The sequence below is a fragment of the Lissotriton helveticus genome, chromosome 3_1 (genome assembly GCF_964261635.1).
Source record: "Lissotriton helveticus chromosome 3_1, aLisHel1.1, whole genome shotgun sequence".
Taxonomy (NCBI): Eukaryota; Metazoa; Chordata; class Amphibia; order Caudata; family Salamandridae; genus Lissotriton; species Lissotriton helveticus.
The window spans coordinates 357,743,957-357,996,988 of NC_136061.1; the positions used below are offsets into that span (position 1 = coordinate 357,743,957).

The window sequence follows — 253,032 nt, forward strand, 5'->3', positions numbered from 1 at the left end:
AGAGTCGGTCCCACAGCCTAGGCGGTGAGAGTGGGTCTCACAGCCTAGGTGGTGAGAGTGGGTCCCACAGCCTAAGCAGTGAGAGTGGGTCCCACAGCCTAGGCGGTGAGAGTGGGTCCCAAAGCCTTGGCGGTGAGAGTGGGTCCCACAGCCTTGGCGGTGAGAGTGGGTCCCACAGCCCGAGCGTGAGAGTGGGTCCCAAAGCCTTGGCGGTGAGCGCGGGTCCCACAGCCCAAGCGGTGAGAGTGGGTCCCACAACCCGAGCGGTGAGAGTGGGTCCCACAGCCTAAGTGGTGAGAGTGGGTCCCACAGCCTAAGCAGTGAGAGTGGGTCCCACAGCCTAAGCAGTGAGAGTGGGTCCCAAAGCCTTTGCGGTGAGAGTGGGTCTCACAGCCTAGGCGGTGAGAGTGGGTCCCACAGCCTAAGCAGTTAGAGTGGGTCCCACAGCCTAGGTGGTGGGAATGAGCTCCACAGCAAGAGACACTGCTCTGACGGGTCAACCTACAGTGAGTTTACATGTATTTGGGGTTTCCCAGCAGCATGGTTGTAGTTAGTGGCATAGTGCATCCCCCAATTCTGCAGCTCTAGCGGGGGCTTCTACTGGACGCGATGGGCGGCAAGCTGGGCCAAACGAAAGGTCTATCTACTGCTTCGTCGGCCTCCTCCTCCAGTCTGAGGACAGGAGCGTGTACATAACTGTACAGGAGCGCCATGGCAAAGACGCGGATCGGAGGAGAGCTGGCAAGGGAAAGCGATGGAGACAAGCAACAGAAATGATGAGATCTGGACAGAAAGAGACAAGGGTAAACAGGGAGAGTAGGATGGAGAATTTTAATGTAGCAAAAAGTAAAGAGACGGGGAAAAGTCAAAGTAGCGAAGAAAGAAAGATGAAAAACCTGAAGAATGTAAGGAAGTCACTCCAAACCCCTACGTGCCCAGAGTAGCCCGTCCCCAGCAGTAAGGCGGACTGCATAATTATTTAACGAGTTTCCTTTCAGAAGTGCATGTAGCTCGCTTTTGGTCGACTTCTTTAACAAATTATGTTGTAAAATGCACCATTTTGTTCTTGCATTTTTTTTCTTAGGACGAGAACAGCCCTGAAGCCCTTAGAGGCCCTGCCCTCAGTTCACTACCTCGGTGGCCTGGATACATGGTGCTAAGTGAGAGGGTATTTTAATGTTATATCTCCTCGATTGGTTGTAGGTTTATCTCGGGCATGATTTTTGCTGGGAGGATCCGCTGTAAAAGGAGTTAAAAAAATTGTTGTGTGCAATCCTTCAAGAACAGAGCCTTGGCAATGACACTAGAGTTAGGAGCCAGTTTAGTTGATGAAAGTTAAAGCAAAAGTCAACACTGTGAACGTGCTGCGCGAGGGCCCTTGTTCTGTCATTGTTCAGATATTCCAGGCACCTCGGTTCAAATGGGAATGCTGCCCAGTGATTTTGGCATGGAGATAGTTAAACCTCTCACAACCCTGCGCCCAATGGTCAGGGAGCTGAGCCCTTGAACAAATAAATTATTTGCTATGTAGCAGAGAAAGAAAAGGATTGTGTTGATGAAACCTGCATGGAGCAGTCTAGGCGGCCGTCCTGGAGGCCGTCCTGTCTCTGCCTAGGTCCAAGGAGGAGTCCACGATGCCAGGCGGGAGCTGGGACGCCTGGCACCTTCTGCTAACGCTTCAGAGATGGATAGTCAAGCTGCTCTGCGTCGGGAGAAGCATTCTCTGCGGCCTGCTTGGCTCAGGCACGTTGAAGCACGAGGCAGGCGAGGGCGAAGATGGAGACGTGTTCATCCATGACAACGAGGGCTTCCCCTGCGGCTGCAGGCTGATCTGCAAGCCCTCCGCTCTGGCCAACTGCCTGCTGAAGGTGCTCCGGCGGTTCTCCGACCCCGACGTGGCCTGCTGGCTCTGGAGGAAGTGGGCGCACGTCCAGACCATTTACCACCTGCTTCTGCCCGGGGACCGGCGGCTGGAGTCCGCCCGGGACCACCTGCAGCTGCCGGATGGGGGGATTGTTGCCCTGGATTGGGTGGTGGGGCCTTGGACCACTTTGAAACACCGGAGGGCGACCAACAGCGTCACTTCCCCTCCGGTCCTGCTCGTCATCCCCAACGCCTTTGGGAAAATCACCAGGAACGTGCAGGATTTTTGCCTGCAAGCCCTGGAGCAAGGGTTTTACCCCGTGATCTTCAACAGAAGGGGGCAGAATGGATGCCCGCTGACCACTCTGAAGCTCCAACAGTTCGGGGACCCGGCAGACCTGACCGAGGCGGTGGCGTACATCCGGTACAGGCACCCGAGCTCCGCGCTCTTTGCCATGAGTGAAGGCCTGGGCTCTGGCCTCCTGCTCTCCTACCTGGGAGAGTGCGGCTCGTCCAGCTACCTGACCGCCGCCGCCTGCATCTCGCCGGTCCTCCGGTGCCAGGAGTGGTTTGAGGCCGGGCTGCCCTGGCTGTACAGGTGGGCCCTCGTGATCCAGCAAAAGATGAGCCTCTCCAGGTATGTGCATCATAGGCCGTTAAGAGAGAGAAACATGAGCCTCGAACTGTGGGGACATGAGCAGGAGTGCATGTAGCAAAGATGATGTGGGCTCGGGTGCAAGGAAGGAACATCGCCCTTTGCAGAGTCATAACGCAAGCTCCTAGGGTGCAGAGGGCCCCAACCCGCCTGTGGGGACCTAACCGTTCTAGGGGACCCCATTCAGCCAAAGGTCCATGAATATAGGAGAGACTCAGGGACCCCCGACATATTCTGCAAGGGGGGTGGGGGCGTCATTTTGCAGTAAGCCCCTGCCCCTTTGACTGCTTGCTGCTGGGGTAGTAAAATACAGCGGGTTATTAGGGCCCTGGGCCCGCGTCTCCACCATTGGTAGGTACGCCCCTGGCCATGAGTTTCTATCGGATCCAAAATAAAAAACAGGCTGGAGCTTGGTGAAAGTAGAGGGTAATAGATCATGGCTCTGCAAATCAAGGCCCCACTGATGCACTGGCGGGGGGCCTACATGTTAGCAAGAAGTTATTCTGGTACCAGTCTGAAGGATGGTGAGTTCAGGGACACCACGCTGGTGCATGACCCCTTAACATTCTGGGGCAATTCCCATGAATTAACTACAACCGAGGACAATGTATGGCCAGATTGGTGCACCCACTGTTTTAATTTAAAAGGCTCCTTAGGCGAATCAAATTCCACCCACGTTTTGGAGGGGGGAGGGGGTTCCACACAGCCGAAGGTTATCCTACTTTCATGCTGATGAATGCAAAAGTCACTAGCTGCAAGACATATGTGATTATTCTTATTTCTACTCTGCGCTATATACAACTTTATAAATAAATAACCACATATGGTAACGAAAAGAATGAAATCCGCAAGGCCACCACTGCCCTGAGCAAAGGGCCCAAGCCTGCTTCAAACACCCCCCCTCCCTCCCCACCAAAGCTCAGCTTGGTTTATTTTAAATACGTTTTAAGGTCATACGAACAGCTGCAAACCGCTGTTGTTTCGTCATTACAGTGACCTCCCACGGCTGAATTACCCCTCACTAAACATGTCCCACTCGCCGTGTTTATAAAATAAAATAATGTCAGATCGGATTGCACACACTAAAAAGTGACTTCATTATTTTTGTGTTTGCTGTTAGTCTCCTCAACTTCAACCACCCTTGAAAGTGGTTTTGTCCCCTGGCAGAATGCTTCCTCTTCCAAGCTCAGTCTCTTTTGTAGTCCTCTGTGATTTATTTTGTTATTGTAATCATGTGCTACAAAGGCATGTCTTCTGGTTTCCTTCTTCTTGGAGAGTTTAATCTCCTGTCTGGGCCGTCAGTGCTCCTCATATGGCTTTGCTCTCCATATAAGCTAAGTTTGTTTGCCAGGTAGGCCGGGTCTAGGTAGATGGTCTTGTTTGTGATGCATTTTGTTTGGAAGATGATCCAGTCCTTGAAGAGGAGCCATATGAGCTCCTTTAGCCTGGGGGTAACATGTTTGAATATCTTCATACACCTGATGACCCATGCCGCTGGGTGACGGATGACCTTTAGAGGAGGGAGGGCGGCATTCCCATGTGTGTGAGCCAGTGTGCACAGTGCAGCGTATTGAGGTTAATATGTATGGCTTGCCCAGGCTCACCCTGTTTGCCCATGTTACATGCTCTTTCCATGCAGCACAAGAACCTGATACAGTGTCCATGTCCTCCAAGGTCTTCGCTGTGGTTAAAACGTCTCTCAGTGTGCCACATGCTACTCCTGTGGTCTGCTATGTCCTGAGCATCATATAAAGCACATCCGTGGGACCAAAGCTCCTCGAAATGTTTGTCATTGTACAGAAGCCTCCAAACTTTCTGGTTGTGTGCCCTAAGCTGCATGTGGATCCCAAGTGCGAAACAATGCCTATCCATGTGCCAGGCACTTTCACAGGAGGGCAAAGGGAGACTGCTTCAAACTGAGCTGAAAGAGCACTGACAGCCATCCAACCCCCTCCGGCTGAAGCGGGAGCCCCCCGAAGAGATCTTATGTTCTCCATGACACCTGCATGCCTCCTCCTGCAAATTTGTATCTCCACCACCTATTTGTGGTTGCACCCTACCACCGCTCTCAATCTCCTAGAGTCAGAAGATAAATGCAGTGTACTAGCCCATCACAAAGAGAAAAGCCATCATAATGCACTTATATTGGGCCTTTGTAGTTCCTAGGCCTGAACTGAAGCAGTAGTTGAGCTTGTTCTGATCTTGCTTTACTGTTTGCCTTTCCAGACAGGTGTCTCTTCCAACTGTCCCCTGCACTTTGTACCAGAGTGAGTTAATATTTGTACTCGGATAAGGCTGCATTCCTGGTAAACAAGACCAGTGTATGGATTTCCGAATTTACACCCAACATCTACCACACAGGAGTTGTCCTGAAAGATACAGGAATTTTAAATTCCACTGCATATTACTTACTAGAGGACAATGTGGGGTGTAATACTTTCAACAGCTGTGTACCGATGGTTAAATGCTCTTGTATGGACTCCCGAGTCTCCTACTCGATTTAAGTTACAGGATCTCTGGGCCTCGCTTCCCTTACCTGCTTAAAACTGAATGTGATGCCAAACATGCTAAAATCAAAATACATTTAAAATGAACTGATCATCCCCATGTCTTTTTACTAGTTTCAAAAGTACATAAAAGGTTGTGTTTTTTCACACAGTGCACTCAGTTTGCATTCTTATTTTTTATTAAATTAACTATAAAAATCATTCTTGTTTTGTTGATTCTATCGCAAACTCCCCTAATATATATTACATGGGAACCATCGTGACAGGTTTCAATTAGGAGTATTTGGTCACCTCTAGGCTTTAGGTACACTACATTCTATAAGAGCACCATAAAAATGGAATAGACTTTCCTGTTTGGTACACCTCTCGAAAGTATAAGTTAAATTCTTTATGGCCATCCCTATGTCTTGTGCAATAGGTATGAAAAAATAATCTAAAAGCGTGTTACTTCTATATTAAATGAAAAATGCGAAATTCACTTGGGAGGATCAGAAAATTCACAATAACTACTAGTATTCTCTAATATCTCTTACACAACACAGTTCACCATCTATACAGACTCAATCAGAAGACCCCCGACCCTATTGGCCAATTTAAGTACATGTAATACGAGAGGGAAATGCATTAAAAAAGTTTTTATTAAAAAGATTTCTTTTACCAAGTTCTCTTAGTATTAGTGGAGTAATCCACTATTTCACAATACATTAAAAAATATTTGTACACATATAATGATGAGAGACACACAAACAAATGAAAGTGCAAACTATTAATCACATCTGATTTTGGTTGTTCCCTATGGAATTCGTTCTATTGTTTGTTAAAATGTCCATAGCCCTTATCCTCTATTGGACATAAACAAGTTCCTTGGATGCATCCATATGTAAAAACACAAAGGCGTCGACGCATTTCGGTGGTGTTTTTTCTTGATGTAAACCACCTTCTTCAAGACAAAGAATATGTAACGGTCTCTCTTGTATTAAAACACGGACACATCTTAGTTCATGGGCAAACCACTCCTCCTGAAGTGTTTAAGTGACGGAGGTACAATTGGATGCGTCCTTCAACCTTGATCCTATTCAGGAATCCAGAGTTTCTTTTAAATATGAGGGACTATGATGTTGATAGGAATCCGTGAACTGGTTTGTTCAAATATATAGGATCCCCAATTTCATCCACATATAGTGGGACCGTACTGCTCTAAATCGCGTGTGCGGTGACTCCGGCCCTCAGTGCTAAAATGTGTAAAACCTCTACATTAAATCAATCACAACACTTATAAAGTGCACTACATACCTGTGAGGGTCTCAAGGCACTGGTGGGTGGGGAGGGTGCTGCTGCTAGTGATTGAAGAGCCAGGTCTTGAGGAGTCTTCTGAAGGCCAGTAGGTCTTGGGTCTGTCGTAGGTTGGTGGGGAGGGTGTTCCAGGTCTTGGCGGCTAGGTGGGAGAAGGATCTGCCACTGTGGCGAGAGCGAGGCTGGCGGAGCGGAGCTGGCAGGTGGGGGTGTAGAAGTTGAGTCGTCTGTTGAGGTATGCTGGGCCGGTCTTGTGGAGAGCTTTGTGTGTGTGGATGAGGAGTTTGAAGGTTATCCTCTTGTTGACGGGGAGCCAGTGCAGGTCTCTCAGGTGGGGTGTGACGTGGCTGCGGCGGGGGATGTCAAGGATCAGACGCGCTGACCCGTTCTGGATGCATTGCAGTCGCTTCAGGAGCTTGGCCGACGTTCCTGCGTAGAGGGCGTTTCCTTAGTCCAGTCTTATGGTGACAAGGGTCTGGCTGACAGTTCTTCTTGTCTCGGTGGTGATCCACTTGAATATCCTGCGGAGCATTCTGAGGGTTTTGAAGCAGGATGAGGAGACGGCATTGACCTGCTTAGTCATGGAGAGGGTAGAGTCGAGGAAGACCTCTAGGTTGCGTGTGTGGTTGGTGGGTGTCGGGGCTGTTCCTAGAGTTGTCGGCCACCAGAAGTCGTCTCAGGCTGAAGGGGTGGAGCCGAGGATGAGGACCTCCGTCTTGTCCGAGTTCAGCTTCAGTCGGCTGTTCCTCATCCATTCGATGACGGCCTTCATTCCTTCTTGGAGGTTGGTCTTGGCGGTGTGAGGGTGATGATCAGCTGGGTGTCGTCGGGCTAGAGGATGATGTTGAGGTCGTGCTGTCGGGCGACGTGGGGGTAGATGTTGAACAGCGTCGGGCTGAGAGAAGAGCCCTGAGGTACGCCACAGATGATTTTGGTGGCAATGGAGTGGAAGGGGGAGGCGGATGCTCTGAGTTCTGCCGGAGAGGAAGGATGTGGTCCAGTCCAGGGCCTTCTCTTGGATCCCGACGTTGTGTAGGCGTGTTCGTAGTGTGTGGTGGCAGACCGTGTCGAAGGCGGCTGACAGGTCCAGGAGGATGAGGGATGCTGTTTCTCCGTTGTCAAGCAAGGTCCTGATGTCATCGGTGGCGGCGATGAGGGCGGCTTTGGTGCTGTGGTTGCTGCGGAACCCGGACTGGGACGGGTCCAGGATGCTGTTCTCCTCGAGGAAGCGGGTCAGTTGTTTGTTGACGATTTTCTCGGTGACCTTCGGCGGGAACGGAAGCAGGGAGATGGGTTGGAAGTTCTTGAGGTCCTTGGGGTCCGTCTTGAGTTTCATGAGTAAGGCGTTGATCTTGGCGTGCTTCCAGCTTTCCGGGAAGGTTGCTGTATCGAAGGAGATATTGATTACTTTTTGGAGATGGGGTGCAATGGTTGTGCTGGCTTTGTTGAAGATGTGGTGAGGGCATGGGTCCAGCGGTGACCTGGAGTGGATGGTGTTCATGATCTCGCTGGTATCCTCGTCGTTGATGCTGGTCAAGGAGATCAGGCGGTTGGTGCAGGTGGTGGTCGTAGGGGCGGTGGTCGTGGGGGCGGTCGAGGCGTTGAAGCTGTCGTGGATGTCTGCGATCTTGCGGTGGAAGAAGGTGGCCAGCGAGTTGCACAGGTCTTGCGAAGGTGGGATGTCATTGGTGTTGGAGCTGCGGTTGGAGAGTTCCTTCACGATGTTGAGGAGCTCTTTGCTGTTGTGTGCGTTTTTCAGACGGTCTTTGAATAAGGGCCCTCATGGTGCTCTAATGAGCTGATGGTGTCTGCGGGTGGCGTTCTTGTGGGCTGTTCGTTCGCGGAGCCAGTTCTTCTCCAGTTTTCGGCATGTCCGTTTGGAGGCCTAGAGGTCTTCGGTGAACCAGGTGTCTTTCTTGCTGGTGTGGCTGTTGGAAGGTGCCTTGAGCGGGCGAGGGTGTTGGCGCAGTCGACGATCCACTGTCTGAGGTTGCGGTTGGCGGTGTTGGGGTCAGTGGGGTCGGCGGGTGGACTCTGGGAGACGGTTTTGGTTAGCTGGTCTTCTGTGACCTTGCTCCAGCGCGTCGAGGCATCTGTTGGGTGCGGTTGTGCGTGGTGGGCTTCTTAAAGGTGAAGTGGATGCAGTGGTGGTCGGTCCAGTGGGGTTCGGTGGTGTGGTTGAAGGAGACGTGGGGGCTTGCGCTGAAGATGGGGTCGAGCGTGTGGCCGGCGGCGTGGGTTGGTGTTGTCAAGAGCTATCTGAGTACGAGGTTGGCGAGGTTGGCGATCAGGGTGGTGGAGTTGGTGTCGTTGTTGTTCTCAAGGTGGAAGTTCAGGTCCCCGAGAAGGATGTAGTACGTGGAGGCGAGGGCGTGTGTGCTAATGAAGTCGGCTATGGCGTCGCTGAACTGTGGTTGGAGTCTGGGGGGGTCTGTAGATGAGGGTTCCTCGGAGGGTGCTGTTGGGGTCGGTGTGGATCTGGAAGTGCATGTGTTCGGCGGTGCTGAGGGTGTCGTCGGTATTGGTCGAGACTCTGATGGTGTTCCTGTGGACAATGGCGATACCTCCTCCTACGCCGTTGGGGCGGTCCCTGCGAATGATCTTGTAGCCTTCCGGGATGGCTATGGCAATGTCGGGGGCTGAGGCGGGGTTCAGTCAGGTCTCCGTCAGGAAGGGGACATCTAGGGAGGTTGAGTCGATGAGGTCCCAGAGTTCGACAGCGTGTCTGTGGGCGGAGCGGGTGTTGAGGAGGATGCATCTGAGGTAGTTGAGTTCTTTTGTTGGCGGTTTGGTGGACCGGATGCTGGTGAAGCTGCAGATCCGGCAGGTGAAGCGTCCTTGGGTGCGCTTCCGGGTGGCCTGGTGGCAGATGTGTTTTCGTCCGGGGTTGAGTGCGCGGAGGGTGCTGGCGTAGTAGCGGAGTCAGGTGTTGTGGTGTTTGCAGGGGCCAGGGGGTCTGCCGCTAGGCGCAGTCCAGGCGTGGATGGACGCAGAAGGGCTTGCCTTAGGCAAGCCTTCGGCGTGCCAGCGGCCACCATATATAGGGGGTGTGGGAGGGAGGAGCAGGTGGGAGGCGGGAGGCAGGGGCAGCAAATGGCAGAGAGGGGGCGGGGCCGCAGGGGACGCAGCGGCGGGACAGTGGCAAAGACAATGGCAGCGAGGGGGACAGAGGCAATAACGGGCACAGGATACAGAGAGGAAACAGTGGCAAAGACAATGGCAGCGAGGGGGACAGAGGCAATAACGGGCACAGGATACAGAGAGGAAACAGTGGCAAAGACAATGGCACCGAGGGGACAGAGGCAATAACGGGCACAAGATACAAACCTAGGGCCTACCACTGGCCACCAGGGATGAAGCGCAGGTGGTAACCTGCGGGTGGAGGAGGGCCTCGACTTCCAGCAGCGGTGGCGTCAGGGCACACAGGCGGAGCTGTGTGGTGAGGGAGCGACCTACCAGCAGGTCAAGGGTTGTTAAAAACAAGGATTGGTAAAGCTAACAGGACTGGTTATGGTAACCTGGTTCCATCGTTATTTGTTAAACAACTTTTATTGTAAGCATGTGTCACACAAACAAAACATGCTTCCTACTAGGCATAGTTGCCCTATGCTTGCAAAGCCTTTTAGTGTATCCATGTGTTTTATTGTTATTGTTTGTCAAGGAAACGAAAATAAATCACCACCTAACGAAGGATTTAAATCTCAGGCAGCTAAAATGTTACATTCGGCACTTAAAGACATTTTAACAACAACTTTAAACATCTAACTGGGCACTAGAATTGCAGGCAAAATAAATAGCTATTGTTTAAGGGTAACATAAAAATAAAATAAAAATAAAAAATGCATACTGTATTAAAAACAAAGTAACTATTTTTAGGTGGATGTGAACAACGGGCACATGCTTTTTGAAGTCACCTAAAGTGAAGAGAGCCAATCAGAAAAGTGGGTTGACACGCTGCCCCATGCTGTATGTTGTGGTAAGCAGAAGCAAAGTGTGAATGACAATTTAACAGACCAGTAGACAAAGCCTGCTGGCCAAAAGCCTATCTATACATGTGTACTACGTATGTTAAAAAAAACAACCAATTGTTTAGCTAACAGCTTAAGCTGTGTCAAAGACCAGACCTAAAAATCAAAAGTTGACAGTGCAGTTCAAGTATTTGCAGCAAAAAGATAAACTTTCAACCACAATAAAAGCAGCATTCTATTTTCATTTAAGGCAATAAAACTAACATGCCATCAATATAAATTATAATTGTTTGCAATATTCATACGTGCTAGTTTTCTACCTAGGATTTACATGGAAATGTAGGTAGTTTTCTTTAAATTGTGAGCCATGATTAAAGTTGGCAGGTCAAACTTACCAGAATTTAACCAGTCAAAAATGCCTGGTAAATACTGAAACAAGGGCATGTGTGTGTGTAAAATGAAACTTTCAAAAATGCACTTTTGTGCCTTTTTGAAAGTTTTCACAAATTACCATGAAGTTCAAGTATACACAAAGGGCAGGGTTCTTGTTCTCAGGGACTACTTGCGCTCTGCTATGTTTCTTATTACTGTCTGTATGACTTAATGATTTTGGGTAGTGGTGCCACAGGAAAGGGGTGACCCTCCCAACCCGTTTAAGGATGTTGCTCACACAACATCAAAACTTTTGACCAATTCCTATGCACACACAGTAAGTACAAACATATAATAGATACAATAGTGTATTTTGCCAAAACAATAAGATTGTTGCCCACTTCCTCTTGTTGAGAATTTTCTTTTTAATATACTAGCTACACCGCGCCAGCCGACACGTGTTTCATCAAAGTATGTGTCACTTTGATTCTTCAGGGCTGGAGATCAAAACAAAATATATACAATATTGAATATTCTAGCCATAATATCCATTACACCAACCATCTCACAAGATGGACTAGTGTTAACCAACCTCATAATTGACCACATTGATACATTTTTCGTTTAAGGAGAAACATATTCCCAAAGGCTTGAGAAACTTTCGTGCGCATGCAAACAAAAATCCGAATGTAATCATTCTCTTTTCTTAAACACTGGTTATTCTTATTTGAAATCCATTGTGCATGTTCAGTGAGCATGCAGAAAGATGATGGATTGTGATCCCTGTCCTGTGAAAATCACGATATGTACATTGAAGCATTTTATTAATTGTGTGTTGTTGCATTATTAAAAAACACCTATTTACAGAAAGTAAAAATTGCGCAACCACAGACATCAAAATATTCACCGAGGAGATGTTTTGTGGCTAAAAGGGTGGAGAAGCCAAAAGACCCGGTGGTGAATTGAGAGATAGAAAGCATAGACCTCGCCCCTGTGCTTCTACGTACTGGAAACATGAAACTATTTTCATGTGGGCATGCAGATACATATAGATGTGTATTTTAGTTCCTGCATGAAGTAAATGAAGTTGTGCCAGTCTCAGGATAAGTGGTTTACCCATAGTCTAATTCGTGATCACTAATAATCAGAGGTACCTCACAGCATTGCTGTGGACACTTACCACTAAACCGGTGATAATTCCAACCCGGTTAGGGTATCCCTAGGTAACTTCGTAGCTCGTTTTGGCCAAAGTATCTCAATCACTGTTGCATTTACCCGTGGCAAGATGTATAAGAAATGAAAAACAAAAACACAAGCAAAGCCCAAGTTATTCTCTATGTGATTGTTCACCCCAAACGTTGATCATCCTAATAGAAAACACGCCTGCCCGCTCTCTCTCCATACTGTCCCGTGGCAACTTATTCTCCAATACGGAAAAGCTAAGCCATCAAGTGACCCTAATTGTCTGCCATGTGTTAAATGGCGATAACTATTCTGCCCGCTATACAACTGGGTATTAAGCCACCTCATGTTTATGTTTTTGCAATTTTTACAGCGCGGCAATTACCCAGGGGTGTCTCGGCGCTATTGAGTTTGAATAGACGAGCAGAGGGTGATTACTGTGAGAACAAACATGTTTTCACTTGTTTCCTGAACGTGAAGAGAGATGGGCTGGTTTTAATGCTACGGGGAAGGGAGTTCCACAGTTTTGCAGTGGCAGTGGTGAAGCACCTGTCTTCAGCCTGGCTTGCTTGAATCCAGTGGCAAAGTGAGCAAGGGACTCACGTCTGAGCATACCCTGCCACACTTATGGCGGCCAAAGCGGTACAAAAGTGGGTGGTGATGGACGGAGCATCTGAACCAATCAAACACTCACACCCAGTCAAAAGATCTGGGTTTAATCCATCACCGTTCTTTAGCCCACTCTGCCACCCCAGTTCAGACAAGGCTATATGCAAATCAGTCTGACCCTGTGCCTCATGGGAACAGTCTAGCCCGAACTGCCAAGCCATGCCTTCCCTGGAATGGAAACAAGCTTCCGTGGACCGGTTTCTGGCATTACAGCTGTCTTTAGCCCGGCTTGCTTGAATCCAGTGGCAAAGTGAGCTAAAGAACGGTGATGATTAAACCCAGATCTTTTGACTGGGTGTGAGTGTTTGATTGGTTCAGATGCTCCGTCCATCACCACCCCCTTTTGTACAACTACAAACATCGGCGAGAAGACGCCCTCTCCCAACAGGACAACCAACAGCTTCTCTACAAACAGTTCCATGTTCCCAGTGGAGGTCCTCTCTGGTAGGCCCGTAATTCGCAGGTCGCAACGGCTGAGCGGGCCTCCAAATCTTCGCCCTTATCCTGTAATGATCGCATGAGCTTCCCCAGCTTCTTGTGTTCTGTGTCCAGCTCAGTGTTCGCTTCCTCCACTTCGTTAATCCTCCTCTCGGACATGTCCAGCCTCTCTGCATGCTTATCAATCCTTTCCGCCATCCTGTCCATTCTATAGGTCACGCGTCCATTTTCATGCCAAGTGAAGCCATGCTGCTCTGTAGACCTTTCTCCATGGCTAAGAGTAAGCTTCGTAGATCCGTACCTGCTGTGTCACTCTCCACCGCTTGTATTCTCTCCATTGCAGCTTCTGCAGTGTCGTGGGATTTCGATCGCTTCTGCTCAAAGGACAACTTGGGTTGCATTTTGTCACCTCTACCCATGGTTTCAGGGAGTCCAGTCCCCCACTCCCGCGGCCCCCTGCGACAGATCGCGCCAGCACCGGTGTCAAAAGACGGGGGGAGGATTGTACAACTGCCGTTGCTAGGAACTGCTCCAATCAGTCCCGGGCGGTATCAAGCCCGTACCAAGTTAGCTGCTGACAGATCGCAATGTTTCTCCATATCAGGTAGAAGACCGGCCAAGACTCTCCTTTAAATTCAGGCTCACTCCGTGCAGGCCCCCATGTGTGTCCGCCTCATGCCACTCATCACAGATGACCAGAAACTTCAGTAGGGGAGGCTGTCTCCTCCTTTTCTTCGTTCACTGGGCTCCACAGATATTCATGCAGGGTGCCAGGACAGTAACCGGGGCCCATAGGCCTCTAGGCACATGTATTTGCGAGTCCTCCGTGTGCACGCCGAGGGCTCCACCACCACCGCAGCTCACCCCTGACTGCGTCTCCACTCGCTGCCTCACCTTTCACTGAGACCTTCGGCAGCCCCGCAGAGTTTGCAACCCCAGTTGAATCTTCTTGTCCGAGAGACATTGAGAAGGTGGGCTGAATCGGAACGTAGCGCTCTGTTAGAAGCATATGGTCTGAAAAGCTTGTTTAAGAAATTGGGGTCCAACTTTGTGGATTGCCTTATATTGGTTGAACCTTGCCGAACATCATCACCTCGGTTTTTGATGAGTTCAGCTTTAGGCAATTGACAGCCATCCAATTGCTGATTGCTCTCCTTCCTTCCTTAAAGTTAGCTGCTATTTTGGTACTGTCCTTGTGGATGGACAGGACCAACTGTGTGTCATCGGCGTAGGTCGTGAGATTGATGTTGTAAGCCTTGATTACCCTCGCTAAGTCCGAGACATAGATATTAAATAGGGTCGGACTTAGCGAGGATCCTTGCGGTACTCCACATGGGAGGGAGAATGTGGGGGAAACAAATGAGCCTAGTTTTACGGCCTGGTTGCGGTTGGCGAGGAAAGAGGTGAGGAGGTCCCTGGCCCTATCTTTTATACCTATTGTTTCGAAACGGTTGATCAGGGTGGTATGGTCAACCGTGTCGAAAGCCGCAGATAGATCTAGGAGTATCAAGATTGCTGCTCCTCCATCATCCATAGTCCTTCTGATCTCATCTGTGTCTGAGAGTAGATTGAGATCTATGTTTCTCCAATCTCGGGTAGTCTGATGGGGGATGGGGTGTATGTGATTTGAATGAAAAGGTCTGGGTTTAATGTAAAATAGAATTGCTGAGTGATCAGTCCAAGTGAGAGGAAGGATTTTGTTTATTGTGATGTCTGGGTTGTTGGTAAAGATTCCATCCAGTGTGTGTCCTGCTGTGTGTGTTGGTGCGGAGACGAGTTGTTGTAGTTCCACCGCTGCCAAGTCATTACTGAGCCGGGATGTGTCTTTGTCTGTTGAGATTTCTAAGTGAAAGTTGAAATCCCTGAGCGATGTGTAGTGTGTGGTTCCAGTGGCCAATTCACTAAGCTGATTAATGTTTGCCAGGAATTTTGTGCGGGGGCCTGGGGGTCGGTAGAGCAATATACCTGTTAAGGATTGGTTGCTGGCAAGGGTAATGGTAAACGAGTAAGCTTCGCATTGGGTTTGATGTATTGCGACAGTTTTTACCTGGAAGTGGTTACGGCAAATAATCGCTATCCCACCTCCCTTTTTGTTAGACTTGCGGTCCTGCCTCTAGACACAGTAATCATCTGGGAGTGCCGCTTTGAAGTCCGGCCCTGAGGCTTCGTCTCCCCATGTTTCTGTGACGAAGAGTATGTCCAAAGAGTAGCTGGTGATTAACTCTAAAATTTCGATTTTATGTTTAGGAAGGGATCGTGCATTGACAAGTGCTGCTTGAACTGGCGTTGAATGTTCGTTATGGGTGGTCGTTCCTCTGCACAAAGAGCATTTAAATGGACCTCCTATAGGGTAGGTATAGATGTAGTGAGGTGGCACGTGGGGTTGGCATAAGGTGGTGTTTAAAGCTCGTAAATTTTCAGAGGAATATATGATCCTGGGCGAGCCCTGGGATGAAGTAAGTTGGGTAGGGGACGTGGCCCTTGGTTCGTTCCAGGCGCGGAAGGGCAGGACTCTGGCTTGACTCTGGGGCGAGTCCGGCGCGCCCGCTGTGCTCGTCCGCTGCGCTCTCAGGGAAGCGGATTGGCGTTTTCAGCGCTCAGCGCTCAGTTCATCTAATCAGTATCTGATCAGTATGCTAGCCTTAGGGACACTCACTGCCATGAGCTCTTGGTAAATACTTGAAACTCTTATTTAAAACATTATAGTGACACAATAGCAATAAGTCTGAGGTAATTTTGTTAGAAGGTGCCATCCAAGAGCAGGCTGGGCCAGAACAGAAACATGGCGTAAATGATGTAAACAATTTTTATTTACGATTACCACTATGGGCGTGAATATAACACGCTTCCGTTGGTGTTTATTACAACATATTAGTCACCAGATGGCCACACACATTTCCGAGTCGGGAATTATTGACTTGTTTAAAACCAGAAAGCTTATGAGTACGGAGAGAGAGCGGGCAGGCGTGTTTTCTATTAGGATGATCAACGTTTGGGGTGAACAATCACATAGAGACTGACTTGGGCTTTGCGTGTGTTTTTGTTTTTAATTTCTTATATATCTTGCCACGGGTAAATGCAACAGTGATTGAGATACTAGGGACAAAACGAGCTACGAAGTTACCTAAGGATAACCTAACCGGGTTGGAATTATCACCGGTTTAGTGGTAAGTGTCCACAGCAATGCTGTGAGGTACCTCTGATTATTAGTGATCACAAATTAGACTATGGGTAAACCACTTATCCTGAGACTGACACAACTTCATTTACTTCACGCAGGAACTACAATACACACCAATAATAGAAGGGAGGTATGTATCTGCATACCCACATGAAAATAGTTTCATGTTTCCAGTATGTAGAAGCACAAGGGCGAGGTCTATGCTTTCTATCTCTCAATTCATCAACGGGTCTTTTGGCTTCTCCACCCTTTTAGGCACAAAACATATCCACTGTGAATATTTTGATGTGCGTGGTTGCGCAATTTTTACTTTCTGTAAATAGGTGTTTTTTAATAATGCAACAACACACAATGAATAAAATGCTTCAATGTACATATCGTGATTTTCACAGGAAAGGGATCACAATCCATCATCTTTCTGCATGCTCACTGAACTTGCACAATGGATTTCAAATAAGAATAACCAGTGTTTAAGAAAAGAGAATGATTACATTCGGCTTTTTGTTTGCATGCGCACAAAAGTTTCTCAAGCCTTTGGGAATATGTTTCTCCTTAAACGAAAAATGTATCAATGTGGTCAATTATGAGGTTGGTTAACACTAGTCCATCTTGTGAGATGGTTGGTGTAATGGATATTCTGGCTAGAATATTCAATATTGTATATATTTTGTTTTGATCTCCAGCCCTGAAGAATCAAAGTGACACATACTTTGATGAAACACGTGTCGGCTGGCGCGGTGTAGCTCGGATATTAAAAACAAAATTCTCAACAAGAGGAAGTGGGCAACAATCCTATTGTTTTGGCAAAATACACTATTGTATCTATTATATGTTTGTACTTACTGTGTGTGCATAGGAATTTACCAGGAAGTTCAACTTCATGGTAATTTACCTCTTCCTATTTGCGAATTCGCAAAAAAAAAATGTAAATGCATTGCATTTAAGAAATCACAAATTGCGATTTCTTAAATGCAATTGCAATTTTAGAAATCGCAACATAATTGCGATTCCTTAAATTGCGAAAAAATGGAAAAAAATAATGCATCCAAAAAAGGAAATTGCATTCGCAAACGTCAGAATTTTGCGATTCGCACCGTTTGCGAATGCAATTTACCTTGATGCATGTGGGCATTAGATCCCTCGCTGGTGGGGAAAATCCCAAATGGTGGGTAACTTCTCTTCGACACTTGCTGCACAATGCCTGTCTGTCACCATGATTCGAAGTCCTTCGAAAGGTCTTGCATCAAACAAGTTTGAACTGCTGGATCTTTAGAAACATGTAAAGCAAGTGTGTTTTTATGACGCATTTGTGTACCTTGTGCAGGTACACATTTACATTTTTAAAGGAAGAAGAAAGATATGTTATGTGTATTTGTAAAGCACACGATAACCTGTGAGGGTATCCTGTCACAAAGCAGATGGTTGTGTCTGTCTAGCACTGCCTGGGATAGGTTGGTTCATCGAAAAATCAGATCTTCTGCTTTTTTCAGAATTCAAGAAGAGGAATATGCAGTCCTTCTTAGTCCATTCAGCACTAAAGCAGATACTTTATAAAAGGTAGCCCAATTTACCGATAGAGGGACCTGTCCATCACTACAGGAATAAAAAAGAAAACACAAAAACGGACCTATTGAAACTTTAAAGCAAGGAAGATTACATATCCCACATGCACACTAAACATTGTGAGCACATTAATTTGCATTTTCACATCTAATGGGCAGATATCCGCCCCGTTAGGTCTGTCTATTGCATATGTTTTATGTTGCATTGTACTTAGATGTTTGTTCTTACAGTTCATGTTTTCACATAATGGCTTTCTTAAAACATTTCACTTGCTACCACGCTGGCCTTTGTAATTTCACCCAATCAGTTACTGTTGTAGGTACCGAATGAAAATGTGCACCATTGTACAACATTTCTGACCAAAATGTTATATGCTGCTACAAATAAATGAATACATAAATAAAAATAATTCGCAGTACCAACTTGACCAAAGGACATCTTAAAGCCTTGGTTTGAGGCAACACTGTCCAGATCATGCTGTGCTGAAGAAACCCATTTAAGAGCACTCAGTAATTACAGAGGCATCTAGCATCCTTCCATGGAGGGCACAAAGTATTATAAGTTAGGATGTTATGGAATTAGGAAAGGGGGTGGGAGGAATAACAGTGTAATAAGGAGCTAGAAAGAGAAAGTAAAGAAGGACTTGACTTGGTACCACTAAACCATTGGGCCGTGTGGAGTGTAGCTTATTGTTCTCCTTTAGAGCAGTAACTGTCAAGTATTTGTTATGCTTCCCCTCAGGCTTTCAAGCATATCTTGATTCTTTGCCTTGTCTGTGTAATGGAAGCGCAGGTCAACCCACACTGCCCTTTTTATTGTTCTGTGGTTTTTATTCTATGTGCACAAAGCTTAGCTTTGCTCCCCTTACTAAAGAGGTGCAACATTACAGACTGTAGGGTAGCATTTAGCATGCTGCCTCACTAAAAGATGATGAATCAATTGCTGACACAGGTGCTTTCCTGAGAACTGCTGTCCGAACCCTTATTTCGACGAATACTGACTAAATTTGTATATATTAACATTTAGTAATATCTTTAAAAATATTCCGTATCCTTCTCAGATGTGTCTATAAAATTGAACTTTTGTCCCACACTTTTAATCACTGTCCAGAATGTACCTCTTCACGGTTGATATGATATGAAATTTAACTATGTATTTTTATGAATTGTTTCAATTAATCATTTTTTATTGCACACTTTTTATGTGTTTTTATTGTGTATGATCTTACTTTTGTGGATACCTTTGTATCCGAATGAAGATGACTTGAATTGACTAGATGATATATCATGTTATTAGACACTACCCCAACACTGACCGATTGTAGCGTTTTGTTACCACCTTACGTTCAACATTTAGATGGCACAGTCTACAAACTGAATTGCCTCTTGACATTTGAATGATGATTATCCCATCACTATGTTATGTACCCGAGCGCAGCTTCTTTGCCCAGAGGGTTTTTAAGGATGGTGAGTGGCCAGAGGCAGTGTTCCACAGAACGGCTGCTCCAATCACCGACCGCTGCACGCACAGCCAGTCAGTGCCCCCCTCTCATCTCTAACTCTGAGGCAACGTGCTCCCCTTTGGGTTGACCATGAAAGGACTACATGGCCATTTGCGCCCACATCTTAGCTTGGGCACTGGATTGGGAGGGCAGTCCTTTCCGTGGTACCCCTTACTGACTTGATTGGTAAGCTACCTCACATCTTTGAGCCCATTAAAGGCCAACTGTGCATTTCAGTCATCTCACAACTCGCCAGGGCCATTTTATTCATATAAAATGGCCCTGGCGAGTTGTGAAATAAATACGATTACACACTTCAAGTTAGTGAAAAGCGAATGACCTCGTTGAAGAAATAGGAGAGCACGGTGACAACATGTTAGACAACAAGTGTTTCCAACAGGGCACACGTCTAGGTTACGCACGCCTAGACCACGTCCACGCACTCTTTTCACAGCTTGGACCAAGAAGTTGGGCCTCATTGAAATATACTGGACACGTTCAGGTGTGTAATTTGCTGACACATAGACACATATAGCAATACCTGCACGTTATCTTCTTTGTCTGCTTTCATTCCAAGCAGCAACGTGCAGGCAGCAAGGGGGCTTTGTTTGAAATTACCAGTTGGCCCACAACATAGGTTGAAATTTAAGGGGCCATCAGTCCTCCTTTTTTTTTTTTCTTTTTTATTGATTTTTCCTTTAACAACAGTTGACACTGTTTACATTAATATGGAATGGCATCACTTTTGTTACATCAAATATATATTAAAAATGACAGAACTGCAGCTACTCGCCTAACAGGTGTTACTGAATTATAACACGCAGCGCAGGAATATTACATGATATATACCACCAGATCTGCATGGACTTATATGAGCCGCATCCGGGCCATCAGGCTTTCTTTTGTTTAAGTATCCTGTCTGGGAGCTATCTGGGGCCACACACTTAGAAACAAAGGCATATTATCACTTCACATGTACTTACAAGAGGCATTGTTTTGACTTTGATCCACGCCTGTATATAAGACATTTGCATGCACTGTAAGAATGTCAGAAATGTTGGCCTGTCCCAGTATTTACACAAATAGCAATTTAAATACCACTATTTTTTTAAATTTCTTTTATGGTACTTCACATGTCCTTCATAGCTCATTGTGCTATATTAGAAGGATTACAGTTTATGAACTGCAAATAAAAAAAGAATCTTTGTTAAAAGTAGTAACCCACTTACCTAGCAACATAAAATAAAAGGCTGCCATCTGTATGTTACATGATGTGTTGTGTAGAAGCCATATTAAACCTCTATTCTACCTTGATTAAGAAAAGGGGACCAGACAACAAATCTCTTCTGCAAATGCACTAACCTCCAGAGTTATCTTACCATCAATATTATTCTCTGAGATTTACCTGGCACACAAATCAATCAATCAATCAGGATTTGTAAGGCACAGCTAATCACCCATGAGGGTATCCAGGCGCTTGGACAAAGACATCTGCAGCAGGTGCCTTAACCCCCTAAGATATTTTAAAATGCAGACTTTGCAACAAATGAAGCAGAGCAGATTTACTGCCAGGTTTCTCTTTGTTGCCATTTTTTTTCCTGGCAGAGTTAAAAAAAATTAATGTGAGGTGTTAAGAACTGATGTCACTTCTTGTGATGGCACAGACTGTGATGCCACGTGCGGTGTCACGCACTTTGATGACGCGCCATTATGTCAATTGCATACTTCCTAACTTGGTTAGTCCCCTTCTTTGTTTACGACCTATGCCCTAGTTTTAAACCTGTACAGATTGATAGCGTTAAAATTAAAGTTAAATAAGCAGACCTTTAATACGAGCCTGGAGCAATGTCTAAATAGTGCGAGTGTGAAATGTAAACCAACAGAGCTTGATGACAAGATACATTCCAATACAGAGAGACATATTCATGCAGCTCAGCTCTTGCTTGGTAACCACAAACAATAACTGGATTAAACACTGCAGGCTGCTTGGCAAGCATGCATATTTTATGAGATAGATTTCCCCATGAAATGACTAGATCGGGCTACTTCATAAAAACTATGGTGTAAGTTTACAACAAAATGGTGCAGCACTGCGCCGCCAGCAATTTTGCTGCGCCAAACTGTGTCATTTAAAAAAACACAGGGATACGCCATATTTAGAGGAATATGGCGCACCTCTGTGCTCTCCCCTGCACCGGAGCTAAAACTACAGCCGTGCACCAGCGCAGGTACCCTTTCACCATGGTGCAAGAATGTCTGCGTTGCAGGGATGATTGTGTTTGTGCAGGAAGGCATCCTTCCTGCACAAACACAATAATGGCGATTTTGCTCGTTCTATGTGTTGAAGAATGCAGCGCACACAAAAAGTGCAAAAAATGAGGTGAAATAAAAATATTTTCCCTTGTTGTGCCACTTTAATGCCTTCCCTTGAAAGGCCGTTTTTAACCCTGCTTCAGATTCACCAATTCTTGTCAATCTGGGGCAGTGTCAAAAAGCCATGGGTGTTGCATAGGAACACCCACAGAAACACCCATGAATTGCCCCTTTAACGCAGAACACTGAGAGCTAAGGCTGGGGTTCTTAGGGAGGACAGGAAGAAGTGGCGCTCAGACTAGTATGCGTTATGTTCATAAGGATCTAAGTAAGTACGGTGCTGCCAGGTCGGGGGATTTATCCGATAACCCCCCGGATTTGTGTGGGTCGAAGGATCCACACTGGAAAATGAGCACAGTCCTGGGCACACGTGGTGAGGGTATTACAAAGTTAGTTCAAATGTTTTCACAATTTTGACTAAGCGGCGGTCGACAGCAGTGTAGATTTTGAAAAAAGTTGTTTTATATCACAAGGCAACGACTGTATCGAACCAAACAACCAGCCAACATGCGTTTCTTCCCAAGGAGTTATCCTGTGACTCTTCAGGGCTGTTCAGAGTCAGAAGGAGTATTAAAGCAGGCCCCAAGTAACCGGTGATAATTGCAATGCGGTCTGGGGTATGCGACGTGCTAGAGATAAAAGACGTAGGAGGTGGCGCTGCGTCAGTGAGAAATAACGGATAGTCCTGTGTCAAGGACCAGAAGCGGTTGGACCTTGGGGGCCCTCTCCTCACCCTTACAGGCATCCCCGTCGCACCATGCGTCCCCACTCGGACCGCCACAGCTTCCTCTACACCCTGGCTTTCTGCAACCGCCAATACCAGGCGCTTCCACCCCGTTTCATGTGCAGACACTGGACGCCTACCCACTCACACTTGGGCGCTACTCACCCATCAGCCACCACCGCTTATCTGCCTTGGCCGCTGTAACCAATACCTCAGCCCACGAATATCATTCTGGGGCCCCCAAGGTCCAACCGCTTCTGGTCCTTAACACAGGACCATCCGTTATTTCTCGCCGACGCAGTGCCACCTCCTACGTCTTTTATCTCTAGCACGTCGCATACCCCAGACAGGGTTGGAATTATCACTGGTTGCTTGGGCCTGCTTTCCTACTCCTTCAGACTTGGAACAGCCCTGAAGAGTCACAGGATAACTCCTTGTGACGAAACACGTGTCGGCTGGATGTTTGGTTCAATACAGTCGTTGCCTTGTGATATAAAAAACTTTTTTCAAAACCTACACTGGTGTCGACTGCCGCTTTGTCAAAATTGTGAAAACATTTGAACTAACTCTGTAATACCCTCACCACGTGTACCCAGGACTGTGCTCAACGCAGAATACTGCATGAAAGAGGGCCATATTTAAAAGGCTGTGTAAAGCCATGCAAAGTGACTTTGAGTGGCCATGTAAATATGGGCCAGCAAACAGCACCACCGAAGTGTAAAGAAAAGAATGCTCCGGTGGCGCTAGGGGTTTGTAAATATGCCCTTATGTGCACATGTGAGACACCAAGGCTCACTCCTGGGGCATCTCAATACACAAGCGTGTTAAACTGTGTACTCAAGAAGGGGCGCCGCGGTGCACACACGGCAGGCATTGCTGGACCTTAAGCAGCCCCTGCTGCCGTTGCCTCATGTACTTCCTTACTTATTGTATTTCCCACATAGCCAATGTGACAATTGCCACCAATGTGGGACCCATGTAGACAGTCTCTGTGATAGACCGTGGATTGAGTATTAATTACCCTCTGATACCACCAAGCAAGTTTAAGGGAGGAGCTAGCACTGATGGGACAAGTAGTGGGAGGGGCTAGCACTGATGGGACAAGTAGTGGGAGGGGCTAGCACTGATAGAACAAGTAGTGGGAAGGGCTAGCACTGATGGAACCAGGGAGAAGCTGGCACTGGCAGTCAGTGTAAAGAGTTACACTATTAGCAGTAGACTTGCTTCAGTTATAAAGCACTGAAATGCCAGGAAAAATTCAAGCTGCGATTAATAACTTAAAAATGTAAATCTATAAATATATACATAGTAAAACATCAATTATAAAAAATTACACCGGAATCATAAAACCTCAATATGCAGTCAAGGAGCTTTAATCATAGAATTTGTTATGTTTATAGGTAAAAAATTGAAACGCAGGTCCTGTGGAAGTTGTTTACACAAAATGCCATGTGTAGTTATTTGCTCCGGCCTTCACTCAACTACACTTACACAATCTCTTACTTGGAATATATCACAGAGTGGAGATTTCTCACTGGATTCTCAAACAGAAAAAGGCACTCGGGTATCAGTGCAAGCGCGTGCAGTGCTTTCCATACCAGAGAGCCCTCATCTGATTATGACATGTCACCTGCCACCGGATTTGACATAGTGTATTGAGCTATATTCTGCATGGTTAGTACAGTTTCTGAAGCAGATTCAGTGGAATATTAAGGTAGAGTGCAATATGAAAAGCACCACTGGCTATACTAGGATATATTATAAAGCTCAACGCGTCCAGGTTACAAAACCACCAAAACAAATGGCTCAAAAGAGGGAATACTGTCCAAAATTACCCCAACATTTCCCGCATCACTTTCTGGCTGAGGAAAATACACTTTCTTCTCTATGGAGTTCTGGAGCTCTTTAGAAACCATAACTTCAGTAGGCGCTGCCAAAACAGCAAAAATAGAAATAGGTCATTTCATGAGTGAAGTAATTGACACTTGGAAAGTGGAAAATGCTGATGCAAGTTTACAGTGTATAAGATCACACTGGTTGGCAGCTTGAGATGCTGGTAATGATGGGCACTACGTGAGAATCTGGTGCCGCTGGACAGTATTAGAAGCTCACACTGCTGTTGGGGACGTCATGTGCTTGTGATCCAAAATCCAGCAACTGACTTGGTCACCAGATCCTAATCTGAAATCCTCTCAAGCACCTCAGGCTGTGTTACTGTGTGTTGCCCAGATGGGAGCTTGAGTGCATCAACAGAGCCGCATGGGTGACTTCATAACAGCTTCCGGCCTCACAATGTGCATACATGAGAGATCAGGCAGCCCATTATTACCATTTGGTGGTTCACCTACTGCTCTTCCCTGGTACTGCAAGCCGAAAAGGCCACTTGGGTCATGATTATGAATTGGTCGAAATAGTTATGGTATTTACAGCAGGGGGTAGGGACCATTATCCTGAAGTTTTCAGAGTTTTCAACTTGGATATGAGGCATGACATTTAAAATCATTTGTAACAGTGAGTAATGCATGTGTTACATATTTTTACTAGCCATTTTCCTGACAAAGTCCTGCAAGTTTGACCCGCCAACATCTATTATCGAAAATTGCAGAGGTGCAGTGTTAGCCACAAAAATGAGAATTCTGGTCCCTGTGCCATCTCCTGTTCGCACAGGGATTCAAATTCACCTCCAAACTCAGACTCAGGGTCTTCAGGTCCTCACAGGGATGGTTGTAGTCCCAGAATGCAATCAGCCGTGTGCTGGCTCACAGGTTCCCCCTTAACAGGCCAATGTGTGGGTGTTCATGCACAGAGCTGTTAACGCAGCCTAGACTGCATTGACAGAGCTATGCGGAGGGGCAACTCCACGCATTTATTTTTGGACGATGCGAGGACACCATTACGTTCTTCCCACCGAAGTGCCAAGCCCAAATCCTGCTAACCTCTACTCGTATGTCCCACAGTGCTCGCCAGCACATGGGGGACATCAATATTTTCCCATAGGACTCTTCTTGCAAAGGAATATTATGTGCACGTGCTAGAAGATTCCCCTAATTTGCAACATTCTATTGCAACATACTATTCTGGTCACCTTGGTTTTCATTCCAGATATACTTTACTTCTGTGGTTTTTTTTGTTTGCCATTACGCTCTGATCACAATTACTGCGGTATTTGTGTTATTGATATATTTCTATAGCACACACATAGCTGTAAAACAACAGAGAGTGAACAGAGAGCCTAATACCGAAGGTAAGATTTATGATCTTTTACAATGAGGAAAATAGCAAGAAGTTCCTACTTTGCAGAGAAGGATTGTGCCTTGAAGGGATGTGTTATACGTCATTACCTACCTCGTCCGTCCTCTTCGCCACAGTTCTTACTAAATGAGCTTCTCCATGGCTTACGCACAGCATTCACCCATACTAAGAAATAACACACATGCCCCAACCAATATGGAAACCAACCAACCAAAACAGGAAGTGGATAGTAACAAAACTATATAGACAGGGCTTCACGTGGGCTCTTTTTTCTGTGTCTCAGCTGATCCACCCATCTCGAGACACATAGAATTAATTTAAATACTATCGATGTACTTTATTCTACATTTATTTTCTCTTAGATGCGTTCAGCTTGCTCTATTCTAATTTGCTTATATACTGGGTCTTGACTCGGGCACGTTTTTGGCAACCGTACCTACCCCCGCTGAGTGATTGGGAGGAAGGAGTGCAAAACAGGCGCTGACCAATTTTGTGCATGGAAAAGGCCGCTATATTGAAACAGGTCCGCATCACAACATTTTCTGGCAAACCACCTTACAAAACTAAAACCTCACTATACATCCAGTGAACCAGTCCCTAGTCCATCCCTACCCCTATGCCCCCCCAAACATACCCACCCTGAAGCTAACTCATTAACTGTTTTGCATTTCAACATTTCCAATTTTGTATTCCCCCTACATCCTATTAGTATCTGCATGACTATGTAAGTAAACAAATGTCTAAAATGGAACCTTTAACTACCTGCCTACCCTCCACTTGCTCACGGTTCTCCAACTGGCAATGCCAAACAACTTCTGCCAACTCCTGTCAAACTTTTCATGCCCCCGAAGCACCTGTTCCAAGTGACAATGTACTTGTCCCTGCGCACCTGCCTCAACAACGGAACCGGACTTGGAAGGAGGGGTAACATTTACCAATCTACTCTCACGCTACCAACCACCAGCTCACCTGAACCTAAAATGGTGGCTGGTAGCCCAACCAGACCCCCTAAATATACTCTGGGCTACGTTTGGGCAGTAGCATAGCCCAATACAAAATGGCAGGCACTGGACTGTACCACCCTCAAAAACTGCCTCGGGCAGATTTCCCTCTGGTCAGCTGCCCCCCAGCCCTCTTTGGGAAGGAGTGGTGCAATACAGACGTTGGCCAATTCTGTGTGTAGAAAAGGCCGCTTTATTGAAACAGGTGCACATCACAACATTTCCTGGCAAACCGCCTTACAAAACTAAAACCTCACTTTACATCCAGTGAACTAGCCCACCCGCACCCCTACTATTCCCTCCAAACATACCCACCCTGCAGCTAACTCATTAACTGTATTGCATTTCAACTTTCCAGCTTTCAATTCCTCTTACAACTTATCATTAACTGTATGAACCGAACCTGTAAGGAACCAAATGCCCTAAACTGAGCCTTTCACTACCTGCCAACACTCCCCTTGCACATGATTCCCCAACTGGCAACGCCAAGCAATTTCTGTCAACTTCTGTCAAACTGTTCATGTCCCCATTACCCAGAGAAGTGGGGTTGAGAAACTATCCCCCCTTTTCTGCCCCTGCTATCACTTCTGGTGTGAGGTTTAACCCTCTACTGCTTAACGTTCAGCACCTTAGCCAAGACTTCCCTCATTTCCAACAAATGGAAGTACATACCTATTCGAGACAAATATACTCCATCAACCCTAAAAAAACCTCTTTGGCCTCATATTTAATGTCTGAATGACAAATCCTGCCAAAACGCATCCCTCTAAAAAAGCGCATCATCTCCTTATTGAATTTCCTCCACACCCTATCTATTGCCGCCGGCTTGATCTTCCCCCTCCAAGACTGCTGTGGCACAAACTCAGTCCACAGTACAGAAACCCCAGTCCACTGCACCTTTATTTCCAAACGTCCCTTTTCAAAGTCCTCAACAGCACATCCGTTTTTTTTTTACCAAGTCATTCTTCCCATGGTGAATAACCAGCACATCCGGGCAGAGCTGACTCAACCATCATTTCATTTAGCACGTGCAGAAGATCCCTCCAAAGCATTCCACCCTTTTCCCCTCCAGGTAACCCAAAATAGGCATTAATGAAAACCCAAATTAGACCCCACAACCCTCTAGCTCGCTTGTATCACTGCCTATATGATGAACAAGTGTTCCACTACCCAAATCTCCGATTCCTCAGACGCTGGGCCCTCTATCACACCTGGAAGGAAACAAAAAAGCAGTAAATGATTCACCAAGCAGCATCCGCTGTGCTACCCTCATCTCTCAACCCCTGCATATAACGCTTATAGCATCCCGACGACCAGTAGGCATATCTATGATCTCCTCCTGTGCCCAACCTCTATTTGCAGCTTCTGATGCTTCCCCAATGCAAAAGGAATACGTGCCATAGTCGGATCCCTGCACTCCCAACCGGGCTAGTGCCACCGAGAGCACTGCTAATAGCTGGTACGCTGTCGCCTTGGGTCCTTGAATCTGTAGGAAAACCATCCCACTGTCCTAACCCACAACATGCCACCGGACATGCTCCTGATGAACCCATAGCTTTAAAGATAACCCACTTCCCTTGGACCATCTGATCCTGTATGAAGTGGCAAATCCATAACTGCCATCTCCCTGATGCCTTGGCTACTTCCTTCCAGTGGAGCCCTCTCGTGCCCCTACCCCCCAACAATTCTGATACTCTAGTAGCCCCAAAAAACATCCACACCATTACTGTGAAACATAAACAAGTCTCCCCTGCTTTTTGGCAAACCACAGGCAACTGCTGCAGCACTTGAAGCAGTAGATTCAAAGACAAAGGTCTCCAGACCCACCCCTTCTGTCCCTGCTTCCTTGCCCAACCCTCTAGTATCCTGCGACCCAGTTCTACCAACGGTGGGAGGTATTCCCACAACAACTTACCCATAAAAAGCTAAACTCGCCAACTTCCCCGAAATGGTCACCCGCGACAGACCTCTATCAATCAAATCCAAATTATACTGTATCACATCCTCAACCCTTGACCATCCAGTCTCCTGGTGATTTGCCCCCGACACCAAGAATTCCCTCCAAGCCTGGACGTTGACTCACCTAATGACCCTACCACAAATTATACCATCCTGGGTTGCCTAAGGAGCACAGGTTCTCTGGCATGGATGTCTGGTCTCTGTCTGCATCCTTGGCTAACCCACTGAATCTCCCTCACTGTGAACAAGACAAAGCATCCGCAATGTCATTCTCCACATCCGGCACATGCCGCACTTTTAAAATGATGTCATAATGCAAGCATCCCAAAACAAAAACCTGTAACAGTTTCAGCACCTGCATGTCCCTAGCAGACTGTCTTTTCACCACCTCCACCACAGCTATGCCATGTTGTCTACCCAAAATAACAATGTTTTGTGTGCTAACTCCAGGTCCCAGAGAGTCACCGCTACTACCAAAGGGAAAAGTACCAAGAAAGCTATACTTCTGCCTCTGTTGGTCCATGTGGCCAGCCATGGCTCGATGCACAATCTGCCCTGCCAATACAAGCCGAAACCCGACCTCCTGCAGCATCTGAAAAAATGTGCACATCCCAGTCAATATCCTCCTGTCTCACCAAAGGAATACCATTGAAGTATTGAAGTCCTGGATAAATGCACCACATTCTCAGATCCTCTTGGACCCCTGCTGAAAGTCGCAGATGGTAATGAGACAGAGAACATCCCGATAATTACCTCCCAAACCTCCTGCACAACTACCTCCCTGCCCGTACCACCCTACACGCAAAATTGAGGTGCCCCTGTAAGATTTGGATATCCTTCACTTTCACTTTTTCCCATCATAGCATGCATATCAGTAATGTCAGCGTGTTCTCCTTTTTGTCCTGAGGTAGCCTGGCTTCCATCCGCAAGGTATCAATCTCGATGCCAAAAATCAATAGCACTGTCTTGGGGCCCACTGTTTTCTCCGGTGCCAACTGCACCCCTAGTTCACCTATGAGCTCTTGGAATACCTGGAAGTCCGCCAAACTGGGTGCCCCCACAATGAAGAAATCGTCCAAATAATGAGTCACCAACTGATGGCCCATCTGCCATGTGAACACTCACTACAAGAACAAACTGAAGTACTCAAACAAAGCACAGGAAATTGAGCAACCCATTGGTAATGCTGTGTCCACGTACCATTTCCCTTCAAATTGCAAACCCAGCAGCTGGAAATCCTATGGGTGTACCAAAGCAGCCAAAAAGCTGACTTTACATCGCATTTAGTCATTGATGCCCCAGAAAGCCACCACCACCAGTGAAAGGGCTACATCTACGGAGGAGTAAGACACCAATGCTACCTCCTCTGCAATTAAATCATTCACAACCTACCCTTGGGTCATGTCAAATGTTTTATCAAAGAAATTGACAAGCCTCCTTCTTGCTGACTACTCCAATGGGAGACACAATCAAATCCTCCATAACCCAATTATAAAAAGGTCCTGCCATCCTGCCCTCGGAAACGTCTTTCTCCAGCTTGCACTAATTGCCTGTCTATGTTCTGATGCGGAACACAAATCGTCCGCCCACCGTCGCATCCTAGGACTCTTGTACCCCAAATTGAAAGCCCAATGAAACCCGTCCGCTATTAGAAACCCAGCCAGTACTCCAACTTCAGGAGGTTAACTGGAGTATGAGCCTTTGGCACCAGGTCCTTGACCCCCTTACCTCGTATAGGGCCTGAGAATTGCTGCTAGTGCCCTCCTTGGCTACCCCCATTTTGCTGCCACTGCCCTGTGACCTGGTTGTGGGATGCACCTTCTGTCCAATAGCAGTTAACAAGAAGGTGTCGCCCGGCGCATCTTGGACACTCATGGCGGAATTTTCAGTACTCCCACATGCACATTTCTTTATTAAAATCCCAGCAAGTGAGGAGGAGGAGCCAAGCTCGCGTCCGAGATGGCCGCGTTTTAGCTCGGCTCCGTTCGCTTTCCTGTCTGGAACGTCTATCCTGTGTTTTATCCTGCCCCGGGAAGTATTCTTTGATAGACTATGGAACTACGACATTTCACAGGCACTTACCGTTTGATCCGTTTGTTCCTGGGTGCCGCGGATCCTGAGCTGCGCCCTTGTCTGCTTCGGGGCCTCCAGAGCGAGTGGGCCTGACACTCCTTGGCGGCGCCCGGGCGGGACGGAGCGCTGTGGCCGGCACTTGGTGGCGGTGTGGGTTCGGTCGGAGAGGCCGATGTGCAATTAGACCGGTAGCGGCTATCCGGGCCTGGTCCGGCGGTCCTGCGGCCTGGTGTTGGGGCGCTGCCTTCCATGGACGGGGTTGACCGTGTATGTGGCTCGTCTCCCCTTTGTTCTCCGGCCCAGCCATTTTGAGTCCCTCCGCCCGGACTCGGAGAACAGAGCCGGTGGCGTGTGGGGAGCCGGCGACTCGCCTTCTTCTGGTGGCCCCCCTTCCTGCTCTGGTGGTGCCTCTGCTGGTGGTCGGCTGTATCCTGTTTGCCCCGCTGGTGCCCGGACGGGGGTCGGAGTTTGCCGCGGCCCCGCCGGGCTTCTAAGATGGCGGCCGGCCCCATGTCTCTCGGCCTGGCCGAGACTGGCGATGCTGGTCCGCCGCATGGCACGTTTGCTGAATACCGTAAAGGTGATCCTACGCTTGGCGACATCCTTGCCGCCTTGCGCTCCTGGGGCGCTCCCATGGCCGCACCTATCATTGACCTGGAGGAGGATCATTTTGCCGGGCCTGCTGGGCCCCCCTTGGTTGGTGCGGCTTCATCTCTGTTGTGTGCTGCAGGAACTTTCCTGGAGGTCGTGGGCCCGGCGGCTGCCGTCGGAGTGGGTGTACGGATCTCTGCTGCCCGCCTTCATCCTGAGCTCCCCCCTGTGCCGGGGGTCCGCCGGCCGGGTCCCGTCCGGACCGGCCTCGTTGGATCTCCCTTTCCTTTTTTGCCTCAAATGGCCGAACGAAGATCCTGTGATTGCTCCGCCGGATCGGCTTTCCTCATATTGTCGCCGGAACTGTGCCTGCATTGCCTGATGTGGTTGCCGTCCCTTCCTGTTCATCCGGGTCGCACTCGATATGGCTTGTGTGGCTTGCCGATCGGACTCCCTGTTATTCACCTCCTGTTTCGCATGATTTGGTTCCTTGTGCGTTGGACGACTACAGCTTGTGATAAACAGGGACAGGGTGGAGATGAACTTGCCTCGGTGGACTATTATCTTGCGGTATGGTCGGATGATCCGTTTGTAATTGTATGACTATGTTCGATTCTCCTTCATGTTCCTGGAGTTTATCCTTGTGCTTACTATCTTCCCGTGGGCTCTGAGTATTTTCGGACGGGGGGGAGGGAGCTGATGGGGTTTTGATAATATGGCTCCTCTCCCGTTGTTCCTTCCCTGTTTTCCCTTCTTCTTTTTGTCTTTGTGATTCTTTCTTACTTATCTCTTCTATATTTCGGGTTCTGATTAGGGCGACAGGCACGCTGCCGGGGGGTAGGCCATAGCCTTCTGCAGGGGTGCAGGGTGGGATGTGCGGGGTGGGGGGGGTTTGTCGTGTTGTGTTTTCCCCTCATTCTTTTTGGTTCTATGGCTCTTATGTATCCCCCCTTTTTTCGAGACGCGTTGTCGGCGTGTGCCCCCTGGGGTGTGTTTGCTAGCATGGGCCTTCTGGTGTTCCTGCCGTCACTGTTTACTACGCATTCATTCCTCCTGTTACCATTAGTTCCATGTACCGGTCTATTCTCGAGTGCTTCGTTAGCCGTGGGGCGCGTGCAGTGATGCTGCGTTCTTACTTCTCCCCCCTTTTTTTTTTTTTTTCTATGTCCTTTCCCCCCCCCTTTTTTTCTCCTCTCCCCCTTTTTTCTTTCCTTCCCCGGGTTGTTGTAACAGAGGGCTCTTTGTTTTGCAAGTCTAATTTTAGTTTTGTGTATTATTGTGTGTTTTCGTAGTGGTGGGAGGGCGCTGGGCAGCGGTTGCAATTGCTTATTATTGTGGGACTCACGTTCTGCCTTTACCAAAATGTAACTGTTCTTTTTGAATTTTCCTGTGTTTGCTACATCTGCTTGCTCGCGGCCCACCACGGCCCTCTGGACTTTACGGATTACCATTATTCTGCGACACCCTTTCTTCTATTATAAAATCAACCTTCTCTCATCCTGTTCGTGATGTTTGCTCAGTGGCTTTTTGCCTTTGCTTCTTGTATGGATTGCTGTGATATCCTCTTGGTGCTTCTGTACTGCCCGATATGTTTCTTTCATTGTGGTGGCCAGCCCGACGGGTTGTAGGCCCGTATCTGTGAGCGCTTTCTGTACAATAAAGGTTTTAAAAAAAAAAAAAAAAAAAAAAAATCCCAGCAAGTGCCCCCCTTACCCTGGTGGTGCATTTGAAGCCCCTCCCCTCTGGGTGGGACGTCCCTGAAAGGGGCGATAAACTATTGGCAGACCAGCTGCAGTGAAGATAGTCTTCCCCAATTTTGTGGCCCCCACAGTGTACTGCCATAAATCTGATTCAAGTTCACCCCATTTTGCCTCCAGATCCCATGCCAGCCGTGCCCAAAACTCGTCATCGTACTACGCCCATGCATTACCCACCTGTGATTTGGGCTTTTCGTATCACGTCCATGTACTTGAACATGGCTAAGTAGTACTCCGTACACTTCTCACAGTACACGCTGGGATATATCAGAAATGCCGCCGTCCAGGTTTCTATCATGATGGGAACTCTTAGCTGCTTGTCCAACTCGCATTCCTCCTTCTTGGAACCGTCTTTTGACCGCAACTCTCTATGTAAGAGTTTTAGCATCTCTACATATTCCCCTTTCCAAGTACGCTCTTTTGAGGACAACATTAAACGATCCACAAATGGTTTAGTCACTCCCATGTAAGGCAATTTCCTAATCTTCCATTTCTTGATGTCAGATCCTTCCTTCTTTTTACTGCCTCCACTGATCCCCCCTGTAGGTACCCCTGGGGCCTCCGTTTTGCTTGTATCCCAGCATTGACTGTGAGCACCATCTTTCTCATCTCTATCCATTCCCATGTCTGTTGTGTATTTCCCTTTGCACTACCGCTCCCCCTTCTGACCAAGCGCTAGCATCCACACCCGTGAATACCATTTTAAGAGCAGAAGCCTCCACCTTGTCCTCACCTGGCGCCAAGGTCGGTACCTGTGTAGTTGCAGTCTACCTGTCCAGTGTTTTCTCCTCTTTCCCACTTGTGATGGCCCGTTCTTTGCACACCTGTAAAATACTGGACAACTTATTAGTTAACCCTACCCCCGCTGACTCCAGGCTCCTCATCGCGGAGCTCTCCCTTCTCCATGCTATCCTCCTCATAATCCAAATTCGTTACCCCTAGTGAGTCTTCCAAAAGGCCCCAACTGGGACCAACCCCTATTCCCTATGCATGCTCCGATCCAAACTTTACCGTGGTATTGTGACGCCAGGCGCCCAAGGGGGCGTAGTGACCCTTCCCTGCTGGTCTACGGATGCAATTCGCCTGCTTGCTGTTTCTCGTGTGCTAGAGGCCATTAGAAACCTACCAGCTGCTGGGACCAATGATGTCATCCTGGACCTTCATCCGTTGGCTGCCGGTGTCAGGCGAACCGCGCTGGTCCCAGCCTTCGCTTCTCCACGGTTCTGATGAGCTGCCCCCAGCTCTACCGAGTCCAGAACATTACGCCGCCCCTGCACCTGAAAGAAAGAAGAGAGGACTGGTGTGCTGGTGCACTGCCCCGAACCTCTTCAGTGCCCAATACTCCTGATGATTCTCCATGTCACCGGAAGGCCCCCCAGGAGCAACCTGCCCACCCATAACCACCCCTAAATCCTCTTCCACCAATCCATCCTCCTCTAAGGTGTCCTCCTCTGCACTCCAATCTAGCATGGCTGCAACTATTGCCCCTCCCCTCCCCGCACCCTCCTTCCTTCTCAGCAAAAACGTCTCCTTCCGTTACCTTCCCTGCTCCCGGGCTCCCCATTGCTGGGACCCTCCTCTGCCTATGTAGGCATCCACTTGAGCCATCGAGTCTCATTCCCTACCCCTGGAGGCTTCCTCCCAATGAAAAAATACCAGTCTGGCCTGTCCTCCTCCCATTTGACTGACAATTATTCTAGGCCCTGCTCTTGCCCCCCCACCCCTCTGCTGCCACCTCATGCAAAGCATTCCCAGCCCCCCTCAGACATTCCCCTGCTCCTCTGGGGCTGAGCACTGGGGGATACCTCCTATGGCCCCCAACCAGCTCCCTCCCCCTTCTTGTCATTGTTGAAGTCCCGAAGGGGCTCCACTGAAGTGGGCACCTGTGGGTGCTCCTCCCTCATGCCTCTCATCGAATGAGGGCGGCTCCTCAGATGCCACCTGCTTCCTCCCAATCCTCTTGCTGATGCCCCCATATACGCATCTACCACGTGACAGGCCACCTTGCCTCGGCCAGTCAGTGTGCTCCCCACAGCCCGGGCCTCGGCTGCGCTACTTAAATCAGCAGGCCCAGCCTCCATGCACCCCACCTCCTGCTGGAAGGCCCCATCCTCATACGCCTAACGCCTGCCCCCAGTAGGGCCGCTCCTGTAGTCAAGGAGCGGCCCCTATTGCTCACCTCACTGCATGTGGCCCCTGCCGGCCAACTTATTCTCGGCGGAAAGCACACCACAACAGCCGCAGCTATCCCACAGAGGCCTGGCGAGACAGGCAGGATAGCAAACATCTCTCCTCCCACCACGAGGTCCATTCTCTCGGCCTCCTTCAGCTGCCTCATCACCTCAGCCACACGAATATCGTTCGCCACCATACTCGTGACTATACTTGCATTAAGCACAGGAATAGCTCCTAAAGCCTAAAATATGCCAAATGCGACACATAAACTTTTTCCAATCTACTCTCATGCCACCAGCCACGAGGTTATCTGAACCTAAAATGGTGGCTGATAGCCCATCCAGACCTGGGGTACTTTAGGGCTATAACATAGCCAATACAAAATGGCAGTTGCTGGACTGCACCACCCTGCCGATCTGCTCAGGGGGAAGACTTCCTCCGGTCAGCTGCCCTCAAACCCACTTTGGGAGGCAGCCTTTGCTTGTTCCCCAGACATAGAGACTATTGCTACTGGTCTTTTTGGTGCAGGCGATAACATTATTTATTCACAGGCCCACATGCCTGTTTGGGTAAATGCGACGGTCCTGCAGGGCTGGGATTCTTCGCGTTGGCATTGCTTAGCAACAATGTGATGCGTGAACTGGAACCAGCGTTGTGCTCTGTATTTTAGAAGTGTGCTTCCTCACTCAAAGTTAACAGTGACATGATGAAGGGAAAGTGCTCTTATAAAAGAAATCACACTGAGGCTGGTTTCGGCGGGAACAGTACTAATCCTGCACATATTAGAGATAGTAGTTCCTTTCCTGACACAGCAGTCCAGAAGGAGTGTATGAATGATCCTCAGACATGAAGGTAAGTTATATGTTTATTAGAGAACAAACCGATAGTGTCCTCACGCCACCAGTGTGCCTTCCAACTGACACTCCCCGCTCCCTTCCATCACCACATTCCAGAACCTGTGGCATCCTGTTACTTATGTACAGTTGACCTGGATACCACATCTCCCCTTATTAACTACAATAGTCTTATGAATATTAGAATCAATAAGACGAATACTAAACAAAAAGAGTGTTGTATGCAAAATGATACAGACTCAATAGCAATGGTAGTATAAGTGCACTATCCACTTCTATCAATAATACCAAATATAGTTCTACATAGTACTACTCACTCCACATGCAACAACCCAATATCCCTCCTTTAAAATAAAAACAAAAGAAGAGAATGTTTTTTAACAACATAGTCACTAAAAGCAATTACTCCCCTGACAGAGTATATATAATCACATTACAAAGTCATAATTGTTTTTGGGCAAGTTACCCACTACCACTCCCTGCTCCTTCCGTCGAAGTAGGTGCTCTGATTTATTTTTATCTATTCAGTGTTTTCTATAGCGCGAACATGACCCAAAAACGTAGGTGTCTGAGCGCTTAACAGTTCAACAGCATTCAAATTCAGATGAAATCCAAATCTTTAACACCTACTACAGGGCATAGGCCATCATATAATAATGGCATATGCTAAAACTTACAAATAACACACAATTTAAGATTACTTGACATCAACTAGAATTATCGTAATACAAGTAAAGTCACACTTAAATTTCAAAATAAAATAACTACTGAAAATTACTAGGTATCCACAATGTTTATTGTATTGCATGACAAGTCAAAAACGAGTGTTAGCCCTTCTGGAGGTACCAACCTGCCCCTCCTGAGAACAAAACCAGCATCACCAATGGACAGTTCATCTTTAAATTCCCACAGTTCATTTCAATCATCTCATAATTTGCAAATATCTGACCACCCATTGATGATGAATTCCTTGACCAACACCAAAGTTTCATCTTTCTTATATTTTGATTTCCATTCATCATTTAATGTAGCCACTTTACCATCCTCAATCATTGCCACGCTGTAGTCATCCCACTCCACATTTACCTGTTCACACAAAGGCAAAGGAGAATGTCTTAAATAATCCGGAACATTTTTCCTTTTTCCAGTCAGGTATTCAACATCATATACAAAATCCTGTAACCTCAAAGTCATTCTTGTAAACCATTGAGTAGGCCTGATTATGCCTTTGGATTTGAGAACTTTGACCAGTGGTTTATGGGCTGTACGGAGTTTAAAGCGGATCCCTATAAATCCTGCCTGAATTTTTCCATAGCCCAGACTGCAGCCAACATTTTCTTCTTAATCACCGAGAACTTTTCTTCAGCAGGGAACAGTGAACGGAGGAGTATGCCACAGTGCATTCTTCCCCCATTTCTGACATTTTGGTTAATACTATCCCCAGACCCTTCCCACTGGCATCTATGGTGACAATAGTGCATGCTCCCACTTTAAACCCTTGCAACGGAATAGCCATCTTTATGTCATGCTTTTAGTTTGTAATTTTTCACTCCAACTGAATTCTTGCCTCATCCTTAACAGCTGTCTTGGGCCATGTGTTTCCGTAGCAAAGTGTTTTACAAATTTGGAATAGAATTCCACGAGACCAATGAAGAACCTGACTTCCTCCTTGGAAGTTGGAGCCAGAGCATTATTAACTGTCTCAATGATGCCCTTTTTAGGTAAAATACCATCTCTGCCAACCTTATAGCCAAGGTATGTTATAGATCTCAATGCAAACCTGCCATTTTTTTAGTTCAGTAGTAAGACCCTTGTCAGCTAATTTTCCTACCACCCATTTCAACCTTGAAACGTGCTCTTGTCTATCTTAGTCCATCACCAGTATATCATCCTGGAAGTATTTCACTCCTTCAAGGTCTTTAAAAAGTCTGTGCATCAGGCGCTGAAACACCACAGCCGCTGACACAAGGCCAAACGGCATGCATATGAATCTATAACTCCCAAAAGAAGTGACGTACGCTGTAATATTCCTGCTAGATGGATGCAATTGAACCTGGTGATTGGCTGAAGTTAAATCTATTGTCCAAAAACATTTTACATCACTGTATTGTGAGAGGAGCTTATCAATCTTAGGTAGAACAAACTTGTAAATAATATTTTTATTCAAGTATCCAAGGTTAATGCATAATCGTAATCGGCAATCAGGTTTCCGAGCCACGACTATGGGTGCCAACCATTCTGCGCTCTCTACTGGTTCTATAATCCGTTCACTCTCAAGGACATCTAAATCTTTCACAACGCACCCATGGGTATAGTCCTGACTTTATGACATACTGGTACCACTCCATCCTTTAATACAATTTTGTGGACGAACCCACTCAATTTCCCTACCCTACTGGAAAATACACCAGGATGTTGTTTCCTAATCTCATCTTCCATTGACACAACTGGTTCACTAAGTAGCATTACTTGGTTTTCACTATTGGGCTCACGGGTAATACCTAAAGCCCCTGATCCACCCAAGTGCTGATGGCCTTTTTTCTGACACATACAATTTCCCTTGGGCTGTCCTGTTTTTCATTTCAAATTTAACCTCTCTAAAACCTACATTAGGGTCTTTTCACCTGTAAAGGTAACAGGGTGTATGTCTGTAGGATTCAAATGTTCAACCAAAACTACTGCAAACTTGTCCTCCCACACAGAATGTTGCACAATTGTATATGGTGACCCAGAGTCTGCCACAATTTGTATATGTACCCCACCGATATTCACATAGCACATAGGTTTCTTCCTGGCACTATCGTTCGCACCAAAAACTGCATCTTCAATACTAAGGACGCCTTGATCACTCAAGGATTAATTTTCTCCTTCTACATCTTCCTTGCTACCCATCACACACTTAATAACATTCCTGTCCCCTTTATTATTATTTTTCTTACAAACTTTGGCAAAACAGTCATTGATTCCACAGTATGTGCACTTACATTTAACAGCAGGACAATATTTGTCCCTGGCCCCTATTCCCACATCTAAAACACGCCGGGCGCCAGTCATCCAACTCTGGTTTAATTTTAACTGACTTCTTCCACCCTGGACCCTTGCTACTCCGCCTCTCCACTTTCTTATCATCACCCTTGGGATTCAATACTTTGCACACTCAATCACCACCAATGCAGCCTTGCACACCTTGTAGATACATCTGCCTTCTTTACAATGAAAAACCAAAGGTGGTGATGGACGGAGTGTTGACAATACAAACACTCACCCCCAGTCAACTGATCTGGGTTTAATCCATCACCGTTCTTTAGCTCACTCCGCCACCCCAGTTCAGACATGGCCATATGCAAATCAGTCTGACCCTGTGCCTCATGGGAACAGTCCAGCCCGAAGTGCCAAGCCATGTCTTCCCTGGACCGGAATCAAGCTTCCCAGGACCGGTTTCTGGCATTACAGCCGTCTTCAGCCGGGCTTGCTTGACTCCAGTGGCAAAGTGAGCAAGGGACTCACGTCTGAGCATACCCTGCCAACTTAGGGCGAACAAAGAAAAACCAAAGGTGGTGATGGACGGAGTGTTGACAATACAAACACTCACCCCCAGTCAACTGATCTGGATTTAATCCATCACCGTTCTTTAGCTCACTCCGCCACCCCAGTTCAGACATGGCCATATGCAAATCAGTCTGACCCTGTGCCTCATGGGAACAGTCCAGCCGGAAGTGCCAAGCCATGTCTTTCCTGGACCAGAATCAAGCTTCCCAGGACCGGTTTCTGGCATTACAGCCGTCTTCAGCCGGGCTTGCTTGACTTCAGTGGCAAAGTGAGCAAGGGACTCACGTCTGAGCATACCCTGCCAACTTAGGGCGAACAAAGAAAAACCAAAGGTGGTGATGGACGGAGTGTTGACAATACAAACACTCACCCCCAGTCAACTGATCTGGGTTTAATCCATCACCGTTCTTTAGCTCACTCCGCCACCCCAGTTCAGACATGGCCATATGCAAATCAGTCTGACCCTGTGCCTCATGGGAACAGTCCAGCCCGAAGTGCCAAGCCATGTCTTCCCTGGACCGGAATCAAGCTTCCCAGGACCGGTTTCTGGCATTACAGCCGTCTTCAGCCGGGCTTGCTTGACTCCAGTGGCAAAGTGAGCAAGGGACTCACGTCTGAGCATACCCTGCCAACTTAGGGCGAACAAAGAAAAACCAAAGGTGGTGATGGACGGAGTGTTGACAATACAAACACTCACCCCCAGTCAACTGATCTGGGTTTAATCCATCACCGTTCTTTAGCTCACTCCGCCACCCCAGTTCAGACATGGCCATATGCAAATCAGTCTGACCCTGTGCCTCATGGGAACAGTCCAGCCCGAAGTGCCAAGCCATGTCTTCCCTGGACCGGAATGGCAACAATTTCATTAAAATGGTAAATCACCACATACCCACATTTTCTCTTGGTGTAATAAGCGGCTTTGAGTCCAATTTAGATTATTGAGGTTATTTAATTTCAGAAGTAACTGCACCCAAGACCCGACGCTCACGCCGCATACCAGGATCTCAGACAACTGACTAACGTTGTTGGAATCCTGGCATGCCACGTTCAGCACCAGGTCATGGAACTTAGTACAAATGATGCACAGTGTTGATGAACATCCTCGTGCCAGGTTTGCAGCACGAGGATGTTAACATTCAGGATATTACAACCTCTTCCCCCTTACAATAAAGCAAATACAAATGACAAAAAACAATATATATAAACAAATATATATATAAACAAATATATATATATATATACATATATATATATATATATATACTGAATAACAAGTAAAACAAAATAGGAGAAGGATACAAAATATGAAGAAACTTTTTTTCTTAAAGGAAGAAAAATGTTTCATATGTTAAGACATAACATAGTCATTATATTTTGAAGGTAACTTTCTACATCAAGATTTCAAATCAGATGATGAGACTAGTGTATCATTATTTGTTGCGACAGATTTGGTGTCAGGGACACTTTCAGAACTGGAATGTAAGTCACGAATAAATGTAGGAGATGCATTTTCATAATTAGGAACAGTATCATGCACAAAATGAATCCAATCAGAATCATCTAAATCCTGACTGTAAATTTTAATCAAAGAATCAGCTTGGGAGTCAGAAAGAAGAACAAGTGATCTTTGATTCCACCACCCCTGATAATAAGCATTCAGGACAAGAGTCAATATGAAATTTTATCTGCGATTCTAAGATTGGCCACCAATAGTAAGACTTAATGAGTTGAGAAGTTTTGGATATTGCTAAATGGCCTTGATGAGCAAATTTAATGATGGCATTCCTGATATCAAAAGGTGGAACAAACAAATCATGTCTCATGACCATATCATTAACTAGGGATAATTCGGAAGCAACCATGGCAAATGATTTCGAATTATTGATAGTTTCCTATTTTCTGGCCAACCTTTAACAATATAATCTGAGACCAGTTTGAGATTCTCATCTTTTTCTCGCGCTTTTAACAAGGATTCTTCAGTGATGCTAAAAAGTGAATTAATAGCATCAAGAGTTGCAATTATACATTCTGTGTCTTCCGAACTCTCCTTTTCTGAAAAATCATGCAAAGCCATGCAAGAAAGGCAATCAGCCCCGAAATTTCTTCCACCAGAAATATGTTTTATTACAAAATGAAACTCCTGAAGCTTAGACAGAAGTCTAACCAACCTAGATGATGTTTTTCCAAGACCATTACCAGTTAATAGCTGAGTAAGAGGCTTATGATCTGTGAAGAGTTCAAATTCACGTCCCCAAATGTAATTTTTTAATTTTTCAATGGCCCAAACACAGGCAAGAGCCTCACGCTCAATAGTGCTGTAGTGAGTTTCAGAAGGTTTTAACATCCTTGAGGAAAAAGCTATAGTGTGTTCCTTGCCTGAGACCCTTTGGCCAAGAACTGCTCCTAATCCAGTGAGACTTGTGTTCACCATAATAAAGCATTTTGAGGAGTCATGAAAAGGCTGAAGAGCAGGAGCATCAACAATGAGCTTCTTTACCTGAGAAAAAGCAGAAGAAACTTCCTCAGACCAGTCAAATGTTGATCCTTTGCCCAAAAGAGCACACAATGGCTCAACTGTCTGGGCATATCCTTTCACAAAACGTGCATAGTATTCTGCAAGCCCAAGAAACGATCGAAGGGCATCTTTGTCTTTTGGAGGAGAGGCATGACTAATGGCTTTAATGAGGGAACTTTTTGGCTTAATGCCCTCAGAAGACAGTGTAGGACCCAAATATTCCAGTTGTTGAGCGGCAAATTTGCATTTCACGACCCTGATTGTCATTCCTGCGTCATTTAGCTTGCTGAGGACAGAATGTAAGTTGTTTAAATGTGTCTCCCAATCATCAGCATATACCAAGATATCATCTTGGTAGACCTGAACTCCTGGGATGCTTTTGAAAAGGTTGTCCATGATTTTCTGAAAAACTCTGGCTGCTGAAGCCAGGCCAAAGGGTAATTTAAGATACTTAAAGACACCAAATGGCGTAACAAAAGTGGTAAACTCCTGAGAATCAACTGTCAGAGGAACCTGATGGTAAGCTGACCGAAGGTCAATGAGTGGAAAAAAATGTTGCCCCTCCCAAATTGGCTAGAAGTTTGTGGATTTTGGGAAGGGGGTGGCAGTCAACGAGTATGTTTTTATTTAACGTGCGCAAATCCGCACATAATCTGACCTCACCAGATTTTTTTCGGACAATAACAATGGGAGAAACCCACTCAGAGGAATCAGATGGAGCAATTACACCCTCATCACACAATGCTTTAAGAACAGATTTTAGTTCATCTTTGGCGCTAAGAGATACAGGACGAACCTTATGAACAACAGGTTGGGCGTCAGATTTCCACCTAATTTGATGTTGGAAGCCTTTAACAGTTCCTAACTTTTTTGCAAATAAATTTGGAAATGTATCTAGAACCTTTTTAATGTCAGATGAGTGGTCTGTGAGAGAAAATAAGTCTGTTTTGGGATGAAAGTCATTTCTAGAGCCAGCGGGAATGTAACGTTGAGGAGGATCGCCTAAAGAAATAGGATTGTCAGAACCTGGGAAAAGGCACAAACCCATTTTTGCCAGATCTTGCAAACCTATAATGTTGCGTCCTTTAACTGCAACGTACACCTTTGTAAAAATTGACCTTCCTAAACATTCAAGTCTATAATTAAAGTAACCTAGCATATCTATGTCGAACTCGCCAAAAGCCTTTGGGTTGACATCCGTTGGAGATAAAGAAATAGATTCTTCCCATTTTTTGTGGAACATTACATCTGAAAGAATGGTTATAAGGGAACCTGAATCAGCCACGATGGTAATTTCGATATTGCCAAAGAATGCAGTTCCCAATGGGCCTTTGACACATTGAGGAGTGGAAATAGAATTACATTCAATAGAAACTACCATGTCTTGAAAGTGATCAGAGATCTTCCCGGTGTGGCGTTGAGTAGTTCGGTTACCTTGGTAACCAAAATGCTAGAAGGAAGATGGCCGCTGAGGTGGGAGCGTATGCGCTTGGCGTAGGAGCGCAAGCATTGGAGGGACGTCAGTTATGAAGTGTGGACGTCACTTGGAAACACCGGTTGCTAGGGGCGTCACCGGCAAACGAAAGCAGTGACGTGGCATCAACCTCCTCCAAAAGAAATAGCCGGAGACTCCTCCAAAATTTCCAGGTAGTGGCAACCACAACATGCTGGGAAGGCAAAGAGAATGAAAACCCATGAGCGTGGAAGTCTTCCGTTCGGGGCAGGAGAAGATATTAACTCCGTAAAGCTCGGCAAATTCTTCTGAAATAAAGTTGGTGGGTGCAGTCTGTGGGGTAACCTCCTTGTCAACAAATGTAATAAGAGGCTTTAAGTCCACTTTAGATTATTGAGGTTCTTTAATTTCAGAAGTAACTGCACCCACGACCGTGCGCTCACGCCGCATACCAGGAACTCTGACAACTGACTAACATTGTTGGAATCCTGGCATGCCGCGTTCAGCACCATATCGTGGAACTTAGTACAAATGATGCACAGTGTTCATGAACATCCTCGTGCCAGGTTTGCAGCACGAGGATTACACTTGGATACTTGCATTATTAGAATGCATCACTATCTGATCTCTTATGAGATAGTCATGCAAGGCACCAAATCTACACATAATTGTCAGTTTCTTGAGAGCAGCTACATAGTCCTCTACTGACTCCATCTTTACTTATTTCCTTTGGAAAAATGAATACCGTCAACAGCAGCACAAACAGTTGGTTTGTAGTGAGCATCTAGATCTTCCAGGGCATCTTTTAATGCATCTGTACTGTCAGCAGGTCTTGTTTTTTTCTATCTGTTCGAATACACGAAAACCCTCTGGCCAAGACTCGGCAAAGTGTTCTTTCCAGTCTGGTCATTTTAATAAAGGATCACCAGGTTGTGGACGAAATGGCTTAAGTGGAGCGAGGCCACAATTCTGGGAACTCATTACTTGAGATTGAATAGCTACACAGTATAGTAAAAAAGGCACCCCATGTTATAAAAGACTCTAATGATACAAAACAATGTACACTCCACAACAGTATAGAACGCCCCTATAATACAGGTTTAAAATTGCAAATCGCACACCAAAATCTACAACAATGTTTTTTACTCCAGGTGTTTGTGTGCGAGTCACCCTGGATACGTACTGTGACACTACATACACTCCAAGATAATCCTATTCATAACTGATGTGAGCAGTGCTCAATTAAAATAAAGGTGTGCGGATCATTGAGATGCGCACCCACCCTGTAGCAGTACATTACTAAGCATTAAAATTATCCCTCTTCACTGTGTGCAATGTAAGTACAATGCTGTCAGAATAAGGCGTGTGTATTACTGTGATGTGCACCAAATTATCTGAGCTAAACACTCAGGGTTTCTCTTAAATATTACTGATCACAGTAACTCACCCCGAGTGAAACTGATAATATAAGGTGTGCTAAACACTGTGTCGCACACAATCATTAGTACCGATTGCTGAGGGATGATCACTCCCTCACAAAACAACTGACTGGTCATGGGGACTCCAATGCACCTTAAAAGTTGCAGCGGAGCATTACTATGCAATTCCAAGATGGTGTTGACACAGACGTGAGCGGGCAGCCGTCACTTGTGGTCGTATGCAAGGCAAACGTAACCTGTCACAAGCCACTGAAGATGTCACTGCGTGGCTATTGCATCACTGGCAGGGATGTCACCACACTACCAGGCTCTCAACAGTGCATCGGGTTCTGCTGCAACCGATGGTTGGCACGAGATCAAGCGTGAGCAATACTTCCAAGAATACTTAGCTCGCTGCCGGTCCCGCACCTTTCACAATGCAACATCTCAGCTGGCCAACCAGGGACAACCACGATCATGCTCCTCAACACACCCCAACAGCAGCTCCAGGAATACCACTGTATACACCACTTAACAGCGCCCTCAAATGTCTTATCACCTGCTTGCTCTCACTGCAGGCGCTCAGGTCCATCCAGGAATTAAGTGAAGAAGAAAGGGCTCCCACTTATCACCAATTTGCAGGAATGACGCTCCGACATGAAGGTAAGTTGTATGTTTATTAGAGAGCAAGCCAGTAGCATCCTCACGTCACCAGTCTACCTTGCAACTGACACTCCCCTCTCCCTTTCATCACCACATTAGAGAACCTGTGGTATTCAGTTACCTAGGCACAGGTAACTTGGATACCACATGGGGGATGACAATTTTTTTAATGTATACCGGAAGAGGAAGCCTTAATGTCTACCTCTCCATAAGGTAACTAGGGGTCTTCTTTTCAGAGAATGGCCATATGTGGAAAAGACAGAATCACCTTTATTCCTGTCTAGAAGGTACCCTCTTCATAATTTCTCCAAGGAGTTTCCTTCCTTAGTAAAGGTTGACTTCTTGATAGCAGGTTAGCTTCCAGTTGAACTATAATTTCAGAAGACGTCTCCCTCCCTGACCAGGTTAATAAGTAGATGGAAGGCACAGTCAAGAGGGCTTATCTGCAATTAACTTTGCGATTAGGGCTGAAGCCTACACCACCTATACTGTCCAGTCTTTGTTGTATGAGTTCCAAGCCTTACCAGAGGAGCTGCAGGCTGTCAGAGATGGTACGTCCTGATTGGCAACCATGGACAATTGCTTTTTGATGTCACAATCGACTCTCTGTTGGCAACTGCAGCAGCTTCTGGACCATGATATCTGCTGGACGCCTTGTTTGGGTGAGAACATAGAAGGCAGACAACTCTCAGAAGACCCTTTTGCCCCATCCTCCCATCAATGGGGTTAAGCTTTTTGGTTTTCAACTTGGGGAGATGGTCAAAAAATCCAACAAGGACTAGAAACTTCTCACCCAGTGAAACCTCCTTACAAGGGCAGGGATTTGCCTTTCGGAGAGAGATTTTGGAAATGACATCAGGAAGAGGGACCGGCCGGTGCTTTTGAGGGTCATGGGCTGTGGCACTCCCTTTCAAGACAAATCCTGCAATGACCGCCTGCCCCTCCACCCAACCCAAGAGCATGACCACTAGGAGGTGGTAGGGGAAGAATCAGTTCATTGTTGTGGGTTTGTGAAGCAGATGTTTTGCACACATGGGTGCTCCAGCTGTTGCGAGAAAGAGGATTTCAAGATTGTTTTCTTCTTCTCCAGGAGACATCTTTATTCAAACGTCAATCCCTCACAGTCCAGAGAAAAAGGAAGTCAGGATCTCCTGGCAAAATGAGCAATCATTCCAGTTCCAAAGGAGAGTGAGGCCAAGGTTGCTACCCACTAATGTTTTTAGTGCAAAAAAGTTCAGGAGATTATCAACTTATCCTGGATCTCAAATTGTTAAACCTATACATTCCTTATCAAAGGTTCAAGGTGGTGAGTCTACAGAATATCCTACCTCTCAGTTGTCCTGGTGATAGAGCGCGCAGGTCTCCCGACCAACAAATTTACCACATACGTATCGGGCCCATAAACTTCAATTCACCATATTCATTAATCGGGCGACCATATACTCTACTACCAGTAACCCTTGTTCCTTCCTATTTTATTTCCAGTGTACCCGACTTACCATTCCACCGTTACGGGTACCTAAGATCACAATGGATCAGGGAGCTAGCTGTAAAAGAAAGGCAGACACCAAAATACTTATACTTTATATATTCTATTTGTACTTTTATAATAACCACAAACTCAAGAAGTTTTGAAAACCTTTATCTAAAATTCTTCAATCTCAGAAAGCATAAGGTTCACAATGAACAAACAGTCGATAACCAAGATCATAAAGAGCACATATCCATAAAGGAAATAAATGAAACCAACCATTTGTGAGTCTAAAGGAAGGTAAGAACAAGGAACATGCTAGGCAGCAGTTTCAAAATTTAGACTTAATATGGAGAGACTAAAGGACGGGGAAGAATAAAGAGCATACTAGAATTTCACAGTGAAATATTTCCCCATAAAGAGGAACTATAGGTAAAGTGCAGTAGACCATACTAATAAACCGGTGCAATTACTTGAATCGACTAAATAATGGGTAAAGACAAGGAACATCTATGTATCATGAACTGAAAAGGAAATGACCTTAAAGGATGGGTAAGAAAATGGAACATGCTAGAATAACAACAAATAATGTATGACTGGTTCATTTAGAGGTGCGAAAAGCATGGAAAGTCAAATATGCAAGAGTATGCCTTTATTGAAGCAAAAGAAAGGAAATATAGAAGGTGCAGAATAGACTTTTTCACCACTATAATTACCTAGAGTGGTGTGAAGACCAACCCTGGCCACGGGTCAGTTAAGGACGGGAAAGGAACCCAAGGAAGGACAGTCACCAGAAGGACAGCAAGGACGAAAAGGACACCCCAGGACAGGACAGGAAACCCAGATTAGGAGCAGGACAGGACCACCAAGGCACGACCAGCACCCGCAGTTCAGAAGCAACGCCTGCGCTCCACCCTCTCTGCAGCTATCAGTCAAAACCCAGATTGGGTTATCGAATTCCCCAGCAAAGTGCTCCGCCAGCACTTAAGGTTCTCAAAATCCCCGCTTGAATCTGTGGAAATTATGGACAGAGTGCTCCGCACCCCTCTGTATCAAGTCACCTATTGAGTGCGTTGGGTCAGTGACAGGTCAGCTATTCGGACAAGTCGGACAATTTCTCTAGCTAAACCTAGGCTAGTTATACTGTTTTTGGGTCAGTGTACCACCCCCCAAATGTTGCAAGTGTAAGAATTCCCAATTTCGATTGGACCACAAGTAAGCCAGGTTAACACACCAATCACATTTCACCTTTACAAGACTTCATTAGCATACTCTGGGACCGCCTATTGAATTTGGGGTTCCCATGAGATGTTCTACAGAATACAATGGAATATATACAATTGTAGCTTTTGCAGGACAGTTCAGCTTCGTTCTGCTGGGTCGCAGGTCACTTTCTCAGGAGCATCTTGGCTGTGGCTGCCAGTTGGCTGAGTTCCACTGTTACAAGGTTTTCTTCCCTCTGCCAGGGTGACATGCGCAGTAGGGACTTCTAAGATGGGGTTTGCTTCCCTCCCAGGCCCAAGAGTTACGATACATGAAAAGTAAGCGAAAACACATTAGAAATACAAGAAAAAATGAATACACTGTATACCGTGAATAGATACTCTATACCCCTTACTTTATAATAACTATAGCATTAGTGTTAGAGGCACACGAACAGTAGCGCAAAAGCAGCAGCGCAAGCTTCGGCATGTGAGAACACAAAGCGGCCATCTTAATGCTAGTGCGCAAGTGCAAAAGATTCCCACCAGAACTGCGAGTACGTCACGTCACGTGATTGTGACCAACGCATGCGCAGAAGAAAACCCCGCTAAGCAGCGGCCATTTTTATGACAAGCGTTGTTAAGGTTAATACACACATAAGCAAGCGTCTCTGGGACACCCAAAATGTCAGAATAAAGGGAAAATTAGTAAGACGAACAGGTTGAGTTAATTTATTATAGTTATTCGAGGTTCATAAGTACGAGCAAGTCGCGTAACGTGCGAATCCTTGCTCCATCAATCCCCTCTTTGATGATATTTACTATCATCACAAAACAATAGAACCAGATGCCAACTTTCACAATTTGCCCAATTCAATCTCTTCCACCATTCGATTCAATTTTTCTTTCGTCTCTTTGTTAGGGTGAGAATTTTTCACCCTTTTATAAATCTGATTATTCAGTTCTTCTAATTCAAGTTCATCCACATTCCGTTTCACGCCTCTCTTACTCACAGTATATTTCTTTTGGTGTTTGCGACATTTGCAACAGACAAATATGAGGAATATGACAAAACCTATTCCTGCAATTGGCATCAGTACCTTAAACAACAAACTTTTACCTGAATTGGAAAACCAATGTCCTACAGCGGAGAGACCATCAGTAAGTCTCTTCCAGGCACTATCAACCTCCAGTGGTTTAAGTTCCTTTTCCAAATTAGTAATGTTCCTCACATACCTTTGGATTCCCACGCTTTTATCAGGTATGTAAGTGCAACAATGTTGCGCTTTCAACATTCTGCAGACTCCGCCCTCTTTTGCTAATAAGGTGTCCAGGGCAAGTCGGTTCTGCAAAACCATAGATCTGATCGCAACCATTTCGGTATTGATCATCAGAAATCCACTAGCAGTGTCAGTAGATAACCGATCCACTACTGTTGACAATTTGCAAATTCTGTGTGTGTTCAGAACCACACCCACTGCAGGTATCAATGCACTAAATATACTACCCATTATTTCCCCTATACTTTCTCTTTTACTACGTACTAAACCGTTAGTGCTTTCACTGCTTCCAGCAATTTCATTCACGTGGTATATTTTCGGGAAGACAATTCCAAAATAGCAGCTTCCATACCAGTGATCCGGCAATTTGAAATAGGCCTTGTTTCCACATATGTAATAAATTCCGGGAAACACAGGTTCTGACACATTTTTGAAACCCCAACCTCCAATTACCTTATAATTGTGTTCGCATTGACTGGAACCAATGAAAATGTTATTATAATAACTAGTCTTTTCTTGGTGAAGACAAAGTTTCCCTTTCCTTTCGAAATCCAGCAACAAAGCAGGATTAGCCCCACCATTTGAGGTGCTTCCCATGTTTTCAGCCCATTTAGGAATTCTCTGCCTTTTATCATTCGCCTTTCTTTGGAAACTTTCCCTTCTTTTCTCTGCCATGTTCAGAAACATTTTCTCTTGTTCATGTAATGAACAGGTCAAGTTATCTCAATGTGCTTCACCTAAATCTATAGTACCTATAGTCAGAAAATATTCTCCCATATAACGTGACACATCACTTTTCGTATGTACAGGGTTCAGATTTCCACGTATAGGAAGTTCAGAAAATATCACGTCTGAGTTAGAGTAATAGTACTGTAACGGTCCTCTCTTATAGAATAAGCTAGCTAAAATACTACAAGAAATTCCATATGTCAATGGCAGGTGATGGTATGTCACTCCCTCAGCTACAGAAGTAGGTAGCTTCATGCAAACATAACAGTCTTCTATTTCCATAGCTTCTACATAATGCACTAAAAGGTTTGCAAATACGTTTAAATGAGTCCTGTTCTTAATTCCGTGATAATGTAGTCCTTCCTCATCTGGTGCTTCTAAGTACATTTTAGTTTGTCTAACGCTAAGTGCTTTCTCATGTCCATCTACACTTTGTGGTGTCAGTTCGTCAGTGTCTTTTGCCATACTCTTTGTAGAGTCAGATTTTTTTTTTTTTTTTTTTAAACCTTTATTGTGCAGAAATTGCTCACAAGTACGGGCCTACAACCCATCGGGCCGGCCACCACAATTATAGAAGCACAATGGTCAGGACAGAAGCTCCAGCAGGGTACCACAGTAATCCAAACGGGAATCAAAGGCGAAAAGCCACAGAGCAACCACCACGAGCAGGATGAGAGAAGGTTGATTTTATAATAGAAGAAGGGGTATAGCAGAATGATGGCAATCATTAAGGTCCAGAGGGCCGTGGTGGGCCGCGAGCAAGCAGTAATACAGAATACAGGAAAATTCAAAAATAACAGTTACATTTTAACAAAGGCAGAACGTGAGTCCCACATTAGTAAGCAATTGCAACCGCTGCCCAGCGCCCACCCACCACTACGAGAACACACAATGATACAGAGAACGGAAAATAGGCTTACAAAACAAAGAGCCCTCTGCTACAACAACCCAGGGGAGGGAAGAAAAAAAAAGGGGGGGGAAGGGAAAAAGGAAAAGGACATCGGGAAAAAGGGGGGGAAGAAAGAACGCGGCATCACGCATGCGCCCCATGGCAACAAAGCACTCAAAAATAGACCGGCACAGGGAACCAGTGGTAACAGGAGTAATAGATGCATAGTAAACCGTGACGGCAGGGAGACCAGAAGGCCCATGCTAGCAAAAAACACCCCAGGGGGCCCACATGCAGACACCGCGTCCCGAAAAAAGGGATACATAAGAGCCATAGAACCAAAAAAGGAAAAGAGGGGGAAAAAACAAAATGACAGACCCCCCCCACCCCGCACACCCCACCCTGCACCCCTGCAGAAGGCTATGGCCTACCCCCCAGCAGCGTGCCTGTCGCCCTAACTGGAAACCCGAAATATAGAAGAATTAAAAGTAAAGAAAGAACCACAAAGACAAAAAGAAGAAGGGAAAATAGGGAGACAACGACGGGAGAGGAGCCACACAATCAAAACCATCAGCTCCCACCCCCCCGTCCGAACACACTCAGTGCCCACGGGAAGATAGTAATTACGAGGATAAGCTCCAGGAACATGAAGGAGAATCGAACATAGTCATACAGTCACAAACGGATCATCCGACCATACCGCAAAATAATAGTCCACCGAGGCAAGTTCATCTCAACCCTGTCCTCGTCTATCCAAAGCCGTAGGCATCCAACGCACCAGGAACCAGATCATGAGGAACCAGAGGCGAATAGCAGGGAGTCCCATCGTCAATCCACACAAGTCATATCGATTTCGACCCAGATGAACAGGAAAAGACGGTAACCACCGCAGGTAATGCAGGCACAGTTCCGCCGACAATAGGTGGAAAGCCGTTTCGGCGGAGCTACCACAGGATCTTCGTTCGGCCATTCGAGGCAAAAAAGGAATGGGAGATCCAACGAGACCGGTCCGGACGGGACCCAGCCGGCGGACCCCCAGCACAGGAGAAGTCACATGATGATTGAGAGCAGCGGGTATCCGTATACCCAAACAAGCGGCAGCCGCTGGGTCCACGACCTCCAGGAAAGTCCCAGCAGCACACAGCAGCGATGAAGCCGCACACATCGGGGGGGGCCCAGCAGGCCCGGCAAAATGATCATCATCCAGTCCAGCGATAGGTGCGGTCACGGAAGCACTCCAGGAGCGCAAGGCGGCGAGAATGTCGCCAAGCGTAGGCTCACCTTTACGGTATTCAGCAAACGAGCCATGCGGCGGACCAGCGTCGCCAGTCTCGGCCAGGCTGAGAGACAGGGAGCCGGCCGCCATCTTGAAAGCCCGGCGGGGCCGCGGCAATCTCCGACCCCCGTCCGGCCACAAGCGGGGTCACACAGGATACAGCCGACCACAAGCAGAGGCACCCCCAGGGCGGGAAGGCGGGCCACCAGGATAAGGAGGGTCGCTGGCTCCCCCACGCCACCGGCTCCGTTCTCCGAGTCCGGGCGGAGGGACTCAAGATGGCCGGACAGGAGAACAAAGGGGAGACGAGCCACATACACGGTCAACCCCCGTCCATGGAAGGCAGCGCCTCAACACCAGGCCGCAGGATCGACGGTCCAGGCCCGGAGAGCCGTCACCGGTCTAATTGCACATCGGCCTCTCCGACCGAGCCCACACCTCCACCAAGGGCCGGCAACAGCGCTCCGCCTGCTCCGGAGGCCCCGAAGCAAACAAGGGCGCAGCTCAGGATCCGCGGCACCTAGGAACAGACGGAACAGACGGTAAGTGCCAGCGAAATGTCTTAGTTCCATAGTCTACCAAAGAATACTTCCCGGGGCAGGATAAGACACAGGATAGACGTTTCAGGCAGGAAAGCGAACGGAGCCGAGCTAAAACGCGGCCATCGCGGACGCGAGCTTGGCTCCTCCCCTGTAGAGTCAGATTTAGTATCTTTACTCATCATATAAGGAATAGTAATTGTTAATCCTATCCATAATATTAGTACTAAAGCTACACTACATACACATACTTTGCAGCATGTTTTACAACAATTGCGTCTAGGTCTTCCATTCACACTTGAATCAGACATTTTTGCTCAAAAGAAGCTTTCCAACCCCTCTTTGTAACTTTACACAGGTTGCTTACACAGGGCAACTTCAGGTTGGTTCTTCTTCTTCGGTAGACTGGTCAGTAGTCAGTTCTTCGTCATTCTCATCACTTATCTCAAGATCCTCAAATTCCTCCAACACCAGGTAAGTCCATTCAGGATCCTGATACTTTTCGTTCAGTCTTTTTATTCGGGCACTTCTTCGCTTAGTGCTTTCTCCAGGTGGCTCTGTTTTATTGGAAGCTTGTTTCCTTTGCTCAAGCTTCTCCTCTACTGTTTTCAGTCTCAGTCTCAGTCTTTTGATGTACCTTGGTTCTCTATTCTTTTTCTTGAATCTTTTAACTGGCACTGTTGTTTGGCTTTCTTCTAATGCTCTTTTATTTTCGTTTAGTTGTGGCACTTCTGCTTCTTCTTTCTCTCTTTCTATCTGACTAGTTCCAGGTCTTACTTCGGTTTCTTCTGCCTGGTTGCTAAGCTGGCCTTGTTCAGGTGTATACTGGATTTGATTTTTGGACGTTTCAATTTCTGTGTCCTGAACACTTTCGTCTTTTCTATCTGATCCTGTTCAAGCACTTCGAACCTTTGATTTTCTTCCGCTTGAACTTCCGCCCTAATTTCTATCTGTCCCTTTTCAATCTCTGGAGTTCTTGGAGGTGTGTCAATAACCTGTTCTGTCCCTATCTGACCTTCCTCCTCATCAGATTTGACATGGATTTCGATGATCTGATTATCTCCTTCTATTCCTGTCTCCTCCTCACTATCCCACTCTCTGTCTGCATATGTCTGGCTTCTGGTTCTTATCGGATCTACAGTCAGGTCGATCACTGGGATCCATTCATTTTGACTGGTGCTCGGTTGTTCATCATCAGCTACCTCAGGACCAACATCTGGAGACCCCTCAGCTGGACAACCTTCAGCGTCAGTTTCTTCGTCTTCGGTTACTTTCTTTGTATGACTGGCATGGATCCACTTTGGTACTCCTGCACACTTCACCGCTGTCGTGGTCACCAGAATTACTTGTCTTGGCTTCCCCCACTTCGGTGCAAGGCAACTCGATCGGGTGTGCTTCTTAAGTACCACCCAGTCACCTGGATTCAGTTTATGGATTGGAGTTGCTGGCCTGGCGACGGCGTCTTCCCCAATCTGGTGAGAGATAGAACGCACTTGGTCACCCAGTTGCTTGCAGTACTCTAGTACCAAATCATCAGAAATGCTCATCAGTTTGTGTCCTTGTACCCATGCTTGTCTCATTACTCTTCCCATCAGGATCTCATGGGGACTCAGGCCTGTTTTTCGGTCTGGAATGCTTCTGATTCCCATCAGTACAAGAGGTAAAGCCTCTATCCAGTTCATGCCAGTAGATTCACACATCTTTCCTAGTCTCGACTTGATAGTGCCATTCAGTTGTTCCACCACTCCAGAAGCCTCTGGACGATATGCACAGTGCAGTTTTTGAGTAATTTTGAATGCTCCACAGATTTGATCGATTATTTCATTCTGAAAATGCCCCCCTCTGTCTGATTCAATGGTGACTGGAACCCCGTACCTAGGTATTAGTTCTCGTAATAACAATTTAGCTACAGTGATGGCATCATTTTTCTTGGCCGGGTAAGCCTCTACCCATTTTGAAAACAGGCAAACAATGACAAGGACGTACCTCATTCCTCTACAGGGGGGTAACTGAATGAAATCAATTTGTAATCTTATAAAAGGGCCTTCTGCTTTTCCAATTTTTCCCAGGGCAACTACTGTTTTCTTCCCAGCATTGTATTGCTGACATGTCAAACACCTCTGGCAGAGCCTTTCTGCTACCTTCCTGAATTTCGAATTGAACCATGTCTGTTTGAAGACACGAACCATGGCATCCCTACCAATGTGCGTATTTCCATGTATTAGCCGGGCCATAGGAGTAAGCAAGCTGTCAGGCAGCACAGGCATACCATCAGGGCAAACAATGACACCATCCTCATTTCTCTGCTGACAACCAAACTTTCTCCATCTTCTCTTTTCCTTTGGTCCTGCTGCAATCTGTAAAGCTCTCAGTTCCTCCCATGTTGGCACATTCTCAAACACCATAAGTTGGCAGCTGTTTCCATTTCCCCCCAATTTAATATTGACTAACATTTGATGTCTTTCACAATGTTGGGCCAGTTGGTCAGCATATCGATTACCTACTGTCACATTGTCATCGCCAGATTTGTGAGCAGTACACTTGACCACTGCCAATTCTTTTGGTAACTGGATTGCTTCCAGTAATTCTTGTACCACCTTTCCATTTCTGATAGGAGTACCTGAAGAAGTCAGGAACTCTCTTTGCAGCCACAATTGGCCGAAGTCATGCACAACCCCGTAACCCTACTGGCTGTCCGTATATATGGTTACTCTTTTATTCTTCCCAACTTTACAGGCTCTGGCCAATGCAATCAATTTGGCTACTTGTGCAGACTTTACTCCAAATAGATAGGATGCTTCTACAGCACGGGATACTGTGACTACAGCATAGGCAGCACTTAAGCCTCCATTCTCGTGTCTCAAACATGAGCCGTCTACAAACAGCTCGTAATCTTCTACAGGTAGGGGCATTTCCTTGATATCTGAGCGTGGTTTAGTACTAAATTCTGTCAGGTCAATGCAGTCATGCTCGACTTCCCCCTTTGCTTCTGCAATCAATGAGTCTGGTAATAGGGTAGCTGGATTCAATATGTTACACCGAGTAATGGTTACATTTGCTGCACCCACAAGGATTCTCTCATACTTAGCCGACTAGGTGTGAGGTACTGGGTTTTAGTTCTGGTCAGTAAAATTACAACTGCATGTGGAACATACACAGTTACAGGGTGTCCCATAATGATGCATTCGCTCTGTTCGAGACTCATGCAAGTTGCAGCTACTGCTTTCAGACATCCAGGTAATCCAGCGGCCACTGGATCCAAAGTAGCAGAAAAATATGCTACTGGACGTCTAGTCAAGCCATGCTCTTGAGTTAGGACTGACAGTGCACAATTGTCTCGTGTATCACAAAACAGTGCAAATTCCTTTGAATAGTCAGGCATTCCTAAGGCGGGGGCTGTACATAGACATTCTCGTAATTTTGTGAATGCTGTCATGCCTTCCTCATCCCATTCTACTGGGTCCTTTGCTCCTTTCCTTGTCATTTTTATCAATGGCTTTGCTAGGACTGCAAATTCCACAATCCACTGTCTGCAATATCCTACAACCCCAAGGAACATCCTGATCTCGAGTGTTGGGTAACTGCATGTTTCGAATTATCCTAATTCTTTCTGAAGTAACTTTCCTGATACCCTTCTCTATCTGGTGCCCCAGATATTTTACTGAAGAGGTACAGAACTGTAGTTTGTCAGTTGATACTTTGTGTCCTCCTTCACTTAAGTGGTTCAGTAAGGCAATGGTGTCAACAACACAGTCTTTCTGACGCCACCAAGAGGTCGTCTATATATTGCACCAAAACTGATTCTCCAGGTAAAACTAAGGATTCAAGGCACTTTTTCAGAATCTGATTAAATATTGAGGGGCTTTCTGTGTACCCCTGGGGGACGCGATTCCAAACAAACACGTGACTGTCGAATTCAAATGAGAAAAGAAATTTGCTGTCTGGATGCAATGGGACTGAAAAGAATGCGTGACATAAATCAATAACGGTGAACCATTCAGCATCCCATGGAATCTGATATAAAATCACAGCTGGGTTCGGAACAATAGGACAGCAAGGAACAACAATTTTGTTTACCTTTCGTAGGTCCTGCACTACTCTGTACTTACCGCTAGGTTTCTTGATTCCAATTATCGGGGAGTTACATGGACTACTCAACACCTTTTGTATGATGTTTGCTTCTAGCAATCTTTTTATTTCAACGGCAACTCCTGCTTTTACTTCTGCACTCATTTTGTATGGTTTAGTATTCGGCTAAACTGCATCTTCCTTTATGGCTATTTTAATTGGGTCAACATGTGCCATTAGTCCTACATCTTTTCCAGTAAAATCCCATACATCTGGTTTTACTGTCTGTTGGAGTTCTTCAGGTAAGTCTTGTATGGTCAGTCTTTTAATTTCTGAGTCAGGTCTTATTAGCATTAATTTGTATATTCCATCTTCGTCTGGGGTTTGAATTTCGACGCCTTTTGGTGTGCAAAAGATGGTGCAATTCATTTTACACAGCAAATCACGTCCCAATAGGTTTACAGGACTGGAATCACAGACAACAAATCTATGCATTTCTTTGAAATTCCCTATTGTAATCTCCATGGGCTCGGTAACTGGGGTACTAATCAATTGATTAGATACGCCCACTACTTGGATCGCTTCTCCCGAGAGGGGTAGGTTCGGAACGTCTGCTGTTCTTACAGTAGAACGGGTAGCCCCAGTGTCCAACAGAAAGGTGACATCATTGCCTTCAACCTTTCCTTCAATGTATGGCCCCGACTGGTCTACCGGCAAGGAGGCGCCAAGTACGCACTCCTCGTCCTCCCCCCTCAGGCACCGTCAGTAAGGTTCATCACAGAGGAAGGTGTCATTCAACAGAAATTGCGAAGTTGCTGCATTTCTATCCTCCTTTCCTCCCCAAATTTCTATGTCTTCACCCTGCTGTGCTTTTCCCTTAAAATTCGGTCTAGGTGCTCGGGGCAACTGATTCGTTTTTACCTGTTGCTGGGTCTTTCTTGGCTTTTCATTCTGCGTCTGTGGATTTAAATCATTAGTTTGGGGGTTACTATTTTGTGGGGATGGACACTCGTCTCTCCAGTGCCCTATCTGTCCGCACCCGTGACAGGGGAACTTCTTTTTGGCTTCCTCTCGGCTCATTTTTACTTTGGGCTTCCCTCCACCCCCAGAACCTTGGTTTTGGGTATTAGTATTCATTTTATTTAACTGCTTTTCTTGTTGCTCAGCTAATTTTACTTGTGCCCACATGACTTTTTCCTTTAAGGCCTTTCGTTTGTCAGCCATCTCATCCTCGCAGTACTTGGCGTACCTTAAAACCTCATCTATTTTCTTAGACTGCCAACACATTTTATTGTCTTTGATCCATTGGCAAATTTCAGGTCTTAAACTGTTTACAAACCTGTAAATGAAATGGGTCATGTCCTTCATCTCAATGTTATCTATACTGCTGTACGTTTTGAACACCTGCAACAGTCTTTCATAATCGGAATGCACAGTTTCATCCCTATCCTGGGTAGTTCTATCTATTCTGGTCCAATCAGTTTCCTTTGCAGGCACCTTTCCTTTCAGATGTAACATTACCTGATTGTATTTGTTCATTACATCATCAGAAGGAGCCCCTGTGAGAGGGTCCCTCGGGTATTCCTTACTAGGCCAATCAACAGCAATTTTACATTCTGTCCACAAATCTACGGGAACCACGATATCGAAAAACCCATCCAAGTCTTTCCACAGGCATTTTTGTACCTTCACAAATCTTTCTACCTGCCTGTACCAATCCACGGGTTTCTCTCGTAATTTCGGAAAGTCATTGGTAAAGGACACAATATCCTGTCTGGACCATGGAACGTGCACATATTTTCCACCTGGCACTTCTCGCATCTGATATAATTTTTCTGCTTTGTCTGCCTCTTTTAAGACATACTCAGAAGTCATCTGTTTGGATCTAATCTCCTCCTTTTTCTTTGCCCACCTGGCTTTCCACTTTTCTAGTTCTCCCCATTTTTGCAACAGATTCACTAATTCTCTGATCTGTACCTTCTTCCCTGATACATTCATATTTTCCAGATCTTTGTCTGAGAACTCTGCTCTGTAAGGTTTCTGCAATGATTTAGATTTCCCAATATCAATTCCCATACTAGCCGCGGTGTCCACTAACTTCTCATGGAACACCCTAGTATTACGAGTGATGCTCTTACAGATAAACAGCAATTCTTCTTCAGAAAAAGTATTTAGTCTGTCTAACCCTACATTCCCAGTCATCAGTTCTTCCAATTCTATTCTTAATTTGTAAATATCTAGGGGATTCGACGGGGAATTTGGTTTCTCTAGTTCTCGACTCCATCTCTCGATTTCCTCAGGAGTTACTACAGTGGCACGTTTAGTACCAGAAGCTGACCCAATCTGCACTTCTCCTGAACTGAAAGGAGTGTTCCTTCTCTGTGAACCCCTTTCCAGCTCCCTTACTGGCAAATCCATCAAGGAAATTACAGATTCGCATTCACTTGCCTGATCATCTACAATTAAGGGCTCTTTTCTTGGCTGTACTATAGCCGGGGTAATAATCGGTGTCTTGGGACACCCCTGTTTATCCCCATACAGAGGAACGACTGGTCCAATAGTTACTGGGATGGTCAGGGCTTCAGGACTTGTATTTAATTGGGAGATTTCCTGAATTAATTCTGTTCTCTGTTTAATTAATGCCTCTCGCTCTTTCTTCTGCAGTATTCTTTCCAGGCTTATTTCAGGTACTATTTGCGGGGTCAGGGTTGGGGCAGTTGGATGCGTCATACTTGGTCCCTCACCATAATTAGGTTTCATGAATGGATTTCCTGTGCTTAAAGGTCTCGGCATCTCCTGATAAGGAGGTATTTGACAGCTGTCCCTTACATTTACAGGTCTAGGCCCCTCTTGGTAAGAAGGTCTCAGGCAAGCATCCCCAACACTAGAGGATCGAGGTCCTTCATTATAAGGAGGTGGATTTTTCATGAACAAGTCATCCAACAAATCGTCATCTGAATCCCCACTGGACACCCAACGTTTTGTTTTTTCTGTCTTTTTCCCTCCCACAGGTTCTTCTAGTGACTTCATAGGGTATAATCCCTCTACTATCATATTCTGTCTCCATTGTTTCATTCTTTGGTTTCGGGTTTCACTTTAGGATACCATTTGGTTAAACCTTTATCCATTCGGGGCTTATCCCTCTCAAAAGCCTCTATCTCCCATTCCTCTAGGGCTTTCTACTGAGTTAATCTGGGTCTGGGATGTAATTCGTTCATTCGGGTTCTCAAGTTACACAGAATCCTGCCATTAAATGTACCCTCTGACGGAAATGCCAAAACTCCGTCATTCTCTGTGTATTCCACCCAATTTTCCAACCACACACAAGAGTGGTACCCTTTATCAAACATCATGAAAGATGCGGGAGTGTTAGGTGGTGGAATGACAACTCCTTCTCTAGTTTTGATAGGCTTGTCTCTTTTGAAATAATTTTTCACTTTGCTTACTAAGGTCATTTTCCTCTTGTTTCCGTACATAATGTCGTATCTACGACCTTTCCACTTCTCCTTTCCAAACCATAAATATTTTGGATCAGGTCTAGTCTCCGGGTTTGTTATATGCCACATATACTTTTCCGCAAGCGACTTTGTTTACAAGTCACTTCCAATCTAATTGTGGCTTCTAATTTTCGTGCAACCAATCAAATGCGCGATTTCAAATAGTCTCGACCAACGGGTACGCGGCCTTTTCGTGAGACAAGTTCTCACGCTTCGGCACTCACCCCTCCTTTACAATACTAGCTCTGCTACACACCCGCTGTCTCTACCAATCCCAGCGCGGCACAGAGTGACATCAGAGCAGCTCCGCAACTGACTCCCTCCTTCACAAGGTAACGGAAACTTTATTTCTTTCTTAAAGTGCAAGTGCTTTATTTAATTTACAACGTAAAAACATTCGCCACTGTACTCGAGTGTCTAGAAAGAAAGATTTGTTTTACTGCAAGTATACCTCTTCTGTCTACTTTTCATACACTACGGACAGATCTCTTCTGCCTATCCTTCACTCAAGCATTAGAGAACCTGCTACTTCTTCGACTCATCCACTTCTTTCCGGGATATATACTAAGTCTAAAGTTTGACTAGCGAACTCTTTTGCTAACAATCAAGCTTAGACGAACCTGCTACTCCTTCCGTGTGACCCTTACTAGGTTATATCACAATAGAAGTTTTGCCAGCGACCTCTTTGCTACCATTTATTCAATCATATATTCAGAAAACCCTAATTAGTGCTTCCAGTTCTGCCTAACCTGCACCAATTTTCCTTGAGCCAATGACCTCACCACAGCGTGGATTCTCCTCACCACCCGTTATTCAATTCCCCGGGGAGTCCAGACAACATATAACAATCACTAACGAGTTTTATTAAACCATATATCAATATAGCAGCAAGAAAAACAATTTAAAACATTTAATAATTTTCAAAGCAAAAACATTTCACGTGATTGATCAGTCTAGCAGCAATAAAATGTTCACAGTTTAGTAGCAAATAATCTTTTAGCAGCATCCAACCTACCTATCTTAACTAGTCCTACCTAACTTTAACTAGTCCCTAACCATAGCTCTGCTACCAGAAAATTACTGATAGAGTGCGCAGGTCTCCCGACCAACAAATTTACCACATACGTATCGGGCCCATAAACTTCAATTCACCATATTCATTAATCGGGCGACCATACACTCTACTACCAGTAACCCTTGTTCCTTCCTATTTTATTTCCAGTGTACCCGACTTACCATTCCACCGTTACGGGTACCTAAGATCACAATGGATCAGGGAGCTAGCTGTAAAAGAAAGTACTGAGAGGAAGGGGTCTCAGTGTGAGAACAATAATTATACTAATTTACTTTAGAAGGAATTCATCAAACAACAATGAATGAAGCCGACATTGTTTTAATTCACAATGAGGAGCAATATAGCAAATATACTAACATTTCATTAGAACATATAGTAGGTTGAACAGTGCCCAAAAGGGGAGAGGGAAGTGGTTATGTGAGGATGGTGTGGTACGGGGTTGTGACAATAAAATCAAGACCGTATCAAAAAATGCATTCGTGTTTCAATTATAATACAAAGAAGAAACAAAGGACTGGTAGTTCACTATAGCGATATATACATGTCATCCTCCAATAATGCAACCAATGTCAAATGTGTGTATGGAGTTGACGTAAAGGGAGAAGTTGTCGACGTTTCGACCCTCAAATTATCGCAGGGTTAGTCGAGCCCTTGCAGCGGGGTCTTCATCAGGACAAGGAACTGGGCAGGCAACCGTTATGATTATCGCTCTATCTTTTCACAGCTTGCGTCATCAAGGATATTATCATAGTGTGGTGAGGGCGAAAAGAGCGGCGGAGGAAGAGGCCGGCCCTGGGGCGGCGGACCTGTCGATATCAGCGTTGTCCGGATGGATCGGCGATGGTTCAGAGATGTGTGGTTCCAACATCGGTATGTATGTTGACCAATTGCCGACTGGATCGGGCATCAAACTGCACTCGCGTCAGACGTCAGATCGGGCATCAAACTGCACTCGCGTCTGACGTCAGACGCGAGTGCAGTTTGATGCCCGATCCAGTCGGCAATTGGTCAACATACATACCGATGTTGGAACCACACATCTCTGAACCATCGCCGATCCATCCGGACGACGCTGATATCGACAGGTCCGCCGCCCCAGGGCCGGCCTCTTCCTCCGCCGCTCTTTTCACCCTCACCACACTATGATAATATCCTTGATGACGCAAGCTGTGAAAAGATAGAGCGATAATCATAACGGTTGCCTGCCCAGTTCCTTGTCCTGATGAAGACCCCGCTGCAAGGGCTCGACTAACCCTGCGATAATTTGAGGGTCGAAACGTCGACAACTTCTCCCTTTACGTCAACTCCATACACACATTTGACATTGGTTGCATTATTGGAGGATGACATGTATATATCGCTATAGTGAACTACCAGTCCTTTGTTTCTTCTTTGTAGTATAATTGAAACACAAATGCATTTTTTGATACTGTCTTGATTTTATTGTCACAACCCCGTACCACACCATCCTCACATAACCACTTCCCTCTCCCCTTTTGGGCACTGTTCAACCTACTATATGTTCTAATGAAGTGTTAGTATATTTGCTATATTGCTCCTCATTGTGAATTAAAACAATGTCGGCTTCATTCATTGTTGTTTGATTAATTCCTTCTAAAGTAAATTAGTATAATTATTGTTCTCACACTGAGACCCCTTCCTCTCAGTACTTTGATTACCCAGGTCTCAGTAACTATTTTTGGGTCGACCCCCTATATATACTCAGCTGTAAAAGAAAGGCAGACACCAAAATACTTATACTTTATATATTCTATTTGTACTTTTATAATAACCACAAACTCAAGAAGTTTTGAAAACCTTTATCTAAAATTCTTCAATCTCAGAAAGCATAAGGTTCACAATGAACAAACAGTCGATAACCAAGATCATAAAGAGCACATATCCATAAAGGAAATAAATGAAACCAACCATTTGTGAGTCTAAAGGAAGGTAAGAACAAGGAACATGCTAGGCAGCAGTTTCAAAATTTAGACTTAATATGGAGAGACTAAAGGACGGGGAAGAATAAAGAGCATACTAGAATTTCACAGTGAAATATTTCCCCATAAAGAGGAACTATAGGTAAAGTGCAATAGACCATACTAATAAACCGGTGCAATTACTTGAATCGACTAAATAATGGGTAAAGACAAGGAACATCTATGTATCATGAACTGAAAAGGAAATGAACTTAAAGGATGGGTAAGAAAATGGAACATGCTAGAATAACAACAAATAATGTATGACTGGTTCATTTAGAGGTGCGAAAAGCATGGAAAGTCAAATATGCAAGAGTATGCATTTATTGAAGCAAAAGAAAGGAAATATAGAAGGTGCAGAATAGACTTTTTCAGCACTATAATTACCTAGAGTGGTGTGAAGACCAACCCTGGCCACGGGTCAGTTAAGGATGGGAAAGGAACCCAAGGAAGGACAGTCGCCAGAAGGACAGCAAGGACGAAAAGGACACCCCAGGACAGGACAGGAAACCCAGATTAGGATCAGGACAGGACCACCAAGGCACGACCAGCACCCGCAGTTCAGAAGCAACGCCTGCGCTCCACCCTCTCTGCAGCTATCAGTCAAAACCCCGATTGGGTTATCGAATTCCCCAGCAAAGTGCTCCGCCAGCACTTAAGGTTCTCAAAATCCACGCTTGGGTCTGTGGAAATTATGGACAGATTGCTCCGCAGCCCTCTGTATCAAGTCACCTATTGAGTGCGTTGGGTCAGTGACAGGTCAGCTATTCGGACAAGTCGGACAATTTCTCTAGCTAAACCTAGGCTAGTTATACTGTTTTTGGGTCAGTGTACCACCCCCCAAATGTTGCAAGTGTAAGAATTCCCAATTTCGATTGGACCACAAGTAGGCCAGGTTAACACACCAACCACATTTCACCTTTACAAGACTTCATTAGCATACTCTGGGACCGCCTATTGAATTTGGGGTTCCCATGAGATGTTCTACAGAATACAATGGAATATATACAATTGTAGCTTTTGCAGGACAGTTCAGCTTCGTTCTGCTGGGTCGCAGGTCACTTTCTCAGGAGCATCTTGGCTGTGGCTGCCAGCTGGCTGAGTTCCACTGTTACAAGATTTTCTTCCCTCTGCCAGGGTGACATGCGCAGTAGGGACTTCTAAGATGGGGTTTGCTTCCCTCCCAGGCCCCAGAGTTACGATACATGAAAAGTAAGCGAAAACAAATTAGAAATACAAGAAAAAATGAATACACTGTATACCGTGAATAGCTACTCTATACCCCTTACTTTATAATAACTATAGCATTAGTGTTAGAGGCACACAAACAGTAGCGCAAAAGCAGCAGCGCAAGCTTCGGCATGTGAGAACACAAAGCGGCCATCTTAATGCTAGTGCGCAAGTGCAAAAGATTCCCACCAGAACTGCGAGTACGTCACGTCACGTGATTGTGACCAACGCATGCGCAGAATAAAACCCCGCTAAGCAGCGGCCATTTTTATGACAAGCGTTGTTAAGGTTAATACACACATAAGCAAGCATCTCTGGGACACCCAAAATGTCAGAATAAAGGGAAAATTAGTAAGACGAACAGGTTGAGTTAATTTATTATAGTTATTCGAGGTTCATGAGTACGAGCAAGTCGCGTAACGTGCGAATCCTTGCTCCATCACTGGCATGTCATTAGCTTCAATCTTTTAGATGCATACTTACATATCTCTTTGCAGACATTTCTTATGTTTTTTTGCATTGGGTCCTAATTTCCAATTCTTTGTTCTCTATTTTGAGTTTTCTTTTCCACCTAGGGTTTTTACTAAGATTCTGGCACCCTTAATGGGCAACCTTCATTCCTTGGGGCTGTTGGTATTTTCGTACTTGATGATTCACTAATCTGTGCTCATTCTATTTCAAAGGGTGTGCAAGCTGTCCATGTAGTTTGCAAGAGGCCCAAAGAACACTTATTTCTTATACACCCCAAAAAGTCACATCTTCAACACCAGCCTTTGAAAGGTCATTTGCCCCCAGCCTGCCAGCAAAAGCTCATGTCAAGGCTCAGGAATCTGTTGACACTTCATCAAGCCCCGGCCAGGGAATGGCTGAGGGTGCAAGGCGACATGGCTGAATCTCTATTCCTTGTCCCGTGGGCTCACCTCAATTTATATAATTTAGTGAATCATCTCTTGTCTCTCTGGGATCCTATCTCTCAGGCCTACAATGTCCGAAGGGGTTCTCCCCCTCCATTGACAATCACTATGGATACCAGTAATCTGGGATGGGAGCCACATAGGACAACCTTTTGGTTCAAGGTCTTTGGTCCATTTCAGAATCCAGGATGTCATCAAACTGGAAGGAACTATCAACACCTCACAGACCTCTCCTGTCTTTTGCTCAACAGATTCTGGGGGTTACCCAGTCTCCCCTCTTGGCATCACTAGCAGAACAGATAGGGATTTGGGTCTAGGCAAACTTGCTTTCTCTGACAGCAATCTGGCATCTGGGGAGGGAGAATGGGCAGGCCGACCTCTTGAGTCAAACATTCCCCTCCTCAGTTTCCCTGTTTCTTTTTCCACAGACATTTCAGGAGATTTCAGACCGTTTCAGTGCTCCATGGCTGGACTTGTTTGCAGGTCCCAGAAAAGGTCTCCCTATCATCTTTGCACTCTTATTCCATGCCAGAAGGCATATGGAATAGATGCAATGAGTTTCCCAGGGCCTTCTGTATGCACTTCCCCTGTTTTCCCTTATCAGCAAGGTTCTTATCAAGATCCTGAGAGACAGTGCTAAGGCTCTTCTGGTGGTGGTCTTCTATTGGAGGAGACAACCTTGCTTTCCTCAACGTTCAACCCCCTTGGATTTTCCCTCCAGTCTCATCTCCTCTCCAGTGTCCCCATTTGCTGGAGAACTAGCTTTGTCAGCTCTCTCTGGGGGTTTTGAGATTGAGAGGCAGTCTTTAGGGTGTTCTTCCAAAATTGCCATCTCTCTCCAAAGCTCTAGGAAAAGTAGCAGGTGACTAGAGGCATTGGGGGATTTTTTCTAGATGGTGTTCCTCCAGAGGTCTTCTTTCTGCTTCTTGTGAGGAGGGGGAGTATCCTGAGATGTTATGTGAATTTGTAGAGCATGGCTAATCCCCCATGATTGTATCCAGGTGCTGAGCTGGGAAAGCTTGAGGTGGAGGAGGAAATTATACCTGTTTTCTGTGGAAGACTCTTATCTTGAAGTTCCTTCGGAAGTTCATGAAGAAGTTCTCCTTCCATGAAGAAGTTCTCCCTCCATGAGGGAGTTCTGAGGTGTTTCAGGTCTTGGCTGTGAGGTATGAGAAGGAGTGTCCTCCTCTTCTGGTCTTCTTGATATGAGGGAGTTGTGCTCTTGCTTTGGATGCAGAACTAAGGTGTTTGGTGGGTTGATGGAAGTTGAAGCGATGGTTGAGGTAAGCTGGACTGGTGTTGTGGAAAGCTTTGTAGGCGTGCATGAATAGCTTCAACTTACCATCTTTCCTGGATTGGGAGCCAGTGGAGATTGTTGAGGTGTGGAGAGATGTGGTTATTTCCCGGTATGTTCAGAGTGAGTTTGGTGGCGGCTTTCTGGCTAGTTTGGAGTTGGCGTAGGAAATTGGCTGGGATTCCGATAGAGGGCATTTCCCTAATCAAATCTACCTGTGATGAGTCTGGGTGATCGTTCATCTGGTGTTTACTGGGATCCACTTGAAAATCTTGTTTAGTATTCACAGTATCTGGAAGCATGACGAGGAGATGGCATTGATTTGTCTGCTCATGGAGAGGCTGGTGGCCAGGATGATCCAGAGATTCTTGGCATGGTACGCTGGGGTGGGTGGGTGGCCAAGCTCAGAGGGCTACCAAGAGAGATCCGAGGGGGGGAGTGTTTTTTGCTGAAGATTAGGATTTCAGTTTTGTCTGAGTGAGCTGTAGGCCGTTTTTTTCATTCAACCAGTGATGTTTCTTATGCAGTTGGGCGAAATTTGCTTTGGCAGTACTAGTTTCGTCATTAAGGGATAAGATGAGCTGTGTGTTGTCGGCGTAGGATACTATGTTAATGCTGCGGGTTCTGATGATGTCTGCGAGGGGTGTCATGTAGATGTTGAAAAGTGTTGGGCTGAGCAACAATACTTAAGTGACTCTGCAGATGGGTTTTTGGGGTTCAGAGTGTAGAAAAGTAGGATCTTCCTGGCATAGATACCCCACTTTTTGCCTGGTATCATTGTGTTTGACTGTAGTTCACTGGAATCCTGCTAACCAGGACCCCATTGGCAGTGCTCTCTCCTCTAAATTCCATGGCAACTACTTTGTACACCCCCACAATTAGCATACAGTTGTACAATTGTAAGTACCTAGTATATGGTACTGATGTACCCAGGGCATTGGTACATCAAGGGACTCCCATGGGCTGCAGCATGTATTACACCACCAGTGGGAGCCCATGCAAACAATGTCTGCAGAGCTGCCATTGCAGTCTGCGGGAAATGGTGCCTGCACCTTTTACTTTGGATATAAGGTTCCCCTTATATCCTGGTCACTGCATTTTAAACCTATAAGTCACTCCTAAGGTGGGCCCTTCAGTACAAGGGGGGGGTGCATGGTTCTAAGTGAGTGCGTACCCCTGCATGAGCATGGGTACCTCTACGACCCCCAGACTCCATTCTCTGGACTTTGTAAGTGTGGGGCAGCCATTATAAGGCATGTAGTGGACACTGGCAAGTCGAGAAGTCCAACAACATAATGGCTGCCCGAACGTTTTTATTTTTGGTATCAAACATGTTAGAGTCATGCAACAACACCATTTCCAGTGCTAGTTGAATGATACCATGTACTGGGGGGCTCTTAGGAGGACCCACCCCATCCCTGCAACTGGGGTGACTGTGATCCCTCTCCAGCTGACGTGAACCGCCTCCCTGTGCATACATCTATTTGCCGTTGCCAAGACTTGCCGACTCTCTCCATGAAAGATCTTCAAGCTCCTAGAAGCCCCAACCTCCAACACTGCACAGCTCCAAGAACGATGTTCTGCCTGCATCCTCTGCATCATGGGCCTTCATCTCCTGTGTGCTGTTGATACTTCCCTGCGACTTCCTGTGCCTGCTGCCAGAGGGTCCTCTGGGTTCTCCATTGATTCCTGTTGGCTCTCCTGCATGCTGCGGGCCGGCTCTGACTTTGCCTTGCTGGGTTAGTCCCACAGACCTTGCTGGTCTGCAACACAGCATCTTCTCCCACAAACTGTTGTTTACATTTGCCAAGACTTGTTGGTGGTCCTATCGGCCACTGACCTTCCTGCACTTGACAACCGGCATGGAACAGCTCATAGACAGCTCCTGTGCTTCTGCATTGTTGCCTGGTCTCCACAGCCTGTTGCTTCAACCTCACTGTGCTACAGCAAGAACCTCCAACAAGGGCTGGTATTGTGCACCTGTGCCTCCTGGTCACCTATGGGTGGTTTGGACTCTGCCACTTCTGCATTCAGGTTTTTCTCATCTGGATTCCATGTCCTGGTACCACCAACCTGGTCCACAAGACTCTGTAGCTGCTGATCTTCCATGAACCTCTATTGGTGTCTATGGGCGGTTTCAACACCACTTCATTCCTATGCACCTGGGCTCCCTGGTGTTGATAGCCGGGTTCCTGAGGTACCAACGGGTGGGTTGACTCTCCAATTTTTCTTGATCCAAGTGGTTCCCTTGGGGTCTTTTGGGAAGGGTCCTAGAACTGTAAAAATCCAACCACGACTTACCCTGTGTTATCCCATGGACGTTTGATCCAGTGTAGCCACTCTGCACCCAAGAGCCTTGGGGTCCCTGGTTACTTACCTTGGGTGGTTCTGTGCTTTCTTGGGTATTAGTCCTGTGTTGGTACTTACCTCACATTCCACTATTGTGGTATATGGTTTGGCCCCCCGGTGGGCCTTATGTGTTTTCTTATGCTACTTAACTATTTCTCAGGTATTTCTTGTGTGAAGTTGATATCTCTGGATAGGAGATATACCAAGTTAGTGTCTAGTGTGTGTTAATAAATACAAAATATATATTTTTTTAAATGTTTTTATTAGATTTTATGATATATAATCTCAACAACCACAAAACCCCCCTCCCCCCTTACAGTCGTACACAGTGCGTTACTCCAATACTGTAGGAGTTGTGTCCACAGTCCAGTAAGTACACAGCCTTAATGCCAACAACCCCATCCAGGGGCAGGCAGCGCTCATTGTTCACATCCTAATTGCCACAGGATAGCGTTATCACCCTTCAAACTAACACAGCACGTAAACCCCTCTGACACTGCCATTGCTTGCCTCTATTAACCCCCTAGCATACCCATTATCAGCCCCTTCCCGTTACATGCCCGTCTACCGAGCGCGCCACCCGACCCATCAACCCCTCTCAACTTACTCCCAGAATCGCCCCCCCCTCGTATACACTCCCTTTTAAAGCTCCATATGTGTCAACATTTATCAACAAATCCCCGACTTGCTCATGTGTTATTGCCATGTTGCAATTCCTCCTCCCCCCGGCAGTCCAACCCCGCAGGCCCCTCCTCCTCACTACTACTATGTGTCTGTGCCCTGAACAGTCCCCCAAAAAATGTTGGGCAACTCCTTGGTGGTAACAATTTGTTTTAGTTTTCTGACTGCGTACAGCAGAACAGCATGTCATGCATCCAACATTTAACCCCTTGCATGCGGCCGCGATTCTGCGCCTGTGCGGCAAAATCGCAAGTGGGCGGGTTCATGACCGCCCCCAGCCGTCATCAGCACACGAGCGCCGTAGTGCATGACGGCTGGGGGCCGTCATCCACATGCAAGGGGTTAACGGTGGGTGTCGGTCCCCGCATCCAGCACAGGGACACCACCTGCCGGGCCACTAGCATGCCCATATCTACCAATCTGCGCGCAGCCCGGGGTAGTTTTTTGGAGTACCCCAAAAGCGCAAGCTTGGGGAGTACCCCAAAAGCGCAAGCGCAGGGTCTAGTTCCAGCGTCACTTCAACTATCCCACTCAACTCCTTGAAGATTTCCTTCCAGTATTCGTGAACTCTCAGGCATAGCCATGCCAAGTGTAGAAAGTCTGCCTCTCGTGCATGGCACCTCTCGCATTCTGACTCCTCACGGAGTCCGTATCTGCATAGGCGTTCTGTGGTAAAATTCACCCTATTAATATATTTAAAATGAATAAGTCTATGTCTGCCATGCAGAGAAATCCACCTGGTGCTCAGGCAGCAATAACGCCACATCTCGTCGTCAATCGTTATTTGCAGGTCTCTTTGCCATGCAAGCCGTGCAGATGAGTAATGATTCTCCCTATGGGACATTGCTATTTTATACAGGTTCGTCACCAATTTTCGAGGGGTGTTGGCCTTGATCACGTATGTGAGTTCAGGGACCTCACGTGGCTCATCACGGTCTTTCCCCAGTTGTTCCAAGAGGGCCCTGCGCACTCTATAGAATTGGAAGCGCTGTAGCTGTGAGCTTCCCCCCCACCTGGATATTCATTTTGTGAAGAGCACTTATCACACCCTTATCCCTACAGGGAGCCAGCCACTGAACCCAGTCTACCGGCATGATTGGCGAGTACAGCAATGCACCCCCCTGATGCTGCAGGAGGCTGTGCCATGCATGGTTGGTGGCAGTTATCGAGTCTATGATTCCAGTTCTGCGCTCAACCGCTTTGAATATCGTTGCTGTTAGGGAAAACGGGTCTGCATAGAGCTTTTCCATGCGTACATGTGGGATATTTGATTCCCCGTGTATCCAGGTGTGCATATGTGCACCTTGTGCGACCCTGTAGTAAAGCTCAAAGTCTGGGTCACCCAGTCCCCCCATGCTATATGGCAACGTTGAGACCTGCCACCGTACCCGCGCCTGCTCCCCAGCCCACGCTAATTTAATCATAGTTTGGTGCAATCTTTGGAAGAAGACTTTAGGGAGGACCATTGGGAGATTTGCGAATAGGAACAACAGCCTAGGCAGCACCACCATCTTCATGATAGCAATACGTCCCAGAAGAGAAAGCGGGAGCTTTACACCAGGCTTCTACATCATCTTCTAATTTACTAATGGCCACGCCATAGTTTTCTCTGAACACTAGCTCAGTCTGTATGCAGTCGAATTCCCAAATATCTAATCGAGTCAGTAGTCCATTGAAGCGGGAACTCCATGTCAAAGACATGCGTAGCCGGGGTAAGGGGAAAAGCCACAGACTTCGTCCAGTTCACTCTCAGGCCTGAAAGTGCGCCAAAGTGCACTACTTCTCGGAGTACCGCAGATAGGTTGTTTTCAGGGTCCTGGACATACAACAAAGTGTCATCTGCGTACATGGAGACCACTATTTTGTAGGTAGGGAAGCCAATGCCTTCATGTCCGTGGTATTCACGCAGCGCATACGCCAACGGTTCCGCCATCAAGGCGTACAACAGGGGAGAGTGCCACCAACATCGGAGCAAGAGTGCCAGACGATTAGATAGTACTTTCGCTTATGTCTTTGTGCCCACATTTATTAAGGAGAGAGGTCTATACGAGCTGCATTCGTCCAGTGGTTTGCCCGGTTTGGGGATATCCACCGAAAGCGCCTCCCTCATCGATTGCGGCATACAACCTGCCTCACACAGGTCATCAAATAGCATCGCCCGGTGTGGGAGCAAGAGATCCAAAAACGCTTTATAAAAACCCACCGTGAGCCCATCCGCCCCTGGGGCACTCCCCAACTTCATGCTCGCAAGAGCCTCCACTATTTCGTCCCCCTCTATAGGAAGCATTAGAAATTCTCTGTGCGTGTTCGTGAGGGTGGGGAGCTCGATATGTTCCAGGTAATCTAAAATCTCACCATCCAGGTTTTCGCTTTGTGACAAGTACAAGTCAGCGTAATATTGATTAAATCTTCGCGCAATGTCAGCGGCATCTGTAAGAATCTCCCCATCCGCTGATTTCACCTCCGTAACCTGTGGTTTACCCCACTTCCCCTTCAACACCCTTGCTAGGACCGAACTCGGACTAACTCCCTCACCGTATATGCGGGCTGACGCATACTTTCCCATATGCTTGATTTCCCTGTCGGCCTCCTGGTGATACTCCTGCAAGAGTGCCTTAATCTCTTCCTCCGTTACGGTGTCATATTCAGTCTTCTGCTGTTCCTCTAGTTGCCCCAGTTGGCTCTCCAAGTCTGCTAATCTCTTTCTAATGGATTTGAATACCCCTGAGTGCTTGGACATCGCTATACCCATAATATACACCTTAAAAGCCTCCTATACTATTTGGAAACTGTCCACTGAGCCAATATTTGACTCAAAGTACACCTCTATAGCTTCCGCGAGCTCCCCCTTAAAAAGCGGGTCCAAAAGTGAATAGGGTGGGAAGCACCACGTAAATGGCGAATAGGTTTCATCTGAGTAGTGACGACCAGCAGCAAGGGAGAGTGGTCAGAGACTGTGCGCGGCAGGACCTTGCAATCCCGCAATCTCCCCATCAGGGAGGTAGATGCCAACCAGTAGTCTATACGGGTGTGAATATTGTGGTATGCTGAGTAATGCGTATAACCCCCCTGCGCGGGGTTGCGCACTTGCCACACATCCTCAAGATCCATACTGACCATCACGCTGTCTAACATTTGCGCTGCCGCAGCAGGTCTCCTTGTAGGGCCTGTTGATCTATCCAGAGCCGGGTCACGGACTAGGTTGAAATCCCCACCCCAAAGAAACTGCGCACCACGGCAACTGCGGACCGCTGCTGCCAGTGATGCATAAAATTCCGGGCAATCATAGTTAGGTCCGTATACATTTACAATTACTAAGTCCAACCCTTGGCCCTTGACGTAACGCCCATCAGTGTCTGCCTTCAACAACTCTATTGTGTACCGTGACTTTGGGTTAAACCAAATAAGCACCCCCCTGGCGTGTGTGGTGAAACCTGCTGATGTAACATTGCCCGCTAGTCCCCTGCTACAGAGCATGGCGCTCGTTTGTGGGAGGTGGGACTCCCGAAGGAGAGCCACATCCACCTGCTGCCTATGCAAATAGCTCAGGACCTTCCATAATTTTCTGTAGTCGTTAAGCCCCCTGATATTCCAAGTGAGCGCTCTAAGACAGTCTCCCTTCCCGTGGGACTCTCCTTCAGTGGTTACCACCATCGCTGTGGTCTCTATGCTTGCTTGACGTTCCCCCACTATGTGTACTTGCACCGTGTGCTGCATGCAACGCCCCCCCCGGCCCCCTTCCAACATCCCGCAACCATCCACCGATTTGCAACATTCCCATCCCCCCTCCCACAGCTGACCTCCCCCAACCTGGTCATGCAGAACCCTCGGACCCCTCCTCCCTCCCATCAACACCCCCATAAACATTTCCCTCTTTAAACTGCTGTGGTGTATAGCACGCGTGGGCAGAGGTAGCTTCACGACCAATAAGTATAACTTTATCTTATTAGCTTGTTGCCCATTCAGCCCCAAGGTAACTCTTGCTAGCCCTTCCGACCTTGTCCATAAGTGTGTCTCATAAGTGCCTCACTCCCACTCTTGGTATGCTGGCCCCGGCCGTGTCATAGTAGGCCCACCCGTCTAGTTATAGGCTGAGTACAGTGCCCACCGCTCTGTAATTCAGGTGGCGTTGCCCCATTAGTTCTGCCAGTACAATAAATTGTGTCCCTCAGTCCCCCTCGCCACTCCCCCAAGCAGGGGGGGGCAAGGCCAAGTGTCACTGGGCTTCAGCCCCATCCTCACTTCTCCCCCACTCCATCTTACCACTAAACACAGCAGAGTTTAGCAACCTCAATCCTGCTCGTCCATCGGACCTCCAGCCGCTCCATCCTGCAACTGTCTTTCGGGATCTTTGCGGCGTTCTTTCGTCCACCCCTTCAATGCCTGCTGCAGGGCTTTCGGGTCTGTAAACAAATGCGATTTACCCTGCCGGTTCACTCGTAGCTTAGTTGGGTACAGCATGGCGTAGTCAATACCCATATCACGGAGCTCCCTCTTCAGCGGGGCAAAACGTTTGCGTGCTTCCTGTACTCTAGCTGTGAAGTCCGGGTAGATCGATATTTACAAACCTTCATATTGTAGCGACCTCTCCTCCCTAGCCAGGCGGAGCGCGGTGTCTCTGTCTCTGTAGTTAAGCAGCTTTGCAATTATAGGACGTGGCGAGGGACCAATGAGCGGTGAGCCCGCTCAACTACAAACATCGGTACAAAAGTGGGTGGTGATGGACGGAGCATCTGAACCAATCAAACACTCACACCCAGTCAAAAGATCTGGGTTTAATCCATCACCGTTCTTTAGCCCACTCTGCCACCCCAGTTCAGACAAGGCTATATGCAAATCAGTCTGACCCTGTGCCTCATGGGAACAGTCCAGCCCGAACTGCCAAGCCATGCCTTCCCTGGACCGGAAACAAGCTTCCGAGGACCGGTTTCTGGCATTACAGCCGTCTTCAGCCTGGCTTGCTTGAATCCAGTGGCAAAGTGAGCAAGGGACTCACGTCTGAGCATACCCTGCCACACTTATGGCGGCCAAAGCGGTACAAAAGTGGGTGGTGATGGACGGAGCATCTGAACCAATCAAACACTCACACCCAGTCAAAAGATCTGAGTTTAATCCATCACCGTTCTTTAGCCCACTCTGCCACCCCAGTTCAGACAAGGCTATATGCAAATCAGTCTGACCCTGTGCCTCATTGGAACAGTCCAGCCCAAACTGCCAAGCCATGCCTTCCCTGGACCGGAAACAAGCTTCCCAGGACCGGTTTCTGGCATTACAGCGGTCTTCTGCCGGGCTTGCTTGAATCCAGTGGCAAAGTGAGCAAGGGACTCACGTCTGAGCATACCCTGCCACACTTATGGCGGCCAAAGCGGTACAAAAGTGGGTGGTGATGGACGGAGCATCTGAACCAATCAAACACTCACACCCAGTCAAAAGTTCTGGGTTTAATCCATCACCGTTCTTTAGCCCACTCTGCCACCCCAGTTCAGACAAGACTATATGCAAATCAGTCTGACCCTGTGCCTCATGGGAACAGTCCCGCCCGAGCTGCCAAGCCATGCCTTCCCTGGACCGGAAACAAGCTTCCGAGAAACGGTTTCTGGCATTACAGCCGTCTTCAGCCCGGCTTGCTTGAATCCAGTGGCAAAGTGAGCAAGGGAATCACGTCTGAGCATACCCTGCCACACTTATGGCGGCCAAAGCGGTACAAAAGTGGGTGGTGATGGACGGAGCATCTGAACCAATCAAACACTCACACCCAGTCAAAAGATCTGGGTTTAATCCATCACCGTTCTTTAGCCCACTCTGCCACCCCTGTTCAGACAAGGTTATATGCAAATCAGTCTGACCCTGTGCCTCATGGGAACAGTCCAGCCCGAAATGCCAAGCCATGCCTTCCCTGGACCGGAAACAAGCTTCCGAGGACCAGTTTCTGGCATTACAGCCGTCTTCAGCCTGGCTTGCTTGAATCCAGTGGCAAAGTGAGCAAGGGACTCACGTCTGAGCATACCCTGCCACACTTATGGCGGCCAAAGCGGTACAAAAGTGGGTGGTGATGGACGGAGCATCTGAACCAATCAAACACTCACACCCAGTCAAAAGTTCTGGGTTTAATCCATCACCGTTCTTTAGCCCACTCTGCCACCCCAGTTCAGACAAGGCTTTATGCAAATCAGTCTGACCCTGTGCCTCATGGGAACAGTCCCGCCCGAGCTGCCAAGCCATGCCTTCCCTGGACCGGAAACAAGCTTCCGAGAAACGGTTTCTGGCATTACAGCCGTCTTCAGCCCGGCTTGCTTGAATCCAGTGGCAAAGTGAGCAAGGGACTCACGTCTGAGCATACCCTGCCACACTTATGGCGGCCAAAGCGGTACAAAAGTGGGTGGTGATGGACGGAGCATCTGAACCAATCAAACACTCACACCCAGTCAAAAGATCTGGGTTTAATCCATCACCGTTCTTTAGCCCACTCTGCCACCCCAGTTCAGACAAGGCTATATGCAAATCAGTCTGACCCTGTGCCTCATGGGAACAGTCCAGCCCGAACTGCCAAGCCATGCCTTCCCTGGACCGGAAACAAGCTTCCGAGGACCGGTTTCTGGCATTACAGCCGTCTTCAGCCTGGCTTGCTTGAATCCAGTGGCAAAGTGAGCAAGGGACTCACGTCTGAGCATACCCTGCCACACTTATGGCGGCCAAAGCGGTACAAAAGTGGGTGGTGATGGACGGAGCATCTGAACCAATCAAACACTCACACCCAGTCAAAAGTTCTGGGTTTAATCCATCACCGTTCTTTAGCCCACTCTGCCACCCCAGTTCAGACAAGGCTATATGCAAATCAGTCTGACCCTGTGCCTCATGGGAACAGTCCCGCCCGAGCTGCCAAGCCATGCCTTCCCTGGACCGGAAACAAGCTTCCGAGAAACGGTTTCTAACATTACAGCCGTCTTCAGCCCGGCTTGCTTGAATCCAGTGGCAAAGTGAGCAAGGGACTCACGTCTGAGCATACCCTGCCACACTTATGGCGGCCAAAGCGGTACAAAAGTGGGTGGTGATGGACGGAGCATCTGAACCAATCAAACACTCACACCCAGTCAAAAGATCTGGGTTTAATCCATCACCGTTCTTTAGCCCACTCTGCCACCCCAGTTCAGACAAGGCTATATGCAAATCAGTCTGACCCTGTGCCTCATGGGAACAGTCCAGCCCGAACTGCCAAGCCATGCCTTCCCTGGACCGGAAACAAGCTTCCGAGGACCGGTTTCTGGCATTACAGCCGTCTTCAGCCTGGCTTGCTTGAATCCAGTGGCAAAGTGAGCAAGGGACTCACATCTGAGCATACCCTGCCACACTTATGGCGGCCAAAGCGGTACAAAAGTGGGTGGTGATGGACGGAGCATCTGAACCAATCAAACACTCACACCCAGTCAAAAGATCTGGGTTTAATCCATCACCGTTCTTTAGCCCACTCTGCCACCCCAGTTCAGACAAGGCTATATGCAAATCAGTCTGACCCTGTGCCTCATGGGAACAGTCTAGCCCGAACTGCCAAGCCATGCCTTCCCTGGAATGGAAACAAGCTTCCGTGGACCGGTTTCTGGCATTACAGCCGTCTTTAGCCCGGCTTGCTTGAATCCAGTGGCAAAGTGGGCTAAAGAACGGTGATGATTAAACCCAGATCTTTTGACTGGGTGTGAGTGTTTGATTGGTTCAGATGCTCCGTCCATCACCACCCCCTTTTGTACAACTACAAACATCGGCGAGAAGACGCCCTCTCCCAACAGGACAACCAACAGCTTCTCTACAAACAGTTCCATGTTCCCAGTGGAGGTCCTCTCTGGTAGGCCCGTAATTCGCAGGTCGCAACGGCTGAGCAGGCCTCCAAATCTTCGCCCTTATCCTGTAATGATCGCATGAGCTTCCCCAGCTTCTTGTGTTCTGTGTCCAGCTCAGTGTTCGCTTCCTCCACTTCGTTAATCCTCCTCTCGGACATGTCCAGCCTCTCTGCATGCTTATCAATCCTTTCCGCCATCCTGTCCATTCTATAGGTCACGCGTCCATTTTCATGCCAAGTGAAGCCATGCTGCTCTGTAGACCTTTCTCCATGGCTAAGAGTAAGCTTCGTAGATCCGTACCTGCTGTGTCACTCTCCACCGCTTGTATTCTCTCCATTGCAGCTTCTGCAGTGTCGTGGGATTTCGATCGCTTCTGCTCAAAGGACAACTTGGGTTGCATTTTGTCACCTCTACCCATGGTTTCAGGGAGTCCAGTCCCCCACTCCCACGGCCCCCTGCGACAGATCGCGCCAGCACCGGTGTCAAAAGACGGGGGGAGGATTGTACAACTGCCGTTGCTAGGAACTGCTCCAATCAGTCCCGGGCGGTATCAAGCCCGTACCAAGTTAGCTGCTGACAGATCGCAATGTTTCTCCATATCAGGTAGAAGACCGGCCAAGACTCTCCTTTAAATTCAGGCTCACTCCGTGCAGGCCCCCATGTGTGTCCGCCTCATGCCACTCATCACAGATGACCAGAAACTTCAGTAGGGGAGGCTGTCTCCTCCTTTTCTTCGTTCACTGGGCTCCACAGATATTCATGCAGGGTGCCAGGACAGTAACCGGGGCCCATAGGCCTCTAGGCACATGTATTTGCGAGTCCTCCGTGTGCACGCCGAGGGCTCCACCACCACCGCAGCTCACCCCTGACTGCGTCTCCACTCTCCCTGCTCCATGCTCCCTCGCTGCCTCACCTTTCACTGAGACCTTCGGCAGCCCCGCAGAGTTTGCATGCTCTCCGTGTACAGGCTGAGAGCCCTGCCGATGCCAGAACTCCAGATCCCAGGGCCGGGGTCGCAGAGGCCAGAAGTTGCCCCGCAATCCCCAGCACACGACTCAGCACACTCCGCTCCCCGCACTCACTCCCCCAGTGCACCCAGAGGGAGGAGGGTAGGGGTTCAAATTCCTCCGAATCCTCAGCCCGACCGTCCGCAGGGCCCAGGCCTTACGAGGAATTGGACTCCGCAGCAGCGGGCGATCGTCGGGCCAACACTGTTGACCGCGCCACACATACTGCGACACAGCACCACCTCCTCAGTCACTGTGGGCCGCAGCCTTGCGGCCCGCACGTCTTCTTCAGGTCCCCAGGAGTCTACACCAGGCTCACGCCACCAATTGCGACCGGCGCTTCAGCTTCCAGCAATACCGCCGTTCCGCCAACTGGGACGTTCCTCAGGTAGCAGTTGTGGGCCAAGTAGTGCAGGATTATGACGAATATTGTGCAAAGCAAGACGAAGCTCGGGGCTCAAGAGGCCATCATGGTTGCGCGCAAGCTCCACCCCCCCAAATACAAAATATTTTTATACTCACCTGGTGTGGTCCTTTCTTGTGTGAAAACCTTACTGACTGACTATAGTTGTAAATGCACTTCCTTTACACACCCCTAATTAAGCCATAGCTGCTCTCCACAGCTACCCTTCGAGAGCTCTGGTTTTCAGGGACCTAAACACTATCACTAAGAGTTGCCTGGACTCAGTGTACAGTGCTTCACCATAGGCGGATACTATACACAGAGTCAACCTCCTACTCATTGAGTTCTGTCTGTCAGGAAGGAGGATATGCAGTTGAGGCCAGTCCGCCGATACCCAAGTGCTGAAGCTTTCTGATGAGTGACGTGTGGGAGACCGTATCGAAAACTGCAGAGAGCTCAAGGGGATGAATGCGTCCATTTCTCTCAGCTGAGGATACTTCTGATGTCATTGGTGGCCACAATGAGGGCTGTCGCTGTGTTGTGGTTAGTGCAAATCCTGATTGAGAGCTCTATAGGATTTCATGGAGTTCTAGGTGGTCTGCGAGTAGGGTGTTGATGCCTTTCTCAATAACTTTAGCTGGAAAAGGAAGGAGCGGGAAGGGTCTGTAGCTGCTGAGGGTGCTGGAGTCCACTGTTGGTTTCTACAATAGGGTGTTGACTTCTGCATTTTCCAGCAAGATGGGAAGGTTGCAGTTGTTATTGAGGTGTTGATGATAGCAGTGAGCGTGGGGGAGATGATGGTTCTTCCAAAGTTGTATATGAAGTGGGGGTATAGGTGTGAGGGAGCTCCTGAGTAGATGGTATTTATCAGGACGGTGCTTTCTTCATTCAAGAGGTGCTTCCAGTTGCTTCGCTGCTGTTTGGAGATGAAGGAGGGGTCTGGCTGGTCGGGGGAGTTTGTATCAGTATTTTGTGGGCCGGATGTGTTGCTGATCTTGGCAATCTTCTGTTCGAAGAAGTTTGAGAGGTTGTTGCAAAGTGCTTGGAATAGGACAATGTTGTTAGAAGCTGCGGGATTGGAGAACCCCTTGATGATTGTGAAAAGTTCTTTGCCGTTGTTTGAGCTGGCTTCAAGTCAGAGATTTAGGGCCTTTGTCTTTGCATCTCACAGTTGTTGATGGTAGAGGTAGGCTTTGAATGTGGATCTTGCTATGGCGTTTTTGCCATTTTCTCTCAAGTTGCTTGCAGTGGTGCTTGGACTACCTGAGGTTGTTTGTCTACCAGCTGCGTTGTTTATTGTGTTTGTACGTCTTGTTTCTGGTGGGAGCAATGTTATTGGTGCAGTTGGCGAGCCATTTATTGAAGAGCTTGGTGTCAACATTGAGGTTCCTGGTGTGGTTGGGTGGGCGTTCCTGTAGGGTTTTGGCCCAGTTTTCGTCAGATATTTTGCCCAGTGTCTTGATGGTGCTTTGGCTTTTTCTGATGGGGTGGCTTTGTGAGTGGGTAATTTGAAATGAATGATGTAGGGGTGAGACGATGTGAGCTGGTTCATGTGGATGGTGGTGATCCTGTTGTTGGAGGACAAAATAGGGTCAGGGTCTGTGTGGTTTGGTGCTTGGATGAGCTGGCTGGGTCCGAGGTTGCTGATGCTGTTGAGGAGGGCCATGGAGTTAGGGTCTGGGATGTCTTCAAGGTGGAAACTGAGGTCCACGAGGAGGATGTGGTTGATTGATCTAATGGAGAGGGGAGCAATGAAGTCTGAGATGTGGTTGCAGAATTCCACTCGGGGACAGTAGGCAAAAGTTCCCTTAAGGGTGGTGTTGTAGTTCATTTGTATTGTGAAGTGAAGGTGTTCCATAAGGTTGGTGTCTGAGTCTGTGGAGGTGATGCAGTCAATCTTGTTTTTGTAGACGATCGAGAGTCCTCCGCTTGGTTTGTGAATTCAGTCCTGGTGTATGATTTTTAGGCGGGCGGGATGGCGGCAGATTTTGATGGAATATTTACCGAGGGATCAGACATTGAGGAGCATGGCAGACAGTTGGAACGAGGTGGTGGTGTCTGCGACTGTGGTATCGCAGGTGAAATCGCAATGGATGCAGGCGAAAGGTCCTACCATACTGCTGCAGTGATGCACGATAGCAGTGTGTTTGCTGCCATGTGTTGAGGTCACGGAGGATGGCGGAGGAGTAGTGGCGGAGTTTATTGGCTCCAGTGGCAGTTGTGGTGTTGCATTGTATGGTCGTGGTGCCAGGGTTTCTGGCATTGGGCGCAATCCAGGCACAGACGGGCCTAGACGGGCTTGCCTTTGGCACGCCCACTGTGCGCGTCCGCTACGCGGTAGCAATGCGGCCTTCATTAAGGAGGTCCTGGGGTGGTTCTGTTGGTGGGAAAAACAGATAGTGGGAAAAACCCGGGTGGGAAAACCCAGGCAGCGGTGGTGTCACTTGGTCAAAAGGCGGCAGCTGGATCAGGCGGCCACAAACAGGAACTGGGGGCCACTGGAAAGTTAGGTGCCCAAGTGTCTACTGATGCGGTCACACTGAAGCCTGCATTAAGTAAGTCCTGGAGTGGACGGGGTTTCAGTTTGTGGGAAAAACAATGAGTGAGAAAAACCCGGGCAGCGGCTGTGTCACATGTTTAAAAAGTGGCAATTTGTTCAGCTGGAACAAGAAGGACCTGGAGACCACTGGTAAGTGGCAAGCTTGGTGCCCAGGAGATGGGTTTCTCCTAGAGCTGTCAGTATCCACTCTCTGTAGTCAGTTACACCTATCAGAGGCCCTTCAAATTTGCAGTTTGTCCCTTCGGCTTCTCAAATGTTACAAATTTGCCATTTTAAGAGACCGGTGGTCCATTCCACTGTCCTTCCTGGGGACCATCCTCTAATTTTGATTTACTTTCAAGATTCTCCTTTTAAGTCTCTTTCCTCAGAGTCCTTAAAATGCATAATCTTCTAGGTATTTTTCCTAAGGGTCATATCTTCATGGAAAAGGGTAGGAGCAATTGGCGCTCTTTTTTCATGGACCATATCTCCGGATATTTCAAGATAAAGTGGTTCTGCACCTAAACCCTGCATTCCTACCTAAGGTCTCCTCTTCCTCTCATGTTTCCCAAGATCTTGTCCTTCCTGCCTTCTTTCCCTTCCCTTCTTCTGAGCAGGAGGTCTTGTGGCATTCTTTGCATCTAGTCAGGGCTCTGACTATTTGTTTAGAGAGAACAGCCTTGATACAGCGCAATTTTGTATACCCCAAAGCCTCCACATCATTCATTTCAAGTTACTCGTTCATCAAACAGATTGCGCCAGTGGTCATAGGGACCCATAAATATATGGTAAATATGTATTCTGGGAGCTAACAACGGTACAACATCGTCAAATTAACCCCGTTTGGTCCCAACAAGTATGGCAGAGAGGAAGGTGTCCAAACCATAAAGCTTTAGTAACAGATTAGTCAAAGTTACAGGTTTTATTCATTCAGTAAATCTTATGTCAGATTAAGATTTAAACTCAGTAAAGTTAATCAAACAGCATATGGTCACGAAATGTGTAGCATGAATCTAATAAAGAGTATAAAATGCAAAGCAGAGGAAGTATCACTTCCATAAAGAAACTTCCCTAAACTAAATAAAACATCTAAGAAAGGGAAGGGGAAATCTTCAGCAGAAGGTGTCAATCTAAAGTGAACCCATTAAAGGTTCAGGGCAAAAGGAGAGCATAAGCGTTCAAGAGTTTAATTTAAGAACTAAGAATATGGATTGTCAGATTGCAGAGTTATGGAAAGGTCTTCCCTCGTCAAAGTCAAGATAGGATCTCGTAACACACAATTAAATTATTTTGCTTCTCCCAGAACTTCTTTACACCAACTCTCTAGAGGTGGGTCCAATCAGGTTGCGCCGTCTTCTTGGAGCAGGTAAACTTTCCTTGTTCCCATCTTCGAACAAAAGCGCACACAGCTGCATCGCCTTAAATGTATCATCAGTCCGACTGCATGGTCCAGGAGGCACTTTCATATCCCCACACTCAGTGTAAATCACAACTAGCTGTCAGTGAAAATTATCCAATCTAACTTTCTCTAAAAGTATACAATGAGTTCCTTTTCTAACTAAACTGGTTGCCTTTCTCCTGCAACAAGAGGGAAAATGTGAAAACATATTTCGAAATCAAGATTAAGTTTAAAAGTGAAAGGCTTGAGTATTTGAGTCCTACTCACAGTCAGGACAACTAAAGAAAACACATTTAGTTTAACGTAAATATTCTATAAACTAGTGATTGTACTTATAGGTCTACAAAGTGTAGCTTCTCTATACGTACATAGCCACACTTTAACACATGGATTAACATATTGTTAGTCTAATTTGTAACGTATAAAGCTACGCTGAGTTAGCCTCCTTATGGAATGTGGACTTTTTGTTAAGTAATTTTGGGATAGGCAACAGTAATCAACATCCAACTGTTTCTACTTTAAATTGTTGGATTAAAACTATGATTTCTTTAGTATACCGTAACGACGTAATCTCCCTTCCTCCTGCTATTCAGGGCTGTTCCACCCAGGGAGGGTTTCCTCCTCTTGAGCACCTTAAATCACTGAAAGATATTTGTGAGGCTGCAATTTGGTCCAACCTCAACACTTTTATAACTCATAATAGACTGAAGATGGGGGATGTATTTTCTTCATCCTTTGGTTCTCCCGTTCTTTCTGCAGGTCAGATATATATATATATATATATATATGACAACTGCACTCGTCCAACACGAACCGGCACTCCCCAATGTCTCAGGGCACCACCGATCCAGTAAAAACGAAAGCCGACCCAGCCATCAGGTGAAAAAGATGTATTTATTCGGATATATATATATATATAATGGTGGTTTCAATTAATTTTTTCTTTTATATTCGAATACATTCACTTGGTGTTGCAGTGTGTGAATCTGTTTCATTTTGTCAGTTAGCTTTGGTATACGCTCATTTAGAAAGGACTGTGTCAAGGAAGGCTGATGGGCTGATGAGGTAGGAACTGAATGAATTAATATTGAATTTATAAAACGCTAAACTTAGCCCAAGGGCGTCAAGGAGCTATTACGGCACTAGCGTGCAAACGAGCTAGCATGCTTATACTGAGATATGCGGAAAAAGCCAGGTTTAAGGCTTTATGGCAGAGCGAATGTGACACCTGACCCGAAAGCGCTTCCGGGTGGGAGTTCCACAGCTTGGCAGCAACAGTCGAGAAGGCTCTACCTCCCCACCTAGCTTGTTAAATCTTGGAACTATTAACACATTCTTATCTACAGATCGAAGCTGTCTAGTTGGAACATGACTTAGTTACTTACCGGTAATCTTCATTCCTTCGAGACATAGTTTTCCTCGCTGGTATAATCGAAGGAGGTAGAAAATTGATTGATTGGAAACACTTTTTTGACTTATACATTTCTGGAAGGACACATAGTGAAGCTCCGTATATATGATCATGTTACTATCGACTTCCTGTGGAGCAATATTCGTTGGAACATATGTGTTATTTATCTTAGTATGGATGAAAGCTGTGCTCGAGCCATGGAGTAGCTCGTTTACTGAGGACTTAGGCAAGGAATTCTATGACTCGGAGCACTGAATACTACCAGTAAGTAACCAACTAATTTCAGTGAACATCATCAAATAAAGCTCAGTGCCTCATACGTGTCCCCACAGCTACTTCACATTTTTGGCACCTACACTTTTAGAGGAGGAAGACTCCAGAATACAAGATATTTACGGTTGTGAAGAAGACACAACTCCAAGGGTACCGTGGGTACTTATAGCTAATACAATCACAGCTCAGTTCGCGTTTTATACATTGTACGATTTGGAGCATCTGTGTTTAAAAGATTTGTTTCATGCAATGCCAAAAGAAAATACAGCTGGATGGACTCAGCAAAATCACCTCCCTGACAGTCCAATATGGAGTCTTCTTAAGTCTTCAATCCCTCCCTGGAACCCAAGAGATGTCCTGCTAGCAGAAAAAAACACCGCCCTACATCAGTACATCAATGTAACACAGCTATTTCTAATTCACCATCCACTGGCTTAGCACTGTCTTTCAATTCAGTGTGGGCATTTCACAGTATCACCAAAGTTCATCTGAGTTGGAGCACAGTGAAGGCCCCATGGCCGTTCAGTTAAGTTATTTTTATTAAGTGCACAGCCAATTAAAACCTTTGCAACAAGTGCCAATATTAAAAAACTTTACATAAAAATAGTGTAAAAAAGAATAGTTATAAAAACGGTGCATTAAATAACTAACGTGCTAAGAATTTTTGACGCTCGCATGTCATTTCCATTGGTCACCGCGGGCCATTTAATTCTAAGTAAATTATTGTTCGAAGATGAATCCCTAGAGTGGATGTTTGTGCCCTTTTTGAGTTTTATAAAAAATGGAAAGGGAGATGGTGACGGCATATCAAACAATACAGAGAGGGAAAGTGTCATAGAATACAGAGTTAGAAAGTGCCAGAGAATACACCAGCCTTTCTAAAGTACAAACCTGACTTGTGACCAACCATGCAACAGCTTTTGTGACCTTTCAGAGACAAAGGACTGACATCCTGGTTATTTCAGCCACACCCCAACCAACAAGGCACCGAACTGACTTGAGATTGATTGTGCCACACCCCAACCAACCTTTTAGAGGCACAGGCCTGACTTGTGATTGACTAGGTTGCAGCCCTGCTGTCATTTCAGACACACAGACTATGATTAACTCCTCTGCAATCTACATAATAACCTTTCGGAGGAACGGGGCTGACTTTCCATTAGCCTCTGGCCCTTTAGGTGCACTGGACTGACTTGTGATTAATACTGATGCACAAGTTACTACTTGTGTAACGATATATATCTGTAAGAGACATTAGTTAGTGATAGATTTCTTACCTTAGAATATACCCAGGCGTCAGACTGGATCCGGAAAATTTTGCATAGCAATACCCCTGCGCGCAGGCAGGTGTCGTCCGTGGCTCCGCGTCCGTTACCTTAGAATAGATACCCCAGCAATACCAACCCCGGTGGTGGGTCTGCGAACCAATAATCACACCAGAAAGTCCTGGAGGACGGAACGGCCAAGGAAGCTATCCCTCCGGACCTGGCTGTCCAGGCAATAGTGTCTTGCAAACGTGTGCAGCGAGGCCCACGTAGCTGCCTGGCAAATGTCCTGCAAGGGCACTCCTCGGCCCAGGGCAGTGGTAGTCGCCGTGGCCTGTGTGGAATGAGCCCTTAGTCCAACAGGGGGCTCCTTCTTAGGAGTAACACGCCTGGATACACAAGATGATCCACCGCGAGATGGTCCGCTTGTGCACCGCCTTTCCCTTCTTAGCGCCCACGTAACCAACAAAGAGTTGGTCATCCACCCGGAACTGGCGTGTGCGATCCAGATAGTAAGAGAGCGCACGTTTTGGGTCCAGACGGTGGAGCCTCTCTTCCTCTTTTGAGGGATGCGGAGGCGGAAAGAAGATGGACAAGGTAATGGACTGCCCGATGTGGAAGTCCGTGACAACTTTGGGCAGGAAAGAGGGTCTCGTCCGCAACACAACCTTGTCCGGATGGACAGAGAGGAAAGGAGGTGTAGAAGAAAGAGCCTGGAGCTCACTCACTCTCCTGGCAGAGGTGATGGCAACCAGGAAAGCAGTCTTCAAAGTAAGAAGACGGAGAGGACAGTTATGGAGCGGCTCAAAGGGAGCACACATCAGGTAAGTAAGTACAAGATTCAAGTCCCACTGGGGCATCACGACAGGAACAGGAGGAAACATGTGTGTGATGCCCTTCAAAAACCTATTTACAATTGGGGACTTGAACAAGGAAGGCTGATCAGGTAGCCTTAAGAAGGCGGAAAGGGCAGAAAGGTACCCCTTGATAGTGCCCAGAGCAGAGCACTGCTGGGCAAGAGAAAGAAGGAAGAGGAGAACCTCAGAAAGGGGTGCAGAGAGTGGATCCACAGCCTTTGATGTGCACCATGCCACAAATCTGTTCCACCTGCAGGCGTATACCGACTTTGTGGAGGGACGCCTGGCTGCCAGAATGACATTACAGACTTCGGGAGGCAAGTCAAATGGCCTCAACTGTCGCCGCTCAATCTCCAAGCTTGTAGGTGGAGACTAGACCGGTTCGGGTGGAGGACCGTCCCCTGCTGCTGCGACAGAAGGTCCTCCCGAAGAGGCAGACGAATCGGGGGATCGACTGACATGCTGAGTAGCTCGGGATACCAGTATCTTCTTGCCCAGTCCGGAGCCACAAGGATAACCTGGGCCCGGCCGCGCCTGATCTTCTTCAGCACTCTCGGCAGAAGTGGTATAGGCGGAAAGGCGTACAATAGACCGCAACTCCACTCGCGACGAAAAGCGTCTCCGAGCGAGTGCCGCCTTGGAAACTCCAATGCGCAGAACTGATGACATTGCGCGTTCTCTTCTGTGGCGAATAGATCTAACCAAGGCTCTCCCCACTGCTGAAAGAGACCTTGCGCCACATCCGAGTTCAGACGCCATTCGTGATCCATCATGCACCGACGGCTGAGTTCGTCGGCCCTGGCATTCAGAGAACCTGCCAGGTGTTGAACCACCAGGGTCATGCCCTGATGTTCCAGCCACTGCCAGAGGCGCAGAGCCTCCTGGCATAGGGTCCACGACCCCACCCCGCCCTGTTTGTTGCAGTACCACATGGCGGTGGTGTTGTCCGTGAACACCTGCACTACACTCCCCCGGACAGAGGGGAGGAATGCCTTCAGTGCAAGTCGGATCGCCCGCAGCTCCAGAAGGTTGATGTGGAGCCGGGACTCCGCCGGAGACCAGAGGCCTCTGATCTCCGCCTCTCCCATGTGGCCCCCCCCAGCCCAGGAGGGACGAGTCCGTCACAACCACGTGCTCCGGGTGGGGTAGGGAGAGGGATCTGCCACTGTCCGCCCTGATACTCTCGGAAGCGGACGCTCCCCACGACCCCTGGTCCCACCTGGGTATCGTATCTTACTGCACTCTGCTGCCGATTTACCCTGCATATTACAATTTTTACTGGTGCCTGCGCTGCACGCTGCACTCTGCTGCCGATTTATCCTGTAACTTACTATAATTTTTTCCTGGAGCCTGCGCTGCTCGCACTTCCTCCCCAGTTGCATCCGCCATAATTTAGTAGACTCTAAGCTGTTGTGGTGTGGTGCTCGCTTTGTGTGCCCTCATTGACTCGCATTGCCTCCGCATTGTTTAGTAACGTGCACAGCCTGTCCCGGTTTCGATTCGCCAGCCATTTTTGTTGTTGTTGTGAATAGGAGCCCGGCCCCTCCACCACGATCCCGCCTCCCAGCTGATCCTCCCTCGCCCCTCCCCTTCCACTATCCACATATGACAGATGCTTTTGCGCGCAGCGTTCACGCGCAGCGGTCGCGCCCCATGCGCGCCGAAGGTGCGCCAAAGGTAAGCCCGTCTACGCCCGTCCGCGCCTGGACCGCGCCCAGCGCCATACCCCCTGGCCCCCACAAACTGCACTCCTCCAGCATAAAGTATGACGCCGCTACCCTCCTAGCCCTTAACCCCGGACGCACACCTCAGTGCTACGAAGCTGCCCCGGGACGCACCCACGGTCCCTTCGCCTGCCACTCCTGCAAATTTACCAGCATCAAGACCCATACCACATCCACTAACCCCAAACACAGCACCGACTCTAACCACCTGAAGTGCATCCTGCTAAACACCCGCTCAATCCACAGACACGCCACCGAACTCTGGGATCTACTCAACACTGCTTCACCGGACGTCGCCTTCCTTATCGAAACATGGATGAACGCATCATCAACACCCGACATCGCCATAGCCATCCCGGACAATTACAAGATCATCAGAAAAGACCGCACCAAACAGGAGGAGGCATCGCCATCGTCCATAAGAACACCTTCAAAATCACGACCAGCTCCGACGATAACCTTACAACCGCCGAACACCTCCACTTCCAGATCCACACCGACCCTAGGACCACACTCAGAGGCACCCTCATCTACAGGCCTCCAGGAACACGTAAACAATTCAGCGAAGACATTACTGACTTCATCAGTCCACATGCCCTCGCCTCCGAGAACTACATTCTACTAGGAGACCTCAACTTCCACCTGGAAAAGAAAAACGACAGCAACACCACCACCCTTCTCGACAACTTGGCCAATCTCGGCCTCAAACAACTTGTTGACAACCCCACCCATGTAGCCGGACACACCCTCGACCCAATCTTCACCTCCAGCAAACACATCTCCTTTGATCGCACCACAACTCTTCATTGGACGGACCACGGTTGTGTTCACTTCAGCTACAAAACCACCTCGACCCACAACCCCCCACAACCCATTCCCCGAAGAAAATGGAACAAAATCACCACCGACCAACTCCTCACATCACTCAACCAAACCCCACCCGCCATCTCATCGGACCCAAACCAAGCTGCCATCAAATTCAAACAATGGATCACTCACAGCGCTGATGAATTAGCACCCTTGAAAAACCATCACACCAAACAAGACAGCAAAAAGGCCCCCTGGTTCAACGATGACCTTAAGAAATCCAAGAAGCTTTGCCGTACTCTCGAGAAAACCTGGAGAAAAAACCCAACCACCGACAACATGACCACCTTCAAGGCAGCCACCCGCAAACACCACCAGCTGATTCGAGCCACCAAGAAATTAGCATTCAAGAATCGACTCGACAACAACGCCCATAACAGCAAGGAACTATTCAACATCGTCAAAGAATTCACCAACCCCACCGCAGCCTCAAACGACATCACTCCCTCCCAAGACCTCTGCGTTATCCTCCTTCTTCTACAACAAAATTGCCGACATACATAACAGCTTCGAAAACAGCTCCAACGAACAATCCTCTCCGCCCCCCTTAGAACCTAGACCGCCCTCTAACAACCTCAATGCCTGGAACCCGATCACCACTGAAGACACCATCCGCCTAATGAATTCCATCCACTCTGGATCGCCAACCGACCCATGTCCCCACCACATCTTCAACAAAGCTGTCCCCATCATCGCACCCCATCTCTGTGATGTCATCAACTGCTCCTTCAACTCTGCTACCTTCCCAGAAAGCTGGAAACATGCCGAAGTCAGCGCCCTCCTGAAGAAACCCACAGCAGACCCCTCTGAACTTAAAAACTACCGCCCGATATCCCTCCTCCCATTCCCGGCCAAAGTCATCGAGAAATCCGTCAATAGCCAACTCGCCGCCTTCCTCGAATCCAACAACTCCCTCGATCCCTCACAGTCCGGCTTTCGAGCCAAACACAGCACCGAAACCGCCCTCATCGCAGCAACAGACGACATCCGAACACTACTGGACAAGGGAGAAACAGTGGCCCTCATTCTACTCGACCTCTCCGCCGCCTTCGACACCGTCTGTCACAGCACCCTCATACAACGCCTCAGCAACATCGGCATAAAAGGTAAGGCCTTGGACTGGATCATCTCGTTCCTAGCTGGGAGAACTCAGAGAGTCCGACTTCACCCATTCAAATCCGAGGCCACCGAAGTCATCTGCGGTGTACCACAAGGTTCATCACTCAGTCCCACCCTTTTCAACGTTTACATGAGCCCTCTCGCTTCCATCGCGCGTCAACACAACCTTAACATCATCTCCTACGCTGACGATACCCAGCTGATCCTTTCCCTCACCAAAGACCCCATCACCGCCAAAACCAATCTTCACGAAGGCATGAAAGAAGTAGCCATATGGATGAAAAACAGCCGCCTAAAACTTAACTCAGACAAAACGGAAGTGCTCATCCTAGGATCATCCCCCTCTGCCTGGGACGACTCATGGTGGCCTTCGGATCTGGGCTCAGCACCCATACCCAGAGACCACGCACGTAACCTTGGCTTCATCCTAGACTCCTCACTCTCGATGACCAAACAAGTCAACGCCGTCTCATCCTCCTGCTTCAACGTACTCCGTATGCTCAAAAAAATCTTCCACTGGATCCCCGCCGAGACAAGAAAGACTGTCACCCACGCACTGGTTACGAGTCGACTAGACTACGGAAACACCCTCTACGCCGGAATCACAGCCAAATTACAGAAAAAACTCCAACGCATCCAAAACGCATCAGCAAGACTCATTTTGGACATCCCTAGCCAAGATCACATTACCGGCCACCTGAAAGACCTCCACTGGCTTCCCGTCAACAAGAGAATAACATTCCGTCTCCTCACCCACGCACACAAGGCCCTCTACAAACTAGGGCCCGAATGCCTCAACACTCGACTATCCTTCTACACACCCACTCACCAACTAAGATCCTCCAATCAAGGCCTCGCCGCAGTTCCGCGTATCCAAAGATCCACCATGGGAGGTAGATCCTTCTCCTACTTGGCGGCCAAGACCTGGAACTCGCTCCCCACTCACCTCCGCCTTACACAGAACCACATCTCCTTCAGAAAAGAACTTAAAACCTGGCTATTCGATAAATAATGAACCCCCTCCCCAAGCGCCTTGAGACCCTCTGGGTGAGCAGTGCGCTATATAAATTCTTGAACTTGCACTTGAACTTGACCCAATCGCGGTCCGTGAGCCACCACTGCAACTGTCTTGCAGTGCCCTCCGAGATCAAGACATGATCGGACAAGTTGCCCTGATGCTGGGCCCACTGAAACTTCAGGTCCCACTGCAGAGCCCGCATCCGCCACCGGGCGTGATGCACCAGAAGGATGCAGGAGCCCCTCAGCCCCAGAAGCCGCAGCGTCAACCTGACCGAGACTCGGGATAAAGGCTGAAAGATCGGAATCAGAGCCTGAATATCTCGAACCCGCTGTTTGGGAGGATAAACCCAAAACTGCGCGAGTCTAGAACCGCCCCGATGAAGAGGAGCTTCTGAGAGGGACACAGGTGTGACTTTGGCACGTTGATGGAGAACCCCAGCAAGTGCAGGAGGTCGGCCGTAGTCTGGAGGTGGCTGACGACTGTCTGGGGCGGGCCCGCCTTCAACAACCAGTCGTCGAGGTAGGGGAAGACTGACACCCCTAACCTGCGCAGATGAGCTGCGACCACCGCCATCACTTTCGTGAACACCCGTGGGGCGCTGGTAAGGCCGAAGGGGAGCACAGTAAACTGAAAGTGCTCGTGGCCTACCGTGAACAGCAGGTAACGCCGGTGGGCCGGCAGGACGGGGATGTGAAAATAAGCGTCCTGCAAGTCCAACGGTCTCCAGGGTCCAGGGCAGCTAAGACCTGAGCCAAAGTCAGCATCTTGAACTTCTCCTTCCGGAGGAAGCCGTTGACGTTCCGTAGGTCCAAGATAGGGCGTAGGCCCCCTTTGCCCTTCTTGGGTATCAGAAAGTAGTGGGAGTAACAACCACACCCTACTTCTGGCCCAGCAACGCACTCGATGGCCCCCTTGGCCAAGAGGGCCGTGACTTCCTCTTGCAGAAGTTGCAAGTGATCCCCCGACACGCGGTGCAATTGCGGTGGCATGGCTGGAGGGGTCGCCTCGAAGAGGGTAGGGAGTAGCCCCTTCGGACGATTTGCAGCACCCTCCTGTCCGACGTGACAGTGCACCAGTGATGGCGAACCCTGCCCCCCACTGGCGTCACATGGGCCTGAAAGCACGGACTAGGAAGGTTTTGAGGCAGGTGCTGCGGGGGAAGGTGTGGACTGGCCTCGCCGTTGTCCCTGACCGCCGCCACGGCAGTTTCCACGGCCGCCACCGCGCTGTTGGACATTCTGCGGTGCGTGGCTGGCAGAACGTGTGGGGGCCCCCCTTCCGTGGCCACGAAAGGAGCGAAAGGCACCCGATTGCTGGCGTGAGGCCGAGAGGCCCAAGGACTTGGCCGTAGCCCTGGAGTCTTTAGAACGCTCAACCGTATGGTCTGCCTTGTCGCCAAAGAGGCGACGGACATCGAACGGCATGTCCAGAAGAATGGCCTGGACATCGGCCGAAAAAGTTGGCGGACCTTAACCAGGCGTGGCGTCGAACCACCACCGTCGTTGCCATCGCCCTGCCCAGTGAGTCTGTGGTATCCAGCCCACACCGGATGGAATATCGCGCTGCATCTCGACCCTCCGCAAGGGCTTGGGCGAGTTTTGCCCGGACCTCCTCCGGACATTGTGGCAGCACGTCCGCGACCGTGTCCCACAGGGTGTGCGTGTAGCGGCCCAAGAGGCATGCGGTATTGACAGACCGCAGTCCCAAACTCAGGGCATTTTCCTGTTTCTGTGTGTGCTGCAGAATGCATCACACATTGAAAGAGGTAAAAAGAGGAGAAATAAAGATACTTCTCCTCGTTACACCTCCCATGGGTGGAGGGGCATAGCATTTTGAAGACTAATTGGTAAACCTGAGAATGCACCAAAAATCAATGAGTGAATGAGTGGGAACATCCATGCTCCACCCATTGAACGCCTCCCTCGGGCAGAGTAACACGAAGCAGTGGTTTGCGCTACCTTGCATTACTCCAAATGTATCTGCCCCTGCAGGGCCACCTAAGGTAGCCATGCATAGCTTGATAAATAGCGTAACACTATGATAAATATGGGCCCAAGTTTCTGTGAACTGTGCATGCCCAGCTGTCAAAAAAATAATTTGTTGTTATGACCGTTGTCATTATGGTTGGATTTCTGGGGCTTATTGATCACTTTGACTGAGGGGGGTGGAGGGGTGGAAGGCGGGGGCCCTGGGTAATTACCTAGTTTTCCCATGCTTTAAAACAGCTGCCCCTACCTAGTATTTCTATCACCCCCTGCCTTGAAGTGTAAATCAGGAGTCCACAATCCATACCCCATTTTAACATGGCCTCTTTGTTGAATCTGTAAAGTTCTGGCATTGCCAATTAAAACATATCGTGGCTCTGCTGAGAAGTTGTGGCACTCTTCCATCAAAATGAGTATAATCTCTGCTCAGTAGCTCTGGTTTTGCAGTCTTGCTGAAAGAAGAATGAAAGTTCCATACAAAGTATTATACACTTCATGAGGTTTTCTCTACTGTACCATGAAGAATATACAATCTCTGTTGAAATGACCTTATCCTTTCAATTTAAAGAGTGTGGCAGTCATGCCCAAAAGGTCTTTTCTTGTCTCATTGAAAGCACACCAGCACTATGGAAAAGTTCCTGCGCTGTTCCATTCGCCTAATAGCTGCCCTACAGCTGCAAAATGTCCCACTGAACGTACATCAGTATTGCTGGAAAGAGATGAAAATACCTTACCTACTATTTTACCTTCCAAAGCAGGCATAGAACTCAGTAGAGTTACAGAACCCTGGCCTTGCTAAGTATAACACTACTTAAGGCAAGGCTGCCACAGTTGCCTCAAACCCTTAATTAGGACAAGTACTTATATGCTTTAGGAGGGCTGCTGTACTTTTAATACATCATTCCATCAAAGCGGATACTTCTAAGCACATATGCCATCCTCTAAATGGGGCAGAAACAGCACTTAGCTGCAGAGATGAACCAGGTTTAAAAATTCTGGGGCTGCAATGTGGACTCTAACCATGTGTGGTAATATTAAACGCAAGTACTTGCTGGAAATTATAAACTGATCTTTGGGCACATAGTAAATGACAATATGTAGTTAATAAAATTACAAGCTGGTATTTCTGAACAAAAAGTGTTTTTCTACATGAAAATGGTAATCTTTTATTTGGGGGAGTCTAGTGACAAACCTATGTTTACAGACAAATATCTCATATTCCAAGTATATTTTGGGAGCAGATACTTGAGTGATAAACAGCACTGCTCTTGAATTCCTAATCTGTATTATTTATCTAACCCGCCAAATTTGTAAGGTCTACATAATGTGAGAAAATTAACTCTAGTATGCGGTAAAACACCTGCTCAGCAAGGTAATGCTGAGATTTTGTTATTTTTTCCCCTCTCAGTCATGGTCAACAACTGATAATCTACTCTGAAGAACAGGAAAGGAAAAGGAAATAAAGCTAAGTGGATGAATGCTATGGTATCATCTATGGTTTGTTAGACATTTGCAATTGTGTTTTTAGCACAGACAAACCAACAACAATATGGTATGCACCGAGTGTGTCACACTGAATAAAACAAAAAGGTGATCCGTGGCATCTGCCAGGCTACATCTCTTCTGGGTGGGAATACAAGCAACCACAGACCAAGTTCAGCCTATTCATGCAGCACCTTTTTATTTTCCTCGATGCAACACCCTAAGTGCAACATGTATGCCCAGAAGGTGCCCTTCTCACTGTGCCATAGGATTCAAGATAAAGCTCTTCGACGAGGCATAAGTAGGAAATATAAGCGAAATGCAGACCGTCAGAGCCCAATTCTTCAGGAAAATGCCTCTTGGGATAAATGGTCTATCCAACCCTGGAGGAAAGGGGCAAAGACCAAACACCCCGAGTCACCCATCGCTGATTATGAATCAGTCACAACTCGGGCCAAAGCCTTGGAGCGACTGAGATGGCCATGTAGGACTGTATCAGTATCAATCACAAGTCAGTCCCGTACACCTAAAAGGACAGAAGGCTAATGGAAAGTCAGACATGTTCATCTGAAAGGTCATGTGTAGTAAATTTATGAGTATAGAAACTACGCCCTTATAGCGGAATCTGCACACTTGTGGGGGAATCTTCGCAAGGCGCACTCTCTGCAGTGCAAAGTGTGGAGATTCCACCCCGAGTGTGGAGATTCCGCATGAGTGCAGAGACTCCGCTACGAGTGCCGATACTCCGCCACTTAGTACAGAGACTCCGCCATGAGTGCAGAGACTCCACCTCGAGTGCAGAGACTCCGACAAGAGTGCTGAGATTCCGCACTCGTAACTTTACTAAACGTAAGTACCTTTGTGAAACTGGTCTTAAGTGTGTTGTTTTCTGTGAAATCTCTTAATTGTAGCATTCACTAGCATCACTGTTTTGATACATGCCTAGGTACCTACTGACTTAAAAAAATATACAATTATCTTGATGCGATTCATGTGTTAGTAATTTAGTGAACCATGGCAATGTGAGAGGCTTACATGGCATGCATTCTCCTGTATTACTGTGTCACATTGACAGACTGTCTTTACATGCCCATTATCATCATCATTAAATAGTTATAAACATCTACTACAAACAATCTATGTGCCAACATATATATGTCAAAATAGCTATGTTGACTTTAAATAGTATAGAAAATAAAAATATCTACTTGTAAAAGGCCTACTTCAACAATACAGTATTGTTAAAATTAAAATAGAGTTGCAAAAATTGCTAAAACATATATTTTGAAATATTTTTGATTAACTGGGTTATACTTGTCAGCCTTGGGGTGGTCTTCCCCCAAACATGTTGCCTTCCTCCTCCTGTCATTGTTTTTTCTTGCCTTAGGACTCTGAGCACTTTACCTCTGCTAACCAGTGCTAGAGTGCTTGTGCTCTCTCCTGCAAACTTGGTAACATTGTCTTGTACCCAACTGATATATTTTATATACTTATAAGTCCCTGGTAAAGTGGTACTGCATGTGTCCAGGGCCTGTGAATTAAATGCAATTACTGGGTCTGCAGCACTGAATGTACCACCCACGTAAGTAGCTCTTTCAACATTATCTCAAGAATGCAATTGCAACCTGTGTGTATGCAGTTGTAAACTGCATTTCAACCTTGCAAAATAAAACCTTTGCCAAGCCCAAACTTCTTTTAATACATATAAGTCACCTCTAGGGTAAGCCCTAGAGAGCCCAGAGGGCAGAATGCAATGTATTTTAAACGTAGGACGTACATTTACGTTTTTCACATCCTTGTAGTAAAAAACTCTTACATTTGGTTTTCACTTCCTTAAGGCCTATCCCTCCCTTAGGAGTACATTGGAGTTGCCTTATTACATTTTATAAGTGAAATTTCCAAATGGGAAGAGATAACCACTTCATGTTTAGTGTCTCAGGAATCATAATTTAAAATCATAGTTTAAGTTGGATTTTAAATTGTAATTCTTAAAATGGCACTTTTAGAAAGTTGGAATTTTCTTGCCTTAGCCAATTTGTGCCTTTAGCTTGTCTCTGGTCACATGACTGGGTGCAGCTGACAGTTGAGCTTTGTGAATTCCTCTTAGACAGCCACACACAATAGGGAGCTTAGGTGTGCCTGGATGGACCGACACTGGCAGGATGGGCGGGAGGAGATGGGTACAGCCCCACTTATACCTGTATAAGCAATGTCCTGCCTCTACACAAAGGTCTGCATAACCCCTGTAGTTAGTGTGGAGCCAAAACAAGGGAGGCAGGGTACCTGAAGACTTCAAAGGGAAACCTCCAGAAGCTTCTCCCCCACTGCAAAGGCACAACTGGGTATATTTACTGGATCTCAGACACCAACTCTTCAGTACACTTCTGGACCTGTAGATACTCTGCCAGGAAGAAGGACTGCTGTGCTGCTACAAGGATTGACACTCTGCTGGACTGCTGCTCTCATGGAAATACAGTCCTGCTGTGCTGACCTGCTGCCAGCAACCCTCTTACCTGGGGAAGAAGAACTGGACCTGCAACTGCACCTTGAACCCAGGATCCCAAAGTGTCTCAAAGGGATAATCTGCAGGCCTCCTGATCCGCAAAGACTCCTAAACTAGTTCCTAGACCCAGCTGCAATGACCCCCTGACCCCCAATTGATGCCCCTCAGGTCCTGGACCCTTAGTGGTAGATTTACAAGCCCCTTGCACTACTTTTGCGTCACTTTTAACATGGGAAAAGTGATGAAAAAGTGGCGTATGGGGCTTGTAAATCTGCCCCTTAGTGTGACTCAGGCTTTTCATGACTGCAAACCATTCAGTCTTATCTCTATGCACTGAAGCATCGACAGCTCGTGGGAGACTGACAACGTGAAGCACCAGCTCACCTGTCCATGACCCCCAGCCTGCTCTTCACCCCTCACTGACAACTGCCCGCAACGCTCTCCTTTGCTCCGTGTGACCCTCACCAACGTGAACGGGACTCTTGACACAAAACTTGAGAAGGTAAAACCTTAATGGAATAATGTGGAGCTATATCCGATCCGCACTCTATCGCAGTCAGGCGGAACTTTTGACTTTGATCTGGTCCAGCTCGACCAGATAGCCGCAATTGGTGATTTGTGTTCTAGGTGCTATTTTACCCTGTATTCTTCAAAAATTCTTACCTCTAGTTCTACTGATTGGATTTTTGCCATTTTGGTCTTGCTTATTTATTATATTTTGCTCTATTTTGACAGGTATTTGCACTGTTTTACTGTTCAGAGTATTGCACAAATGCTTTACACATTGCTAATAAGTTAAACCTGACTGCTCTGTGCCGGGCTACCAGTAGGTTGAGCAAAGGTTAATTTGGGGTTTGCTTGTCCCTTACCCTGACAAGGATTGTGGTTGCAGCTTGACCATGGCTCACACCCCAGTCAATCAGGAACCCAATTTCTTACAAATAGCTTTTACAGTTATCAAAATATGTTAATTATTATAAAACTCTATATAATAGTTAAAATGATTTTCTGAATAAACACATTAGCTTTATTTATAATTAAAAAGACATTTAAAATATGTTTCAAATTAATTTGTTAAAACATACATTTAATACAGCTTTCTTTGAGCATAATATATAAATATAATTCAATTCAATAAATTAAAAAAAATCATACATAATACATTTTATTTAAAAAAATACATGAAAGTAAATTATTTTATTTAAAAACACCAATATAGAAACATTTAATAACCAATACACATACAATATGGAATAAAATATTAATTTGCAAGACTCAGACTCTAAATTCATTCAACCATTGCAAAAATGTTTTTTAAACAAAAACATTTTATAACTCTTTACTAAATTATGTAAATATCTGCAATATAAGACTAAAAAGTAATAATCAACATTTTAAACACTCAAAAATATACATTTCTATATACAATCTGCCAAATATATAATTCAATTTTAATGTTTGGGTGGGAGTTCCTATTTTTTGATCCATGTGAACTTGAGGAAAGTACACATGGGGCGGGAGGAATCAGATTTTGAATTCTAATTCCGATTCACCAAACATTGGGAAAAGGTCATATATTTGGTAGGGGCAGATTTAATATTTTATCAGAAGTCCTACAAACATTGGGGAAAGTGCACATATTTGGCGTTGTCAGATTTTCACTTCGAACTCCTGTCATACAAATATTGGGAACCTGAATGTATCTGAAGAGAAGACAGGTCTTCTGTGCTATTCCAACAGGAGTCCTACAAACATTTGGGAATATATATGAGCCCCTTTTAAATCACCAAATGCGTTCAAAGTCGATTATAGTACACATATGCCGTATGCTGTTCAAATCATGAGTTCATTTACGATGACACATCTGCATTTGGTGATATATATGTATATATATATATATATATATATATATATATATATATGTATTACCTACTGGCGGTTGCCAGTAGGTAGTTATAGTTAGGACCTAGTTGCCATAAGAAAAGCATTTTTTCTTTTCCCAATAACGTTGGCGCCGTTGATGAATCTTCGTGAAATTTTCAAAACTAGTGGGGCGTTTATTTATTTCTTTGCACACTTGTAACGCGCTGGGAATCGACTCCCAAAGGAGTATCTCAACGCGCCATTGACAGCATCTCAGAGCAAAAGCCTATCCTATAATTCATTAATTGTCCAACCAGAGCTAGTAATTAAACAGGAAAGTTTTTAATTTTTTCCTAAAGGGAAAGAGTTCCTTACATGGTCTGAGTTCATAAGGAAGTTCATTCCAAAACTTCGGGCCTGCTACTGATAGCGCCCTTCCCCCTTGTCTTGTCTTCCAGAACCTGGGGACAACTAACAATTCACGATCTCCAGATCTCAAAGATCTTGAGGTGATGTAAGGACTAAATTTTTGTGTTAGGTAATGAGGACCATTACCAGTGATGCACTTGTGGATGATGCAACCAGTTTTAAACAACACTCCCTGTTTCACTGTAAGCCAGTGGAGTTTATTTAGTAATGGTTTAGAGGGAGTACGAGCCGGGGCATTGAGAACAAGGCGGGCAGCCGTGTTCTGCACGACTTGCAGTCTGGCAGTGATCCCCTCATTTGCGGCTAGCAGCAAACCATTACAATAATCCAGTCTACTCAACACGAGCGACTGAACTAGTGTTTTCCTGGTGGTATCAGGTAACAGGGGGAATACACGTCGGAGAAGCCCAATTACATGGAAACAGGAGCTCACCACTTGATTAGCATGATGTTTAAGGTTGAGCTCCTGATCCAGTTTAACTCCTAGATCTTTCACAACCACCTTGGGTTCAGGGACTGGGCCTAGGTCTTGAGGCCACCAGTCAGGAGTCCACAAGCGTTTGGCTTCCCCAAAGAGCATCACCTCAGTCTTGGAGACGTTGCACTGAAGAAAGTTTGCTGCCATCCAGTGTGCCACTTCTTTCATCCCTTGGGAAAAGGAGCTACGTACTTCCGGAGTCATGATTTTAAACGGAAAAAGGAGCTGGGTATCGTGTGCATACGATACGGGAATAAACCCATGGGATCTCATGATGTTGGCTAGGGGTGCCACGTAGATGTTAAATAATGTTGGGCTCAAGCAGGAGCCCTGTGGCACCCCCTTAGAGATCTCCACCTCCTCAGACTGGTAGGGACCCAGTATGACTCTTTGGGTACGTTCGGTGAAAAAACTTCGGTCCGGTCTGCTCCTATGTTTCGGGGTGATTCGGTAAGCGGGGGGCGAGGAAAAAGGGGGGTCCCAAAAAGCCTTTTCTCCATGTTAATTCCCATAGGAAACTATAGACACGGCTACAGCCCGAACTGCTGAACGGAATTACACCAAATTTGGCAAAAAGGTAGCTCTTGCTCCAGGAAGAGCCCTTTTTGTTAAATGGTGTAAATACGTTCAGGAGTTCCTGAAACATTAAAAAAAGAGGTCAAAAAATGCATTTCCCATAGCAAAATTTAGACACGGCTACAGCTCGAACAGCTGAACGGAATTACACCAAATTTGGCATAAAGGTAGCCTTGCCTCAGAAAGAACTCCTTTTCTTAAATGGTGTAAATCCATTCAGTAGTTGCTGAGAAAATAAAAAAAATAAAAATATCGATATATAGAGGCATGGAGAATCCGCGCACCCTGCCGATCACGAGCTGTATTCTAATTGGCTGTCAACACTTCAAACCAGGAAGTGTTGGCAGCCATCTTGTGCCTCGGTAGAACCAAGGCACAAGTAAAGAGAAAAAGAAATGCGCAAAACAAGAAAAGGGGGCAGGGTAGAAACACCCTGACCTCCCCTAGGCCTGCTCAGGGCCAAAAAAAGCATTAAAAAAAAACCAAAACATCGGCACCGCAGATCCGGCCGAGAAAATCAAAAAAACGAAGCACGGTCTCCCGCGCTTAGTTAATATTTAGCCCCCAGGGTGGGCCAGGTCCCGGGGCAGTGAATAAAAAAAGTGTGTGGGGGTCCCAAACCCCCCCACTCTCACCTGGGGACCGCCACCTCCCCAGGGCAAGATAATTGAGTTGCAGGGGGCACGCAGCCCCAGGGACTGCCACCGGCTTCCAAGGCCCCCTCAAGCCCCGGGGAACGCCAACTATTTTAAAAATAGTTGCGGGGGCACATGGCCTCCCGCAGCCCCGGGCACCACCACCCCAGGGGCTTCTATTTTTTTTAAACAAACAACCTGTGTGGGGGGGCTCAAGCCCCCACACACACCCACCACGGGGACCACCACCTCACAAATTATTCAAATTCGGGGGGTCAGTAATGAACCCCCGAGCTCTGGGGACCACCACCCGCAGGGCTGTGTTGATGTTGGGAGGGGGACCACATGGCCCCCCCTCCTGGAGCCTGTGATGGCCCTGGGGACCACCACATCCCAGGGCCGGCTCCTGCAGTGTTGCGGGGTGCCCACCCCCGGGACACTGCAGTTTGCTATGACAGGACAGCCGCGCTGTCATAGCAAACTTTGTTTGGATTTTGGAAGAGAGAGCAGTAAACCTGCTCTCTCTTCCAAAATGCAAACCAAATTGCTTTTCCACACGGGGAACTGCATGTCAGCAGCTCCTCAGGTGGAAACACAATGCCGGCTCCCGCAGGACGAGGGGAGCCGGCAGGGACTGTGGGGGCATTGGGGCTCCCCCAACGGTCCCCAACGGAGAGGGCCAGCCCCGGGGGATGGGGTCCCCGGGGCAAGAAGTGGCCCACGAAGGGGGCCACGAGGCCTCCCTCCTCAACATTTAAATAAATAAATAAATAAAGGCCGGCCCTAGGGATGGTGTCCCCGGGGCTAATAGAGGCCTCAGGAGGGGGGCCGCACAGCCACCCTCCATAAGAAAAAAAAAAGAGTGGCCATTCTCCCGGGGGATGGGGTCCCCGGGCTGGAACTGGCCACGGATGGGGGGCCTCGAGGCCCCCTTCCCGTTCAATTTAAAAAATAAAAATAAATATGGGTAAGGCCCTGGGGAATGGGATCCCCAGGGCCCACAAAAAGGGGGGCCACACAGCCCCCATTCTAAAAAAAACCCAAAATAAGCAGGATTGTGCCAGAGGCCCTGTCCCCTTACAGCAGCACTCTGCAAACGCACCTTGTAGCGTGTTTTACAATGGGGAATTAATTCCGCTTCAATACTGGGGGTCCCTGGGGGCCAACTAGCCCACCAGGTACCTCCAGTAAGCGCCACAGGGCTGCGTTGCAGAGAGGTGGCCAGGCCATACCCCTTTTTACACCTCTCAGCAACGCAGCTCTGTGGCGCTTACTGGAGGTACCTGGTGGGCTAGTTGGACCGCAGGGACCCTCAGGATTCAAGGGGACTTAATCCCCCATCTTAAAACGCCCCACTGGGCGCGTTTGCACAGTGGTGAAGGGAGGGTGCGGGGCCTGAGGTGACATGTGTGCAAACACACCCTGTGGCATGTTTTAAGTTGGGGAATTAATTTCCCTTCAATCCTTAGAGCCCCTAGGGGCCAACTAGCCCATCAGGTACCTCCAAAAAACGCCAGAGGCCTGCATTGCAGAGAGGTGGTCCAGGCCACGCCCCTTTTTACACCTCTCTGCAATGCAGCTCTGTGGCGCTTACTGGAGGAACCTGATGGGCTAGTTGGACCCAGGGACCCTCAGGATTCAAGGGGACATAATCCTCCCACCTTAAAACGTGCCATAGGGTGCCTTTGCACAGTGGTGAAGGGAGGGGGTGGGGCCTGATGTGACATGTGTGCAAACACACCCCGTGCCGCGTTAAAAGTTGGGGAATGAATTCCCTTTCAATTCTGAGGGCTCCTGGGGCCAATTAGCCCACAAGGTGCTTCCAGTAAGTACCACTGTACTGCGTTGCAGAGCGGTGGTCTAGGCCACACCCCTTTTTACACCTCTCTGCAAGGTAGTTCTGTGACGCTTACTGGAGGTACCTGGTAGGCTACTTGGCCCCCAGGGACCCTCAGGATTTAAGGGGCCTGAATACCCCAACTTAAAACGTGACACGGGGCGCGTTTGCACAGTGAAGGGAGGGGCGGGCCTGAGGTGCCATGTGTGCAAACACGCCCTGTGGCACGTTTAAAGTTGGGGAATTAATTCCCTTTCAATCCTGAGGGGCCCTGGGTGCCAACTAGCCCACTAAGTGCTTCCAGTAAGTGCTATTGCGCTGCGTTGCACAGAGGTGGTCTAGGCCATGCCCCTTTTTACACCTCTCTGCAACGCAGCTCTGTGGCGCTTACTGGAGGTACATGGTTGGCTATTTGGACCCCAGGGACGTCAGGATTCAAGGGGACTTAATCTCCCAACTTAAAACAGCCCCAGAGGGTGTTTGCACACGTCACCTCAGACACCCCTCTCTTCACCACTGTGCAAACGCACCTCATAGCGCATTTTAAGAGGTAGTTTTAATCCCCCTGCACTATTATGTACTAGGGCCTTACAGAGGAGGTCATGCTAATCATAGGGGTACCCCAACGCATAGTGTTCCCTAGTGTATGTAGGTGTTATCACAGTATTCTAAGTGTCTTTTACCATAGCACCTGGTTAGTAAGGGTCGGTTACCACCAGTACCCGTCTGAAAAAGTTGTGGGCACAGGATGATTTTGCAACAAGGCCTCTTTCTGCTCCTCTGTTGGTTCATTCTGCACATCTTGCTCCTTCCTGCGCTTTTCTTCGTCTTTGTGGACTTCTGTTGCTTCTTTCTGCATTTCTTTTGCTTCTTTCTGTGCATTTTTTCTTCTTTCTTTACATGTCCTGCCTCTGTAGGCCTAGTTAGACACTAGCATTTGAAAAACCTTTGAAATTCACTGGAAAAAACATAGGTTTCAGGCACGTTATAGTTAGAAATTAGCATTTAAAAAAACATTGAAATTCACTGAAAAAACCATAGGTTTCAGGCACGTTATAGTTAGAAATTAGCATTGAAAAACCTTAGAAATTCACTGAAAAAAACATAGGTTTCAGGCACGTTATAGTTAGAAATTAGCATTGAAAAAACCTTAGAAATTCACAGAAAAACCATAGGTTATAGTTAGTTGGACATTTCACTGTACAAAACCATAGAAATTCCGCCGTTATAGTTAGTTCAGCTAACTATAACTCGAACCCCCGCAATGCACTGCGGATGACATCACATATTATATCACTCATGACATGGTCAGTGACATCACTGATTATATCACTGACGACATCATCCTTGTGATAGAGTGGCAGACCTCATCTCACCCTAATATAACTTTTGATACACACACTCTAAAATACAAAATACCATTCTCAAAACAATGGACACACCAATACCAGTTACAACATATCCATTCACTAATTCCAAGATCTACAAACACATCTACTCATTCACCAAAAGTCCTATACAGTCACTCAGACATGCACTCACTCCTCATATGTACTCATACACCTATACATACACTTACACGCCACCACTCATCCATAGCGTTACTCACACACAGTCACACATGCAAAGAAAGTATCAAACTTCCATTTACTTGCATATACAGTTATACACACACCACCACACTTACTTCTACAGAAACTAACACATACTTACTCTCTTAAACACTCACTTATAGAAACACATACTCATTTATACAGGTACTCTTCCAATCTCTCACTCTCACATATTCTCACTTACATACACCAGTACTCACATATACTAGTTTAAAACCTATGTAGTTACTCATAAAGACACTACCGAGACAGTCATTCACTCACCAGCACACCCATATATACACTCATCCACCCATACAGTCCTGCACACATGCTGTCTTCAACACATACAAACAGTGACTCACTCATTCATGCATCTATGCACAAAGTAATACCCCCAATGAACCACACAGATACTGATACGCAAAAAGCCAACTAATAACCCATATAGACACTCATGTAGCTACTCACCAACCCCTGCTGCCACTTATACACAAAGTGAGAGACTGATACAGATATTTACACATTTAAAGATTACTCACTAACCCATGTATTCACTAAGAATCACTTAATCGGTCAGTTATACAATCAGTTTCACACAAACAAAATCATCAATTTAAACACTTATATACCACCCACTTATTCTTCCATCGACCTCGACATATACATATATAAAACATATTTAAATTTCACAAAAATAAACATTCACTGGATGATGCCATCAGTGATGTCATTTGAGATGTCATGAGTGATGTCACTGACCATGTCATGAGTGATGTAATATGTGACGTCTTCAGCAGTGCATTGTAGGGGCGCGAGTTATAGTTAGCTGAACTAACTATAACGGGGGAATTTCTATGGTTTCGTACGAGTGAAATGTCCAACTAACTATAATGCCCCTGAATCCTATGTTTTTTCAGTATATATAGTTAGTTCTGCGTTTCCATAGTGCTCATTTTGCCTAGTTTGAGCATAGAGACTTTTCGGAGGATCCATCATGCGGGAGCTGAGAAAACAAGCACTGGCGTTGCCAATAGGTCTCGCAGTAGGAACGTTGGAGCTATTGGTTTTGTAAATGACATTTTATATTTATGTTTTGTGATTTACAATGCCAATACTTTTAACTTTAGCAAATGTGACACTTTTAGCATTTGTAATGCCACGTTTTGTATTGACGTGACTTAGATGTATTGATATTACAAATAACAATGGCTTTTAATTTTTTTAATTATTGAAGGGTGTTTGTTTTATTGCCCACCCTGCTCCCTAATAAACAGCCTTTTTACACCGTTCTAGAAGGGGAGAAAGTAAACTGAGATGGGCGGGAGAGAGAGATAGGGAAGGAGTGCAAGAGAGAAGTATAATGAAGTGCGAGGGTGATAGGAAAGGTGATGAGTGCAAAAAACTATGAGCAAAACACGAAGATATAAAATAGAAGTGAAAGCCTGCTCGCAAGCACAACAGTGGAAGGGTGGAAAGGAGCAGATGGACGGACGAGAAAGGCAGGACAGAGCCAGCTATGTTATCGTTTTCGATAGCGGAATAAATAGCGTTAATAAAACTGTTGCGATGACGACAATGTTCATATCGAAAACAGAAAAAGAAATATAACAGACCCGAACAAGAGGGAAAAGGAAAGAAAACAAACGGAAAGAAAGAGGTAAGGCGGGAAGGAATAAGGGAGGGAATTTAACGAAAGAAGGCGGGGGTGAGAGAGATGGAAAGAACCTGCCTGCAAAGAAAGAAAAAAAGAAAGCGAAGAACGAAAGCGAAAATATTTGAAGGCAAATAAAAAAGAAAATGCAAAAAAAACAGAACGAAGGAAAGCTGAGTAGGCTTTCAAGCCGAAATAATCGAGTACGGTAACAGAGGAACACATTCCTGCAGCCGCTGAATCTGGCATTCTACGACTACAGATGTCCATTGCTTGCCTTATCACACAGGCAGACTGCTCAGTTTCACCCCAGATTCTGCCATCATTCCTTCCAAAGTGAATAGAAGTGAAAGCCTGCTCGCAAGCACAACAGTGGAAGGGTGGAAAGGAGCAGATGGACAGACGAGAAAGGCAGGACAGAGCCAGCTATGTTATCGTTTTCGATAGCGGAATAAATAGCGTTAATAAAACTGTTGCGATGACGACAATGTACATATCGAAAACAGAAAAAGAAATATAACAGACCCGAACAAGAGGGAAAAGGAAAGAAAACAAACGGAAAGAAAGAGGTAAGGCGGGAAGGAATGAGGGAGGGAATTTAACGAAAGAAGGCGGGGGTGAGAGAGATGTAAAGAACCTGCCTGCAAAGAAAGAAAAAAAGAAAGCGAAGAACGAAAGTGAAAATATTTGAAGGCAAATAAAAAAGAAAATGCCAAAAAAACAGAACGAAGGAAAGCTGAGTAGGCTTCCAAGCCGAAATAATCGAGTACGGTAACAGAGGAACACATTCCTGCAGCCGCTGAATCTGGCATTCTACGACTACAGATGTCCATTGCTTGCCTTATCACACAGGCAGACTGCTCAGCTACCAAAGATGCAATCTGTAGAGTGTGTCAACCAAAAGAAACAAGCACGGATGGGGGCGGGAGAGCCTGGTGGGGGGGGCGGGAATGCGAGCGAGGGGAGGAGAAGTGTGGCAGGCGTGCGGAGGGAAGCCGGATGGGGAGGGGGAGGAGAAATCCAAGTAAAGGGTGTGCACAGGGAGAGAGAGGGGAGGTGCTGGAGCTGGGAACAGATGGCCGTGAAAGTTTATGGCCCAAAAGCGCGTGCCTGTGGCCACGTGAACTCGAAGAAAACCGCACGAAAAACCCGTGGTTTCACGAGTATTTTGAACACTTGAATTCTCGCCATTTCCCATTCCTTCGGAATGGAAAAGGCGAGACCTAAAAAGTGGGGTTCCAAAAAACAAAATCCTCATGCATGTTCCATAGACTTCTCAAAGCAGGACTACAGCAAAAATTGCTGAACGGTTAAATAATATTTGTATATCTGAACAGCACATCTTACCAAAGGGACCTGAGCACGTTTCCCACTAATTTTGATGGTGTGTTCTTGATGGAGAGGAATATGAGAATATCTCCATCAAACAAAGAAGCACCTACTTTACATAATTAAGAGGCATCACCCTTGTTTGGTGGAGAATCAACTCCTTGCCTGTAGTCTGTATGAAGGCACTCAAGGAACAATCACATTGCCAAAATTACACATAGACAAGTTCTCTGGAGACATTACCTTGTGGTCCTTTACGGAATTGTGGTGGAGAATATGCACTAGATATTCAACCAACGAGGTAGCACTTACAAATTAACCAGTAAAAAATACGACCGTTGGGTAGACATTTTGTGCAAATATGTGGACAATTCTTGGATAAATACTCAGGCAAGATTCCATTCTGGCCATGATGCTCATTTCATAGGAATGAAACCTCAAAGGCAAGCACCTGCAATTATAAATATAGCAGGTGTGTAGAAGCGGCCACAGAAAGTAAAGACGATAGGTAAAGTACACATATGCTGTTTATTAGGTTCAAAGAATGCAGGAAACATAATCGACCTCAGCCACAGCAACAACTCAAACGGAGGCAGCTTCACTGTCACCCCCGGCGCTCGCCTTGGAACGCTGGTCGCGGTGACATTCTAAGTGATGTCACCGCGAGCGGCTCCATTACATGCGAAGACGCCGGGGGGGACAGAACAGTGGGAGATACCACACATCCCCCTCCCCTGCGGAATAAAACATCAGAATTAAACAACAGAACAATAGAATTGCGGGGAATCACATCATAACATATTGTTCAAAATATCTGGGAGGTCTGGTCACTCTCCGGCTAGACCTTCCACCTGGGTGGGGAACAGGCAACAGCTTCTTAGTGTTCAAACCCTTGCCCCCCGCTGCGTTGCTTTCACCCTCCCCTTCTCTACAAGCATCTTGCCCGGGTGGGTGAAATCTCACTACTCTTCCCAGGTTCCAGATCTTCCCCTCCCAAGTCTTCATAGCATTCTTGAACAATTTGGTGATCTTGGTGGGACTGCTGTAACCTGACCAACTTGCTCTACCAGTGGGGGTCCTGATCTTAATGTCGTCCCCTACTTTAAACCCGGCCTCCCGTGTAGAGTTGAGCCTGTCGTACCTTTCTTTCCTTCCCACCATAGCTCCCTCCTGTTTCATCAAACCTTTCACCTCCTTGGAGTGATCCGACCATCCCTTGTGCCAACCCATCCACCCTGGGGATAGCTTGGTGTTAGGTACCCTTGCTCGGAGCAACTCGAAAGGGGTGACTCCCGTTGTTTGGTGTGGGGTGAACCTGTACGCTTCTATTCGCCTCCATACTTCTTCCTTCCAGCTTATTCCACTGGCCTTGGCTAACTGGATACCCTTGAGGGTTTTATTAAAGCGCTCGACCATGCCATTGGTCTCGGGGTGATACAGAGCACACCGTTTATGTGCGATACCTCTCTCACCAAGGAAGTCTTCCATCTCTTTAGAACACAATTGCACCCCATTGTCCGTGAGTAGGCTGCTGGGTAATCCTTCCCTGACAAACAACTCTTGCAGGAACCCAATGACGACCTTAGTTGTTGCTTCACTCACTAATTTTACTTCCGGCCACCTAGAGTACATGTCCATGAGCACCAGAATGTATGGCTTGCGCCCTTCTCCAGTCAATGGACCTACGATGTCCAGCGCTAATTCCTCCCAAGGTCCTGATGGTGGCGGCCTGCACACCATTGGAGGTGTCAGTTGTTTCAAGACTTTGTCGCTGTTGCTGCACGGAATACAGTCTCTTATTTTTCTTTCTATTGCGAGGTCCATGCTTGGCCACCAATAGTTCTCTCTGAGCCTTTGTTTAGTCTTGGTGATGCCCATGTGTCCTTCGTGAGCCATCTCAATCAGGTTCTCCCTCACCGATGCGGGTGGTATTAATCTCGTTCCCCTGAACAGGCATCCATCGATTATGGACGGTTCGTCTTTGACAATCCAGTATGGTCGCAGAGCCTCCTCCCGTTTATCTTCTTCTCTCCACCTGTCTTCCACTCTCTTGTGCACTTCCTCTAAGGTTCCATCTTCCTTCAGTGCATTCTTCCATGTTTCTTCTCCTAACGCTCTCTGGATTTCGCAGACATTTACCATCTGATGATCATCCACTACATCATCTGCCTTGTCGTGCGTTTCCTTCGCCTCGTTTTCATTTACGAGTCTTGACAAACAGTCTGCTGCAAAATTTCGCGTTCCCGGGACGTACTCGACACTGAAGGTGTATTCCTGGAGACCGACAACCCAACGCCTGATTCTGCTGTAGATGGCATCCAGGCCCTTCTTGCTGAAGACTTCTACCAACGGCTTGTGGTCCGTGCGAAGAGTGAACTGTGTGCCCCACAGGAAATCTCTGAATTTCTCCAATGCCCAGGATACTGCCAAAGCTTCCTTTTCGATCACCGAGTAGTTGTTTTCGGACTTCTGGAGTGATCTTGAGGCGAAAGCTATAGTTTCCTCTCCGTTTTTTCCTACTTGAGTGAGGACCGCTCCTAACCCTTTCGCGCTAGCGTCGGTGGTGACTACTGTCGCATGGTTGGGTATGTAAGACTTGAGGCTGGGGGCTTCTGCGAGTGCCTTATTCACATCTTCACATCTTCAAACTCTCTCTGACACTCCTGACACCAGTTGAACGCCGTCTCTTTTTTTAGTAGCAACCTGATGGCGTATGTCCTTCCGTATGAATTTTCCGTAAAACTCCAACATTCCCATAAATGACTTGATTTCATCCTTGCTCGTAGGAGGCACCAAATTTACAATAGTGTTCTGGAGCTCGGCTTTGGGGCAGATTCCTTCAGCTGTCACCTTGCGTCCCAAAAAGTCCAGTTCTGCACAGCCAAAAACACACTTTTCTCTCTTCACCGTTAGTCCTTGCTTCCTAAACCTTCCCAGGACACGTCTCAGTCTCTCATCGTGTTCTTTGTGGTTTTTTGCAAATATAAGCACATCGTCCTGGTAGCATACGACACCTGGGATGTCTTTCAAGATGTCCCCCATGAGCCTCTGAAACACGGCAGCCGCCGAGGCAACCCGAAAGGCATCCTTTTGAATTTGTACGCGCCCATGGGTGTCACAAACGCTGTGAGTTCTTGCGACTCCTCGTGCAGTTTGATCTGAAAGTAAGCTGAGGTGAGGTCGAGTGCAGAGAACACCTTTGCCCCCTCCAGCATGCTCATCATCTGGGTGATGTTCGGTAGTGGGAATCTATCAACCACAACAGCTTTATTCAACGCTCTCAGATCGATGCAGAGCCGAACCGACCCATCCTTCTTCTTGGCGGCCACGATGGGTGCCAACCATTCTGTTGCTTCCACCGGTTCGATGACTCCTGCCTTGCACAATTTCTCTAGTTCTGACTTCACCTCTCCTTGGATGGCAATGGGAAGCTTCCTGACCTTGGCCACAACTGGCTTTGCGTTCTCTTTCAATTTTATCTTGTGACAGTAGTTCTTCAAACATCCAAGCTCTTCCCTGAATACCTCCTTGAACTCAGTCACTAAATCTTCATTTTGTTCCTGTATCTCCTGTATCAAAATCTGGGCATTACTATTAGGATTGAGATAGACCCCCAACTCCTTCTGTGCCTGCCAACCCAAAATGTTGTCCCCGACTGTAGACACATACACCTTGGACACTGTTGTCCTGTTCCTGTATTCGATTTTGTCCCAAAAGTAACCTTTCATTGAGATGGGGCGACCAGCATACCCCCCAGGCCTCACATCCATTTTCCTCAGGATTATCTTTCCCTTGGACACTCGGGAGAATTCCCTTGCACTAATGATTGTTATCCTAGAACAGGAATCAAATAATGCTTCTAACTCAGTACCCCCCACTCTTATGGTGTCTTTGGGGCTGCAGACCTGACCTCCCTCAACCTGCACAACAATTTCTTCACATGAAGAGTCATTGAGGCCTTGGATCTGGCCTCCGTTCACTTGCACAACTATTTCATCACATACTATGTTCGTCCTCTCCCTACTCTGTATACTGAATCCTTGTCCACTCTTGCAATACTGCCTGAAGTGACCTTTCGTCCCGCACTTGTTGCATGTGAATCTGAGGGCAGGACACTCTTTGTCATTGGCCAGATGCCCCTGCTTACCGCATCTATAGCAGGTACCCTTGAATTGTCCTCCCAATTTGCTCTCCTCCTGCTCTCTACCCGCTATTTTCTGTCCCTTGATCACAGACACGACCTCACTCTCGGTCACAACTTCACTTACACTGGGTTTGTCCTCGCTCTTTTTCTCCCCAGTGTCTTGCTTAATCTCTCTTACGCACTGTAACATGTGCTCAACTTGCTTTGCTATAATTAAAACATCCCTCAAGGGTGGGTCATCCTTAAGCCATAACTCCTCACGTACACGCTCCATTCTGCACGCTAATACAAACTGGTCCCTTATCCTTTCCTCACTTGCGCCACCAAACTTGCATGTAGCAGCCAGTTTTCTTAACTCAGATACAAAATCCTCAATGGATTCCCCCTCCTTCTGTGCTCTTTTCCCAAATTGATACCTCTCCATTATGGTGCTCGTCTTAGGGAGATAGTGTAAATCCAATTTCTTCAAGCTTACTTCGAACTCATTGAGACATCTTGCGTCCCTAGATCTGGGAGGTGGTCTAAAACTTCCTCCCCTTCTGCTCCTAAGTAATACGCCAGTAATGCTACCTTCCTTTCTAGCCCAAGGTTTGGCCCACACACAGTAGCATAATTCAAAAACACTTTCTTCCATTTTTTCCACTGAATAGTGGGATCCCCTGGGTTAGTCAGGAAAAAAGGTGGAGGCGTCACACTCTGCATGGTACAGTCTCACTGGGTACTAAGGGCACAGGAAGTGTAGTGCTGGGTGATGCAGTGTAAAAGTATGGAACAGTGTTACACACAACCCACTCTTATAGCAAGGTACACCGTTGATTCTAATAGGTTTCCGCTCAGAATAAACTATGACACTACCTCAACGTTTCGTATTCAGGAAGCATTCTAAAACATTTTGAGGCACCGAAACCGGTTAGCCAGTTCTGAAAGCGACGAATTATACACTATAAGATTGCTTTTTCCTTTGTTAGTGACCAGACTGATTCCAAACGGAGGCAGGGAGCTCTCAGTCAAGATTCTTGGCCTTGCCGTAAGTGTGGGCAGACTGTCAAAGGCCACGTGAGGGTAATTCAAACAGGTTCTGAAGTTTTCACATAAATAGAAATTCACAAGGCCATTTGCTTTTTTCTTTTAATCGTTCGTGACGTGGTGAACCCAATATCCACTTCAAAACTACCACACGCCAGGGAGTAGCGCGCCGCTTACACTGCCTGTCACTACCATGTGAAAGTCAGAGCAGGGTGTTAACACTGCTGAATTCGTCAAAGCGCGCAAGAAGCTTCCCGAACGGCTAGTCAGGAAAACCTCACGCCGCACGTAGTGTCCAGCTCCCCGTAGACACTTCAGGCCAAACAGTACCCCTCCTGCATCCCTACGCTGGCGCTTCGCAGCCAAGTTGTAGCTCCTTCGTTTTTTTTTTCTTACTCGCCCGCTTCTGTGACCCCTTGTCACAAGTTCACAACGCGCCTCAAAACAGCTGACTCACTCATGCCAGGTTCGCGTCGATCTCAGCTGGCGCTTGAAGGCTTGTCAGGCAGTCGCTATTTCATGCTGCTCCACACGCTCCTTGACCCCAGTCACAAGTTCACCCACATTCCGCTAATGCTTCTTGGTTCCATACACAACACGTCTTCAGCCAGCTGGCACTTCGGGCGTTACCTTAACTTTTCTTATTCCGTGACAGGTAATTATCTTCCCTTGAACTCGCAGTCGCTCCTCTTACGATTCTTCTTTACGCCTCAGTCTGCCTCAAGAGCGTATGCTTCAATCCTCGAACCTGTTGTCGTTCCTCAATTCTATTCTTCCACAGCGCTACAATCCACCATAGGAGCGTACAATTTTTCTAATCTGCACCTTTCCTCCTCGTTTGCGTGTTGAGGTCGCAGTTTCCTTGAGACCCTCGTCGCCAGTGTAGAAGCGGCCACAGAAAGTAAAGACGATAGGTAAAGTTAACATATGCCGTTTATTAGGTTCAAAGAATGCAGGAAACCTAATCGACCTCAGCCACAGCAACAACTCAAACGGAGGCAGCTTCACTGTCACCCCTGGCGCTCGCCTTTGAACGCTGGTCGCGGTGACATTCTAAGTGATGTCACCGCGGGCGGCTCCATTACATGCGAAGACGCCGGTGGGGACAGAACAGTGGGAGATACCACAAGGTGTCCTAGATGAAGCTCCACTTCTGTAAAGGACAAATCATCCTAACATCCTCCGCTGGCCAAGGCAAAGTAAGTGTGGTTTCTCTACAATTCCGTGTTGAAAAACCAATCTGAAATCCTTGATAGAGGTGAATGCATCGTTGATTTATTAAAGGGCAATATCTTCTGTAGTGACCTGTTTTCTGATGGTCTGAGAGCAGAGTCCACCATTCTCTCTTTTAATTGCTGTTGATTATGCAAAGGTGCCAAATCACCTACAAGCTCCACCCGTTTGGCCCGCCCCTTTCACGTTAGTCAGATGCAATGCTTTTCCCACCATATTCTAAACTGATGGACAGCTCAACTTACCAAAGGGACCGAGCGTGTTGCCCACCAATTTTGATGGCACGTTCTTGATGCAGAGGAATAAGAGGGCATCTCCATCAGACAAAGAAGCACTTACGTCACATAATTAAGAGGAAGTACCCTTGTTTGGTGGAGATTCAACTCCTTGTCTGTAGTCTTGTAGGACGTCTCTATATGAGGATTAATTTTGTCACTGATTTCTGAATGAAGACGCTTTATGTCTTTTAGGCTAGTCCTGTGATGTGCGCCCCCTTTTAACATACATTGTTCCATCATCACAACAATAACGGTTCTAAACAGGTGACCTTTTACCTAGTAGCTTGCTCCTGTCTCTGACACCAGGCTCCTAGTATTCTATCATAATCCCTGTACCTGGCATACATAAACGTGTCCTCAGGCACTGCATAATTATTCTGTATAAGGGTCATCACTTTTTTCATCCTTGGCCAACAGCACGCTGTGCATGTTTGGAAAAACATTGACGACTATTTTCAAAATATTTATGATTGTTTTCAAAACATATTTATTCTAGAGGAAACCCTGGAGTGACCACTCTAGTATATAAGACCCTTATTCCCCCTACAAACCAGAGGAGAATTCCTTCAGAGCTGACATGGGGTCCTGCATGCTGACACACATTGCTGTCTGACATCCCTTGCTGGGTGTCCTCCTCGAAGAAGAGACAGGGTTCTTCTTCCTCTACCACCGGGTGAAGGGGATGGTTCTTCCTTAAGGGATTGTTGGATATATATAAATGCGCCTTCAATTGTCGAAGCCTCTGAAGAGAAGTGGGGACACTTCGAAACGGGTCAGGCATCCATGGCACGTTGAACTGCTTAAAGTTATCAATGTATATACCATAAAGGCTCTTTAGGAACATTTTGCTGCTCGAGTGCTCCTTGTACGTTGGGTGCTTGGAGATATATATATATACACATGCTACACCTACATATCTAGGCTTATTTAAGCAAATTACGGAGGGTGCGCATTATAGGAGTATGCAAATGCTAACGTTTTATCTGAACTGTACATGTTCAACTTCTTAACACTATGGTAGAAATGTATCTACTCTTTACCAAATTAGTACTTGCGATTTCTTTCGAATGCTTCTGTCTCCTGATTGTCACAGCAAATATGTTTCACACAAGAATGACGCTGGACCAATAAATACTTATTGAAACTTCCTAACCGCTATCCTGTGTATTTTCGGAGAATAAGCAAGCACGATTGACTGAGCGAAAAGTATTGTACTGTTTTCCACGATCCCTTAGGAATCAGGGTTGTCATGTTCAGTGGTTACCAGAAACTACCTACACCATTCTAAGATACAGGGGGTGGTAGTGGCACCGTAGAGCTAGCTGGCCTAATGGTTGACATACCCTGTGGGGGTGTCCAGGAGCAGTTTGGACACCAAGCCCTCAGTTTACGTCATCCAAAACGCGCAGGTCCTGGGGATTCCTAGGACCTATACACCTGAGGGACAATCACATTACCAAAATTACAAGTACACAAGGTCACTGGAGACATTACCTCATTAATGCAGTTGTAGTGTAGAATATGCATAATATAAAAACCAAGACTACAGTAACCTTATAGTTTGGTGTGATAAAAAGTTCTTTTTTTTTTTTTTAAACCTTCGGTAATTCACTGAAAAAACAGATGGCATCACCGATGACATCATCTAATGAGTGTGTTAGTTTGTTTTATAGCTTACATAGTGGCAGGTAACTATCATATTACTTTTCTACATTATTATGAACAACCTGTGTCTAGCTAATGTGTTTAAGTGTTTACGAAACGCATGTCCTCATAATGTATCGTAGGTGTGTAGCGGTATTTAACACGTTACAAATCTTTATATTGAAGAGTAACTCTGTGGGCAAATGATAGTTGACGACTTGTGTCCAGTATGTTCCACACAAGTTTTTAGGTTCTACTGAAAAAGTTTCCAACAGGGTAAAGGTTCTACATAGTAGATACTAAGTATTGAGCTATTAGACAGAATCACCTCAGCATGAAAATGTTGTCAGTGATGTCATTACATACTAACCTATCTACATATGCTTGTTTTGCTTCAGAAGATTGGGTATCTGTAAAGTTAACACTACAACATGAAGGCTGCAGGTAGTATGATCTTTAACACCTTGAGACCTTGGTTTAGTTAAGCAAATAGGGTCTTATTGACAGGTGCTTCACAGAGTGTAGACTGTACTTAGTAGGTATTTTTTACTACTCTGTGGTGTATTTCTCATGAGATTTTCACTGTTTACAAACAGTGTGGTATAGAGTAAACACTGTTTACAGTACCCATTCTTCTGGTCATATCAACTTCATTTCTCAATGTAGGGTCAGTGACTGTGAGGGGTTTCATGCAGATAAATGCTGCACATAGTAAGACATTAATTTTTGAACAGACGCTGAGAATCTTGAAGAACCTGGCTTTCTCTGAACAGTTGTATACATATGGAACACAGAAGGGTTTCCCATATATCTGTGGTTGATTGTTAATGTGAACTAGGTTACCCATGAAGTGTATGGTATAAGGTAACAAAAAATATGCTTGCTACACTTAAGGGAGTTGTGTCTGTGATGGCATTAATGATGCTTCAAATTATTCCAAGCTATTTTGTACTTACTTCCTGCCCTCAAATGCAATACTAGTGTGTAGAGTAATGTGTACAAAAGAAGCTTGGATGATGTCAGCAGTGATGTCATTAATGATATCATAGAACATGTCATGAGTGATGTAATATGTGAGGTCAATTCATGACAAGGGCACAAATCATTGTTAGCGCTGCTAACTGTAGCTGGTGAATTTCTGTGTTTTTCGGAGTTTAAAATATTAATGATGTCAGTGACATATTCACCTAACGATAACGTCACGTTAACCTTTAGTTTGTTTTTCAGCATATTTCTAAGGTTTTAAAAAAAACAAATCCGATCTTATTATCACACCTAACTATAACGTTACATAAACCTTCGTTTTTTTCAGTGAAAAAAGTGTGTGTGCACTATTCCAACGCCAGTCCCAGGAACATTGGCACAAGTACATATAATTATGGATGGAACATATTTATTATTCAACCTCAAGCCCTCAGACAATGGGGAAGTGCATATATTTAATGGGGGTGGGGCATTACATATAGTAGCATCACTCCAGTCCAACTAACATTAGGGAATGTCCATATAATTAGAAGGGGGCCAGATTTACTATTCTACCTCCAGTCCTACGGACACTGAAGAAAGTAAATGTATGTGGAGGTTCAGATTTAATATTCTGACTCCAGTCCACAAATATGGGGGAAATGTATACATTTGGAGCAGACTGGGACAGAATTACTGCTCTATCTCCTGTACAACTATCATTGGGGAAAGTGCATATAATCAGGGGCTGTGGGATCAGATTTACTATTCTAACCCTATGCCTATAAACTTTGTAGAACATTCATATAGTTTGTGGTGTCAGATTTGGTATTCTAACTCCACTGCTATAAACATTGGGGAAAAGTGCATATAATGGGGGCAAGGGCAGCTTTACTATTCTAACTCCATTCATACTAACATTTTGGAAAGTGCATAGTGCATATTTTTAGGCCATTTTTGGGAGAGGGGAGGCATTTTTACTAATCTCCAGCTTTAGAAAAATTGGGGAATGTGCATATCTGCTTAACAATCTTTCACGCTTTTGGTTAAGTAGCAGGGCAGGTCCCATAGTCTTAGTATTGTAACTACTTTACTACTATTCAACTTCCGTCCGGTCTGATGTATTTCATGCTTATGAGTGTACTCAAATGGCAGGGATGTGGTGTAATAATTTTTAAGATGTCAACAAAACGTTTGGTGATGTGTGGTCTACTAGTGTTGAATGCTTTTGTATGTGGTCCTTGCTGTCAGAGGGGTGTGCTGCGTAAGCTGTTAGTACTAGGGCTGTGATTTGTTAATAGGGCCTGGTCTCCCATTTGCTCTATAGGCTTAGCTTTAGGGTTCTGTTGGGCTAGGGTTCTATTGGCCAATAGAGCAGTTTTAAGCATCAGGCTCAGGGTATTGAGGCTAAGGACTTAGAGGACAAAAGCAGTTGCCTGTTTGGGCTGGGCGGAGAGGACAAGGTTAGTTGCCTGTTTGGGTTGGGCCCAGGGCCAGAGATGTTGCCAAATTTTCATATCAGCCAACATCCAAACACAATATCAGTAAAGGCAAGTCCAAACCCTGTGGCAGAGGGTGGAGGCATCGCGCTGAGCGCAGGACTTACACTTGGGCTTTTCTTTTAAGACTTTCACTCTGCTGATTGCTAGCAGCCTGCCTGGCTTTCTCCTCACCGTCCCGCTGATCGAGAGCGGCGAACGGCTATCTTGTGTTTAATCTTTTTTTAACTTCACCCTACCCCGCCCCCTGACTCCTCCCCCATCGCGTCACAGCCTATTTAGGCTCCGCCCACTCCCCTCGCGCGTTGTCCAAACCCTGTGGCAGAGGGTGGAGGCATCGCGCTGAGCGCAGGACTTACACTTGGGCTTTTCTTTTAAGACTTTCACTCTGCTGATTGCTAGCAGCCTGCCTGGCTTTCTCCTCACCGTCCCGCTGATCGAGAGCGGCGAACGGCTATCTTGTGTTTAATCTTTTTTTAACTTCACCCTACCCCGCCCCCTGACTCCTCCCCCATCGCGTCACAGCCTATATTGACGCCCTTTATGTGTCAGCGCAGCGGACGAGCGCAGCGGGCGCGACGTAGGCGCGCCGGAGTTGCGCCAGAGTCAAGCCCGTCTGCGCCCGTCCGCGGCAGGCCGGGGCTAGGGGCCACTACCCCTGGCTCTCGCACCCAATATTCATCCGCGGCTCTGCTCCGACTGCGGGGCCACTGGTCTCTTGATCCCTGTTCCATCCATCGGATTGCACTGCTGGGCTGTAACTCCCCTTGTCATGCCTGTCCATCTGGTTGTCCGCCCCCCCACGCGTCATTGCCGTCCCCCGCCCCACTTATCACCGGTGACTCACATCCTCCCCCATTATCTATCATATTACTCAATACTAGATCTGCTGTTAAACATCACCATGAACTTTTCACTCTTTTAGACACCGATAAACCCGACCTTCTACTGCTCACGGAAACATGGTTTACTGAAACCTCCCTCCCTTCCCTCTTGGCTACCCTTCCCTCGACTTATTATGCCATCCGCGCCGACCGCCCGGGCGGGAAAACAGGCGGAGGCGTTGCTCTTATCGCCCGCTCTGATTTCCAGTTCCAAGTCCTCCCTTCTCCCTCCCTGGCCGGAATCGACTATTTGGTGGTCCGCTCCTCCTCCCTTTCCCCCCATCTAGCCATAGTACTTGTTTATCGCCCTCCTCAACTAACTCCTTTTCTCCCGGCCTTCCAGGATCTACTTGGCACCCTGTCGGTCAACTATGCCTCGGCTTTAGTCCTCGGGGACTTTAATTATTGGCCTTCGGACCCTAAGGAGTGCGTGTCATCTAAGGAATTTTCAGAAACCCTTCTTTCCCTCAATTTTGTTTCTTTTGTCCACTCCCCTACTCACATTCACGGGCACATCCTTGACCAGGTCTGGTCTCTTAACTGTACCCTCTCCACGTTGGTTGTTGCCCCCTGCACCTGGTCCGATCACTTTATTATTTCGTTTTCCCTTAGTCCCTTAGTGGCTAAGACCCCTATGCACATCAAAAACTCCTGGGCCCGCAACTGGGGTAAGGTCAATCTGCCTGATCTCTCGACCGCACTCCTGGCCTCTCTTCCCCCCCTATCGGGACTTGATTCCGCAGCCCAAGCTACAGCCATTGACTCATGGCTCACGGAGGGAAGCGATCGTTTAGCCCCTCTCCGACGTACCTCGATTAGGCGCCCTAAAGACGCCAATCGGTGGTTTAGCACCGAGCTGAAGGACCTGAAGCTCACCGTTCGAAGGGCTGAACGCAAGTGGAGATTGGATTACTCCCCGAATGCCAGGACCCGCTACGTTCACCTCCTGGGGACCTATAAGCTAAAAATCATTGAGGCCAAGAAAGCATATTTCTCGGCGAAAATCTTAGCGGCCGAGAATCAACCTAAGGAGATCTTTGCCATCACTCATGATTTGGCGTTCTCGGGCCGGACCACACTTAAGCCCCCCCCCTCCCAGAAACTCTGCGATTCATTGAACCTTTATTTTGTCGATAAAATCACGACAATCAAATCCAACATCCCTCCCCCTTCTCCCTCTTTTGTTGACCCAGTCCTTCACCCGTCCCCAGCTACGTTTAATTCCTTTCCTCCACTTTCTGAAGAACTTTTTTTGTCCCTTCTCCCTAAAATCAAGTCCGGTTCCCCTTCTGATATATGCCCGGCTCATATTCTACGGCAGATTTACACTGTCTGCTCATCGCCCCCTCTGGGCTTCCTTAACGATTCACTAGCCCGAGGGGTTGTCACCCCATCGTTAAAAGCCGCTTCCATCGTTCCCATTTTAAAGAAGCCGGGAGCCGACCCCTCTGTGATGGCTAATTATCGCCCCATCTCCCTTCTCCCTTTTCTGGCGAAGGTGCTGGAGCGGCATGTGACATCTGCACTCAGCGCCTTCGCCGAGGAGAACGGGAGGTTGGCCCCTTGTCAGGCGGGATTCCGGCCAAGGCACTCAACCGAGTCAGTGGTAGTGTCAGTATCCGACACCCTCAGAGAGGGTATGGATGCCGGTAGATCTCAGGCGCTGGTCCTTCTCGATTTGTCCGCCGCCTTTGACACGGTGGTTCATTCCATCTTGCTTTCCCGTGTCAAGGCGGCGGGCATAGGAGGATCAGCCCTCATCTGGCTCTCGTCCTTTCTGAGGGACCGGACACAGGCGGTTCATCTTGGGGAGTTTTCAGCTACCCCCTGCCAGGTCCAGTGCGGTGTTCCCCAGGGTTCTTCTCTTTCTCCTTTACTCTTTAATCTTTACATCGCTCCGCTCATCTTTTCTCTACAGCACCTGGAGGTCTCGGTATTTAATTATGCCGATGACCTCCAGCTCATCTTTAATCTTTCCTCTACTGCTGACTCTATTTCTAATTTCCAATCTACTCTATCTTTCATCAGGGACTGGATGAACCTCAACCACCTGAAACTCAATCCCGATAAAACAGAACTTGTGGTGACGGGTGGTTGTTCCAGTCCCTGGAATTCTCTCTTCTGGCCCCCCTCTCTTGGTTCTCCTCCTACTCCTGTCTCCTCTGTTAAGACTCTCGGTATTAAGCTCAATAATCAACTCACTATGCACTCCCAGATTGGTTCTGTGGTTTCTTCCTGCTTTCTTACTCTCCGCACCATTCGCTCTATCTCCCGTTTCTTTTCCTTCCCTGCACTTAAGCTAATTATGTCCGCACTGGTCCTGTCCCGCCTGGACTACGGGAACATTCTGTATAATGGCATCCCTCAGTACAGCCTCCGTAAATTGCAATTAGTGCAAAACCAGGCTGCTCGTCTTGCCTTTGGTCTCCCTAAATTTCACCACTCCTCTCCCCTCCTGAAAACTCTTCACTGGCTCCCGGTGCGGGAACGTGCCTTGTTTAAACTTGGCTGCATGGTGTTCCAGGCCAGGTCTGGCCTGGCCCCCCTATTCATATCATCGGCCATCAAGGCTTATGTCCCTGGCAGAGACCTCCGTTCCTCGGCCCAACTCCTCCTAGCTGTGCCCCGTTACCGGAAAAAAAAACAGGGTGGCTCTAAATTTTCCACTCTTGCCCCCATGTTTTGGAACTCTCTTCCTTTTTATCTTAGGTCCCTCACTGATTATTCTGCCTTCCGTAAAGCTTTGAAGACCTTTTTATTCCCTCAGGCTCTTCCCTAGTTTTTTGCTTATTTTCCAGCCGCTGTTTCAGTGACTGTCCCCGCTCAGTGGGCTGTCTTCCACTTTAGCGCCAAGAAACCGTTTAGGTGTATGTTGCGCTCAATAAATATTTTAAACTTAAACTTAAACTTACTCATGCACCACAAACAAACCTCCTACAAATTTCAATGTGTATTGAACCATTGCAAAACCCCACAAACCACACCTACACACAATTCTACCCCAAGTACAACACTATGACACCTGCATTCTCCCACAAAGCACAACTCTGTCCTATACCACGAACACATCACCAACACAAAGCCCTATTATACATAACTTTAATGCATCCAGACACATACTACAACAAAGAAGGGAGTCAAAGCAAAAAATTCCCGCACTAGTCTAACGTCCCATACAAGTCCTGAGCAAAAAAGAGAAGGTGCTGGTAGCTTGAGACACAATCCCCTATGTCCCATAAAGAGTAAGATAATCTAATCCCTTTATCTCTCAAACTTAATATACACAAAATAGCTCCGCACCCTTCTACTGGTTCAAATGCAAGTATTCATCTCAGTATTAATCCTTATAAATGGCTTTGTAAAGTTGCAATGCTGTAAGCTTGTTTTCCCAAAGTGAAGTCAGTTAAAGGCTCTTGAAGTTAAAACTTATTCTTTATTCAAATTCTTGTCAATGAAATAGCCAGAGCGTTTCTTCCGTTATCGGACTTCTTCAGGGCATAACAAATTTATAGTAGTCCTGATTCATAGACCAGTTGTCATTCATTAGAGCCCAGTAAATTTCAAAATTTGCCTATTAGTCCCAACGGCAGTATAAAAATGATGGTGACTTTGAAAAAACAGGAGAAGTATATCCGCAATAGTTCGCGGTTCGTCATTCATGCGGTCATCTGGTTAAGGCAGATAATGGACGAAACGCGTTTGCTAATTCTTGTTTGGGAAAACAAGCTTACAGCATTGCATCTTTACAAAGCCATGTATAAGGATTAATACTGAGATGAATACTTGCATTTGAACCAGTAGAAGGGTGCGTAGCTATTTTGTCCAGACACATACTTCCTGTTCAAAGAAAATACCAGCTCTATCCTCTACTTGCTCCTAACAGATCCCCCTTTTATCACGACAAAACATACACTCAGCCTTCCATCACACCATCCACCAATACCCACCTCCTTTTTTTTTACCAATTACACACAAACATACAATCCTTACGCCACTCCACCACACACACTACCTATTCCAGTGATAAAATCTAACACAAAACTCTTGCCCATCCCCTCTTAAACACCACAAACTGTTCTCCAAAACACTTCACCACCCCTATATTATTCAAATACAACTCACCATCAGTACTGCACATACAAATCATTCGCAGAAACCCATGTCAATATCTTCTTTCACTACTCCATAAAAACAAAACACACTAATCTTAATATACTATATTCCTTACACATATATTCCCTTACTATGTAATTGTGTATCTATGTATTTATTATTTTAGTACTATTGTACAAGAATAAAAAATACTCTCTCGAAAGCTTTACTCTGCCCTACCATCACCCTACACCTCTATCAATGTATATCCTCTATCTTCACTCTCTGTTATCCCAAACCCTTTCTACTACTATGACTTCCTAGACTCCTCCCTTCTCTACATCTCCTGGTTCACCCCAAACATCAGCTTATTACTATGATCTCCCAAACAAACCTATTAAATTCTCCCTCATGTTATCCCTCTTTGACTCATCCCAAACCACATTTTTCTACTGATTCTTTCGCCCTAATCCCTTTCTACAGGCTCTTTGATCCTCCATATCATCTATACTCATCCCATACCTCAACTTACTTCTATGATCCCCCAATTAACACTTCCAGTTTTCTTCACTCTTCTGTCCTTCCATTACTCTATTCAATCCAACTAACAGGCTCGCATGTCCTCTGCTCAAAAATTAACTTCTACCTCCCTGTACTAATACTATACTCATATTTCCCTATAACATCCACCACTAATCCTTTTGGGTTCCGGAGTAGCGACCTACCCACCAAAAAGCACTTTGATGCCTCGTATGGGGTAGTAAGAGCTATATAATAGTAAGAGCTATATAATAGTAAACGCTATATACATAAAATTACAATTATGTAACTGGGGGCGTCAGAATTACTACCAATCAACATTGGAGCAAGAGCATATAACTGGGTGGGGGTATAAACTTAATTTTGGAACTCTAGTTACACTAACATTGAGGAAAGAGCATATATTTGGAGGAAGGGGCTCAGATTTACTATGCTAACCCCAGTCCATTCAACATTGGGTAAAGTGCATATGATTAGTGATGGATCTAAATTTAGAAAATCTACCTCAAGAAATTACATTATAATAGTAGGGGATCAGGTTTAATGAAACTGTTGACCATGAGCATGTTGTAAACAATCTGTAACTTACCTGAAGATTTTGAACACTTCATACAGATATAAAATGTTAAAGAGAAACAAATATAAATAAAGATCTTGGTACCAGAGTCAGACATAATATTAATATGTTTTCTCCTACTCTCAGGTATGCCACAGCACTACACGAAGACGTGGACATGACAAATCTTTTGAGATGTAAATCTCTAAGAGAGCTAGAGGAGCTGCTGTTCTGTAAAACCAAGAACAATCCCATCAGCTGGGACACATACTGGGAGAGGAATGAGCCCTTGCGTGATGTCGATGAAGTAGCAGTTCCAGTTCTCTGCATTTGCAGTGCAGATGACCCTATTCGGGGATCACCTGAGAGTACTCTGCCAACAGAGCTTTTCAAATCCAACCCTTATCTCTTCCTTCTGTTGACAGAGCATGGAGGCCACTGTGGCTTCCTGAAAGATGCACCCCCAGCCTGGAGCCATGAGGTAACTCTGGAGTATTTCAGATCAGTGGCAGAATTTTTCCGTGCAGAGGAGCGGATGAGAGGGTTCTCATGGCGCAGGAGCTCCTTTGCACTGTACCGTCACAGGAAAGGTACCCTACAGAAACGTGACAGTGCCGCCTCTTTAGACATCCAAGACATGTTTAGTTGGAAGAGATCTTACACCAGGTAACACGAAAGGAAAGTTCAGAGCAACCTCCTTGTTCCAGCTATTCCCCTGTACTCTCACTACAAACTTAATGCAGTGATCACATACTTTATCTAGAGCATAGTCATTGGCATGTTAAACATTTCTTTTAAGCATAAGCTACCTCTCATCATCTGTCCAACTCAAGTGCTCTAGAGAGGTAATAGCCTGGGAATTAAATTCTAGCTTACTTAAAATAAAGAACAAGTGTGTCCAGAAACACCAATGAGCAAATATTGCAATATGAAATAATGTTTACATTTATGAATCAGGAAATAAATCAGCTAGCAGACATTCTAGGATTCTTTTAACATCACAAGTAGAGCATCCGACACAATGTCCTATCTTACCAGCATAGCCTCCTCTCAATGGCGCTATTGGAATAGGTTCTTCTAAGTGATTGGGTTATGTATAGGCAAAATTTGAGTAAGTGACCCAAGCTACTTAAACTCTACAGTCCTTCTAGGAAGCCTTCAAAATCTTGGCCTCGCCCAGTACGTTACCCTACCCAACCCCACTGCGGGACTCCTTTTGAGCCAGATTTTCTCCTCAACCAGCAACATCACAGTCAGCAAGCCAGCAACTATGCCCTGTACAGACTTCACCCTTGTCAGTCTCAGCATAGCTATCTCACACCATCACAAACCTACCACCACTAGAACTACCCGCCGCAACTGAAAAAGCCAGAAGAGGAGTGGGCTTCCACCCTCTCTGAACACCAGCCTGAGCACACCAGTGACTTGCGAAAAGCCATCAAAAGCATCAACATCTGCATCACTGCAAGCGCCAACACCACTGCGTCACTCAAGTGCAAATCAACAGCAAGATTCTGATTACAGGTCAGCTGGTATACAGTGGAACACAGGCTGACAAAACACCACTGCAAGCAACTGGAGTGCAAATTGAGAACAAGTTGAGACATCGCAGATTAAGACATCAATAAATCAGCCCAAGACACTACCAGGAGCAGATACGGAACACCAAGCACACAGCTCTTGCAGATCGCATCGACACCAGCACTAACCGCACTAAGGAAATCTTCACCATAATCAAGGATTTCACAGAGTCTCCTGCCACCTTCAGCAACATCTTTCCTTCACAAGACCCTTGCAACAAACTCTCAGAATTCTTTTGTACAAATGAACAAGTTACTTACCTTCGGTAACGATATATCTGTAAGAAACAGTAGTTAGTATTAGATTCCTTACCTTAGAATATCCCCAGGCGTCAGTCTGGATCCGGAAACTTTTGCGTAGCAGTACCCCTGCGCGTCGGTAGGCGTCGTCTGCAGGCGTCCCCTGCGGCTCCGCGTCGTCGGCGTCGTGCGCCGTGATGACGTCGCTGGAGTATATAGACGCCGCCTCCGCGCGCTGACGTCAGTTCTTTGTACACAGCTTTTCCGCGCCAGAACACGCAGAGCCATGTGAGAACCAACACTGGTGCCATTTGAAACTAGGGCCCTGAAAGGGATGTCCTTAACCCTAGGTATCAGTTCGCAGAACGGGGAGGACGGGTGGGGCGGTAAGGAATCTAATACTAACTACTGTTTCTTACAGATATATCGTTACCGAAGGTAAGTAACTTGTTCATCTGAAAGAAACAGGTTAGTATTAGATTCCTTACCTTAGAATAGATACCCCAGCAATACCAACCCCGGTGGTGGGTCTGCGAACCAATACAACCTACACCAGAAAGTCCTGGAGGACCGAACGGCCAAAGAAGCCATCCCTCCGGACTTGACTGTCCAGGCAGTAGTGCCTCGCAAAGGTGTGCAGCGAGGCCCACGTAGCCGCCTGGCAAATGTCCTGCAAAGGGACTCCCCGGCCCAGGGCAGTAGTAGCCGCCGTAGCCCGAGTGGAATGGGCCCTCAGCCCAACAGGAGGCTCCTTCCGAGCCAAAGAGTAGCATGCTTTGATGCACAGGACGACCCACCGAGAGATGGTCCGTTTCTGTACCGCCCTTCCCTTCTTCTCACCCACGTAGCCAACAAACAGTTGGTCATCCACCCGGAACTGGCGTGTGCGATCCATATAGAATGAAAGCGCACGTTTTGGGTCCAGACGATGGAGCCGCTCTTCATCCTTTGAAGGATGCGGAGGCGGGAAGAAGGAGGGCAAGGTGATGGACTGCCCAATGTGAAAAGCAGAGACTACCTTGGGCAGGAAAGAAGGTCTAGTCCGAAGAACCACCTTATCAGGATGAACAGACAAGAAAGGAGGTTGAATAGAAAGAGCCTGGAGCTCACTCACTCTCCTGGCAGAGGTGATGGCTACCAGGAAGGCCGTCTTTAAGGTGAGAAGACGGAGAGGACAGGAATGAAGGGGCTCAAAGGGAGCGCACATCAGGAAAGTCAAAACCAAGTTCAAGTCCCACTGAGGCATCACGAACGGAGTTGGAGGATACATGCGCGTGATGCCCTTCAAGAATCTTAACACAATAGGGGACTTGAACAAAGATGGCTGATCAGGTAGCCTCAAGAAGGCGGAAAGGGCAGAAAGATAGCCCTTGATAGTGCCCAGAGCAGAGCCCTGCTGGGCAAGGGAAAGGAGGAAGAGGAGAACCTCAGACAGAGGGGCAGAAAGGGGATCCACAGCCTTTGCTGTGCACCATGCCACAAATCTGTTCCACCGGCAGGCGTATACCGACTTCGTGGAGGGACGCCTGGCTGCCAGAATTACATCACAGACTTCAGGAGGCAAGTCAAATGGCCTCAACTGTCGCCGCTCAATCTCCACGCATGGAGGTGGAGACTGGACAGGTTCGGGTGGAGGACCGTCCCCTGCTGCTGCGACAGAAGGTCCTCCTGAAGGGGCAGGCGGATCGAGGGACCGACTGTCATGCTGAGTAGCTCGGGATACCAGTATCTTCGAGCCCAGTCCGGAGCCACAAGGATAACTCGGGCCCGGTCGCGCCTGATCTTCTTCAGCACTCTGGGCAGAAGTGGTATAGGCGGAAAGGCGTACAACAGACCGCAACTCCACTCGCGCCGAAAGGCGTCGCCGAGCGAGTGCCGTCTTGGAAACTCCAACGCGCAGAACTGATGACATTGCGCGTTCTCTTCTGTGGCGAATAGATCTAACCAAGGCTCTCCCCATTGCTGAAAGAGGCCTCTCGCCACATCCGAGTTCAGACGCCATTCGTGATCCACCGAGCACCGACGGCTGAGTTCGTCCGCCCTGGCGTTCAGAGAACCTGCCAGGTGTTGAACCGTCAGAGTCACGCCCTGACGTTCCAGCCATTGCCAGAGGCGCAGAGCCTCTTGGCAAAGGGTCCACGACCCCACACCGCCCTGTTTGTTGCAGTACCACATGGCGGTGGTGTTGTCCGTGAACACCTGCACTACACTCCCGTCGACAAAGGGGAGGAATGCCTTCAGTGCTAGGCGGATCGCCCGCAGCTCCAACATGTTGATATGGAGCCGGGACTCCGCCGGAGACCAGAGGCCTCTGATCTCCGCCTCTCCCAAGTGGCCACCCCAGCCTTGGAGGGACGCGTCCGTCACAACCACGTGCTCCGGTTGGGGAAGGGAGAGGGATCTGCCCCTGACCCAATCGCGGTCCGTAAGCCACCACTGCAACTGTCTCGCAGTGCCCTCCGAGATCAGGACATGGTCGGATAGGTTGCCCTGATGCTGGGCCCACTGAAACTTCAGGTCCCACTGCAGAGCCCGCATCCGCCATCTGGCGTGATGCACCAGAAGGATGCAGGAGGCCATCAGCCCCAGAAGCCGCAGCGTCAACCTGACCGAAACCCGGGATAACGGCTGAAAGATGGGAATCAGAGCCTGAATATCCCGGACCCGCCGTTCCGGAGGATAAACCCGAAACTGCGCCGAGTCGAGAACCGCTCCGATGAAAAGGAGCTTTTGAGAGGGACACAGGTGTGATTTCGGCACATTGATGGAAAACCCCAGCTCGTGCAGGAGGTCTGCCGTCATCTGAAGGTGGTGGACGACTGTCTGGGGCGAGCCCGCCTTCAACAGCCAGTCGTCGAGGTAGGGGAAGACCGAAACCCCTAACCGGCGCAGATGAGCTGCGACCACCGCCATCACTTTCGTGAACACCCGTGGGGCGCTGGTAAGGCCGAATGGGAGCACGATAAACTGAAAGTGCTCGTGGCCTACCGTGAACCGCAGGTAACGCCGGTGGGCCGGCAGGACGGGGATGTGAAAGTACGCATCCTGCAAGTCCAACGCTACCATCCAGTCTTGTGGGTCTAGAGCAGCCAAGACCTGAGCCAAAGTCAACATCTTGAACTTCTCCTTCCGGAGGAAGCCGTTGACGTTCCGTAGATCCAAGATAGGACGCAGGCCTCCCTTGTCCTTCTTGGGTACCAGAAAGTAGTGGGAGTAGCAACCACACCCTACTTCTGGCCCAGGAACGCGCTCGATGGCCCCCTTGGCCAAGAGGGCCGTAACTTCCTCCTGCAGAAGTGTCAAGTGGTCCCCCGACACACGGTGGTTCTGCGGTGGCATGGCTGGAGGAGTGGACTCGAAGGGGAGGGCATAGCCCCTTCGGACAAGCTGCAGCACCCACCTGTCCGATGTTATCGCGCGCCAGCGGGAGTGGTGATGGCGAACCCTGCCACCCACTGGCGTCACGTGAGCCCGAAAGCTCGGACTAGGAAGGCTTGGATGCCGCAGCGGAGGGAGGCGTGGACTGACCACGACGCTGGCCTCTACCGCCACCACGGCGGAAACCACGGGCGCCACCGCGCTGGGGAGCGCTCTGCGCCGCGTGGCTGGCAGCACGTGTGGGACCTCCCCTCCCTTGGCCACGAAAGGGCCGAAACGAACCCGTCTGCTGGCGCTGGGTCGAGAGACCCAAGGACTTGGCCGTGACCCTGGAGTCCTTGAAGCGCTCCAGCGCGTGGTCCGCTTTGTCACCAAATAGGCGACTGCCATCAAATGGCATGTCCATTAGTGTATTTTGGACGTCTGGTGAGAAGTTGGCAGATCTCAGCCAGGCATGGCGACGAATCGCCACCGTAGTGGACATGGCCCGTCCCAGTGAGTCCGTGGTGTCCAGACCACAACGGATCGAGTACCGCGCCGCATCCCGGCCTTCAACAAAGGCCCGGGTGAGCTTGTCCCGCACTTCCTGGGGGCATTGCGGCAAACACTCCTCGACCGTATCCCACAGGGAGTGGGTGTAGCGGCCCAAGAGGCACGCGGTGTTACAAGACCGCAGTCCAGCGCTCAAAGAGGAAAACACTTTTTTCCCAAATTGGTCGTACCTCTTTGATTCCCGGTCGGGCGGAGCCGACGGAAATGCGGACTGTGAAGTGGAGGCCTGGATCACCAGACTCTCCGGGGAGGGATGGGTGGACAGGAAGGCAGGGTCGTCCGAGCAGGGACGGTGACGCCTGGCAACGTTCCGGTCAACCGGCGCACCAGAAGCGGGCCTGGACCAGGTGCCCAGAAGGACATCCGTCAGGGCCTCATTAAACGGCAGCAGAGGCTCCTGGGGGCATGACTGCGGTTTAAAGACTTCCGTCAGAATATTCGGTTTGACCTTCGCGACGGGAAGCTCAAGGTGTAAGGCCTTGGCAGCCCTCATCAGGACCACCGAATAGGCAGCACCCGCCTCGGACGCCACAGGGGACGGAGAGACAAACCCAGGGTTGGGCGACTCGTCCAGGCCACTGGCATCACCCAGATCACCTACCCAGTCCACATCGTACTGGCAGGCACGGGATAGAGGGTCCTCAGACCCCTCCCAACCCTCTCCATACTCCTCCTCGTCATACCCATATTCTGGGTCGACGATATAGACATCGGGGTCAACGGGCCGCGTCGGGTCCGGCGTCGGCCGACGCCGGTCCGGCTCCGAGTCCGGAGTCGGGGAGGAAAGGGGGGTGGCGCCGCGCGGCGTCGGTGCCGGGGACCCGACGCCGGCCGGAGCCGACGGCGGAGTCGCTGCACCACGCGGGGGCGGTACCACGGGTTGGCCCACAGGAACCGACGCCGGAGAGGCCGGGAGACCAGCCGGCGACGAACCAGAGGGAACCAGCGGCGCCGGGGCCGGAGCCACCGGCGGCGCCGGGGCAGGAGCACCCGAACCGCTCGGGCCCCCAGACGGGACCGACGGGCCCGCAGGCGCCGAAGGCCCCGCCGGAGAAGACCTCGCCCTCATAGCAATGAGGAAGGCCTCGATCTCCTCACGCGACGCGCCTTCCCCAGGGACCGACAGGTGTGGGGTAGACGGCGTCGGCGACCCATGCGGGACCGCGGGGGTGGGGTCACCCGAGCCCCCGGCCGCAGCACGCGGGCGTCGGGGGGAGTCGGGGGTGCGATGGCGACGCCCCGACTTCTTGTGCTTACCTGACGAGCCGGAGGAATGGTGGCGACTCCCGGAGCGCCCATGGCGGCTCCGCGTCCGTTCCCTCGACCGCTCCCTCGACCTCCGACCGGACCGGGACCGTTCTCGACGCGGGGCCGACAACCGTAGCTCGAGAAGCTTGCGGGACCGCTCCCGCCTAGCTTTTCCAGTCAAGGCCCGACAGTCGACGCAGGACTCCACGTCGTGGTCCGCGCCCAGACACCGGAGGCAGAGTCGATGGTGGTCGGTGACCGACATCATGCGGTCGCACTCGTCACAACTCTTGAAACCGGGCATCCTACCGGCACCGTAAAGATCAATCAGTTAACAAAAAACTTGGTCAAAGACCGGAGTACTGCTCTTCGGATCTGCGCTAACTGGCGCGGAAAAAAGAAGAACTGACGTCAGCGCGCGGAGGCGGCGTCTATATACTCCAGCGACGTCATCACGGCGCACGACGCCGACGACGCGGAGCCGCAGGGGACGCCTGCAGACGACGCCTACCGACGCGCAGGGGTACTGCTACGCAAAAGTTTCCGGATCCAGACTGACGCCTGGGGATATTCTAAGGTAAGGAATCTAATACTAACCTGTTTCTTTCAGATTAACCAGACACCATTACTGCTGCAACTCAACCTCCAATCACGGCCCATGAACAAACCCTAACCTCTTGGCCTGCCATCACCACCTTCAAAATCGCTTCTACCATGAAGACCATCCACTGAGGGACTCCATCTAACTCTTACACACTTCACATTTTCACCCAAGGTCAGTGAAACACTAACATCCATCCTCAATGCCTCCATCGACTCAGCCACATTTCCAGACACCTGAAAACATGCCACCGTCATGCCCCTACTCAAGAAACCATCTGTTGACCCAGGCACGCTTTCCAACTACAGACCCATCCTATCATACCTTGGAAAATGTCTTAGAGAAACTAATCAACCAACGCCTAACTGACCACCTCAGCAACCACCAGCTCCTCAACACAATGCAGTCAGGATTCACAGTATCCATAGTAGAGTAACCGCACTCATTGCCGTCACAGTTGACATCCACATGATCCTTGACAGAGGAGACACAGTAACCCTCATTCTCCTGGACCCCTCTGCAGCATTTGACACAGTTCACACCCTACTCCCATCAGGCACCTGCATGATATTGGCATACAAGGACCCGAACACCACTGGATCTGCTCCTTCTTAACAGATAGAACACAAGCTGTCAGCCTGGCACGTTACTGGTCATAATCCCTCAAATCATCTGCAGAGTGCCTCAAGGCTCATTGCTCAGCCTCATCCTGTACAATGCATACATGATCCCTCTGACCAACGTCATCCATGCACACAACATCAACATCCTCTCCTGCGCAGATAACACACAACTCATACTCTTCCTCTCGCATAAAACCCCCAAAACAAGAAACACCTACTTGCATGTCAGAAGTTCCTAACTGGATGAAAGCCACTGTCTCTAGCTTAACACCAATAAGACCGAAGTAGTAATCTTCAGCAAGAACACCTCAGCTTGGAATTCCAACTGGTGGCCTTCTGAACTTGGAGAAACACCCAAAACCCATGTTTGGCACCTCAGTATAATCATCGACAGCACACTAGAACAACCACACAAATCAATGCTGCGATTGCATTCTGCTTCCACACTCTGAAGATGCTGAGGAAGATCTTCAAATGGAACTCAAGCAAATATAGAAAAACTGTCACTCATGTTCAAGTCACCAGCAAGACTATGGGAACACCCCCCCAAGCCGGGATCACCAAGCAACTCACTAGAAGACTACAAACCATCCTCAATCTCCCACACAGAACCCACGTCACACAGCACTTCAGAAAACAACATAGACTTCCTCTAAACAAATTCACTCTTAATTTAAACTCCTCACACACACATTCAAGTCACTACACAACTAAGGCCCCACCTACCTGAACAGTTGTTTTTCCTTCCACCAACCTCCCAGACACCTCCACTCCACAGGAGTCATACTAGCACACATTCCATGCATATGCAGAACCAGATCAGGAGGACGAGTGTTCTCTTACATTGCTCCTAAAGAATGAACGACCCCACTTCACATCAGAGCCTACTCCTATATTTTTGATCTGCAAGAAGCTGAAGACTTGGCTTTTCAATTAACCAACCTACCATAGGTAGGGCTAGACACATACACCTGCTCAGCGCCAGGATACCCCCGCAAGTGATAGTGTGGTTCACAAATACACATAAGTCAAATTACTGTGGCAAAGGGGAGGCTCTTCGTCACTTAAGGGAGGCGGCACACAAGCAAGTAAAATACTCCTTAGAAAGTAATATTTGTGAACTAGACTTCACAAAATGGGCATGATCATCAACCGAACTTCATAAGATATGGACGATAGGAAGGAACTTGAATGGGGATGCAATTAGATTCAGACATTCTGGGAGACAATAACGGCACATTTTTCAGTATTATTAGAAAGGGACACAGGTTTGTTACCACAGATAGCAAAATTGGGCATTGGGGGATAGTGGTCATGGCCAAGTCAGGGGCGTTACATAGGCCCCCGCAGTCCCCCGCAGTGCGGGGGGGCCCAAGCTCCAGGGCACCTCCTCAGCACAGCACTTCGGCCCGAGAGCTCCTGATAGAGTACAGAGGGGGCCCCTCCACATAACTTGCAGGGGAGCCCCTTCAATTATTGTTACGCCACTGGGCTAAGTATAGTGGGATGCTTGCCCGTGGCATTGTGATCATGTGGAAGGACTTAAATAGGGTAGAATAAAAATGTTACACAAATCGGCATGGCATAGAGGTATGGTCTGGTGGATTCCATATAAAGAGATGGCATACAAGAGCAGAGGCATCCCTAAGAAATATGATGAAATATAGTACTTGTGGAAAAGACATTGCAGGCAAACTTGAGTCTTTATCCAGTCCAAGAGAGAAAAATGTTAAAATAAAAAACTATATACAAATATAACTGTATCAAATGTACCTTTATACCTTGAATGCATTTTAATGTTCTACTTTCTTATCCGAACATTTAGATGTATACATAAATTTGTTTTAAATAATATGAACCTGTGTTATCTATGACGCTCTACAGCTGGTACGTCAGTGTTTCCAACACGAGTGGATGTAGGAGAAATGCAGTGGCCACTAGCATTAGGTTTCGAATTTTGTGTACTGAACAGGTTGAAGAATCATTGTCCCCATCAAATACCCAAAGTTCATTTGGCCCACGAGATCCGAGTAATCACTGTGCCTACCAAAGTCTAAAAAATCACCGCATCCATCAAATGCTGAAGCATCAATATTTCTATCTGAGCAACCCTTGTGCTCAAAGAACAAACAATATTATATTCATGAAAAAGACTATTGACAGCTAGAGAATGATTTGTTTATCAAAAATTGAAGAGTCATTATGCCAATCAAGAACTAGAAGGTAATTGTGGCCATGGAGATAAAGAACAATTGTTTTATACAGGTTTGAAAATTATTGAACAACCAACAGCTGAAACATCATTGTATTCATTGAGAACTGAAGAATTATTGTGCCAGAGAAAGGATCTCACCTCATAGTGCCCAGCAAGATGTAAATAATGATTGCGCTTGTTGACAGTTGAAGTTCATTGTGTTCAAGCTTTGAGCACCTTTAAAAGGATGAAGAACGATGATGTTATTGAGATCTGGAGAATATTTGCCCTTACGAACAATTGTTGAGCCGATTGGATACTTACCAGTCTTTGTTTAACTTAATATGTTATAATATTACAAATGATTGAAGTTCAGTACAGTAAATCTATACTTATATATGCTTACCTGTTGATATTGTGGCTGCCATATTCTCGTATGTCGATATTGCCTACTTGGTAAGTCGTACCTCCACCCTTTTGATTCCTCTGTTTTTGGGGCAATGCCTCCAAAGGAGCATCCCTTCGTGTGCCCTTCTAAGCCACTCAATAAGACTTTTTGTGGATGAGCACATCATGAATACTGCTGAGTACGGGGGATGCCTACTATGGGGCCTGAACATTTCAGGGCCCCTCCCCTGGCAGATACTTCAAAAATATCTCTAGTATGTGTTTTTGGGCACTCATCAGAGGCTCACATTCAGCCAAAGTGGGGAACAGCTAGGCCAAGACTGCTTTATAACTAGGTCTATTGATGCGCCTCGTCATCAAGCGTTTGGCAAGCCCTATTGATCTAGTGAGCTCATGTTTGTTTGCTGAGGTCCTATGGCACTGGCCTCTGCACCGGGGAAAACAATCAAAAGGATGCCAGCTGGAAGATAAATGGATGCCAACTATGCTTGAAACTGGCTTCAGTGCATCATTTAATGTTAGAAGCCGTTGCAAACATCCATACAGGCTTGCTATAAAACTAGCTGCCTAAACACTGTGGGCCACAGTACTAAGTAAGAGTAGAGGCATACACAAAGGCAACCTGGTCACATCTAACTAATCACAACATATGGTCAGTTTTGGTGGCACTTGAGTGACTTAGCAATAAAGTCAAGTAGCCCTCTCTGTCTCTCATACTTATCCTGTACACAGCACCCTCTTTTGTTTTGCACGGTTGCCCATCCTGATTCCTGATAATTAACTCCCATATTCCAGGGAAAAGTTAAGTAATGGTCTGATATTAAGCAGATAATCAAGCCCCTTCTGATCTTCTTCAAACCACTCAGCTGGTTCCTCTACAACTAGGATGGTACGGGCAGCAGGAAGCAAAGTATTAGTCAGTAATCTGTCAGCACTTTGCACCAATAAATTCAAAGGGCTGATACGCGGGACCCGGCTGTGTGAATGCCTATTTTTCACTGTCTGATTTAAAATTGTTAACTGTTTGAAACACTCTTTTTCCTTATCTCAGACCTTCGGACCAATCGGCATGTTTCAAGCGTTCATCTTCAGCCAGATTGGTTCACTTGCCTCCTTTTCAACATCCTTTTTTTCATGATTGGCATAGCTTGCAGGTGGAACACCTTGAGTTGATCTTGGGGTGCTTAGTGTTTGATGTTTTTAAGTTAGATTTTGTTATTTTTTTTGTTCTTGTTCTTCTTGATTGATTGATAGATTTGTTCTTCTTGAATACTTTGTTCTTTTCCCTCTGGATCAACATAGCAAATTTATGGTAACTCTGTGAATTAGTGGTTTGTGTCACCACTTCTTCATCTGCAGGCTTCATTTTCTTTGTGTGAGATGTGTTGATCCAATATGGCAAACCTTCACACTTCACCGCAGTATTCGTCACCAAGATTATTTATCAAGGCTCTAGGTAGATCTTTCCAACAGGCTTTTTTGCCACCACCAATTCACCATGCTTCTGGTCATGGCAGAGATCTTTATTTATTTATTTTAAAAGTTTTGTAAAGTGGGAACATGACTCTGGAGGGTATCAGATCGCTTTACAGACGAGTTGCGGTACACACAAGGTAGACAATTGTGGGAGTAAAAGCAGACACATATACAAATAACAATAGGTACATAGTGCCATCATAAAGGTAGGTAATACGACCAAATAGTTGTTCAGCAAAAATAAGAAGATATGAGGAGGAGCAAGCCTTGGGCTCAGAGGAGCCGCTCGATCCGACTGGAGGTTCAGAGGCTTCTAACTTCAGCAATGTGCTCGGAGGAGCCACTAGAGAAGTCTGGAAAGATAGAAGCTACTAACTCCAAGATGTGGTCATAAGTAAGGCTTTCACTTCCTTTTTGAAGGAAAATGTTGATGGAATTAGTCTGGTTTTCGATGGTAGGGAGTTCCAAATTCTCTGGGCAAAACCTGGGAATGACCGATTGTACAATTTCATTTTTTTACATTTCTTAGGTTTGAGCAGCGAGGTGCTGGAGGTCCTTGAGGAACGGGCGCCGCAGGAGAGTTCTAGCTTCTTTGCAAGGTACAGAGGAGTGTTGAAGTGCAGTGCTTTGTGCGTCATACATGCAAGTTTTAATTGAATCCTCGCCTCAAACGGAAGCCAGTTTAAAGATTTGAGGTCCGGCAAGATGTGGTCAAATTTCTTGGAGCCTGTGATGAGCCTAGCAGCTGCATTCAGTGAAGCCCTGAGAGGGGCTAAGCTATATCTCGGAAGGCCACAGAGCGTTGCACTGCCGTATTCCAGCCGTGATATGACTAAAGCTTGCACTGCAGATTTGAAGTCGTCATGAGGAAGAAATGGTTTAATTTTTTTGAAGGATGCTGAGTTGGAAGTTCGTTCCTTTGGTAGCTGCGCTGATGTGAACCTGCATGTTAAAGTTCTTATCCAGCATTATTCCCAACAAATTTGTAGGACTATGATGAGGGGTGGGCAGTTGAGCGGCGAGATTTTTCAAAAATGTCTCCATGATGGGGGCTTGCTTGGTCGGTGAGATAAGAAGGAATTACGTTTTAAGGGCTTTCAGTTTGAGGTGGTTGAGGGTTAACCAATTTTGAGCTTTGTGCAGGGTTTTGTTGAGTGTCTTGATATCGTCAGGAGAGGAGATTTTCATGTACAGCTGGGTGTCATCCGCATACATGTGATATTGGATGTTCGATGCTTTGAGGATTTCAGTAAGAGGTTCCATGAATAGGTTGAAAAGAAGGGGGGGGAGAGGACCCTTGGGGAACTGGGACTGGAATTGGAAAGAGTGATTGGATTTTACTCTCTGAGATCTGTTGTTGAGAAAAGAATCAAACCATTTTAGTACAGACCCTGAGAGCCCCATCCTACATTCCAGGAGATTCAGTGATAATCTTGGTCCAGAGTGGGACTAGTGACTGTATCATTCTTTAAAGAAATTAGGGGGAAGTGGATCATTGAAGTGATTGGACGGTTTAAGGGTCGAGAGAATGTTGAAGATGGATGTATCGTTGAAGGGTGAGAAATTACTCCAAGAGGCATTATTTTTAGGGGAGAGACAAGGAACACTAAGAGGCTGTGAAGGTAAGGAGGAGTCTGGAGAGAGGGCCTGATCAGTCAGGGCAGACCTCAGTTCAGATTCAATCTTGCTAGACTTATCAAGGAAGAAAGCGGCAAAGTCCGTACAGTTTGGTTGTGGGCAGGAGGAGGTAGGTTGGGCGTGTTATTGGATTGTAGCTTAATCATATCAAAAAGCATTTTGGGGGGAATTTTGGCTTTGTCAAGTTGGTTTCTGAAGAAGGACGCTTTTGCCATTCTGATTCAAAACCTGGCTCTTCGAGCTGTAGCAGCACACTCGATCCCCCCCCCCCCCCCCCCCCCCCGGGACCCTCACGGGTAAGTAGCGTGCTTTACAAATACATTGATTGATTGATGTGTTTGTTGTATGTTATGTTATGTTATGTTAATTAAAATGTATTAAGCGCGCATACGCCCAAAGGCTTCTTGGCGCTGGAAAGAGATAAAAAACATAACAAGGGTGGATCAAACGAAAGTCTCTATTTCAGATATGCCTGTGTGAATAAATGCGTTTTGAATGCCTTTCTAAAGGCAAGAAAATCCTTGCACTGCCTAAGAGCTGGCGGCAAAGAATTCCACAGGGTTGCTGCTAAAAAATGAAAACTACTGCCTCCCTGTCGTTTCTTCTTAAAGCGAGGTACCTCAAGTAGGTCTTTGTGGGCTGACCTCAAGCTGCGTGAAGGAACGTATCTGCCAATCAGCTGTTTAATAAAGGAAGGGCCCTTCCCTTGCAGAGCCTTAAAAATAATGCAGCCAGCTTTGAATTCGGCTCTTTGAGCCACAGGAAGCCAATGCAGGGTCTCTAAACCAGATTTGATCGAGACCCATTTGGGAACGTTACAAATCAGTCTCGCGGCTTGGTTCTGCAGGTACTGCAGTCTTCTAAGTTGGCCTATAGGTAGGCCTAGATAGAGACTGTTGGAAAAATCAATATGGGAAAGGATTAGGGCCATGACCACCTGGATTAGGGCAGAGTGGGTGAGGAGGTGTGCGATTTTCCTGATTTTTCTCAATTGGAAAAAACCAGAAGAAACCACCGTACCGATCTGAGATTTTAAGGAGAGGTCCTCACTAATAGTTACCCCCAAGCTCTTTACTGTTTGTGATTTCTTTGGGGGAAGGCCCATGTCCATGGGCCAAAAATTAGGGCTCCAACCGATTTCACTCTTACCGGGCAGAATCAGCTCGGTTTTCCCCGGATTTAATTTAAGATGATTTAGAGACATCCAATTCTGGATTAGGGTCATGGTTACTTGAAAATCCTCCACAGCATTTGGGGAATTGAGTGTAAAGACCAACTGCAGGTCATCTGCATAATTGTATACAGTGACTTTGTGTTTACTTAAAGCAAAAAGAAGGGGCCGCATATACAAATTAAATAATAAAGGGGACAGGGAGGAGCCTTGAGGGACCCCGCAGAAGGAATTAAGTTTAGGAGCTGAAAAAGATCCAAGACAGACAGACTGGGTGCGTTCAAATAAGAACGATTTCAACCAAGCCAAGGCAGAATCTCTAAGGCCTGCCTGTTCGACACGGTTGACCAGAATGAAATAGTCAACCGTGTCGAATGCAGCAGACAGGTCAAGGAGCACAAGGGCTTGGTGAAGGTTTTTGTCAGCATTGGACCTCAAGGTGTTCTGGACAGCCAATATGACTGCCTCGGTAGAATGGCCAGGCCGAAATCCTGCTTGGTTGGGTTGCAAATAGCCCGATTCCTCCACAAAATTTGAGAGGCAGTTGGTAACGTGGGCCTCCAACATTTTGGACAAAAAGGGCAGCAGGGATATAGGCCGGTAGTTCGTAAGGTCCAATGGATCAACACCAGGTTTCTTCGTGAGGGGTATCAGTAAGGCCTGCTTGAAGCTACTAGGAACCATCCCTGAAATGAGCGAGTTATTAAGCAGGGACATCATACTGTTGGGAATGGCACGACCAATTTCCTTCATAATTTGAGGGGGACAGACATCCATAGGGGAGCCAGATTTGACTCTGGCTAATAGCTCTGAAAAGACTTTCAAATCGATAAGGGGAAAAGAATGTAAGGTTAGGGGATTAAAAGAAATATCATCCACAGGGGCACACATTGGGAGTGTGGAGATGTGCTGTTTGATCAATAAAATCTTTTCATTGAAGAAATCATTCAGGGAGTTACATAGTGCTTGTGTAGGAACAACCGGAGGAGAAGTTCTTTCGTCATTACAGAGGTCGTTCACTATCCTGAAGATTTCCTTCGACTTGTTAGTGGAGTTTAAAATTTTGGATGAGAAATAGGCAGTCTTATGGTTTAGTAGTACTTTTTGGTATGCCTTTCTTGCTAGGCACTTCTTGTAGGCACTCCTTCTCAGCCTTAAAATCATCTGGAGATCAGTAGATGGAGAGGTTCTCCAAAAACGTTCCGCTGGTCTCAGGTTACGTCTGTCAGAGTTTAGGCTGTCATTGAACCATGGTTTGGAGTCTTTGGTGGACTTTTCTTTTCATTTGAAGGGGGGCAATTGCATTCAAGGCTGTCAACATGGAGTTGGTGTAATGATCAGTGAGTTCGTGAACGTACATGCTTGCAGGAGGAGGTAGGGACAGATTGTAACGTGGTATGAGCTCATTTATGTTTGCTTTTTGCAACAAACTTTTCCAGTGTTTTTTTTTCAATAGATGGGCTCTTTTGGTGTTCCATCTTTCTAGGATTCGGAAGATGATATAATGATGATCTGACCAGTCACAAGGGACAATAGATTCAATTTGAATGACATTGGGATTAGAGATTATTAAATTGAGGGTTGAGCCTAAATTGTGCGTTGGGCTGTCACATAATTGAGTCATGTTGAGGTTGGCTAATAAGTTTTTGAGACTGTTCACCACATGATCATTTGGGTCATTTCAGTGTAGGTTAAAGTCACCCAGGAACATCTGGTGGCAGTGGAGACCTAAGTTGGACGAGATGGTTTCCATAGTTTGTTCGACCAGAGGGAGGATGTCTCCGGGAGGATGATAAAAGATGTGCAGGTTGCATAAGTGTCTGTGTTTGCTAATGATATCTATGCACAGATAATCACAGAATGAGAGAGTAGCAGAGGGGGACTGCTTAACTGAGAGACTGTTATGGTAGGTACAGGCAATACCACCACCAGTTCTCTTAATTTGAGTCTGATGATGTTGTGGCTAGGAGGAACTAGGATGTCGAGGAGAGGACCTGAAGAGTCATTAAGCTAGGTTTCTGTGAGTACAAGGAGGTCCGGTTCCTAATCAAGCATGAGTTCAGCTAGGTCAGTGGCATGTTTCACAGCTGATCTACAGTTGAGTAGTAACATGCATTTCAAGTGTGCTTTGTAGTCTGTGAAAGTAGCCTGCGAGATAGGAACTTACAAAAGGTTAGCAGTGTTCAATGCATTGGAGTTGTGTCTGGGATCTCTGTGGTTGTTATGTTGAATAGTTTGGATAGACTCGGATATGACCGGATTGTGAATAGAGGCAGCAGGAGGATCTAGTGGGGAAGTTTGTGCGGTTCTAGGATAAACTTGGGAGACAGATTGAGGGGAGGTGTAGTCTCTGAGGAGGGATGGAAAGTCCGGTACAGATAGGCGGTTTTCAAACCTGATGGGTCTGGAGGGGGTTTTAGGGTAGGGAATGGTACTCCAGTTATGGATGGGCGAGTTCGGCCTAGGGTCTTTAGTTAACACACTGCGAAGACTTGTCGGATGCTAGGTCCAGGGCCACATCAGAAGTTGTGTTTATGAGTTTCTGTATGTCAGATTTGAGTTTTAGAAGCTCCTTGTTTATTTCCTTGAGTCTAGACGCCGGACAGGATTGAAGAGCAAAGCTCTTTGAGAGGGGAGGAGCAGCATTGTTAGTGAGGGAAGGAAACTGTGAATCCAATGAAAGGGGAAGATCAGGCGCGGGGTCGCACCCTGTGGAGGATTTCAGGCATTGTTGGACAGATGGGAGCAGCAAGGGGGAGCAGGAATTGGGTGGAGCAGGTGCTTGGGTGGCAAGGGATTAAAGTTCAAGGGTTGGTGATTCGCGAAGGAGTGAGGTCTATTACTGTTGATGAGGTTTGGGAAATCCGAATTCAATGTGGAGAGCGGGTGAGCTTGCGGCGGCGTTATGAGATTAATTAGATTAGAGCAAGGAGGTGGTAAGGGAGTGGCGGAAGTGTTAGTGAGGTAATCAAAGCTATGGCTATCATTTGGACTACGACAATCTAGAGTGTAGGGGGTGAAGTCTGGGTAGGCGGTAGATGTTGGGTGAGTCAGGGCAATATAGAAGCGATGGAGCTATGGAGAAATGATTGTCGGTCAAGGTAGTAGGGGAAATCATCTGGTGATTGGGGCTCAGTAAGGAAAGATCTTGGACTTGTTCTAGGTATAGCTAGTCAACTGGTGGGAGATAAAGTGTACTAGATTAGCAAAACATTTGAAGTAATCCAGAGCCAAATCATCAGTAATATTCACTAGTGCAGCTGAAGGAATACTAAAAACCCTCATAGCTCAGCCCACTAAGACTTTACGAGGAGACAAGCATGTAGTCCTGTTGGGTGTGCTCCTCATTCTCACAAACACTAAGGAAAGGTCATCTGGCAATTTCAAATTTTTTGATGTGCACACTATGGCTAATATTGCTTCTAGGGTACCATTTGTCCTCTCTGCAATACCGGATGCTTCCATATGATATCCACAATGTGAAGATGTGTAGAACTGGCCCTTGCAGAGTTCGAATTTGTTTGAAAGTCGTTCTAAAAAATGAATGTAGGTGAAAGCCCTTACAACCTCCAACAGTGACATTACTTTAAACTCTCAAGCCTGGAATGCCTCCATATGTGCCACCTGGGGTAACCACATCATAGAGGAGTGTCTTTTCTTAAGGAACCATATAGTTGAGCTGCAGAGCCCCCATTTTTTGTTTCACTGCCATGTGCCCACATCGCTGCGGCACTAGAAGAGTGTAGTCTGGAAAGATGGATATGTTCTTGTTGTCATAAATTATGGTGTCTTTAATGTGTGCCTTCCTCAGGATTACATCCCTGTCCAAGTAGTTTGAGAATGCAGGCAACAGGGGGACGGGCAGAGGGTAGAAAGTGCCCTAAGAGTCTCTTTGTACCTTGTACACCCACCAGGCACTCTCCCTCCTTCTTAGAGCACACCTCTATCTGACCTCATGAAGGTTTGTGGTGCAGATGGGCCCTGCCACCCCAGGGCTGGTCACCCAGATGATGAAGGCAGCCAAGGACTTCGTAAAGTCTTGGCACGGGACTTCAAAGAAGCTGCACTAAATGGGTGAACCACCACAATTCCACATCCAAATCAACAATCCCAAAGAGGACCCGTAGGGCTTCTAGTATCCTGGGGCCATTGTAGGAGAACCCAGTCCGCTTCTCTTGACAGCCTCCACAAACACCACCCCCACTGTGTCGCAGCCCAACTTCAAGGCCCACAGTTGAAAGCCAGGCCTTGAGGACAACACCCTCCCACAGCTTCCATTGGGTAATGTTCTATTTTTCTGAAAAGAATGTCTTGTTTTTATAGACAGTGACTTGCAGACGCTGTTTGCACATTTCTGTAACCTCCATGTGCTCTGGACATTTGAAAAAGTATGATTGGATAACTAACGTCTGAATAATGTCAGAAAATAGCCTTGTGAGTACTGCACATATCATAATCAACAAATATGACTATATTCGCTCTGTGCATTTCGATAGTAAATTAAACTGTAGAACAGGTTTTGGACCTATTCAGGCCGGATCGGGCCTAGGGCCAGAGATGCTGCCCTTTTTCCATTTACCAGCACCTACCTTAAGCCATTCACATCCTCAAACATACAAACACAATCTCAGCAAACACACACTGCTCATTTACAACACTTTTTTTTGTTTTTTTTTGTTTTTAGAGTTTTATATAGTGCAAACTAGACCCAAGACATTGGGTATCAGAGCACTTTGCATGAGCACCAGTTTCATTACAGATGGACACATTCATTTTTGTTAGGCATGGATAGAATATGTTATTTGCCCAGAATCACAGGATGTTGAGCGTCGTTGGTGAGACTCGTACCCGGTTCACCAGCTTAGAGGTCGACCGCTCTAGCCGTAAGGCTACATCCTCTCCCCGATGAAAAAACAGGAAGGTCCCTTTGGGTAGATAATGTTATGGAGTAGATTCTATGCTAACACATCACACATACCTATATACTTTGTCTCATTTTCCACACATACTACAATTGGACCATATATAATAGGGAAAGCAACATGAACACTTTATATAAAAAAATATATCACAAATATTTATTATTTGTTTCTATACAAAACATCACATTAAAAAAAGCACATAAATCCATACAGTTAATAACACAAGAATTTCATGAAAATACAATACATAAAAAAAGTTTCACAGTAGGCATGAAAACATCAAGAGAGTGAAAAACCAAAAGCTAGACAGAAAAAATTGGTCTTAACACTTTACACCTCCGTCATAACATAATATTACAAGCATGGAAATATGCCATATATAATTAGCCTCCTTTCACTAGTGCTCAATGAACGGATTGTGTGTCAGAATGTAGCGTTGATGCGTTTCGATGGAATTTTGCCTTATAAGCCCATCTTTATCAAGACCTGTATTATGTACACTCTGTCTTATATTGAACGTTTTCATGCAGTCACCTGTTAGCACCCTTTCTCATCTGTACGTTGAGGGAAACAATACAGTCCGAGACCCTTGTATTAAAACTTGCAACTTAATATGGCAGAAACCACGGTGAGTATAATCCGATCTTATATGGGAGATGGCCTTGACCAATCAACTTACATTCACCAACAATACTTTACATCCAAATCCTTCACAGAAATTCACTACATCAATATCTCATCTCACTACTCCCCAAAAAAACATTAACACACGCACTAGTGCATCACAACCACACACACACAATGTCATACTACATTCTGCTACAAAATTGAAACAAACTCCCACACTCATAACTACACAAATCCTAAACCAACTTTAACCCCAAATGTTATATCTTCACCAACACCTACAACAAACATCCCAAGACAATGCCACTCATTCACCCGCCTCTCATCCATTGCACAATATAAAGCCTTACAACATGACCAACATACTCAACTACCACCCCAACCTATACACCATCCACCCTAAAAAGACGCAAACGAAAAAAACAATATACCACTCCACACAGTTTTGTATCTCCTTGTCTACTACACAAAACTACTGTACAAAAACAACACAGACCACTAACTCACTCTCAACCACGATCTCAACCAAATGCGTACACAATCCCAACAAAATGCCTTCTAAGCCTGCTAGATGAGGATTACGATATAGACTAACAACACTATTGCTATCCTGATAAAGTTAATATCAACTCTAATAATACAGCTGCTACTAGTTTAAAGACTACTACTCATTCTTCTAGAAAACAAAGTCACACTACCACAAAAACAAAATTTCTTTTAACTGCCTACTAATAAATGCTCACTCTCCCTTTGATAACAAATATCACATTTATGACCAACTCATTGACACAACCTGACTTACTCTTCATAACTGAATCATGTTTGGGAGATGACAGGGCTCCAGTACTGCATACAACTGTTCCTCTAGGCTATCAAACTGTCACACAATTTGCATAGGGAAAATTGGAGGTGGACTCGCTGTTATGAAAACGTTTCCATGCAAGTTTGTGAGGTCTTCAGCACCAGATGCAACCCTGCACCAACTTCGTCCTGCAACTTCCTCCTTCTTTACAGACCACCACCTAGCAATGCAACATTCCCAGGCACATTTCTAGACTCAGTTACAAACCTTATGACATTACACTCAAACCAATGCATCCTTGGTGACCTAAGCATGAGGTTCGAACTACCATCACTGGCCTAGACACACTGTACCAACATCAGATCATCCACACACATCCTGGATGTCATTTCAGCAAATCCAGAACTAGTTACCTTTCAAAATATTACTTTAGTCACATGGTCAGACCACCATCTGGTAGCTTTCCAACACTAAATACCACACCTAAGCCCACCTTACAAGCCACCACATATCAACCGTGAAACAACTAAGTTTTGAATACTCAGAAACTAACATCCAACACAAATCGAGACACAAAAAATTATGTTTTAAAAATCTATCAGTTGCTCCAGGAAGCTTTTGATGTCCTAATTCCACAAAGAACAAAACAGGACAAAAGGAAACAAGCGCCTTGCATGAATGTAGAACTAAAAAAGATACAATGACAAACTGCTAAGCCACAACACACCTGACTCAAAACAAATTACAATTAAAAAAACTTCACCTACATTTTATACAATTCGCACTGAATTTTGTAAACCTAAATGCAAAGATAGAACTTTTCCCAATTCTCAAGAATTTACTGATAAACTGGCAAATTATTACTCAACCAAAGGAGATATGTTGGACTTATATTAAAAACAAAGCAAAACCACTAGCACCAACTGATTTTCATCAATCCACTCCAAGGGTAGGCTAATCCAGCCTCTACATTCCTTCAAACAACTACCAGAAAGTGCAGTTATGGATCTTGCCTAAGCAAGCAGGCCAGCCGGCAGCCCTTCTGACCCTTGTCCACCACAAATCTTCAAGAACATTCTTTTAACTACCTCTGCTGCCACACCAGTCAGAACAATCATCAATAATTCTTTAACTACAGAACTTTCCAGAAGACCTAAAAATGGCATAAATACACCTATTATTAAAGAAAACAAACTTGGACTTGTATAACCCAAACAACTATATGCCAATAGCAATGGGCCTTTCCTGAGCAAACTGATAGAAAGAGCAGCATTCACCCAGACGTCACAATTATTTGAAGATAACTCCCTTCTTTCCAACTTCCAAATAGGATTCTGCCCAGGAAGAGGCACAAAGTCTGCCCTCTTCGGCATCTGGGATAACCTTAAAACACAGTAGACTGGAACAAGGTTGCTGCCTACTTCTCTTGGACCTTTCATCTGCCTTCAACACAGTTGAGCATGACACTCTAATTCAAAGAATCTATGAAGCCAGCATAGAGGGGACTTCTCTTGACTGGATCACATCTTATCTTCAATACAGAACAAATATCATCCATACTCTTCCTTTCTCATCCAAACCGTACTGCACAAAAATAGGGGTCCCTCAAGGTTCTATCATTTTATCCATGCTTTTCAACATCTAGATGAAGTCATTATCACCAATGATCAATTATTTTCAGCTCAAATGCTATAACTACACAGATGATACACAAATACTTCCTAAATTAGAAAGCCGCATAGACATTGGAAACCCAAAAACCTTCAGTTGCCTCCAAGCTGTTAATTAGTGGATGACATGGAACCATCTCAAATGAAACAAGTTTAAAATTGAAATGTCATTGTGACAATTGCCAAGATTTTTGACAATCAACTTTATTGATTTTAGAAACATTAGCACTGACAGCATAGTATGCAAGTTTGCACGCATGACAATACAAAGCATCAGATGTGAAATAATTTGGTGAGTACAATGTTGAAGCACGCTACATGGCGAACAGGAGGGGTAGTATGACGAGAACGAGCGTCTCTCCTCTCAGTTCCGTTAACCCATTTGGTCTGCTCACTTGCCCCACACCCTCTGGTACTTGACTGGGCAGCCCCTGGCGTTGAATAAGGATTTCTTCTGAGCAGCGCACCAGTCCACCCCCTGGCACCATTTAGCAATCGTTGGGTGGGCCAGGTTCCATCCAGGCCATGGCGATATCTCGCTTAGCCACCATGATGGCAGTCCCCAGGAATGTTTGTCTGTGTGGGACCCGTCTAGACCATCTGTAATGCCCAGAAGAAGGCGCATTGGATCATGGGGTACTTGCCAACCCAAGATGTGTGTAAGTTCTGATTCTATTTCATCCCAGTATTTTGTGAGGTGGGGACAAGAACAGACCACATGGAAGAAGTCCGCTGGGTGGTGTCTGCATTGGCGCATTCAGGCGAGGCACGCAGCCCCGCTCTGTGCAGTCGTTCTGGAGTAAGATATGCAGTGTGGAGGTAATAGATCTGGACAAGATGGAGCCTGGCTGAGGTAGTGATCAGTTTGGGGGCCATCAGGGCATCTCGCCAGTCCTCCTTCTCAAGGGGGCCTAGCCAACTCTCCCACTGAGCTCTAAGCAGGTCTAGAGATGTGAGGCTGTTGTTTGTGAGGTTGCGATATATGCATGATATGCCTCCCTTCCAAAGATTCTCCATCATGACTTGTGCTTCTGGTGGGCTGAATTCAGGGAGCGCGATGCCCGTTGAGATAGGTGTATGTAGGGCATGCCGAACTTGGAAGTATCTAAAAAATGTAGAGATGTGCAGGGAGAAGTAATTCTGTAGGTCCTTAAAGGTCCTTATATGGTCTCCTGTCCACACTTCACCCAGTTGGGAGATCCCAATGAGGTCCCAATGCGTGAACCCTCGCAGTGCCGATACTTCGCTGAGCCAGGTACCTTGCCAGAGTGGCGTTTGTTGGGTCAATTTGGCTTCCCATCTTGTACGACGCAAGGCCAAACACCAAGCCAGGAAGACCGCCTGAGTCACTGTTTGGAGCGTTCTGGGGATGGTGGAGCTGTACAAGAGGGCTTGGATTCGGTGAAAGTCCATGTCTCAGAGTTCAGTTTGGTAAGCTGGATCAGACCATCCCCTTGGGAATCAGTCGTGAAAGACAAGCAGCTGTGTGGGCAGTTAGTACAGGTCTGTCATGCCCAGGCCTCCGTCGTAGGACAGGATGCAACAGCGATCAAGAGACATCTGCGGTCTTCCCGTACCCCACAGGAATTGCACGATCACAGTGTCCATCTCCCGGAACCATCTTCGGGGGTAGTGGAAGGGAATATTTTGAATAATATAATTATCGGGGGAGGATTATCATTTTAAATAGTGCCACCCTACCAAGTGGGTTGAGTGGTAAAGCTTGCCTGCGACTGAGATCCTTCATAGTCTGTTTGACAAGTGGGGTGACATTCAGTGTCCATTCTAATTCAGGGAGTAGAGCAACCCATATGCCCAGGTATTTAAACAACTGCCTTCTAACAGGTCTATTAGTTTGCCAGTCGAAACATTCCATGTAGGGAAGGAGAGGCACAAGAGTTGATTTGGCCGGATTCAGCCGAAGGCCTGAGACCCTCTCAAAGTTGTGAAGGGATTGAAGACATCTGGGGCCAGAGCAGGCCGGGTCAGCTAGAAAAATCAAGACGTCGTCCACATATAGTGTAATTTTATCCACGAGTGGCTTCCCCATGTTCAGCCCTGAATGAAATCATCCGCGCAGATGATGCATACCAGGGGCTCCATCGCCAGAGCGAAAAATGGGGTGAGGGGGCAGCCCTGCGTCGTGCCCCTCCAGATTGGGAATATCTTGGAAAGAGATCCATTGACCAACACTCTGGCTTGAGGATTGGAGTAGAGGACTTGGGCGAAACATTGGAATTGTTGATCCATGCCCAACATTATAAGTATTTCGTTGAGGTAGTACCAGTCCACCATATCGAAGGCCTTTTCGAAATCTACAAGAAGGAGCGCTAAATAGGGGGTGAGTGCCTGGCGGTTAGCAAGTGCCAAGTGCAGGCGTCGTAGGCAATGTATGATGGCTCGAGCTGGCATGAAGCTGCACTGATCCGGGTGGATCAGTTTGGTAAGGAGTGGGCACAGGCATTGAGCCAAAATCGTGGCGTAGACTTTAATCTCAGTGTTGATCAGGGAGATCGGTCGATAGTCCGTGCAAGGAGACGTAGGTGGTTGGGTTTTAGGGATGACCACAATGGTGGCCATGTCAGTCTCTGGGGGAAAAGCCCCAACCTCCACCACATGGCGGAACAAAATCCAGAGATGGTGAACCAACTGGTCAACGCAGGGGGCATAATTTTCTTGGGGGAACCCATCAGGACCTAGGGTCTTCCGAGATGCCAGCAGGGAGACTGCCGCACCGATCTCTTCTGGGGAGCAGGGGAGGTACAGGCTGGCGGCTTCTGACTGTGACAAGCAGCGAATGTGGATCTGCTTGGGATTAAGGAAGTCCGCGAGAGTGTCTTCCAGCCTGCGTACCGAGTATAACTGAGAGTAAAAACCGGCAAAGGCCTGTGCAATCTCAGGTGAGGTACGGGAAATGGTTCCTGAAAGTTCTCGAACCTCGTGTATTATACGGGATGCCAGGGGGTCTGAGGCCAGCCTGTGGAGGAGTCTCCCATTTTTGTCCCCCAACCATATACGCGGGCGACAGATGAGCACCAGAGCAGTTTAGCCAATTTCAATTCAGTTGGTTTAATGTCTTCACGCGCGGCTGCTAGTTGCCTTTTGTGGGTCCTGATCTGGTCAGATCAGTCTCCAGCCGGAGTGCTTGGGCTTCGAGAAGGGCAGGGTGACCCTCCCTGGCCTGTTGCTGTGCCCGAAGACGGCTTCTGGCCACTCCTCGGATGGTAGCCTCATGCTGAATAATTTAACTATAAACCCATTAAATATAGCATACACATGACGACATACACAAAGCTTTGTATTTGCACCATGTCTATTTCATTTCTTGGTATCGAGATTTCTATGTACAGCAATTGATTGCCCACAGGGCCGTGTTTATGCTTGCTACAGAAGTAAAGTAACTGAGGAGTGAGCTGGTCTCATCAAATGTTTAGCTTCTCTAACAACGTCTTTAAAATATCTTTGGAAGTGATCCATTTCAAAGCTATGCCCATGTTTGTTAGAAAAAAAGCCAAGGATCTGCCAGATTGAAGGACCTTATTAACATGTTTCTGATCATATCTCCCTATTGTCATTTTAAATAGACAAGATGTAGCATACAACATTGAGAATCATTGCATAGGCAGTGATTGGCAACCCGTCAATCACTTCGTTAGTAGTGAATCTAAGCAGAACCTCCAGAGTTTATGATGAGCATTTCCATATACTTGTAATTACAACAGTCAGAATTATTGCAGGTCACACAGCTTCTATTTGTATATTTTTAACATAAACACCTTTTCCTGATTATGTGTGCAGGTGTTTACAATCCATGGCAGCCTATCATCAGATAAATACATTTGTTCTGTTAAAGTTAGGTCCCATAGAACCAAAGTTCATCTTTCACTTTTTGTTCTCTTTATTGTAATCCCTCGCATGCCTGGATCCATTTAACAATGTCTAATTCCTAGTGCTTCCATGAGGACATGTGAGGGAGATCCGCGCCATAGCTTTTCTTACCCAATGCTAGTCCCAAACCAATGAGCTTTGTGAGCCGTCTGCCTTAATTCTTTATGGGAAAATATCCCAATAAGGAAACTCCTTCAATGCACTCATCACTTCCTCCAAAATTAAAATTCTTCTACACTCCCACTTCACAAGAATCTAAGTATCTATTTCGCTTTTGCACTTTTCGTGTTGTCATTATTAATTTAATGCATAACCCATAAGATGAAGTAAAGACAGTGAACACATTTGTAATGGATGAGTTTGATACTGGCATTCGGAGTAATCAATCTGCACATGCTATTAATTTTCAACATACATGCAGCTTCAACTTTATCAATATCTGATGCCCATTGCTGCTCTAGTCTTGGCAAATGACTTGAGTAAGCTGACAGCGTCCCACTGAGGAGTTCGATTACCATTCTGCCTCCTTTCTAAAGCTTTTTATACATTTCTGGCTCCTTGTCAAATTCCAGCCACATTTTCCTGACTCCTACCACTACTCTACCATAGTCTGAAAAGATAGAGATTACTAACTCCACTGTCTCCTATAAAAATCAGCAAATGACATCATTCGTTCATCTTCAAATAAACACTCTACCAGTGTCTCGGGACTCCCCTTTACAATCTGAGTAACACAGTAAGGTCGTACTGTGCTTACTCTTCAATTACTCTTCAATTGATTAAGACACTAAAGGAAAGGCACTTAAGGTCCATATTGTAACACAGGCACTAAACTATAGAGGACAACCAAAAAAAGCAATATTAAGAGTCTAAATTGTTAGGTTTCTCTCACAAAGAACAAATGATTTTGAATGAATTGGAGAGTGACACTGTGGTATATTGTATACAATGAGGATAATCTACTCAGTGGTTCCCTGATGATTATTTGGGGACATTTGGTTAAGCAATGTCCTCTAGTCCATTGGAGAAAATACATTTAAAGTTGCCTCATCAAGGGGGGGCCAGCTGGCGCACGAACAAGATGGCCGCACTGAGGTGAGACTCTTGCAGCCCAGCAACTAAATCTGCTCTATTATCCTGTTCAGACACCAGAAAAGGGCCGCTGGAAGCTCGCAACGGCTCAAGGACATCATTGCCCTCCTGACAATACCCTTGCTATCCAGGCACAGATGCCTAAACTTTCCAGAGCCCCTTTGGAACAGGAGATGCCTGATCCGTGCTGGAAATCACAGAAGGGGACTCTGGCAGCAAGAACTTTGTGTGTCCCGCTACGCCCACGAGGTGGTGAGGCCGCTTTGGAAAACTTGCAGGGATTACAACCTAGACATTGGGAGTACAACCTAGACAAACTCCCAGACTATAACCGCAGGACCTCCCAGTGACAAATTGCTCGCTTCTCCCCTCTGTGGCAGGTAGGCGGACAACGAGGGAAGGTGAAGGGCGGAGAACAAAAAACGCGGTCGGGGAACACTTCGTGGCATTTGAAGAGCGCAAGCGGGGCTGCACGAAGGGACGCGCATTGTACAGGAGACCCCCAATCAGTCTCACTGGAACGAAGGGACACAGCAATTAATGAATGGTGAAGCGTATTCACGAGAGTTCAGAGGCGCGATGAAATCACAACCAGTGGGTGAACACTGAGAGGATAAACTAAAATGAGTGGGTGACCAAATATACTGAATCAGTTTTTCCACCATAACTGGAGGCTTCGTAAGCACGAGGAACTTGGCAAGGCAGCTTATGACACAACTCGAGTGACTTCTAATGTGGGATTATTAAGGTGGCACAACCCATGCGATTTTGCCCTAAATGATTCTTCAGATAGCAGCAGGCGCAGACATCATAGAGACATAAGACTAGAAGCACTATTCTGTGCTAAGGATATCCGGATACCCTAGCTTTGGAAAGGTGATACCGTGGGAATATACTGAAGCTGCATAACTTCTACGAAACAGTGCAGCTTCTCTGAGGCGCGGAAGTATCTAGGAATCCCCCTCCCCCTACATTGGAGGAGAGTGCTGCCGGGGGATAGAAAGAGCTTACGAACCCCACACCCCCCACGATTTCTCAGCCCAGACTAGAAATACACAGACAGATCGGTGACCAGTATGGTGAAACCAGTTGGAAAGCAGTCAAAATTGCCCTTCAAAGCAAAAAACCATTACACGCTAGACTCAAGATGAACAAGAACACACACATGCAGAACACAAACAAGAACCAGCAATTGTTCAAGAGAACGAGGTAAAGACTCTCCTAATCTCCATGCAACATAGCCTCACGGCTATTGACAGCAAAATGGACTCGATGACGACACGCATGGATTCCATTGTGCAGAAATTAGACAAACACAAAGAACGAATAAAAGAGACGGCAAAACAAATATCTGATACTTAAGACACCACATCAAAAATGCAGAAACGAGTTACTCAGATGGATACGTTGCTAAAAATTATTTCTGCCAACAATGAAGATTTAGAATAGCACAGCAGGTGTAACAACATACGTGTAATTGGCATACCGGAAAGTATGAATACGGGCCGCATGGAAGAATTTATTGAATGCCTGCTCAGGGAAACATTTGGTGCTGAATCTTTTTCCTCACAGATGATAGTAGAATAAGCGCACTGGTCACTGAGCCCGAAACCACCATCGGGTAGACCTCCTCGGCCGATTATTGTAAGATTGCTTAACTATCGGGACCACGACGTGGCTCTAAAAATGGCTTGAGAAAAAAAAGACACCTACTGCTTGAAGGCAATGAATTCACCATCTATCCCGATTTCACAGCCATGGTGCAGGAAGCTCAGGGCAAGGTTATACCTGCTGAACAGAAATTATGCCAGGCGCAAATAGACTATGCATTAATGGACCTATGGGTCACGCACCAAGGAAAACAAAAAATGTTCATCAATGTGCAGCAGGTAGATGACTTTCTGAAGGCTATCAAACAACAAGGTTCATCTCGCGCCACTCAAGAAAGTTCATCGAGAACTTCTCCAACATCAGAATAACCTGCCAGAACTCTCGCATTCAGCGCGATCACAAGAAGCCGCCGTGGCACAACTCCCCATTGTTCTTCCCGTTATTTTGGCCTTTTTTTCGTATGATTAAGAACTTGCTGCATAATATCCGGGGGGGGGGCAGATAAGTGAACTATTGGGTCTGAACTATAAACTGTGCCGGGCACCCCCTCCCCCTCATTATTGAGCAGGTACTCCATGAAATGAAGGGGAAGGGAAGAATCTTGTGGACCCCCTGGTGCACCCCCAAGATCATTCCCCACTATTCCTGGCTAACATTGTATTATTCTTTTTTTGTGGGTTGGGTTTTTTGGCCGTGGGTGGGACACAAAATACTGGCATGTTCGGGATGCTTCTGTGGGCGGGGGGATGGTTTGTAATGTTTAGCGTACAGATAAGGCAAGACGTGAGATGGATAGAATTGATACAGCATGCACACGTAGAAACTGCTAACACTAGGTCCTGGAATTCCATTAACACTACCTTGTTGTTATGTAAATGGCTCAAAACACCACTGATCTGAAAATACAGATAATGACATATAATGTCAGAGGTCTGGGAGATCCACGTAAACAAAGCCAAGTACTGGCATACCTAGATAGACATATTGCAATGCTTCAGGAAACCCATTGTGACCCGAAATACACTCCCATATTTGCTAACAAATGGGCCTAGCATAGGGTATTCTCATCATATTCATCGTACTCAAGCGGAACAGTGATCCTCATAAAAGAGAACACTCCATATACCCCGTGTGGAATGCTGTCTGACCAAATGGGGAGGTATTGTCTTATGTGGGGTAGGCTTGGGTCGCATTTAATCACACTGCTGAATTGCCATGGACAGAACAGACGACCCAGACTTCTACACCACATTATGGGGAAAAGTCATTGAAGTGGGATCCACACATGTAATATGGAGGGGGATTTTAACACAGCTCTGAATCCATAAAGGATAGATCTAACCCACTCCCACACCATTACACTAGGACGCACAAAACACTACAAGATATAATTTCAGCAAATGGTCTCTTGGATGCATGGCGACAGGTTCACCCCGAGACAGAGGAAGGCACGCATTACACAGCAATGCACTCGACGTGGGCTAGGCTTGACTACTGGGTGGTAACTCGAGGTGTAGGGCCATTGATTGATAACGCAGAGCACCTAGCTGGGACATAATCTGATCATGCTCCGGTCCACCTGACATTGTCCCATCTGGCACTTACCAGAACCACAAATAGTTAGAGGCTTATGCCGATGGCACTATTAGAGACAGTTCTCCAGTCGGAACTAGGCCAGGAGATTACAGATTATTTCCAAAGAAACATGGGCTCGGTCACACAATTGGGAACAGTTTGGGAGGTCTTCAAGGTCACAATGTGGGCGATCTACATCGCCAAATCTTTGGGGTGCTTCGAGATATACGACTAAGCCTACATAAATTAGAAGCTGCGGTAAAACTGCTGGAAAAGTAGATGAGTGCGGATACTAATGGGACAACGCAGATGGGCTTCAAAGATAAGCTCTCGAAATAGAAAGACAACGCTGACAGAGAAGTTTGCTTCAGGGGGAAATATTTTGTTGAGATTAGATACGGAGAAGGAGAACGCCTGGGTAAAGCACTTGCAGAAGAAATTCGCAAACCCCGCTTCTCTAACAACGTGACAGAAATGTTAGATACAGAGGGCACACAGCACAGAGATAGTAAAGATATTCTTAGAATTTTTGCCTCACACTATGCTCAACTATATAGCACCTATAGACTGCAACCTTTAGCCTTATCTAATTACATGCAGGATGTTGCAATTGGATGGTTGGGAGACTCCCAAAGAGAGTTTCTAGCTGCTCCACTAGAGGAGAACGAAATATGTACCGCAATCATGCACATGAAATCAGGTAAAGCCCCGGGCATAGATGGCCTCCCAATAGTCTTTTATAAAACATATATTGACCAACTTGTACCCGTACTGAAAGTAGTTTATGAGGAAGCCCAGGAAATTGGAGCTCTCCCTCCTTCAATGAGAGAGGCACTTAGAACATCTCTTTTAAAGCCTTGGAAGCCAGCAACCGACTGCGATTCATATAGGCCATTATCCTTAATCAATAATGACAAAAAAATACTTGCCAAGGTGCTGTCTAATAAGGTGTGTCTGTTGATGGAGAAATTGGTCTTACCATATTAGGCAGGATTTATCCCTGGAAGGGCAACCTTTCACAATCTCCGCACATTATTCTCTATCCTACAGAATGTTGACCCCACCCTACTGCTCGTGCCGGTCTTTATAGATGGCACGAAAGCTTTTGATTCTGAAGAATGGAACTATCTATTTGCAAGCTTCCTCTCTCCATGTGCTGCCTCCCCAGTTCTCCCGGCATCCGATCTGTGGTGTGAGGAACTGTCATGTTTCTTTGATAATAAGATCGCTAAAATCCAAGAGGAGCTCTTAAACTCCGGTGGTTCCCTTCAGCCTTCCCCACCTACCATTGAGTTGGGTGTGAAGCAACCTGTCAGCCAATTTTCCACCTTCGAGCCAGCTCAGCAAGCTGATGTGTTGGCCATTTTGGAGGCGCTAAAGTCTGGTTCACCCTCTGACCCGTGTCCTGCTAGGGTCTTGGGGGGAGCGGCTAGCCTGGTGTATCAGGAGGTCACCCAGGTTGTTAACCTGTCTCTGGCCTCTGCCTCTGTACCTCTCTGTTGGAAGCAGGCGAAACTTCTTCCTTTGCTGAAGAAGCCTGGCCTGGACCCTTTGGCTTCCTCCAGTTATCGCCCGATATCGCTGCTCCCGGCACTAGCGAAAGTGTGTGAAAAAGTTGTTTTTAGGCAACTGAATAGTTTCATTGAGTCCTCTCAGGCCCTGCACCCGGCTCAATCGGGGTTCAGGGCTGCTTTCAGCACTGAGACGGCTCTGGTGGAAGTCTCAGAGGCCATTAGGGAGTATCTCGACGGAGGCGGCAGAGCGGTCCTGGTGTTGCTGGACCTATCTGCCGCCTTCGATACGGTACCCCATGCTCAGCTGTTGACGAGGCTGGCAGAGGTGGGGCTGTCGGGTGCGGTTCTGGCCTGGCTGTCTTCGTTTTTGTCAGAGCGGTCGCAGCAAGTATGGATGCCCCCATTTGCCTCATCACCCAAGAAGCTCACCACCGGGGTACCACAGGGCTCGACGCTAAGCCCTCTGCTGTTCAACGTTTATATGACCCCGTTGATCTATCTGGCTGAGCAGTGGGGAGCCAAAATAATGGCATACGCTGATGACACGCAGTTGCTGTTTACCTGGCCTAAGGACTGCTTAGACGCTCGGGCTGTCTGCTCTTGTTTGTCCCACGTCTTCCGATGGCTTGTCTCAGCTCAACTCAAATGCAACGAGGACAAGTCAGAGTTATTATTCTATGGCAATTTTCCGGCCAATTTTAGGGATCTTATTTGGCCGACTGATTTTGCATGTCCAAGCTATCACGGAGGCCCGGCCAAAAACCTGGGGGTCTGGTTTGGACAGGATCTTAAGTTTGAAGCTCATCTAAAAAAAACTTACTGCGACCTGCTTTGCGACCCTCAAGTCACTCAAGAGGTTCCTTCCGCTTCTCCATAGGGAAGCGAAGGAGACTGTTTTGCGTGCTTTGATCCTGTCAAGGCTCGACTACGCCAATGCTCTCTACAGTGGTCTCCCTAAATACCTTATAAATCGAATGCAGATCATTCAGAATGCGGCCGTGCGACTTCTGTTCCATCTTCCACGAAGAACTAGTGCACGTGCCCATCTTCGAGAGCTCCATTGGCTCCCAGTGGCACACCGCATTATGTTCAAATCATTGGTTCTGGCCTTTCATCACCAAGGCCCACAATATCTGCACAAGAGGTTTACCTTTTACACTCCTCACCGTGCTCTTCGATCGGCCAATCTCCGTCTGATGTCTATGCCCAAAGTCAGATATGCGAGACTGGGTGGCCAGTCGATTTCTGTCCAAACAGCACGGTCCTGGAATGCCCTGCCGGTTTCTTTGAGATCAGCTACATTAGCGGGATTCAAGAAAGGGTTAAAAACCCATCTTTTTAATCTCAGCATTTAGTTTTCTCTTCCTTTCTTCTTGGATTGGGTCTGCTTAGTGTTTACATACCGCGCCAGGATACTTTGTAGTAGCAGAGCGCGTAATAAAATATTTTATAACATAACATAACATATTCCAATGTATGGGACTGCCAGTAGGGTTTTTGGCATGGATCCACTTTTTATATACCTTCCCAACAGCCACAGTCCTTATATATGGCCACACCTCTCTCCCCTTTCCTGTTACAAGAGGCACAAGACAAGGGTGCCCACTCTCTCCCTTGTTATTCGCGCTTGCCGTTGATCATCTGGTGGCCAAATTGCGTCAGCATCACCAAGAGAAAGCCTTGTGCTGTCAGAGGAGTCAAATACTCATCTCCCTGAATGCAGATGATAATACCTTATATCTCAGACACCCAGAACAGAATCTAAACCCCATCCTTCGAGAATTTGTTCGATTTGGAGAGCTGTCTGGAATTTACATTAATTGGGGAAAATCACAGCTATTTCCGCTCACTACGTCTGCAACAGCATTCCCCTTCGATTTTCCTATAGAATGGAATGATTCAGAGGTGAAATATCTGGGAATATATATTACATCAGACCGTCCAGAGCTGATGCGACAACTACAGAAGAGATTTGGAGAATATCACTCTTGTGTCACAAGATGGGTCTCGTTGCCATTATCTTTGGCGGGGAGAACGTCTCTCAAAAAAATGGTAATTCTCCCTAAATTGATACATTTATTCATGAACATACCATATTATCTTGGTAGGCATTTCTTTTCGACATTACGCAGAGAAATGATCAGACTTACCTGGGACGGCAAACAGCCGAGATTGAAATGGGAAAGAATTACTAGACCATATTCCCAAGGTGGGTTAGATGTCCCCAATTTAGAACTATACTATACTTGTGCACAAGCGCACCATGTGCATTTCTGGTTCCACCCTCCTCGATATATGCCGCATGTGGCGGTGGAGCAGTGGCTTGTGGACCCAGTCCCCCTGGAGGGAGATATATTTAGCACTACCAAACCCCCTGAGAAAGATCCTACGACGGTTATTTGCACTGTGAATGCATAACAACGCGTTATGAAAGTACTACAAGCCCCAATGATACATTTGCCTCTAATCCTTTGGCGTATCACTCATGGATACAAGTAATTCAGGAAGTAATCTTCAAAAAAATGATGACTAAGGTAAACATAGCATGCTGGGGAGATCTATACCAAAATGGGAAGTTCTGTATGTTGGAACAGATGTTAACAGGCTTGACCCACTGCCATGGATATTTTCCTATATGTCATATTGAGACAAGGAATTAAAGATAACACAACTTGTAAATAACAAGGACCCCCTGTGATTAGGTATCAATCCTGGGACAGGGTAAAGCATACAGTGAAAAACAACAATCCCAGGCAGTGTGGAACATAGGCAATGTAAGACAAGGAGTTCACGAAAAGGTTATATTAAAAAAAATTAATGATTACAACTTATTAAAAACAAAATCAATAATTTTCAATGGTACATTTGAAAATCATTATATGTTGAACAATAAAAGAAAGTGAATGATGGTAGCTTCGACGCGCGTTTCGACTCAGGCGTGTCTTCGTCAGGAAATACCATCAGGTTAAAAAGTCTAAAATGAAGAAAAACCACAGTTAGAACTCCGTTTATACTGTACATTGCTCAATTGATAATCATACATATATTTGTATGTGGATACAAAGTGTTGCTCACATGATTTTACTTTATACAAAAATATAGTGCACAGTTCCTATCAGTGAAAAAAATATATACAACACCTATACTTACATATAGATACAATCATACAAAATAAAACAGTGAATGTAATTATGAGAGCATATACATATGAATATGTCCTATTAGATATAACAGTCAATTCTCAAATATGTCGGTTTCACAAATTAATAAGCAACATGATTAGCGGAAGTAAAATAAAGAAGAAGAAGAAAAAGAAGAAAAACAGATTAAAGAAAAGAGAAGAAAAGGGAAGAGAGAAGAAATTGTCTGGCAAGATTGTAGGCAGCTATAGTTTAAATAGATTGCATGATGGCCTACAAAGTGGGCTTACTGAAACCCTATTTGAGAAGAAAACATGAAAATGAGACCTACTTATGTAATCCAAGTGGATATGGTCAGCCTTGTTTAATAGAGATGTTGGTAATGGATATAATCAGCTGAAAAAGACACAAGTTGCTAGTTTAACAATAATATTGGCTGCTTGTCAAATGTCCTTTTTAAACAAAAGCAGCGAAAAGTGGTGGTGGCCAGGCATATCTGAAAGTTAACTGTCCCAATTTTAGAAGGAGACAAGAAAAAATATATATGTTACAGACAATTAAAGAAATGAGGCAGGAGCTTGCCGGGTGATTCAATGCGCTCTAGGTTGTGCGTATAAATTGCTTGAATTACAATGTATCTAGGACAGCGCGAGACTAGAAATAAATATGCCTTTGTATCGTTATGGGTATTCAGGGGGGCTTAAGGGTACAAACCAATTTGTCAAACCTGAGATTTTGTCAAAGGACTTGCGGCTACAAACAAAAGTGGCTGGGAAGTAGACTTCTCGCTTCAAACAGTGTGTCCCAGACGACGCATAAAGGGTGGACAGGCAGCTGGAGCCAGCGTTTAGAAAGAGTCTGTGCACGTGGTGCTGTCTACGGCTTGCTCTGGTGTTTGAAAATGCACCGGGGCGTGCACTAAATGGGGACGGAAAAAGAGGAGAGCTAGGAACGCTTTGCTGGTGATTAACACTAAACACGAAATACAAATGCAACCATGAAGCTCTCTGCTTTAAACCCGGTGAGTTAGAAGTTTACCTGATAGGGTTTCAGTAAGCCCATTTTGTAGGCCATCATGCAATCTATTTAAACTATAGCCGCCTACAATCTTGCCAGACAATTTCTTCTCTATTCCCTTTTCTTATCTTTTCTTTATTCTGTTTTTCTTCTTCTTTTTCTTCTTCTTCTTTATTTTTACTTCTGCTAATCATGTTGCTTATTAATTTGTGAAACCGACATATTTGAGAATTGACTGTTATAGCTAATAGGACATATTCATATGTATATGCTCTCATAATTACATTCACTTGTTTATTTTGTATGATGTATGTACGTATGTATGTATTGTGTATTTGTATAGCGCTTTACTGCCACCCCAAGGGCATCCTGGCGCTTGAGATCACTGTCAGCAACAGAAACAACATCTTACACTGCCCTAGGGGACAAGTGGGTCTTCAACGCTTTTTTAAATGGTAGAAGGTCCCTTTGACCTCGTAAAAGGAGTGGCAGAGAATTCCAGAGTTTAGCCGCTGCGACACTAAACGAGCGTCCACCCATCCTCACTCTCTGGAATCACGGTACCACCACCAGCCACGCAGAAGAAGAGCGCAAACATCGCGTGGACGAATACCATGAAAACATATTCTGCAGTGGTACCGGGCCCTGTCCATGCAAGGCCCTGAACACCAGGCAGGCGGTTTTGTACTGAACACGTAAATGGACCGGCAACCAATGTAAGTCCCGGAGAGCAGCGGTGGAGGAGCTGAAGTTAGGGCGAGAGAGGGCCAGCTTGGCCGCCATATTCTGCACCCGTTGCAGCTTACATAGCAATGTTTTAGGGGCTTTCAGAAGTAGAGCGTTGCAATAGTCTAAACGACTTAAGATGGTCCCACGCACTACTTCTGGTCTAGACTGTTCAGGTAGAAGGGGCAAAACTTTACGGAGCATGCGCAACAGCATCATGCACGTAGCCGTGGTCTTATTTACATGTATATCCAGCTGCAAGTTAGGCCCAAAAGTAACCCCTAAGTTACGTGCAGACTCAGCGGCTGACACTGTCTCAGGAAAGGTCGAGGGCCAAAAGTTGTCGGGGAGTGAACGCGGTATTTTATCAGAAGAACAGTAAAGCATCTCCGTTTTTTTACTGTTGAACTGAAGGGAGTTAAATCGAAGCCAGTCAGCTGTAGCTGACATACAGCAATGGAATGTTTCCAACGGGACCGAGTTGTTTCCTTCCAGTGAAAAGACCAATTGGGTATCATCAGCATAATTGAATGCTGAGATACCGAATGATTTTATCAGATGGACCAGAGGGCGAAGGTAAAGGTTGAAAAGTATGGGGCTGATGGCCGAGCCCTGTGGTACCCCCTGCCCCACATTCCTCACCTCCGATCTAAATGGGGGCAGCGCCACCACCTGCCGTTGGTTGTTCAAATAAGAGACCAACCAATCCCTTGCCAGCCCGGTGACCCCGCACTCTTCCAGTCTCCTGATGAGGGTAGAGTGGCAGACCGTGTCGAACGCGGCCGACATGTCGAGCAGCACTAAAAAGGCTGTATCTATATGTAAGTATAGGTGTTGTATATATTTTTTTCACTGATAGGAACTGTGCACTATATTTTTGTATAAAGTAAAATCATGTGAGCAACACTTTGTATCCACATACAAATATATGTATGATTATCAATTGAGTAATGTACAGTATAAACGGAGTTCTATCTGTGGGTTTACTTAATTTTAGACTTTTTAACCTGATGGTATTTCCTGACGGAGACATGCCTGTGTCGAAAAACACGTTGAAGCTACCATCATTCACTTTCTTTTATTGTTCAACATATAATGATTTTCAAATGTACCATTGAAAATTATTGAATTTGTTTTTAATAATAGTCGTAATCATTAAAATCTAAAGTTTTTTAATATAACCTTTTCGTGAACTCCTTGTCTTACATTGCCTATGTTCCACACTGCCTGGGATTGTTGTTTTTCACTGGAGGATTAAAGATAACACGCCATCTTACCCACAGGAACCACAGACTTTACCTCCGTTACAGATACTGCTACAATCTGAAACAGCTGCACACGTAGTGGCCTATTAGGATGGCAGGCGGACATCCTCTCGGTGCTGGGACCGGCCGCCAGACGTGCGGTGGTCCCGCACCGCTGAGTAGGATGCGACTGCCACCTTGGCGGTCGCATTCCGCATATTTGACATTGCAGCGGGTACTGCTTACAGCAGCACCTACCGCAATGCCAAATGAACATGTTGTGCTTTCCCATGCACAACGTGGCAGCCACCGCGTGGTGCCTGCCACCTTGTACATGGAACTGCACGGGGGTACCCCAAGTGCACCCCCCACTCCAACTGGGGGCCCGCAACGGGCCCCCAAAGCACATCCGGCCAGCCTTTCCATGGCTGCATCGCCGTCATGGAAAGGCCTTTAAAACCATGCCTCATAATATGGATAGCGGTGCCTTCTAGGCACCCCTACCATATTATGCCCCAGCTCTGCCCGGCCAGCAATTGGAACGATTGCTGAACAGCAGAAAAGCGGCGGACGCACTTTGCATCCGCCGCCATACCCCCGCCATAATAATATGTTGGGGAGTAAATCAGGTTGGGATGGTGGGTGGGCCGATTCCCGAGCGACCAAGTACGATGCACGCGTCGAGCAGCCAGATCGAGTTGGAGCCTCCGAATAAAAAAAGCTATGGGAAGCGGACTTCGGGAGTCTGTAGCGCGTCCCCCTGTACCCTGTGCCCTATGACTCAGTCACTGGGGAGGAGCCAAGGGCCCCCTTACACATGCATGCACGGTGCAGGCGGGAGCAAGGCGTCCCTGCGATAGGAGGTGCACTTCTCCGAGACGTTTTTCTCAATGGGAGCCTATGTACGCACTGTACACAGGCACCCATTGACTTCTATGGCTTCAATGGGGCTCCGAGTGACCCCAGTCAGTCAGCGCTGAATCGCATCATACTCAGTAGCTCAGAGCCCAGCAGCCCGAGTCGCTTGGAAAGCTCTACGGGTGCGAGTCGGCCATAGGGCTTTCCGAGCGAGATCAGAATCGGGCCCAAAGTGTTGGACTATGGATGTATAAAATTCACTCCTCCCACTTCGTACAATACAACAGTAGGAAAATTGCTACAACACATGGGGTAAAAGTTACTATTCCGGGGGGCAGAGCTAGCTCGCAACCAAGATGGCTGCTTGAGCCGAGAGCTCCCCCATCTCCGACATCATCCTGCTAAAATATCCTGCGTGTAGCTGTGTCTACGATGGTCCTACTTGCCTGATTTGTGCCCCTTGACAGCTGCAGTGGGTGCCTGGCGAGAATCCAGCTGCTTAGCTCTGCTAATTGAGCTGTGGCGTGCTGCGGGGCCTGGGCGCGCTGCTGACCGGAGCTTGCTGAGCCGGACGGAGCCAAGAGAAGATCTTTGCCCCCGGGCGGCGGCGCCCTGCTTGCGACGGTCCTGGTGTCTGTCGACACCTTTGCGAGGCTCTGAGCCCGATTGCTTCCTCCCGCCGAGCCCCGTTGCTTTGTGACTCTCTGTGGCGGTGGACGCGCTTCTGGAGGGGCGGAGCCTGCGGGGAAAATGAACCTGCCTGTCGGCGGCGGCAAGCTACGAGAGCACCCGGAGCATGGCGGGCCTTCGGAACTCTGGTGCCCGACTGCAGCGAGCTGCTGCTGTGGCCCTGAGATCCAGGCCAAGGTGTTAGGTGACCCCTCTGGCTGTGGATTGCGCTGGCTGTCCCGTCGGTGGTGGCCTGTTGGAGGTAGGCCTGTGCCTGGTGCTGCCCTCGGGGTAGGTGACCTGCCTGATCTCCATTGCTGCCCCCTCCCCCTCCATGTACATCTGTGGAGGTGAGACTGCTATTGGGGGCATCAAGGGGCGCTGCCTCTGGCGGACGCCTGACCTAGACTGTGGTTGGGCTGCGAGACCGATGCAGAGACTGTTGTAAGAGGAGACTGGCGCTGGGGACCCGGCTGTGGCGCGGAGGCGACTGGCTGGTGCTGTGGCGCGCTGGGGACGAGCGGTGAGGAGCGGCTGGAACCCTAAGGCCTGTGCCCCATCCGGATATATACTGTCTGATGCCAAGGAGACAATAAGTGGTGCGACAGGATCTTCTGGCAGTGTGGCGATGAGACATGAGAGGTGAGATGGGAGCTCATTGACATTGGACGCGAGCCTGGGCCTGGCGGAGGGGCTACCCCCCACGGAGCAACTTTTCCTTCTGCTACGGTAACTGCTTCTCCTAGCCTACGACTTGTGCTCCATACGTCCGCCACACATTCAGTTGGTGGGGTGCGAGTTGCGGCCGCAGGACTGCTGGCCCTCGTGCCCTGCGTACTTGTCCTCAGTTTGCTAGCTACGGAGTACTTGTTAGCCCTGCGATGGGGCGCACTGACAGGACTCAACCCAAACTGTATTTTGACAGCCGGAAATCCAAAGCTAGCGATCCCCCACCGGGCAAGGACCGCGCTGAGGGAACTACGGGTGACACATCCCAGCAGGATATTCGCGGTATCCTCTTAGCAATGGAGAAGGGCCTAAAGGCCGGGATTGCCTCACTGGGATCTAAGATGACCGCCCTCACCTACCGCATGGACCGGATGGCGGAAAGGTTGGATAAGCATGCAGAACGCATCGACATGTCCGAGCGCCGCATCGTTGAGGTGGAAGAAGCACAGACGTCACTGGATACGGAGCACAAACAATTGGGCAGAGTGATCCAACTCCTGCAAGATAAAACTGAGGACTTAGAGGCCCGTTCCCATAGATGCAACCTCCGCATCACGGGCTTGCCGGAAACCACGCAGCCCGGGAATATAGAAGTTTTCGTGGAACGTTTCTTAAAATCACTACTGAGAGACGCGGCCTTCTCAGGAATGTTTGTCGTCGAGAGAGCACACCGATCCCTGGGCCCAAGACCAAAACCGGGGGCGCCCAATCATTGCTAAACTGCTTAACTATAGAGACAGGGACGCAGCACTGAGGCTTGCCAGGGAGAAGCAACCACTGACCTATGAGGGCTCGATGATCTCCCTTTTTCCTGATTTCACTGCAAAAGTGTAGGAGGCGCGGAGACAGTTTGTGCCGATGAAACGACAGCTCCGTGAAATGGGCACGGACTATGCGATGCTATACCCTGCGAAGCTGCAGGTCAATAGACAGGGGAAGTCCATTATCTTCACCGACCCCAGGGCGCTCCAGAAGGCCCTCAAGGACTGGCACAGGGAACGGAAGCAGCTCCCAGACTGAGCGCCGCGCTGAAGCTCCGGAGAGCTCACTGGATGAACAGGAATGAATTGAGGAATTGCTCTCTGAACGGCGTTCGACAAACTGCTGTTGCTGAGAGCTAGGGGAGAGGAGATATCGGAGTATGATGGGGGGAAATGTTTTTTCTTCTCCCCCTTTTTTTTTTCTTCCAGAGACTGCCCCTGGGCATGCATTGCTTCCTATGCTCATCTAGCTTTCCTGTCAGATATGATGTGGGGAGAGTTTGTTGAGTTGGCACCTGTGCCACATTATTTGGTGATACCTGTTGGGGAGCGCTGTTAGCGATGTTGTTGTCTTTACTTGACGGTCCTACTGTACAGCGTTTTCTCCTGTTACGATGACAAGTGCCTGGCTGCCCACACGCGCTCTGACGAGCGGAACTCAGAAATATGGCTGTGAGGTTACTTGGGAGGGCACGAGGCGCTGTCGTATTTTGATAATGTCTGGGAAATAGCTGAGGCCACACACTCTCAACTTTGTTTAGGGGATGGGGGTGCCCCACGGCAGCATGATGCAATTGGACGAATAGTCTCTGTTTTCTGTATTGCCGGCTAACCGCGCCCCGGTGTGAATTACACTTACCTGAGGAGGGATTCTTTTTGTTTGTCCACTTTTTCGGGGAGTGGGGGGGCTTTGAGACATGAGGCAGAACGTCATGGGAGAACTGGTGGGTTGGGGGGTAGATAGTGGCCTGGTTGGGGTTGGGCAGGCGTGGGTGGGTTACGGGGAGGGGATGTTTAGTTGCTCCCTGGAGTTGTTGGGATTGGGGGAGAATGTTTACAGGTTCTATGTGTTTTGTTATGGACTTTTTTGCACAGACGCTGAACGCTACGGAAGGCTGACACATGCACGAGTTACACTGCACAGACACCTTCATCTACTGATCTTCCCGGGATGACACAACGGAGCAACACTTTAGATACTATTACATTACTGACGTGGAACGTTAGGGGTCTTAATGGCCACCGTAAAGTTAGGCGAGTTCTACACTATCTCTTGAGACATGGAATTGACGTAGCGCTGCTACAAGAGACCCACCTTCGTCCAGACAGCACGACATTGCTCTACAGAGGTTTCTTGAATAATGTTCACGCGGCGGGATTTACTTCACACGCTTGGGGGTTTTAACGTGGGTCAACCCTAAGGCAACACTAAAATTTACCCCAATAGTTATGGACAGTGAAGGCCGATACACGATCACTAAATGCACTGAGAAGGGTATGGAGTTCCACATAGTTAACACTTATGGGCCTAACTACGATCACCCCTCTTTTTACACTGATCTAGCAGCTTGGGTCTGGGAACATTGTGGGGGACACGTCCTATGGGGGGGCGACTTTAATATGACAAGACAGCCCTCACTGGATAGATCAGACAGTCCTGATCGCTGCCCCTCGGCCTCTGCTAGAGCAGCTGGATGTTGACATGACACGACTGGGATTGACTACTGGCTGACCACTTCCCCTCTTCTTTCCTTGGTTCGGACGTGCACGATCCTCCCGCGCACCTTCTCGGACCACTCCCCTGTTCACATTTACCGTCTCGGCGAAACGTATCCCACCATTTGCTTGGCGCTTCCCCCCTTATTCATTGCTAGACGACGACTTCAGAGAAGAACTAGCCACGGCTATTGAGGAATTTTTTGACACAAATGTCGGATCCGTCGATTCATTCTTGACCTTGTGGGAGGCCTTTAATAAGGGGAGTGGCCATCTCTAAACATGCGGGGGTCCTTAAATCCATCCGGGGGCGTCTGACGCTTCTGGAGGGTAGGCTTAGGGACATTGAGGCACGACGCCTACGGGCTGACGGCGAAGACCGAATTCAGGAACTCGCCCAAACACTGCGCGAGTATCAGGAGGAGGCTGACTCTGAGATTAAACATCTGGGAAAATATGCCACCGCACGATCCTATGGGAGGGAGAGCGCCCCGGGTCGGTTTGGCGCAGATGGCCAGACAGCGTAGGAACAGTACAGCGATTCCTGATATGAGATCACCTCTGACAGATGAGCCTCTATCTGATGAGCAGGTTGCAGACCGTTTCCGGGAGTATTATACATCACTATATGCCTCCAGAGGCCCTGTCCCGGAGGAACGTATCCTTGACTACCTGATTCATATTGAGATGCCCTAGCTGTCTAATTTGCACCGGGAATTCTTGGTGCGACCGTTCGAGCGTGAGGAAATTGTCTGGGCCCTTTCGTCAATGAGGGCTGGGAGTGCCCCGGGTAGTGATGGCTTAACGGTGTAATTTTACAAAACATATTCTGACCTGTTGATTCCTCAGCTATTGACGCTTGCCGAGAACATGGCAGAGTCTGGCGAAATGCCCCTCATGATGCGGGAGGCGATACTCATTGCGTTTCCCAAGCCTGGGAAATCCCCGGGGGAATGCTCTTCGTACCTCCCGCTATCGTTATTAAATGTCGATGCGAAGATATTTGCAAAAATAATCGTTAACTGCCTGAGCCCTCTAGTCACCACTATGGTTTCCCCTGAGCAAGCGGGCTTCGTCCCCAGCTGCAATCTCACTTATAATTTACGAACGGAGTTCGCGGCATTTCAACACACCCGTCCAGATGTCTCAGCTGTCGCGGTTTTTATATGTAGATATAGAAAAGGCCTTCAACTCTGTCGAATGGCCTTTCCAAAGACAAGTCCTGAGTCGCATAGGGGTGGGGGATCTCTTCCTCCAACTCCTGAATACACTCTACGCGTCCCCTACAGCCCGTGTTTGTATTGGGTCACTTACCACAGACCCCATTAATATCGGTCGAGGCACGAGGCAGGGGTGCCCCCTTTCCCTTATCCTCTATGCTCTAGTAGCTGAACCTCTCGCGTGTGCTCTTCGCGAATATCATGGGCATAGAGGTATACGGTTCCCTACCTACAATTTGATTGTGTCTACATATGAGGATGACACATTATTATACGTCCGTGACCCTTATGTCAATCTCCTGGCGGTGCTACGCGAAGTAGTCTTATTTAGCTCCCTGTGGGTATCCACGTGAACTAGAGCAAATCACTCATGTTCCCGCTCACACCTGCTACCAAGAGATTTGAACCGGAATATCCCATTCAGTGGACCACAGAAGCGGTACGGTATCTGGGTATCCGGCTACACACAGATCAGGAGGTAGTTCTCAGGGAGAACTATGGGGTGGCTGTCTCTAAACTGGAAGACGATATTACCAGGTGGATTGGCCTCCCTTTGTCCTTGATGGGTCGCATCTCCCTCATGAAAATTATAGTGCTGCCTCGTTTCCTGTTTCTGTTCAGCAACATATCCATGGTCCTGTCTAGCCTGTTTTTTCAACAGCTACACTCACTTATAATTCGACTGGCATCCTTATCCGCCCTTATTCGGAGGGCGGTCTGAATCCCCTGGATCTGGAGCTCTATTACAAAGCGCACATGCGTACCACTGGATACACGGCCCTGCGGATATTCCGCACATATGTATATAATCAGTCGTCGCTACCCCGGTCCCTCTCCCCGCGCTGATGTCTCGTCCTCGGGACCGGCCTGACTGGTTTCCTTGATTCCCTGAACGCTGTTACTCACGCCTGGCACCACCTGATGGATGCGCAGGCCTGCTCGCTTCTTTAGGCACCGAAGGCCCCTCTTGCCTGGTGTTCGTGGCTCGCCCCATGTAAGGATAAAGCAGTGTTGTCAGCGTTGGCTGCTCTAGATATAAATCACATGAGGGCTCCACTCATTCCCTCCTTCCCCGCTTTCAATTTCACAGGGTCCGACACGCACTGAAAGAACTCCTAGGGGAAGACATGGTGGAACCCCCGGTGATCACGGCATATGATTTTATCATTAATGCCAAGACTTCGACCAAGTTAATAACAAATTTATATCGAATCACCCTTTCTGAAAGAACAACGGACTATACTAAGCCTCTCCTGGCGTGGCAGTCGGACCTGCTGTGGACTTACCTGAAGACACGTGGAGATACTGTTGTGCTAATGTAAAAAAAATATCGCTCAACGGTAGCGACCGGCTGCTGCACTTTAAGTTTTTAAACAGGGTTTATTACACCCTCAAACGGCTCCGTCGAAATGGACTTTGGGAGCCCATGTTGTGAGAGATGCGGAGTGCAGATGGCTGATTTTTGACACGTGTCCTGGTCCTGCCCGAGACTTTTTGCCTTCTGGTGCACAGTCTATGGGGAACTAAACAGAATTACGGAACCTTTGCTACTCCCAACTTCCCTGCTCGCTATACTGGGATACTCTAAGACCATTAAGATAGAACATAGACGACACATGAACATGGCCTTTCTGGTGGCCAAGAGGTGCGTTGCGCTTTCCTGGATGCGTGGTCCGGTACCGACATTTTCCCAGTGGACTAAAGAAATGCTTTACTGCTGCACACAAACTGAGTCATATAACGACTTACTGCCCCCCACCCCCTGCAGTAGGCCCAAGTACTTCTGGGCACTGTTTCTGGAGAAAAGGCCCGATCAGGACATTTCAGGTACACATGAGGCTGACACAGCTTTGGCGGAGGGGAGGTCGCAAGTGGATTCACCCTCTCCTGCGGGATAGTAGATGGTTGCTAGTTGTGGGGGCCCCCGAATGGCTCTAGGACCCCGTTTGATACGACCCTGGTGGTCTCTGCCTGGGTGTGGTTCTGTTTTTATTAAGTGTAAGTATCGATTATTGTTTTGATGATGATGTCATCCTACCTGACTGTTGTATATATACTGCATTGTTGCTGATTCATGCTACTAATATCTGTGCATGTCCTTCGATTTTCTTTGTTTCTTTTCTGAAATGCCAATAAATAAATTAATTAAAACAAAAAAGTTACTATTCCCACTACAGTCAGTTTGAGTGTAGATAAAGTGTTAGATAACGGACAGGTAAAATGAAGAATTCCAACACCATTCACTGCAGCAGTAGGGATACTGCTGGATTACTATTCCCACTCCAGTAAGTGCAACAATAGAGAAAATGTTGAATTGAGGAGGGGTATAATTTACCATGCCCAAATCCAGTAAGTGCAACAGTAGGGAAAGTGTTGGATTGCAGAGGGGTATAATTTACTGTTCCCATTCGGATCAGTGCAACACTAGGGAAAATGTTGGATTGCGGAGGGGTAAAATGTCCAATTCCCACTCAAGCCAGTGCAACAATAGGAAAGTGTTGTATTGCAGAGGGGTAAAATTTACTATTCACACTTGAGACAGTTCAATGGTAGGGAAAGTGTTGGATTGCAGAGGGGTTAAACTTTCTATTCCAACTCCAATTAAGTACAATAGTAGAGAAAGTGTTTGATTGCAGAGGGGTACAATTTTCTATTCCAACTCCTATAAGTACAACAGTAGGGAAAATGTTGGATTGTGGAGGGGTAAAATGTACTATTCCCACTCCATTGAGTGCAATAGCAGGGAAAGTGTTGGATTGTGGAGGGAAGAAAATGTACTATCCCCCCTGTGCCCCCCCCACCCCCCGGCAGTGCAAGAGTAGGGAAAGTGTTGGATTGCAGAAGGGAAACATTTACTATTACCACTCCAGTCAGTGCAACAATAGAAACAAACCAATTCTCTTCAACATAATAAAATAATTTCAAAAACAAACAATTGGAAATATAAATATGTAAAAAAGAAATACAAATATATGTTATATTAAAAATCAAATTAAAATACATATTGCTATGTTAAATACATATAAATAACTACAGATATTATTATAACATACAAAACTATATTCTCAACTAACATGTAAAATATTTACATTTAAAAAACACAAATTAATTAAAATATTACAATAAAAAATAAAAAAATATATAAAATATTATGTACATTTGTTATACCTTAAGTTACCTTCAACCCTAAACTTTTTCAAAGAATAAAACACATATCTAAAATTGTTATTTTAAATATTATTTACACATGTTAAATATGTATCACTTACAATAACAATATAAATGTATTGCTAAAATAAATATAGTTAATTACCACCCCACCATTTATCCTTATAAAGGAAAAAACAACACACATCAAACATTTCAATTAAAAATATTATTTCCAACATTTTAATAATTAAATCTTAAGCATGTATTAACACAAATAATCAATTAATAATTAATTAACTTCACAACATTTACTCCTATAACTCACACCTTATATATAGTGTGAAAAATATTTTGTGTACATATTTTACATACATATTCTTCATTTCTATTATAAATTAACTTTTTTACACTATTAACAAATATTTATCATTTTACTAATTAGCATTAATTATAAATTATTACTTAATTATAATTCATTTACTTCCCACAATATACACCTTCAAAACACACAAAAAGTTAACAAAATTTAAATTAACAAAAAATGTTTTACACAATTAACATAATTAACAATTTAGTTCTTAATATCAATAAAAAATTAATAATCACTTAATTTAAATTAATTTACTTCCCAACCTAACCCCCTACCAAACCAACACCTAAAACGTAAGTTAAAAAAATGTATTGCACAAACATAATTATCAATTAAATAATTATTCATGAAAACAAATTAGTAAGTACTTCTAATTCATTTACTTCCTACCGTGTACCCCTATAAACCCCACAACTGCACCTAAAATGTAAATATTAATTACACAATTAACAATTATCAATTAACTAATTAATATTAACTAATTATTAATTAATTATATTTTACTTCCCACCCTGTACCCATATAAACCCTACAACCCTCTCCTAAAATTGAAATGAAAACATATTAATTACACAATTAGCATCATTATCAATTAATACATTAATAATAATTCAAAACTAATTATTAATTCATTATAATTAAATTAGGTCCCACTCTCTATCCCTATAAACCCACAACCCGCTACGGTACAAAAAATCTCAGAAATTAATTTAAATAAATGTAATAACTACTAAAAAAAATATAACTACTAAAAAAAGTAACAAATACATTAAAAAACAAATGATATAAAAAAGTTACATTTACATTTAAAATATATTCTAAAATAAATAATTTAAAAGTTATATGAACTATATTTTTAGCACAATATTAATGACTTCGATATTTTCAAAGCGATATTTATCTTAAAATCAATATTCCTGACAACAATGTTCTTGCAGACGATATTTCCATGTCATGATATTTTTACACAATATTCTGGTAGGACAATATTTTTGTTTCGATATTTTTTTGAATACAGAATACTACTGGACCTGTGGAAGATAGAAGAGGGACTGCCCCTGCTGTTGAGACTTTGAGGAGAACCCTAAGGGCTGGACCTGCTCTCACTAGTACCCAGGACAATGAAGTGCAGTTCAGGGGTCCTTTGACTCGCCTCCTGTTAAGCTACAGGGACACAAAAGCTGCAAGACGTCCACTTTCCTGAAAGAGCCCAGCTGACTAGATTCCACTGAACCTGCCCTAGACCCAGCTTCTGGGTCCCAAGTGCTCTTTCTGAGGTCTTGGAACCCTTGGCTGGTGTCCAAGTGTAGTCTTCCAGCCTAACTCTAAAACCTGAGACTTGGAAACTTTTTCAAATCTTTTTGCCTGGAGAACTGACAGAAGACAGGGACCAATCTGCCAAGCCTAACAGCGAAGGGGCATTGCCTGTGGGCCTGATTATGCTGCAGCCCCATCGGCTTTATTCTCTGCAGCATAGAATCCATTCAGTGGGCTTGACGCCGACCAGTATCTAATGGCGTAGAACCATTTTCAGCTACAGCCTGCAGCTTTGCCCTGCTAATAGGATCCAACTTCCAGAAAAGAGTCTAAGTCAGAAGATAGAAATGTTAACCAGGAATAACAGCTAGTAGCATTCAATCAATGGCAATGATTTCTTGGGCACGAACTCTGGAATTTCCTGCTCTGAGCTTTCCCATCTTTGTCAATGGCTTCACCGAAACCACATACTTCATCACCTGTCGTAGACAAGCCAGTCTTCAGATCAATCCTGCATCCCAACCAAGCTGAGGATTCTACCTTCCTGAAAATGTTCAAGTGTGAAGGCAACTTTCTGTCAGGGACCAAATTACTCCTCGTATCCGACCCGTGCTCTATTGCAGTCAGGCTGAAACATTATCCTGGTCGCGGTCTAGCATGACTAGTTGCCCGCGGTCTGTGCTTAGAGATTTGTGACACTATTGTTATTGAAAATGTTCACAATTCATATCTCTGGTTCCCGCTATCGGATTTTTGTCGCTTGGGTGTCACTTTGTTAATTAAAACAGTCTCTATTTGTATAAATTGGAGTGGGATTTTTACTGTGTTGTGTTTTTACTTTTTAAACTGTTTTGCTACTTTTAAATGCGTTATACGTTTTCTTGAATTAAGCATGGCTTCTCTGTACCATTGTTACCAGTGATTGAGCTCAGGTTTACATTACTGAAACCTTTACTGGACTTCACAAGAACAGTGACATTATTACTTGTGGGGGACTATCAGCCACCCCAAATAATAATCCACTTTTGCACAGGGACAAACATACTTGCACAAACATTTGGACTGAGTTTCAAAAGGGCTATTAGGATTTCATTAGTGTCCAATGCGAGCAGTCTCTTGTTTTTTTTTAATGTTTTTGTTTCCTCTGCAGATCAGAAATAATCCCATATTTTCGATGTTACTGTGAAAATACCATCACATGATTTAATATAATCTTGCTAGTCTGATATCTGAATAAGGAATAAAAATCCTGATGTACACCAGAATTTACTAAAGACATGGCATGAGCTATGTCATTCTTTCTAACTGCTTTTCACATATGGGACCACAAATAAAAATAACAAATTCCTTTGGCTTCAGAGATATATGCTTTAGTTGTTTTTACCTCATAGTGACATTGAGTATTCATAGTAAATTGGTATTGCGCTTTTTTTTTTACTTCCCTAGTATACTAGGATTTTTCTTGGGCTATAATTTGACCAGTAAATTAATCTAAAACAGAACTACAAAGTTTATCCCACTGCCTGTGACTCACTTGACAGTCTTGCTGCCTGCTCGCCGCTTGTATCTACATGTTCGTAGTAGTTAAGGTTTTCCATTAACAACCAATAACATTTAAAAGACAGATTTGTATTCTAGCAGATCTACTTTGGTGATTCTACCAATTAGTAATTGTTTATTATGGAGCGAACATTGATTACACTGGAATTTATTTGAAATTTATAGGCCACTACCATAATATTGCCTGAGAATGTTTCTTTTTTTTGGTAAGAGGGGCGAGTGATCGGACAAAGTACGCAGCAAGACCTGGCAGGAGCGGATCTGGGACAATAGGGGCGCCTACGCAAACCAGTAGTCTATTCGTGTATGTAAATTGTGGGATGCAGACTAGTGAGTAAAACCTCCGTCTGTCGGGTGTGTCTCCCTCCAAACATCAGACAGGTCATTACTGATCATAGCTTTCTATAGCTCTGACTGCCCGTACCGGTCGCCCCGCCGGACCTCCTGACCTGTCTAAATCAGGGTTGCGTACTAGGTTAAAATCCCCGCCCCAGAGTATTTGTGTCGACGCGTAACTACTTATCATGTTAGCCAAAGTGGCAAAGAACTCCGGGCAGTCATAGTTGGGACCGTAGACATTAACTAGGAGTAGATCCAACCCCCTCCCCAAGCACTTAGATATCAAAAATCGTCCATCCGCAACCACTGTCATCTGTTGTAACGTATAGTCAGATCTGGGGTTAACTCATGTCAGTAACCCTCTGTCATGAGAGGTAAAGTCGGAAGCGTTGATATTGCCCACAAGCCCTCTGTTGTGTCGCAGCATTGGACTATGTGGTGGGAGGTGAGTCTCTTGAAGTAAGGCTACATCTACGTTGTGTCTGGTAAGGTAGTTAAGTACCTTGCGGAGTTTGCGGTGATCATTTAGGCCTCTAACGTTCGACAACAGAATTCTAAGGGAATCTGTAGCTCTGAGGGTGGCGGTTCCATTAGCCCCTGCCATCATGTCCATCAACTATCACAGTGTTTCCCGACTCTAGAGTGATGTGTGTGATGTATGCATCTTGTAATACCGTGGCTGACATCTCAAACAACAAAAACAACAACAACAATACTCTCGCCCATCCCCTCCCTCCCCCTCACACAGCAGACCACCCACAACTCGGTCACGCTTCATCTAAAAAATTATCAACCCGTTCCCCCCGCCACTCCTCCTCAAACACTAGTAACTGTGGTGGCGTTTAGAGCTCGTGGGCAGAGGTCGCTCTGTCAGCAGCAATTGGTCAAACATAGACACTCTCTCATCCCGGCCCCTCGCGCACCAGCCGATAGAACAACAGCCCCCACCATATTGTGCTTCTCAGCTAATCGAACCGCTGGTCTCACTCCGCAGCCCTGCACATTCCCCTGTGCTAGTGTAACACAACCATCCGTCTAGTCCCTGCATCTGGTGCCGCGGCCTAGGTTCACATTCAACTTTATTATACTGGCAACATCTGTCAATTAACACGTTGGCATAGATATAGGGATAGCCTTGAGATGCCGCTAGATCTATTGAGCACATATCGCCACATTCCTGTTCCTTACTTCCTACCCCCGTCCCCTTATTACTTATCGGATTCGTTTTAGGTGGTCAGTCTCAGTCCTGTTCCTCAAGTGACCCTCCGGCCGCCTCCTCCAGGAGCTGCCGCTCCGGGCTCCGTCGCTGCTCTTTGGACCAGTCTTTTAATGCCTTCTGGAGCACCTGTGGGTCAGTGAATATGTGGGAGCGACCTTGTTTATTCACGCGCAGTTTTGCCAGATAGAGCATAGCGTAGTCTAGGCCTAGTTCCCGGAGACACTTTTTCATGGGCACAAATTGTCTGTGCGCTTCCTGCACGTGGGCGGTGAAATCAGGGAAGAGGGAGATGTTCGAACCTTCGTATGCCAGCGCCTGTTTGTCCCTTGCTGCCCGCAAGGCGACGTCTCTGTCCCGGTAATTTAACAATTTGGCTATGATTGGACGTGGTGGGGCCCCCGGCTGCGGCCAGGGCCCCAAGGAGCGGTGCGCCCTCTCTACTACAAACATATTTGAGAAGATCTCTGCTCCCAGGAGGTTAACCAGCAGCTTCTCCACAAACAGTTCCATGTTGCCGGTGGGCGTCGTCTCTGGCAAGCCCGTTATGCGTAGGTTACAGCGTCTTGAGCGTGCTTCCAAATCCTCTGTTTTTTCTTGCAACACACGGATAACCCTTCCGAGCTGTTTGTGGTCAGAGTGGAGTGTAGTTTGCGCCTCCTCTACCTGCGTGAGTCGCCTTTCAGACATGTCCAACCTCTCCGCGTATTTGTCCAGTCTTTCCCCCATTCTGTCCATCCGGTATGAGAGGGCATCTATCTTCATGCCCAAGGAGGTGATACTGCCCTGCAGTCCTTTTTCCAGGGAGCGCAACATGCTCCTGATGTCCGTCTCATCATCTACGGGGGCTGAAGTTCTACTGGATTCCTCCGTCGCAGTGTCGTGAGATTTAGAGCGTTTTGTTCAAAAGTTAGCTTAGGTTGTGTTCTATCCGTCCTGCCCATTGTAGTCTCCTAGCGTGAACACTCTGCCGTGTGATCTTCGGGGCCCTGCAGGAAGTATTCCGGTCATGGTCAATTTGTTAGTCTCCTCTTCTAAAGTTGCCTTCGGCTGTAAGGTTTGCGGTCTGGGAATATGCGCCCCCAGCTAGGCAGAATCCTTCGTAGCAACCTTGGGATATTCCCTCAACTTTGTGTGTACCCCCGCTGGCTCCCGGCCGCTCCGCAGCCAATGTACACCTTTCCTCTCAGTGTTGCTGAAAGCGCGGGGTTCAGTTTCCGGCTTAGTTTTTGTACCCCAGGAGGGCCCCTCGCGCTGTCCACTCTGCGCAGCTCTTGCAACTAACGCCGATCTGTATTAATAACCTGCCTGGCTATTTGACCAGCAATAGTTCCTCTGCATAGGCGCGTATTCCACCAGTTCTTGCCCCAGCACACCCAGTCAATAACTTCAGGGCTGCATCTCCAGGGGCCTGTTAACCTTGCTTCCATATCACTAGGAGTAGGATTGCTCCAGGTCGCTCTGCCCACTCATTGGTTGCCAGCACGGTGTTCAATGCGCAGTTTCGTGTCCCTTCGAGCACTGCAGCCGCTCCTCCGTACCTCCTGTGTTCATGCCGAATAACGGCCCCCCACAGCTGCTCAGCGACGACCGTGTGGAGTGCGATGTCAGGGCCTCGCACGTGGATATTCGGCGGGCTGAATAACACACAAACATGCAGGTTAGTGGTATGCCGGAAAGACCCCGAGCGGTCTTCCGCTTGTTTATTATATACCCCGGAGCGAGCCCGCCCCGGGGGTGTGGGGATGCGTGTATAAGTGGATACAAAGTATGTGTGAGGCCGGGTGGCTCTCTACATCCCTCCTTCAATTTAGTTTGTCCCTAGAGTTACTCTCTCGCTATGGTGAGGTCCAGGCAAAGTCTCTTAGTCTCTGGCTCGGACCTGGATTGGGCCTCAGATGGTATCGGCGGCTTCTGCATGCGGGGGAGCCGGCAACCCCAGCCGGGGTCACCTTGCCACTCCGTGCTGGAGACGGGGGACCTGCCAGGGTGTTTTGGGACATGTCAGCTTGGCTGGCTCCTTCGTCAGGCCCTCCTTGGCTCGGCCGCGGGGCTGAGGCCTCAGCCCATGGTCCTTCTTCGTCCTGATTGTCTGTCTCTTCTGATGATGCTTCAATGATGCTTGCGGGAACGCCAGCCGGCCCTCCCGCCTTCTTGAAACAGGATATGTTGCGGGTGACTGTCTGATGGCCTCGGCGCGCCGTCACCATGGTTCCTTGGATTTTCTCCACTGTCCATCTCTCCGGTTCATAAGGAGTCCAGAATTTCCACCCCGGATGACGGTCCTGGACCACCACAGTGTCTCCTTCTCTTATGCCCGGTTGTTGGGCATGCCGAGCCGCGCTCGCCTTCCGGTTGGTTGTTAGCCTCCGTAACTGAATGGCTTCACTGTCCCTTGTCTCGAGTGTCCAGGTAGGTGCAGTCGGTATATTGCCTCGGGGCGCCTTTTTGAAGAGCACGTGCGCTGGAGCACATTTTGTGGTGCTATGTGGGGTCTGTCTGTAGGCACTCAGAAATTGATCCAGAGCAGCCTCCGGGTCATTTCCGCTGTCTACGGCGACCCTGAGGGCTCTGTTAAGGGTTCTCATGAGTCTTTCTACTTCCCCATTGGCTTGGGGCCATAGCGGTGTGATTTTTCTGTGTCGTATTCGGAGGTTTTCCAGATAAATTTGAAAGTCTCTTCCTTGAAATGGTGGCCCGTTGTCAGATTTTATCTCTTCAGGGAGTCCCATCGTCGCGAAAATGTGGTCGAGGGCTTTTCTGACTTGAGGGAATGCCACTGACTGGATGACCTCCACCACGGGAAATTTTGAAAACGAGCCTACCACCACGAGCGTGTGTCTGCCATCGGGGAAGCTTCCGAAGTCGATGCTCAGGTGAGTACAAGGGGTTTGAGGTGCGTCTTCCGTGATGATCGGAGCTGGCGCCGGGTCTCCTCCTTTTATGGTGCAGGCGTTGCAGGATCGTATCATTTCATCCACCATGCTGTCCATGGCCGGGAACCAGACCTTGTTTCTTAGCCTGGCTTTGGTCTTGGCCATCCCCTGGTGGCCCACGTGGGCTATGGTCAGCATGTGTCGCTGGAGGCTCTCGGGCACTACAATGAGATGTCCTCTAAGCACAACCCCTTCATCTCCTACGCTCAATTCATTTCGGATTTGCCAGATTTGTTGTCCGGCATGGCTTACTTCCGGTCTTAGGCTCTGGATCCCGTCGAGGAATCGCGTCCAGCGATTTTCTTCGAGGGCATTTTTTACTCGAATTAGTGTCTCGTCGTCGGCGGTGGCCTCTCCTATCTCCTGCAACGTCAATGTGTCTGGGCAAGCTGCTTGGGATACCATATGGACAAACTCTTCCACTCCTTGTCCATCAGCGAGCGGGAGCGCCTTCTTCGTCACGTCTGGATGCCGGGACAGATAGTGAGCCGGGTTGTGTGCCCCCGGTCGGAACACCAAGTTGAAGTTGTAGCCTTGCAGTTGGACGGCCCAACGCTCAATACGTGGAGGTGAAAGCCTAGATGATCCTGTGAAGAGGGGCAATAGTGGTTTATGATCCGTCACTATGGTGAACTCCTGTTCGCATAGATACAAATGAAAATGTTGGCACGCCCATTTTATGGCAAGGGCCTCCCGCTCGATCTGAGCATATCGAGTTTCAGTGTCAGTTAGGGCCTTGCTCGCATATGCAACAGGTTTCCATTCGTCTCCGCAGTACTCTTGCAGCAGCACGGCTCCAAGGCCCACTGGGCTAGCGTCCACAATTAATTCTGTCTTCCGGCGTGGTTGAAAATATGCCATTACCGCCTTGTCAAGAAGGCTCGCTTTGATGTCCTGGAATGCCTGATTTGCCAAACATGTCCATTCCCACTCCTGATCTTGACGTGTGAGCGCTCTCAATGGTTCTGCCAGGGCCGCTAGGTTGGGAATGAATCGGCCACAGTAGGTGGCCATTCCAAGGAAACTTCGCACCTCTGAGGGATTCCGCAGGGTGCTCGCGGTCCGAATTGCTTCCGCCTTCTTCGGGTCCACTTTTAGACCCTCTCGTGTGAATGTGTATCCAAAGAAGTCGACTGCTTCTTGGTAGAACGAGCACTTTGATCGATGCAGGGTCAATCCGTGCTTCACCAGCCTCTGCAGCGTGGCTCTCAGATGGGTGTGGTGTTCCTCCAGAGTGTTAGAGTATATGAGTATATCGTCGCTCAGGTTGATTACCCCACTCAACCCCGACAATACCTCCCTTATTGCGTTCTGGAACACTTCTGTGGCGGACGATACGCCGAAGCTCAGCCTCTTATATCGTCGGAGCCCGACGTGAGTCGAAAAAGTTGTTATGTATCGACTTTCGGGTTCTAGCTCCAGTTGGTGGTACCCCGCGTTGAGGTCCAGCTTGGAGAACCACTTCGCTCCGTTTAGGTCAGCGACGATGTCGTCCATCGTCGGGGTGATATGGCGTTCTCTCTTCACGGCGGCGTTGGGGAGCCTCATGTCAACGCACAGTCTGATGGCGCCAGGCTGTTTGGGTTTGGGCGCCACGACCAGCGGCGACACCCAGGGAGTCGGTCCTGACACCTTCTCAATGACTCCGAGGTCTTCCAGTCTTTTGAGCTCGGCCTCCACTTGTGGTCGGAGGTTGAACGGCACCCTCCGATGCCTGAGGGGGATCGGGCACACGGAGGTGTCGATGTGTAGCCGCACCTTCTTTCCTGTGAGTTTCCCTATGCCGCTGATTAGTGCTGGGAATTCTTGTAGCATACTGTCCGCATGTGATTGGTGGACTTGGTTTGCGAAGAACACTAGCCCCAGGTCTTCGGCTGTGTGACAGCTTAGGAGTGTGCCTTTTTTTCCTTCTGTGATATGGAATCGAGCTTCCGTCGAGTATTACGTTTAAGATGGTGGTGTTGATGACCCCTCGCAGTGGCAGTGGGTCAGTGCCCCCATAAGTGTAGATGCGTGCGCTCCATGGTGCTAGTGCGGGCTTGGGTGACATTTGTTCATACTGTTCGGAGTCCATAACATTCACTGACGCCCCTGTATCTATGAGCGCACGCAATTCGGTACCTTCGACGGAGACAGTGCACATGGGTGGTGGTCTTCTCTTTGTGGACACCCTGCTGACGTATGATATCAAGTACACTTCGTCATCGTCTTCGTAGCGCGGTCTTCTTTCTTGTGCTTGACTATCCGGGGGCGGATGTTCGGGCTCCAGCGACAGTCGTCTGACTCATTGTGTTAATGACCTGGGTCCATACCCTCCACGTGGTCTCGGGCGTTTGGCCTGTATCTCCCTCCTTGACATACTGCTGCAAAGTGATTCAGCCTGCCACACTTTAAGCAGGTTTTTCCTTTCGCACTGCATGTTGCTGTCGTCGGGTGGTCCTCACCGCAGTAGGTGCACTGGGTGCCTCGGGATTGCCATTGTCGCGGGCGGTTGGCTTGTGGTCTTCTTTGCACCGCGTCCACCCTTTCTTCCTTGATCGGCGCCATTTTGGATGTTGCTGGCAGTGCCATTGGTGAGCGTAACGCCATTTCCATTTCATCGGCCCGCGCGTCCGACAGTTCGTGGGACCGGGCAAGGACGAGTATCTCATCTAAGGTGATCCCAGGCTGTCTGAGAATGAGTTTTCTTAACAACTTTGAACGACACCCCACGATTATTTGGTCTCTTAGCTCTTCTCTCGGATTAGCGAATGGGCAGCTACTGGCCAATCGGCGTAGTCTGGCGTAATACATGTCCATCGATTCAGCCTCTGTTTGCCATGCCCTCTTGAACTTAAACTTCTCGAAATCATTGTTCAGTTGGGGGTCAAAGTGAGCGTTGAGGGCGTCGACCGCCGCATCATAGTCGTCTTCCCCTCCAGTGTCGGGGAGAGACTCAAAAAGGTCATATATTTCGGGGCCTCCATATAGGATGAGGAGGGACCTCTTGACCGTTCCATCCGTCTCGCGGGTTCCTTTGAAATACAGATTGAGTCGGCCGAGCCACGCTTTCCACCGCGGCGCTGCAGTCGCCGGGTCAGCCGATTCGCTGAATGGAGTAAGAGGTGCAACTCCTGTGTGGGCATGGCTGACCATCTGGGGACCAGTGGCAAGGTTCTGGGCTGGGCCGCGGGGCCAGGTGGTGCTGGTGCCGTCGCCGCAGCTCCTTGCGTTGCGTCCGTCATTGTGTTCCCTGCGGGCGCGTGTGCTACCAGACGGTTTGGGCAGGTGAAGCCGAGTCACAATATTGTGGCGTAGCGCGGTTAATCCCCTCCAAGACGCAGTCCTCGAGTAGCCAGGGTCACAGGTACAAACATGCGTTAGCACTTGGGCCAGCCGATGCTCGTGTGCCTGGGATCTGAGGTGTAGGTGCCTGGTTCGGCTAATGCTTGTTGCCGTGAGGTGTTGGTGCCAGGTGTGGCAATGCTTGTTGCCGTCGACAAAAGAAACAGGCAGGACTGTGGTATCGTGTCCCTCGCCGATCGGGACAGGCAGGTCAGCAAAGGAAAACCGGAGCCGACGTGCACCGTCGCTCCTCTTCACCCCTCCCCCACCGGGGCAACGCACGTTCGCAGCGCGCGTGTGCTGCGCGCCTAGGGCCCGATGTGTGTGCAGCGGGGGGCCCGACTAGGCCGCTGATGCGCCGGGCGGGCGCGGCCGCTGACGAGTCACTCACCCCTGGTCACGCGCTGCGAGCTCCGCCGGTTGAACGCGCTCCTTCGGAGGGGCCGCGTGGGCGGGCCTTAAGCCGTCGCGAAGGCTGCGACTCGCTTTAGACAGGCATTGGGCAGGTTGACGGCCACAGCGGGTGAGCTCCGCGGCACGATCTGCTTGGCATAGGTGGCGCGCTGAGGTGTGGGCACCAGCTGAGGGCGGCCGATGCACTCGGCAGGTGGCAGGGCACGCGCGAGGTCAGTACCGGCCTCGTCGCCAATGTGGAGTGCGAGGTCAGGGCCTCGCACGTGGATATTCGGCGGGCTGAATAACACACAAACATGCAGGTTAGTGGTATGCCGGAAAGACCCCGAGCGGTCTTCTGCTTGTTTATTATATACCCCGGAGCGAGCCCGCCCCGGGGGTGTGGGGATGCGTGTATAAGTGGATACAAAGTATGTGTGAGGCCGGGTGGCTCTCTACAAACCGGGCATTCAGCAGGAACCACGTGCAATCTTCTTTTGTTGTTATTGCGGATTATTCCCCCAATCACCGCTTCCCACAGTGCTCACGGCGGATCGGGCGCAGCACGGCTCCAGCTGTCCCCCGCAGGGCCCCGGCGCTGTGCGCCGACGTTGCAGCCGGATCGCTCGCGTCCAAGCGATGCAATCAGGCCGACACAGCTCCCAGTAGTGCTCCGCAGCTTTGTGCACCTCTTGCCCGGTCCGCGCCATTCACCGCCGAGAGCTGACCCCTTAGGCACGGGGGACCGGGCGGCAGTCAGATTACCGCGGCGCGTTTACTAATGCGGCCCCGCCTCTTCCAGAACCCCAGCTCGAGGCTTTGCAGCCGGGCGCTTCACCAGCTGATTCCGCCCGAATCTTCGATTTCCCTGGGGTTAGGGGGGTCAGAGTTGTATCTCTGGACAGCGGCTGCTTTCCAACAGCTGTATCACGATCCAGCTGTCGTCCTTGCGGTGTCAGGCTGTCAGATTATTGGAGGATAGGTGGCGGGGCTCAAGATTTAAGCGTCGGTCATGGACTCGAGCTGGCTCTGCCCCCCAAAATTACCTGAGAATATCAACAATTTAATGACATTAAACAATAATCCACATTATTATTTCGAGCTACACATGCAATGGGAGCAGTTAAGGCCAAGCAAACAATAAGGTAAAGGCCTTTGCCTAATGAAATCACCCTGTAAAAAGATTTTCCTGCAAATAGTGATCATGCATTTTTTTTGTTTAATTAATAAACTGACATAGAATTGACCCTCAAGGAGTTACCACAGTTCGTCATGTCATTTCAACCTTGAGAAAGAACTATAGCTAGCAAATAGAAAACAATCTAAATCATCTGTAATAATTAGATTGTATGCAGATAAAGTGCCTAGTGGAAACCCATGAAATCAATTCCTAAAAAAAAAAGTGCTTATAAGGAGGCAATTATATAATGCAGATTATATAGTCCACATTGATGGCTTCCAGTGTTATATCAATTCAAAGTCAGATTCATTTCAATCACCTTGATTTTCTATTTGAACGTTGTTGAAACTATTTTATTAACTCCAGCTTTTGATCTTACGAAAGCAGCCTTTAGAAAAATGTGTTTATTGGTTTTTCAACCGTATACATACATATCACAATGCTGACTGTATAATGAGTCTTACAGGTGCCAAATCACTTATCTGTAGAGATAACAACAACAACTACAATAACACAAACATAAGTCACAGCAACAGTCATATGTCAACAGATGGCCAATTGGGCCGTATCCCTCCTACGTTTAGGTCTTAAATGCATCGCATCAGTCCATTATAATTTACGAGAGCTCACTACATTGAGGCTTAATATCCCACATATAGTTTCAGGCTTCATTAGGAGTGTATTGGATAGCGTGTTGTGCTCCCACGGCTTAACGTTTTTGAACCTCTGCTGTGTCTGGGGGATTAGTATTGTTGGGTTGGAGAGTGTGAAGCCACAGGACCTCAGATATCTTTTGGCCTGGATGTCATTGGCATTAATTCCTAGAATATGGACAGCTGGTTTTGACAAAAGGTGAGATCCTGTATCCAGGTCTTAATCAATGGGGCATCCCCCCCCCCAGTTCACGGCCACCTTCCGCTTCGCCAATAGTAACAACATAGCATGGAGTTTACAAATACCTATCGGGGTATCTTTCACATACCCGAATACCCACAATATTGGTGTAGGTTCAGTCTGCATCACCAAAATGTAATTGATCTTAGTAAAAATGGCAGCCCAGTTTGCATGGGAGGGCAGCTCCAGGCCAAATGCAGGATTGATGCCTGCGTATCGCTGTAACTCCAGCACCTGGCATCTGGCCGGAGTCCATACGATGAAGTTGGGAGGATGGGTGGTGGGGGTGTTCTGTAAAAGGAGTGCAAAAACTTTAAGTGAATTAGATGTAGCTTGTAATTGGGAGACAACATCTGCAATTGGCCACAACAAAACGCCCATCTGTAGTCAGCGTGTTTAGTTCTACATTCCATTCATGAAATGCTTTCAGTTTAGTTATCGGTGGAGTATTCCGCATAATGGTATAAAGCTGCGTTATGAGCTTTCGCGGCGATGGTCCAACTATTATGTGGTCAAGAGCCTGTGGTACGGGTGGAGGACTGGGAAAGGTGTTATGCAATTGGCGGTACGTCGGACGGATGTGATGGTACAAAAATATCTTTGAGAACCGCTTTTCGGCTCCCTCCAGTGCTGGTGGTGGGGTACGAAATTTATCATCTGAGTATAGGTCTGCAAAGGTAATCATGCCTAGCTGTCTCGTAAGGTCCACCGTGCCTTGGTCTACCATTGAGGGAATTTGTGGATTATATGCCAGGGGTACAGAAGGGGCATATAATAACTCCAACTGTGCTCGGTTTCCCAGTCCTTCCCACGCCCAGCGCACTGTCTCAATCATGTTTATTTCATTTGTTGGGCATTGATATGGCTGATAAAGTGCTACTGGAAGAGGATTAGGTTGCGCCATGTCCACCTCAACTGCTACATGAGGCTGAAAAGTGACTGAATGCAGCCAATAATGTAGGAATTGAGCCTGCGCACAGTAGGCATATAACGGAATGTCAGGAGTGACCAGTCCATCTTGAGCCATAGGGAGTGTTAAGAGTTCCCATGAGACGCATGCTTGTTTTCCAGCTCAAACTAACAAAAGCATTAGAGAGCGTAATGTTTTAAAAATGCTTGAGTGAGAGGAAGGTTGATGAACATGTATACAAATGTGGGCAATACTACCATTTTAGCTACCTCAATTCTCCCAGCCAGGGAGAGTGGTAATTTAGACCAAGTACCAATTTTACCCTCTAGCCATGATTTAGCCTGTCCAAAGTTCATTCTCCATAGCTCCTGCTCACTACAACTCAGGCATATCCCCAAGTAGTGTACTGGACCATCTGCCCATTTGAGCAGAAATTCTGCCATGAAGAGTGTTTCATCCGTCAGCGGGAATAAGACAGATTTTGCCCAATTGATATGGACTCCCGATATCCCTCCAAATTTCAGAATCTCCCGAAGGATTGGGTGTAAGTTTTCCTTCGGATTATTTATGTATAAGGTGATATCATCCGCGTAGAGTGAAATGATTAGCCCTCTCATGGAAAATCCCAGTCCTCTAGCTGCGTGGTGTTGCCTGAGTCGTGCAGCTAGCTGTTCCATAGCAATGGCAAAGAGCAAGGGGGAAAGAGGGTAGCCTTGCCTTGTTCCCGGAGTGTTCTGGAATGGGGGTGAGGATAAACCATTTAATCGAAGTCTGGCCATGGGTTCGGAGTATAATTGAATTTGTTTAGTAAAAGTCAGGCTTAGTCTCATCCTAGCCATAATGGTAAATAGATAAGGTCACTCCAGTGAGTCAAAGACCTTGGTGGCATCTAACAGCGCCGCTAGTGCCTGTGTCTAAGTAATGCAATACGGCAAAGAAGGTGCAGAGTTTGTGTGCCATAGATCTTCCGGGGATACATTTCGACTGGTCTGGTCAAGCTATCAAAGGGAGCAGTGGCTGTAACCTACTTGCCAGCAGTTTAGCCTATATTTTGTTATCTTCAGTGACAAGGGCTGATATAAATCACGCTCGTTCGGGGCCTTCCCGTATTTTAACAGCGACAGTATGATCGCCTCTCTGATAGTTGGAGGGAACACCCCAGTCTTCTGTGTTTCCTCGTATACTGTCAAAGAGTGGGGTGTGAGTAGAGCAGCATAGCATTTATAGAAGGCAGTCCATATGAGCCAGAGGCTTTATCGGAAGGTAAACTATTGATTACTTGGATGATGTCTTCAGTTGTAAAAGGCTCATCCAGCTATGCCCTCTGGGCCCTCTCCAACCATAACAGTTCAGTGGAGTCTAGCTAGGACCGAAGATCTTCCGATACTTCAGCAGAAGTGGAGGAGTACAAAGTGGAATAGAACTGTGTGAATTGATCTAGTACTTCCTGGGGCCTTCTAACAGGTTTGTGATTGTAGTCTAAGATTTCAGTAATATATGTAGCATTACACTGCATTCTGAGTATAGTAGCAAGAGTTATGCCTGGGCTGTCTCCTTCACCATACCGCCTGGCTTGAGTGTATTTGCCCAGGAATTTCACCTCTCTTTGCGCCTCCTCCTCAATAGCCTTCCCTTTTAGCTCTGCCAATCAGCTCGCCTTTTCAGTTGAATAATATTGCAGTTCTAAATCTCTAATGTTGGTCTCTAGGTTTGGGAGGGATTGTCTGATAGACTTCAGTACCCCAGCTTGCCGAGGTATGCATTTGGTTTACTACCTTGAAGGCCTCCCATAGTGAGGCACTGGAAGGTAGAGTCTGTGTTCACTGCAAAATATTCCTCTACGTCCTCTCTAATTTCCTCCTGAAACACAGCGTCTAATAGGGCATTGGGGGAAGTCCCTAACTAAACGCCTGTTGCGGCACTCCAGGGATAGTCAGACGTAAGTGGCAAGGGCCATGGTCTGACAGTGTCCTAGGTAAATGCTCCACCCCAGTGGTCCAGGCTGCTACGTCCCCTGATACAAGCCAATAGTCAAGCCTGGACCAGGCGCTGTGGTGCACTGTGTTGCATGTACCCTCAACCTTTCCCTGGGTGCCATACCCGCCATATATCTGTTAGATTACCTTCTGATACAATATTATTTAAAGTTTAGTTAGATTGAAGGTGTAGTCTGCGAAATGCTCCCATCCTATCTAAGGCAAAGTGAAATACACTTTTTAGTGCCCACCTTCTTGAAGATGGTGAGATTTATCTAATCAGGGCTAGGTCTATGTCCCCCTCCAACAGGAGGAGGGCATAACAGAGGGTGTAGACACCTCATATAAGGGCCACATTGCCCGCTACCTGTCACGCTCTTGCAATGCCCCTAAATCTAGTATTTAGGTGGCATCCGAAAACCCTGAACTTCAGTTTGTGATGACCTAAGAATAGTCAGACACCACAGAGTCGCACCAGCAGAGAAGTCTGCAGAGAGCTACTGACCTGGCCCCAGCTCTACCAGCTTGTCTACAGCCCTCAACGACATTGCATCAAAAGATGACCCGTTATGCAGCACTGCAACATCCAAAAACTTGGTAGGACTGCCTGTCTGCAACAAAGACCAAGATCTCCAGAGAACAGCTGACCTGTTCAAAGAGTAACCGTCTTCAAAGTGAAGACTCTGTGACCTGCAGAACCGCAGAGCCTGCCCCCAGTTTCACCTCTGCACCTAACACCTCCGGCCGAAATCTAAAAGGCCCAACTGTCCCAGCAAGGTCCCCCAGTGCTCCAGACCCCCAGACCACCGTGAGCTGACCTCTGTCTGCTCTGGCTCTTGATGAAGAGAACCAAAGCAGTCCCTACATCCTGAGAATCACAACTTACCTCTCCAGCTGTTGGTTTCCTCTGACCAGCCTCCCGGCCTGAACCGTGGCCCTTTGCGGATTGGGCCTTTCTCCATTGCTTTACAATGGGCACCTGACGCTGTGTTGGCAACCTGTACCTGGCCGCCCCTTTACCGCTGGTGGTGTAGTGTTGGTGCTATTTTGGGTCCTGTCCAGTGCCTGCCTCAACCCCCCGGAGACTGGTCCCCCAAGTAGCTGCTCTTTACCTGTAAGTAGCCCCTGTCTGATTGCCCAAGCCCCCATTGACTTGTATTGGGCTCCGACCTTGAACTTGCACCCTGCGCCCGGCCGCCCCTGTGCCGCTGGTGGTGCACTGTTGATGCCGAACTGAACCTTGCCCAACATTGATTTTAACTTCCGAAAACTGGTCTTTTAAGTCAATGTTACCTAAACGTATGCTGAAAGTTTTCTTCCTCCCATAGGTTAACATTACAAAGTCAGAAGCCGGCAGTAAGTTTCCACTTTTTACATTAAAAAGTACTTCTATTGAACAACATATTTACCTAAGAAAAAGTTCTGTGGTTCTGCAAAATAAATATAACCAAGTATTCTTTTTATAAATTGGTCTTGGATTTATTCATTGAGAGCGTGTCTCATTTATTGCCACTGTGTGTACAACTAATGCTTAACACCACCCTCGATAATCCTAACTGCTCGCCCAGAAAAGAGAGCATTAGTATTATCTACTTTACCCTCTGTAAAGCCTCTCGGGACTCACTGGACTCTCTGCACACTATACCTTATTTTGGTAAAGTACATAAGAGCCAGCTTCCTACAATGTCCAGGCCTGCCATTGTGGCATGTTGGCAGTTTTAAACTGCCAATTCGACTTGACAAAATAACTACCTTACCAAGCCTTAAACTCCCTTTTTTATTACATACAAGTTACCCGTAGCCTAGGCCCTAGAAAGCTCATAGGGCAGGGCGCATTTTAATTAAAAGGTGGGACTTGTACTTTTGAGTGTAGCATATCCTGGTAGTGAAAAAAAAAGGATATGTTTTTCACTGCTCTGAGGCCTACCTCTCTCATAGGATAACATTGGGTCACCTTATTACATTCAATAAGTGATTACTTTTGATTGCACTCTGTCCATCATCTCCTTGTGTTAACTTTTGATAGGGCGAGGTAGGAAAGTAATGTTTGGTGTCTGGGGACTTGTAATTGAAAATCCTCTTTAATAGGAAAGTCAGGTTTTAAGTCACAATTCTGAAAATGCCACTTTTAGAAGGTTTAAGAAATAACACCCAGGACAAATATCCTGGACACTAGGTGCACTACTCCAGGTTACTGTAAAAGTGTAAACAATTCCAACACAATGTAAAACGAATTTGTCAAAATCAATCAATGTTCAACTTTATAAACAAGTGATGAATCAATTAATCCAATTCGCAATCCACGGAATGACCAGCGTTGAATGTTGCTCAATCTGCTTTATTTTCTTACGTTGCAGATGAAATAGGAGACTTCAAAAGGAACTGAATTTCATACACTCGAAAAAGATGATACTGTCAAAACAATTGATCCCAATGCATTTCAGGCATTACAAATTGTAGTATCACGCTCTAGTTGCCGCACGCTGCGTGATGACACAGTGCACGGCGGCCATCTTGGAAACGACCCGCGATCTAAACTCGGAGAGCACCGGACGCCGGTGCTCTCCTGCTGAGAGAATAAATCATAATCAATGCCCCCCAACCACCGAGTCTTCTGTGGGGGGGAACGATAGAAACATTACAGTGGCGACGAGGGTGGGATCCCGAAGAAAAAAAGGAGGAAAAGACCGGGAAGGAGCCTACACATAAAAAGGCACTAGGCCCACGAAACAAGAGGAGTCCCCACGTGTAGCAAGATCGAGAGGGGCCATCAGCACAGCAGGAGCAGGAGAGCGTGGCAGGGGATAGCGACAAGCAGCGCAGGTTACCAGAAAAAGCGGGAACGTGCCAGGTACGGAGGGCATAGGACCACAGAGGTGGGGTGAGCAAGGAGCCATTCCCACTGGGACCCCATCTTCCTTAAGGGCAAAGAGGAGACAGGATAACCAGTCACCACACCAGGAGGCTACGGCACGGCGCAAACACCCAGAACACGGTCAAGGCCCTGGCGGAGTCAGGGCGACACGCAGAAGGGGGCGCCAGAGGACCCCAACCAACCCAGGTGCAAGGGGAGAGTGCAAGTGTGCCGGGCAGCCCGAGGGGACAAGGAACTGAGCCAGAAAGACGCGCCGAGATGAGTGCGCAAGCGTCATCGCTCACGACGCCTATTCCGTTTTTACCGAAACCGGGGGAGCCGGTGATGAAGTGGGAGGACTGGAGAGAATACTTCATGAACTACATAGAAGCCCTGGAAGACGAGAATGAAGAAGCCTTCCCCAGCACGAGGAAGAGGAGAATACTACTACACAACTTGGGCCCAGAAGGGATCAGGGTCTTCCAGCACCTTGTACCCACCCCCAGGCCTGCAGCAGACGATGATGTATTCCGCCACGCGATAGAGGATTTAAACAACCATTATTGGCCAGCAGTGTGCACGTCCATAGATAGATAACATTTTCAGCAGAGAAAGCAAGAGCCTGGTGAATCAATAGACGACTACATAGCCGCGCTGAGGAAACTGGCGATCACGTGCAAATTTGGTGTACTGCATGACGAATTCATAAAGGATCAAATAGTTATGCACACAACGAACAAGACAAACTATGGGTGAACGGTGACGCGACGCTTAAGGAAGTGGTCGCCATGGTGAAAAAGGCAGAACTGTCAAGAAGATGTGCGGACAAAGCGAAAAGAAAATCCACCCTGAGGCCCATGGTAAATAAGGTCTATGATGCAGAACGGGCAGAGAGAAGCAAAGCCACGGCCACAGGAGGAAAGGCACCTAACAGGTGGACAGGGAAGCATCCACAGCAGAGAAGACAGGACAAGGAAAGTACGAACATGTGCTACCGGTGCGGGAGCCACTCGCATGCGGCGCATGACAAACGTTGTCCGGCTTTCCGCGCGAAGTGCATGTACTGTGGGATAGTAGGACACTACGAGAAGGTATGTCGACACAAGATGAGGAAACCGACCGTTAAATATGTGGCTCAAGAGCCGGATGAGGAAGGAGAGAGAGAACAAGACGAAGACGACAACGTACTATGCGTGGTGGACCAAGTACTAGGCTTTGACTGCAAACGCTCCAGGAAACCACAGTGTGACATGGTAATTGGAGGGGTACCGATTAAGATGGTAGCAGACTCGGGCTCTCCATACACCATTGTCCAAAGGAAGATATGGAACGAGAGTTTCAAACCCAGTCTAGGAGAGCGACTAGAACCTCCAGACATATGGCCAGTCCCTATACGGGAGTACCAATTCTGATGGTCGGATATCGAGCCTTGATATTCAAGTTTAAAGGCCGAAGTGCGGAGTGCAAGTTGTATGTAGCAGAGAAGGGCCCGCCAGTCCTTGGGTGGATGGACCAAGGAGACTTGGGAATACAATTGGACCCCGGAGGAGACACGCAGGTGCTAATGACAAGCTCAGAGATCACGCCCAACTTCGAGAGGATGAAAAGTGAGTTCCCTAAGGTGTTCGGAGGGACGATAGGCAAGCTAGTGAAGTTCACACATCGGATTGATCTCAAGGAGAACACTACGCCGGCCTCCCACAAAGTCAGGAACATACCCATTGCGGTCAGGGAGGCAGTGCAACAGGAGTTGCAAAGGCTGGAAGAGAATGGAATCATTGAACCAATAAATTGTTCCGAGTGGCTGGCGCCCCTAGTGGTGGCCATGAAGCCCAACGGCAAAGTCCATCTCTGTGTAGATCTACGCGAATTGAACAAATGCATTGTTGTGGAGAAGTTCCCACTGCCACGAATAGAAGAGATGCTTGCGAGAACAAAAGGGATAAAGTGGTTCTCCACCATTGATCTCACCTCTGCATATCACCAGACAGCTCTGCACTCCACGAGCAGGAAGCTGACGTCGTTTATAACACCCTTTGGATGCTATCAGTTCCGACGCATGCCTTTCGGACTTGCATTAGCGGCAGCGATATTCCAGAAACTGATGCATAGGTTGTTTAAAGAGATAGAGGGAGTGCAGTACTTCCAATACGACATATTGGTGATGGGCAAAGACCAACAGGATCACGACAGGAAGTTGAACAAGGTGTTCCGGATCCTGGAAGGCAATGGCCACACGGCAGAATGGGAAAAATGCTGCATTGGAATGACGTCTGTCATGTATCTGGGTCACAAGATTGGAGAACAAGGCATCACACCCAAACAAGCCAACGTCAAGACCATATGTGAAGCCCCAGCACCAAGGAACAAAGAAGAGGTGAGGTCCTTCTTGGGGATGGCTGAATACTACAGCAAATTTGTGCAACACTTTGCCACCAAGACCCACCACCAGAGGCAACTCATAAGGGACAAAACGTCATTAGAATGGAATGAAGAGGCTCAAAAGGAATTCGACACAATAAAGGAAGACATCAGCAAAGCTGTACCTCTCTAAGGATATGACCGTAAGGGGCAGTCGGTACTGACGACAGATGCCAGTGAAAAAGGGCTGGGAGCGGTCCTTATGCAAGAAAGAAAAGACGGAGCAATGGCGACGCTCAGCTTCGCGTCCAGGTCCCTATCCCCCACTGAACAGAAATTCAGTGTACTAGAAAAGGAGATGCTAGCAACAGTGTGCGCCATGGGGAAGTTCCTCCAATTCTTGTAGGGCACACGGTTCAAACTCAAGACGGACCACAAACCCCTTGTTAAGGTACTCACGTCGAGTGGCCATGCCAGCGCAATGCCCCGCAACGCAAAGATGACGTTAAAACTGCTAGACTACAGGCACGATGTGGAGTACATCCCAGGGGCAAGGAACAAAGTAGCCAACTACCTCAGTAGGGCCTCAGCAATGGAGGAAGCTCCCAATGGGACAGACGAGAGTGAAACCCTAGTGGCTTTCACTGAGGATACGGAGATAGTGATAAGTGGCCAAGAATGGACTAAAGCCTATGAAGAAGACAGTGATCTAAGAGACGTCAAGCAATGTCTGATACACGGATGGCCGGAAAAGAAACATCTCCGTGTGACACTCAGAAAATTTTCCATAGGAGATCAAGGGATATTCGTGCACAGAAGGGACAAAGTGGTTCCCCGACAGCTTTGATACCTCACCTGCTAGCTGTACTACACAAGGGGCATCTGGGGATTGTGAAGACGAAGATGAGAACGAAACAGATGTATTGGTGGCCAGGAATGCACATTCAAGTGGAGAGGCACGTAAGAGAATGTGACCAGTGCCAAAGAGCGGACAAGACCTTAACTCCTATGAGACCAGCCTTGGGGAGGTTTACCAATCCGATGAATCCATGGGAAGAAGTATCGATAGACATGCTTGGACCTATACTAGACACCCATGGCCCACCAAAATACGTATACCGGATTGACCGGTATTCAAAGTGGCCTGAAGTGCACAAACAAGAGGAAATGGACACCGACACGGTTCTCCAATTTCTCACGGCCACATTCCTCAGGGAAGGCATTCCCCGAACCATCCTGAGCGATAACGGGCCGCAATTCACTTCAGAAAAATGGTACAAGTACATGGAGCGTAACGGGATCAAGACAAAACACACATCAGTATACCACCCTGCTGGCAACGGCCTAGTGGAGAGGTTTAACAGGGTCATAATGGGATCCGTGCAAGCAGCCATCTCGATGGGCAAAGACTGGGAAAAAGAAGGACAGAGCATGTTGTGGGCATATTGCATAACGCCCATCAGCACAGGTTACAGCCCCTTCCGGATCCTGAGAGGACGTGATCCCTTCACTAAGGATAACCTAGGGTGGAAGGAGAAAACTGTCATGAGTAAATGGTCTCCAGCAGTGGTGCAGCACAACTTGGAGAAAGCCCGAAGGCTATACATAGAACAATACAACAGAAGACGGAGCGTGAAAGAAGCATCCCCGTAAAAAGGGGAGTGGGTCAGGGTCAAACTGGCCATGTTACGAAGGAAAGGGGACAGTAAATACAGCCCTCCCTTGCAAGTGAAGGAGGTTTACGACAGAGCAGCCTTGCTCAGTGATGGAAATGTCTGGTCCCAAGACCGCATGTCCAAATGCAATAAGATTTTGAAATGGGCCAACAAAGAAAGAGCGAGATCATCACAAGACCAAGTCCCACCAGAGGGAGAAGCACCACAGGTCGAGAGAGGAATGGACCCTGGGGTAGGAGTGAGCCATATGGAGTTTGAAAAGGAAGATAACCCCCAGCAGGACAACATCGGGGAGAGGTGAGAGAGATTCAGAGAGGGAAGAGCCCTGGTGCAAGCGATGACCGGGTGATGAAACCAGAAGAGAGCAGCCCCAGGAACGACATCACCACTCCGGTAAGACGCACACGGACAAGCAGAGCAGTGGTTAAGCCTGCCAGATACAGAGACTTTGAACTGGGGGATGGGAGATAATATAGAATTATTGAGAGACTGTTTATGTTCCTTTGAAGTGTAAAAGGGGAGATATTTAGTATCGCGCTCTAGTTGCCACACGCTGCGTGCTGACGCAGCGCGCCGCGGCCATCTTGGAAACGATCTAAACTCGGAGCGCACCGGACGCCCGGCTTTCTCCTGCTGAGAGAATAAAACATAATCAATGCCCCACAACCCCCGAGTTCGAGGTCTTCTGTGGGGGGCAACAATAGAAACATTACACAAATACCCTTCGCCATGGAATCTGTAAACTTCAATATCACAAATAATTTGTATGAATAACTTGCAAATGTCAAAATGAATATGAAAGAAAGCCTCAAGCGAGGGCAGGGAATGTGCAAGTGACTTTCATGAATGGAGGAACTTCAAATATAAAGCTGCCAGCAATCCCAAAGTCGAAAGTGCACATAACGATGGAAAAACCCAGAAACCTCTGAGGTTGTGCAAAGAAAACGTATGTGAAAGAAACCACTGTATCAATATATATCCACAAAAATCACCGCAAACCAACATTTCCATAAAAAACTGCCAGATGTGTGGGGTGAGTGTCAAGCAAACGCACCCAACACGTCATACAAATACAGATGTATGCCCCCAGATATACCTTCAAATGTTTAGCCGGTAGTTGGCTAGTACTATGGTCCGAAAGACACAAGCTGCAAATAAAAAATGATGTAAAAAAGAAACTAAAACAGAAACCACTCGGTCACTGCAATGGAAACCCAGAGTAGTTCATCGTGTGGAAGAAGCAAAAAATGATCTGTAATGGGGGTCTCCAGAAGCCGGTCCATGAAGGAGATCTCCGGAAGAGACGTGTAAACTAGTAAAAGCCATCTGACGTTATATCTCATTGCGGAAGTGCCGACCTGCAATGTGATGGTCGTGACCCACAACCATAGAAATAGAGCTCTAGAACATCATGAGAGTTCGTGCTCAATATAGATGGTAACAATAGACACCAGATAGCTAAAAAAAAAATAATCCAAAGCTGAAGAGCGAAGCTTTGTAAGAATAAGAGTCCATGTACACCCATAAAGTGTAGCAGACTCAAAGGGAAAAAGATCCAAATCGAGTGAATGCACAACACCGAATCTGTAAATGGTGAAAACAATTAATGATGGAGACAGTGTGCACTACGCTTGTCGGCGTTTCAAAACATGACCTACACATTGTAAGCCCAAAAATGGAACCTTCACAGATACACATAGCAATGCCACAATAACATAACAAAGCATAACAATAGTGACGAGGCCACACATAGTACTTCTCATGATTCAATTATAAACATGGTGAACAAATCAGTGCTGACAAAGAAAGAAGCAGAATTGTAAAATAAGCATGCGCATGAAAATGATGAATACCAGGTAAACAGATGTGGTGAACAGTGGTAGCTGATAAAAACTAACAAGTTTAAGACTGTAAACAAAGTACACTGGTGTATGCAAACAAAGATAAGCATGAAGAGTTACGAATAGATGCTCACAGAAACAAAGTGTCCAGGTATACAGACATGGTGGACCATGAAAACTGAAAAGAAATGCGGTGATATAACATGAGACATACCTAGCATACAATGATACATAATGAATAGCACAACGGTTATGTGAGAATGAGGCAAACGTTCCTCCCAGTGAGAGGATATGTGACATTCACAAAAACCAGAACAACTCCAGTTTGTCATTAAGACCCTTTGGTATGAGTGTGTCCAGAAATCGTATCCAGTGTGTCTCACGTTGAGACAACATTCTAGACATGTCTCTAGCTGGTTGAATCTCAACCACCTCTAAGATGGTGAATCTTATCTGAGCGATGGTGTGTTGATGTTCATGCCAATGCAGTGCAAGTAGTGAGATGAGGGTCTTAGTTCTGATTTTATTTTTGTGCTCAGTGATTTAAGTGAGTAGTGATCTCTCTGTTTTGCCAACATAATAAAGTCCACAAGGACGCCTGATTGCATAGATAACATGCTGACTATTGAAGTCTGCACCGAAATTTAGATGAATGTATTTGCCTGAACAAGGGTGAGAGATGCTCTGACCAGTCAATACGTTATTGCAATGGGAACAGGTCAGGCATTTCATCATTCCTTTTTGCGCAACTTTAGTACTTTCAGTAGGCCGGGCGAGGATATCCTTCAAATTGTGTGATTTTTGTACACAAACAATGGGGGGGGGGTTGGCAAAAATCCCTTTCAAGTCAGGTTCGGACTGTAGTAAATTCCAACGTTGTAAAAGAATGTTCGTAATTTTCTGAGTGTGGAAAAAGTTGAAATGAACACCTCTCTAGGCGTGATCTGCCTGTTCTGTTTCTTTAGGTCATCTCTGTCAAGGAAATAAGTACGTTTTTCTGTTTTATCCACTACTACACTGGGATAGCCACGTGCCAGAAATTTCTGCTTGTACTCGTGTAGTGTACTCACACATAAAGCAGGGATCGAAGTGATACGTCTGATTCTAGTTAATTGTGAATAAGGTAAATGCTGTTTTAGGGACGGGGGATGAAAACTGTTGTACAGCAATGAATTTTTGCGATCTGTGGGTTTCTTGAAAACAGTGGTGCTTATCCTAGTACCCTTACATTGTATGTTGACATCCAAATATGCCATACTGTGCGAATCCATGTTAAACGTGAATTGAATCCTCTGGTTCCTGTCATTCAATGCCAGGATTTGAGTTTCCAAGTCAATTCATGACTTTTGCGAATTTGCATAATTGATTCATCATTTGTTTATACTGTTCAACATAGATTGATTTTAACAAATTTGTTTTACATTGTGCTGTTGAAATTGTGTACACTTTTACAGTGACCTGGAGTAGTGCACCTAGTGTACAGGATATTTTTCCTGGTTTGTTATTTCTTTTTTGATTCTGGTGGCTGGCAGAGCCCCCCACAGGGTGCACACTTGAAAAAACACTATTGTTTGGCAATTGGGTTTACATTGATTATTATAAGTTGAAGTGAGTGCATCCAAGCTGTACATATTTCGATTTGTTCCACAATTTTCTCTGCCCCATCAGCTACTCTTGCCCCACACAGTCTTTTGAGGATATTTTACATTTGAAAGACAACAAAGCTGAAACCAAAGCTTACACTTCATCTGAGGCACACAATATTTATGGGCTCATCCGAGAAGTCAGAACATTTGATACTTCACATGGATCAGTCAACCAACAAATCAGACAGTTAGAATACCTTAAGCGTAGAGCAATAAACCAGAGATTACACGCAACCACTCTGATTCAATATCATAAGGCTAGTAGAATACTGAGAGGGTTGCGTCCAGCCATTAAACCTATGCTCTTTAAAATGAATAAATAATTCATGGACAAATGGTATGTAGATTTGGTTATTCCTCTTAGACAGCCACACAATAGAGGGACTAGGTGTGCCTGGATGGGCCATCTCAGGCAGGATTGGGGGCTGGAGCTGCGCACAGTCCCACTTGCACTTCAATAGGCTGTGGCCTGCTCTCACACAAATAACTTCACGTTAGCCTATTGTACCCACAGACAGTTCCAGTCTGGGACCAGTGCAGGGAAGCAGGACCTTCCAAACACATCTGAAAGGGGAAACTTCCAGAAACAACTACCACTTCAAGGGGGGCACCAGGTATAAAAATAGGATCCTTACACCCACTCTTCAGTTCACTTTCTGGAATTGCGGAAGTACTATCAGAAGACTGCCTACTGCTGTGTACTTCAGAAGACTGCTTTGCTGAACCAAGGACTGCTCTGGTGCCTGAAGCCTGCTCTGAGCCCCCAGTAGTCTGCCCCTATGCTTGAGCTCTCTACTTTTCCTTGAACACAAGACTACCAGAGTGACTCCAATGGCTAGTTGGCTGGTCTCCTGATAACAGCATCAGGGACAGAAAAGGCTCAAACCATCTTGAACTTGCATCTGGACCCAGTTTGCGTGAGTCCTGACCCTCTAAGTAGTGCCGCTCTAGTCCTACACCCTTAGAAGTTTTGTTAAAGGTACCCACATCCAAAACCTAGGACTTACAAACTTTTCTACAAAACGTGCTCTGACAACCAAGAGGAGACCGGGACTTACCTGCTAGTCGACCTGTCCACAGTGCATCGCCAGGCAGCCTGACTTCGCAGCAGCTCCCGCTACATTCTTCTCTGCATCAGCAAATCCCATGCAGTGGCTCCTCGCAAAACAAGTATTTGGCCTCGTGCAGCCCTCCTAGATTACAGCCTAATAGCTTTGTCCTAATGGAGATTTTGGACTTCCAAAAAAGCGACTATGATCGAACAAAGGGATTTTCACTTACACTTCATCCAGTGGCACCCCAACGATGACACCTCCGCATCGGACACTGCTGAACTTTATCTTCATAGATATTTTCTACAAAATTTCTTCTAATTCTAAAGGTAAGAAGAGACCATACCCTCTCCACTTTGTGTATTCGACCCGTGCTTATTGCCATGACTTTGCCCCAGTCTCACAGTTGGAGCTTTGATTTTTTTTTAAGAGGGGGGGAGGATTTTTTTTACATTAAAATTTTTCAATTCATAACTCCGGTTCTACAGATTAGATTTTTTTCATTTCACTGAAATAATTTATTAACATTTTCCCTATTTTTCTGAATTGGTGACAAATATATCTTGTGCACTTCATTACTGTCTGTGTACCACATAAACACGTTGCCTCTAAGTTAAGCCTGACTGCTTTTGTGCCAAGCTACCAGAGGGTTTAGCACAGGTTAATTTAGTCACTTTTTGTGGCTCACCCTGAAAAGGATCAAGGCTGCAGCTTGAGTAGGGCTTCACCCCTCTCAACCAGCAACTCAATTTCTCGTAGTAGCTAGCTAGGGATTTCAAGACTAAAATGACTCCCCAAAGCTAACTCAACCCAAGTTTAGAACATTACTTGGAGAAATTACTCAACTGCGCTGAGCTAACTCAGCATTATTTTCAGTAACTGATTCTGATACCACCTGTGTCCCTAGTCATGATGTAAGTGCCTGTGCAATTGCAATTAGATTGAGCACCCACTGTATCTGTTAAAGTGGCAGTATAGCCCTCGGCAAGGGCTCTAAGGCTATATTAATACAGATTGCCTTTCTTGCTATCCAAAAGCTGGCACTGCTTGACGTAATTTATTTTGTCCCGATGAGATCCATGGATGTATCCACCCGAAGGATAGAAATTCAACATTTTAAACCCAGAGTGGGAGTTAGGTTTCGTATTCCCTCTGAGCCACGCTCGAATCAAAGATTGACAATTATCAAAAACAGATTCAGCCTGCGAACTCACTTGCACTGTTTTATATATTCACTAAATTACTCCTTTGAGTGCACTTCGTTGTCAGCACTAAACTCTTGAGAATACACATTGTTTCACGGATTAGAAAGGCGTATTTGTAAATTGAATATATGTAATCTTTGTTCATTTTGAACTTTTTGAAATGTGACTGATCAGTTTCCAGGGAAATAGAGGTTTAATGCAAAAATGTTGTTGCCCGTTCTTGCATGTCATATTTTGAATAACTGACTAAATACTAAATGTCAGTTGGTATCTTGATATAATATTGTATGTCTTGTATCTATTCTTGAAAAGGTTATATTTCCTGGATAGATTATTCACAGGGAAGCGATCAGTCTCTCTTTACTCGTGCACACGTCTGCGTGGATTCAAAAATGTTCTGCCCAAAGATACAAGATATACAATATTATATCAAGATACCAACGGACACTATTAAACTAAGATGGAGCCATTATATCCTCAATAACATGGAGGACAAGTAATGACTGTAACACAACAACAGATTGAACTGCAATTCACTCTGCCTCTACGTATAAGAGTACATCCTCTAGGGAACTATTTCTTCACATAACAATGGCTTGGCCGATTTTAATACTTTTTTGGATCAGAGATACCTCCAGTTTTTCAAGACACATATAGTCCCCCAGACCTCTACACATATGAAAAGTATGTCTCTCTTGGTCCTGAAGAAGGTGATACAAATCTGTTGTTTTCACCGAAACGTGCGTAGACCAGTGATCACACATCTGGGAGCCCTACCCAAGAATCAAGTTAAAAGGAGAATCAGCCACAAATAAATCTGATGGACTTGTGATTGTCAAAACTGTGATTTTTGATAACTGTAACAAATAGGAGTAGTGAGTAGGACTTCATCACAGATGTGTTTTATTGTGATTTTCTTTGTGTGGCATGATTGTTGGTATGTAGGAGTAGAATGAAAGGTGAGAATGGAATGGTGAAAATTTGGGGGATAATATAATTTGAATCAATACTAAGAGAAGCTAAGTATGTCTTCTTTCTAAATGATATGACAATATGTTTTTGTCTCATCTGTAAATGTTTTTGTGAATTTAAAAGATAAAAAAGAATATGAAAATAAAGAAAGACATAATTTAGAAATATTTTTGATAAATAAAGAAAATTAGAAAGAAATGTATCTTTGTGCTGAGACTTTGTGCTATGGGGAAATGTTCCGTCAGAGTTATTACCACTATAGATACTAGATAGGTCAGTTAAGAGGTTGTTTCCACTGTATTTATTTCTTTCCCCCCTCCTCTTAGGGTTTAAAGTAATTGGGGGCAACCTTTGTGTTTACAAACTGCATCATCTGGATCCAATACTCTGCGGCCCTCTGCCGCAACTCCCCTCTGGTTAACACAAGTCTTCAGGCTTAGCCCTTTACATTCGCACAATGATAGTGTCCTTTAAAAATGTACTAGTTCTTCAACGTAGGTGCAACAGCTTCTTTTATAGTTAGGGATGGGTGGGCTCACTCAAAACGCTCTAACTGACACCACCACCTGAATCCAGGAGAGTGGCCCTCTGGTGTTTGGAGCTTCTGCCCCAAGGGTTTTTGCGAGTTCTTAATTTGTATAAGAATGAGTGACAATTCTAAAAACCTTGTTCAGAAGCCCATAGTCAGCGCTATTAGATGTTGATGCACTGGATGCCAAGGCTGCGTAGTCTTGAATCCACCTCATGTCTCTTTAATCCATCACCAGGCACACTCTGGCCCGTTAACTGACTCTTGCAGGTTCCTGCTGTCTCCCTTTCCATCAGCCAATCAATTCGAACTTGTACAGAGCGGCTAATCACCCCCAATCTTTCTGCCGGGTTTTCTGTTTCTCTCTTCCTCCTTCTTTCCCGTTTGTGAATTTTTTCTCTCTTGCACTCGGAAAAATGTCTATGCAGGAAAATAAGTGAAGTCCCCTCCCGCCCTTAACCAACCACTAGTTCAAATTAAGTGCTAGTTTTTTGGTAGTCCTGTGTGGAAATGCTTAAGCAGTCAGGAACATGAAGGTCTAATCTGAGGGAGAGTTTCAAATTGCAGGATGGCACTGTGTCATGAGTATCCTATATGTAGTTTTGGTTATTTGTCTGCCTCGGAGAGATAATACCCCTACTGCATCCCATGCCCTACTACCAACATTTTGTGCGAAACCTATATACTGATGTGGAATTTAAATATCAACTATATAGCTGTGTATGTCCATGTATCTTTTATTGTTCTGAATCTCGGTGCATTTAGGTGTAGCACTGATAATCATTTATGTTGATAAGCAGCTTTGATCGGAAAAATCGAGAAGTGTACCAAAACACCAACTTTCTCTGCTTAGCTACATGTGAATTCTCTACGGCCTCTTGGTTTATCTTAGACACTGATGACAAACTAACAGTTTTTATCCTTTGTGTCCTAATTGTTTAATGTTTTAGCTACAATATTCTTATCTGTGCTTTGAAAAGGCTTTGACTTCTCCGAGATTATGCAAATAGTTTTAGAAATATATATTTGGTATTCAAATCTTCCAGCTCTAATCAATTTACGTTGAGTTGTTTGATATATTCAATATGTGTCATAATAGAATTGTGTAGCCAAATCTAGTTAATCTTTTCAGTCAGTTAGGGGCAATTGAACAGTTGTCCCCATTATCCTACTATGGGCATACACCAACATATTATGGGCATATGTAGCTACTATTTTTACCCCTTTTAGGATCCAAGGGAGAGTTCAAATTGGGTGCTATAATAACAAGCGCAGGCTACTTCAAGATTACTTACCAACATTTATTAGAGCACTGGTAAATATCTAGGTTTGACCAACACAACTCTTTGCATGTGCTATTATCCAGCTCTACCGTATAACTAAAGATATTTTATTCCATATTTATCAGTTATAATAATTACAAACACCTCTTTCATATTTTTAATTGATCGGGAAAAGCACAATATCAACCTTTTTTTAGCCTAAACCACACTTACAGCCTCTCTTTTCGTGAGTAACATCCGTAATCTGAGTATCCTACAACTCTAACATGTTCTGTCTCAATTTGACTGCACAAACCATTACTGTTTCATAAGAAGATATTAACCCTATTGTAGTAATTAAGAGCAGGAGCGTAGTCAAATTAGTGGTTCCAATGGAAGATTTATTGAGCATTCAAGTAACACAGCGACATGAGAGACAGCAGGCATAAACTGCCAACAGTCGACATTCCAATTCAAAACCCCAGAACCCCCATAACACAGAGTTCTACCAACAGGTGCCTGTGAGGCACAATACAGAATACTACATTATCCTCTTTCCTACAAAACAAAGGATGAAGAGCTTAAAGAGAATGAAGAAGAAAACAAAAAGAAAAGAAAAGAAAAGGGGAAGAAGAAGAAGAAGAAAATAGGAGGAAGGGACAAAAGATGCAAGCCACAGAAACGGAAAACAAGAAGCTAGAGAACTACCTGAACCTGGCAGGAACTCTAGACACTCTCAAACTCCTGCGAAGTTCTGGCAACAAGCTACCATCATTACATCTGTTATCAGCATAAACGGTATCAGAAGAAGAACCAGACAAAAGGTTATGGTTATCAGAGTCAACGTTCTCACCATTGACTTTAACAACTTTACAAACATTCCACCAATGACTGTTGTTAACCCGAACAGCATTACCGCAAACCTTATCAACAACTAAAGGCTCGGAGAATTTACTTCTTCTCTTGGTGACATGAACAGGATTCTTAATACGAACAATGTCACCAGCACAAATATTATGCGGTATAGCCCTTTTTCTTTCATCAAAATAAGCTTTTTGCTTTGCTTGTACTTTGGTAACATTGTCCCTTACAAATCCATCAATACCATCCATAACATTCATTTTGACCCATTTCGACATCCAACCTGGACAATGATTGGTAGACGGTTTTCTCCCTCTTAGAAGTTCAAACGGAGACACACCAGTTGACAAATGTGCAGTGGTGCGATAGAACCACAACATGGAACGAACAGCATTCTCAAGTACACACTTGCTGGCAATAGCCCATTGCACACAGTTATTCAACACACGGTTCATTCTCTTGACAAGGCCATTGGCCTGGGGGTGATAGAAAGAACTCTTCTTGTGAGAAACGCCACCTTGCCTAAGAAAGCACTCAAATTCAGACCTCACGAACTGCACACCATTGTCCGTCATGACTACGGAAGGAACCCCTTCCCTAAGGAAAATATCCTTTTAAAAAAAATAACATTGGCTGAAGAAGGCTCACTGATAAACCGAACCTCCGGCCATTTGGAGTAGTAATCAATGGCAACAATGGCAAAACGTGAAGAAGAAGGTAAAAGATTAAAAGGACCAACTAAATCAACACCAATCCTCTCCCACGCTCTCTCAGGAAAATGAATAGGCTCCAAAGGAGGTGTTCTCACTTTGTGGCTCTTGTCGGAGGATTTACAAATAACGCAACCATCAACTAAGGTATCAACACACACATCCATTTGCGGCCACCAAAACACATCCCGTAACCTACGTTTAGTGAATGTTTTCCCTAAATGACCTTCATGCGCACCATCAACGAGACGTTTCCTTAAACTCTCAGGAGGAATAAGCCTACCACACCGCAAAATAATACCATCCTCAACTGTGAGCTCGTCGGCAACTTTAACAAAAGTCTGAAATTGTCCTGAGACATTTTTCTCCTTGGGCCAACCGGATTTCAAATAATTGATGACCTGGACAAGTACTTTATCTCTCAACAACTCCCTTCTCCATTCAGCTTCATTGACAGCACACATTCCCTCAAGATCTAAAGCAGCAACAAAACAATCTTCCTGATCATCTTCCTTCTCAAAGTCAGAATCATTACCGGAAATAGGAAAACGCGAAAAATAATCCGCTCTGACATTCTTCATTCCTGGTAAATAGACAATATCAAAATTGTACTGGAGTAACTTTGTAGATAACCTAGCAATCCTTGGAGTATGCTCCTTAATCTTTTCACCAGATAAAATTGAGACCAAAGGATTATGATCCGTACATATAACAAAGTGACTGCCCCAGAGAAAAGAGTTGAATTTCCTCACGGCCCACCAGCAAGCTAAAAGCTCTTTCTCAATGACAGAGAAATTCATCTCAGCACCACGTAAGACTCTTGAAGCATACGCAATGGTGTTGTCAACCTGACCACTCTTTTGAGTGAGAACGGCTCCAAGACCAAAACCACTAGCATCCACAGTCACAACACACTCTTTATTGGGATCAAAAGCTTTCAGAATACTGTCACTCACTAACTGAGACTTGATCCATTGAAAAATTTCTTGACAGTTTTTGTCCCACACAAATGGCACGTTCTTCTTTAACATGTTAGTAAGTGGCTGAACTTTTGATGCATAATCCCTGATAAATCTAGAGTAGAACTCACTGAGTCCTATGAAAGATTTTAAACCAGCTTTATCAACAGGAGGAGAAGCATCCACAATGGCTTTTACCAAACCGGGACGTGGTTCTACCCCATTGTGTGAGACCACATGTCCAAGAAATTCCATTTTCTCTTTTAGGAAAACACACTTTTCACGTTTAAGTACAATACCTTTATCCTGCATAATTTCTAAAACTTGATTCAATGAATTGTCATGATCCTCTTTGTTTTCGTCAAAAATTAAAACATCATCCTGGAAAACAATTACTCCAGGGGTATCCTTTAACATTTGACTCATTAGTCTTTGAAAAACTGCTGCAGCCGACGCGAGGCCGAACGGCATTCTGCAGTACTGGAAACTACCAAAAGGAGAAACAAATGCAGTCAAATGTCTAGAAGATTCACTCAACACTACTTGATGGTATGCGGAAGCTAAGTCCAACTTTGTGAACCATTTTGCGCCTCTGGTAAGAGACAACAAATCTGTAATTTTTGGTAAGGGATGTGAGTCAATCCAGATGTTTTTATTAAGGCTGCGCAAGTCAACACAGACGCGCAAATCACCATTCCTTTTCTTGGCGACAACAAGAGGAGATAACCACAAGGATGACTCGATAGGTTCAATGACCCCTTTCTTGCATAACTCGATCAATTCAGCTTCTAGACTATCCCTTACACTAAAAGGGACACCCCTGACTTTATGTTTAATGGGGATGGCTCCATCTTTTACCCTAATTTCGTGATTAAAACCTTTAATCATTCCAAGTTCCTTCCCAAAAACAGTAGGAAACTTGTGAGTTAAATTCACAATGTAGTCATCAGATTCTACCACAGCTAGATTTTCAACACAGTCGTTAGATTCTGCCATACCAACCTGTTCTTTAGCGCCTGGTCTTAGAATCAACCGGAATAAACCCCCATGAAACCAACCCAAGATATTCAGCCCTTTGATTGAAACATATACTTTTCCAAAAATTTTCCTCCCCCTGAATTGTAGGATATCTTCAAAATACCCAAGTAAAGCTATTCTGCGTCCCTCGTAGGAAACAGGGGCTCTATCAGGAGGTTCAAGTTTCCTCTCAGGCCAAGTTTCATCAAATAACTCTTGGGTGATCATGGTTACTCTTGCACCTGAGTCTACTAATAAGGAAATTACTTTATCACCCACACCAAAATCTTCATAAGGATCAACACACTCGGAAGGGTCACCAGTGATGACTCCATCTTCTCGTACAACAACAACCATTTCCTTTGCGTCATCATGGATGTTGTTAAAAAGATCTGAATTTTCTTGAACTACTACAACCATATCTCTAAGATCGTCTTGGATGCTGTTAATGGGATCCGGACCTTTACCTGTACTATCAAAAAACTCTGAAACATTTCCTACCCCAGTAACATTGCTTTGACCCTGAGATTTATTGACAAAGGTCGAATTTCCCTGTCTAGGATTTTGACAAATTTTCGCAAAATGGCCATACTTCCCACAATTGCGACAAATAGAACTCCTAGCAGGGCAAAATTTGTTATTCTTATTATGTGAAAGATTTCCACATCTATAGCAAATGTCACTTCTAGAAAAAGAATTCCTTTCGAAACGTTGGGAATTAGGGAAACTGTTCTTCTCGAAGCATTGTTGACTGGGAACTGATCTGTTCTCCTTGTTCTCCTTAGTTCTAACAACAGAAACTGTTTCGTCACTTTTCTTCTCAAGTTCCTTAACTTCTTTCTTTGACAACTCAATGCTTTTGGCAGTACGGATTGTCTCTTCTAGTGTGGGGTTTCCTAAGGTAAGTAATTTGTGTTGGATCGACTTGTCAGTGCATTTACAAATATATTGATCTCTGATTAATTGCTCTCTGAAACCCTCAAACTCGCATTCTGCACTCAATAGCCTTAGGCTAGATATGTAGGTTTCAACGTCTTCTCCTGGCAACTGTTCTCTTTTGAAAAATGTATGCCTAATTACAACAACACTAGGTTTAACATCGAATATTAACTCCAGTCTCATTCTTGCCTCAACATATTCATCAACATCTTCCTCTGCGTTGTTTCTTACTAGAGGAGGCAAATGTTTGTAAATTTCTCTCCCTTCGAAACCTAATGAATGTAGTAATAGACACTTCTTTCTCTCTGCGCGGTATCTTGATGCGCCAATTGCACCCAATTGCACCCAAATAAGTTTCAAAAGCGTCAAACCACTTTCTCCAAATTATTGGTGGATTTCCTGGTGTCTCGAGAAAAGGAGGAGGAGGAGAGCCTGACTGCATGGCGCACTATTTAAATGTATGAAGAGAAGTATAAATCCCAAAACAAAAAACTAGTTTATGTCGCTGTGTTGAAATGATAGAAATTTGGGATAAACTCAAAATAACTTGTGTATACAGTAGTTAGAAAAGTCAACTATTTCCAAAACGAGGAACAGAGCAATGAGTGTATAGTGTGCTCTGAACAAGCAGGAAAAACGAGATGTTTTTATTCCAAAAACGAAAAATAGATAATGATGCAGATAATTGTTGATAGCGCTGCTGTTTGACGCTTGTGAGAGGCCAAATTGGTGTCCCTTGCAACTGGGAAGAGCGTAGATAGCGTTGTCAAGGTAGCCGTGGTAACAGCGTAGTTAATACAAAAAAAGTCTTGAAATGGCCGACCGTGACGTCAATGACGTGGAGCCACGCTGCCAATCATGCGTATACTTTGTTCCAACCAAGATACGTGTAAGGAAATATTTCGGCATAAAATGGCCGACTCCGACATCAATAGCGTGAAATCACGCTGCCAACCATGCGCGCTTCCTCCCTGCCAATCGCGTGAACAGTTAATTTCCCTTCGGCTTCCCACACACTGTTTTGCGCTTAAATGCGAAGCGGAGCACTTATCTGCTGTTTTTCTCACGAAGAGGAGTAGTTTTCTGCAACTTTGAAGGAGGCCACCAGCCGATCCTCGCAGCTCCGGGAACACGAGTCTGATGAAGCAGGTATGAGGTGAGTCATCGGGTTCCTTGTTCACTCTTGAACATCGTCGCCAACAAATTTGTAGTAATTAAGAGCAGGAGCGTAGTCAAAGTAGATGGAATGGAACCTGCACCCCCCCCAACCCCCCCCCCCCACCCCTAGCGCCTTGAGACCCTTACGGGTGAGTAGTCGCGCTTTAACAAACTCCTGATTGATTGATTGGTTCCAATGGAAGATTTATTGAGCATTCAAGTAACACAGCGACATGAGACAGCAGGCATAAACTGCCAACTGTCGACATTACAATTTAAAACCCCAGAACCCCCATAACACAGAGTTCTACCAACAGGTGCCTGTGAGGCACAATACAGAATACTACACCTATTTCTGCCTAGCAGTAATTTCACACCACCGTAATCTTTTTCTGGCTAATTTGTTTCACAATAAAAAGCACTTTCTTTTTTGCCATTTGCGTATTTAACATTTTCCCAATGGAGCTTCCTACTTTTTATTAGTTTCTTTTTCCTCCCAAACATCTCGACAAACTGCTCCTTTACTTCCTTTCTGGGTCACATTCATTTTATTCTGCTTTTCTTTGCTCCATAGCGATTTCTAACGCCCTATATTTTTTTAACATTACTTTTACATGTCTCTGCCATGAAACAAATGTCATTATTAGAATGACGTTGGGCCTGGGGTGTTATTTTACACACTTACAAGACTTTGTTTGGCTGATGTTATGGAACTGAAATGACTAGATTTATAAAGATAACTTTCAGGGACACTCAAGAATTGCTTTTCGTTAGAATTCATAAATAATTTTCTCCATCTACTATTTGTTCTCTGGATTTAGCAAGTTTCACAAACTGCAAATCTGACACCTTTGATGGGGTCCCCTTCCTTGACAGGTCTTTTAACTTTGGAAGCAAGACTATAGGCGTCAAACTCAGGAAAGTCCTGAACACCTCCATTACTAAGGCCTCTTTCCCTGAGGTCTGGAAACATGCAGAGGTAAGGCCCCTCCTGAAAAAACTATTTGTTGACTCAGCCGAACCGAAGAACTATCTCGCCCATCTCCCTGGTCCCATTCCCAGCAAAGGTCCTCGAGAAAGCGATCAACTGGCAAAACACCCACCACCTGAACACCACAACCTCCTGGACCCCTCTCGAACCGGATTTTGGGACAACTACAGCACCGAGACAGCCCTGGCTGCAACCACCGACGACATCATGGCCCTCCAGGACCTAGGCGAAACAGCAGCCCTCATCCTCCTGGACCTGCCAGCCGCTTTTGACACATCATACTCTGATCCACAGACTGCACCACATCGGAATCCAAGAACAGGCCCTCGAATGGATCGCATAATTCCTCTCCGGAAAACCCCCCCAGAGCATCCGTCTTCCATCATTCACATTGAAGCCCAAAAACATCATCTGCAGAGTTCCCTAAGAATCGTCAGTCAGCCCCACACCCGTCAACAGCTACATGACACCCTTGGCACACACCGGCAGATAACACGGTCTCACCAGGCAGACGACACTCAGCTCATCATCTCGCTGACCGAAGAGCCCACAACCACCAGGGTCAAAGTCCACACTTGCAGGTTGAACGTCACCGAATGGATGAAAGACAACTTTCTCGAACTGAAAACGGACATTCCTCATCTTCCGGAACACCACGTCCTGGAATGACGCATGGTGACCCGCAAAACTCGGCCCACCCTAGGCTCAGTCAGACCACGCCCACAACCTCTGCATCATCCTGTAAAGCAAGCTTTCGATGAAAAAGCAGGTTAGCACAATCTCCTCCGCCACTTTCCACACCCTACTCATGCACTGCAAGATCTTCAGGTGACTTCAGCCCAAACATCAGAAGGACCGTTACGCAGGCCCTCATCATCAGCAGCCTGGACTACGGAAACACACTCTGAGCCAGAGGAATCACTGCAAACCTCCTGAAGAGATTTCAGGCAAACAAAACACAGCGGCAAGACTCCTTCTCAAACCCCCCAGAAGGACCCACATCACACCCCACCTTAGGAAGCTACACTACTACTGACACAGAAGAGATGCCAGTTCAAGATGCTGACACACGCCTACAAAACACCCTACACAATGAAGGATCAGCATACCTCAATGAACGCCTGACCTTCCAATAACCAACCAGACACCTCCGATCTGCCTCCCTCTTTCTTGTAGACACCCCCCTGGATCCGTCAAACCCTCAGCGGACGGCACTCTTTCGCACCTGGCAGCCAGTACATGGAACAACCTCCTCCTGCCCCATCACTACAGCATTTCAGGAAAAAACTCAAGACCTGGATGTTCGATTGAAGACAACCGCGCAGCAGCCAAACTCTCCAGCGCCTCGTGAACCTCAAGGGTGATTTGCTGCGCTTTATAAATAATTGACTGACATGGTTTGCTGAGTTGCTGTTCAGATCACCATTGTCAGATGGATAATATGAATCACCTCGTTCTTGCACTCCTGCGTCTTGGATAGCACAGACATTACTGATGGGTAAGTGTTCTAGAAATCGTGTTAGTAAGTTCTGCACAGTGCCCGTGGCTTAGGGAATTTACCAGCAGTCTAAAATGCACTTTTGCAGATCAGCTTCCTATCCTGCATGGAGATGCCAATGGCATGTGCCAGATAGTCTGACTAACTTCTGTCCAACTTGGCTTAACTACTACTGAGATGCCGATTACTTGGTCTCATAGGTGTTCACTGCAGAAGGCCATTAGAAATGTATGAAAGAGGATAATTATTTCTAGTCCATGTTGGCATTTTGACGTGAGATTTTTTTTTACTAACCTTGCTTTCTACCTCTCTTTAGGTTGAGTGCCGGTGGCTTCCAGGTCTGAATTCTACTTCACCATTTCCCTAGATTTGAACCACCTACTTCTGCCTTTGGCATCATAATTGACATTAGCTTCTAATTTCTATTTTTGAGTAGTGGGTGAGGGCTGCTAGATATCACAGTAATAAAGTAAGTGATAATTTACAACTTCTTCTTAACATGTTGAAAATTCCCATAGATTGCGGACTCTGGTATGAAGTTAAGCAGCTGAAGACAACCATCAAGGAACTGAACAAGATTCAGACATAGCCCAACAAAAATGCTGCTCTATCACAAGCATTGCAGTTCTAAATGTAAACATTTAACCCCCCTTAGCAGGCCTTGCGGGTGATAACTCTCTTGGTAACCCACAAAGATAATGGCAATTCTCAGTGCACCATTCATTGTGCATTCCAGCCCAGTGGTTCAATATTGATAGGACCATGGTTGGATAAATAATACCAACTTGGTTGGCAATGCTGTGACTGATCCCACACTATGGCTCATAAAGAGTGAAACTGTACTGGTAAATTATCCTGCATTTATTAAAATCTCAAAATGTTCTATAGACCGGTCTAGGAATATACCAGAGACAGGTCCTGGTTAGATTTCCAATACAAGGTCATAGACATACAATGTCGTTAACAGGTTTTGGTAAATGGCTCAGGAAGTAAACTAGCTGAAATGTACTCAATGTGTCTTGTTTTGGCCTGGGTATGCCATGAGATAAAGAATGAACTTGCCAAAGTGGTCAAGCTTCCTTCCATGCAGCAATTAATACATTTACATATGGCAATCAGCTTGTAACTAGAGCAAAGAAAAACTGAGTGCAATAGTGATCAAAATCATGTACAACCATTTACCATTATTTTCCATCTAAACCTGTAACACAGCCCCAAGATGAAGCAGAAGAGCACGTACAATGACGTAACTTGCAAGGTTCAATTTCTCCTCAATTTCAGTTTAAGGGGCTTTATAAAGTATTGTAGAAAGTACGCAATTGATTGTGTGCTTGAGTGAATGGTGTTAGGCTGTATAAGGCTGGGGAGACCAAACCAGAGGACAATCGGGTATACATAAAAGGTTCCCCCAGTAGACTTGCCTCCTTAGTCCTGAAGGAATGTGTCCTGATACCACATACAGGTTGAGCTTCTTGCAGTGTTAAGCAATAGGTGATGCATGGTGATGCATGATATTATCCATCCGACAATTGTGATCTGAACAGCAACTCAGCAAACAAACAGTTGGGGTGAACAGAGCAATATCGACGAACACTCGGTCTCCGTTAGGTACCTATTTACCAAAGTAATTTTCTGTACATTCAATACAGAGTGCTCAGGGAGGGGAACAACAGTTCCACCCATGCTCTCCAAGCTCGGCAGATGGGTCCCATTGCATATAGATTGTCTTTGCAATAAGACTTCATATATTCTTCTTAGTCCAGCAAAAAACTGGGGTAACTCAATTACTTCACCAGGGCTTCGGAGTAAAAAAAAAAAAAAAACGGCATGGGACCCACATGGGTAAAAGAAGAAGCACTACAAGTTCCAAGACGCCACACGTTTGTGGCCACACCCACTGGGGCGGAGTTTGTGACTATTCAAAGGTAGCTTCGAAAACTGCTGAGCCGTTTACCTGACACCCTTCAGCCCATGATTAAGTGCCGCAAGAGCACGAAACGCGTCGGATGGTTGGATGAAATCTGAGCGAGGCATTGAGAGTTGCTGTACCGCTGCATTCTTCATTTATTAAAAGGCAGATACCTACCTCCTTGTGTGGACTCTCCTTTAACAGGCAAACCTTGTGAGTTGATATATATATATATATATATATATACACATACACACACACACACACACACTCATACAAACCGGTAATCAAAGTAGATCCATGTAGCATTCACAGTAATTGAGCGGCAGTGCACTGTGGAGTGCAGATTCGAAGAGTGTAAGCTGCCTAAACGACTTGTGCATGTGGCGTACTGAGTGAGAACTGATGAAGTCAGGGTTACACTGGTTTGGTGAAACACATGTTGGCTAGAACAAGATAACTTCAGACACTTGAATAAAGAAGACCTGACTCGGATGGACTAAGAATATTTGGAGTGTTATTTGGTGTGCTTGGGAAGATAATTTATAAACTCAGAAAATCATTTCTCCTAAAAATCACAAAATGGAAGGAAGCAAGGGGATGCAAAAGGATGTTGGGAGAAACATCTTCCTTTCAAGTGGAATTCAGACAACACCTTCAGAATGAATGAAAAGTGAGTCTGGTGGAACTCACAGCCCTATGCAACAGCATAAAAGTCTGTGAGGTGCGAATGGCTCGGGACAGTTTATGTGCTTGGCCGATGATACTGCAACGAGTAAAAAGCCGCCTTCCACAAAGGAAGTATCATATCAAAGGTGGCCCACGGTTCAAAAGGCTTGTATTTCTGCTTGGCCTAAACCAGTTTCAGTGCACACGGAATCCAGAGTAAGGAGCAAACATATGCAGTAGGTTCATTCATAAAATGTCCCTTGATAGCCCGATAAACTGTGCAGGGCTCCCCACGTCTGTTATAGTAGGCCCCAATGACTGTGTGATGGGGCCTGCAAGTATCCACCTCGAGCATCAGTAAGATATCCACTAGAAAGAGTGTTACTGGGGGTAACGCACAAGTTACTTACCTTCGGTAACGATATATCTGTAAGAAACAGTAGTTGGTGTTAGATTCCTTACCTTAGAATATCCCCAGGCGTCAGACTCGATCTGGAAAGTTGTGCGTAGCAGTACCCCTGCACGTCGGTAGGCGTCGTCTGCGGCTCCACATCCATCATCGGCATCGCCGGGATGACGTAGTCTGAGTACTTACACGTCGCCCTCGCGCGCGGACGTTAGTTCTGTCTGTACATAGCCTTCCACGCCAGGAACGCAGAATGGGGAGGATGGGTGGGGCGGCAAGGAATCTAACACTAACTACTGTTTCTTACAGATATATTATTACCGAAGATAAGTAACTTGTGCATCTGAAAGAAACAGGTTAGTGTTAGATTCCTTACCTTCGAATAGATACCCCAGCAATACCAACCCCGGTGATGGGTCTGCGAACCAAGATCACACCAGAAAGTCCCGGAGAACGGTACGGCCGAAAAACCCATCTCTTCGGACTTAGCTGTCCAGGCAGTAGTGTCTAGCAAACACGTGCAGCGAGGCCCACGTAGCAGCCTGACAGATGGAATGGGCGCGTAGCCCCACAGGAGGCTCCTTCTTGGCCAAAGAATAACAAACCTTGATGCACAAAACGACCCACCGAGAGATGGTCCGTTTGTGCACCGCTCGTCCCTTCTTAGGGACCACGTAACCAACAGAGAGCTGGTCGTCCACCCAGAACTGGCGTGTGCGGTCCAGATAAAAGGAGAGCGCACGTTTTGGGTCCAGACGGTGGAGACTCTCTTCCTCCTTCGAGGGATGCGGAGGCGGAAAGAGGGTGGGCAAGGTGATGGACTGCCAGATATGAAAGGCTGTAACCACCTTGGGCAGGAAAGAAGGACGAGTTCTCAAGACAACTTTGTCCGGATGGACAAAGAGGAAAGGAGGTATAGAAGCTAGAGCCTGGAGCTCACTCACTCTCCTGGCAGAGGTGATGGCAACCAGGAATGCAGTCTTAAGAGTGAGAAGACAAAGAGGGCAATTGTGAAGTGGCTCGAAAGCAGCACACATCAAATAGGTTAGAACAAGGTTCAAGCCCCACCGAGGCATCACAAAAGGAACAGGAGGAAACATGTGTGTGATGCCTTTAAAAGAATCTATTTATAACAGGGGACTTGAAAAGAGAAGGCTGATCCGGAAGCCTCAAGAAGGCTGAAATGGCAGAGAGGTAGCCTTTGATAGTGCCCAGAGCAGAGCCCTGCTGGGCAAGAGAAAGAAGAAAGAGGAGAACCTCTGAAAGGGGGCAGAAAGCGGATCCACAGCCTTTGCTGTGCACCATGCCACAAATTTGTTCCACCTGCAGGCGTATACCGATTTTGTGGAGGGACGCCTGGCTGCCAGAATCACATCACAGACTTCAGGAGGCAAGTCAAATGGCCTCAACTGTCGCCGCTCAATCTTCACCCATGTAGGTGGAGACTGGACAGGTTCGGGTGGAGGACCGTCCCCTGCTGCTGCGACAGAAGGTCCTCCTGAAGAGGCAGACGAATCGGGGGATTAACAGACATGCCGAGTAGCTCTGGATACCAATATCTTCGTGCCCAGTCCGGAGCCACAAGGATAACTTGGGCCCGGTCGCGCCTGATCTTCTTCAGCACTCTGGGCAGAAGTGGTATAGGCGGAAAGGCGTACAACAGACCGCAGCTCCACTCGCAACGAAAAGCGTCTACGAGCGAGTGCCACCATGGAAATTCCAACGCGCAGAACTGATGACATTGTGCATTCTCTTCTGTGGCGACTAGATCTAACCAACGCTCGCCCCACTGCTTTAAGAGGCCTTGTGCCACGTCCGAGTTCAGACACCATTCGTGATCCATCATGCACCGAGGCTGAGTTCGTCCGCCCTGGCGTTCAGGGAACCTGCCCGGTGTTGAACCACCAGGGTCACGCCCTGATGTACCAGCCACTGCCAGAGGCGCAGAGCCTCCTGGCAAAGGGTCCACGACCCCACCCCGCCCTGTTTGTTGCAGTACCACATGGCGGTGGTGTTGTCCGTGCTACACTTCCCCGGACAGAGGGAAGGAATGCCTTCAGTGCAAGACGGATCGCCCGCAGCTCCAGAAGGTTGATGTGGAGCCGGGACTCTACCGGAGACCAGAGGCCTCTGATCTCCGCCTCTCCCATGTGGCCCCCCCAGCCCTGGAGGGACACGTCCATAACAACTACGTGCTCCGGTTGGGGTAGGGAGAGGGATCTGCCGCTGACCCAATCGTGGTCCGTGAGCCACCACTGCAACTGTCTTGCAGTGCCCTCCGCGATCAAGACATGGTCGGGCAAGTTGCCCTGATGCTGGTCCCACTGAAACTTCAGGTCCCACTGCAGAGCCCGCATCCGCCACCAGGCGTGATGCACCAGAAGGATGCAGGAGGCCATCAGCCCCAGCGTCAACCTGACCGAGACTCGGGATAACGGCTAAAAGATCAGAATCAGAGCCTGAATATCCCGAACCCGCTGTTCGGGAGGATAAACCCGAAACTGCGCCAAGTCTAGAACCGCTCCGATGAAGAGAAGCTTCTGAGATGGACACAGGTGTGACTTCTGCACATTGATGGAGAACCCCAGCAGGTGCAGGAGGTCGGCCGTAGTCTGGAGGTGACTTACGACTGTTTGGGGCGAGCCCGCCTTCAACAACCAGTCATCGAGGTAGGGGAAGACTGAAACCCCTAACCTGCGCAGATGAGCTGCGACCACCGCCATCACTTTTGTTAACACCCGTGGGGCGCTAGTAAGGCCGAAGCGGAGCACGGTAAACTGAAAGTGCTCGTGGCCTACCGTGAACCGCAGGTAACGCCGGTGGGCCAGCAGGACGGGCATGTGAAAATAAGCGTCCTGCAAGTCCAACGCTACCATCCAGTCTCCCGGGTTCAGGGCAGCTAAGACCTGAGCCAGTGTCAGCATCTTGAACTTCTCCTTCCGGAAGTCCAAGATAGGGCGTAGGCCCCCTTTGCCCTTCTTGGGTACCAGAAAGTAGTAGAAGTAACAACCACACCCTACTTCTGGCCCAGGAACGCGCTCGATGGCCCCCTTGGCCAAGAGGGCTGCAACTTCCTCTTGTAGAAGCTTCAAGTGATCCCCCGACACGCGGTGGTACTGTGGTGGCATGGCTGGAGGGGACGCCTCGAAGGGGAGGGAGCAGCCCCTTCGGACAATTTACAGCACCCACCTGTCCGATGTGACAGTGGCTGGCAGGACGTGTGGGGGCGCCCCTTCCTTGGCCACGAAAGGGGCGAAAGGCAGCTGTTTGCTGGCGCGGGGCCGAGGCCCAAGGACTTGGCCGTAGCCCTGGAGTCCTTAAAGTGCTCAAGCGCATGGTCTGCGTTGTCGCCAAAGAGGCGACAGCCGTCAAACAGCATGTCCATAAGGGTGTTTTGGACAGTAGCCGAAAAGTTGGCGGACCTCAACCAGGCGTGGCGACGAATCGCCACCGTCGTTGTCTCTGCCCAGTGAGTCCGTGGTATCCAGCCCACATCGGATGGAATACAGTGCCGCATCTCGACCCTCTGCAAGGGCATGGGTGAGTTTAGTCCTGGCCCCCTCCGGACATTGTGGCAGCACGTCCGCGACCGTGTCCCACAGAGAGTGGGTGTAGCGGCCCAAGAGGCATGCGGTGTTAACTGACCGCAACCCCAAACTCAAGGAGAATACCTTTTCCCGTATTGCTCATACCTCTTGGATTTCCGATCGGGGGAAAAGTTGGGAATGCGGTCTGGGAGTTAGAGGCCTGGATGACCAGGCTCTCGGGGGTGGGGTGGGTGGACAGGAAGCAAGGGTCGCCCAGAGCTGGCGCCTGGCCACGTTCCTATCTACAGGCAGACCTGTAGCGGGCTTGGACCAAGTGCCCAGAAGAACGTCTGACAAGGCCTCATTAAAAGGCAGCAGAGGCTCGTCCGAGCTTGTCTGCGGTTTAAGGACCTCAGTGAGGAGGCTAGTCCTCACGGACGCGACGGGGAGCTCAAGGCCCAAGGCCTTGGCAGCCCGCATCCGCACCATACTATAGGCAGCCCCCTCCTCCGTAGCCACAGTAGGAGGGGAGACAAAACCAGTGTCGGGCGAAGTGTCCAGACCACTGGCCTCCCCAAGCTCACCTGTCCAGTCCTGAGAAGACTGACACTCACGTGCCAGAGGGTCCTCGGACCCCTCCCAATCCTCCTCGTCACCCATCACCTGGTACTCAGGTTCAAAGGATGGCGCCGGGTCGTAGAAGTAAAAGTCTCCCATCGGTGTCGAGAGCGGCACCGAGCAGCGCCGCTCCGACGCCGAACCTGAATCGAGGGTAGGACCGGGGACGGCATCGGGGGCGACACCCTAGGGGCCGGCGCGGTCGTGAGGTCGACCGGCGACGACCCCGATCCGGCGGGGCCCTGCGGCGTCGGGCCGAAGCACCAGACGGCGCCGGGGCCGAAGCACCGAAGGAGCGAGCGACCTCATGGCCATGAGGCAGGACTCCATCTCCTCCGGCGTCGCGTTCTGCCCAGGAACCGGCGGGTATGGAGCAGCCCGTGACGCCTGCTGCTCCAGCTGAGCAGCGGGGGCAGTGTCACCCGAGCCACAGGGGCGGTGTTGCCCGAGCCGTGGGGCGGTGTCGCCCGAGACGCGGGGGCGGTGTCGCCCGAACCGCGGGGGCGGTGTCGCCCGAACCCCCAGCCACGTCGCGCAAGCGTCGGGGGGAGTCAGAAGAGCGATGGCGCCTCTTCGACTTCTTGTGCCTCTTACCCGAGGACTTCGAGCCCGAAGAATGATGACGACTACCGGAACTGTGGTGACTCCGGCCCCACGACAGGTCCCTCGACCTCCTTCCGGACGAGGACCTCGAGCGGCGCGGGGCTGACTGCCGGAGCTCGAGTCGGAGCAGGACTGGTCGTCGTGGTCGGGGCCCAGACAGTGAAGGCACCAGCGATGGGGGTCGGTAACCGACATCAGTCGGCTGCAATCGACGCAGGGTTTGAACCCGGGCATCCCTAGCGGCACCGTCTGAGTCGAGAGACTTCGAAAGATGATCAAAAAGGATCGAAAAAAATTAGTCAAAAATTGACTTGGGTACAGCTTCTTCCAGATCGGCGCTTGCTGGCGCGGAAAAAAGAAGAACTGACGTCAGCACGCGAGGGTGGCGTCTAAGTACTCCGGCGACGTCATCCCGGTGCCAACTACGCCGATGACGGATGCGGAGCCGCAGACGACGCCTACCGACGCGCAAGGGTACTGCTACGCAAAAGATTCCGGATCGAGTCTGACGCCTGGGGATATTCTAAGGTAAGGAATCTAATACTAACCTGTTTCTTTCAGATAGATCGGAATCATGCCCGAAAATCCCAGACTCGCTGCTCGGGAGGATAAGCCTGAAACTGTGCTGCATCCAGAACCGCTCCGAAGTAAAGGAGCTTGTGAGAGGGAATCAGGAGTAACTGCGGCAAGTTGATGATGAACCACAGCGAATGCAGAAGAACGCCCATAGTCTGGAGGTGGGAGACAACAGCCTAGGGCGAGCCCGCCTTCAACAACCAGTCGTCGAGATAGGGGAAGACCGGAACCCCTCATCGGCACAGATGAGCGGCGACCACCGCCATCACTTTCGTGAACACCCAACGGGCGCTGGTAAGACCAAAGGGGAGCATGGTAAACTGAAAGTGCTCGTGGCCTACTGTGAACTGTAGAGAACGCCTGTGAGCCGGCAGAACAGGGATGTGAAAATAAGTGTCCTGCAAGTCCAACACTACCATCAAGTCTTCAGGGTCGAGGGCAGACAAGACCTGAGTCAATGTCAACATTTTGAACTTCTCCAGTTGACGTTCCTGAGATCCAAGAAAGGACGCAGGCCCTTGTCCTTCTTGAGCACCAGAAAGTAGTGGGAATAACAACCACGACCTACTTCTGGGGAACAAACTTGCTCGATGGCTCCCTTTGCCAAGAGAGCTGTAACTTCCTGGTTGAGAAGGGCCATATGATCCTCCGACATGCAAAGGAATTGAGGTGGCATGGATGAGGGGTAGTCTTGAAGGGGAGGGAGTAGCCTCTTCGGACTATCTGCAAAACCCACCTGTCCGACGTGATGTTGAGCCAGTGGGGGAGGTGATGGCGAATCCTGCCGCCCACTGGCGAATGGAGTCCCTGAAAGGTCGGACTAGGAGGGCTGGGAGGCTGCTGCAGATAGGGCGCTGGTGGACTGGCCCGCCCGCTGGCCCCCAGACTCACGACTGTGGATCCCAAGCCCCGGCCGTGCCGTAAAGCTGGACAGCTTGCACAGGCATGTGGCTCTGGACGGAACGTGGCGGATCACCCCTTCGGTAGCCACGAAATGGGCAAAAAACAGACTGCACGGGGCAAGAGATAGAAGCAAGGCCCAAGGACCTGGCCATAGCACTGGAGTCCTTAAAGCGCTTGAGCGCATTGTCTGTTTTGTCGCCAAACAAGCGACAGCCATCAGAGGGCATGTCCAAACGTGTTAGTGGCCTAAGTACATGCTAATAATTCTTTCTTGATAGTTGAGTAATTGAATTTTGAATCACGAAGTGTTCTTGAGGCGTATGATACAACATATTCACCTCCTTTGTCCTTTTGCGTCAGTACAACTCCCAGTCCTACATTACTTGCATCCACACAAACTATGCATTCTTCTCTCACAACATAAGGTTTCAAAAATGGTGCATCAACAATTCTATTCTTGAGAGTAACAAATGACTCTTGTTGATCTTTCCCCCATACATACTTAGCATTTTTTTTAACAGCAAATGTAGAGGATGAACAATAGTAGAATCATTTGTACAAATGTTCCATAAAATTCAGTTAGACCTAAAAATGACAATAGTTATTTCGACATTGGAGTAGGAGCATTAGTAATGCTTTGTACATGATTGAGTTTGGGTTTAATTCCTTCACTAGAGATTTTGTGACCAAGATATTCAACCCTACTTTGTCTAAATTTACATTTTGAAAACTTTAATGTAAGACCTTTTTCTTGAATATATTTCAATACTGAATCTAAATTCTTGTCATGTTCTTCAAAATTACTTCTAAAAATTAAAATATCGTCTTGAAAAGCGATAGCTCCCTTACAGTCTTCCAATAGTTCTTATATTAAGCGTTGAAAAAAGGAAGCTGCACTGGCTAAGCCATATGGCATGCGTAAAAACTGAAACATGCCTTCAGGAGTTACAAAAGCAGTTAATTTCTTGGAATCGTCATGTAACTCTACATGGTGATTACAAGATCAATTGTGGAAAAAACAACAGCACCAGATAACGTGGAAATTAATTCATGAATATTGGGGAGGGTGTTTGTCAATCCATATTTCTTTATTTAAACTGCAGAGAACCACACATAAACGAAGACCTCCTGTACCCTTAAGTGATAAAACTATGGTAGAAACTCACGGAGTAGATTCGATAGGTTCGATTATTTGTTTCTGAACCAAATCCTTTAACATATTTTTAAGTTTGGTCCTGTAAGCCAAAGGTACATTTCTGACTTTGTGTCTAACAGGAATGGCTTCGTCATTAAGAATGATTTTATGTTTAAAATTGGTGTATTTGCCTAATGTATTATCAAAAACTTTAGGATAGGTGTCTTTGATTTTATTGACATATGTCTCATTAATAGTAGACACAGCACTCACAGAAGGAGAAGCATTGGGATCTAATTTTATACCCAATTCTTGTTGATGTGGCCACCCTAAAATTGATACACCTTTCTTTGCGACATACACTTTACCTCATGTACTTCTACCTTCAAATTCAATATTTGCCCCAAAAAAACCTAAATCAATTTTGTGTCCTGAATACCCACCAGGTTGAATATCAGGAAGAAACAATCTTTGCGCACTCCAAAGTTCATTAAACTATTTTTTTCCAATAATAGTGTACCAAGAACAAGAATCTACCATCAATTGAATTGGTTTCTCGTCAATAGCTGCAGTGCATGAAGGACATTTCTTTTGTTTGGACTTGTTAACAGAGAGTATACAATTTATTTCATGAAGAACTTCTTTCTCGTGAGAAATGTAATTAACTTTCTGTGTAGAACGACATACATTACTAAAATGTCCCTTTTTTTGCATTTCATACACACTTTATCCCACGCAGGACATCCTTTATAATTACCAACATGGTTGGCGCTGCCACACCTATAGCAAACAACTGTATTCCTTTTAAAATAAGACATTCTCAAAACTTTTCTTTTCAACATTTTTGTTAACAAAACTTTTTTGATTAGAATTAGTACTCGTTTGACCTCTAACTAAAGAAACTTCAGGCTCCATGTTTTGTACTTTTGAGGTTTGGTTTCTAATCTGTGTTACAAATCTTTCAGATTGTTCGATTCCTTTCGCAATATTTATGACAGTACTAAGAGAAGATTCAGTACCCAACCAAAGTCTTTCTTGCATTTTTTTGCTTTTGTTTTTCATCATTATTTGATCCCTAAGAACTTGTTCGTAAGAAATAGTTTCAAAAGCACAAGAACAAGCTAAGGAATGCAAAGCAGAGACGCAGTCTTCTGTAGATTCTTCCACTTTTTGGGCACATGAATAGAATTTGAACCTTTCCATTACTGTGTTGATTTTTTTATCCAAAACGAATCTTCATCTGTCTAGTTGCTTTCTCAAAAACATCAATATCACCAGTATCTTCAATAGGGGACACATTGTCAAATTCTTTAATACCTGCACCACCTAAACAATGTCTAAGAAGAGCTAGTTTCCTTTTTTTTAGCAGAACAACCATCTTTTTCCAATACGTCTACATATGCCATAAACATAGGAAACCAAAGGTCCCATTCAATGTTTGGTTCACCTGCCACTTGGAAGAAATGTGGAGTTGCAGCAATGTAAGCCATTGAAACTAGCAATTAAACAAAAGTATAAAATAAAATGACTAATAAATAGGAAATTGTAGATAAAAACCTCCAAATATTTATTTATTTATTTAATGGTTTTGTAAAGCGCGTAGTAACTCAAAGAGCATCCCAGCGCTGACCTGATTCTCCAAGGGTTTCAGCTGTCTGATCAACTTATGTCTGCGGGAAAAGGAGGGTCTTTAGGGTTTTTCTAAACTGGAGGTAGTTCGGTTCTGTCCTGAGTTTTCGTGGTAGATGGTTCCAATGTTTTGCCGTGTGAACCGAGAAGCGACGGCCACCGGTCTTGGCTTTTCTAACTCTCGGGACTGCGATAAGATTTTCTGCACCGGACCGGAGGTCTCTCTCCGCTTTGTATGGGATTAGGAGTTCTTTGAGAAGGGGGGGACCGTTATTGTTGAGGGTTTTATGGGCCAGGCAGAGGGCCTTGAAGACGACCCTTTCTCTGACTGGGAGCCAGTGGAGGGATTTAAGAGCCGGCCTGGCGGAAGATCTTCCTGGTGTGCCCGTGAGTAGGCGGGCGGCGGCGTTTTGGACTTTTTGCAGTGAGTTCAGGGTGGCTTCAGGGGCTCCCAGGTAGATGGAGTTACAGTAATCTAATCTTGCCAGGATTAGACCCTGAATGAGGAGCCTCCTTGCGGTCTCAGGGAGTAGGGGGAAGACCTTCCTGCAGGCTCTGAGTAGCCCAAAACATGTCCCTGCCGTTTTTTTAGCCTGGGTTTTAAAGCTCATATCCTTCTCAATCCACACACCAAGGCTCTTGATCTCTTCCTTGGGTGTAGGAGGGTCACCTTGGTAACTAGGCCAAAGGTGAGATGGTAGAGAGAGCCCCTTGTGGCCCATCAAGAGGATCTCGGTCTTGGACCCATTCAGTTTAAGTGAGGAGAGGTTCATCCATCGGTGGACTTCGGAGAGGCAGCTGTGGAGATCCGATGGGGCGTGGTGGGGATGTGAGAGGGTTACGACCAGCTGAGTGTCGTCGGCGTAGTTGATAATTGACACGCCGAACGAGCTGACCCTCTTCTCCAGTGGGGCCATGTACACGTTGAACAACGTGGGGCTCAAGGATGAGCCCTGTGGTACTCCGCACCGGAGGGGGAAGGTGGATGAGCAGCTGTCATTTTCCCGCACATGAAAGGAGCGTCCTGATAAAAAGGATTCTAGCCATTTCAGGGCCGTACCCTTTAGTCCGATCTCTCCCAGTCGATGGATTAGGGTTGGGTGGTCTACAGTGTCGAAGGCCGCACTGAGGTCCAGGAGGATCACTGCCACTGATCCTCCTGTGTCCAGAATGCTTCTGGCCTTCTCTACCGCTGCCAGGAGGGCGATGTCCGTGCCCTGGCCTGGACGAAACCCTGTCTGGGAGACCGCTAGGAGGTTGTTGCTTTCTAGGTAAGACGATAATTGTTTGTTTACCAGCTTCTCTGCGATCTTGCTGTTTCCAGGAAGGAGGGATATGGGCCTGTAGTTGGTGAGGTCCCGCGGGTCTAAGGAAGGTTTTTTTAGTAGACCTTTGACAGCTGCCGTTTTCCAGCTGGGGGGGACTATGCCCTCCGCGAAAGAGGAGTTGATCAGGGCCGTAAGGGGGGGGATGATGGTGCTCGACACTTTTTTTAGGAAACGGAGGGGTGCAGGGTCGAGGGGGGAGCCACTTTTAATTGAGGCCAGCGTTGCTCCTACTTCTTCCGTTGTTACGGGGCCGAAGGCATCCAGGAAGGGTTGGGGGTGAGCTAGTGGCAGAGGAGGATAGGTAGAGGTGGCAGTGAGATCCTGCTCTGTGTGGGCTTGATCGGGGGGGGGGGTATGGTAAGAAGAATTTTTTGAATCTTTTCGTCAAAGAAGGTGGCTAAGTTGTTACATTTAGTTTCAGCTTCTTTGGGGTCGAGGGGTTTGAGTGGGGGGTCAGGGGCGTGGAGGAGTTCTTTAAGAACTGAATAGGTTTCATGGGCCGAGCAAGCGGCGTTTTTAATTCTGTTCTCGTAGAAGCTAGTTTTGGTGTGACGGAGCTCTTTTTTGTAAGTTTTTACAGAGGAACGGAATGACTCTTTTTGTTCCATGGTTTTTTCCTTCCTCCAGATACGTTCATTCCTTTTGCAAATCTTGCGAAGAAGGTTGAGTTCCGGGGTGTACCAGGGTGAGGGATTAACTCTCTTGATGTATTTCAGAGAGTGGGTTTTAGGCAGAATGGCGTCGAGCGATTGGGTAATCCAGGTACTGATAATGATGGCAATAATGAAAAGGTGTGCGCATCACCGTAGATAGTACCTGCAAATGATGAAGACAATGATGAAAAGGTGTGCGCATCACCGTAGTGCGCCAGCAAACACCAACACAAAATACAAATGTACACTTGAAGATTAATAGCACATACGTAATCTATGCGCTAGTATCGAGGTTCCAAAAAAACCCGGCTAAAACGCTCAGGCAGTATAAATGTAACCGGGTGATCCTGCATCAGTGATATTAGATTGAAAATACATTCAAGATGGTGGCACGTAGATCACGTCAATCGCGTTGCGTGACCTCGCAATATCCCAGAATGCTTTGCCGGATACAATGAGCGTGGAGACAGAACGCTGGAGCCGTGTTTACCGTGGAGGCAGAATGTTGAAGCCGTGTTTACCAATGAAATTAGGTTGTTGGTGAGTGGCGCAAGCAGGTAACTAGCGTAACTTTGTAAAATATAGAAAAAGTCACTTTTTGAGCTACTAAAACACTAACTCACAAGCAATATGATGTAAAAGACTGGAAGAAGCTACAGTTTGAAACCAACGGTAACATTTCTAAAGCTGACAGCGGTAACACTTTAAGGGCTCATAAGGTTCCTTAACAGATACAAGTGAATGCTGTTGTAAATTCTTTATATCTTCTTTCTCCCAATCGTCGCCAAATTCAATGTAAAAATGAAGACAGAGATGAAATAGGTTCTGAAATGAAGATTTATTTAGGTGATAACAGCTTAACAACCACTCAGGGGAGGTGGTACCAGGAGCTGCCATCCAACTCCAACCGTCCCCCCGATTCTCCCTTGCCCTCGCATTCCATGACCTACTCCCATTCTAACCATGACATGAATTAGAATACTGCAGTGCCCTGCCGGGCAACGACCACCTGGACACAGACATCTGCCGCGTGACAGCTTGTGCACGGCTCCTCGTCTTTCTCACTGTCGTCTGGTCATCACAGCTGCAGCGACAAGGTCACGGTCTTCACTTCTGAACCTCCGTCCATCGATTGGCATTGTGCTTCCGTGCCTCCTGATCACCTCCAAGTGGCACAGACTTTGTACCTTATGCTTGCAGGTTCTTCCCCTCCAGAATCCACCCTTTGATTCCACCGGAATCACTCGCCATCTTCTCCAGAAGCATCTTCTTTGAGGTCTCCCATTGCGGTCTATGGCAGGTTCCGACGTCACTACACACTTATGCACCTGGCTTCTCTGCTGCAGGTAGCTTGGTTCATGGGGCATCCACGGGTAGGGTAACCAACCTTCTGGCCTCCAAAGGGTTTCTTCTGGGACCTCCGGGAAGGGCCCTTCTTTAAATCGGCAACTTCTCCATTGACTTTCAATGGGCACGCTGCTGTTTTCCCACTCTGAACACAGCCTCCTTTGGGGTCCTGGGTACTTACCTTGGGTGGTTCCTTGTGTCCCCGGCTCCTCTGGGACTTCTTGTCCAAGTCCAGTTCTCCTTTGCAGTTAGCATTCCACTTTCTTAATATATGGTTTGGTCTCCCCTTGGAGACCAGTGTATATTTGTGCTACCTACCTGATTATTGAAAAGTATTCTTGTGCATTGTGTTGATATTTTCGAGTAGGAGATATTTTTATAAACACTGTGTGGTTCTTTTTCATCTAACCTACACCACAGATTAAGGTTGGCTGACACTCCTTCAAAATAAGCCTGAAGGCTGCTCTCAACAGCTATCACTCAGAGCATTCAAAGATTATCAAAGACCACTAAAATCACCAAAAGGGTATCTGGATAAGTGCAAGGTGCTTCACTTAAATAAGTGTGCACCATATACTAAGTCAGCCTCCTACAGGCAGTCTGATTGGAGAACAAATGGTCAATTGGAGAAGCTTGAGATGCCAGACTCTCCTTGCCCAGTCTGGAGCCACAAGGAGGACTTGGGCCCGATCAGTCCTGATCTTCTTGAGCACTCAGGACAGGTGTGGTATGGGCGGTAAGGTGTATTGGATGCCTGTGCTCCACTTGAGGCCAAAAGCCTCTCAGAGCCACCTTAGAAACGCCAGCATGCGAAATTGCTGACATTGCGTGTGTTCCACGCAGGCCAACAGATTTAACTAAGGTTCTCCCCACTGTTGAAAGGGACAATGTGCCACCTCAAGATGGAGATGGAAATCTTGTCCCGCTACGCACAGACAGCTGAGTTTGTCCTCCCTGGTGCTAAGGGAACTTGCCAGGTGTTGAACCACCATGGATATGCCATGCTGTTCCAGCCATGTCCAGATACACAGGGCCTCTTGACAAAGGGTCCACAGACCGACACAGTTTGTTGAAGTACCACATGGCGGTGGTTTTGTCAGTGAAAACTTGAACCAGATTTCCCCTGATTGAAGGAAGAAAGGCTTTCAATGCCAAACGAATCTCTCAGGGCTTCGGCAAGTTGACGTGGAGTCCGGATTCTGCCGGAGACCAGAGTCCTCTGATCTCCACCTCTCCCAGATGGCTGCCCCCATCCCAGGAATGACACGATCTGTCACTACCGTGTAATCTGGCTGGGGATGGAAGAGGGGTCTGCCTCTGACCCAATCGCAGTTGGCTAGCCATTACTGCAAGTCCTGTGTACTTCCCTCCGAGATCTGGCCAATGTTACAGAGATCCCCATAATGCTGCGCCCACTAGAACTTCATGTCCCACTGCAGAGCCAGCACATGCCAACTGGCATGTGTCAGAATCAGGATGCTCAAGGGTCTGAGGCCCAGCAGCCTCAGAGTCAGTCTCACCAAAATATAGAACAGAGGCGGAGGAAATATCCTTGAATCGCCATTCGGGAGGATAAGCCCAAAACTGCAGTGTCCAGAACAGCTCAGAAGAAAAGGGAGCATCTGAGAAGGGGTCAAATGTGACTTCAGCACGTTAATAGTGAACCCCAGCAGATGTAGGAGGTCCACCACAGTACAGAGGTGTGAGACGACTGCCTGAGTCGAGCCTGCTTTCAACAGCCAGTCGAAATAGGGGTAGACTGGCACTCTTGATCTCGGCATATGAGCTGTAACCACCACCATCACCTTGGTCAACACCCAAGGGGTGCTGTAAGGTCAAAGGGTAGCACTGTCAAAGGGTGCTTGTGGCCTACCTTGAACCGCAGGTAACGTCTGTTGGCAGGCAGGAAGAGGATGTGGAAATAAGCGTCCTGCAAGTCCAAAGCTACCATCTAGTTTCCCGGGTCCAGGGCAGACAAGACCTGAGCCTGAGTAAGCATCTTGAACTTATCCTTATTGAGGAAGTAGTTGAGGGCTTGCAGATCTAGGATAGGGCAAAGAGCCTTGTCCTTTTTTGGGACCATAAAGTAGCGATAATAACAACCACAGCCCATTTCTGGTGCCGGAGCAGTCTCTATGGCTCCCTTGGACAAGAGAGTCATGCCTTCCTTCTGAAGCAAAGTTAGGTGCTCATCCATCAGCCGGTCAAAGGTTGGAGGCATGAAGGGAGGCATAGTCTAGAAGGGGAAGGAGTAGCCCTTTCGAACTATCTGAAAACTCACTTGTCCGAAGTGATGCTCTGCCAGTTGTGGAGGTGACGGCTAATCAGACCAACTGGCCACCCATGATTAGGAAGGGCAAGAATTGAAAGGTTTGGAGGCTGAGGCTGCGGGGGTGGGGGTGTCTGGCGCGACCTCTGGATGCCAGAACCACAGGGTCATAACAAGTCACGCCCCTCGGCTGTGCGGAAGTTGCTAAACTTGTGATGTTTTGTGACTTGGGTATGACTGGCGCGCCTGAAAGCCTCTTTCATAGCTACGAAAGGCAGAAGGGGGTTGTGTGGCCACTGAGAGGCCCAAGGACTTGGCTGTAGCCCGTGAGCCATTAAAGTGCTCAAGCGCCATGTATGCCTGGTCTCCGAAGAGTTGTGTGCCATCAAAGCGCACGTTCATTAGAGAGGGTTGGACATCCCCTGAAACAACCAGAAGTTCCCAACCAGGCGTTTCCATAGAATGGCAAACTTTGCTGCATCTCTCCAGTCCGAAACTGCTTGGGAAAGGATGGCCCTGGCCTCCTTCGGGACCTGTGGCAGCACTTGCGCAACCGTTTCCAACAGGAGTGAGAGTAACTGCCCAATGCACAAGTTACTTACCTTCGGTAACGATATATCCGTAAGAAACAGTAGTTAGTATTAGATTCCTTACCTTACAATATCCCCAGGCGTCAGACTGGATCCGGAAAATTTTACGTAGCAGTACCCCTGCACGTTTGTAGGCATCGTCTGTGGCTCCGTGTCCGTCGTCGTTAGCGCCGGGATGACGTCGTCAGAGTACTTAGACGCCGCCCTCGAGCACTGATGTCAGTTCTTATACACAGCTTTTCCGCGCCAGAAACGCAGAGCCATGATAAAGACCAACACTGGTGCCATGAAAGGGGATGACCTTAACCCTAGATATCGGTTCGCAGAAGGGGGAGGATGGGTGGGCGGTAAGGAATCTAATACTAACTACTGTTTCTTACAGATATATCGATACCGAAGGTAAGTAACTTGTGCATCTGAAAGAAACAGGTCAGTATTAGATTCCTTACCTTAGAATAGATATCCCAGCAATACCAACCCCGGTGGTGGGCCTGCGAACCAATGATCACACCAGAAAGTCCTGGAGAACGGAACGGCCGAAAAAGCCATCTCTCTGGACTTGGTTGTCTAGGCAGTAGTGACTTGCGAACGTGTGCAGCGAGGCCCACGTAGCTGCCTGACAGATGTCCTGCAAGGGGAGTCCACGACCCAGGCTAGTGGTAGCCGCCGTGGCCCGAGTGGAATGGGCACGCAGCCCCATAGGAGGCTCCTTTTTAGCCAAACAATAACAAGCCTTGATGCACAAGACGACCCATCGGGAAATGGTTTGTTGTGCACCGCCCGTCCCTTCTTAGCGCCCACGTAACCAACAAAGAGTTGGTCATCCACCCGGAACTGGCGTGTGAGATCCAGATAGAAGGAGAGCGCACATTTTGGGTCCAGACGGTGGAGCCCCTCTTCCTAGGGATGCGGAGGCGGAAAGAAGGTAGGCAAAGTGATGGACTGCCCGGTGTGGAAGGCTGTGACTACCTTGGGCAGGAAAGAGGGTCGAGTTCGCAACACAACTTTGTCCGGATGGACAGAGAGGAAAAGAGGTTTAGAAGTAAGAGCCTGGAGCTCACTCACTCTCCTGGCAGAGGTGATGGCAACCAGGAATGCAGTCTTAAGGGTAAGAAGACGAAGAGGATAGTTATGAAGTGGCTCGAAGGGAGCGCACATCAGATAAGTCAGAACTAGGTTCAAGTCCCACTGAGGCATCACGAAAGGAACAGGAGGGAACATATGAGTGATGCCCTTCAAGAACCTATTTACAATTGGGGACTTGAACAAAGAGGGCTGACCAGGTGGCCTTAAGAAGGCGGAAATGGCAGAGAGGTAGCCCTTGATAGTGCCCAGAGCAGAGGCCTGCTGGGCAAGAGAAAGAAGAAAGAGGAGTACCTCAGAAAAAGGGGCAGAGAGAGAATCCACAGCCTTTGCTGTGCACCATGCCACAAATGTAAATGTAAATGTAAATGTACAGGAATTTATATAGCGCAAATCACCGAGCGGTTTCTAAGCGCTTGCTTAGGGAACCCGTCCTGGTATTCCCCTGTGAGATAACCCCGGCAGGGTATCCGCAAGGTGAAAGCCAGGCATCCCGCCGCGAGGGGCCGTTGTGGAGATTAAGCAAGCTATTGCCCAGAGTCGCAGAGTGTGAACCCGTGAATCGAGTAGGCACCGGAGCGAGAATTGTCGAGTCCATGGACATTTTAGGACTCAAGACCCCGCCGAGCCGGGAATTGAACCCTGGTCCCGGGCTGACCCCTGCTTCCAGGTCTGCCTCCTCTAACCAGTGAGCCACACTGTGTTCCACCTGTAGGCGTATACCGACTTTGTGGAGGGACTCCTGGCTGCCAGAATGACATTACAGACTTCAGGAGGCAAGTCAAATGGCCTCCGCCGGAGACCAGAGTCCTCTGACCTCCGCCTCTCCCATGTGGCCCCCCCAGCCCTGGAGGGACGCGTCCGTCACAACTACGTGCTCCGGTTGGGGTAGGGAGAGGGATCTGCCGCTGACCCAACTGTCTTGCAGTGCCCTCCGAGATCAAGACGTGGTCGGACAAGTTGCCCTGATGCTGGGCCCACTGAAACTTCAGGTCCCACTGCAGAGCCCGCATTCACCACCGGGCGTGATGCACCAGAAGGATGCAGGATGCCATCAGCCCCAGAAGCCACAGCGTCAACCTGACCGAGACTCGGGATAACGGCTGAAAGATCGGAATCAGAGCCTGAATATCCCGAACCCGCTGTTTGGGAGGATCAAACCGAAACTGTGCCGAGTCTAGAACCGCTCCGATGAAGAGGAGCTTCTGTGAGGGACACAGGTGCGACTTAGGCACATTGATGGAGAACCCCAGCAGGTGCAGGAGGTCGGCTGTAGTCTGGAGGTGGCTGACGACTGTTTGGGGCAAGCCCGCCTTCAACAACCAGTCGTCGAGGTAGGGGAAGACGGAAACCCCTAACCTGCCCAGATGAGCTGCGAGCACCGCCATCACTTTCGTGAACACCTGTGGGGCGCTGGTAAGGCCGAAGGGGAGCACGGTAAACTGAAAGTACTCGTGGCCTACCGTGAACCACATGTAACGCTGTTGGGCCGGCAGGACGGGGATGTGAAAAGAAGCATCCTGCAAGTCCAATGCTACCAGCCAGTCTCCCGGGTCCAGGGCAGCTAAGACCTGAGCGAGAGTCAGCATCTTGAACTTCTCCTTCCGGAGGAAGCCGTTGACGTTCCGCAGGTCCAAGATAGGGCGTAGGCCCCCTTTGCCCGTCTAGGGAACCAGAAAGTACTGGGAGAAACAACCACACCCTACTTCTGGCCCAGGAACGCACTTGATGGCCCCCTTGGCCAAGAGGGCCGCAACTTCCTCTCGCAGAAGTTTCAAGTGATCCCCCGACACACAGTGGTTCTGTGGTGGCATGGCTGGAGGGGTCGCCTCGAAGGGGAGGGAGTACCCCCTTCGGACGATTTGCAGCACCCACCTGTCCGATGTGATGGAGCGCCAGTGGAGGAGGTGATGGCGAACTCTGCCCCCCACTGGCATCGAATGGGCTTGAAAGCTCGGACTAGGAAGGCTTTGAGGCAGATGCTGCGGGGGTAGATGTGGACTGGCTGCACCGTTGTCCCCTGTTACCGCCGCGACGGTAACCACTTCTGCCGCAGCGCTGGATGGTAGTCTGCGGCCCGTGGCTGGCAGGACCTGTGGGGGTGCCCCTTCCGTGACCACGAAAGGAGCCCTGGGCAGAAGATTGCTGACGCGGGGCAGAGAGGCCCAAGGACTTTGCCGTAGCCCTGGAGTCCTTAAAGCTTTGCAGCGCACTATCTGCCTTACCACCGAAGAGGTGGCAGCCATCGAACGGCATGTCCATAAGGGTGTTCTGGACATCGGCCGAAAAGTTGGCGGACCCCAGCCAGGCGTGGCGGCAAACCGCCACAGACGTGGAAATCGCTCTTCCTAGCGAGCCCGTGGTATCGTCCACATCGTATTGAATACTGCGCTGCGTCTCCATCGCAGTTTTGTAAGATACATCTAATTTGTAATGTATATATTGAAACAGGGTACCTATGAATGCAACAAAAATTCATAAAAATAATTTGGTTATACCCTATTTTTTAGTTTTGTTTTGGATTTGCATTGGGTCTATACAGAGCAATTAACATTGCAACTTGAGAAATCATCTTGTGAATTAAAGTTGTACGCTTGAATTACTCGTTTTTACCCGACAGAACTACAGTAGATGTTGAAAGCAGGTCAGAATCTGGAGAGGTATCCAGTCCGTTGGCCTCACCCAATTCCTCATACCAGACCATTTCCTGGTAAGGTTGGTCTTGTGAAGGGTTACGCAATTCCTCTAAAACTTTATCCATTCATAACCCTTCAGAATAAAGCTGAGTAAATGACTTAGACCTAAGAGTTCTGTCGGCACCAGTATTGGCACCGGTCCAGATCGTTGGGCATCAAAATGAGGCTGAACCCCTTTGCGTCTAAGGGGCCCGAAGGCGCACTGGTAGAGTCAGGCCGCCCAAACATGAGGCGCATGGCATGATCAAATTCTTTAAGCTGGGTGGAGGTCGCTACAGCTCCCGGAAAGGCAGGGAAGTGCGGAGCCAACCCAGGTGCAGGTTCAGGATCAGAAAACAAGTTCTAGTACAACAAGACTCCTCCGTTGTGTCAGCTGATGGACAAGGAGAAGTCAAAGCGCGCTCGACTTCGAGGGTGCTACCTAATAGCTGCTGCAGAAAAAAAAACTAGGTCAAGACTGGCGTTTGGGGAGAATTCAAAAGACGAGGAATCAGAAGTATCTATCAGAAAGGTTGATCAAAATATTTATCCAGAGAAAAGCAAAACCAGGTTTCCAATGCATGCTTGGCTTTAGGCCGGATCATAGATGAACCCAGATCAAGATATATGTTTTTGCTTTTAATTGGAAATCCATCTTTGGCTTGGCACTTTAACTAAATTACAGAGCAGTTTAAGTTTGGTAAGTTCCAGAGAAACATGCAATGTTCCGTAGAATACAAACTGGCCGATACTAAATGGCAAAGAAGGATTAGTTACTTACCTGTAATCCTAGTTCTCTTCCAGGGGTATCCTCATCAAAGTCATAAGCATTAGAATATTCCCGCCCATGTGCCGGATCCCGGAAACAATATATTATATGTGTCCCACATATACATATATATATATATATATATACACACATATATATATATATATATATATATATATATATGTGTATATATATATATATATGTGTATATATATGAAAATAAGCAATTGCAGCCAAATAAACAGTAGAGCTGAATTATGCTGTAAAGAATTTCCACCATACATGAACATTTGCATTAGAAACATGAGAAACAACACCAAAGATTGTTTAGAAACTGTTTTAATGCTTAGAAAGCAGTAGAAATTCTTATAACACACTGAAAGCATAGAAAGCTCCCATGCTGCATTGCAAACACACAGTCTAAAAAGACTGAAAAGCTAACCTGTAGCTGCATACAACAAAAAACTGACACCGTGCCTTTAAGGCACCCATGACCCCCAGCTTCCCATCATGCCTCAGGGGTGGCAGTTAGGTCAGTTGTTCTTTTCGGATACTGAAAAAACCAAGTAACAAATAGGTTAACAATATCTCTTTATTAAAGAATATCCTTTGCCCGGGGAGGCCGGAGGGTTGCTTATGACTTTGATGAGGATACCCCTTGAAGAGAACTAGGATTACAGGTAAGTAACTAATCCTTCTCTTCCGAGTCCATCCGAGATCAATTGGTACAGAGCCATCTAGAAAAAATACCTTCCAAAACGAACAGCTTGAAGAATATGAAAGGTTTTTTCCCCTGTCACAAATGTAAAGTGTGTTGTAACAGCAAAAGAGCGCTTACATATACTATTCAAGACACTGGTATGGTCAAAAAAATCAACAAGTTTATTACTTGTAGTACACCGTACGTGGTGTATTGTCTCGTTTGCCCTTGCGGGCTGCGTTACATAGGCAGCACGGTGCATCCATTTAAAATTCGGATATTAGAGCACATAAGTGCAATAGACAAGGTGGACCAAGCCTATCCGGTCGCAAGACACTTTGCGGAAAAACATAAAAGTGATCGGAACCAGTTACTCTGTTTTGGACTTGATTTAGTCCCTGACAATATCAGAGAAGGGGATAGACTGAAGAAACTTCAAAGACTGGAATCGAGGTACATTATTGACCTCCAGACCAACACACCTTGGGGTATGAATAGTGGCGAAGACCTGATGGTTCATACTGGTACATAAACAATCAGTAATAATATATGATGAAATTGCAAAGGAAGTGACTGTGATATCGATTTGTATATATGTATAATTGTATATATGTATATAAGGAAGAGTGTTTTGAGGCTAATTTGGATGAGATAACGCTTTCATTTAAGATTAATTTGTGACTTTGAAATTTTATTTAAAGTTATAAGATGTGCCTTGGTGGGTTCCAAAACTGCAAACATGAATTTGATAAGATGAAATGACTAATGATGTACGAAATATGAAAAAAGTACACAAATGTTAATATATATAAAATGATATGCTAATGGTTGATGTACTTTGAAAACAGACTTGAATACCATCTAAGGGAGGATAATGGCCGATACACGGCTTTATCTTTGTTTGAAAACCAGGTAACTTAATTTGAAATACTCAAAATTGTATGTGTGGGATGATGGTAAATTACTTACATCTCACAACTTGAGTTTACTTGGGTTAATGAGTGGATAAAATGTATGTGAAATTGTACAACATACATAGGATTGATTATATCTATGGTAATATGTACCACTCCAAGATGGCGCTGATGAATGTCAGCAAGCCACAAGTCCTTCCTTTATGGCGGGGATAATGTGTTTAAAAACATGCCGATGTCTAGTGGCCACTGACATCGAGAAAGGCTGTGTGCCGAAACGCGAGCGCGTCTGTCTGTCTGTTGTAAATAAAGCAACCTTGGGAAAATCAACCCCGTGAGTGTGGAGAATTCTTTGACAAAGTAAGGAAGAATTGGAGCTTAATATATATATATATAAAAATAAGCAATTGCAGCCAAATAAACAGTAGAGTTGAATTATGCTGTAAAGAATTTCCACCATACATGAACATTTGCATTAGAAACATGAGAAACAACACCAAAGATTGTTTAGAAACTGTTTTAATGCTTAGAAAGCAGTAGAAATTCTTATAACACACTGAAAGCATAGAAAGCTCCCATGCTGCATTGCAAACACACAGTCTAAAAAGACTGAAAAGCTAACCTGTAGCTGCATACAACAAAAAACTGACACCGTGCCTTTAAGGCACCCATGACCCCCAGCTTCCCATCATGCCTCAGTGGTGGCAGTTAGGTCAGTTGGTCTTTTCGGATACTGAAAAAACCAAGTAACAAATAGGTTAACAATATCTCTTTATTAAAGAATATCCTTTGCCCGGGGAGGCCGGAGGGTTGCTTATGACTTTGATGAGGATACCCCTTGAAGAGAACTAGGATTACAGGTAAGTAACTAATCCTTCTCTTCCGAGTCCATCCGAGATCAATTGGTACAGAGCCATCTAGAAAAAATACCTTCCAAAACGAACACCTTGAAGAATATGAAAGGTTTTTTTCCCTGTCACAAATGTAAAGTGTGTTGTAACAGCAAAAGAGCGCTTACATATACTATTCAAGACACTGGTATGGTCAAAAAAATCAACAAGTTTATTACTTGTAGTACACCGTACGTGGTGTATTGTCTCGTTTGCCCTTGCGGGCTGCGTTACATAGGCAGCACGGTGCATCCATTGAAAATTCGGATATTAGAGCACATGAGTGCAATAGACAAGGTGGACCAAGCCTATCCGGTCGCAAGACACTTTGCGGAAAAACATAAAAGTGATCGGAACCAGTTACTCTGTTTTGGACTTGATTTAGTCCCTGACAATATCAGAGAAGGGGATAGACTGAAGAAACTTCGAAGACTGGAATCGAGGTACATTATTGACCTCCATACCAACACACCTTGGGGTATGAATAGTGGCGAAGACCTGATGGTTCATACTGGTACATAACAATCAGTAATAATATATGATGAAATTGCAAAGGAAGTGACTGTGATATCGATTTGTATATATGTATAATTGTATACATGTATATAAGGAAGAGTGTTTTGAGGCTAATTTGGATGAGCTAACGCTTTCATTTAGGATTTAAGATTAATTTGTGACTTTGAAATTTTATTTAAAGTTATAAGATGTGCCTTGGTGGGTTCCAAAACTGCAAACATGAATTTGATAAGATGAAATGACTAATGATGTATGAAATATGAAAAAAGTACACAAATGTTAATATATATAAAATGATATGCTAATGGTTGATGTACTTTGAAAACAGACTTGAATACCATCTAAGGGAGGATAATGGCCGATACACGGCTTTATCTTTGTTTGAAAACCAGGTAACTTAATTTGAAATACTTAAAATTGTATGTGTGGGATGATGGTAAATTACTTACATCTCACAACTTGAGTTTACTTGGGTTAATGAGTGGATAAAATGTATGTGAAATTGTGCAACATACATAGGATTGATTATATCTATGGTAATATGTACCACTCCAAGATGGCGCTGATGAATGTCAGCAAGCCACAAGTCCTTCCTTTATGGCGGGGATAATGTGTTTAAAAACATGCCGATGTCTAGTGGCCACTGACATCGAGAAAGTCTGTGTGCCGAAACGCGAGCGCGTCTGTCTGTCTGTTGTAAATAAAGCAACCTTGGGAAAATCAACCCCGTGAGTGTGGAGAATTCTTTGACAAAGTAAGGAAGAATTGGAGCTTAATATATATATATATAAAAATAAGCAATTGCAGCCAAATAAACAGTAGAGCTGAATTATGCTGTAAAGAATTTCCACCATACATGAACATTTGCATTAGAAACATGAGAAACAACACCAAAGATTGTTTAGAAACTGTTTTAATGCTTAGAAAGCAGTAGAAATTCTTATAACTCACTGAAAGCATAGAAAGCTCCCAGGCTGCATTGCAAACACACAGTCTAAAAAGACTGAAAAGCTAACCTGTAGCTGCATACAACAAAAAACTGACACCGTGCCTTTAAGGCACCCATGACCCCCAGCTTCCCATCATGCCTCAGGGGTGGCAGTTAGGTCAGTTGTTCTTTTCGGAGACTGAAAAAACCAAGTAACAAATAGGTTAACAATATCTCTTTATTAAAGAATATCCTTTGCCCGGGGAGGCGGGAGGGTTGCTTATGACTTTGATGAGGATACCCCTGGAAGAGAACTAGGATTACAGGTAAGTAACTAATCCTTCTCTTCCAGGGGATCCTCATCAATAGTCATAAGCATTAGAATAGTATAGCGAGCCTCTCCTCATCCCTGCGGGCAAAGGAATGACAAGACAGTAATCTCATCAACAAGCCTGAGAAGGCTACAGGCTACCCAAACAGATTTCTCAAGGAGGCTTGCCCTACTTGAGTATCGGCCCTGGAATCAGATTCAAGACAGTAATGCCTAGTAAAGGTACTAACTGATTTCCAAGTCGCAGCTTTACATATTTCGTACATTGGAATGTCATGTAAAAAAGCTACTGTGGCCGCTTTCCCTCTGGTAGAATGCGCTTTGGGTGATACCAATAAAGGCTTGCCTGCAAGCTGATAGGCCAATTTAATGCAGGAGACAATCCATCTGTAGATGGACCTCTTTGCCGCTGGAAAGCCCGTTCTCATTGAACCATAGTTCACAAACAGCTGATCCGTCTTCCTGATAACCTAGGTCTTTTCCAAATAGAACTTGAGCACTCTCTTAAGATCCAAGGAGTGCAGTGACCGCTCGGCTGGGGTCGTAGGATTTGGAAAAAACGAAGGGAGGGAAATGGACTGATTTATATCAAAATCAGAAACCACCTTAGGCAAGATGGATGGATGAGCTCTCAGGACTACTCTATTGTGGTGGAAAACAATATATGGTTCCTTCGCACAGAGCGCTTGTATCTCGCTTACTCTGCGCGCTGACGTAATCACCACTAAAAAGGCTACTTTCCAAGAGAGATGTTGCAAAGAGGCCTTGTGGATGGGCTCGAAAGGACATGACATTAACCTGGATAGAACCAGGTTCAATTCCCAAGGAGGAGAAGGATTTCTCACAGGGGGGTACACCTTTTTCAACCCCTGGAGGAAGTCCTTAACTACCTGAACCTGAAAGAAAGAAATCTGATTAGGTGATTTCCTGTACGCTACAATGGCTGACAGATGCACTCTAATGGAAGCATATTTCAAACCAGAAGTTGCCAAGGAAAGGAGGTATGGTAGGATTACCTCCTCCTGCCCTTTAGTAGGATCTAGGTGACGATACCTACACCATATGTAAAACCTTTTCCATTTGAACGCATAAGACGCTCTCGTGGAAGGTCTCTTAGCCTCCTTTAAAATGTGCATACATTCGGGAGGCAGGTTCAGATGCCCATATTGCAGGACCTCAGGTGCCATGCTGTCAGGTTCAGTGATGGGAGGTTGGGATGCAGTATCCTCCCGTTCATCTTGCTCAACAGGTCCGGTCTGCAAGGAAGTCATCTGTGTGGACACACAGACAGATGCAGGCGGTCCGGGTACCACCACTGTCGTGGCCAATCCGGAGCTATCAAGATCATTTCCATGTCTGACCTGAGCAGTTTGGAAACTACCTTCGGAATCAGAGCTAGGGGAGGAAACGCGTAGGCAAATGTCCCCGACCAATCCATCAGGAGAGCATTCCCCTGCATTCCTGGCCGGTGAAATCTGGACACGAAGGTGTGGCATTTTGCGTTTTCTTCGTCCGCAAACAAGTCTATGGCTGGACGACCCCAACAATGAAAAAGTTCTTCTACCACTTCGTCGTTTAGCACCCAGTCTGGCTGATCTTCGAAGTGCCTGCTGAGTGCGTCTGCTTTGATGTTTAACTCTCCTGGAAGGTGCACCGCCACCACTGAAAGGTTTCGAGCGAGAAGCCAGTGCCAGATGGTTTGAGCCTCTCGGGAGAGGGGGCGTGACTGCGTGCCTCCTTGCTTGTTCAGATAGAACATGGTGGTTGTATTGTCCGTCTGAACTAGGATTGAGTTGGACTCGATCGCTGGAAGAAAAGCTTTGAGAGCCAGAAACACCGCTCTGAGTTCCAGCATGTTGATGTGGTACGTCCGCTCCTGCGCAGACCACTGATCCTGAATCTGAAGGGGACCCTTGTGCGCTCCCCAGCCTTGCAGAGAGGCATCTGTGACTATAGACTGGGTTGGTAGAGGTTGGTGAAAAGGAACTCCCACCAGCACATTCCTCGTCCGAGTCCACCATTTGATGGCATCCCTCGCTGTTTGGGAAAGAGTGATACGATCTTCCCAACGACCTGTCGCCTGTTCCCATTGGTCTTCGAGAGCCTGTTGAAGAGGCCGCATTCTCAGCCTGGCGTTCAGGATGAGAAAAATGCAGGACGCCATGGAACCCAGCAGGGAGGCTACCTGCCGGACTGTTGGAAGCTGAGACTAATAGAATCCCACACTTCTGCCTCATGAAAAAAGTCTCTCCTCCGAAGGAAACGCTTTTCCCAATTTTGTGTCCAGAACGGAGCCTAGGTAGTGGATGGACTGTGTCGGCCGCTGGACTGACTTCTCCAGATTTACATGGAGACCGAGCTTGTGCAACTGGTGTAGGCAAAGTTGCAGATCGTGTGCTACCTGTACCAGAGACGGGCCCTTAAGGAGCCAGTCGTCCAGGTATGGATAGATGATGAGTCCCTTTTTGTGAAGAAAAGCCGCCACCACTGCCATGCATTTGGTGAAGACTGGTGGTGCGGACTGGATTCCGAAGGGTAGCACCTTGTACTGGTAGTGTTTGCTCCTACGACAAACCTCAAGTACTTGCGATGCCGCAGTGCAATCGGAATATGAAAGTATGCATCTCGCAGATCCATCAAACACATCCAATCTCCGGCTTGAAGATGTGGGCATATTTGGTGAAGAGCAAACATGCGGAACTTTTCCCTGGCAATGACTTTGTTTAGGAGACGCAGATCGAGTATGGGTCTGAACTTGTCGTCCTGATATTTTTGGGGGACAAGAAAGTATCTGGAGTAGACTCCCTTTCCCCTTTGAGAGGGAGGAACCTCCTCTATAGCTCTTTTTTGTAGCAGAACTTTCACCTCTCTTCGGAGCAAGCTTAGCTGGTGAGGGCAAGAGCTCTTTGGAGGAATGTTCTTTGGGAGTGCACGGAAACGTATCCTGTATCCATAGCGCAGTATATTCAGCACCCACTGATCCCTTGTGATGCTGGCCCACTCTGCCAGGTGTTCTGAAGCACTTCTTCCCACTGGAGTGGGCAACGGCACCAGAGGAAGCCACTGCTCAAGCCTTTCCTCCTCTCGTGGTGATAGAGGACTGTTGGTGACCTCCTCTACCCATGTTGGATATGCCTCGAAACTGGGATTTTCCCTGGTTCTTATTTTGGGACCACTGAGGGGTTTGAACCCTCTGTTGAGCCCCTCTTCCCTTGTTGGTCTTAAAGCGGCGTTTAAACTCTTTTTTCTTCTCCAAACCCACCGCTTTTACCGTATCCAGCTCTGTCTTCATACGAGTCATCTCTTCGTCAGCATGTTCTCCAAAGAGAGAGGAACCCGAAAAAGGAAGATTAAGGATGCGTTGTTGAGCATCCGGCTTCAATCCTGTGAGGCGCAACCAAGCTGACCTCCTGGCACAAACCACATGCGAGTAAGAATGTGCTGCAAGCACTGCACCGTCCGCTGATGTGCTTATCAACTGGTTCGCCACCAGACATCCTTCCGTCATTGTTTCTTCGAAGTCCTTCTGGTCCTCCTTTGGCAGCTTGGACTTGAACCTTTCCATGGAGTCCCATAAGGCTCTATTGTATCTACCCAACAGCGCGGCCGCACTGGAGACCTTCAGCGTGGAGGTAGCTGAATTGCAAACTTTGCGACCCCACGAGTCCTGTGAATTGCTGTCCTTATCTGGTGGTACTGAAGAGGAAGCAGCAACTGCATGTGTCTTTCTTGCCGCTGCCACTATCACAGAGTCTGCTGGAGTGTCAGATCTTACAAAAACAGGGTCAGAGGAAGCTGGTTTGTATTTCTTCTGTATGCGGGCTGGCACCGCTCTGATGGTTGCTGGAGTTAGGAAAACGGCCTTGACAGGATCCATAATCCCCGGAACTAAAGGCAGCAGTGGACGAGAGACAGATTTTTTGTGCAAAGTTTCAAAAATTACTGTTGTAGCAACCTGGGGGACAGACATTTCAATGCTCAGCTTCTGAGCTCCTCTTTGCAGGACATCTAGATAAGTGCCGATGTCATCTACTGGAGAGGATCGAGAAATAGGACTATCCATCAGCGTGGGAGAGTAATCCCTCTTGCAAGACCTGGTAGAAGAGGTAGATGAAGTAGACAGAGTTCTTCGACGTCTACGGTGAGCACCGTGCCTCCTCTCACGTGATCTTGGATGCTCTTCCCTTCTAGGAGAGCGTGATCTGACCTGATCGTCTCTTCTGGGTGAACGCGACCTGACAGGATTTTCTCTTCTGGGAGATCGAGATCGAACTGGATCTTCCCTTCTGGGAGAGTGGGATCTGGTTGGTTTTCTCACAGGCGATTTGTCAGCTTGGCGCCTGGGAGGACTATGCCTGTCCACTTCATCCACCAGCCTCTGGAGAGGAGATCTGTGCTGCAGACTGACATACTCGTGCATATGCTTGGTAGCCCCTGACTCACGCCAATGATCCAATGACTTATACCATCTGGGTGACAGTCTGACCTCCGCAGCCGAAGGATCTGGCTGATGCACAGGAGATCTGGGGACAGGACTTCTGGATCTCGAGGATGTTGTTGAGGAGCCAGAAGACTGAAGTGGAATGACGAGAATCTGACTCCGTAACCATGATCACAGAGTTCCTCGACGACGAACTAGCTCTTTCTGAATGTCTCGACGTCGAGCGTTCTGGCGTCGTATGTCTTTCTTTCGACGCCGAATGCTTTTGGGGAGTCGGAGGATCCATCAATCTCGACCTAGACTGTCTCGACGGCGATCACTGGGAGGATCTATGCTCTCTCGACGCCGAACGGCGATGAGCAGCCGATGGCAGAGCCTCCCTCGACGTCGAACGGCGATGACCAGCCGTCAACGGATACCTCTCTCTCGACGTCGAATGTCTGTGCGACGAAGGCGGAGGGGTATTGGTCACCCTCGACGCCGTGCGTCGATGAAACTTGGACGGAAACTGCTTCCTCTACGGCGATCGATGTTTTGTTGTCGACGGCGGAGGGGTCTTGGTCCTCGACGCCGAACGTCGTTTCTTAGATGACGGCGGAGGGGTCACACTTCTCGACGCCGGTCGTCGCCTGGATGACAACGGCGGAGGAGTGACCTCCCTCGACGCAGATCGTCGCCGGGTTGATGACGGCGGAGGGGCTGTGGAACTCGACGCCGACCGTCGCCCGGTTGACGGTGTCACATTTCTCGACGCCGAACGTCGCCCGGTTGACACCGACGGAGGAATGACGTCCCTCGAAGGGGATTTCGACGACGGAGCTGGATCCTTCGATGTCGTCAACGTACCTGGTCTACTCTTCGACGGCGAGCCCGCCGCCGACGGTAGTTTTGAAGATAAATGACCCACCGGTGGCTCTTTCCTCAGTGCCAAGCCTGACACTGAAGCTGAAGGGTGTGAAGACTTTTCTTTCGAAGATGTTCTAGCCTTCTTGGAGCCCTTCTTCACCGGAGACCTTCCTCTGGATGACCTGTGAGCCAGGCCATAAATGCGAATTCTCTCCCTGTCTTTGAGAGTTCTTCCTGACAGGTGCTCGCAGTGAGGACAGGTGCCTGGATCATGTTCTTCAGGCAGACACAGGATACAAACGTCGTGGTTGTCTGATTTTGCTTTCTTGTTGCCACAAGAATGACATTTGTCAAAAAGTGAAGGCATTCTCAGCTGAAAATGCTCACTAAACTGACTTAAAAAGACAGTTTCTTACTTGACTAGATGTAAAATGTCAAAGTAAGTAGAAAAAGTTGTTAAAATGAAGTCATTTTCTGTCAGAAAACAGAAATTAGTGGACCTGTGTTACCAGGATCCTTCCTGAAGGAGCCGGAAAGAACAACTGACCTAACTGTCACCCCTGAGGCATGATGGGAAGCTGGGGGTCATGGGAAGCTGGGGGTCATGGGTGCCTTAAAGGCACGGTGTCAGATTTTTGTTTTATGCAGCTACAGGTTAGCTTTTCAGTCTTTTTAGACTGTGTGTTTGCAATGCAGCCTGGGAGCTTTCTATGCTTTCAGTGAGTTATAAGAATTTCTACTGCTTCCTAAGCATTAAAAGTTTCTAAACAATCTTTTGTGTTGTTTCTCATGTTTCTAATGCAAATGTATGGTGGAAATTCTTTACAGCATAATTCAGCTCTACTGTTTATTTGGCTGCAATTGCTTATTTATATATATATATATATATGAGTATATATATGTGGGGCACATATAATATATTGTTTCCGGGATCCCGCGCATGGGCGGGAATATTCTAATGCTTATGACTATTGATGAGGATCCCCTGGAAGAGAAACATACTTTAGAAGTAAACATTTGGAAGCAGCAGGAATAGTTTTCTGGAATCATCTACCTAGGTACTGACAAAAGAACACAGTGCTAAGTAGTTGGAAGAGTCAACTGAGAAAAATGCAGCTGTCCGCTGAATGTTCTTCTGTATTACTAATTGACCTAAGTAAATAACTACACTTTTTCCACATGAAATTTTGATAAACATTATCTAGTATGTATTCTTTTGTTTCTAAAAAATGTTTTTTATTTAAACAGACGGCACACAACCACTACATGGGGTTACAAATAACTGAAGAGAAACAGGCACATACTAAAATTACTTTATTACAGTTGATTTTTTTTAGCATTTCCTTTGCTATGATACAAAGGATACTTACAAACAAAATATTACACAGAACCCTCCTTTTCTCTTATTCTTTGACAACTTGGTAACAGCTTTCAATGCACAATCTATACATTTAATACAGGTTATATATGGGCTATAATGCATGTTGAACCAGAAGAATACCAGAATACTGACAATACTGTACATTAAACCTTGAGAGTTGGTGCTCTTCATGGAAGTCAAAATGCACACCTGTTGAGTCATCAATGGCAAACAGATGATGCAGTAAATGGGTCCTCAAGAACTTTATAGTGGACCATTAGCACCAGAAAGGACAAACGTCTTAAAGTAATCTATGTTGGTCTGCAGATCACTAACTAATAAAATGTACTGTTGCCAAAGTGAACCTCATTCCTTTTCCAGGAAATAATCCCACATTCACATATTTACTGTTGCTCCAAAAGGCAAGTTTCAAATTGTGTATGGTGCGAGTTCAGAGATTTACATGTATATTTACACCAACCGGATGCAAAAAACATCAAGTCTTTTCATGCGTTTTATCTTGAAGGTTTTTTGGATTTCTGGCATACGAGTGCTAAACTTGCCCCCTTGCTTGAGTGCTTTTATAGAGTGGGGACTGGTAGGGGCTGTGCCAAAGTTAAAAGGTGGGATGCATCACCTAGCATAAGGGGAAAATAAAGTTACACTACACAGTGCGTGTTTCTTGTTCTCTATGTTGCAGCATAGAGGGATGCAAAAAATAGTACAGACCTCATTAAAGTTTAAGTCTACAGAGACACTGGGACCATCTACAGCATGAGACTAGAGTAAACAGAAACAGTCACAAATGCTGAAGGGCTGAGGCTTTTTTTAAGTGTAGTGTCCTTAAACAAATGGCTACATACTGCAGAGGGAGACCTTAACCCGTTTAGTGCTTCTGTCGGCCGTTGGACGTCGCGCGAGCTACCTCCCTGGTGCTGCGCACGTCCAACGGCCGACGCGGCCCCACCCGCTTCTTTGAACGTTCAGCACTGGCGCTGAACGTTCTAAGCAGTTAAGGCGTTAAACAAAGGCCCTGATGTACAGCTTTTGCAATCAGGATGTGCAACAATGCTGTTTCAGGTGTGCATTTACAACACAACCATAAGCTTTCCACAACCAACAAGGTCATCATTGTTTATTAAAATGAATAACACAAAAAATCAACTTATTAAAGAAGAAGGATTTTAGTTTAGTAGCAAAATGAAATTTGCCCAACAGTTGCAGAATAATTGTGTAAAAGAGAAGGCAGTTTGAAGCTGAGTGGTGGATCTTGAAAATGAGAATTGATTAGGGGCGAAGTTAAAACATGTTTAACCTTCGCAATAAAAGTGCAAACAAAAATCGGAAACATAATGAGAAAGAGAAAAGGATATGGTCAGTGGAGCCCTTGAATAGGCTACTTCGTTTTCTCTTAGCAGGTACCGGTTAGAAGATAGACTGTACTTTGGAAATGCACTGAACACAGTGGGACAACTTCTGTTAAAACTTATGTTAATAGTTATATTAGAAATCTCAATTCTTTAGTTTAATCCTTTCACAATACTAATAAGCATTTCTTAAAATATACAATATCCACAATTCTCTTTAATATCACCCTCATCAATGCACTGTCTACAATTTTGGTTTGCATATTAAGGGGATCCAGCAGCTACATTACCCCACTCAACACTCATGACCCAAATTTTGAACTTTAAAAGTTTTAAGTGGGTTAATGATCTCCACAGTATCGTATAAATAAGATTTTATTCAAATGTAAGCAATGTACGTTTTAGTAAAAAGCTATTAAGCATTTACAATATAGATTGGATATTTTGTGAAATATGCACTACCTTCTTTAAAGATCCTTATTTACATCCACATATCCAGCCTTATGTGTGTGTTTATGTGAGATGTGGAGGGGGGGGGGGACTAAGATATGGAGAGTATAAAAGACACCGGTAGATGATAAGTGTACATCATTTAATTTTTCTACTGGACATTCACAGACAATCCTTTTCAGTTGGAGCGGTGTCACCTCTACTTCATAGCAGATTCTGCCAGTCAAAATATTTCTGAACAGAACTATGTATGTGGATCATACACAGTCTGTAGTTGGCTCTTTTCAAAATCACCTACACTAAAAAGAAGGTATTTTAGAAAACCTGATTGTGATACCAATGAATCCCTTTTTCTGACTGTGCATGCAATACTGCCTAGCGGCCTCTTTCAACAGATCTACATTCATGCTTTCTTTACCAATGTACATGAGAAACTATAATGTACTGGGGAAAACATACTCCCTGACTTTGTTTGCTTCCACAATCTAGAGGTTCAAAACTTGAATATCATTTAATATCTTTAATATATTTGCTTTTAACTGTGACAGCCTACAACATTCTAAACCAATTTCTGTCAATGAACTATAACTCCCAACATGCTCCAATCTCTTTCTACAACTATAAACTTTCTGTTTCAGCTTTCCAACTAAGGTCTTCAATCGCTTCAAAAAACAACGTAAGTTGTGGAGTTAAGGATAACTGACAATTTTTCATGGTAGCACAATCTGTAAGTCCTTTAGGTATTCTCCATTAAAAACATTCTACTTTGGAAATGTTTTTCTTGTGCAGTGCAGGGAAACTACGTTTATGATTTCATCTTGTATTTTATTTTTATTTCATAAAACAGCCATTATTCTATGCCAGCACCATCTCAAGCCACTTTCATAAGTTTATGAAAAAATAAAGCAAACAAATCTAAGAGTACCACCTGTACAAAGGAAAAACAGTTTTATAATGTATCCTGGCAATTCATTAATAAGATTATCAAACAAAATAATTTGTTTACATGTCTTGCTACAGCTTATTCACTAATTATAAGATTCCCAATTCTTCAGAACTACCTGTATAAATAATCACTCCTTGGAGTGTATAAAACAATATTAAAAACAAATCCACCATCAGTTACACTCCCTCACAAGTGGTTTGTACCCCAGGGGAGGACACTGTTATAATATAGAAAAGCCCATGTCACCCCAGGTTTAAACTCTAAGGGCCTGATGACGAGTCTGGCGGTCCATGGACCACCAGACTTGTGGGGCACGGCAGTTGCGATCTTCCGACCCCCCTATTACAGCAAAGGCAGTTGGACCACCATTGCACCGCTGCAACCCTGCCAGGGATCAGAGATCCCAGGAGGTGTCACGGAGGTCTTGAGGCCGCAATATACTTGGTACCGCATTTTCTCTCCACCGCGGTTTTTATGGCGGTTCCTCCTCCATGGAAATCGTGGTGGCGAGGAAACAAAGGAGACCTTCAGGGCCCTCTGTTACCTCTATGAGAAGGGGTGCACATGTTGTGCCCCCGTTTGCCTGCAACCCAGTACCTGCACTGCATGGACTGCACCAGTCCATGCTGTGAAGGTACTGCTGTTGACATTCCCATTGCGATGCCTATTTCATCGTGGGAACGCCAAATAACCCCCAGCCAGTGACTAGAAAAGTAAATCAGCAAACACGGGTTTGGTGGTGCGGTCCTGCACTCCCAAACTCGTAACCAGGCCCTAAGATAACTTCAATCACCTAAGCTATTAAATTTAAACCATAAGCCAGTAAAGATGTTTTGGGTTCCCTTGAACTGCCACAGAAAGTCTTCTTTAGTGTGACCACACAATTCACCAAAACATACAAATGAGCATAAATCACATATCATACGTCAGGTGATCCTGCTGTGTTATTACAGAATTAAGATTTTGCATCCAATGTGATGCACCTCACTTAACACATTCTTTGGACAGAAAATGGACTGAACCCTTGATATACTTGTTATTTTATGGTCTTCCGTGGTCATAGTAGGTCCAAGAGTCGGTTTCATTGGGCTTATGGAAAATGTTCCCAGAGACCTAAAAAACCAACAAATGTCCTAAACATGACAACACTGTGAAGAAGAATCTCGCCAAATAGCCATAAGAAGGAGAAACATCATAAGATCTAACTCTCTTAAGCTAGAAGGATGAAGCTATTTCATGTTTGTCCCCAAGGTGGTTTGGCCTATTCTACATGTTCATGTTGGCCTCTCTTAAGTTCAAGCTAGGCATAAAAGTGTGAAATATGATTGGCTTTAGTACTGAACAATCCATAGAAGATATGTTAAAGCATGAATTTGATTAAGAACAAATGGATTCATTAAATGGTAAAATAAATGATATTTTTGCACCTTTCTACATCTGGCCTTCTGTTATTTAAGTGCACTCAAAGTAATGCTAATATGGCTTGTAAAGGTGCTGGCATATTTTTGGTGGGTATGATTTGCTATACAAAAAATTACATTCACAAGTGGAACACATTTCTGAGATGAAATGTCTTAAATCAGGAGTCAGTGAAGGACCGATTATAAATAAGCTGTGGTATGCATTCACTTGCTCCCAGATTTTGAGCATTCTTTAAATGTTGTGCTGGTACATTTACAGGGTATCAATTTATCAGTGTAAAGGGGTAACAGTGGTCATGGTGAAATATTGCATGGATCGTGCCCTCTGAACATCCCTGCTTTACACCATAAATGAGGAACAGAAAAATACAGCAAGAAACATATCTAGACATGATTTGTAAAGACAAATGATTTTGTAGCCGAGTACCCTAATTCCAGTGTCTGAAACCTTAACAGCAGAGTCACACACTTAATAATGGTATAAAACATCTGTAAGGAATCACTTGACTGCGCCATGAGTGCTCAATTGATGATTCTCACCTCTCTTCTTCTTTCCCCTATCAACAACTCTCTTTTGTGGTATACAAAGCTGGTAATACTTTTTCAAGAAAGTGCTGTCTACCCATGCTCTGTAACAAAAGACACTGAAGAACTTATATGGAGAGTGGTCAAAAAAATATATGGCACATTTTGTGTGCATGCAGAGGGCAATAAGAAGTGGGCATTTCCCTCTTGGGTGGCCAATACCTAGAGGGACCAGATTTTTTCATTTTTGGGGGGCATAGTACGCACTTGTAGTGCTTGTGGCCATCTCACAGAAAGCAATAGGGCAAGCAAAGGCACAGTAGTACATTCTTTAACATCTTGATTAGGAGTGATTGATCAGGCTAGGACTGGAATGCAAAAATCAGCCCTAGCAAACATTTTCACACCAGCACCACACTGCAAGAGGCATGACCAAAATGGGTCTTTGAGGGCATGGCTGTTTGAAGGCATTCAATCCATTCACAACGTTTGCAACCTACCCCCGCCCCCCTTCCCTCCCAGCATGCAGCCTACTGGGGAAATGAAAAAGAGACAGAATGGCTAGCTCGGCACCATGATGAACAACCTGATGAGATGATTTTTGGCTGATGGAAAAGGTGAGCATTCATTGCACCCCCCCCACTACTTTTCTTTTATGTATCATGGAAAAGACTGGACAGGTCTTTCTCATCTAGCCTCATGATTTATCAAAATATTGTGTTCTCAGAGGAACCCTAATCTCATATTTTTAATATGTACCCCGGGGTAAATTATTCTAATTGTTTTACAGTCATTTTGAATAAGATTTTGAGTATTACAATCTGCCATCATATAGATTATGACAAATGTATCTCCAACATTTGCTTCAAAGGATATGGCAATATGTAACATATGGTGAGGTCACTCAGCAAAACAGATGCCTAATCAGCAAGGAGTACACTTGTAACCTTCTATTGTCAGACTTATTTCACCTGGCTTCTGCCATCTAGCTATTGTGTAATTGCTTGAAGAAACACTTCTTGCGAAACTAAGCAATTTGAGTTGCGCTGTACCACATCAATCTCCTGACACAGCTCTTCTCAAACAAACTTAGAGAAAAAATATTTGCATTCTTACATGCTGTGAGGCTTTTTTTGTTGATGTGCCGGTTCACGCTGACAAATTGATGACAAGCTAAGCTAGATAAAAATAGTATGTTTGAAGTGAGGAAAAAAGCAAATTCTCGCTTTCATAGGCTGTGGCTCAAGCAGCTCCAACCCCTACGAATGTAACTTGGCAGCTACTCACTAAATTGGCATGATTCGAAACTGCAGAATGAAATACAAACATATCAAAAGATTAGTTGATACACTTTATCAATTTAGAAAAAAAAAAATTATTCACTGTGATGTTTAGTTTTTGGTTTAAACTAAGTTGAATGTGTCCTTTCAACACATGCAAACATCTCTCTCCCCCACTATTTAATGTATACCCCGCTGACATTCAGTTATCCTATACATCGGAAGAGTATGACATTTAAGATGGCTCATCTTAATAAAATAGTGTTAATCCTACTTGCCATGAAGCCATAGACCGGTATGGATATAGATGTATATCCTGAATATGATGTTCTCAACTAATGCAGTGCACGTGCATACCTTGCTCAATTGTATTCATACATGTTCCTTACACTAAGAATGCCTTGTACAATAATTGCATTCATTTTTCTTACATGCACTTGACATTATATCTAACAATAAACAATAATCAATCAACTAGTCTACCTTTTATATGTGATAATGTGTAGCTTTCCTGGTGCCCGTTGAGCAAATAAAGTCAAAA

The 253,032-nt window shown here is 46.7% G+C and overlaps 1 protein-coding gene across 1 annotated transcript; it reads left to right on the forward strand.

Moving 5' to 3' along the window:
* Nucleotides 1-1,589: 1,589 nt before the first annotated feature.
* On the forward strand, nucleotides 1,590-126,788 carry ABHD15 (abhydrolase domain containing 15). The gene is made up of 2 exons (XM_078680055.1): nucleotides 1,590-2,500; nucleotides 125,109-126,788. Exons 1-2 carry the CDS (start codon nucleotides 1,635-1,637, stop codon nucleotides 125,629-125,631), a joined length of 1,389 nt encoding a protein of 462 aa, XP_078536181.1. The 5' UTR covers nucleotides 1,590-1,634; the 3' UTR covers nucleotides 125,632-126,788.
* Nucleotides 126,789-253,032: the final 126,244 nt, after the last annotated feature.

Bases quoted from the DNA above. Each gene is read 5' to 3' on its own strand.
- ABHD15 (XM_078680055.1), top strand. From the start codon at position 1,635: ATGCCAGGCGGGAGCTGGGACGCCTGGCACCTTCTGCTAACGCTTCAG. The intron at 2,501-125,108 runs GTATGTGCATCA...TCCTACTCTCAG, and splicing joins CAAAAGATGAGCCTCTCCAG to GTATGCCACAGCACTACACG.